Source organism: Pectinophora gossypiella, chromosome 14, assembly GCF_024362695.1.
Source record: "Pectinophora gossypiella chromosome 14, ilPecGoss1.1, whole genome shotgun sequence".
NCBI lineage: Eukaryota > Metazoa > Arthropoda > Insecta > Lepidoptera > Gelechiidae > Pectinophora > Pectinophora gossypiella.
The window spans coordinates 9,464,553-9,752,910 of record NC_065417.1 but is presented as its reverse complement, the minus strand read 5'-3'; the positions used below and the strand labels follow the sequence as shown (position 1 = coordinate 9,752,910).

General features: G+C 38.8%; 19 protein-coding genes and 4 non-coding genes across 42 annotated transcripts; 15 read left to right on the top strand and 8 right to left on the bottom strand.

Moving 5' to 3' along the window:
* The first annotated feature begins 29,218 nt into the window (after positions 1 to 29,218).
* LOC126372892 (protein extra-macrochaetae) lies at positions 29,219 to 34,745 on the top strand. The gene is made up of 2 exons (XM_050018826.1): positions 29,219 to 29,696; positions 33,622 to 34,745. Exons 1-2 carry the CDS (start codon positions 29,316 to 29,318, stop codon positions 33,661 to 33,663), a joined length of 423 nt encoding a protein of 140 aa, XP_049874783.1. The 5' UTR covers positions 29,219 to 29,315; the 3' UTR covers positions 33,664 to 34,745.
* A 657-nt stretch (positions 34,746 to 35,402) lies between these two features.
* On the bottom strand, positions 35,403 to 35,475 carry Trnar-acg (transfer RNA arginine (anticodon ACG)). Its single transcript has one exon. It is a non-coding gene; the product is annotated as a tRNA-Arg (tRNA).
* An 11,834-nt stretch (positions 35,476 to 47,309) lies between these two features.
* On the top strand, positions 47,310 to 47,391 carry Trnas-aga (transfer RNA serine (anticodon AGA)). The gene has a single exon. It is a non-coding gene; the product is annotated as a tRNA-Ser (tRNA).
* Positions 47,392 to 55,278: 7,887 nt separating this feature from the next.
* Positions 55,279 to 55,351, top strand: Trnar-acg (transfer RNA arginine (anticodon ACG)). The gene has a single exon. It is a non-coding gene; the product is annotated as a tRNA-Arg (tRNA).
* A 35,286-nt stretch (positions 55,352 to 90,637) lies between these two features.
* LOC126372850 (splicing factor 3B subunit 3) lies at positions 90,638 to 99,053 on the top strand. Of its 2 annotated transcripts, XM_050018760.1 has the most exons (17): positions 90,638 to 90,778; positions 91,041 to 91,287; positions 91,590 to 91,760; positions 91,977 to 92,171; positions 92,479 to 92,953; positions 93,186 to 93,343; positions 93,428 to 93,604; positions 94,068 to 94,375; positions 94,771 to 94,926; positions 95,117 to 95,301; positions 95,491 to 95,657; positions 96,360 to 96,564; positions 96,820 to 96,959; positions 97,198 to 97,424; positions 97,619 to 98,066; positions 98,251 to 98,525; positions 98,852 to 99,053. In XM_050018760.1, exons 2-17 carry the CDS (start codon positions 91,062 to 91,064, stop codon positions 98,990 to 98,992), a joined length of 3,654 nt encoding a protein of 1,217 aa, XP_049874717.1. In that variant the 5' UTR covers positions 90,638 to 90,778; positions 91,041 to 91,061; the 3' UTR covers positions 98,993 to 99,053. The 2 variants fall into 2 exon arrangements, with proteins under 2 accessions (XP_049874717.1, XP_049874718.1); XM_050018761.1 differs by lacking the exons at positions 94,771 to 94,926; positions 95,117 to 95,301; positions 95,491 to 95,657; ... (4 more) ...; positions 98,251 to 98,525; positions 98,852 to 99,053 and adding an exon at positions 93,900 to 93,944 and having other exon boundaries at positions 94,068 to 94,206.
* A 5,909-nt stretch (positions 99,054 to 104,962) lies between these two features.
* LOC126372853 (myb-like protein X) lies at positions 104,963 to 114,372 on the top strand. 2 transcript variants are annotated; one of them, XM_050018769.1, is made up of 5 exons: positions 104,963 to 105,109; positions 110,384 to 110,765; positions 111,957 to 112,101; positions 112,554 to 112,711; positions 112,788 to 114,372. In XM_050018769.1, exons 1-5 carry the CDS (start codon positions 105,043 to 105,045, stop codon positions 114,370 to 114,372), a joined length of 2,337 nt encoding a protein of 778 aa, XP_049874726.1. In that variant the 5' UTR covers positions 104,963 to 105,042. The 2 variants fall into 2 exon arrangements, with proteins under 2 accessions (XP_049874726.1, XP_049874727.1); XM_050018770.1 differs by lacking the exon at positions 104,963 to 105,109 and adding an exon at positions 105,205 to 105,341.
* A 198-nt stretch (positions 114,373 to 114,570) lies between these two features.
* LOC126372882 (uncharacterized) lies at positions 114,571 to 117,131 on the top strand. Its single transcript, XM_050018814.1, has 4 exons — positions 114,571 to 114,705; positions 114,777 to 115,024; positions 115,104 to 115,258; positions 116,222 to 117,131. The coding sequence occupies exons 1-4, from the start codon at positions 114,571 to 114,573 to the stop codon at positions 116,437 to 116,439; spliced, it is 756 nt and encodes a 251-aa protein (XP_049874771.1). The 3' UTR covers positions 116,440 to 117,131.
* Positions 117,132 to 117,214: 83 nt separating this feature from the next.
* Positions 117,215 to 122,652, bottom strand: LOC126372880 (neurofilament heavy polypeptide-like). Its single transcript, XM_050018812.1, has 5 exons — positions 122,323 to 122,652; positions 121,589 to 122,059; positions 120,447 to 120,584; positions 120,073 to 120,181; positions 117,215 to 119,421 (listed from the first exon to the last, which is right to left on the bottom strand). The coding sequence occupies exons 1-5, from the start codon at positions 122,512 to 122,514 to the stop codon at positions 119,360 to 119,362; spliced, it is 972 nt and encodes a 323-aa protein (XP_049874769.1). The 5' UTR covers positions 122,515 to 122,652; the 3' UTR covers positions 117,215 to 119,359.
* A 1,273-nt stretch (positions 122,653 to 123,925) lies between these two features.
* LOC126372884 (uncharacterized protein C7orf50 homolog) lies at positions 123,926 to 124,720 on the top strand. Its single transcript, XM_050018815.1, has one exon. The coding sequence runs from the start codon at positions 123,999 to 124,001 to the stop codon at positions 124,704 to 124,706; it is 708 nt and encodes a 235-aa protein (XP_049874772.1). The 5' UTR covers positions 123,926 to 123,998; the 3' UTR covers positions 124,707 to 124,720.
* LOC126372891 (thioredoxin, mitochondrial-like) lies at positions 124,713 to 125,590 on the bottom strand. Its single transcript, XM_050018825.1, has 2 exons — positions 125,322 to 125,590; positions 124,713 to 125,066 (listed from the first exon to the last, which is right to left on the bottom strand). The coding sequence occupies exons 1-2, from the start codon at positions 125,504 to 125,506 to the stop codon at positions 124,799 to 124,801; spliced, it is 453 nt and encodes a 150-aa protein (XP_049874782.1). The 5' UTR covers positions 125,507 to 125,590; the 3' UTR covers positions 124,713 to 124,798.
* Positions 125,591 to 125,789: 199 nt separating this feature from the next.
* LOC126372859 (eukaryotic translation initiation factor 3 subunit L) lies at positions 125,790 to 130,998 on the top strand. The gene is made up of 10 exons (XM_050018777.1): positions 125,790 to 125,939; positions 126,057 to 126,152; positions 126,544 to 126,708; positions 127,162 to 127,385; positions 127,726 to 127,858; positions 128,231 to 128,371; positions 128,863 to 129,150; positions 129,613 to 129,798; positions 130,227 to 130,460; positions 130,809 to 130,998. Exons 1-10 carry the CDS (start codon positions 125,913 to 125,915, stop codon positions 130,941 to 130,943), a joined length of 1,629 nt encoding a protein of 542 aa, XP_049874734.1. The 5' UTR covers positions 125,790 to 125,912; the 3' UTR covers positions 130,944 to 130,998.
* Positions 130,990 to 134,155, bottom strand: LOC126372854 (pentatricopeptide repeat-containing protein 1, mitochondrial). Its single transcript, XM_050018771.1, has 4 exons — positions 132,377 to 134,155; positions 132,126 to 132,301; positions 131,788 to 131,962; positions 130,990 to 131,662 (listed from the first exon to the last, which is right to left on the bottom strand). Exons 1-4 carry the CDS (start codon positions 133,970 to 133,972, stop codon positions 131,426 to 131,428), a joined length of 2,184 nt encoding a protein of 727 aa, XP_049874728.1. The 5' UTR covers positions 133,973 to 134,155; the 3' UTR covers positions 130,990 to 131,425.
* A 269-nt stretch (positions 134,156 to 134,424) lies between these two features.
* LOC126372868 (glutamate-rich WD repeat-containing protein 1) lies at positions 134,425 to 137,770 on the top strand. The gene is made up of 7 exons (XM_050018786.1): positions 134,425 to 134,844; positions 135,060 to 135,225; positions 135,422 to 135,640; positions 136,169 to 136,305; positions 136,780 to 136,934; positions 137,199 to 137,416; positions 137,611 to 137,770. The coding sequence occupies exons 1-7, from the start codon at positions 134,543 to 134,545 to the stop codon at positions 137,746 to 137,748; spliced, it is 1,335 nt and encodes a 444-aa protein (XP_049874743.1). The 5' UTR covers positions 134,425 to 134,542; the 3' UTR covers positions 137,749 to 137,770.
* Positions 137,767 to 141,288, bottom strand: LOC126372852 (mismatch repair endonuclease PMS2). Its single transcript, XM_050018768.1, has 8 exons — positions 141,111 to 141,288; positions 140,882 to 141,041; positions 140,596 to 140,739; positions 140,319 to 140,520; positions 138,620 to 140,236; positions 138,302 to 138,500; positions 138,013 to 138,162; positions 137,767 to 137,915 (listed from the first exon to the last, which is right to left on the bottom strand). The coding sequence occupies exons 1-8, from the start codon at positions 141,201 to 141,203 to the stop codon at positions 137,841 to 137,843; spliced, it is 2,640 nt and encodes an 879-aa protein (XP_049874725.1). The 5' UTR covers positions 141,204 to 141,288; the 3' UTR covers positions 137,767 to 137,840.
* A 278-nt stretch (positions 141,289 to 141,566) lies between these two features.
* On the top strand, positions 141,567 to 147,462 carry LOC126372877 (WW domain-binding protein 2). 2 transcript variants are annotated; one of them, XM_050018808.1, is made up of 7 exons: positions 141,567 to 141,783; positions 142,314 to 142,488; positions 143,309 to 143,468; positions 144,441 to 144,571; positions 145,215 to 145,335; positions 145,869 to 145,948; positions 146,228 to 147,462. In XM_050018808.1, the coding sequence occupies exons 1-7, from the start codon at positions 141,728 to 141,730 to the stop codon at positions 146,273 to 146,275; spliced, it is 771 nt and encodes a 256-aa protein (XP_049874765.1). In that variant the 5' UTR covers positions 141,567 to 141,727; the 3' UTR covers positions 146,276 to 147,462. The 2 variants fall into 2 exon arrangements, with proteins under 2 accessions (XP_049874765.1, XP_049874764.1); XM_050018807.1 differs by having other exon boundaries at positions 145,215 to 145,590.
* A 759-nt stretch (positions 147,463 to 148,221) lies between these two features.
* Positions 148,222 to 148,293, top strand: Trnae-uuc (transfer RNA glutamic acid (anticodon UUC)). Its single transcript has one exon. It is a non-coding gene; the product is annotated as a tRNA-Glu (tRNA).
* A 597-nt stretch (positions 148,294 to 148,890) lies between these two features.
* On the top strand, positions 148,891 to 151,421 carry LOC126372890 (uncharacterized). 3 transcript variants are annotated; one of them, XM_050018824.1, is made up of 2 exons: positions 148,891 to 149,022; positions 150,845 to 151,421. In XM_050018824.1, the coding sequence occupies exon 2, from the start codon at positions 150,865 to 150,867 to the stop codon at positions 151,363 to 151,365; it is 501 nt and encodes a 166-aa protein (XP_049874781.1). In that variant the 5' UTR covers positions 148,891 to 149,022; positions 150,845 to 150,864; the 3' UTR covers positions 151,366 to 151,421. The 3 variants fall into 3 exon arrangements, with proteins under 3 accessions (XP_049874781.1, XP_049874779.1, XP_049874780.1); XM_050018822.1 differs by lacking the exon at positions 148,891 to 149,022 and adding an exon at positions 150,618 to 150,714; XM_050018823.1 differs by lacking the exon at positions 148,891 to 149,022 and adding an exon at positions 150,626 to 150,710.
* On the top strand, positions 150,193 to 162,776 carry LOC126372691 (uncharacterized). Its single transcript, XM_050018538.1, has 4 exons — positions 150,193 to 150,548; positions 155,257 to 155,545; positions 161,770 to 161,833; positions 162,594 to 162,776. Exons 1-4 carry the CDS (start codon positions 150,485 to 150,487, stop codon positions 162,774 to 162,776), a joined length of 600 nt encoding a protein of 199 aa, XP_049874495.1. The 5' UTR covers positions 150,193 to 150,484.
* LOC126372848 (uncharacterized) lies at positions 157,741 to 192,887 on the top strand. 9 transcript variants are annotated; one of them, XM_050018754.1, is made up of 24 exons: positions 157,741 to 158,014; positions 158,118 to 158,169; positions 162,660 to 162,754; positions 169,350 to 170,982; positions 175,759 to 175,985; positions 176,529 to 176,734; positions 177,281 to 177,301; positions 178,073 to 178,183; positions 178,610 to 178,853; positions 179,314 to 179,402; positions 179,855 to 180,033; positions 180,791 to 180,927; positions 181,278 to 181,429; positions 182,073 to 182,196; positions 182,878 to 183,015; positions 183,326 to 183,481; positions 184,078 to 184,189; positions 184,617 to 184,986; positions 185,511 to 185,694; positions 186,411 to 186,503; positions 187,125 to 187,212; positions 188,835 to 189,026; positions 190,243 to 190,379; positions 190,852 to 192,887. In XM_050018754.1, the coding sequence occupies exons 4-24, from the start codon at positions 169,380 to 169,382 to the stop codon at positions 191,086 to 191,088; spliced, it is 4,800 nt and encodes a 1,599-aa protein (XP_049874711.1). In that variant the 5' UTR covers positions 157,741 to 158,014; positions 158,118 to 158,169; positions 162,660 to 162,754; positions 169,350 to 169,379; the 3' UTR covers positions 191,089 to 192,887. The 9 variants fall into 9 exon arrangements, with proteins under 9 accessions (XP_049874711.1, XP_049874713.1, XP_049874706.1 ...); XM_050018756.1 differs by having other exon boundaries at positions 157,741 to 158,169; positions 190,267 to 190,379; XM_050018749.1 differs by having other exon boundaries at positions 157,741 to 158,169.
* Positions 163,163 to 169,054, bottom strand: LOC126372878 (uncharacterized). 2 transcript variants are annotated; one of them, XM_050018810.1, is made up of 8 exons: positions 168,917 to 169,054; positions 168,347 to 168,475; positions 167,135 to 167,228; positions 166,873 to 166,949; positions 166,158 to 166,343; positions 164,973 to 165,144; positions 164,646 to 164,725; positions 163,163 to 163,463 (listed from the first exon to the last, which is right to left on the bottom strand). In XM_050018810.1, exons 2-8 carry the CDS (start codon positions 168,447 to 168,449, stop codon positions 163,273 to 163,275), a joined length of 903 nt encoding a protein of 300 aa, XP_049874767.1. In that variant the 5' UTR covers positions 168,450 to 168,475; positions 168,917 to 169,054; the 3' UTR covers positions 163,163 to 163,272. The 2 variants fall into 2 exon arrangements, with proteins under 2 accessions (XP_049874767.1, XP_049874766.1); XM_050018809.1 differs by lacking the exon at positions 168,917 to 169,054 and having other exon boundaries at positions 168,347 to 168,809.
* A 292-nt stretch (positions 192,888 to 193,179) lies between the features above and the next one.
* On the bottom strand, positions 193,180 to 194,843 carry LOC126372873 (p21-activated protein kinase-interacting protein 1-like). The gene is made up of 3 exons (XM_050018794.1): positions 194,753 to 194,843; positions 194,380 to 194,671; positions 193,180 to 193,994 (listed from the first exon to the last, which is right to left on the bottom strand). Exons 1-3 carry the CDS (start codon positions 194,819 to 194,821, stop codon positions 193,186 to 193,188), a joined length of 1,170 nt encoding a protein of 389 aa, XP_049874751.1. The 5' UTR covers positions 194,822 to 194,843; the 3' UTR covers positions 193,180 to 193,185.
* A 410-nt stretch (positions 194,844 to 195,253) lies between these two features.
* Positions 195,254 to 204,438, top strand: LOC126372869 (uncharacterized). 4 transcript variants are annotated; one of them, XM_050018790.1, is made up of 9 exons: positions 195,254 to 195,412; positions 195,522 to 195,796; positions 195,918 to 196,080; positions 196,728 to 196,899; positions 197,362 to 197,469; positions 198,033 to 198,249; positions 199,229 to 199,449; positions 200,490 to 200,586; positions 201,469 to 204,438. In XM_050018790.1, exons 2-9 carry the CDS (start codon positions 195,558 to 195,560, stop codon positions 201,518 to 201,520), a joined length of 1,269 nt encoding a protein of 422 aa, XP_049874747.1. In that variant the 5' UTR covers positions 195,254 to 195,412; positions 195,522 to 195,557; the 3' UTR covers positions 201,521 to 204,438. The 4 variants fall into 4 exon arrangements, with proteins under 4 accessions (XP_049874747.1, XP_049874746.1, XP_049874745.1 ...); XM_050018789.1 differs by having other exon boundaries at positions 197,362 to 197,481; XM_050018788.1 differs by having other exon boundaries at positions 197,347 to 197,469.
* A 145-nt stretch (positions 204,439 to 204,583) lies between these two features.
* LOC126372874 (protein-L-histidine N-pros-methyltransferase) lies at positions 204,584 to 259,992 on the bottom strand. Of its 3 annotated transcripts, XM_050018796.1 has the most exons (6): positions 257,644 to 257,822; positions 257,287 to 257,490; positions 240,436 to 240,626; positions 208,175 to 208,411; positions 207,583 to 207,758; positions 204,584 to 206,494 (listed from the first exon to the last, which is right to left on the bottom strand). In XM_050018796.1, the coding sequence occupies exons 2-6, from the start codon at positions 257,398 to 257,400 to the stop codon at positions 206,271 to 206,273; spliced, it is 942 nt and encodes a 313-aa protein (XP_049874753.1). In that variant the 5' UTR covers positions 257,401 to 257,490; positions 257,644 to 257,822; the 3' UTR covers positions 204,584 to 206,270. The 3 variants fall into 3 exon arrangements, with proteins under 3 accessions (XP_049874753.1, XP_049874755.1, XP_049874752.1); XM_050018798.1 differs by lacking the exons at positions 257,287 to 257,490; positions 257,644 to 257,822 and adding an exon at positions 259,870 to 259,992; XM_050018795.1 differs by having other exon boundaries at positions 257,287 to 257,822.
* Positions 259,993 to 288,358: the final 28,366 nt, after the last annotated feature.

The window sequence follows — 288,358 nt, the reverse complement described above, 5'->3', positions numbered from 1 at the left end:
TTTGGACACGTAATCTTGATTTAAACTTTTTATTCGTCTTTGCGTTCTACACTGAAGAATTCGTGACTATCAACGTAGAACTTAGTGTGACGCAGATGAAAAATAAAAAAAGCGGAATGTCACATGTACAACACGAATAGTTTTAAATGTGACTCGTATTATAATTTTTACCTTATCGTGAAGGCTCTCTGCACACATATCCTTTACGTCGATCCCTAATGGAAGGTCCTCCGTGGTCTACTGGTTATCACTGGTCTTTCGATCTGCAGATTCTGGGTTCGATTCCCAATGGGGATATATCACAAAAATGTGTTTCTGATCTCTAGTTTGGTTAAGACATTGCAGGCTGATCGTCCGATTGTCCGAAAGTAAGATGACCCGTGCTTCTGCAGACACATTAACCAGTTGGTCCTTGCAGGGCCTGCATAACAACCGCGACACGCGCGGTATGAATTATATCGAGGGCTTCGAACAATAAACGCAGTAAATGCTATCTACGTAGATAGGCGTCGAAACCTTTAGTTGTAATTCGCGCTGCGCGGTGTAGCCGTGCCGCGAAGACAGGCTACTATGTAAATAGTATATATCAATACGTAGTTAAGAAAGTATAGTCGCTACATAAGCCATGACTTACTTACTTATTAAAGGGGCCTCTGACCTTGACACCAGGTTTGCTGAGGTTGGTAAGTTTTGCCAAATACTTTTTCAGCAAGTATTTGAGTATTTTCTTTCTTTTTCTTTTCTCCTGACCACAAAGACTTAAGTTTTTTTAGTTATGAGTCTTATCTTATTATATTAGTAGGTACCTACCTATTCTTAACAGTTGGATATAAACTTAACAAGAAATAAAGACACGTGCGATGGTCACGATCTTGACCGCTCCGACAACGCCACACCCGTGAGGACCTCACGAGTTAGCGTCACGATTAATATAGGCTTTTAGACTTGTAATCTTGATTCAAACTTTTACTCCCCTTAAATAGGTAGCGAACAGACGGGACTGATTGAAAACTAGATGGTCTGATGACAGTTTTAAGTATTCATAAATTATATTGTAACCGTTATCATCAGGCAACATATACGTAGTTTACCATTTCCCTTCACTGCCATACACCACAAATAAAGGTTTACAATCGAATTACTTCAGGCAAATTTAAGCAAATAAGAAACAGCATAACAAGCAACCAACAAGCACATTATCGTGCGCTACAATTTCGCTACCTTGAATAACGTCAAGAATCATTACTTATACCTGCATACAGCTGACTTTACTCACGTCACCTCCAAAGCAAGCGCATAAGGTTATTCAGATGGCATGCGTTTAAATGCAGTATTGTTCTTCAATATTTATCGGCGATTCAATCGAGTTGTCAGCTGGGCAGTGACGTCACAACGCGCCCAAGTGTACCCAAGTGTCTGTGACACGTGTTATTTGTACGGTTACCAAGAAAATTGGATGAGAAGATACTTATAGATTCTCCGAAGAATGAAGACATGGTGTAGTCATAACAACAGCTCCTAAACTACATAAAAGTTTATGCGGTTGAATTGGGGCAGAAGGAAAACGTAGTAAGTGAGTACTACGTAATAGCATCATAATTCATAAGCGTATTATAGAAATTGACTAATAAGTAAATTGTTTTGTACCTACTGGAAGTAGAGGAATAAATGATAAGCTGATTGATGAATGTGAAGGAAGCAAGAAAAGTATGTCAGTGTAATAGCAAATGTAATTCCATAATATATTAATAAACTAAAAACAAAAATAGTCACTCTTACTCCGGTGGGGAATAAGCGTGAGTTTATATATATATGCATATAATAAAGGTTCACTACACTGATATTAAGCAAAACTTGCAGCAAGTTATACGTTATACTGAAAATTTAACCAGATTCAACTGGTTCTTAATGACTGCAAACTTAATAGTCATTTGGAACGATCGAGAAAAATAAGAAAGAAAGTGGTTCGAACCTGTCTCGGTGACCTAATTCTGTCACTTGTATAATACTGTTACGAAAACTTGATAAACTGAGCACGACAGTTATTGAAATAATGACATATTAATTATGTTATTTAGTATTGTAAAATACTAATACTAATTAGCCATAAATGCTGTTTGCTGTGCTGGGATGTTAGCTTTAGATGAAATTTGAGATTTGAAGATTTATTAATTTTAAATATCAGTTCTATGACTAACTAGGCGGCTGAGACAGATGGAATAACTACTGGGGGGTTAAAAAGGCCACATCATCGCAATTAATCTAAAAAAGCAATAATGCTATTTGATATTTGTTTGCATTGCGCACTTACTTTTATATGCGCAAATGTCAAATTGCAATATTGCTTTTTTAGAAGAATTGCATAGATGAGATTTTTTAGCCCCCAGATCACTTAGTTTAATTTGATTATGATAAAAGAAATATGTATAAAGCAGTGAAACGTAAACAAATTGATTATACTGTAAACACTCACTTTGTTGTTATTGTTTAAATTCGACTTATAAGGCAGGCTAAGATCTGAGGACCATACAGCCTTGACTTTAGTAATATACCTCTAATATTCGAAATTCACGATCAAAATAGGGCCTTGTCTTCAGTTTTCTATATGACATTAGATCAGATACGTAATAACATTCCTGTTTAGATAGTAAATATTATAATAAGATGTTTTTTGCCATACCAATTTTCTCCTTATCTCACTGACCTTATAAATGAAATTGGAAAAAAACATGTTATTGTACTTTATATTATGAATCTGCAGGAACAAAAACAAGATGTATATTTATAGCGAATAACAAACGATGAATAAAATAGCGAAAAAAGTACGCGTTGACATGGCATCCACCAATCGTAATGTAAGAAATTCATAAGCCTAGATATTTTCCACTAATGCGTTTATTTTTTGTAATGAATCATCATCATCAGCCGTACGACGCCCACTGCGGGGCATAGGCCTCCCCCAAGAATCTCCACAACGATCGGTCCCGCGCTGCCCGCATCCAACGGCTTCCCGCGACCTTCACCAGATCGTCGGTCCACCTTATAGCGGGCCTACCCCGACACGTGGTCGCCATTCCAGAACCCTTCCGCCCCAGCGGCCATCGGTTCTCCTCGCTATGTGTCCTGCCCACTACCACTTATGTTGTAATGAATATACCTTTAATAATAGTGAATAGTGCATACGCTGCTATTGAAAGATGAATGTAATTGATAACACTTATCTGAAAAAATGCAATTGAACTATTGGTCCGATGCGTTAAACGTAACTATATCTGCATATAATACTGCTATTATTTGCCTCAATCTGACTAGAAGTCCCACGAAATCAATAGTCGCTGCAAGTTGTCAGTTATTCGCATACTTATCTTTCATCATAGGCTACATAATGGCCTAGGCCTAGGAGCCTGCACCACCAATGAAATGTTGTCGCAAATAGGCACAATTGGTTAAAAAATAGTTAGACGGAATTCAATTTTCTACCAATATGTGCTGAAAATTAATTACTAGCAACTCTGTCGCGACTGAACGTCACTGAACGTTCCTATTTTCAAAAAAGTAGTACTGAAAATCAAGTAAAAATAGCTTAAACCCAGATTATCTTAGCCCAGGGGCCCACAGACCATAAATGGGGCGCTGTTATTGTGGCACTATCCACAATACGGATCAGGGTCGTCAGTTTATGTATTATGTCTAACTAGGAACAGACACATTTGATATACAAGTGAGTAAGTGCAAAAGCAGCACGCGTGTGTTTACAGCACTGACAACGTCTGATGCGGGCTGCGCATGCGCGGGTGTCTGCGTCTGCGCACGTGGCCGCGGGAACACGCCAACACTAACCAGACGCCTGTTTATATTGCGCTGTGTGTGATGATGTGCAGTGACGACTCGTGAACAATATACTGGTTTATGTAAGGAGTACGCAGCTATCAAAGTTCTGCTTCTTATAAGAAAATACACACAAGATGCTACATAAATCTATGTAGCATCTCCAGATGTATCTATAATATTACACATACACAATCACGCCGGATTCCTATAGGGTTGCAAGTCACAGTTACTTCTGATATTCGCCCCAAGATAGGTATGATGCCCGCACGCTATCAAGTTATCAGCCCAACACCCAAAGAGATAGTCATCGTTTTATTATACGCCGACCTCTAGGCAAGGCAAATGTCACCTGATTCAAACAGACAATGCCAGCCACAGGCAAACATGCCGGAAACACGTGTCCTAGTTTGCATACACCACAACAATGGCAAACCATTGCTTATGTAGACGTTACGTCAACATTGACAATACCAGAGACCATTCCGGCCAAGTAGGTAATGCTCCGGCCAAGTAGTTAATGCGGCATATCTACAATAAGTCTCGTCAATAACAAAACAGGAGGTCATTGGACCTATATTTTTTATTATTTGGGTGGAGGATTTACTTTCTATCAATGACCAAACTATTACATACAGGGTGTTAGTGACATCGTAACGAAAACTTTGAGGGATGATTCAGACCATGATTCTGAGTTGATATCAAGTGGAATTTTCCGTCGCAAAAGTATGGATAGGAAAATAATTTAAAAAAAAACACAAAAAATTCATGAATTTTTTGACAGGAAATTCCACTTGATATCAACTCAGAATCATGGTCTGAATCATCCCCCTCAATATTCGTTACGGTGTCACTAACACCCATACCTACTTGTATGGCTACCGTATGTACTTGTACGGGGTGTAAGTGACATCGTAACGAATACTGAGAGGGATGATTCAGCTGATTATTCTGAGTTAATATCAAGTGGAATTTTCCATCGCAAAAGTATAGAATTGAAAATAATTTAAAAAAACTAAAAAAAATACATGATTTTTGCGACGGAAAAATCCACTTGATATCGACTCAGAATCATGGTCTGAATCATCGCTCAAAGTTTTTGTTACGATGTCACTAACACCCTGTATAGTAGTTACATACAGTATAACCTTAGAGACTTCAAGGCAGAAATAAATAGATACTTTAAGCTCGTTCCACCGTAGGCCGCACCGTCTTTTACCAATTGGTAATAAATAATGTTGTCAAGTTGTAATGTTGCATTTCAGCTGCTCGAACACAAAAAACCCTAAAAGATACAACAAGAATAGCATGCCGTTCGCTCAAATGTGAAGTCAAAGCGAAAAAGTAACAGCTAAGAAAATGAAGGAGTGTCCAACAAAAATATTACCAGACATTGACTGTTTTTCAAGATATTTCCATGAAAAACCGGTGGCAGATGTCAAGCGGCTGACGTCGGCAACTCGGCGCTACAAAGGGACGGTATCTTACCATCTTACCATTGTACCATCATGCGTGCTCTATCTCTGCCCTGCTACGTGACAGAGATGGCAAAGATTCCAACGACTCTATTCGCATGAGGTAATCATTTCGTACGTCCATTCGTACTTCCTTCGCACAGTTCATGAATAAATCATTTACATTCATAGGCGTATGAAACTCTTTGACGTTTATTGACGTGAGCATCTATTATTGCAGAACTAACGAGTGTCTATTTGTGCGCGAACAATACACAAGAGACTTAATGGACGGTCGACATAATTAAGAATTGTTTAACTCACATAATCTAACTCAATATTTACGTTGTTTCAATAAGCATGTAAGACAAGATACAGTAGATATATAAACAATGAAGTACAACACTTACAACACATGCAGAACTAAGAATGATAGAAGATTAGCATAAAGGACAATACCAATTTACCAACACACGTGCATAGAAGAACAAAAGAAGTCTCATTCCAATTCCAACAAGCCCACTTAAATCAGTATTATATCAATCAAATTGAGACCTATATTTTAAATTGATTTATAAACAATAGGCAGTATCAAAGAAAATCAACCGATAGTTAGAAAGTGGAAAGCTATTCGAGATCTGGTCATAAGCAGTGACACCGTGAACTCCATTCTACTACATATAGGATACGTACGACATGTACATCCGTTTCATCGCGTGTGGGTTAAGAGGTGGATTACCAACCTCAGCAACTCTGGTGTCAGGGCTAATTACAGTATACACGGTGGCCCAGAAGTTCAGGTTCAAAATGAAAAATTAGATAGAGGGGCTCATTAGCTACCAGAAACACCCCCATGTATGTTCAGTTGACAATCTCATGTGTTTATTATTCTTCTGCGAAGTTTTAACAACTGTAACAATTTTGGTCGAATTCTCACTTTGACTTCCGATAACTATTTTTTATCTTTGATTTGACATTGATTTATCTTTGATTGAGCGGTACACAGCCTTAGGCATAGTTGCGAAGTAAAATTAAATAATTATTAAGAAAGGGATAGCGACAAAATGATGATTTCTGAAGTAAGGTAAAAAATCTAGAAAAAGGTACAAAATGGGTTATACCTATCTCCTAAACCGTAAATAATTGCTAAACATACATGGGGGTGTTTCTGGTAGCTAATAAGCCCCTCTTTCTAATTTTTCATTTTGAACGTGAACTTCTGGGCCACCGTGTATATTGTAATTAGCCCTGACACCAGAGTTGCTGAGGTTGAGTGTCTTCTATATTTTTTTAATTATATATATTTCAACCAATCATGGCTGGAAGCAAGATTAGCAGTGTGTAGTGGGCATGCGCGTGGGCAGCTGGCGATGGCGGGCGGAATCTGCGCAGCACGTGGCGAGCCACCACAATGCCGCCCTTGTACGCGCGCAGTTGATAACCACATGCTCGCTCGAGGAAACTGGGAGACGCACCCGACCACCTACACTCCCAAATGTTACATGCGTATTTCGGATACAGTTTACAGCGAAGTTTAGTTCGGAATTTAAAGTTGAAATTAAAAACATATTTTCAGATAAATGACCTTAAACACCTCAACATTATGCCCACCAACAAGAAAGCCATACAATGTCAAACAGTTTCATCAAACATTGACCGCTACCGTCAAATATTTGATTTAAGTCTTATTTATTCGATGAATTCATAAATAATATATGAAGAGGTAGGTACTACGCCTGCAGGTGCTTAATGTCCTGATTTGCGAGGACGCTTGGACGATCGAATTGCAAAGGTACCCTCAGTCCCTCATATGCAAACCATGCACGAAGCTCTACATCCGACGGACGTCACAACCTGCTTATATTTAGCACTACCCGCCAAAACCAACTATTAATATTCAAATCTTATACAACTTAATAACTATTTATGTAAAAATAATCCATTCTGCGAACGTCAAAATGATGAACGCCGATCAAAATAATTATTTAAAAAGTTATAGATAATTATTGATATAATATGATCGAATTTAAAAATTCCATGATAGGTTTTAAAATTGACTTAATATTAGACCGAAAAAATATTGATCATTCAAAGTTAAGTTTAGAATGTGAATAATGACTTAGTAAACTTCATTATATTACGAGTAGACTCTTTGCTCGCGACTCCAACCGCGTGGTCTTCAGTTATCAAATACTGTGGTATTTTCAAAACCGGTTCAGTAACTCCAGAGATTTCTTCCTACAAATGAAATTTACCTCCTCTTTTCAACCATATCATATATTTTCGTTTCAAAATTAAATTAACATGTACGTACCCTATGAGACCCAAACAGTTTAAAAAATGTGGATTGTTTTCTAATATGACCATGTCTGTTTACCCCAGCAGCTATTACGGTCGTGAGTATCTATATTAATCGTAGTTGTCGCCACATCAATAAATCACATTTCTTATTAAAAACATATATTCGTCACCTGAGGAATTTAGTTTCACAGCCGTGAATTTCACACTGACAATTTGTCAGCGCGAACCTTGCCGCCACGTCCGCCTGTCAGCCGGACGAATAAAGACGTTTTTAGGTGAACTACAAACTATGATTAGCTCACAAACAGATTGCGGTAGGTAGGCATATTTAAAATTAATGTACTTAAAAATATTTTATTTGAAGTTTTCTTCAAACCATGGACTCCGGCAGTAATAGATCAATGCTTCATCAAACCTGTGATGACCATCAATCGTACTTTATAAGTTAATTACTTAGTCATTATAATGTACATAACAATACAAAATATCTTTATTGTACTTAAAAAAATATAAAAAAATAAACAATTACAATCAGGTGGTACAACAGGATTTGTTAGATGCTTTTAAATATATATTTGAATGTTTTCCTATATATCTCCGAAAAGCAGAACATATTTCTATTCAAGTAAGCACTTATCTAAAATATTCAAATTATAGAGTAAGTGCAATACTCATAACTCTTTTTTCATAAAATTCAGTAAAAGGCAATGAAACCAACAATGTACTTTTAAATTCGCAATATATACCTCTACACGGCATTACAAACACAATAGGTACATTAATTCCCATGCATTAAAGTCTTCCAGCAAACTGTAAAAAACAATTTATCATCAAAATTAAAAACAGCAGCGTACGAATACGAATTCAATTCGACGTTTCTGGAACTGAGTACTTTGAAAACACCGACGCATCTGCAAGGCAGATTCTTCGGTTGCCCAAAACCTTCAACACATGGACGTGAGAACCACCAACATTTGGCTTAAAGAAAGCCAAAATTTCCAACTTTTTTCGTTTTACGATAGGTGCTTTACTCATTATTGGTGAAAACATGTGGGGAATGTTTGACTCAGGGTCAATAAGCTGATTGTCTGCTTTCATTGTCTCACAAATGTCGGCTGTTTAAGTCATATTTCGGTGCGCATCTGTTTTGCAGACATTGGAAGTTCTTTACAGTTGTACTGCTTAACTGATGAGAATGCAATGTGTCCATTCATTTTTATGGGTAAGTAAGTGGTATATTTAAGTAATTTTCTATTCGTAGTACAGATGGCTGATGTAAAGTAGGAAGTTCAACGTAAACTTCAAAAGTAATACTTTCCAGGAAAGTAGTGAATGCTCGTTAGATAGTATTATGAAGTAAATATGTGTATATAAACACACCGCCCCACACAGAAGCTTCGCGAATTTTAGCTAACTTTATACCGAATTGTAGAAATCCAGTAAAACCTAAAAGGCTCTAAACTGTACATACTCGTAAAAGAGTGGCGACTGGACGTTCTTATCTGTTATTTTTTATTCTTTATTCCTGAGCGGGTCGTTTATCGTACCTGCGTAGGTGCGTGCGGCACAAATCGCACGCACGTGCACGCAGCTGCGCGCGCACCTACACACGTGGAAGACACTCGCTCCACTCATTATACTTCGTACAATAAAACCTACGTCTTTAAAGACATTACAACGAAAAATCACTTTATTATACGCACATTTGCCATTTAAAACAAAAATTGAATTTAAAATAGCAGATCCTTCCTCGACAACTAATTTATAAATCTCTTGCGTTTTATGCATGCAACGGGCGTTTAAAATGGATTAAACTTAGACATATGTGGGTATATGTATTGCAACGACTTTTTTGTATAATCGATCGCTTAATCTTTTCACTAGATTAGCATCTTCTAGTGTGACTTGTCAAACGCCAAAAACACTCGAATTTATTTTAGCAAACCCGACCCCGACACACACATACACATACATAATAATGTATAAACTCACATTAGTAATCCCGGAAGCTGAAAGTTTCCTGAAGCTAAAACTAAAATATCTGACAACGCGTGCTCGTACGATACGGAAGAATTTTGGTCTGGGGGGGTTAAAAAGGCCACATCGAAGCAATTCGTCTAAAAAAGCAATATTAAAAAATTGCAATGTTACTTTTTAGTTCTACTAATACAACTGTTGTTGTTGCTGTTGTGTTTGTTGTTGTAATATTACTTGTTAGTTGTTGTTGTGTATTGTGTGTTTTTGGTTGTTGTTGTGTATTACCTAAACTGGGCAGAGCGACAAATAATCAGAAAACGACCTACAGCATAGTGTAGACAAATGATCAGCCCATCGTCCATTATGCCCCATCATGTTAGAAAGGACACAAACCTTTGGCCATTTTTACGACATGCGTATTTATAATACATTAATCGCACAAACACGACCTAAGCCACGCTAATCATTTGAGTGCTACATGCGGTATAGAGCACTCACGCAGCCACCGTGCGATAACAACTCATTACGTAGATAGTGCTATCGGAACCCATCTGTCGCCCGCGATCACGGTTATTACATACCTACTACAGTATTAACACTTTATATTGATAATAGTATAGATAAATATATACAGGGTGATAGTGACGTTTTCGTTACTTTGAGGGATGGTTCAGACTATGAGTCTGAGTTGATATCAAGTGGAGTGGTTTGACAAATTGAACTGTAAGTCTCACTAAATGCCAAATGTGTTAATGCGACAGAGTCCTAAAGTGGATACATTATATTGCTCATGACTGTACAGTGTATTGATAGTATCTTGTCCATCGCCTATAATAAGCACGTTACCTTAGTCATGATAATGTTAAAAATTACATATATTTCTAACTACAAAATCATTTGTACTAAATGGGCGATAAGATAAGTATCTATTGACCTGAAAACAATTAAAGCTAAGTAAACACCTGCATGTACTAACATAAATAATACTAATCGACTCACACGTGCAACCACACTACAATTACTATTTACGATTTTACGATAAAACATATTTTACTTACTTAACATAACATAACATAAACAGCCTATATACGTCCCACTGCTGGGCACAGGCCTCCCCTCAATCAACTGGAGGGGGTATGGAGCATACTCCACCACGCCGCTCCAATGCGGGTTGGTGGAGGTGTTTTTACGGCTAATAGCCGGGACCAACGGCTTAACGTGCCCTCCGAAGCACGGAATCATCTTACTTTTTTGGACAATCAGATGATTCAAGCCTGAAAAGTCCTTACCAAACAAAGGACAGTCTCAAAAAATGATTTCGACAATGTCCCCATCGGGAATCGAACCCGGACCTCCAGATCGTGAGCCTAACCACGGCGGCTGTTATTTTACTTACTTATTGGATTTATTTTTTTGTTTACTTACTTACATTTTATCTGTGATACCTAATTATCGTCTGCGCCTACGCACGACCGTCATTATTTACCTACAATGTTAGTTATAACATCTTATGTAACGTAGTATGGAAACTTACCTACCTCTATAATTAAATTGTAAACTATTACTAGAATATATAAAAAAACTAGCATCACTGCTGTAATTTACATAAGCTCACTACAATATCCCAATTAGGGTAGTCAGAGGTACATCCATGGCAAGATGAACTAAGTACCCACCCACACCTCACCGAGCTTTCTGTTAGACCAACGCGCAACGTGATAGGTGGTAAGCCGTATCGCCGTCTGTAATGGTCGAGCCAACTTTGTCAGTGCTGTAAGTTATGCAGAAAATAAGTATGTACTAAATATTTTTGACGATATATTATTAAATTAAATCGTCATTTATTTGCTAGTTATCTTGTGGATTTTAAAGACGTACTAGGTTCACTAAACCCGTATTACTTCGTATCCGTATTGTATTTACTCCCATTATATACATATAACAGCCTCCGTGGTCTAGTGGTTAGAGCGTTAGGCTCACGATCTGGAGGTCCGGGTTCGATTCCCGATGGGGACATTGTCGAAATCACTTTATGAGACTGTCCTTTGTTTGGTAAGGACTTTTCAGGCTTGAATCACCTGATTGTCCGAAAAAGTAAGATGATTCCGTGCTTCGGAGGGCACGTTAAGCCGTTGGTCCCGGCTATTAGCCGTAAAAACACCTCCACCAACCCGCAGTGGAGCAGCGTGGTGGAGTATGCTCCATACCCCCTCCGGATGATTGAGGGGAGGCCTGTGCCCAGCAGTGGGACGTATATAGGCAGTTTATGTGATATACATATAAACATATTGCTACTGTTTCATTTATTAAAAAAGTCCCTCGAAAACACATCGTCACCAGCGCCATATGTCACAAATTCACAATCAATACGCTGCAATCTGCGGCGCAGATTTGCGACGTGAACATTTGTGTGTTTCCTTGCGCATGCGCCGGTATGGGAAACTAGGAGCTATGGGAAAACTATTCATGGGAGTATGGGACGGAGTATTCGTTCGTTAAATAAAAGTAAAGAAATGAAAACTGATGGGCAAATTAATACGAATATTTTAGGAGTACTCATTTAGTGCACTGAAAACAGTATTTTATTGACTCCATTTGCGTGTTCATAAGATAAAACAAAAAAATGAAAAATGTTTTTTAGAAGTAAGTATATTAAAAGTGGACGATATGAACAACCTGATGGTGGATGCTGTCCGTACGGTAGGTTCTAAACACTTTAGAACCCGCCGTACCAAAACGCAGAAACTCTCCGCACACACACTCGAACTCATGGATAAGAGACACGAAATGAGACTGCAGGACTCAGCGGATGTCTTACGTTATAGACAACTTAATAGAAAGATCTCGAAGTCTTTGACGAGCGACCTTCGCCAATTTAATACTAAACGTATTAAAGAGGCTATAGAGCGGAACAAGGGCTCCAAGGTGTTCGCAAAAGATCTGTCTATTGGGCAAAGTCAACTAGCGAGACTGAAAACTGAGGACGGCAGAATCATTTCGTCGACTCCCGAAATCCTGAGGGAGATTGAGAGTTTCTATAGACAGCTATATTCCACGAAAACATCAGGCGAAAGCATGGCTCGAGACCCTCGAGCCAAGCTTACCCGACACTACACTGAAGATATCCCGGACGTCAGCCTGTACGAGATTAGGATGGCCCTCAAACAACTCAAAAACAACAAAGCGGCAGGAGATGACGGAATCACAGCAGAACTTCTGAGAGCGGGCGGAACGCCAATACTTAAAGTCCTCCAAAGGCTCTTCAATTCCGTCATATTTCAGGGCAAAACGCCGAGGGCATGGAGCGGAAGCGAGGTGATCTTGTTCTTCAAGAAAGGTGATAAAGCCCTACTGAAGAACTACAGACCTATCTCGCTTCTGAGCCATGTCTACAAGTTGTTTTCGAGGGTCATTACGAATCGTCTCGCTTGCAGGTTTGACGATTTCCAGCCTCCCGAACAAGCCGGTTTCCGAAAAGGCTTTAGCACCATAGACCACATCCATACGCTGCGGCAGGTTATACAGAAGACCGAAGAGTATAATCTGCCACTTTGCTTGGCGTTTGTGGACTATGAGAAAGCCTTTGATTCGATCGAGACCTGGGCGGTGTTGCAGTCTCTTCAGAGGTGCCAAGTGGACCATAGGTACATCGAAGTGCTAAGGGACCTCTACCAAAATGCCACTATGTCAGTTCGAGTACAGAACCAGAGCTCTAATCCGATCCAACTGCAGCGAGGAGTGAGACAGGGAGATGTCATCTCTCCGAAACTGTTCACTGCTGCATTGGAGGATATTTTTAAGCTTCTGGACTGGAAAGGATTTGGCATCAACATCAACGGCGAGTACCTGACGCACCTTCGATTTGCCGATGATATAGTCCTAATGGCTGAGACCCTGGAAGACCTGAACACCATGCTCGAGCATCTCAGTAACGCATCCCAACGAGTGGGTCTTAGCATGAACATGGCAAAGACAAAAATTATGTCCAACGACCATGTCGCACCCACTCCAGTTCAGGTTGGGAACGTTACACTCGAAGTTGTAGACCAGTACGTTTACCTAGGACAAATAATCCAGTTAGGTAAGTCCAACTTCGAGAAAGAGATCTCTCGTCGGATCCAACTCGGATGGGCAGCGTTCGGGAAGCTGCGGAATATCTTCTCGTCCAAAATACCTCAGTGTCTCAAGACGAAAGTCTTTGACCAGTGCGTGTTGCCAGTGATGACCTACGGCAGTGAGACGTGGCCGCTTACTATGGGTCTCGTGAGGAGGCTCGGTGTCGCTCAGCGGGCAATGGAGAGAGCTATGCTCGGTATTTCCCTGCTCGATCGAATCAGAAATGAGGAGATCCGCAGGAGAACTAAAGTCACCGACATAGCTCGAAGAATTGCAAAGCTGAAGTGGCAGTGGGCAGGACACATAGCGAGGAGAACCGATGGCCGATGGGGCGGAAAGGTTCTGGAGTGGCGACCACGTGTCGGACGACGCTCAGTGGGTAGGCCCGCTACAAGGTGGACCGACGATCTGGTGAAGGTCGCGGGAAGCCACTGGATGCGGGCAGCGCAGGACCGATCGTCGTGGAGATCCTTGGGGGAGGCCTATGCCCAGCAGTGGGCGTCATACGGCTGATGATGATGATGATATTAAAAGAAGTCAAAATGTCATAATTATATTATATAGTAATGATAAATGAGACGGTAAGAATTAGGTATAATTTCTAAATTTGATGGAACGAGGTGAAACCAAACTATTACAATACTTTGTTGACAAGCGTTTCTCTCATAGCACATTCCTAGCTCCTCTCCTGTGTCGAGGCTTGCAGTCCACATGGCGTCGATAACGACTCGTTTTATGAAATGTTTTATAACATGCGCTTACGGCTCTTTAAAGAAAGGTGATCGCCAAATGTTGGTAGTTTCCGCCAAACATGGCCGGTCGTAAATGCTGATTGTTTTACTTCCTCATTCTGTAAAAATAAATATTCAAATGTCCGTGGGAGCGTCGAGTTGTTTAGCCAATAGGGTCAACTAGTCAAATCAGTTTTTTTTTATTTGTCCATTCGGGCAGGCAAAGGGAACTTAGCCCATACAGCCTAGTCTTTAGTCATCTTGATCTTTTTTGGAGAAGGACCCAGAAAATGTCTTCAGTCTTCACTCTTCAGGTAACGTCCTTAGTTTTCAATTTTATAGCTTCATGTATAAGTAATCCGATAAATAATGTATTTTTTACTAAAACAAAACATTGTAACAAAGTCTTCTAGATTGAACGATTTCACCTTCCTTACAAAACTGAATCCCGCTAAGTAGTGAAATGGCATCCGAGACCAATCAACAATAAGCCACGTCAAAAAATCTCTCTTTTAAATGAAAAAATCCCGAGACACAAGTAACACGCTTTTAAAACGATCTCGTCATAATCCTTTAAGATTAATGTTGATGAAAGGCAAATTATAATTGCTAGAAAGTATATACTAAAAAAGTCAATTATGACGCTTGGAGCTAAAATGTACTAGAGCGAGAGTAAAGTGGGCTACAAAAATAGTACATACTTGACGTGAACAAATGAGCGGACGGAGTCAAACGGAGCCTGGCCAGGTCCGCAGTGTAAGCACTGCCCATACGAGTATATAATGTGACAGGTATTTTTTATTTTATTGTGTCACAAAATGAAAGAGGCTGCAAGTTTTTTGGTAGATTTTCGGCTAGCGTGTTAAATATACAGACGTTATAAATTACGCTGATGACGCTGTTATATTACAGACGTTGGCGGTTCTCTATTGTATTCCCTAAAATTTCTTATCCTACTTTTTATTTTCCTTCACATTTTAGTCCTAAGTATCGAATGTCCTAATGATCCTAGTCCAATTTTGTTAACTCCTAGTGTTCATTGCCCTATTTTTTTTCATCCTAATGATGGTAAGCCCTAATGTCCATAGTTACAATCGTTTATATTCCTAAAATGTATAGTCCTAAATAAAATGTGAAGGAAAATAAAAAGTAAGATAAGAAATTTTAGGGAATACAATAGAGAACCTTCACCGCCGCCTCTCGGCCCTTCGGGCCTCGATGGTCACAAGTAACCTAACCCACTCGGCTATATGGCAGGGGGCTCGCTTTGCTCGCCCCCTGCCATACAGCCTTCGTAACCTATATCTACAGTGTCGGGGTGCCGCGAATTTCCGTGCTCGCTTCGCTCGCACCCGTGACTGCTGTCGTTACGAAACAAATCTTCACCGCCGCCTCTCGGCCCTTCGGGCCTCGATGGTCACAACTAACCAAAATATGTCAAATAGATCATATAGGGAATGAAAAATTCGGAATTTCAAACTTTAGGGGCATTAATATTAGAACTAAAGAATATTAGGACAAGTATTACGGTAGGATAATCAATATTTAGGATGATCGAACATTAGTACAATTAAATATTAGGAAAATGATGTTCGGAAAATCGACTTTAGGACTATAAACATTAGGAAATACAACAGGCCCCCGACGTTGGCATATGGAAATATAATAATGATACGGACGGTCAGTGTCCTAATATAAGAAATCTCTCGTCCTAAAGGCCATATCTCACTAGGACACCATGGTACTCCACCATGATTGCGCCGCCATTAAAATGTATGCAGTTGTATAATGGGTATTCCACTTGGTCTCTTGTTGGTTGCACAACCGAACTGACGTCTGACTGCACACATTTTGTTGGTGACGCGACTGTGGTGACACCACTTCGGTCGGTATACTTATGTTAGTACACTAGCTGTACCTATGAGTTTAGCAAACACAATATCAAATCAAATCAATTTACTTGCGAGAACACATAAAATAGAATAACGTGGTAAAATAATTTAAATAACAATGTTGTGATGTGTTCGACCTGCGTGCAGGCGTACAAATATATATAAAAAAAATAATAAATAAATGGTACATTGAAAAGAAAATTATTAAAAATTACTTTTATCTTCCTTTAGAGATAGAGAGACAGCATACGACATTTCCATGTCTTTCTCATATACTCCAAGTAGCTGTTCAATAAGGAGAATGCTGACTCTTGAGCTCTCCTAGCCCCGGCTCTGCACCTACCGGACACCTGGCGTAGTCCACAAACTACACAAATCACGTTGACGAATGTTTAGTCTACCCTCATTATGAATAGCTCATTACCAACTGGACACCTCAGGCTGGCAAATTATTCTTTGTCTCGTTAATGTTTAATAAGTGAAAACGACGTCGAAACATGACAAATTGGTTTATCTGTTATATATAGGTACTTATCTCGTTTGACTAAGTACTTATTTCAATTACTTTGTTTACTCATGTCGTACAGGATTTATGTTCACTTGACATATGGTCACTTGGTCACAAGCACAGAGGTTTCCGTGTCATAATTATTACTAACACGATTCACTTTGTAGAGAGAAATACACTTTTGGATGTATATCACCAAGCTGCTTCACAGTGTAATAATAGATATTCACCTAAACCTGAGACGATTTGTATAAAAGAATTATAACTATGAATCCGTGCAAGAAGCTCTATCATCTGAGTAAGTACCATACAAAAAAACGTTGAAGCATACGAATATATGTTTCATACTTACCTCGAGTTTGTAACGTTGTACCGGGTGAGAGCCTTAAGCGCTCCCCATTTGTCCGGCCAAGTAGTTAATGCCATCTGCGGCAAATCTACAATAAGTCACCTCAAAAAAAAATAACTTACCTCGAGTAATTCGAATATATTCAGTAATGGAGTCAGTCGTGAAACGTATATAGGCCTGTTATTTACGTGTATATGTAATAGGTATTGTAGTTGTGTGAAGGTCGCAGTACAGTTGTACTAGGCAAGGACTGGGTGAGTTATCACTGAGATTAGTTGTGAATTTAGATAGTTTATCGTCTAGTATAAACCGCGAACAGCTGCCGTTTGTTTGTCATACATTTTAATCTACTCATAAATAGATACTTTACGATCACATTAGCCATTAATATCAACTACAGTGTTTCTTGTTGTATAAACAATTAAATTAATACCTATAAACGCATAGTATACACCTTAGAAATGTATACGGGAACAATTATGAAGCTCATTCTTCAAAATACAATCGCTTAACTATCCTCCGCTCCGGTTTGATTTATCTTATTATTATGGTTCTATGGTCATCAAAATCAGTTTAGTCATACAAACTATTATATAGGTCCTTAAAGTTGCAATTCTTCAATACTAATTCAGTCGTTCTACAGTCATATAATCTGGCGAATTAAGACTACTTTCATATAAGTACGGTGTGTAGAAATAAATCACCATCATTGATGCGTAGCTTCTAATCCAAAAGACACGAGTCATTATCTTTCCTGTGCTCCTGAAACATGATTTCAAAGAGAAAGCCTCGTCAAAAATTCTTTCATCTACCAAAAATGAGACGCAGATAAATGATCGTTTGACTAGACACCTCATACGCATCGTAAGCGGTCACCTCCCTAATCAAGGTGCTAACAAAAGCATTACAAAGTACAGTAGTAACAGTACCGGTTCCATAAAGTGTTATATTAAATTATGCAAGTAATAAAGTCCTATTCTGCGACCGACACCGTTTGAAGCACGCAATTTCTCAAAACATTGTCGCGTCATTTTTCATTGCGTCAATCAGGACGCTTGTGTGGACGCGACTTTCTGCAAGGGGTGTCACTTGATTAGGAAAGATGAGTTATCTTTTATCTTCTTATTACTATGATTACAATGTTATTAATTTAATAGATATTTATTAATGCTTTGCTAATGCTTTCAGAACATGTTAAACTATTGAGGCTAAATGTTAAAAGACTGACAATTGAGTTGTTAACAGTCAAACTAAAGCCAACTGAAGTAGTCAGTGAATATTTTTATTTTCATATTATTTTTTTGGACAAAATTTTCCTGTGTATTTATATTTTTCTGTTTATTTATATGTTCATCCTTGAAAGTCTACACAGGGTTGTCTCATCAACTGTTAAATAGAGTGTGAGCGAATGAATATTTTTATTGACGCGTCTGACGAGTCCACAGCGGAACGTTCATTTCTTACACGAAGCGTATCCTCAAGCAAGTCTGCACTGTCCATCCTTTTATTAGAGACTTATTTTACACAACACCGTGCAAATTATTCAGAAAACCAACATGGTCACTGGTAAAAACGATATAAAGTTGCAATTCGAATGTGGCTAAGCACAAAGTAACTTAAGACGAAAGTCATCAAAGTAATGAAAGGAGATGTGCAGGACGATAAGTTTTGTTGTCCGTTTCTTATGCAAATATTGACACAGTGTAGCAATCATTAATCAGTTGAAATGCCACGGCTGACAAAGGGCCTGACTCGCAGATGCAGAACGTCTCACGTGCTCCCGTTTATGAGCCAGATATCAATCAGAACCACTTTATAGCGCTGGTTTTTGTTCCATTTGACTTTTAGTTTTTGTCCGTACATTGTACTTTAGTTATATATCCTGTAAGTCCAGCGCATACATAAATAGTAAGTAATCATCAATGTTACTACGCACCCGCACTGTAGCGCAAGGTGTCATACAAATCCTGCTTCAGCCCCGGTACGCTCCTGGTATCATCTCTGTAGGTCGAGACTTTCAAGTATTCTTCATTTATTGAAACGTCGCGTCTTCATATTATTATTATTATTAATAAAGCAGAATAGATGTGATTTAAATAGCCTATGTATTAAAAAAACAACACCACAAATACGGCAAGGTCTTTAAAAGACTTCAATTTCAAACTTCGAATTGCAATTGACAAATAAACAAAAAGTTCAAACATTATGGGGACAAGAGTAAAGAGCCGTACTTGAGGAAACGATCACAATATTTACAGGGGTGGTAAAAAATAGCCGCTAGGGCGCATGTGCGGTGCAGATTGTGCGCAGTCACAGAAGCTGGGAAGGTTAGAATACTCAGTTTATTTGAGCATTTAATGTATTATTATTTTATTGATTTCACTACCATAGTTGGCTCGACCATTATTATACACGGCGATACAGCTCATCTCCTGTCACGTTGGTATAATAAAAAGCTCGGTGAGGCGTGGGTACTTAGTTCATCTTACGATGGATGTACCTCTGACTACCGCAATTGGAATGTCGTGAGTTTATATTATGAATTGCAGGTAAAATAATACTTTGTTATTTCAATAAAATATTTACCTAGATATTTATCACTTGTTTTATACATTTGAAATGAGCTCAATTTTAATTAATGGATTCATTATTTTTACTGCAAACTCAAATAACGTTCCGATAAACTTTATGTTTGTTTATCAGTACCAGTAAACCAGATAATATTTTGAAAAGTATAGCAAACTAAACTAAACATCAGTAAATTCGAAAACAATCCCGGAACAGTACATCCTACTATTTTTTCAATGCCCATAAACATTGACGGCAATATAACAGCTGAACAGTGCAACAAGAGCCGTAAAATTAGAAAGTTCATGTTGATCGCAGGCGCAGGGCGGGCGGGCTCGCCACGTGCGCGAACGCACCCGATATAGCGACGCTGACAATGCCGCTTTGTGGCCATGTGCCCTGCAGATGGACTGCCCGAGATAGGTATTTAAAAACTAGTTAAAGTAACCGTATTCGTCATAATACTGGACTAAAGGAATACAGCATTCCTCTGTAGCGTAGGTGTTACCTACATTTGGCGCATAGTTTAGCTTACATTATTTAGCATTGAAGGTTCTTTTGTAGGTATATTTCAAAGACCTTAAAAAGTAGTTGCGATAGTAGTATTAAAAAAGGAATCCAGATTCAGTGAACATAAGCTTGCGACTATATCCCAATTTGGGTAGTCAAAGGTACATCCATCGCAATATGAACTAAGTACCCACAGCTCACCGAGCTTTCTTTTAGACCAAAGTGATAGGTGGTGAGCCGTATCGCCGTCTATAACGGTCGAGCCAACTGTGTTAGCGAAAACTGCACTTAAGATAAATTAATAGCTCATTGGTGCAAGTCTAGACTCCACGAACACTTTATTGAATTGAGATAACGCACTTATCTCTTAGCCCGTTTACTTTGCGGTCAAGAATCTAATAAAAAAGGAACAATTTATTATTATTATTTTATTAAATTCACGCGTCATACCTAAATCACATTGAAATCAAAAGTATTTCCCCGTTAATTTTCTTACCATTCCCATGAGAACCATAGCAATAAAAAGTCATACTTTTATGGCATCTCAATTTTTTTATAGCCTTTCTTATTCTCCACTTCAAGACCTTTATCTATCTTACCTTAATCTGCTATAATAATCCGCCTATCGGAGTATAAGCGGTACAAAGAGCGTAGTAATAAAACGCGTTAGTTTATTAGGGCGTTTGCATACTGGCGACAGCTGTGTGCGCGTACGCAGCTGCGATTGCGCGGGGTGTGAGAACCGCCGCATTTCACATCGCGACTGTGACGTAGGGGAGCTGGCACACCTTGCCAGCCAGCTTCAACCAGCAGCAGCACAGGACTTGGGGTCGCTGGGGCAGATGTCCAAACATCGCGCGATGGATTTTTTTGGCAATATATAGAGGGAGTTACAGTACATTAATATAAGTCTTCAATCAATTTTAACCGATTCTTTGAATATTTTTAAACTATAATAAGTTGAACACTCTTAGTAAGATCCTAAGTCAAGCAATTAATATAATCATCTGAACAATTGGACAAACGCTCCCATGTTCTTCTTCGACATTGGAATCCAAATGCACCCAATCGAAGAATTGAGGTCAAGAAGCCCTCCTTTCTTGGTCTACAAGGACTACATTTAGGGTGCGATTGGTATAATTGGAGATATAGTTAGATATTAAACTTTAATAAAGAAAAGGAACGGTACCTAAGGGCGCTCTTATACACCTCTTATACACTAAGACACCTTGATGGTGTTACCACGATCGCGCCACCAACATAGTGTATGGAATTGTACTAAACGCAACCAACAAGATACTATGGTGTCAACTACGCACATTTGTTGGCGGCGCGATCGACCATGGTGTCCCAGTGACATATGGTATCCATCTTTGTACTATGTGTCAGTAGATATTCTGTGCCTTAACATAAAACATTCAACACATCCAAACTATCAATTACTTACAACAACCGATACAGCTGATCCTACAATATGGTATACTATTCCCAATGAACCAGCATCACAAAGCATCAATGTAACGTCTTAGAAAGCATTGTCGACATGAGTTTAGAAACCCCAAACAACAACTTTACAAAAAGTACACAAATAAAGCAATAGCGCCGTCAACTCGATCACAATACCTCGTATCACATCATCTGCAATTAGGGTCACGAATAATTGACGCCAAAGGTTTAAGGGCGGTCCAAAAAACCGACAATATAACCCTCATAAGTCTATCAAGATATCGCCCCGTATGCACCTGGCTTTCACTGTTTCACCCCAGCTTTATTAAAATTAAACCACTTGAGAACTTTAGTTCCTTCCTCGGTTCATTTGGTTTCAAGGGTTGCAGACTTGTGGTATGAATTTCGCGAATTCGTTCCGCGATTTTTTTGTTTGGTGTTCTTGATAGAGATCTTTGATTATTCGATTTCATAATTATTCGCCAATCTGAATAGAAATCTGAGGTATTCAGATTATCGAATAATAGTATAATATAACCTACAAAAGGTATTGTTAGAATAGGTTCGGCTTCTAGCGTAGCTGTTTCGATGCAATAATTATTACATGTAGGCGCACCTACAGCCGCCGCAGCCAATAAATCGCAGACATCTTACAACCGTTCTGATTTTCATACATATTAATTCCCACGCTCATTAAATTCTTCTATATCCAACTATAATTCACACTTTCGTTCCAGAGCTTCCCTCCGAATCAGTTCTCGTATCATAATCCAATGTCTATCGATCAGTGACAACGAATGAGCAAAGCGAATCCAGCTAATGGTCCTATAGTTCCTTTATCGCACAGTTAAGTGCCTGCACAATGCAGCAAGCTCCCACGCGTGTCACAACACCCTATATGTAATCTGCATGCTACCAGTCTCCGTAGACCTCACACGACCACTGCCTAACACACCCCTATCTAACAAATCGCTTGTTAGCCGAACGTAATCAAAGCTCCAATTAAAGTGGTTCAGATGTGACGTCATAGTTTCGCGCGGGGCCATTCAATCGGCTTGATCCCCATTCATTATTGTGGGAAAATCGACACAGTTTTTGTTATAAAGCTGTGGGAGTTTCGTTTTGACGTCTGAGTGGGCCTTTGTCTAACAGCTGTATAGATTGATTGTTATTGTAATGTGTATTACTTACACAACGTTTCTGAGTGTCACTACACGTACTAAAGACAAAATGCAACTTTTCGATGTACTACTACCACTACTACCACTACTAGACATAGCACCTATTTATATAAATACTGAAAAGGGAGTGTAAAGAAATTACGGCTTTTTCCTGTTTAATTTTGATTATACATTTCTACACTACATCATTTTAACTAAGATTTGTGTTGTTACATGAACGAAATGAAATACTGACAAAACAAATCTAATCAGTAACGAAGTACATTTTCATTTCGTTTCACAATCACTAAAAACGTAATGTAATAACTTAGTCCCTCGCCCACATAGCTTGCTTGATGTAAATTGTCACGTGACCGCCACGTGGCGCTTCCCCCTCCTCCCCTCGCCCTCTCCCAACGCGCGTTCATTACGTCGATTGCTAGGTATTTGTTCATCGCACGCGCACGTGATCGGACGTCTGCATTATTAAATGCCTTTTACGCTTATTGCGAATTAAATCCCCCAACATTGAAGCCATGTTATTAATCTCTAGACAGGGTTGTTAAGGGATACGGCTGTATCAAATCGATGTAACCTTTCATGGGGAAAAGAGCAATCTAAGGAGTGGTATTTTAAAACGACAGGAAGGGTACTAAGCCTGATGTTTTATTATTTAAAAATTGCAGTTTGGTGACACTTAGTAGTTAGGTATGACAAAATATCACACTGGTTTTTTTTTTCATTAGACATCAGATTGATTTAAATTAGGATTTCCTTTGATAGTCAGCAATAGGCTAGATGACAATTTAGTCAAATGAGATGCTTTTGCAAAAGTCACGAATATTCATACGTAAGTACTTAATGTGACGTAATTCATAAACAAGTCAAAATGAAAAATGAGGTTGATTATTGATCATCTTAAATTAACTTCCATTTCAAGATTAGCATTTTATAACTTATTGTTGACTCAGTCATCCACCCTTGTGTCGAATTATTAAGAATTTTCTAAAAAATACTCACTCGAAACACATCAATCAATCGCCCCAAACCTACATACTACTCGTATAATGACTGACTTACAAGAAGCAAGTACAACAATCGAAACCTCTCGACTTCCCTTACCTCGTCAGTCTCCCATGACCTGCATGCTCTCACGGTATCCACAAGCTATCCCACGTCTTGGTAATTCATGCCGCGATTTACTTATGCCATCCCCGTTCCTCTCACGATGCTATGTTACTCCTCACATTCCTTCGTGATGAACATAATAGGCTAATAATGACCGGTATTAGATAGGTTTTTTTTTTTTATTAAGACTGAGGAGTATTAGGGGTGTTATTAATTTGAATAATAATGTCCATAGGGGGTGGTCCAACTATTAAAGTTAATGATATCTATGCTTAACTTTTGTCATATTATGGTCCAGCTAGACAGACACAGTTGTATTTGATTCAGAAGACAGAGCTAAAGCTCTGTTTGTAGAACCAAACCACAACTACAATACTTACATCACAAAATTTGGATTATGGACACAAATATATAAAAGAAACAAATTCCTTTTAACATCCTTTCAAACTTTTCCACATCATCGATAAAATCTTACAAAGTCGTGCGAACGATCTGCGTGTCCGAAATCCCGCGATGCGCGTGCGGCGATCGGCTCTCTGGTAATTATCCCGACGACCTGTGACCGCTCCCACGGCTGTTCACACGAGAACGAAGCCTTCCCATCGGAACTTCTCAACGATGCCGATTCAGCTCTGCTCTGTTTATTCAGAAAAGAACGCTCGGGTCAACAATCTGTGGGGTTTGGCGGCTTGCTTTGGTGGTTCGTGTTTTGGTGAGAAGTTGTTTGTAATTACTTAGTTAGGTAAGAATTTGATCGAAACTTGGGCGAAATCTTTTGACTAATTGATTAGGTAGATACTTAATGTTATCTTAAATGTAACATGAAACTCACTACATAATAAATAAACCGTCAGCTCTAACCAAAACCTGATACCAACAAAACGAAACCTATTATTATTTATCTTTGGAACTGTGCGATGGGAGTGCGTTATATACACGCAAGGAGTAAGCATAGAGGGCGGACGCACGCGCCGACACGTGTCGGAAAAGCGCGTAATGAGCCCGCACCTGCACGAATTAAGGGATTTCTCGCGCCCTCCCGTGGGACCGAGGGCACGAACTGTTTCCTCGGTCAATAAGTGCATACGTGCAATATCGCAAAGGCAATACACTCTGTTTACAGCCTACGAGAAGCAAACACCATTATTTTGAAAGCGTAATAGAATATCGAATGTTACACATTAAATGTTTCGCTGAATCGATATGGATCGATTTTCATACATCTTATTCCGAGTATAACTATTCAGTGACGGTAAAGCGTATGATTTATAGCTGTTGGATTTATGTGTATTTAGTATTCTAGTCATAAAACAATTGATTTGAAGGAATTTATTAGACATGACAAGAATTTAATAAAATACGTTATGTAATGCTTACGTCACGCGTGTGCGTTTAATACACACAATTACGTCTCCTACAAAAGACATCAACGAGTTACCCATATGTTCAAAAAGTCTAGAAACCTTTTGGATTGTTTTATTTATCTATAACTACGACAGATTTTTAATTTCCTCGTTTTGATTAAAAGTGGGGTAGTTACCAATCAATTGGAGTGGATAGGGGCTCATTACGTTCAAAAGGCATTGTTTCAGGGGGCGTTTGAACCACATTTACACAATGACTCGAAGTAATACCGCAATAACTATGATCAATCGCGGAGCTCGCGGGTGTTCGAGGGTATATGAGGGTGTCTGGGGGTGTCCGGGGGTGTCCGGGGGTGAGCCTATTGAAGAGTATCACGCGATGGGAGCGGCACGCGTCCGGCACTCCCACGGCACGCGCGGGGGTCGCCTTAATGTGAAAGGGCCTTAATGAAAATACGTAATGCACGGGACAATGCTGTCAAATTAAATTAAATGCTAACATTAAAGGTAGCCAAGATCGGTAATATAAAAACAAAAATGTATTTCATATTAAGTTTTAGGAAGTGAAGGAATTGGCCTTTGATAGACAAGAATGGAGAATGATACACCGACAAAAGCGTGGCTCTTAAATTAGTGATAATGATTAAGTTTTGTCAAATCAGTACCTTTATATTTTCACATTAAAAAAAATGTTTGAATAACGTCACGTAAGCCTGCAAAAAAGTAAAAATGAAAAAGTATATTTTATTCAACACTTAGTTTACCTTTTACATCGACGCATTAAAGATGCTATCAACAGACCCCACCGTGAAAGGAAATTACATCGTCACATTTATACCTTACTAATTTTACGCGGAACATTTAAGAGGCCAATAAACAGCCTCTACGGCATCCAGAACAATATCTTGATGAAAGGACAATTTTTTTTGGCAAGTTTTAAATTGACACTGTCGTAAAAGCACCTTACAAAATGTAGTTTGAGACATTTAAATGTTGTTAAGGTGTTGTGGGTAGTCTGTCTATATTTTTTGCCGGACCTGTTGTCTCCATATTCGACAAAGGATGGTACCTGTCGGCCTAAGACAATATCTTAAATTGCACAGCAAGGTGCTTTTGATGCAAGATAGTGGACAAAGGTCCAGTACGTGAGAGGACAATATCCTTAAAGGTAAAAATAAATCGTGGTTGTAAACGTAATTTGTGAGGTAGCCGCGAAGACACGTTTTGACAGTCAAGTTGACGGGATGTATTATTGCTTGGCCGTAGTCAGGTGGAACTACCTGACAAATATATTTCATTTTTGTGGGAACAGCAAACATCCTACTATGCTTTCATGGGTAATAAAACTTTTATAAATAAAAGTACAGTATACACGAAAAATATTACCAATGATTGTCGAATTTGTTTTCGAATTCATGTTTGGATCATAAATGATTATCACGTGCTCAGCGTTGAAGAAAAACATCGTGAGGAAACCCACATTCCCGAAAAATGCATTTTCAGAGGTATGTGACCTAACCTGTATTGTGCTGGTTTTCGATTCGCGGGTTGGAGGGTCAGACTAGCAGTCGCTTCTGTAAAAAACCGGACCTGTCAAATTTCCAGGTCAGGTAAGCGGACCCTGTGAATAGTGGGATAATGCTAGATGACTCAATATTTTGATATATTTAAATGTATTCTCATACTCATAACATTTAGATTCAAATTGCCTGCATTAAGAGAGACCTTTAGTCAAGAACCTGAGATCGGTTGATATAAGATTGCAAGAGTATTGCATTAGTGAATGAATACACAATACGAGTCGTATTCAACCAACTTCGTCTTTTAAAATACCCTAAAACAGAAAGACAATTAAAATACGTCATCATAATTTCAATCTGTTGAGCTTCACTCCTGGACTTAACAAAATTACATGCTTTAAATCCACCAATGACTTAATAAACCTTGCTCAAATTATGATTTGACTCAAACTAATGTCATAACTATAACTTCAAACACCAAATTGCCTTTCCACCTTCTTTTTATGTTTCATCATCGTCAAATTACGTTTCTTCGCTCCAATTTATCGAGTCACATGTTCAAATTATTCAAAAGATAAAAGGGCAACGAAGGAAATAACTCTTGTTCTACCTGGGTTCCTTAAACCCACCGCGAAGGTGACTCGAGACTTTTTGCCCAAGTTTTTTATACCCGCTCTTATTTTTACGATTCGGACCCCCACGCTGTCAAATTGGTATTAAACGTTCTATAGCGGCTATTAGTGCAATTATGGACCCTTATTTTTATATATTTAAGCAATAAGTTTCAATTAACTATGACATATAATATATTTGTCATGTGATAAAAAATATTTATTTTGTTGTTTTATGCTCAATGTAGGCCTAAAATATGTGGATGGATATTTTACGTTATTATATGCGACTGATATGCACACTTATTCATATTTATAATTAGCCAAAATACAAATCTCTTATCGTTTGTTTGGTTTCCCCCGTGTTACTTACCTTTATCAGTGACTAATTACTACAAATAAAATCGTAATGCATTTGATTAGTCATTAATCATTATGTTAGTTTTACTTACTAAGAACATACTCGTATTATAAGCTAGATTAAGCTGTCTCGTATAAATTAATTATGTGTAGGTATTTAACTTGTTATTGTTATCATACAATTTTCCGACTTTTTCATTGCCTTTCATCTTATAGGCTAGATTATATTAGATTAAATTCCCTCTAAATAAGTCGCATCAGAATAGTAATTAGTAAGTCCTTTCTATTCAAATATCCTTTATTGCACGAAAATAAAAAAGAAAATACAAAATGAGACTTAACTAGGTACATGGCAATTGGCGGCCTTATCGCTTATATCGATTTCCTCCACGCAACTCTGAACACATAAGATGAGGAAAATATGCAAAGATCAAAGTATTTTCAACTGAAATGTAGAGCTATCTGCAAAAAATTTGAACTGGCGGGTTAAAAAGGCGACATTGAATCAATTCATCTTAAAAAGCAATGTCGCAATTTGTAATTTGCGCATATAAAACTAAGTGCGCAATGTCAACAATGTCAAATTTTAGATGAATTGCAAAAATGTGTCCTTTTTAACCCCGTTCTTGTGTCTGTAGCAAAAAGTGCCACATATAACTGAGTACGGTCAGTTAATTTAAAGGCTGTGGTGGTAGAGTGCAGCCTCCGTGTCGCGACAAGTAGATTCCATCACGTTCGGCATTGTTCCCGACACCCCGCACCCCACCCCGCGCCGCGCCCCGACAGTGCCTCTACTGAACTTTTTACTTGTAATTTTATATTATTCAGTGAAAAATAGTGCTATTGCCGCGCTAACCCCTACGTAGGTACGTTAGGTGGATATATTTCCTTAATCCACCTACCTACATTAAAATTGGCTTTTCATATCAAGCTCTTGCTCGGAAATTCAATAATAGTTGGGTATGCAATAAATAAAAATAACCTACCCAGATACCTACTTATGTGTGTAGCAAATATAAGTAGGTATAATTTAACTACAAGGCACTTTTAAGACGCTTGCTCAAAAATAGGCACGTTATTTATAAAGTGTCTTCTGAAACTTTAAGCTTGATTAAACAGACATTTTTTATTTATATATCAGAGGGCCTAATTTTACAAAAAGTTGATAATTATTACTAAATAATAGAATTTGTATCAAATTATAGAACCAAACAAGAGCACAGGACAAAGTGCATGTCACGAGCGCAACGGCCTTAGTCAGGGCCGCCCAGCGCTCCTCGCAGGCCGCGGCGGAGCGCCATGGGAAAATCAGGCTCCGGCGCCCCCGCCCCGCGCGCCCATTGGCTGGCCCGCTCGCCGCGCCCCGCCCGCGGACATAAATACAACCACACTACGCGCATCTCCTCATTCCTCGCTCGCACTCCACGGCACAAACACGTGTCACGCGCTCGCGATATCCCTACTTCCGACCCAGTGTTCGTGTTCAGTGACAATGAAAGCTATCACAGCAGTGTGCGCGACCGGCGCCTCCGTACCCGCCATCGCCCACGGGCGCGTTCAGCGGCACCGTGACGGCGAGAACGCAGAGATACAAATGTACCTGTCCAAGCTGCAGGACCTGGTGCCCTTCATGCCGAAGAACAGAAAGATTTCGAAGTTGGAGGTGATCCAGCACGTGATCGACTACATCTGCGATCTGCAGTCGGCGCTGGAGAATCACCCTGGCATGGATCAGTTTGACGCGGAAAGCGCGCTGGCGGCGCCGCCGTGCGCCGCGTCGCCGCGGCCGGCGCGCCGCCCGCTTGGACCCCGCGCCGCCCCCAACACCATCCTCCGCGACTCTCCCGCCGCCCACCACCACTCAAACCAAACGGTAAGTTGACAAACATATCCTCATATAGGTATTTACTTGTAGATCTTGGCCCGAAACCCAGAAACCCATTTGTTTGTGGACTAAGTTATTAGCAAGTCCGATTCACATAAGTTAACCCCCAAAATAGCTCTTTGAAATCAAAAACATGTCTAGACCTAAGCGAGCCTTTGTAATCGTTAAAAATATTTTCCGTTGACATTCATCAGTTTCTTACGAAATTCATTAATTTTCAATTTGTTTACCGTTAAAAAGATTTTTATATTTATCAATGTATGGATCCCAGAGTATGACTTAAAACTACCTTTTCATAAGCATTAGGTGTGTTTATTCAAGTGCGAAGCGACTCGCCAGTAGATAGTCTGTTGCATAAAAAGTAAATGAAATCAGGCGCGTCGGTGTTTTTGCGGCGGCGGCGCTGAGCGCACCTGCACGTTTCGCAAGCGAGGGAAGGTAAAAGCGGAGATGCTGTGTTTCACAACACGTGGCGACGCACGCACACCTCAGTAAACAACTGCTAAACAATTAGCTGCCCACTAACGAACCCGATAACTGTTGCACTGTTTTACTCTAACTAATGTTAGATATCGACACCTCACGACTCTACATGAAACGGTACATCAAAAATAATCATAAACCTACTGCACCGTGCTAAAACTGTTAACGTCATAAATCACGACCCAATAAAAAACGTAAACACAACTTTTTCATATCATAACTCCTTTGATCTAGTTGGCTACTTAGTTTCGTCATGAAATCGTAGAATCGGTAAATAAGCAGTCGCAATCTAAACCGCTGCTCACGCATGCGTGACGGCTGTTTTGAATTTCAGCCTTGAAGCGCGGCCACCTGCGCCGGCGCCGCGTAAACGACCGTGTACTGACACACAATCTGAATATTCAACACTTATTTATGCTGCCTCGTTTAACATTCCGACTGACACCTGCGCGTGATTGTCGTTTCGTCATTACCAGTTAGCATGGGGGCTGCAAGCCCAGATTCACCGCTGCCGCTGGCCGACCGAGCAATGCCTGGTTTGCGATCCAAAAGAACCATCTAAATTGCAGGAAAGTTTCCCGCGCAGTTAGTAGTCGCGGCAGGTGCATCGCGCAGGATTTATTCGAGCGCCTCGCGAGCACGATTACAAGACGCAGCCGCAGGCGCAATGCGCGCTCGTTAATACTTGGTCGCGCCACGTAAATTTTAATCACTGCCAGTTGTTGGAACTGAGGAAATGTTCAAAACAAGCGTGATTTAGAGGACGCGAAGTGCCGTGAGCAATTTACTGCGACGTGATCAGGCCACCTCACGACAACGCCATCGCATCAACATTACAATGCTTAAATGCACGATTCTCAATCCTACATCGCAATCGTGAAATGTAAGACGCAATAAGATTTGTAACACTGTGAACCAAATGGATTGACACGCATGACACTACAATATTCGATTCGTTAGCCTTCAAAATGCACGGTAATTACGATAAACTCTCCAATCGATAGACCACACTTTATGTAATACAGCAACAACCAAGCAGTAGGTACATTGCCTACGGCGCCAAATTCCCACGTAACGATATATGATCGACTGAGAAATAGAGCCAAAACCGTTCATAGCATCCGAATTCAAATTTCAAGGCAATGAAATAGAGGAATTTCGAATCGGTTTTGAAAACAACTCTCCTCTAATATCAATAAATAATCGCTGGCCATTATGCCCGATGCTGTGGAAACAACAACCAACAACTGTTTTAATTAGCCGCGGGCGCCGGCGATATCGCACGATATACGATATTTACTAATATAGCGCCTACAATATAGGGACTAGTGGAATGTCGACTAATCGGACCACATTCCTGCATATAAATGCGGAATACGGCTCGCAAGGACATTCGATCACAGATTTCACTGATTCTGTTTATTCGAACAAAGATCACTATCAAATGTGTTAGTAAAAAAATCTTAAAAAGGCAAAGCTCGGGGCAATCGTGCTGGAATCCGAGGCGGTGGCATGCGCGTCGTGAGGCGGCATTTCACGCAGTATCTGGCGGGGCATCGGCTGTGCCACAAACCTCCGGTCACGAGCATACGCCACTATCGCGGTAATTGTTGCCTGCAGCTGCGTGCTGCACCGCCGCCCCGCACCACCACCGTGAGACCTAGCTGCTCCTGCTCTCACTCACGCTCCTATCCTTTGTTGTAGCCTCTAATCTCACACCAACGGCACAACCTTTCGTATCGTTCCTAAATTTATTGCACCGATCGCCCTTTCACCTTCACGACTATAAATGTCAGAACAGCCACGATGTTTGACTTTTCGCTTCAACCGTAATAAGCTGCTAAGTATCATAATGAGTACTGTTAGGCGTGTAATCCACTGTGGCGTCACCCTAATTTTATTACACGCAAAGGGCTCCACCCCCATTCATAGTCATATTTATCTCTAACCCGGACACGATTATTTCCTTTCTTTTGTTTGCTAAGAGAAAGTCTCACGTCCTCAATCTTTTAACTTTGTTACAGTATGTCAATATCACTTAGTCAGCCAATTACGGGCCCGCATGTTGCCTTTCGGAATCAATTTAACTGATCCGGCCACACTACGTCGTTGCGTCAAACAATGTTGTTTGTTTCCGTCTCTATTTCAATTATATTGAGAGTTCAGTAGTGAAGTGGGTTCGTCTGCCGTATAATGATCTCAAAGTGAGTAATGAATGTATCAGTAGTTGCAGCCGGTCGGCGGTCGCGCCGGTGGCCGCCCACGCTCGTCCGGCAGACCGGCATCGCGCAGACAGGCGACACTAACGAGCCGCCAGGTGTCCGCGCCCACGCTCGATGCTCGCTTGCTCCTCGGAATATCTTTGTCTCCGCACACCTCGACCATAAATCGCGCATGTGAAAGTTTTACGAGCACCTTTACGCTTCTCCGAACTAATAAACCGAGCGGCAGCGGCGCGTAGACAATGCAGCTCCACCGCGAAATATGTGCAAACCTCCGCACACGTGCATCGATTTCGCCGATCGCTGGATTCCATCAGCGACGGATCGATCGAGGGCATTGTGCGGGTAACGGTCGCTCGCAGCTGCGACGGCGCACACGTGACGGTGCCGGTGGCCGGATAGCTAAATAAATACATACCTATTCATTATCCGTTCGACAATGCTCGTCTCATAAAGGGATTTCACGTGTGCGCTCTCGCAAAGTCCCGATCCGTTCAGGACATGTGTGCTCTCCCTTCGGTATGTGTCCGTAAATAGGGTGTGGCCACGTGCGCCGCTCGGCCGCTCAGCTGTGTCGCGGATGTACGGACGGGAAGCGGTAATCTAACACTCCGATGCGATACGCGGAAACTGCCGCTGAAACCGCCGTTGAAGTGCCGCTGTAAACATCCTCGCGATACAAACCGACGCCTCCCATGTGTCGCCCGCCGCGCTAATCGAGCAATCGACGCGACATCCTCGCAGCAGTTTAATTAGGGTAGCGAATAACCAGCGCATTGTCCGAGCACTAATGAATTAAAACAGTGTTGAAACAGAGCGCATATGCGGTGGCAGATGGCCGGACGCGGGCGGGATGCGCATGTGCTACCCGATACTATTTGTCGCAATCACTAATAACGGTAAAACAGGGGTCGAAATTGATCGTAATAAGTAGAAAACATTTGGAATGTTCGTTTGTCATAATCTGGTGGAACATGCCGGTCCGGATTATCAGTTCATAAAACGCTGGTATCGCGGGGAGACATGTGCGCGCGCATCTGTGCAATGATTGGTAGCTGCACCCTCACCGATTGCAAGGGCTCGCCTTCTGTTCTCATGTCGTATTAGACCCTTCATTAACAAATGGCACTCAAGTGGTTCTTGGTATTTCTGTACCTACATTGATACGTTGTTGCAACTATACTAACATGTTATTTCTTTTGTTACAGACGCCAGAGAAACAGAATCAGCCAGACAGGCCGACATGTTAAGTGGTGTTTAGAATTAAAGGACAATAAAATGATGGCGTAAAGCTAAATGAGCTCGTGGTCTCGTGCACGGTGCGGGACGGGGGCGCGGGGGAGCCCGGCCACCCGCCGGCAGTTCCAGTGAACATCATCAGACGATGATATCCTAAGTACGATCTCGTTACGATCAATATACTACTTATTCTTAATTTAATTGTTTCGTGGCATTACGCGCAGAAGACTTGAGCATTGCAATGCAATCGCCGCCCACGTCGGCGGCTTGTTACGTTATTATGTAAAAAGCTTTACTAGTTATTAGCCCGATGTATGTAATCGTGTTTGTAAATATGTTGTGTGGTCGCGATACTTCACGTTCAGGACTAACACTCCCTACAAATGTAAACTTACTTTTCTTAAAGCCGAAGTATTCAAACTGCATATTTTATTTCTATTCCAAATTGGGTCTTAGATTCTTAATTTAAACGATGCTTCCATTTATATCAAAGAAGTGAACCAATTATAAGTTGGTTTTACTATTAAATTTATTATTTTTAAGTTAATTTCATGAGTGTGATTTTGCATGGCGATTTTGTTGCTATTAGATTATGAGAATATTATTTTGTGAGTACTCAACGCAAAATGTAATTTTTAATTTATAGTTTGCGTTCAGTACATAACTTTATGTAAATAGTGTACCTATGTAATAAAAAATGAAAGATATAAAACTAGCTGAAAATTATCGATTTAAAAACCTATATGATTTATATTGAGTATAAGGTGAAAATGCTTTAATTATCTTATTACTTATGGTGTATTATAATTTTAAACAGACTGTTATAGTTTTAGTTATGAGGGATGTTGCTGGTGGTGAAACAAATTGTATTGTTGTGAGATGATGGTATGATTTGCTCGTTGTTTGTATACCTACTGGATGTCCCCGGCAGCTACTTGCCTACAGTCACAAATCGCATCAGTCTATGAAACAGTTTCACAATGTATTCGTCCATGATTTCCTCTTTTTATTTAGTTTTAAAAATGTGCACTGATTTTTTGATAAGTTCCGTTAAATGAATCAAACTAAAAATAAAAAGAAAACTTGGAATTTATACTATATTTCATTTTCGCCTCCTTACCTTATTTATTAAGAATCATAATATTAAGTAGGTAGTAGATATGGAAAATATCTGTAAGTACAGAATAAACATATCAAACTCCATAAAAATATCTTCAACGTTATAATATGATAGATGAGTCATTACGAGATACAAGTTGATGGAACAAAATTGAAACTTTAAAAACAAATTAATTTGTCCTAATAAAGACATCAACGCGTAGTCAAATTGATATATTTTAAAAAAAAACATTGAAAGACAAAAGTCAAAAAGATAAACTATGGAGATCGTCGAGATCACGCTATTGCATCACGGCCAATTATCACAGTACAATATTTGGTCAGCTGCGTGTGTTACATACTTCACCTCACCAACTACTCATACACCACGGCAAAAATCATTCTTATTCCAAGAACATACGTTACAATACGGCTTTTCTACAGTAATTTAAAAGTTGTTAAAGAAATATACACCGTATTGCGGCCGGAGTAAGTTGAAATTGAGTTATAGCAGTACAATCTCGAAACGGTGACTGCGTCGTTTGTTCGCCAAACATTAGCTCAATGCCGTCATAGCTTTGAACAATACGGCTAATTACAAATGTACGATAAACGAAAAAAATGAATATAAAAAACACAAAAAGTATTCACGCGACCCTGCCAGGATTCGAACCTGGAATCTTCTGATCCGTAGTCAGACGCGTTATCCGTTGCGCCACAGGGCCAGTTGAGCAACTAACCGAATTTTCGTGTTTGTATCCCGATGTTTCTTTTATACGATAGTGTAAAAATACCTTTTTTTTTTACTACCAATTATCCGAACGGCGCACTTTGAGATATTTTTATCATTACGTATGCACACACCTGACATGACAAAGCTTTATTTGATAAACGACCGTTAACAAATACTAAATAAATATGTAATAATAAATAAGTAAACTACTATTAGGTACCTATCAAGAATTAAATTTAGACGCGAGAGTGTAGGTAAGAGTGAGTACATTCTAAGTACGTACGGGTGTTCGCAGTGGTAAGTATTTCCGTGGAGTGTTTGTTGATACGCGATAAGCTATCATCTTCGTTAACTAACAAGATTACACAGGTGTGCCGGTCTGCCAGTATGCTTGCACCAACCGACGACTCACCGACCATCACTTTTGCTACTTAGAATGAAATTAGATACTTTAATTAGAATACTATTTCTTCAATGATTTCAGACGAAGGGTAGCTTGTCTGTCGGTTTTTTATAGGATACACTTCGGTGATTGTGCGCAGGAACTTCACAAGTTAATTTCACCCACTCCATTCCATCTACTTCGGCCGGCATTTCATCCTTATGTTGTAGATATACCACCAATCGGCATTAAACGTTTTGCCTCTTCCTTTTTGAGCAAAGGACTGGAACTGTCTGCCGTCGTCTGTTTTTCCAACTCGCTGAGAACCTTCAAGGCTAGAGTGAATAGGGATTTGCTATGTAAGCGTGATCCACCTTTGACCATATCGTCACTTACCATCAGGTGAGATTGTGGTCAAACGCGAGCCAATATTATTTAAAAAAAAAGTTTAATTTCTTGCTATTGACAATATTAACGTCATGTTAGTTTATATTTAATCGTCTAGATACTGCTAGTAATCGCTTGATAGTTCTGCTATCTCAGCTGCTTATATGAGGATTATGCAAATAAAAGTAAATATATCAAAAGAAAACGTAAAGATTTGGTCAAAATGCAGTTGATGAATGTAACATACCTACGCAACGCATAGCGAACGAAACTGCCAGATAAGAATAATACAAAAATAAAATATTAAGGTCTTTTACCTCAAGAAGGTTACTGCTCGAAGGTCTAATCTCAACTACGTAATTATTCATTACAAATATATTTAGATTTTATGACTTATAGGATTCTTTACACGATTTTATCTTTTCATTGTCGTGCAGGTGTTTATTAATAAATAAAATAAGTATACAATTATCCTCCAGGTGAAGCTACAATATACAAATACGATTTCCTACATTAAGTACCTACTTAGAAACTTCTACAATGGCAGGAAATGTTAAACAACTACAATCCTTTTCTATAATAAAGCAAATTATATACAATACAATACTTTTTATTGCACTTTAACTTTATTGTAAATACATAAACCTTGCACATAGAACAAACAAAACGTTAAGTAGGTAGGTACGTGTTTTGTCTCTTGTGAATGTACTTATCATGCGATATCGCATCCCAAGATATTCATAGAAATCTAGAACTATATTTTATCAAACATAAATATTTATTGTTTATCTTTTTACACCAATATTAAAATAGCATTATCAAAGGTGACAAGCCTATCAGTTATAGAACTAATTTGTAATTCGATTTGAATAAAATATATATGCCTACATGTCACTGTAGGCATTATTTGAGTTTGAGTGCTCCACCTTAGACCACATCGCTGCTTAGACCAGGCTAGATCGTGGTACAATGCACTCAAATCATTTATAATAAAAAATATGAGGTAAGCGTGGCTACTTGGGATATATTGGGATAATTTGGATTGGGATCTTATATATATGTCACCGTACTATAAATTCTTTAAGTTAATACTACTAGAAACTTAGTATGTAATCGGCGGAAATCAATGTTAGTTGAGAATATTATAGAAAGTATCGATAAGCGTTGAACACCTGTGGCTGTGTGGCTATCACAGCTCGTCACCGGAGAGAATCGAGTTACACGCTCCGCACTTAAATACACGAGGCCGACAAACATTTTTAAATTTTTAAATATATTTTAATATAATAACCAAGTTTTTTATGAGTAATTAGTACAGATAGAACATAATCTAAGTACCTAATACGTCTCAGTTAACTGCATTGTAAGTCCAAAAAAGATTTTTTTAACGAAAAAGCGGACAAGTTTTATTTTTAAATGTCTAAAGTAAATTTTAAGCTGTTACTTATTTTTATTTTATTTTTTAAGTTTTTTTTTGGTTAGGTAAGCTGTGAAAAAACGGGATAATAATGCTAGAGGGGATGATGTCAAAAGTACATTTTCCTTTCTTCTCCTGGAATCATGAATCCAGCATTGAAGTCTAACGAAAATCGAATGTTGTTTGTCTATTCCAATAGTAGTAAATATGTTCTTCAGATATCCTTGTCATCTTTGACGTTATATACCTAACCTTCAATAAAAGCTAAAAGTCTAAATTTTATTACTTTGTACCTATACAGTTTACAACTCTGATAAAAGATATTTCAGTGTAAGGATAAGCCTACCGCCTACATCGACTAACCACGTATCTAAGTACAATACGTACATAATAGTTGATATCAGTTGGTATCTTGATAATAGCTTCTAAGATACTAGAGTACAGACAGGTGTCTGTGGCAGGTGTTCGCTCGGTGTAAGCGTACTCGACTGATAACGACTGATAACAGTTTAATCACATGAAGCACCGGTAAATCCGGGAATATACGCACTTGTTTGCTTGTCGCTAGATGTTGGATAAATCTAGGCCGTACAGTATCAATTGCGTTGTAATGTAGGTAACCTATTCTTTCGTCTTATTGCAAAACGAAGATAAATATAACGACAGGTTGAAATGTATAGTCCGAGCCACGACAAAAGTCCACGGATTTTGATGGAACCAATTGAGAAGTCATAATAATTCTATGCACTAGCGCCGCGTCCGCGTGATTTATTTAATTTTATCATATTATATAAAAGCAAACTATTTATTTAGCTCACAAAATAAATAACTTAGATATTTGGTTGTCCTCCAATTAACAGACAGTTTTTATTTTGCGTTAGTGACCTTTGGACGCAAGGTAACCAGCACTTTGCAAACAATTAATTTGATAATTACAGTGTATTGCGACGTTCAAGTGTCAACTGATTAAACATTTCATATCATGTTATTTCCACTTTATTTCTTCACGAGCTAAACCTAACATAAGTACGTAGAATATCTACTAAGCTTAGTAGAGGTGTGTCCTTCGCTTGCATCAAAATGGGAAGTAGGTATATATACCCACTGTTTAGTTGTATTGTAAGTTAGATATTTACCATTGATTTCAGGTACTTTTACTTAAAAATACTTTGTAGTGAGTTTGCAACAGATAACAAAGAACCTAAAATTACAAAGTAACGAACTTGATACAAGATTATTATCAGGTTAGCGGTACATAAAGTCCAACATTGTTTGGAAGGTATTGTTGCGAAATTATACCTATTCCTTCGGCCTCTCCAATTACACGTACGGTACTTTACATTAAGGCTACAAGAAGGCTCGTCAATTCGCTTACATTGTATATAAATGGCCAACTTCGAAAGTAGTTGTGTAAACAAACTACGTTTCATTAAGTTGTGCTTCGTGCAACGTGATCGTGATTTACCAATTCGACTGAGAGAAACCTCACATATTTTTTAGCAGCGTTAAGTTAGTTGGAATACATAGGACTTCACTTTTCAGAGTTTGTGAAAACAAGAAATTTCATTTTTTGTACGTCTTCAAAAAGGTAAGGTAGATGTGGTAACGGCCTCCGTGGTCCAGTGGTTGAGCGTTGTGCTCACGATCCGGAGGTCCCGGGTTCGAATCCCTGTAGGGACAAATCACAAAAATCACTTTGTGATCCCTAGTTTGGTTAGGACATTACAGGATGATCACTTGATTGTCCAAAAAAGTAAATGATCCGTGCTTCGGAAGGCACGTTAAGCCGTTGGTCCCGGTTAATTACTTACTGATGTAAGTTAGTAGTCGTTACATTGAGTCATGTCAGGGGCCTATGGCGGCTCAGCAATAACCCTGACACCAGGGCTGATGGGGTTGGTAATCCACCTCACAATCCACACGATAGAAGAAGATGTGGTAACACACTTTTATATATCCTTTTTATACAATATAATTACCTATAGGCAGATGGTGATCTTAATCAACTAAATAAAATTAGAAAGTTCTCGAGAAGTAAGTTCTTAGAGCCACTAGTCTGCGATGGTTATGATTAGGGCGACAGAAGTAGCGGCTGAACCTAACCCAATTGTGATTAAGGGCATAGATTTTTATACATACCTACACCTATGCATACTAAGTTCGCACGTGTGCAGTAAATAAAAAGCAAAAAGTGAGACCGCGGATTATGCAGTCACTCGCGTAACTAGGCAACTCGGTTATGTTAACCATAACGCTAACAATGCCGTTGTTAGACGCGACGGCTACATAAGTTTACATGTGTAAACCAATGGCCATACTGCTTTTGTCGAGAATTACCTATTATATAAGGAACTGTGTGATAAAAGATAGGTTCTTTTTTAATTGGAAAAGGAATGTTCACCAAAGGAAGCATAATGCAAGATGAATCGTTGTCTTTGTAAGTTGAAATGAAACAAATGGCAAAAGTATAGGTATCTATCTATTACTTATTATAATTATGTTTATAAATTATACATATAATGTGTCTTAATTTATTAATGTTTTGATAATGTGTTTATTTTGGTATCGGTACTTTTAGTTAAGTTTATATTTGTTTTAATTTTTTTTCTCCTCCTCTTTGTTCTCATAATAATTATATCTAGGTCCTATTAGTTACTCTGTTGTAGTCTTTAGAATGTAATTCCTCTTTAAGTATCTATGTATGCGTACCTACATTGCTTCAATCATACAAAATGTAAACCGTGGATAGTTGTAATTGGCTTGCAAGATGTTTTTTACCATTTGTAATTCTTATATTGATAAGCTGTTACTATCCCTTTAAATAAATAAATAAATAGTTATATTGAAAACGAAAAGATGATTTCAACCACACACGCTGCTTCGATCGTGTCCAATACACGTTAAAGTTTTATAAAAGCCAATTAAACGCACTCGACAACGATACAACATTTTTACTCACCTACTTCTTGATATGTTTCTTACTAGTTTACCGATAAACAAAAGGATAGTTTCCATGTAGTAAAATCAGTTATACCTACTTTTTACTAAACGTCAAAACACCAAAGTACTATGGAATTTGTATGAAAAAGCAACCTGTGACGTCATAGAAAAACATTCAAATGTCGAATGTGAAATATCGCACTATTATATTCTTCTATTAAAATTCATAAATAAATTAAATAGAAAAAAAAACGTTTTTTGTCACCTTTAGATCAGTCTATATTTAGTAAACAGAATTTCATAATTTACCTTTGTCCTAGGAAACTATCATCATCATCATCATCGCGTCCAAGCCGTGTCCGGCGACGGCGACTCCTAAATATCTATCCCAGGTCGTTTTTATGATAGGCTCTAATGTGGCTAGCAAAACCGAACTTCGATTTGAAGGTTCGGCCACATGGTGCACAGAATAACTGGCCAGCAGAATTAAACGTATAGTTGTAGGAGGGCTTCTGTCGAGTCTTCCGTATTTGGCGTTTTACGTCAAGATCTTCTAAACGCTTCTTTTCGTACAGGTCCACTATCTAATTGTTACCAAAAGAAAAATCGGTCTCTGAAACTCCAACAGAAACTGAAACTGTAATGAAGTAACGGAAACATAAGCTTCGAGTTAAAAGTGGAATGTCGCCTAACATGAACGCAATCTGTGACCAAACAATGGTCTGTAATATCGAGAGTTGCTAAATAGTTTACTAACATTGTTGATTTTCAGGCTAAGGCCGCTAATCGTACCACGTGCTAGCTGCCACTTACGATACACAACATTTCAAAAATATACTGATGAACGAACCATGTAATGTCATATCAGAAGTCATGCAACCTTCCTATAAAGGAGTCAAGCAACTTACTTATGTTTAAAACAAACCTCACTAACACCCACTCCCTCAAAACTAGAGTGACTAAGTAGGTAAGCGTGTACCAACTTAGACCACTTCTTCACTTACCAGTGAGATAGTGGTATTTTTTTTTTGTTGACGTGACTTCTTCTATACATACATACATAAACAGCCTATATACGTCCCACTGCTGGGCAGAGGCCTCCCCTCAATCAACCGGAGGGGGTATGGAGCATACTCCACCACGCTGCTCCACTGCGGGTTGGTGGAGGTGTTTTTACGGTTAGTAGCCGGGACCAACGGCTTAACGTGCCCTCCGAAACACGGAATCATCTTACTTTTTCGGACAATCAGGTGATTCAAGCCTGTCCTCACCAAAGCCAAAGTCCTTACCAAACAAAAGACAGTCTCACAAAGTGTTTTCGACAATGTCCCCATCGGAAATCGAACCCGGACATCCAGATCGTGAGCCTAACGCTCTAACCACTAGACCACGAAAGCTGACTTCTTGTATATTTCCCGCAAATGACATTTACTACTTGGCCGGACAAATGGGGAGCGCTAAGGGCTCTCACTCGGTAAGTAGTCATATTCAAACCTATCTTTAATTTGAGTAGGTAATTCATTACCATTACTCAAAAATAGGTTTCAAAGTGAAAATCTAATAAATTATGTAAATAAAATACACCAACATTTGCACCACATTATAAATCTGTGGGCAATTCTTGTGAAGACAATTGTTTGTTCTGATTTTTGTTAAAGTTAAAAACAACATTTTCTTTATTGATTTGATAATGATTTTCTTTATGGCTAAGTATAAAGAAAATCAAATAAACTGGACAAAAATTCATGCACTGCATTGTACGGATTGGATGACTGAAAGAGACTTGCTTACTGTACAGTTACTGTTTATATTCACAATGAGTAATCTAGCTCGTATAATGAATGTATTACAACAACAACCCGTTAATAATACCTACCAATAATAATGACAATAATTAGCTATAGTGCACGTACCTCTCTCGTGACGTTATTCATGTCACTTAATTATAATATACATGAGTGAGTATATTATATATTAATATTTCATACCATAATAAGTCTGTCTCCTAGTTTGGTTAGGACGTTACAGGCTGATCACCTGATTGTCCGAAAGTAAGAAGATCCGTCATAGGAAGGCACGTTAAGCCGTTGATCCGTACTTCTTACTGTCGTAAGTATGTAGTCGTTGCTTGAGTCAGCGGCCTTTGGCGACTCATTTCGAAGGACGAGGAGAACCCTGACACGAGGGTTGATGAGCTTGGTATTCCACATCACAACCCACACGATAAGAAGAAGTTTCTGTGGTCCTGTGGTTTCCCGACTTGCTTCTTAAACGGGGAGCACCGGATTGAACTCCGGTACCAGACTTGCACCAATGAGTTATTAATTTATCTTAAGTGCAGTTTTCACTAACACAGTTGGTTCGACCATTATAAACGGCGATAAAGCTCACCACCTATCACGTTGGTCTAAGAGAAAGCTTGGTGAGGCGCAGCTGCTTAGTTCATCTTGTGATGAATGTACCTCTGGCTACCCCAATTGGGATATATAGTCGTGAGCTTATCTATGTAGGATCATTAACTGTATGCGCATGGAACACTTAGAAATGCATGAAATCAAGTGATTTGAATTACTTCACTGGCTCATAGGCATCTAGCCATCGCTGATTATAATCTAAATCTATAATTATATGACTCAAACTCAAGCAAACGAAAATACGAAGCTGTCATTACGAAAATAATTTAATACTATGTTCCTGTAACGCGATAGCATTGCGAATATTATTGATAGCAATCATCAAAATGGATTATTGTTGTATCTACTCCACCCACTTTAATAAGCAAACATCTAGGTAGTTAGATATAATATACCTATCTACCGCAGTACGTCAATATTTATTTATCAATACGTGCAATCATGCGCAATAAAATGTGTTGAATATACCTGACGCTGACGTAGCTACCTACTTGTCAATGGCATTTAGAATAACTCCCGGGTCCCGGGTTCAAATCCCGGTGGGGAAATATCATAAAAATGACTTTGTGATCCCTAGTTTGCTTAGGACATTACAGGCTGATCACCTGATTGTCCGGAAGTAAGAGAATCCGTGCTTCGGAAGGCACGTTAAGCCATTGGTCCCGGTTACTACTTACTGATGTAAGAAGTAGTCGTTACATGAGCCATGTCAGGGGCCTTTGACGGTTCAATAGTGACCCTGACACTAGGGTTGATGAGGTTGGTACTCCACCTCACAACCCACACGATAGAAAAAGAGTAGATAAGTACATGATCATGATTATATTATTATTCATTGACTTGCATACTTCGCCGGTAGTCTATACGGGTAGACAGTAATTTATTAGCTCAAACTTGAAACTGGAAGCTTATTCGAGGGCACGTCAGTCTCGTTAACCTTTCACGCTAGCCACCAGGCCTGCTACACAGTCGCCATTTATTATTCACGACTTTATGGCGCCTACTATAAACTTAACGCCACTTTTTCTCTTAAGCGACATGGAAACATTAAGTGGAGCAGGTTAGGTTAACACTTAAAGGTGACAAACTAAATATATAAGCAGGTAAGTTTATTTTTCGTGTTAGTAGTAGAATGATCTACCCGGTAGTTTTGTAGTTTTCATTTCAATTATATCTAAGAAACATGAAGTGGAACATTTCTTAACAACGAGCTAAATATTAAACCCTAATAAAGTACAGTCGAAAGGGTATATAAAGCATTAATCATACGTAAATGTATGTTTCATAATAATACAATCTAGTCTACCTAATAAGCAATTCATCTTTTACCTACACTACTATAAACGTGTAGACTGCTATAAATGTATAGAGTGTAGCAGACACAATTCTAATTTCTAATCTTCCTTTTAAAATCTTTAAATTACCTTTTGGCGTTCAGGGTAATTCCCTTAGCGATCTGACGTGAGACGTGTGGCCTTAAAATATTCAAAGGGTGTAAAGGGCAACGCGCATATTTCCCCCGGGGCCTCCGTTTACCCCTCAACGTTAATAATGTACAACATAATGTATAAAAAATAACATTGAGAAAACAATTTGTCAAATATCTAGCAACTATAGCTCTACGGGTTACTCAAACCAAGCTACGGAACTATATGTTGTATATATATTTCTATCTTCAAATAAATTCAGTATAGGTAAGCATAATATTTCTAAACAAAGACATTGTGTCATAACGTTACAATACAATACAAAAACGCTTTCAAAAACACAATAATAAAAACAATTACAATCAATCAGCGGCCTTATTACTAAATAGCATTTCTTCCAGGCAACCTTAGGGTGAAAGAACTTGCTAAATATTGGAGTCGGGGACGGTGCAATAGTGATGTAAGTAAGTAAATAATGCAATATAAATTGACTAAAACATAAAGAGAAATTTTACATGACTAAGACCATGTCAATTTCCAATTGTTACTATATATTTCTTTTAAATCTGTATGTACTAAGTTATTAACTTTACAGATTATTATCCATAAAACAATACTTGACATCTTCTAAATCAGTGTAAATTAACTTACCTTTGTAACGGTATGTTCTTCCAATTCACCGTTATATACCTAACATACCTATAAATATAACATTATAAACATCTCCACAATGGCATTTCATATACATATAGGTATATAGTTAAGTATGTGTATCAGTGCATCGGCTGCAGCGGAAGTGATGGCCCAGTCACCTCATGCATTGTTTGCGGATGCCTGCGACCGCTACACCCTGATATAGAACTCTATTTTAAGTAAACCCACCACACATGGATTGCGTATTCTATTATGGTATTGGACTGTAGGTATGACAGCGAAAAGTCAGTTATACAGAGTGTTGGTCCTCGCCCCTATCCTGTGAGTTTGAAGTGGATAGCCAACCTACAGTACGGTACTTACGGAAAATTTCACTAGATACCTATTAATTCTGAATCACCCTCTGTTTTCGGCACGGTGTTTGACAGCAGGACAAATTTATCAGAAACAATGAATAGCAATGAATAGTTTAGTTCTGTGCAATAAAGTATATTTGATTTGATTTGATTTGAATAGCAGTTTTGTTCATTAGTCTTTCTATAATAAGGGACAATTCACAACACTCGTCTACTAATTGCCAAAGTTCAGATTAGAAGCTTATAAAACCACTTGTTTATGCAAGATACTTACTAAATTAACAACAATTATGTCGATATTTTTTTACGTATGAACCTTGTGATATTTTGTCGTATTTTACAACCTTCCTGTAGTACGATTCCTCAATAAACAGATTGCGAATGATGTCACTATTGGACACTTGTCTCCTATTATTGTTGCTTTGTTATAGAACAATCAATGTATCCAATATGATACGTCTTGGGACAAGACTAATACCAAAAGTGAGTTCGTGAGTTTATATATGCTATATATATGTATATATAAATCCAAATATTATTGTGTAGGTACTGTAGATGTAGTATAACAGATGCGACACCCATAACATCCTATACAGTTGCCGGTCCGGCGCATCGTATCACGTTACGCGATTGTATTGTCTGCGCCTGCGCCACGGTGCATGTACCGGTGCTACACAGTGCTTACTTCGTACTTCCTATAATACTACAGCAAACAGTCCATTCATTGACACTACTGAATCATTCACCGATAATATGCTCTTGTATCTACTTAATACATTAGGATTAATAATAAACAAAATCATTATCAATGTTGATAAATATTTAAAATATGAAACGTGTGCACGGCGGTACTTCAAATGTCATGCGTGTATGCCTAATCTGTCTACCTATCTATACAGATTATCTCAACAAAAACATTTTCATAAAATGTTGCCCAAACGAGTTCATATCGATAGCAATTTCAAAATGTTATCAGATCACATGTAAAGCCAAGTTTCTAACTCTACACACCCTAACTATACAAGCCCTAAGTTTACAAACTCTACATATAAAAAATATGGGGCTTGTCCGTTTTGTTACTACAAGAACTATTTAACAGAATAGCAATGGAAAAAAAAATTGTTTACATTACAGCATTTACTTAACTCTAATCTTAAAATTATTAAAAAGGTCTGATGTAACGGCATACATAGCTCTATCCATAAGTGCGTGCCATATGAGCCAGAAGGTTCGACTATTTCTAAAATCGAAGCGTTCTCAACCATTGATTATCAACCTAAGGCGCGACAAATTTATCTTTTCACTTCGTACAATACAATTGCTATATAATATGGTTAAAACTCGACCGCATTAATAACTTTGTCTTTGTTTAGAGGGTGAAAATTTTAAGTTTTAGAATTTCCTTGTTGTTTACCTACTGATAAACTTAGATCCCAAATTTCAGCTTTCTAAGACATCTGAAAGTACCTTATAATTTTGATGATCGTTAGTGAGTCAATCGGTCAGTCAGTGAGTGTCAAAATCGGGGTTTGTGCATATCAATAAAATCTGATTAATTTTACAGCAAAGCATGGGCGTGCTCGTGTCATAATCATAAAACCACACTTCTGTGGGCAGAACGGGAATTTCGCGCTCCATTTATTGTGTTTTACTACTAGTCATTAGTTCAGTTGAGTAAATAGGCAGGAATGCCATTATTTCTCCACAAATACCTCGGTCGACGCCTTTGTTTCAAACAAATAATAGGCTTTTGTTCTAAATATTTATTTATTTTCAGAATGAAATGTCCATTTTTACTACTACGTAACTGGAAAATTAAGTGAATAGCAATTTCACCGAGATAGATATGGCAGTCGTGGCCGAGCGGTTAAGGCGTCTGACTAGAAATCAGATTCCCTCTGGGAGCGTAGGTTCGAATCCTACCGACTGCGGATTTCTTTTTGATATTTATTTTTTACAGCAATTTATAATCTCTATTTCCAACGACTATTTTTTGTAATATTTGACATTTAAATAAAAACATAGTTTATTATAACTATTTACTGCAAATAAATACCGCAACTTGAAGTATCTACGTAAGATGTTCCTCTATCAATCACTGTATATTAAATCAGCGTAGTATACAATCAGCAAGCGAGACAACAGAGTTAACAAGCGTTCTATCGATCGGGAAGATGGCTGAGCTCATTAGAGGCGGCTGCACGTGCGTTGCCGACGGCACAACCGTATACCAGACAACCGAGGGTTGCGACAGATCGGCAAAAGTGCTGATCATTCAGATTTGAATCTCGAACACGACGCCCATTTGCGAAAGCCAGCCTTTGAGGCACCTGTTAAATAATAAAAGGAAATGTGTTATAACGATAATAATTTATTATAAGTGTATACTTTCGGTTCGGTATGGGTTCACGGCTTTACAGAAAAACGAATACTTTTTAAATTACGGGTCTTAGTCTCGCAAGGAATAAGTAATCTTGTGTATAAGTACAGTATCTATAATATAAAAATGAATCGCAAAATGCGTTGGTAAGCGCATAACTCAACAACGCCTGGACCAATTTGCCCAAATCTTTTTTTAAAATGTTCGTTGAAGTTCAAGGATGGTTTTTACAGCGAGAAAAATTAGAATTATTGCTGGAAAAACCCTAAAAATAGCCCTTTTCTTTTTCCCATACAAATGAACGTAGTCAATTTGAGCTTTATTGCTATGGTATAAAGTTCATATTAAATTACAAGCACTCACTGTTGTCTAAGCAATCTAGGTGTGTTCCTAACGTCAAAGATCATATCTATCAAAACAATGTGCGTGTGTGCGTTGGAGCACAGAATACATAGTTGGAGGAGTTTAATGTCGCGTACCGAAACTCGCGTTTCTTTTGTGTTAGTTTCGGCACGCGAGATAAAATGCATAAGTTTCCACGTCATTACATCAGTCAAACAAAAATCGCGTTACCAACAGTGTTTTATTAAAAAAAAAAAAATTAATAACCGATAACAACCGAGCAATAATAACCGATTTGGTGGTGCAATGATTTTATTAGCAGGAGATTTTCGTCAAACATTGCCAGTGATTCCACGATCAACGCCAGCTGATGAACTCAATGCATGTCTAAAGTCCTCCAATTTGTGGAAACATGTCAAAGTACTTCATTTAAGCAAGAATATGCGTGTCGAGTTGCAAAATGACCAATCTGGAAACATATTCTCTAAACAACTCATTGACATTGGTAATGGCAAATTTCCTATAGACATGTTGACTGGCTGCATTAACTTTCCTCAAAGTTTTTGTCAGTTAACTCGATCAAAAGATGAACTTATTCAGAAGGTGTTTCCAGATGTTTCTCAAAATTACAGAATCCATGATTGGTTGAGCGAACGAGCTATACTGGCTGCAAAAAACATAGATGTAAATGAATTAAATTTCAAAATTCAAGAACAAATTACAGGCGAATTGAGGATATATAAATCAGTTGATTCGGCTACTAATCAAGATGATGTAGTCAACTATCCACCGGAATTTTTAAACTCGCTGGATTTGCCAGGATTGCCACCTCACAATCTTCAATTAAAGGTTGGATCGGTGGTTATAATGTTGCGAAATATCAACCAACCGCGTCTTTGCAACGGTACACGGTTAGAGATAAAAAAATTACTAAACAATGTGATAGAAGCAACTATACTCAAAGGAAAGTATAAAGGAGGAGATGTTCTCATACCGCGCATCCCAATGATTCCGACTGATGTGCTATTTGAGTTTAAACGACTACAGTTTCCAGTGCGGCTTGCTTTTGCTATGACTATAAACAAGTCCCAGGGGCAATCATTAAGTGTTTGTGGTATTAATCTAGAAAACCCATGTTTCTCACATGGTCAATTGTATGTTGCCTGTTCCCGTGTTGGAAAACCATCAGATTTGTTTATCTATGCGCCAGGTAAACAAACAAAAAACATCGTATACCACAAAGCACTACAATGATAATAATAATAATTATGATTCACATGATTAACAATAAAGCGATTACTTACTTTTAAATCCTTATATATGTTTTATTTAATTATTTTTTATTCACAACGCCCTATCACCAGGGTGACGGTTCTGTTCAGGAGATTTTTTTAAAATACGTAGGCACTAAAACTGCCACATTACAAATCTTTTTGACAGGACGAAGTCTGTCGGGTCAGCTAGTAGTAAATAAATGACGGCCAGTAACTGAGAATAAAGCAATATTTTTATTCGTTTATCTTATATTCATCAACTCATAAATATACGATAAACATTGCAATCAAATCGGATTAAAACAAAAACAACATTTTGGATGCACAAAAACACAATTTGCGCTGAAATGAAACACTAAACCATATTAGCTTCGGCCAACTGCCACCCCTGCAACTTTCGTCATGGGATTACGAGTCCGTACTAGGGATTTAAGGTTTCATTACTCTATGCGAGACCCCTGTCCCTTACTACAGTTAGCCTTCAAACAAAATAGTCGACGAACACTATACGAGCAAGTAGGCACATAATTCATCTTCATAATTTCAGTTTATGTTTATTGTAGTGGTGGACTAAACATAGGCTGTTTTAACGACATCCTCCTCGGGCCATTCTGAGCTGTATGCTGCCAGAGATTTCCTTCAATTTTATTTTCTTTTTAGGCAAGTATGCTAGACTATAAATTTTGTACTGTCCTAAAGAAAGCGGATAGGTTACAACGAACAAAAAATCTACTAGAAAACCCTTTTTTAAAAGTTTGTATAAAAATAAAATAAAAAGTAAGACATAAAACACCAGTTAGCGAGTTTATAAAAAATGAAATCGAGATAAGTAAAACACGTCGTACGGGAGCTTTTCCTTCCCTAACGACGAAGCTACGGAGTCAACCTCGGGGCCGAAGGGAGCGTAGCGAGCCGAGACCTCTAATGTACAAATATTGCGGACGAAATGAATATATTCCTCCCCCTCCCACGTCCTGAGGGTCGGGGACAAGTACACGTTTTGATTAAGTCCCTGGATATGAATTCATGGAGCAATCCGACGTAACAACAAGCCACAATGATGGATTGGTCTTTTTATTGGCCACCAATTATGAATAGTTAACAAGTTTTGCACGGAAAACATTACTAATATTTGCAATGTTTGCATGTTATGTGAACACGGGTATATTACAAACAATAGGAACGAACAGGCAAATTGATATTTAAATCACCACTTATTCTAAGCATTCTACAAGTATTGCGTAATGCGTGATAGCGGCATCCGTGCAAACTAGCCTGCCATTGTTTCTAATAATAGCCAACGGACAAACAATAGCAAACATAATCTCAAAGCCTTTACTGCTTCGCTTAAACCTCACGAGAATGTAGCCAGTTGTGCCCATTTGAACCAATCCTGCATCCTACTGTCCCAAGTGTCCCGCTAATACTCCATATGGCGTAACGCAATGTGCAATACATAAACAGCCACTTTCGTTAGACCCTCCAAATGCTCTACAATATACTCCCCTCCCGCAAAGTTTTCTATGCTGGACGGGGAGCACAGGAGGTCTACTTATGACGGGCACGAATTCATAACACCGAAAAGGGCGGAAAAACTATGCGTCGACATATGCATGCATTAGGGAAGATGAGACAATTCGGGCACCAGTTACTCTAATTTGTACAACTGTCCAAGCTTATGAGTTACAACAGTTGTTACTATTCCAATACACTTTACTACGAAAATGTTTATGATGAAGAACTTTTGAATAATATTGGTGTAATGTACTCTACACAATGAATTAAGTATCCAAGGAATGCTGAAAGAATGAACGTTTGGCTTTTCGTTCTATTAAGTATACTAGTATTTACTAGATTACCTACATTACTTTATCTTAGTACCTACTATTCAACACAGAGATTTCTCATTCTTATATGAGTTACACCGCTAAGCCGTAATAAAAATTAACATTCATATTAATAATCAAGCTTTATATTATCCGAGTGAATCTGTAGGTCTGTAGCGACCACTCGTATGACAGTGTCAAGTTCTAAGAACACCGTCGCTGTGGCGCCAGATGTCAGCCGACACCTACGTTACGTGGTAACCTGCGAATTCTCAGCTTGTTACATAACACCGATGTAGAAAACGTAATAAAATACGACGCTATGTAATCACGGATGGTTCTTATCTTACTTATATCATTTGCCCGTGATTAGGGAAACTCAGAAAGAGAAAATAGATCGAGAAATTCAGGATTAGTGTTAGATACTGTGTCGTTCCTAAAGACGGGAAAATTACGGGCAGAAAAAGGCGTAAAAGTTATGTAAAAGAACTTTATTACCTAGCCCTTAGGCTGATCGGATCATAGTACAAGAAAGAATGCAGCCGGTATTCTTGCTATTAAATAGTTTTTACAACAGGAACATTCTCACTTTGGGAAAATTCACGGAAACAGCCCATCACTGGCCCCAAGTTCAAAATCACATTTCCACGCGTAAATTGACTTCGTTCACGCTTATGGATGCGTTTAATACAGTAAGTACTAGAATGATTGCGCAGTTGAAAGTGCGGCTTTCATTTCAAAGGTCAAGACTCCGATCTTTGTTCGTTCAGTGACGATACTGGTTTAACTTTACTTACTTAGTTACTTTTCTGTCGTCAGTGAAATAAAGTCAAGAGAAGTGGAAATAAATTCAAAATCGTTTAATTTTAAGCCTTGACGTAGAGATAGAATTTAGCACCTACCCTACTTCTCTCTGACCAATTGCGTACGAAACATTAAAATATTATAGAGTTCGAAAGTCGAATGGGTATTCCCACAAAACATCAACAAACTCGTCCACTTCAAACAGTCTCTCGTCCTATGTTTGAGGTTCCCACGGACGTCCTACGCACTTCGCACCTTCTCTTTCCTTTCTTAGAGCAGTATTCCACTCTGAATAAGTATTGTGACCATAATACAATGGGAAAAGTATTAAGATTTTCAATATTTATAAAAATAGATTCTCCAACGTTGTATGTCGTCTAGTCTTTCTCAGAAACACTGCAAGCCAAATTAATTCACTATATTACCTATACCAAAGTGTTTAACTTTTAAATGTAATAACTTAACTTTAACTATCAACTACATAGTTAAATTAGAAAATGGGTCTTTGTTTAGACAATAAGTTATTTTTTTACGAAATTAGTTATTTTTTAGAAACAACCGGTTGTCAATCAAATTGTAATAGGTACGAGTATAAGATAGATAAGTATCGAGCTATCAATTCATTACAAGTACACCAAAACGTCTATAAGAACGTTCAATAGAGGAGAGAACGGTATTTTTAGATGCACGAATATCGATAAGCATTACAAATTAAATTTATCACGTCATTCTAGAAGAGGCAAGTGTTGAATTTAAAACGCTATACGCCAGTCGAATTATATACAATGTATATCCGAAAGAGACTTTGCTTAAGGTTTTCTGTATTAAATAAATATCTATTAACACAGAACTGAATATAAAGTCATAATATATAAACAATCCAAAACATTAAACATCTAGGTATTAGGTTCTCAATATTAGTTAGGTAAGTACTTTAATGTTTTAGACTAAAGTAGGTAGGTACAATGTTTTCGCCAGAACCACAATAAGATACTCGTACAATGCATTAGGTATGAAGGTATACTGATGCTCTGCTCTGCACCATAATTATATTTCATCCTTTGATAATCCTGTAAAATGGCTTACCTTGGCGTCGCAACATAATTATCATCATAATTTTTTATGAGCGAATAAATAATTTGAATTTGAATTTAAACATCTCATATCCCATTGCAGAGGAACTATGGAGTAGTACTTGTATGAACGATTCCATCGCAAATTATTTTTAATTTCTTTTGCGGGTTGGACACGTAATCAGTACCTACCAAAGTAACTATTTTAGTTTCAACATAAAAAATAACAGTTTCAATCGGACACTAAGGCGAGTGTTGATTGCCGTCATTTAGCCGTCGTCGCCGGCGCTCTATGAACGAAACGATATTTGTTTGGAGAACCGGACGCGAAGATGCCCGGTCGATGATATGCTCACTGCCACGGATTGGGCACTGAATGATATGTATCATCGAAATGTTTCAGTTGCGTCAGCTCATCGGAATGTGGATGTTGGTTAAGCAAAACATGAACATTTCTAGTATCAGATTTTCCTTTGGGAAACAGGGGTAGAAAGTAAAACATTGTTCCATGCAAGATGCTTATCAATCCCGCATATGTATATTGGAAAAGTTGAATACCTTTGCTGGGGATCACATCCTGTTTCACAGAACTGGATAGAACAACTATTTGCATTCTAGGATCAAGTTTACACGCGATTGGCTGTCAACTTGTCACTGACACACATACTACTTAGAACCTATAAGAAAAGAGTAAGATCGAGATTTTTATAGTACACGACGAAATCGTCATATCACAACACAGAAAACATATAAAACAGGCATAAGTATACAATCGACTATAATAAGCATAATATAGTCCACTTGAAATAGTAGATATACGGAAATAAACATGAAATAACATAGCTGTCGAGAAATACGCGTACTATTATGTATACGTAAATCTGCCCCCCCCCCCCCCCCCCCTTTTTGGAATAGGTACAGGCATGATGCTATTTTATGTTACATTATATTATTAGATTTATCTCTAGGTAATGCTACGCTGAAAAGAGCGGATGATAAATAATACCCAGGTATTTCTGTCAGTTCTGACAATGAAGGAAGGGTTTCTTATTAGTCTGGGACAGTTACGAATTTGATGTTTCTTTACCTTTTCTTGGAGTAGTTTTTTATTTCATTTGAAATCAGAAATATCTGTAAAGCAAATCAATATTTCGATCATTAAAAAAATGAATCGTTTTTGCTCAAAAGAAAATGGTTTTAAAGTACTTTTCTGCTTCTGTATAGAGACGGCTTCCAATTAGTACCCCTAAACCGTTTTTGCGTCTGTCCGTTTGTCTGTCAGAGGATCTTCAAAGTTCTATTTTTAAATGGCTGCATCTTTTGAACCTTGATAGGTACCTGGTTGAAATGTGCACAGAATTTGCATTATTAGAGCAGATATTATACCAAGTAATAAAATATATATATATATATATATAAAAACCTCAAAAACAAAACACTCAAACATGGTGAGCTCTAAGGCTCTTACGCAATCCATGCTTCCTAAAAGTATAACATTATAAAACGAATTTGTTTACGTGTCTACAATTCTACGCATTAACCGTATACGCACGTGTTAGGTGTCATATTTTATAGCGAGATGTTCTATAATGAAGTGGCGTGGAGCATTTTTACGAGAGAATCTCTGTCTGTTACAGCCGAACTGATGACAGGTTGATAACCACAGGAACCTTCCGCACAAATTTATAATGCCTAATGGTCGCGTGATCTGTTTTATAGTATGAAAAATAGTCCCCGCTTTCACTAGGTACCTACAACGCAAAAATGAGGTCGTAAAATAATGAAGTGTCGTCGAAATAAAAAATCGAAACAAAGTAAAACTAAATTTAATCATTAAGCATTTTGATATACGTATAAAAAAAAATGTTCTACGAGCGAACTAATCAATAACAAGGCCACTTGGGCCACCAGCGCCCCTAGCGGACTTATCCGGTACTAACTTCGCTGTGAAAACACGCGGTGCAGCTGAAAGGAAATTAACGTAACAACATTAAATATTCCTTTTCACATTGCATAAAAAGTTAATAAAAAAGTAAATTTAAAAAGATTTAGAAGTAAAATGCTAAAACATTAACACTTATAAAGTAAGTAGTAGACTAATTCAACAAGTTTCACAACTGGCCCTGTGGCGCAACGGATAACGCGTCTGACTACGGATCAGAAGATTCCAGGTTCGAATCCTGGCAGGGTCGCGTTAACTCTTTTTGGTATCGTATTTTTTTCTGTATAATAATTTTATTAAAAGTTGAAATAGCTCGTAGTGATATTACAATATTAAAAACTTCATATCATAAAAATGTTGAATGTCCAATTTTTTCCAATATTAACAAAGAAAAGCCAATGATTAAGCTACAAATTTTATGCTTTTATGCCTGTATAATATTCCTGTGAAACTAGTAGAAATTCTAAAAATAGAAAGTCTATTCCCAAAAATAAAACAACATTTTAAAAGCTTGGAAGTGTCTAACGATGACTGTTATCTAGCTAATCTTATGAAGTGTCAAAATATTGGATGAAGTTCAGTAAAACAGGAAAAAAGTACCTCTCTGCTATCCATAAATCATGGAACAAATCTGGTTTCGTAAAATATATTTTATTGCACTTACAATTTTTTTACTACGTCATAATTTTTAGAGTAGGTAGGTAAAGTAATTTTGAGATTTTAAAAACTTTTCTTACATAAAGATGTTCGCATATGTTGTTATGTGAAATATAAAGTGTTTTAGGTTGTGAAGGTTATCATCGTTATACACAATCCGGTTTTTGTACTAGGTACTTCAGGTAACACAATTTAGGAATAGAAATGGTCCCTAGTACGGTAATATGATTATCTGTACGCTGAATTTTTACTCGACCACGGCAAAGCAGAAAGGAGTTTAAACATACATACATAACGGTCCAACACATAACCCTCATTTTTGCTTTGCCGTCTACGAATAAATAATAAGTCAGGAAGAGTAATTATGAACAAACGCCGGCGAAATATTGGCCCCACGACATTCTAAAAGGTCGTAAATCCATAAAACCAATCAGTAGCGATTCCGTGACGCGCTTCATTGCGACAAGTGCTGTGATTGGTTATCAACAGGCATCGTAATAGAGGTTGGTCCGTGTGTTTCCGGGGTTCTCAAATCAAGGATGTTGTTATGCAATGCATGGGTGAGTATAAGTAAAAAAATGGACGAAACTAATGATGGATTTAATAATTTTCAGTGTTTTGTATTTCGGATGAGGCGTGTTGCTGAATTATGTATTCAAGTATATATTATTATATCGCATGTTTTGTGTTTTGAATTAATTGGTATTTAGTAAAAACAACTATTCAATACTTCAATTTTTTACTTGGATGATATATAAATATAATTATAATGTGACTTATTATTTACTATTTATTTACTGGAATACGATGGAAGCCGATTATCCTCTCTTCTTTCGTAACGAACTGCTTTTATCCATTTTTGCAGTTGGTTTTCATTTTTGGGGAAAATAAAAAAAGGAAATTTCGATAAGATTAAATAACAGAAATACTTATATTTTGCTGGAAATTGTTAGTATTACTTGTCTGCATAGTATTACAAATTATAATTTATCTGAATTAAGCTAGGAACTTCTTGAATAATGCGGATCAATGTACAATGTGTTTACGAGAACAGAAATGTTATATTTACCGATGATAAGTTATTCCAGTTAACTTTTTGCTGAGCTTTTTTCGTTTCCTACACCAACTAACTACACATGACGACATTTTACATAATATTTCACTGCTTTTTCCATAGAAATATACCATAAATCGAGCAATGGCATACGTCAGTGACGGCGCGAGGCAGATTGAAGTAGGTGCGAGTAGTCTTTTTAAGCCCCGCCCACTCAGTGTACATTTTAGTGGCGTCAAATTGTGAGCGTTGTTACTCTTCCTGACTTATTATTTATTCGTAGTTTGCCGTACGTAGTCGAGTCAAAAACATATAACTAAAACAGCACGTTATTATTATAAAGGCGCATACCCAACGGCGGCGTTACATGACGTAACATTATCTGTGGCTGGAATAGTTATTTATGTAACGTTATCAGGCGGGGTCAAGAGCGCGCCTTCCGCCGATAACGCCGATAACTCCACAACCCAGCATCCTCAAACATATCGTCATTTATTTAAAAAAATACTATCACAAAAATCCTCACTGATAACGTCAGCATATGTCAGAATTGTCAAAACGCTATTTTTATTGTTTGCTGACATGATAAAAGCTCGACTTTCTTTCATCCAATATATCATTATTATTTACTTTTTTACACGTACAGATACGATCATTTATCTGGAACAACTTTTTGTATTCTATTTGCCCGTGAAGATTTGACTTTTAAATATTTTCTTTGCTTTTAGTTGGGTGTCGTTATTCGTCCGGCAAACATCCTTCGTTGGTCAAATATTGGATCATCTCAATAGACCCGGACGTCACGCACACGTGCTAAATATCTATCTGGCCAGTGTAAAGTCGGCTTTAGAATGTGTCTTGCTCTATTCATATCTTCTTCATTTATGTTTAATGAAAAATGTACACATTTAATTAATTTCGTTTATTTAACTTTTAGGAGGCTTTAATTGAGATATTTTTATTTTTTACTATCATTAAGTAAATTAAAAAAAATCAGAATGTTTTATTGCAGACAAACAAAACATACAAACATTTAGCAATAGCACAAATGGGCGGCCTTATTGCTCTCAAGCAATTTCCTCCAGGCCACCACTACCAGGAATCAGCCATAAAAAGTGATTATTGAGCCTTTTGATGCCACAATATTTATTTTATTTTCTTATTATTATAGAGCTTTTATTATTTTTCAATTTTGTCTTCCAGGGAATAATAACACATTCCCAAATAACACATTCATATTCCCCGAATATATTTATATTCTCAAACATAATAATAAAAATTACCCACAGGCGAAATCACCGACCGTTAAGTGCGAACAAGACAACTTATCCACGGTGTTATAAATAGACAACCGCAGTGAAATCGCATATCTCTGCCGACGCGACATACTCGCGGGTAAGCCACTGACATGTCGGGCGTGTCAGCTGACATGACAGCTGACAGGCAGACAAGTGTACATGTCAAGTGGCTCTCGAGGCCCGGCTCCATCGCGGATTACCATTCACACCCCATTATATCTGTGGCCACGCTTATCCCACACTGCGATGACTTTTAAAAACGCATTTGTATAATCATAAAAAATGAGACGAATAGAAGTCGTGCTTTATGATTATGTTTTTAGTTAGAAAGATTTCATCAACAATTAAGACCCTTGTTTTCCTGTGGTACCTACTGTCGTACCACGGGCAATAATCGATACGTTTGAATCCTACAATTTTGTTATAAAATCATTTTATATATTACTAATAATCATACTTACCTACTCCTAAACTGTATCAAAAACCCTTTTTCCAAAAAACATGGAGGTGAATTAAATAAGTATCAAGCTGGAGTTCTTTCTTTAAATTATACCAATAACATGATCAGAAACGGATAAAAATGTTTGCAAAAGCATTTTCTTAGCGATATCAAATGCTTTATAGCTCACGAGATAGCTTTGGTCGTTGAATATCGGAATTATTCATTGTCGCGTCGTGATTCGCTCCGCCCGCCCGGCCGTCCTTAAAAGGGAACCCATGAGGGGATGACGAAACCGCCTAGCCAGCCATCTAGACCTCTGTCGTCCTCTACTACCAAGATGAAGTAAAGCATTTAGAAGGGGTCAAAGAAAACTGGACGTTGCGCCGTGGGGCGCAAAGAAACAACGTAGATAAATCGCAATATCTTTACGATGGTTGAGTTTATAGCCGTGACTCATTCTGAAATTAAACCTTATATATTTGCAGGAAATGTTTTAATTATTGTATAATATAAGTAGCTAATTCAGGGTTACTTCAAAATAATTTAAATATTTACTACTCGCTTCAAAATTATAGTTTCATTCATTTTTAATTGCTATACTTTACATTTGTCTACCACTGCTGAGCAACCACGTTATGTACTATTTAGAAATGAACATATTTAATAAAAATATTTTTAGACAGGTCATAAACAAATTGGAGTCCCATGTAACAACTAAAACGAAATAGCAATTAAAATTAAAAGATAATGTCATTAATGTCCCCTACGGGCGCCACGTTTAGGTATCATGTAAACATGCCAAACATGCCGGCACGTGGCATGTTATCGCGTCGCGTGGCGTCGTGTGGCTACTCGCATTAGTCATTCAATGCATTATAGAAGGAAAGATAATAAAACAGAATAGACAATGCAGTCGTGACGCTTAACTTCGAAATGCTTGGCGGCCCTGGTAGAGTAAATCCACATAGATCAAGTAACTATGAGTAAACCTATGTACTTTGGTCAGATTGCGAATTGACTTAGAATACCGGATGCTTGCGGAACCGCAAATGGCACTTCACATAAGTTTATATCGTTCTTAATTGCCGTCCTCTTTTAACTCCTACCATTAACCTGAGAGAATGATACTTACCAGTAATTCCTTAGAGATGGAAATTGAAATTAGGTACCTGTTAGGGATCAACTTCAATATTATAATAAACCTTTGAATCTCGAAGCCATAATCCAACAAGATTTTTTTACGAATACTCAATAAATTACTAAAATAATATAACAAACATATTCCCATTAAAGTTTTAACAGTAAAACGGAAACTCCAGCGCGCTTCCGGTGCGGCACGTGAGCGCGTTTCCGGTTGCGCGCCGAAAATGGATCGCATTGTTATGTTACAATGCAACGTGGGAAAAGTCTATTGATTTTACTATCATGACGTAAGATCTCATAATGCACATAACATTATATTATGTATCTACATTCGCCCGCCCCGTAATCCATAATGGGGCGGATAGGGACACTCTAGTCGAAGGCAGAAGACAGCTTACTGTCGCTATAAGTAAGTAATGAGTCTGATTCAAATAACTAGGACATGAGATAACTAAGAATAAAAAATATTTTTAAATTTATTTTTCAATGAATCATTGATTAGTCGATTGATGAATGCAAATTCTCTGCTTACCCCGGCGGGAAATAGGCATCAGTTTTTGTATGTAAGTGTACTTACTACAAAAAAAAAAGTACTACTATTTTCAATAACATGTTGTAATCTCCGTCTATTTTGTTATTTTCAATTTAAAATGTGATCGAAATTTATATTAACCTAACATTATTCACTATTTAAAACGATTGAATTTGTAAAGCAATAAAGAACTGTGTGGCTCCACAGTCTTATGTTATGAGTCAATTTACAACTTCATTTACCTATGAAGACCTTTATAGATATTTTAATTACATAATTAAATAGTCGATGCTTCATCTTGTGCAGTCAATGCATACCAATCAGCTATAACTTCACCTCTATTTATGTCTCTGCTTTTGCAATACCTACGTCGCTCATCATCATAAAGTAGGTAAGTAATAATATGTCTTCTCATTGATTGTAAGTAACGATGATGTTTGTAAAATAGTTTTGGATAGATCTTTACCTATTAGTATTCATAATCCTTCTTCGACATCCTCCAGGGTCAACATAAAACCACACGAAATCTGCTATAGTATTTTTCGTCGTTACAGTATAGCTGTATGGCACGGATAATTATATTTATGAGAGGGTCAAAAGTGGCTCCAAATGGTTCGTGTAATATTGACACACGGTGCGGCTCGCCAGTTCTGTTTCTTGAACTTGGCTTGACACGCTACCGTGTGTCTAGATTGTATTTTATTTTTACTATCGGGCGAAAAGTTGGCCAAATCACACCATACGTTGTGTACAGGTTAAAAATTTTGAGCAAGTGTCGCCGCTTGTTGATTAATGTCTGGTAACCTATCCAGAACTTCTTCGGCAGCTATACTATTATAGTAACTGTCACTACTATTCAAACAGCAGTCCTAGTACAGCTTTGAAATAGACTACTCTGGACTCTGGCCATCCCACTCGTGTCAGGCAGAGTACAGAAGGCAAAAGGCAAACCACTGCCCTATATTTCCCTAAAAAAGTAGCATGGAAAATGCTACACCGACAAGAATATGGCTCTTAAATTTGTGATGACTATTATAGTGTAGGTAATAACACTGTAACAACAAAATGAAGACTAAAAGATAAACTAGGTTTAAATTATAGTCCGTGTCACGAAAGAAGTCCTGCGGCCGCGGCGCTACTGTCGCAGATTCTGCATAGAATTGTTATGACTTGTCAATTACTTCCATTAAAATCCGTCGACTTCTTTCGTGGCGAGGGTTATAATTTTAAACCTAGTTTCAAATCTATGACTTGGTTAGGTAATAAAACTGTGAGACATTTCAGAGCAAATGTTGAAGCAGGGTGCAACTTTACCATTACCATTGTTGACCAGTCCATCCGTTACAATTTGTTTTAATATGTACTATAACAGCCTCCGTGGTCTAGTGGTAAGAGCGTTAGGCTCACGATCTGGAGGTCCGGGTTCGATTCCCGATGGGGACATTGTCGAAATCACTTTGTGAGACTGTCCTTTGTTTGGTAAGGACTTTTCAGGCTCGAATCACCTGATTGTCCGAAAAAGTAAGTTGATTCCGTGTTTCGGAGGGCACGTTAAGCCGTTGGTCCCGGCTATTAGCCGTAAAAACACCTCCACCCACCCGCAGTGGAGCAGCGTGGTGGAGTATGCTCCATACCCTCTCCGGTTGATTGAGAGGAGGCCTGTGCCCAGCAGTGGGACGTATATAGGCTATTTATGTTATGTTATGTACTATCTACGTATACATATTTATTTGTACTCTGTTATGTTTAAAGTTATTTTTCTTGCGTGTTTTGATTGTAAGTTACTTACGTGTTATTCCGTGTTTTGTTTTATATTTGTTACTGTGGTGTCCTATTATAATGAAAACGTTTCTTTCTTTTTTTCTTTCTTTAAGTTACCCGAACCAAACAAAAGATTCTTTTTTTTTTAAATTGGTAAGTACAATTTTATTTCTTACAATATTAACCCGCCAAACTGTTACGTTTGATGGCGAGATGCACTTATCTAATAAACATAAATTTCTACTCACCTAGATAAATAATAAAATAGAAAAACCATAACAATCAAGGTAACTTACAATATTTAAGGTCCAAGAAACCCATCGCTCAGCTTAGATGCCATTCTACATAGTTCGAACATAACCCAACAAGAACGTTAGGTACTAAATTAGAGAAGTTCTCCGCTAAGCAGTGTGTCCCTTAGCCTTGACTTTAACATTCCTACACTTAATTTAGGATCCTCTCTTAACAATTTTATTTCGTTAAATATTTTCGGCACCATGTATTTTGTGGCTCTTTCCCCATAATAATTAGTCACTCTAGGTTGAATAAGTTTACCCTCTCTTACTCGTCTAGTGTTATATTTATTTTCTACATTTGTTTTATGATCCTCTGTTCCACAGATTACACATCCTAAGCGAATGCGTGGTGTTGATCCATAATGTAGGCGCAGCATGGTGGAATCAATGGTGCTTGCAACGACCCGGGCGGGGCCGGTCCGAAGCCCCGAGGTCCCCAGGGGCGTGAAGGGGTTGCTGCTGCCATCGGTCGATGCACAGTTACCCTGTTTGGATGGCAGCTCACAAATACACAGGATCATTTCGTAGGTACCTAGGGGTACAGAGTAACTCATACTACTTACCAATAAGTAATTGGACTCGCTACGACTATCGCTATTTATTGTTATGGATTGATTATTTAGAGGTATAAAAGCACTCATAGTAGTATATAACACTTTATTGCTCACAACAAAAACAATTACAAAGTAACAATTATAATGAGAGGCTCAATCGGCGCCGTTATTGTTAAATAAGAATTTCTTCCATAGAACCTTAGGGTAAAATAACTTGTACTAGTAACCCGCAATCTTTCAAGAAGAAATCGCTTTAAGCGATAAGGCCGCCATTTGCCATGTACCTAGTTAAGAGTCTTTTGTAATTATTTCTTTTTATTTTGGTGCAATCAAGTATATTTGTATTGTATTGTGAAATAATTTGTAATATTGGATCGTTGTATTCTCCGAGACAACCAGTAGCTTTGCCTTCTGTATTGTTAGCGAGCTAGCAACAGTCCACTCGTTATACAGGATCTAAACCAGCAAGTAATTCTATACTAAGAGCATTACGTTTCATATCGTGGTACATGGTTCCGCACTCGCCGCCCGCCCGGCTAAATTACACGAAACGTGCCCGCAATGCACAAATATCCGCCCCTTCCCGAACTCTACATATTTATACCCCGCTGTGGAAATATTCACATTCAATTGTATACACTACTGTAAATAGTTTAGAAAAGAATATATATAATAAAAGTCGATATTATTGTGAGTGTGGCTGAAAATGTCTTTTCCGAAATGATGGACATTTTGGACGGCTGATTGACTGCGGGTTGTCTCATCCCATTCGAATAAGAATGAGGCTGTGGCTTTATTTATGTATGGATATAATTTATGTATAGCTTTGATTATAAAGTGGGGTTTAATGTACCATGTATACATAAGACCACGAAATTCCTTTAGAGGTGGGTAGTGGGGTTTATAGTGTTATATTAGGTTGGGTTCCAAATGGTTCCAGCTCCATTTATAATATAAAACAAAACACTATGAACTTCGTAAAGAAGCCCCGATACAATTAGGCAAATGAACGAATACACGTAACGACAGCAGAATAAATCAGAAGCCCTTACAACTCCGCCAGCTGTCCGCCCTACACACTAGCAATCTAATTAAAAGGTTTCCTATACATTCAAACTTGATATGTAAGTACTTTCGGCTCCAAAAGTAAAAAAAGCTAACAACCCAAGAAGTCTCATCAATTTTTTTTATACCTTAGGTAGGTACTTCGCAATTTTCGAAACTAAGTTTTTAGACAGACTAGATAGCGTGGTGGAGTATACACATAATTACCCCTTCGGAGATACAGACGTCATTCTGTATTATTTAATTTTTATTTGGCCATATTTATTTCACTATTAGGTACTACCTACAATTGGAGAAACTTCCTAAAAATCAGAACATGGATACTTCTTGCACTAGAGCTTTTGCAGCCAATTAATAGTGCATACCAAGTTTTGATGTAAGTAGATAAAACTCTACCACGGATTATGAGTACCACTAAATTAATATTGTAGCAGGACTTTATGAATATAATTATCCGCTTAACCCCTTCTATCAACAATAGATAGATCAGATATATCCTATCTCTTGCTATCAGCCTCCTAATGGCAAATAGCAATTGGCATATTTGCTTTCGCGCGCTGGTACAGTACTGGTAATAGAAACCTCTGCCCCGGGCGGCGCGGGAGAGGCGAGGGGCCGGGGGGGGGGGGGGGGCACGTGCGTTGCTATTACCGTACTGCAATCGATGAAGATCAACTTTCTTTGGTTTCACTTGCCTACCTATCTTACCTATCTCATTAACAATGCCGATTCCTTTACTTAGCGCGCACCTATAGATCACGCGATTTTTCACAAGTTCCACTTTCAAAAATGAAAAATTGACATTCTTACCACCGCTATTTTTCTTGGGATTAAGACTTTATTTATGAAGACAGTGTTCTTAATACGATTAATCTCGGATAACATGGACGTAGAGAAAATATTTGCTTACATATTAATATGATGTGATGACCCGGATACCTACGTAACATTTCGAGGAGGTAGGTCATGAAAAACAAAAATATAAATAGGTGTGCTAAATATAATTCACGATGGGATGGCACGAAAGGATAAAATGAACAAATACGATAGAACACGATATACATCCACAAAGAGTCGATAAAATTTTACACCAAAATACCTAAAAACAAAGCAATCCTTCCCGGGCTCAAAAAGTTTGGTCCCCCAATTCCTCATCACGAATAAACTGAGGGTTGACTTCGAAGGGCCCTGATTAAGTTAGAGACATGCACTCGCCAATTAGTCCCGACGCGCGACTCGCCCCGCGCAGACATCGAAAGAGATTACATTAGGCCCTATAATCAAATAGCTCTTGATTTTATAGGAAAACATGGCCATTTGTGCGCAACATAAAACCCTGATTAGAGCGATGGAGTGAAAATCAATGTAATTACAGGATACTTTCTTTTACTATCGCAACTCGATGTCTGCGCGACGAGAATGCAGTATTCAGAAACAAAATAACAATCAGTGTAGTTTATCCAGAAAGCACAGACTACAGGGGAAGAATTTACTCTGCTTACGAAATAAGTACGTTAAATCTAGCTTCATAAAACAAATCCTCTCATAACAACCAATACAAAAATCTATAAAACTATACAAGTAATATATGCAAGTAAGTATAAATCGGGGCGCTACTAAAAGCATCTCTCACCAAACCGCCGGCTTATACACTTGATATTGTAAACAATAACACTGGAAACTTTTTAACACGTCCATAGAGTTTATGCTCGTTTGTGCATCAGCAAACGAGGCGAATAATTCGACTGGTTGAGAAAACACGCACGTGCAACGCATGTGTGGTTCAAGTGGTGTTACCATTTCCTTTTAAAACACAATAATGTTTAAGAGAAACCTACATTTCCTAATGAAAATGAGATTTACAATGTCGCTCAAGATTGCATGAATATAAAAGAAAGAAAGAAACAATAGTACTTATAAGTACTGTCTTGAACTATCGAAGTTGCCAACGTGTGCATCACACGGATCAAAGAAATACGATTAAAATATAACAGAAATAAAATGTAAATAAATAATGAAAACATTACAAAATATATTTGCAAAGATGAATATTTACACCAATAAATAATTCACTCGATCAAGTCTATAAATCTAAAGATAATTTGTTTAGAAATAATTCGTATAAAACTATGCGCTCTTTGATATGCGCGTGAGTTTATCTTGTACCACGCAGCTAAACAAACAGAGCGGGCGGCGCTGACGCCGGAGATTATGATCGCTGAGATTAATGGCGATCTAGCGCATGCGCCGTTCGCACTCCTAGTGAGAACTACTGAAATCCTACTACTGGCTATCACCCAGTAACTATGTCTGGAAACTTACGCAGCTAAAATAAAGGAATGACAAGGAAAAGAAAAGGGATGGAGAAGAAATCCAAGTGGAATCCAAACTTAACTGAAATTATATACAATACACATAGCATTGTGGAGAGTATAAAATTTTAAAGTAACATATTAATTAATTTGAATAAGTTATAAACTTAAATAGAATAAAATCAGTTACCTACTATAGATACATAGCCACGCAGGTTAGGTAGATATTTTTTTGCAAGGTTCTAACTTTAGCAAACTAGATCATCGTACTTATTTTGAAGTCTTAAGATACATAATATGAACAATCTGCAACGTCCAAACATCCAATACGATTTTACAGTTGATAGAATGATTAGATGCTAAAAACGAACTTTTACTAATTCCACGTTAACAATCCCAAAAAGTAAATATCCAGTCCTTGCGGTGGGTGAGTTATTATAGCTTGTGGAGAAAAGCAACAAACACTCCTGCGCATATGCGGCGAGTGAATAAATCACGTCGCGCGCGCTGCGTCTCTATGACGTCGCCGCTGACTGGCACACGTCGGTCATAGCTCATGACTCACTCCCCGTAACTACTTTACTTCTAATGCTGAAGGAATATGGCTGGAAAGAGCCAATGAAGACAACAATCCGATTAAGAATAATAACTTGTAGCCTTAAGGCTTCTAGTTTTAACGTCGCTGAACTCCGTTCACCTTCTATTCCAAAGCATTACCAATTTTCGAAGTTCGTATCTGTTTGAATTATGTTTTCGTGTTTTCCTTGTTTATTTTTATCACAGTCATTATTGTCACCTGCTTTTCGGATCCCTTGTTTCATCATCTAATCCTCGCTTGGCAAACTTGTTGCCCTTTGTACATTTTCCGCCAACATCCAAGAATCATCAATCTTCAAATACTTTCTGAGAATTTTCAAAGGAGCTAATACACGAGCAGAACCAGATTGAAACCCCGCCATGTCGCTAGTCAGATGTGATCAGCCGGGCGGGAGATTTATAATTGATACCATCATTTACTAACATCGAACATTAATTTGATCTAATACAAAGCCATGCAATTTTCTTGACTAATATCGAACAGCGGTTCCTTGACAGTCACTTTCAATCACATCCTTGGTAAATTTAGATTACGTAGCGTCGCAATTTGTGTGTCCCCTGGCGATAGAGTTGAAAATTGTGTCGTTGTCGCGAGGTGGCTGGTGGTGATCCCAAGTGGAGCGCAGCTGTCGCGACGAGCAGACAACAGTTGTCGTCGGCGTTTGTCTTGTGGTGCGTGTGCGCACAGCATTGGAAAACGCCACGAGATTAATTGCTGACTATTTTTTCTTTATAATACCATGTATATGTCACAGGATATTCATAGATCACAACGGTAATAACGAGCTTTATCGTCGAGTGAAATGTACATGGGACTTGGTACCAGAATAAATGAATCACTAAGTTTTACTGACAGAGGAACTATCACATCAGCCGATATTTACGCAAGCGATGTGAGTAATACATTGGGTGATAAATGCGCGTCGTTTCACACGCAGTTGTTGCGGATGTCCGTCGCGCATGTGCGGTGCTCGCGCACGAAATCACTGCATCTCCGCTAAATAAATGTTTATTTAAATATCGGTAACTGCTGCTAAACTCTTTACAGTTTGTTTATTTCGCCACGCAATTAATATGTGCAAATAATTTTGCTTTAATAGAGCTTCTATCCGCTCGGTGCCCACTTTGTCCAGCTATATTAATTTAGTAATAATTACTTCACGTGGGTCATGTACAAGTTTCATTTGATGTCATATATCTAGCTAGAAGTCGTTGGCTGTTATAATGTTTGGCATAATGACTTGATTCAGCCTACATTTTTGAGCTGAAAAGCCATAAATTAGTTATATCAAAACTTTATTCATGTCACATAAAATATGGAACATTATTTTTCTCTAGCCTCAGCGGACGTGGCGCGGTCAACAGCCGCCCAATACATTTGTCCGAACATTCCATTATGTCATTCCTAATATCATTTTCCCCTGTTATATTTTTATGGAAAGAGATATATGTGTCGTTATTGTGAAAAATATTATTAAGTGTCAACGCAGACGGCAGCGATAAAATGCTTTGCTAGCAGCTGATGAAAATTATTCATTTATTATGATTATAATGAACATAAATAAGCTAGCTAATTCCCGTGCAAGATGCAATTATTTTTGTTTATGATATGCTTTCCAGAAATTGTTAGAGCTTGCTCCATGACGACGGTTGCTCGCAGGCCGCCTTCTCCGCAAATAGTATGGCGCCATTTGTTCATCGACCCATACTTTGTCAGCTGTCTTTTGTTTTATTTCTAACACCCCGACCACCAACGTGACAACTTACAAGTCTGTACAAAAATAATCTTGTAAATCATACTCCGGCAAAACAAGCGCTGAAACAACAAACAATGCCGACTACATATTGCAACACTTAACCTCAACAGACTACATGATTTAATTTAACTCCATGAACTCCTCTTTGATGATAATCTGGTGCTGAAAAAGCTGCCATTAATAAGTCGTAACGGTAATAAAAAGGATTGTGTTTTATAATATATCACAAGGAACTATTATCTGGCATCCGAAAAATAACAGCCGCAATCTCTGAAGATTTATTGGTATGCATTGGTAGATCCGGGACGACGTACCTGGCTAATAAAAATAAACGTTACAAGATTATTGTAACGAAACGTTAGTTAGTTATGATTGATAGTTTTGGCGGGAAAAGCATAAAATGGCGCGATAATGCGAAGATTGTAGGCGCGTGCGCCGCCATCCATCAACGGAGAAACGCTCAGTTTCCACGGAAATTGTCGGTTGATTTGCATATAACTCTACCCCCGTGAGATATATGGCGATTATTATGGTAACCGCTAACCATAATTGAAGTATACTTTATGGCGCAGTGAAATCGAATTGCTTTGAGGCTTCATCCGCCTCCTTGGTTTATTTACAACAGAACTATGACAAAATAATTATGATAAAACATCAAAGGACTACTTCCGTAAGTATGTAGAGTTACAAAGATTGTGAGATCGCTAAGTTTTTCATTTACTTAAAAGATAACTATTTTTATGTATTTTGTTTTACTTAAAAAACTATTTTCAAAGTGTTTTCTTAGCAAACTTCAAATTAACAACTTCCAGAAAGAAAGAGAAAGCTTAAGTAAGTATATTTTTACTTTTTTTTTACTCTGCATCAGGATGCTACTTGGCAACTTTGATTGTAGTTTCGTCGGTGGCGGCGACACGGCGCACAGCGAGGGACGCGGCTGTGTCCATACGTTTTCCAGCGGAAACGCGCTATGTGCCCACATTAAGCCAACAGCCGGTGATTTTTAAAGGAAAACCCTCCAGATGAGCGCTGTATCTTGTGACAAGAACGAAAATAATTTGACGCAGCCGTTCTTCGGGCGACATACGACGACACGTGGCCGCGATATATTACACGCGAGCCGCGCACTAAAAATATTGTGTTGGCAAATTAATGGGCATTCCCGACGGTAGGTGGTGGGATGAAAGGAAGTGCCTTTTATATGTGAAACGTTGGTTTTGTATGAAAATGTGCGGCAGCCGGTCACACCTGTCTGCGGGCATTGAAGCTGGGCGGGCGCAGCTCCTAGGGACGACGGCCTACTCTATCACGGTACACGACATTTGTAGGTAATTATTTATATTTGAAATAGGACAATATGCAAATGATAATGGGGATTTCTTATTTCAGTTACAAGACTTGTGTGTGCCTTAGGTTATGCATCAAAGATAATCGCTGGAGATATTTAACTACCTAACTTAACTACATCGAAGCGTCTGTGGCTTTCGAACTAGGCTCGGGCTCGAAACCTTTGAGTTCGACTTTATGAGTTTGAATTCATGTTCGGATCATCTTGATTGATATCATGTGACTTTTAGGATTTATGTCCCGTTAAAGGCAATGAAACTGATTGTCCGAAAGTAAGCTGATCCGTGCTTCGGAAGGCACGTTAAGCTGTTGGTCCCGGTTACTACTTACTGATGTAAGTAGTTACATAATCCATGTCAGGGGCCTTGGCGGCTCAATGGTAACCCTGATACCAGGGTTGATGAGGTTGGTACTCCACCTCACAACCCACACGATAGAAGAAGAAGAATATTTCGGCAACCCTGTACGGAACGGATGTGACAAAGACGTGTGTCCGCGAGTGCATCTCCGTAATGATTGAGCGGATTAATATCCACCGGTGTTCGCCAAATGACACTCTCACTCCGCATTTTGCGCCTGCGCTTGCCAAATCCTTAAAATCTGTTATTTTCCTATATCTTATACTTACACTAGATTTTATGACGTGAGTTATTGTAGTTTGGCCCCGGAGGGAATTATAAAAGCACATATCTAACACAAACATATAGGAATCTATAGCTATTTTGTGCGTAGAGAAAGACTAAAAACATTATCATTAACGTAAGTATTTATAAATCAATGAAGATACAACGACAACTTATTTATTCTTCAATTCGCTGTGATAACATCTTAAACTGTGGTTTTGCTCGGCTATTGGACGAACTGCTACGAGTTTACCTTATTTATTGGCTCTTAAGAAGCACTTCATTAAAGCGGCTGCGATGTTATCTGAGCACGACACATGTTCTGAACATTACCGCGCTCTAGCCGCACGGCGCAGGCGCGCGGCGTACCTAACGATCCTGACACCTATAAAAGCCAGATGACGATCAAGAATAATCAGCTACTGTAAGATCCTGTAAGGGCGTCGGCGTATAAATACATGGCACGTGCGCGGGCGCAGCTGCCCGCCACGTGGCCGCCTCTTTACGCCGCCGAGCAAAAATAGATCATTGTCTTGCGGACACGCCCACCGAACAGATAAACCACCACATCAAAAGATATACTGCTAATAAAATCGCCGGTTTGTTTAGTACCATGATACCACCACACACCTGCTCGCGCCGACAAACTAACAACCGTGCCTTGGAAAACATTCAATGTTTCCACAGCCAATAAAATAAAAACAAAAGATTAAATTCGGGTGCCAAACAAATGTAGTCGGGGAAACAAAGATAGTCGTATATTTTTAATGCGAGAGTCGCTGTCGTAAAATAATTCGACGAAAGAAACATTACAAATCATCTCTTGCTACATTATGACGTTTCTCAGACGTATAGCTCCACGTTATAATATCGAAATGATCTCTTAAGTTTGAATATACTACAGTGAGATATTACACGTCGGAACGATGTCCCCTCGCTAAAAAAGGAACAAAAAAGTAACTTCCGCTGCGAAATGCTTCCGCCTCTGATAAGTTCCGTACTCTCTTGACTTGGCGAGTGCACTCCACTGCCGCGTGCCTCCTCGCCACACCCAAACTCGAATAACTTATAATGCTCCTTACTTTAAAAATATTTTTTCACTTTTAAAGGCAAAATATTTCCAATATCATTTAATTTAACGGATTTCACAATGTTTTGTGCACTCTACCAACTAAATAATGGTATTTAATAGAAACGTCTGCGACCAATATTATCTTTTTTTAACATACACAAAAAATACTGTAAGCTACATAGTACACGATAATAATACTACATACCTCCCCCTTTTTTGAAATCGGTCGATAAGTTTTTTATAGTAACGTGTAAGATTGTTTTTAATAGAGTCTAAGAAAATATATGGCCAACTACCCCGGACTTACCCTAGTGTTAATGTTACGACAAGTGTTGCGTTGCGTGGGACGTACCTAAAAAGAGAAGAGTTGCCACTCTTACTTTCGTCACGCATTATGCAAAATATCGCCGAATCTAAATAAAACAATGGCAATAGCAAATAGATGTCAATATTGCATTTAAATGATGGTATTCGTTTGTACACATAATTGCCTAGTAACGACATTTGCCGCTTCGGTGTTGTCAACGATCGACAGCCGGCGCCCGCGACGCTTCCTAATTCAAAAATACTCGCACACGTGCGTCTGAGTCTATATCTGTTGCAATACATCTTTTCTCTTTGTCAATTCGTACATTGTCTCCACACGTACAGACATTTGGCCAAAGTATGTCGCTCTTAGCTGTTGTGAATGAAAATAAACTCCCAGAGGTGAAGTCGACACCAAACAAATTCAAAAATCATTTACCTAGTTAGATTTTTGTTTTTATAGCACTCACCCATGCTTAGGGAAACTCACAAAGAGAAAATTAAATCGAAAAAAAAAATGATTGAGACATGACGTGAACCCGCACCTCTTGTCAGGCCGCGACGAGCGTGTTAACCATTACACCGCCATCATTTACTTATTTAAGAAAGCAAAAAGTAAGTACCATTTTAATGCTTCTGAGTTGGACTGGGAGCGAATGTAGAATATAGATCGCGTTCAGCTGCTTATCTTCTCGAGCAATGTGTAGTTTTTAATAAAATGGCATAGCGGCGAGGAAAGGGTGTGTATGTACTATACACCTCTGCCTACCCTTTCATCAATGCAGGCGTGATGCTATGTTAACAAAATGGACGATTATATGGGCGAAAGGTTGATCCTCCTTTCACCGTGCCATTCATCATACTTATATTGGATCTACGTATATAAGAGACTGCATGTTGTCTTTTTATTACATGTGGCTCTGTCTACTCCATTGGCAATTACGGGCGTGAATTCTTATATGTATGTAACATAGTAAGAAAATGTATTATTGTTATCGAAACCCCTACACTTTAACAATTATACTAAAATGAAATAAAAGCAGGTCCATGGGTCGTGTAGGTTCAAGATAAATTATGAAATTCTAACGACTAAATAAAGCCATCTAAAACTAACTAAAACCATTAAATTTTTTCTTAAGAATTTTAATCAAGAAAACCCCATAATAAGTCGGACATTGTATCACATTTTTCTATGACGTCACAGTGTACTTTTTCATACAATTTCCTCAGTAATTTTGTGTTTTGACGTTAAGTAAAAAGTAACTGATTTGACTAGTTGGAAACTAGCCTACTTATTGAGAAAACATAATATAGGCCTGCTTGCCCGCTTGCTGACGGCATATAATGGCCTAGAATATATGTGGCAGGTACATAGTTATACTGCTATCAGATTGAAAAACTGCCAGTTTGTTCATCATAAACAGCCTGTGTACGTCACACTGCTGGGCACAGGCATCCCCTCAATCAACCGTAGGGGGATTGGGAGGGATTGTGGTCCACTTAACTTTATTCTCCTGTCGGTTTTTGTTACTTAATTAAGCGGAATATGTACATAAAACTCAACAACCGCCAACATATTACTTATAATCGTAAAATACAACGTCAAGTTACGTCGCTTGAATTAAAAAAGTCAACCATAAGTACTCTGACCATACTAAATATGAAACTCTAGAAATCTAACTTCAAACGAATAATTTTTCAAATTACTCTCCACCGCTTTTTCCAAAGGTAGAAATTGAAAACTGCATTCTCTTTGCCCTATTCAGTTTTCCCCTCGCACCAAAAAAAAATGTAAGTACAATTTAGCAAGTCTCGCCCTCTTCACCCCCCTCGCCTCGCGCACTCCCCCGCCTTCGATCGATAGCGCTGCCATTTTGAATTTCCCAACCAATGCCCGTAGCCATGGAAAACCGTTGTCATAGCAACGCGTCGCTTTGCCGCCGTTTCACGAAGGGGAAAGTGACGGAGGCTTCAGTCGTTTCATTGCAAGATCTAAATAGCGCCGCGTAATAGGGTCGTGTCTATAAATATAACAATACATAGTCATAAACTGTATGTGTTTATGCCAGTTACATTTTTATGTGTATGAAGAACATCATTCGTATGAAGAACTTAAAACACTATTTATCAAGTGTACGGGGACGGACCAGTTTACGTCTACGTAATGAAATACTATTATGTGAATGGAATGGGCGATAGAATATCTTAAAAACTCAAAACCGACAATAAAATTGTAATTGTATGCACTTATTCAATTTTTTCTTTGTCTATCAGGAAAAACAGAAAAATGTTGCGTAGTTTAAACCAATTCTTTCAACAAAACAGCAACTCAATCCTTTCCTAAAATCAGTTACAATAACTGCTCCTTCCATTCAGAACTGTATGTTCTTATTCAGGCGTAACAAGTATAGGATAATATCGTTGCGGGAGATTTGATTATCTAGCGGAGAATGCTCCACAAACAATGCGGATGATGTTGTGCCAACACCGTTGCTTCAGCCAACAAAGCGAGCGCACCTTAATAATTGCAATATTCCATTATAATCCCGCAAATAATATACAACTTCCTCTTCTTTCACAACGCACAAACCGCGGCTTTGTGCCCCTCGAGCTCTATTATAAGTGGTCGACATTGTTTATATTCTTGTTTACAACTCCATAGCGCGCAGACACCTGCGACCTACCTGTCTGTACGGCGAAATCTTGACAAGCGGACTTTCGACTTTACAGTTTCCTGCGTTTGTTCGCTAACAATGGGCCTGGGCTGCGCGGGCGCTGACAGCCGATGCGCTATTCAAACTCGACTACAAGCCATTCTTAACGTTAGCAACTTAGTAAGTATTCAAAAGCATAGAAATCGTTGTATCGAGACACGTCTGTTGCGTTCAACAACAAAATGTGAAGATGAATGAATTTTTCTTAAGTGCGAGTAGGAGTGGAGTTACTTAGAAAGGCGCACAATGATCCCGATTAAAAACCACAAAAGACTAGCAGTCAGCTGTTTGAGCTGTTTCTTAGTCTTCTAAGAATTGCCCATAATAATAAGTAACGTCCTGCTAGCTGCTACACACTACATTTGGATGAAAACAATTTTTTAGCTACTCACATACTTCGTTAGAACCAAATCTGTAACTTGCCTATCTTTCGAAACAAAAGGCGCCTAATTATGACAGTCGCGTTTTTTTCTGTTAATAATTCAATTATCAAGTTGCGCAAATGAGTGCGCATTGTATACTAGTTCTCACAACAAAGTGTGCGACTCTCACGGTTGAGTACCGTAAAGAAATAATGGATCTCACCGCTGCTCGATCGGTTACGATACTTGCATCGTGATTTAAGAAATACTTTGTAATCCCACGTCTGGTTTGGATTATAATCTAATATTAGAATATAGAATATATTATTATACTTATTTTTAGTCTAGTCGCTTCCAGGGACAAGTAAGTATGTTCTATGTATGCATAAGTTTAGTTTTTACAACTTTTAGTTTATAGACAATAACCCATGTCTTTACAGAACTACCCCAACATACATATGAAAATATGAATTAATGTTTATCAAAGTTTGTAGAATTGTCATTCTTTTTCAGGACTACACCTCTCATAGTTGCCCTGTGCATATTCCCATAAACTAATATTTTTTCTCGCTTACTATGCATATTTATATCGTTATGTGGTCGATTTGCTTACAGGGCGACTTTTAGTATTATTTACTTTCCATTAGCATTTGACAGCATTAGCGTTGGTCCCGGTTACTACTTACTGATGTAAGTAAGTAGTCGTTACATGAGCCATGTCAGGGGCCTTTGGCGGCTCAATAGTAACTCTGACACTGGGGTTGATGAGGTTGGTACTCCACCTCACAAGCCACACGATAGAAGAAGATAAAGCATTTGATAAAATGGTAGTATCTAGATTTCGTTGACAGAAACAAGAGCAACGGCGGTTTCAAATCTTTGCAATGTACTTACATAATATAATCGATAGAAGACTCTGCTGATAGCTAAGAATTCTTACCGTAATTTTACTAAATATAAACTAATGACAAGAATGGAAAACAAACAAATGACTCACAAAACTAAAGTATTACCTGTCTTATCTCAAAACAATATGCCAGGGACAAAGGATTTTAAGATGACCACTCAGCTTCAACGTTTACAATAGCTACATTCCTAATTTTAAGAGGCTTTGTTGTTTGGAGTGCCTACCTATAATTTTAACAAAAACACAATGGTCAAAAAGGAGATTCCGCATTTTTTTTTTACTAATGTATATTGTGATTTTATTACTCAATGTTCCCTCATTCAGCGCTTATCGCTATCGACCCACTAGGGTCGATTAATTCTTTCAAATATTTTTCCTCTCAGACGACGCCCTGAGCCGAGGTTCGCGCCCAACTGGGCACCCTCAGGCCTGTTGTCTTAAACGTTGTACCGGGTGAGAGCCTTCAGCGCTCCCCATTTGTCCGGCCAAGTAGTTAATGCCATCTGCGGCAAATCTACAATAAGTCACGTCAACAAAAAAAAAAAATATTACTCAATGTCTTATTGTGACAAATCTAATCAGCAGGAATTTTTGTCCAAATGAGAAAGTTAACATAACAGAGTATCACACGTGTATTCCCAAAGGAGGTGTCCGACACCTACTCCTCGCCAGATATCTTTAAGCCCATGTAATAGCGAACCTATTGCTTTTAATCGGACACAAATCCAAACATGAGAACATGAAAGTTTACACTTTAAAAACGCCTAGCCTTACCACACTTAAGGCGTTGTGTAATCAAATTAAATGCATTAAGCACAAATAGGTACGTCTCCAGTCTCCACATATTATGTACAACACCCCTATCAGTGGTATCTGCACAATGGGGAGGCATAGAATGTAAATTCATGCATCTCAACTTATGAATCTACTCCTCCACAAAACTCTCAGTACAATCCCGACCGACAATAACTTACCTACCTCATGTTAGAGCGGTAATGTTATGCAGATTGTATTTAGACGTACGAGTGGAGGGCCACACACGTGCACCGCAAAGATCATTGACTCGCGCAGGTGTCGCCGAGGTTGCGCGCGCGCAGAGCCGAGCATCTCGCCGTGACGTCACCGCGCTGCCTCCAAGCCCGAGCCTTATACGGCGCGGCGCCACAAACACATTCCTAGAGAATTGAACAATACACATTCTACGTCTCCAATACCGACTTCATCATCAGTATGTCAGTCTACTTATTGCCGGTTTAAATGTTGCCTTGTAAAACTCAAAAGACTTTTTAAGAGCCGTCAAGAAACTTGCGTCTGTAAAGTGAATATAAAACACCTAATTTTGACTATAAAAGTGCAGAGGCGGCGCGGTGAAGGCTTCCGAAACAAGCTTCCGAATCTTAAACGGTTCGCATTAAGGTTTTCTCTGCGAAATAAATTAATTCATTATTCCTTACCGAACACTGTCCGAGCCTTACAAGCTGTAATGGCCTTCGCTTCCCGATACACATGTCCATGTTTTATATTGTAATGCAGTTGTATCCATTTCAGTAAACGTTCCTCATTTATTTTTTTCTAACTTCGCAAGGAAAGTTGCCGTCGCCTTAAATCAGCGGAGGTGCCGCAGGGCCGTCCAAACCGACCCGAGGTGATCCACAATCGAAATAAACTACTTTAATTATTTTTTTTTCTACTCCAAGAAGTACCCTCGGCTTTTTAATTGTACGACTGACTTCTACAAACTTTATTTGGCGAATCTACAAATACGTTTTTTGTTAAGATCTAATCTAGGTGCTTTACTTATTTACAAAATAACATTACAATACGAGTCTAATGCGCTAAAGGAATAGGCCAGTTACCAACTAGTCAAATCAGTTACTTTTTACTAAACGTCAAAACACGAAATTACTATGTAATTTGTTGGAAAAATAAACCTGGGACGTCATAGAAAAACGTGATAAAATGCCACACTTATTTTTTTTTTTTTCATAATTAAAATTCATAAATAAGTTAAATAGCAAAAAGAAAACGTTTTTTGTCACCATTAGATCTGTTTTTATTTATCTTTAGACCTGGGAAACTACCCAATCAAAACGTAGTAAAATATATGTATCTTCTTCTTCTTCTTATCGTGTGGGTTGTGAGGTGGAATACCAGCCTCATCAACCCTGGTGTCAGGGTTATGATTGAGCCGCCAAAGGCCCCTGACATGGCTCATGTAACGATTACTCACTTACATTAAAATATTAACCGGGACCAACGGCTTAACGTAATATAATGAATGGATATACATATATTATATTTGAATGGAATAGCGTATAATCGCCGTGATAATTACATAAACTATACACCTGTCCATAATCATGACTAAATCTTATCTAACATAGATGACTAATTGAAGAATAATATAATTTAATATATATATTACTTAAATAACATATTAATATATTATATATTAAATTATGGAGATTATTATTTATTCCTTTTCCAACCCCTACGCACGGCCCTACGTTAGGATCTCGTTTTAAAGAAATCTCTGCATGGGACGGACGTCGTCTGCAATTCTACACCATATTTGGCTTAAAAATGCACATTTTTATGGCTAAGATTAAAATGGTATAGGAATCTCTCAGAACTTAGCATGAGCCTGTTCATATCAGATCAGTTAAGCACTAATGAACCAACCGTATAAATCTCCCAGGACCTATCAGTCCACGTAATTAATCTGTTTCAATAAAACGTCTGATTTATTGAATTACTTTGTCTATCAGTAGTAAACATGCAATTTACGTACGTTAACATTTCGAAACGAATATATATAAATGGACAGTTAGAAAGATTTATTTGCACCTACAACCGCACATACATTAATCTAGGTTATTTGTTTTATATACAATTTAAAATAATGATTATATTCCCAATTGGGCTTGTCAGAAGTACACTCATCGCATGATGAACTGAGCACGCACGCTTTACCTGAGCTTTTCCTCAAAATCATATTCGATTTTGCATATACGTCTCACACATCTTGCCAAGAAAGGTAAGTACTTATATGGTAAATACCTACGACTATTTCTGTATATTCTGTTGTCTTTTTTTTGCAGAAGTGACATGACAGCAACGCTCTATCATACGGCTCACCACCGTTGGTCGAATAGAAATCTCGTGAGGTGTGCCCTAGTTCATCATGCGATAGATGTACCTCTAACTACCCCAATTGGGATATAGTCGTGAGCTCATGCTTATGTTGCTCATATGTGCTGTGAAATAACACTTCACATATCTTTACAACTTTTCTACATATCGATCACACATATGACTGAAATCTATTGTTAAAATTCTTGGACACGAGTAATTAAGCACAATGTCTCATTAGTCCATCAAGCAGCCGGTCAGGAGGTTATCAGGTGCGTCGGGTCGGCGCCTGCGCACATAGCACGCCCGTTACTCACCGCGAACAATACGTGACATGCGCAGCCGCTGACGATGTGACATCATGCCACATTGCAAGTGCTGGAAATTCCCAGTTCCCTGAGGTCTGTATGGTATGCCAAGTATGTTGAGGTTAACATGTAGTTGATTTCTACCGCAAAAAGTGACATGCTAATTTACAACGCTAGATGCATAGGAGCACGAAGAAAACCCAGAGTCAAAGCCAGAGTGAACAGGCACATTCCAGGCGAGCTCGCTCCACCTCAGGCCTCGTCAATGCCTTCGGGCAAGTCTGGGACCAACAGCAAACCCATCAAAAGTAAAAAAAAAACCTTAGGATGCTCCGGGTTGTTTACCGTCTCGGGCTTGTAGAAATTGACTGAAGAGTTATGTCCTGGTGGCTTACAATTCATTAAAGCAATAAGTAGGTATTATATATTTATAATACCATTTATATATTTATATTACCAAAAGACATTTGCGCATATACAAGTAAGTGCGCAATGTATACAACGCAAATAGCATATTACTTTTTTACATGAATTACTTCAATGTGGCGTTTTAGACACCAAGTTTAACTAAACTGGTCCAATTCTACATGAAGAGCACGTAATGTCTCACTATACACTTCATCATCTTGACATACGAATTGCCTTCTGAAAATATCAAGCAAAATCATTCAGTATCAAAAATGAATGGACCCATATGTTGTCTTCCCAACACTTGTAAGTTGTTACGTCATCCATCGCAACAGAGGTTACGGCCTTGAATACATAGTAACTATTACCTAATTTATCCCTTGACTTTAAATACAAAGGTAATAGATGATAAGGTAGTCATTATTTATACAGTTCGTATACCAAAAGGCAGACATACTTGTGATTTGTTTACTCTATCTACGCTTTAGATTGTTCCGTTAGTGCAGTAGTTAAAGTGTTTTACTAAATAAATAAACAGCTGTGCCATTATTTGCTAATTGCTCAAGGAAATTTCCGTCGTCTTAAGGCTAATGTGTCGAGACCTGGCCAGACGTTCGTCATTAGTCCAAATGCAGTCGACACGAATACTTAATACTTTACCCACATTTTGTTTATGTATCGGAAAATTTAGTAATTATGTTTTCCCTAGTGATTTGCCGATAGGGAACTGGCAAAAGAATAAATGATATATTTGTCACTGAAAGCTCAATTTTGAGTTGTCTTCAGTTCAGACAGTAGGTGGTGGACCAGTTTGCTGGATATTACGGGCTTAAGGCACTTTTGTAGCTATCCAAGTACATATTTCACAGCGAGTAAGCGCGAAATAGTTCTAAGTCTATAATTTCACATAGGTAGGTACGGTCACGAGCATTAATATGTATACACTTTGGTAGCATGTCACATTAACTTTTTTGACAAATTGAACGGTAAGTCTCACTAAATGTCAAATATGTTAGTGCGACAGAGTCCTACAGTGGGCACATTATATTGCTCATGACTGTACTTGCCGTTATCTCTTTCGTATTAAAAATGATGAAACTTTAATCAAATCGAATAAATAGCATTGTAATCCAGCCCACGTCACAAATCACCAAAACATGCTATTGTAGAGCAAAAAAACATTCAATGAAATGCCTTTTCTTACCCTAATTTAAATTCCTTATAAACCAGAAAATTATAACGACAAAATGACTAATCAAAACTCAATAGGCTACACAGAGATTTTCTGTGCCAGAGTTCCGCATAAAATCGTGAGAGATCACATATTAATAGCAATTCTTCAACAATACTCTAGAACGAGCTATTTGTAAAGGTATCATAAACGTATTTAAAGAGAACCGATTATCTAGCTAGCTAATTGCATCTTATAATTAAGTTAACTACAATTAACCGTACAACATAATGCCTAATTGTAAACACATCCCGTATAATGTGATTTTGTGATGTAATCATTGTTTGTAAACAAAGACTAAATCTGAAGCACTAAACAAATTGCATTTCTGCAGTTTGCATTTAATCACAGAACCCTAGAACCATCTTATTAACAAATCTTGGGAAACTTCTTGACGTTTGAAAGCTTTTTAAAACACAACAAAAAACACAAACGTTTCTTCAATACAAAAATGCACCTGAGAATGAAGGCGGGTCCACTTGACTAATATTTCGATTATTACAAATCACCGTAACACGTATCCTATCGCTGGTTTTACACCCACTACCTTTTATGTCTTACGTATTTTGATTGTAGTCTTTATGAAACGACAATGGATAGGAATCTTTTCGATTTAATAAAGGAATATGTGCCTCGAAGGTCGAGGAAGTCCCAGGTAGTGGTTAATAATTCGTTTAGCCGAGGTGCGCCCGAGTTTTTTCCGTACTGAGCCCACACAGGTGCACTCGGCCCTAATTTACTATTCCCGATACGACACCGGGACACAGACACTTTAATGGCCCTTTGTTGCTCAGATTCTACTGATGCTCAGTAATCTCTACAATTTATTTGAGAATTAGCTGCTCTCATAAATAGTTATGTAAATGTTACAATTTCCGTTTCATAGCCGAGACGAGACTTAATTCTGTAGTTCTGTTATTCTTGTCATATCTAAGTTCATGTAAAGCTAACGAAAGCGGTGCTTCAAAGTCAACACTCTATTATAAGTGATATCAGGCATGTGATCATAATTATAGTCAAGATTGTTAATTAAGATCCAACAGAAGTCCTTAAAAAATACACATTCTGACGGAACCAGTACACCTGCGATGATCCACACAAAAGTGGAGTAGTAATATCATAAAATAGGGTGAAAAACCCCGATACCGACCCCGCCCGCGTGGGCGACGATTTCCCTCATTCACTGCTTATCGCTGTCGACCCACTAGGATCACTCAGACGACACCCTGAGCCGAGGTTGGCACCCAACTAGGCACCCTCAGGCCTGTTGTCTTAAATTTTGTACCGGGTGAGAGCCCTTAGCGCTCCCCATTTGTCCGGCCAAGTAGTTAATACCATTTGCGGCAAACTAATAGGTCATGTCAAGCGCTACCAAAGTATTTATTTAATTGTACAAGTATTTATTTAAGTAGTTTAATTAAACAGCACAGAGAATCTATATCAACGCCTAACTGATTTACTATCTCGTTCGTTTAGTATTCGCATCAGCCTTACATTAATTGACTTCTTAATCGTTTCAAATAGACGGAGATGGATTTACGGGGCTTGTAGTCATGGACTGAGCAATACGTTGTCCGTTCGTGTCTGTCACCAATCAGGGATATTATCTGACAGGCATTTGCGGCGATTCCTAATGTTCATTTATTTGTTCCTCCTTCAATGAGTGTAATAAGTATATGGATAGACAAAATATATGCTTTAACATGCACTTGTGGTTCTCAATCTAGAACTGTATTGTAGGTACGTATAGAACCGCAACTCTCCGCTCCCCACCAACGGCTGAGCTAGGTTTACCTCACCCGTCGGTCTTACTTTAGTCTTCAATCGTATGGGCGTTAGACGTCAAACACACAGATGCGCGTGTACGATAGCGACAATGTGTAGTGTCTGTATAAAACGAGGTGAATTATATGAAGTGTCCGGGGTATTATATATATTAGGTAGGTACTATGTTTTTCTTCGGGTCTCTGGATTTCATAGTCTTAGTTTAAAAATTAGAAAAAAATGTTACTTAATGTTATTAATCCTGAAACACAAAAATCTAGAGGCAAGGTCTTTTCTATCGATTTACGACTGCCCACCTATTACTGAGTACGAAGTTATTTATGTGAACATGTATTGTTTCAAAGATGTTAATCCTGCATTCAGTATATACACGTTCTTGTTTTTTGTTCAAGTTAACGACTTATTGTCCAATCCCGCCGATATCACGATCACATCAATTTTACGCGATATTCGATAAATATCCAACCGTTATCGTGATTTCGATCTCATATTTTCATATGAATTGCCAATATCACCGTTCACTTCACGAGCGATATATTGTCAAGCCTTCAGTTATGGCTGTAAGTAAGTTTAAATAAAAGCTGAAACGTAGAGAAGTACGTGTTTTGTTATTTCCTTTCTTTTGTTTTATATTCGTAACCAATATGGAAAGTTGAAGTAAATGTTATTCATTCATTAATATGATTACCGTAAACGAATGTTAATGTAGCAACACGTAATGTACAGGAAGTATTTTATGGTGAGGTTGGTGTTGACTGAGGCGCCATCTTGGATCCGACACCGCCACCATTGTGACTGGGAGGTCGCATCCGGCGCCGGCCATTTGCATTCAACGCCACAAGAATCGATCACAACAATTAAATTTGAATTTCGAATCAGTCGCCAACGCTCCAAGGCGTTCGAAAGTAAGTTTAATGTAGAAACTGCCAGTACTTACTCTATAACTCGTTTTAATTTAAAAGAACGGTTAACATAAAATAAAGATTGCATGCCTATAATCATTTACCCTATGTATATCTTGTATCAAGTGCTCATACCAGCATATAAAATATAACAAATCAATTCTTTCCACTCTCAGCCCCCTAACATTATCCCGTTTTTGACAGGGTCTGTTTACCTAACCTGAAGACTTGACAGGTCCGGTTTTTTACAGAAACGACTGCCTGTCTGACCCTCCAACCCGCGAAGGGAAAACCAGCCCAATACAGGTTAGGTCACATACCTCCGAAACGCATTTCTCGGGAATGTGGGTTTCCTCACGATGTTTTCCTTCGCCACTGAGTACGTGATAACTATTTATGATCCAAACATGAATTCGAAAACAAATTCGACAATGATTGGTTTAGACCTGTGCTGGATTCGAATCCGCGACCTCAAAGTGAGAGGCAAGCGTACTACCAACTGGGCTAGCACGACTCTTCCACTCCACTCTACTACAATTTTTTCCACTCGCCTAAATTTTAAATATAATAATGAAAAATGCTTTAAAATAACATTGAAAACAGCAAATCATGAATTAATCATGTAAGTACCTATCTTCGAAGTGGGCACGCAATTAATACCTACCTACCTATTTGCTTTTTTTCGACTTGAACAAGTGCAGAATCAGCGACAGGTGGCCCCGCACGTGCCGTTTCGAATAAAACGCAATGAATGTCAAATGTCGTCTTCGAACATCACAAAAACCATATTACGACTTCCATAATGTTCCCCATAAAGAACCTTATATATGAAACATAGAATGCTGTTCGCAACACCCTCCAAAACACTTCGGTCTTTTTACTTCGAGCGAATACAGAGATACTTTCTGATTCCATATCATTAAGATATTTATTGCAGAATACGTAGTCTATCGTTTAATTTTAGCGGCTGGGCCGAGGTCATAAAACTTAGTTTCCCGCGAATCTGTATGCATCTGTCGGATGGAGGGTGATTCGCCACCCTCTATGACTGCCTGACTTTTCATTATCGAGATGTTTTATTAAGGAAGGGCCTGGTACTCTGTTTAGGGGAACCGTAGGGTTATCTCTTAAGCAAACACATCTTTAGAATGTTGTCCTGATATTGGTAACTTTATTAGGTCTGATTGTGATCGGTTTTAATGGTCACGCGCGCCGTGAAATATGTGCAATTTACTAAAGTTGCTAATTGTACAGCTTAAGGAGATAGATAGGTACCCAATAAATATCACCTTCAGACCACAAACAACGAAGTTTAAAGTATTTACTTACTTACTTATACTTCTTTCACCCTAAGGTTGCCTGGCAGAAATTGCTATTTAGCAATAAGGCCGCCTATTGTACTTATGTTTTTATTCGTATGTTTATGTCCTTTGTATATGTCGTTGTGCAATAAAGTATTATTGATTGATTGATTGATTGATATTTACATGCTAGAACATACATACATAAACTGACGCCTATTTCCCACCGGGGTAAGTAGACTATGGAATTCTATTTGCTTTGATCCTGACACACTTTTCTTGCTTCCTCCACATCCATCAATCGTTTCATACACGCACGCCGGTTCTGAGTAGATCGTACTAAACCTTTTCTAGAGACATCTCCAATTTGGTCAATGCACATGTTAGAAAGGCAAAAGTATTTAAAATCGCAATTTAAAATTGCAACCCTAGCAATAGATTTCGCTGAATATCGTGCGCTGGTGGTGGTGTGTGTTTACTCAGGGATTTAAGGCTGGTGTGGGGCTGGCCATATTGCATTCCTATGCTCCGGTATGTCGCTCGTTATATGTTGATCTCTGACTCGGAGGCAAATGGATCGATTGATTGTGGACGTAGCGGGTTGTCAATAATGAAGAACTTTCCGTGTACCACTCATAACATAACATAAATAGCTTATATACGTCCCACTGCTGGGCACAGGCCTCCCCTCAATCAACCGGAGGGGGTACGGAGCATACTCCACCACGCTGCTCCACTGCGGGTTGGTGGAGGTGTTTTTACGGCTAATAGCCGGGACCAACGGCTTAACGTGCCCTCCGAAGCACGGAATCATCTTACTTTTTCGGACAATCAGGTGATTCAAGCCTGAAAATTCCTTACTAAACAAACACACTCATATAGATATATTTATTACTACCTTAAAGACACGTCCAGTAACAAATTTCGACTTCACGAAACTCGCTTCAGTATATCATTAAATAACATTATAAATAAAACGGATCCGTGATAGCGCTGTTCTAAGAACGTGTGACTTACATCGTAGTGTTACGGGTTCGAATTCTAGGTCAGACTCTAAATGACTGAAATCCACTTTATGACATTGCATTCATGTTTCTATCATTGATAACTTATATCACTTAGTTTCCAGGATTTGCGCCCGGTTAATGGCAATAGGCTCACCCCTATTATATATGGGACTTAAACATAGGTGGCGAGAAGTGGGTGTGTACACTATACACCTCTGCCTACCCTTTTGGGGATACAGACATGATGCTATGTTGTGTTATGTTGTTATATATGTTTATTAAGGAAAAAGCACTTTATTTTATGTAACACAGAGAGAGTTATGTGCTCTACTGATAGAGTAACAAGCTACAAAGCCAAACCCGTAAGTGGCTAACACTGTTTTGTCTAACGGTTAAGTGTTATCCATCCAATCATACCGAGTGACGCACGTCGTCAGTTCTATCAACACGTTAAATCAATTCAATAAACACGGTACGTTATAATGGCAATAATTTCCACGAAACTATGTTTAAAAACATTACAGACAAAGACAATGCCACGCGCCGATTCCAAACACGAGTGAGTCAGTTAGTGGTCAACTACACGCACTTTATAGGCTGGTGCGTCTTACACTATTCACTTTATGTGTCTGACTTATATACTTACACTTTGCCGTATGTAATCTTATTCTACAATAAAAGTTAATGTCTCTACAGATACAGCGCCGATAGAAGATAATTTGCAAACAGTTTTGGACTATAATATGCTAAGTATAAAGACTGGCCACCATCCCGATATCTAAATAGGTAACTATAATGCATTACGTTACACCGAAGCTAACTCCTAGTCGATTTTACTATCTACTCGGGACGGTAAGGAGCATCTTCTCGACTCGACGACCTGGTATAAATGCCTTTATATCCATTTTTTCAAGTTGTTCAAATACAAACTATCAAGTACCTTAAAAGCACAGATTCTCTTTCCTATTTCACAATCAGTGTAACGATCCGTAGTCATTTGTTTAATAAACATCACAGCATCTCACGACAAATCACAAACTTTCCCCCCCCGAGACGCACCGTTACAAAATATGACCAAAGTCAGAGGTCGGTAAGTGACCGAATGCAAATCGATTGGGAGTGTACCCACAACGTAAAGTTACTAGGATCGTTTTTGATGTCGGCTATAAAACGAGAACTAACGAGAGGTGGACATAAAGTTGCTCTGAAATCCGATAGCCAGATGGTTCAGATTTATAAGTAGGCGCTGGTAGCTTTGACGCGTAACAATTATTCGCTCGCCGCGAGTGAGATTTTGAAGAAGATTAATCCACCCACGTCGGTAAGTAGCGTACGAGTGAAGCCCACAACTCACTCAGTATCTCGCGCACTAACTCGTACGGGAATAATGCGCGCGGTAATTTAAAAGACGCAAAGGCAGCAGCGCATATATCCGTCCGTGCACAACTCCAGACGCGTTATCTGAACGGCGGCCCCCGTGGGCGAGAACTACTACAGAAACCAGAACTACAAGAGACTATCATCTCCCGAGTAATATAAACAGGAGGCATTGGGAAGAAATAAATGTTTCCTGAGCACTTGTGTTCTTGTTTGCAACTCATTTGTAGATTTATTTGTTATGACTTTGGTATAGCAGAAGAACCAGTTCACTACGCAACTACCTACCTACTAAAATTGAATGTATCTTGTTATTTTAACTACTGAATTCGACTTTATGAGTTTGAATTCACGTTTGAATCATAAATAAGTAATTGCCATCATGTGGATTCCAGGTTTTAGGGCCGCCCTCTATTACATAGGACTTAAACATACCTGGCGAGGAGTGGGAGTGCATACTATACTTCTCGATAGTAAGTACACCCACATAAAATAGACATTTCGCTCATATGCAATCCGTTTGACGTGTACTGTACTGTCAACTTAATTCTATCGTCTTATTGGCCAATATCAAATTTTCGAAGAAATCTTTTTTAAATTTCTGCCTAAAATTGACGTGTGTTCCATAAATTTTAAGCCTGTCGATTACCCGTCCCTTTCCTTTTCGGCGGATAAGAAAATGAGAGGTATAACTTAAAATAAACTTAGATGGTGTGTATTGGAATCAGCACTATTCAAATAGTCGTAAAATATAGACGCATTTGTGATATAAGCAGATATAATACATTTTAAGTTAAAGTAACTGTCTCATTTCTGTACCTTATTAATTTACTGTAGCAACTCACTAGCAGCTGTGTTATTATCTATTAAGAGATCGATATTGAGTCGGTATCGGCGGCTACTGGTGTTGCCCTAATGGCCGCCCGCTGATCAGCTGATCTAACGCCCAATACTGCTAAATATCACTCAAGTTTTCACCGCCAATAACTTAGTCTTATTACATATTCATGATTTTGCTCCAAAAGTTAAATGTAGATTCTCAACTCACTGCTGACATAGCAAAATTATTTATTAAAATGAGATCATTTAAATCGTTTTTTCATGTTAATATGATACGTAATACTTATGGGTAAGTAGGTACCTATGCGAATTGTTTTGATGTTTGTGTACATAGGGTCTTGAGACAGTAAAGTCTACTTCACGTGCCCACGTCTAACAGAAAACTCGGTGAAGTGTGGGTACTTAGTTCATTTTGCGATGGATGTACAGAGGTACATCCATCGCAAAATGAACTACACAACCTGTATAGTCAGAGGACTATACAGGTTGTGAGAAGCTGCAGTAGTTTTAGGCGGATGAGACGTTCGTTATGTAAAATTAACGATTCAAAGTGTAACTATGTTACCTACTGAATAAAGATATTTTTGAATTTGAATTTGAATTGAATTACCTAAATTGGGATATAGTCGCGAGCTTATGTTATGTTATACCAGCAGTCTAGCAGTCAGCATATTCCAACGTTTCGAATTGTTTCGACCAATTCACCGGTGCGAATCATCACAATCCTAACGTTCAAAGTCTGAAGTAACAAAAAAGCCGTACCCACGCTCTCTCTCTCAAATTGGGGTGATTGTACAATACCTGCGCAAGAGCAAGCAAGCAGAGCACACGTGCACGCCGCACCGCCGCCGCCCGCGCAGATCGTGACCCGGACGATGTACGACCGCAGATCATAATTGACTGCCGCCTTTAATAAACGATCCCCGCAAATTGCCATTTGGATCATTACCTGCTGAGCGCTGAGCTATGAATGTATTTTAAGACCAGTTATTATTTAGTTAGATAGGTACCTGCATAAGTACAAAACTTTACCAAAAAACAAATCACAAGTGTTTTTTTGAGTTGCATTAGTTGTAGATGCGTAGGTATATATATAAAATAAAAATTTGTACGCGTATGTAGCTATGTCTATTTATAGTATTATACACTGCATGTCTCCTTGTCACGTAGGTCAGCTGACAGAAATCTCTTTCTTAGAGATAAGCTTACCTGTCTGTTAAATAAATAATGAATAAAAATAATGTTTGCGATTTCAAACTATTTTACTTGTGTAGTAGTTGGCAGATAATAATATTTTATTGGTAGTTTTTTGTTTAATCAAGACTTATTGCACATTTACCTTGGATGGTATGTATTTACTGCTTCAAAATGTTTTATAGAGTAGGTAAGCAAAATATTTATTAGGTAATTGCAGGTACCTATTGTACCTTGTGGCTCTACCCACCCCATTAGGTATCGGTGTGAATATACGTATATATTGTATTGTGCCCTAATTTAAATAAACTTCTCTTATACCTATTTACCTCTAGATTTACTTCGAGATAGCCCAGTCCAATGCACTAAAATGACTCTACTTTTATAATTCTCGTTAGCGATGGCAAGCGGCAACTCAAAGTGAAATGTCTCGAAAAGATATAAGTAATAATGTATGGGCCGGAATACTCAGGTGCACGAGTCGAACGGTTACATTGTGCGCCGGCGCGACCAGAAAATAGAATTAAAAGACGCGCCACAATGCAGCAAAGGCAGCAAAGCCCTTTCAAAACTTACACAAATACGTATCGGAATTTTAAATCCTGTCGAAAACGCCTTCAGGTGTTCTCATGGCACAGCTTTTTATATTATAATTTAATCTAAAGATCAAGAAAATATATTAATTGCAATTTTTTTTAACCCTTAGAACTTAAAGCTTTTTATTTTCTAGCTTATTCTGTTTGTGTCCCACTGCCTCTCCCCCTACTTTTCCATCCGTAAATAAATATAAAACCAGACAATTACGTTAATTCTATAATATTAAAATACTATTTATTTAAAATAAAAAATAAGAAAGTTTTGAAGTGAATAAATAGTAAATGCATCGTCAGAGCCATCTAGTTATTGAAAAGTAAAACTCTTGTATTTAATTTGAGCTTCCGCCACCTACTGTCGAGTAGCGAAACCAATAGAAACCGATTTATAATTTTTCATAGTCGTGCTGCTGTTTTATATTTTGTTGTAAAACTGGTGTTGTTATTTAAAAGATTACGTTGTATAACATAGATTAAGTTTCGGTTTATAAAGGTGACGAACTCAAAAATAATAATTTTATTATACACCAACCGCACAGCGTCACCTATTATCGAATAGCATGACCTAACCATAGTTAATCTTTTTTATAAAATGGCAACATTGTGAGTATAAAAGTCAGCGCCATTATGGAAAATGCTTCTTTTTGATTGGTCGACGTCGGTGGAGGATATGTGATTGGTTATCGCAATGGCACATTTCAATACCGCCATCTTGCTGTCGTTGAACTGTGGAAGCCGGGTAAATTGTGGTGAAAATTATATCAAGCCGCTTTGCGGCAATCTGCTATTTGTTTTCACCGGTGAGTACTAAAAATTATTATTTGTTACGTTTATTAAAAATATAACTCAATATTTTTTTAGCACTATAAGGTATCTCCACGGCAGATTTTTAATGTCTATCGTGGTCGTTTTTTCAGTGCAAAACTAATTTAGGCTCACCCATTCGGAAGTACAAGTTTATCCTGCTTTCGTTAGTTAAGAGTCTTACATTTCGTTATCTTATACATAACTTCTTTCGCTCTGAGTATGAACACGCCCAACTCATATTCCATCTTTTTTCAGGCGTAGGATAAAGCCGGCAGCATGTATCTGTATAATTTAACTCTACAAGGCTCTACAGCCATCACACATGCCGTACATGGCAATTTCTCCGGCACAAAACAGCAGGAGATAGTGATATCACGTGGAAAAATTCTGGAACTGCTGCGCCCCGACCCAAACACCGGCAAAGTGCATACATTGATGAAAATGGAGATATTCGGTATCATAAGATCTATGATGTCATTCCGTCTCACTGGAGGCACGAAAGGTAAATGACCTAGTTTATATATAGCCGATTCAAACACGTGGCCTGAATCGAGTAACCTCACCACATGGTTTTAAAGACGCCCACCTTATAACCTCTTACTGCATCGTCTTGCTCCATGCCTCTAGCAAAAGGAGAGTATGGGATAACTAGGTGCACAGATTATAGTAGCCAGCGCGTCGCTCTTGGCAGTTTATTTAATTGCTGGGATGTATGTAGTGATGGCACAGTTGAACTGCATATTCCCCTCACCAGTTGTATACATTAAATTGTAAGTAGTAATATCTGATGGTTTTTCTTTTCAGATTATATTGTCATAGGTTCAGACTCGGGCCGCATAGTAATTTTGGAGTACCTGCCTGCCAAAAACATTTTGGAGAAGGTGCATCAGGAAACATTTGGCAAGTCAGGATGCCGGAGGATTGTTCCAGGGCAGTATCTGGCTATTGACCCCAAAGGCAGAGCTGTGATGATAGGTAAATCAACAACACACTACATTTAACACTATTCAACATTCTTCATTCTTCTTCTAGAGCCAATGTCCTAATTCCAAATCATACTATTGGGAATCAAAGGTCAATAACCTGTAGTATCCTTGAAAGTGTTAATAACCACCTATTGTTTTGAACTACTTAGTATATGTATTTTGTAAAGTTGTTCATGTAAATAAATAATAAAAATCTTATTTACAGGTGCTATTGAAAAGCAAAAATTAGTATACATATTGAACAGAGATGCTGAAGCTAGATTGACTATCTCGTCACCACTCGAAGCCCATAAATCCAATACTTTGGTGTACCACATGGTGGGAGTAGATGTAGGCTTTGAAAACCCAATGTTTGCTTGCTTGGAGATTGACTATGAAGAAGCTGATTCAGATCCCACTGGTAAGATACCATTTTGATATACCTAATTTTGCTGTACATATGATAATCTATAAAAAGGCCCTTATTGTGTCAGGTGCTTACATAGTTATGTATTAAATTTCTATGCACAATTTAAAACAGAGCAAGCACCAGTTGCAATAAAAGCTCTTTTTTTATCACATTTGTTAATTATGTTTACATGATTATTAGAGGTCCGTGTTTCCGACTGACAGTGACGCCAAATCCTCTTTTTGTATGATGCCCTTCTTTCTAATCTAAAATGCCTGTAATGTTCTGCAGATTTTTCATATATTATTTCTTGTTACAGGTGAGGCAGCCCAAAAAACCCAACAAACATTGACTTTTTATGAATTAGATTTAGGATTGAATCATGTGGTGAGGAAATATTCTGAACCACTAGAGGAGCATGCCAACTTCCTCATAACAGTACCTGGAGGAAATGATGGGCCATCTGGAGTACTTATTTGCTCTGAGAACTACCTAACTTACAAAAACTTAGGAGACCAACATGACATCCGATGCCCTATACCTCGACGAAGAAATGATTTGGATGATCCTGAGCGGGGCATGATTTTCGTCTGTTCAGCGACACACAAGACAAAATCCATGTTTTTCTTCTTGGCCCAAACTGAACAGGGAGACATCTTCAAAATCACAATTGAAACTGATGAAGATATGGTCACAGAAATAAAACTGAAATATTTTGACACTGTGCCAGTTGCATCTGCTATGTGTGTGTTGAAGACTGGATTCTTGTTTGTCGCGTGCGAATTTGGCAACCAGTAAGTTGTATACCTACAAAATTTTCCTTAGTTGTGCATGTAAGCACTGTGAGTAGGCATTGTACCTGTCTCACTCCCTTATCACATGCTAGAACAATCATCCCTGAACCAAGGTCCTCCCTTACATATGGGGGAGAGCACACTGAGTGGGGATGAACATTTGCTTTAAATATCATTTTCATCATTGTCATTCTTTTTAAGTATGATTCCTAAATCTTATTTATTCTTCCAGCTACTTGTACCAAATAGCACACTTGGGCGATGAGGATGATGAACCAGAGTTCAGCTCTGCTATGCCTTTAGAAGAGGGTGATACATTCTTCTTTGCTCCAAGACCACTAAGAAACTTGGTGCTGGTAGATGAACTTGACTCTTTGTCACCCATCTTAGGTAAATGACATGTTTGAAAAAAATCAGAATATAGTAATATTTGTAACTGTTTGCTGTATTCTAAATAGTAAAATTTTCTTTCAGCTTGCCATGTGGCAGACTTAGCTGGTGAAGACACACCCCAAGTGTACCTGGCCTGTGGCCGTGGACCTCGGTCCTCACTGAGAGCTTTGAGACACGGTCTGGAAGTAGCTGAGATGGCTGTCTCGGAATTGCCTGGTTCACCCAATGCTGTGTGGACAGTCCGGCGCCACAAGGATGGTAAGTAGATTTTATTACAAGTAGGCAAATGATGATAATACTGCAAATTTTATTCCTGAAGACATACAAAGAAATAGGAAGACTTCAATGTAACAAAAAAATGTTGGATAGAGGCATCAAATTTAAACACAAACTGCCTCTTCATATGGAGCGTAATGATTAAAACTTTTGGTCCGTGTTGCCGACTAACTGTGACGTTACAATAACCACTTATGAATGCTCCTCCTTTTCAACAAGTTACTAATAAAACCCTGGTTGTTTGTTATACATAAACACCAGTGGTTTTTCTTTTCAGAATCTCCTTTCGGGCGATGAACATGAGTGATCAACTGACGCGAAGGTAGGCATCGGCGATATCCAATTTGTCTTCCGGAGATATTGCAGCTGTCATCAGGAAGATATTTTAATGCCAACAATTAGCTACGCGACTCTATTTTACCTTGGTGTTTTCTTTTGGTTGCAGAGGAATATGATTCTTACATCATAGTATCATTCGTTAATGCTACCCTCGTGTTGTCGATTGGCGAGACCGTTGAGGAAGTGACGGACTCTGGTTTCCTGGGAACCACGCCGACGCTCAGCTGTCACGCCCTCGGCAGCGACGCGCTGGTACAAGTATATCCCGACGGTATTCGACACATCCGCGCCGACAAGCGTGTCAATGAGTGGAAGGCACCAGGCAAGAAAACTATTGTGAAATGCGCAGTCAACCAAAGACAAGTCGTGATAGCTTTGACTGGTGGAGAATTAGTCTACTTCGAGATGGACCCTGTAAGTGCATACTACTCTTACTTTATTTCATTGCCTGAAATTACGGTTGACGTAAGAGCCAAAAAACAAACTCTTTAAGAGTAAAAAAGGAACTCTTACGCCAATTGAAGTTCCAGACGTTTTTGTACCGACGTGTTTGCACGGCGTTGCCCTCGGGCGGTGCCGTGTGAGAGTGGTGCGTAGCTGCCCTATGCAGTGACAGGCCCACAACGTCGCAGAGCATACCGCCCTCCCGTCAGGTCGAGGGCGGCACTCGGCATATTCCATAGCCTTGCTGGAGTCGCTCAGACTGTGAAGGCGGCAAAACCATGCCGTGGACAAACAATTTATTTTAAAAAACTTGTTTCTACTATTAATAAATTAGCACATTTGTTAAAGAACTTCTAAAATTTCAGACAGGTCAATTGAACGAGTATACAGAAAGGAAGAAATTATCATCAGATGTATCCTGCATGGCATTGGGTTCAGTAGCGGCGGGGGAACAAAGAGCCTGGTTCTTAGCTGTTGGGCTGAATGATAACACTGTCAGAATCATCTCCTTAGATCCCTCGGTAAGGATTGTTGTTTTTCAGTAATCTTTGCTTCAATATATTTATTTAAATGATGATACTAGGACACCACTGAGTATATTTGATTACAACAACCTCAAAATGCGTTATTCGAAAACTTCTGATAAACTTATTGTCGAAGAACAAGTTCCTTATTTGTCTGCTTAAAATTAACATTGTTGAACATTTCCAGGATTGCCTGTCTCCAAGGTCAATGCAAGCTTTGCCAGCTGGCGCCGAATCTCTGTGTATTGTGGAGCAGCCATTTGAAAGTGGCGCAAAATCTGCACTACATCTAAACATAGGTTTAAGCAATGGAGTGTTGCTGAGAACTACATTGGACCCTGTCAGTGGTGATCTAGCTGATACAAGGACAAGGTTTGTATAAACTTGATCATGATATTGACAATTTATATAAAAAAGTAGACTCAAATGATGAAAAACTTTTACGCTCCAACTAATAACTGATATTGTTGAGGATCCATTAACCAGATCTGATCACTTTCATAACAAAACATTTTTGCCATAGCAAAATCTTCATGTTACTAAGTATTATTCATATTTCAGATACCTTGGCTCGAGGCCTGTAAAACTGTTCAAAGTGCGCGTGCAAGCCGCGGAGGCTGTACTAGCCGTGTCTTCGCGGACCTGGTTGGGTTACCATTATCAGAATCGCTTCCATCTCACGCCGCTCTCCTACGAATGCTTGGAATACGCTGCTGGATTCAGTTCAGGTAAAATACATATAATACGTTATTATGATTTATTCTTTGTCGTGTATCTTTGCAGTTGTAAAAACAAATATAGTAATCGAAAGTTAATGATGTCAGTGGAAGGGATGATTCCATGTTAATATAATAAGTATGGAAGTTTAATGTTCCACAATCAAAATAAGCCAATTTTTTACACCTGCAAATGTATGCTTTGTCAATTTACCGACGTGTTTGCACGGCGTTGCCCTCGGGTGGTGCCGTGTGAGAGTGGTGCGTAGCTGCCCTATGCAGTGACAGGCCCACAACGTCGCAGAGCATACCGCCCTCCCGTCAGGTCGAGGGCGGCACTCGGCATATTCCATAGCCTTGCTGGAGTCGCTCAGACTGTGAAGGCGGCAAAACCATGCCGTGGACAAACTTACTCCATTATTTTACCGCATGCCGTAATGGATATCCGTTGTAGATAGCGGTAGTGAACACGTTAAGTAATAACCGGTCTGATTATATCGCCGGTGCGTTTACCGTAAACGATAACAAGGTTCTCTTTATTATGGCCCAGTGATTTGTAGATTGCCATCACTGGATGTAATTAATATACTTCATAAAAATATTATTCATAATATTATCATAATTTATGCTTAAACAGTAACCGAACAGTCTGATTTCGATTCCCAACATTTCTAAAATTTTGCATAGATAATACAAATAACTAAATCCTTTCAGAGCAATGTGCGGAAGGCATAGTAGCGATCTCGTCCAATACGCTACGGATCCTGGCGCTCGAGAAACTGGGGGCCGTGTTCAACCAGACGCTACTGCCGCTCGAGTACACCCCGCGCAAATTCGTCATCAACCCCGACAATAACCACATACTCATCCTCGAGACTGACCACAACTCCTATTCTGAGGACATGAAGAAACAGAGAAGGTAATTTCAAATAAATAATGATGTTAAAGCTCCCGCGAGTCGCTTAAATGACGCTAGTATGACGCGAAACAAGGTGTTTAGATAATTCGTACGGGTAATACGTGAAAGTTCCATAAAGTAACTAAAATGATGACACTAACACACAAACCTGAATATCTTGTTGATACTCCTGCAGTACTGATTTTAAACTAAGTATACCATATTATTTATTTTTGTAATACATTTTCGTGATCTAAATAAGTCTTTCGATTTCAGAATACAAATGGCACAAGAAATGCGTGAAGCAGCGGCGGGTGGTGGACCAGAAGAACAACAACTTGCCAATGAAATGGCGGACGCTTTCTTGTCAGACGTGTTACCTGAAAACATATTTTCTTCACCAAAAGCTGGTGCAGGTTAGTATCAATAAAAAACTATGCTATTTACACACATGGCCACATTCTCTGGGCAAGAGCAGTATTGTCTACGAACACACTGACTCTAATCGGGTGTGGCCAGAGCAAATCCCAGCGTTAATCCCAGATGATCTTCATACAAGACATTTGATTCAAGCTTGGGAGACAATCTTCTAAGTAAAATAACGAAATTCTTCGGTTCATTGACGTGAAGACTAATTTTGTATTATGTTATCAGGTATGTGGGCATCTCAGATCCGCGTAGTGGACATGGGTATCGGCGGCGGCCAGCCCAACACGCTGTTCAAGTTGCCTCTGGAACAGAACGAGGCCGCGGTGTCAGTGTGCATCGTCCGCTGGGCGGCGCACGCCGAGCACGCGCAGCCGCACCTGGTCGTCGGCGTCGCTAAAGACATGATCCTCTCACCCAGGTCGTGTACCGAAGGCAGTCTACATGTCTACAAGGTAAATTATAAAAAAGTTTCGTCTATATTGCACTTTATCGTATATCGTAGAAAGTCACCAATGATGTCAACTTAATCCGTGTTTCATCTGAATAACATTGACGAATATTTAACCAGATCTGAGGTCTTATCAAACTTTTAAATAATTGTAACATCTTATATAACAATTACTAAGTCTTACTCTTTTCTTTTCAGATATATAATACAGGGAAACTAGAATTAGTGCACAAAACGCCAATAGACGAGTATCCGGGTGCCCTAGCTGCGTTCAATGGGCGACTGTTGGCGGGAGTGGGCCGCATGCTGCGACTATACGACGTCGGCCGCAGGAAACTGCTGCGCAAATGCGAAAACAGACACATTCCAAACCTCATAGCTGATATCAAAACCATTGGCCAGAGAATTTTCGTCTCTGACGTACAAGAATCAGTATTATGCATCAAGTACAAAAAGAGAGAGAACCAACTTATCATATTCGCGGACGATACAAATCCGAGGTGGATTACAAACAGCTGCATACTGGACTATGATACTGTAGGAATGTCCGACAAGTTTGGGAATGTTGCTGTGATGAGGTTACCTCAATCGGTCAGTGATGATGTTGATGAAGATCCAACTGGAAACAAAGCATTATGGGACAGAGGTAAACATACAATTTATTAACGGAATAGTCAAAAATTGTCGCCAGTATATGATGATACCTTACTAATTCACACATGCTAGACTAATGAAAATCAATGATTACCATTTTTTATCTGAAGCTGCCCTCAACCTTTACCTGCATGTATTTCCTCTGAGCAACATAATAAATGTATTATTATTTTTAGGTCTCCTGAATGGCGCATCACAAAAGGGCGAAATAACAGTCAACTTCCATGTTGGCGAGACTGTGACGTCACTGCATAAGGCCACGCTGATCCCGGGTGGTTCTGAAGCTCTGCTCTATGCGACCATCAGTGGATCACTGGGCGTCCTACTACCATTCACGTCACGAGAAGACCACGATTTCTTCCAACATCTAGAAATGCACATGAGGAGCGAAAATTCCCCGTTGTGTGGACGAGATCACTTATCCTTTAGGAGCTACTATTATCCCGTGAAGGTAAGCATTGAAAACCTAACTGAAACTTATAAGAAGAATTCCGAATAATTTGTTTACCCTAAACCCCACAGTAAGTCAACAGTTACAATCTCTTTTGTAGACGCAACTGTGTTACACTGTGGTAAGATAAAGCAGTCGTAGTGCGACAGCGTGCTGGCTTGCCGTTATGGCGGCCGCGTGTTGTTGCCTGCGACGGCGCTCCTGAGAGTCGGGCGATCCGACCATCGGACCACCTGTAGTATTTGGAACGAACATACATCCCATTACCATCTATACCAAAATCTACATAGCTTCTTCTAGTTTTCTAACAGACACTTTTCTTCCAGAATGTTATCGACGGCGACCTCTGCGAGCAGTTCAACTCGCTGGAACCGGCGAAACAAAAGGCAATCGCTGGCGATCTCGAACGCACTCCCGCCGAAGTGTCAAAGAAACTGGAAGACATCAGAACCAGATACGCATTTTAATTTGACTACTTGTGTACCTAATTTAATTTTGATTATAAGCAATAAATAAGTTGACTGTGAACTGATTTATCATTACCCCTTTTAAGCTAGCTATGCTAGTAAACTGTAATGGCACCCATATAGATAATTTGTTACCTTTGACCCTGAAAGACGTAATCGGTAACAGTGTGGGCAGAGCTATAAAATTATTAAAAGTAATCAAAGCAGCCATTTCTAATACGATCGATGTACATTGCGGAGTCTATTAAGAAATATTTAGCAGCTTAGGCAATGAACGCTAAATATTTTTTTTACTAAACGCGTCTGGTAATTAGTTAGACAGGTTAGCAATCCCTTTTTCGATTTTTACATACTACACTTGAAATATAAGTACAGAATTTTACATTTGCGTCACAAAGTTAATGTATACGTATTACCAGCCAAGCAATGTGGTAAACTCGGGATAAGTTGCAAGTTTCCCCTACATTATCCGAATGCAAGCGTGAAAACGATATTACAAAAGCGACAAGAAAACATAATTGATGAATCTATTTGGAACAACTGGTGAACAAGCACGCTTTCATTAAGTTTGCGTGAATTCCTTTTATTCCTATTCAATGCGGCGACAAACGACCGATGGAAACACGAAAGGCTCATTAACTCCAGCGTTTAACAGTTTTAACATTATAGGTGTTAGTATATAGACAGGTTTATTGTGCCGTTTCGTGCATGGTCTAAACACTGAACAAAAAAATACGAAAATAAAATTATACAAGAGAAGTCGAAACCGATTTGTCCTGTGGAGAGGACCCATTTGTGTCATGACGACTTTTGGCTTAGCACTTATCAAATTCTATGAGAAAAATCGTAATTCGGCATCGATGGCCGTTACAATGAGTAGACACAGACGAGTTTGAGTCTTGCCCGTCAGACCCGTGACAGTTTTCAAAACTTCACTTGAAGCAATTCTAATTAACCGTACTTATAATTAGTACGTTAAATCTGTCCTACTTTAACTTCTTGGAGAACGTAGCCTGTGTGCGTCAAGCTAGCGGCCTCAAAAAAAAAATGGGCACGAAAAAATAATTTGACCATACCAAAAAATAGTACTCTTATTGAAAAAAATAGTACCTGTTGTAAAAAAATTAGTACCATCACGGTTCTGGATTTATAGCCATGTTTTATTGCACTTGCTAGCTTGACGGTGAGCGAAATTTGGCGAGAGTTAACGACAAGGTCTTTCGCTTTGATTTAAACGCCAAAAAATAGTACCGAAATAGTACTCACCCCCTGCAAAATACCGAAAGTAGTACTTCAACGGTTCCAAAGTTATAAAGGCAGTTCTTTGATCCCGCTAGCTTGACGTTTTGAAAATACCTATTATCTGGGGAACACTTGCATACTTCAGTATGTAACTAATGTCAATAAACTCGTATGAAATAGTACTCCCTACCATCATAATTTTGATCCGATTCTCTTTGTAGAAATGTTAAAAAATCATCATAACCTATGCCATACATTTGTTGTTGATACAGTCACGTAGACAATTACATAACCTCACAATTTATTCGTAAGTATTGCCATTTTGGAGGTCTACCCTACCATTTCTTTGCACTTCAGAGTGCTGCTATTACAAAAAAATCCTATTGCATACACCCATATGCACTAATTTTAATAGAAAATGGCTGCATGGGTCTAGTTCTTATCGAAAACAATCTGTGATTTTAATACATCATAATACATTTTTAATCTGCTGTTTTATTTTATAATTCATACCTTCATGTTGAATTTGTTACCGATCGAAGTGTTTGTTAATAAACAATTTGCAGTATTTGTAGAATAACTCAAAGAGTTTCAACAATGATATTACTTTCATCTGACAACCCTGGCACTTCACCAATTTTTACCCAAAAATGGGGAAAAATACTAAAATCTGACAACATTCTTGACCATGTGTAATAATTTTGTTCGCGACTGTACTTGTCTTGATAAATGTATGACATAGGTTATAATGACTTTTTGACATATTTCTACAAAGAGAATCAGGTCCAAATTATGATGGTAGGGAGTACTATTTCATACGAGTTTATTGACATTAGTTACAAACTGAAGTATGCAAGCATTCCCCAGATAATAGGTATTTTCAAAACGTCAAGCTAGCGGGATCAAAGAACTGCCTTTATAACTTTGGAACCGTTGAAGTACTACTTTCGGTATTTTGCAGGGGGTGAGTACTATTTCGGTACTATTTTTTGGCGTTTAAATCAAAGCGAAAGACCTTGTCGTTAACTCTCGCCAAATTTCGCTCACCGTCAAGCTAGCAAGTGCAATAAAACATGGCTATAAATCCAGAACCGTGATGGTACTAATTTTTTTACAACAGGTACTATTTTTTTCAATAAGAGTACTATTTTTTGGTATGGTCAAATTATTTTTTCGTGCCCATTTTTTTTTTGAGGCCGCTAGCTTGACGCACACCGTAGCCTGGAAAATTCCTCATTCTAATAACACCATAAAGAAAGGAAATTGATAACCCCTTTTTTCAATTTAACTTAAATATTGAAGTCGGTTATAATGTCTGAATTAAAACCACCAAGCTTGAACAATGTACCTAGTTGTGCGTTAGCTAAGTAAAATAAAAACGCAGTTGGTTATTAACGATTTATTTTTTACCGACTTCAAAAAAGGAGGAGGTTCTCAATTCGACCGTATATTTTTTTTTTTTTTTTTTTTTTTTTATGTTTGTTCGGGCATATCTTCGTCGTATATGAACCGATTTTGATAATTCTTTCTTTGTTTGAAAGGAGATATACCCAAGGGGGTCCCATGTCAAGGAAGTCAGGATCTGATGATGGAAGACCAGAGAAATTGAGGGGAATTTTCAAAAATCGTAGGAGCGACTAGTGCGTTTGTAAAGTCATATTGATCGGATCGATCTTTAGGCTTCGGGAAAACTTCCCGGCCTTCGAAAACTGGTCAGCATCAGGGAGATACCCTATGGCCTGGCAAAACTATACAACCTGGAGCAATTTTTCTTTCACGAAACGTATTTAAATCTTGATCAAATCCAATCACCGGTACAAAAAAACAAAATGGCGGAAAAAAAGATGGCCGCCATACAAAATTTTGTCGATTTTGGAAGAAGCCCGTTTGGGTAAAAATAATGTATGGGGCGCTTACTCAAAACGTCATGTAGAGTACGGAAATACTTTCTGATCACCAAAAACTGCTCCGCATCAGAGAGATACTCTACGGCCTGGCAAAACTATCGCACGTGAACCAATATTTCTTTGAGAGCACTTATTTAAATCTTGGTCAAATTCCATAGCGCGTAAAAAAAAAACAAAATGGCGGAAAAACAAGATGGCCGCCATACACAATTTTGTTTTTTCAGAAAATGTCTCGGGATATAAAATATATATCGGGGTTGTGGTCGGATCGTCATGTTAAGTATGGAAATACTTCCCGATTTTCGAAAACTGCTCCGCATCAGGGTGACACCCTACGGCCTGGCGAAACTATCACACCTGAACCAATTTTTCTTTCACGAAACCTATTTAAATCTTGGTCGAATTTAATGGCCGGTGAAAAAAATACAAAATGGCGAAAAAACAAGATGGCCGCCATACAAAATTTTGTTTTTCCAGAAAATGTCTTGGGGGTAAAAATGATGTATAGGCGTGTGATCGGAACGTCATCTTTGAAAACTGCTCCCAATCAGGGAGACATCCTACGGCCTGGCAAAACTATTGCACCTGGATTTTGTTTGTTTCCACGACACCCATTTAAATCTTGGTCAAATTCTGTCGCCGGTGAAAAAGAACAAAGTGGCGGAAAAACAAGATGGCCGCCATACGAAGAGGGACAGTTTTGAATAAACAGGACACGCGAGCTGCTTTAGCAGCGAGCGAACCACGCGAAATCTACTGTATCTATATGTATGCGTGAGTGTGTATGATAGCAGCTTCCACTGACAACCACATGTGTGTATGTACACATACACATGTGTGTGTGTGTGCGTGTGTGTGCGCGCGCGCGTGTGTGTGTGTGTGTGTGTGTGCGCGTGTGTCTGTGTGTGTGCGTGTGTACGTGCGCGTGTGCTCGTGTGCGTTAGCGCGTGTGTGAGTGTGTGTGTGTAAACATGTTCATCAATAATAATTGTGATCACTACTAATAATATATTATATTATTATATATGAATATAAATCAGAAAATCTGTCTGTCTGCATCCTTGCTCGGTCTAACCATCACTTAAAATCATAAAATAAAATAAAATTTTTAACAAAAAAAAAACCGACTTCAAACGCAAAACTAAAAAGCAATAAATAAATTTACTTCGCACAAAGTAATTAGTACGTATTTTCAATTAGTTAATTATTTTATAATTCTGAAGTCGGTGCCAAGTAAATGCTACAACAACCCTACTACAATATCAAATTACTATGTACACACAATATTGTTTAATACCAATATCAAAGCAATTACAAAACAAGGTTAAACAAAAAATTACAAAACAATCAGTATTGAAAAATATATGAATCGGTACTTCGTTGTAGCATTTCCTTGGCACCGGCTTCAGATTTATAAAATAATTAACTAATTGAAAATACGTACTAATTACTTTGTGCGAAGTAAATTTATTTATTGCTTTTTAGTTTTGCGTTTGAAGTCGGTTTTTTTTTGTTAAAAATTTTTCAAGATTTCTCTCATCTACAAAAATGGTTCGTCATAAAGACGGATGAACATAAACTCAACATTTGCACATAACAACCGTTAACTTTACGCTTCCAAGTAAGTACCGTTTTCAAATGCTTTCACAATTTAATGTATTTTATTTCGTGCTTACAATAATAATTATATTTCTTCTTGGATCATAACATAAGCTCACGACTATATCCCAATTGGGATAGTCAGAGGAACATCCATCGCAAGATGAACTAAGTACCCACACCTCACTGAGTTTTCTGTTATACCAACGTGTATTATGTATTCCTTCTTAACATACTTAAATAGCCTAAATACGTCCCACTACTAGGCACAAGCCTCCCGTCCATCAACCGCTATAGTGCACACTCCACACGTTGCCCCATTCCTTTTTTATTTATCTTTTGGTGTAGACTAAGACAAATATTTGCACGCTTTTGTAACATACATTACACACGACCTATCCAGAGTAGGCAGAAGAAATGGAGTGCCAGTATGTAGTATAGGTAAACCGCGTGGTGCACAAAAAAATTCCTAAGAATATTTTTAAAAAGACAATAATTTTCTGCATCGAACAATCGACCACGTCCGCCCCAACGAAAATAGTTACAATTTCCAGGATGATGTCATCATAGTCTCATAAATAAATCCAACTTAGTACTTTCGTTCTCTGCCAAGGCATGTAATGAATGCTAATAAAATACCTACCTAACTACCTACTCGTGTACAGTAACTAGCCACATAATTCAACTTTCAACGAAACGTCCCAAGAGCCCATTTACCTTTGTTATCGCAAGTGGCAAAAAATGTTTTTCGCGCTCACTTGCAATACGTTATAATTAATCTCGCCATAACAGTTTTCGCGTCACCCCATGGCCTAAAATGCAAATAAGAGAAAAATGCCTCTACTCCTTGCGAGCACGTGAAACAAACGTTACCATGGCTACGGTATCGACCGGCGGCTTTTCCGAGGCTTTCTTCTGAAACTCGCACTCGCGTGACGCCACTGAAACAATAAGGACTGAAAAAGTCTGGAGATCCGTCGATAAGCCAGCGTTAGTCTGACTGTTGTATGTGGCACACGTACCTCGTCGGGTATGGGTAGTTGACGTGTGCGTGGTGCCGTTCATATTATACGGATTTATTTTTTTCTGCTCGTGGGATTTCATCGGGTCCAGCAGCCGCGGACAATGAGCGCACGTGCGAAGCGAAGCGCGACGCGCGGCCGGCCGCGGCGCCGCGCCACCGGGCCATTTTAAAAGGCACTCCGGAGCACTCATTAACTGGTGCACCGTAACTGCGTTGTGGTGCGCGTAAACGCAAATTGTGTGCAATACGAGGTTTTAGAAAGTGATGTGTATAGTGCGATGTTGTCGGTGAGCAAGCCGGCGTCTCTGGTCCAACAGAAGAAGCAGCAGTGGGCGCGGGAGAGAGGTGCGTACCCTCGTGCAAGTCCTGCGCGCGCGCACCGCGACCGCTAGTCGCCGCCACCGCGCCGGTGCATGCGCCTGCACCACGCTCCTCCACTCATTTTGCAATAAATTCACGGTCGTGATTTCATCAAGGAGATTTACGTTTACGTCCACAACCGGCTGCATCACACGTTAGTCGGTATCCGCGTGGAACTGAACTAGTTCGGATTTCGAAACAAAAATATCGCCTTCCGGTATGTACTATACAACTTTTTCATCCATTTATTTAAAATCACGTATCTACTTACTAAAATTAAAACCGAAATTCATCTTATAAGTAGATATGCAAGCTTAAGTACCTACCTAGGTATCTTATCTTTGTCAACTTAAGCGCAGAGTGGCGTTAGCATACCTGAGATTAATTTATGCTTCCTGCTCTCGGAGGAATTTGATGATGAACTTTTTTAACAAGTCATTTGATACAACAACATCGTTATCAATAAACACAAAGCAATATTTACCCTACAGTTAAGAGGGATTATTTACTCATGTAACCATTTGAAATATTTCAAACACGTTATGTGATCTACCTAATTTATAGGTAACATCTTTGTTTAATCATGAAGTAAGTATACCTACATAAATCAGGGGAACATAATGGTCACACACCAACAAGTTTTCTTTGAATAAGAGAAACAGAAGGAGAATAACAGTTGGCCATGCTTGTCTAATAGGTAAATGGTCTTATTTGCTTACTTACTTGACAAGGATACATCGAGAACTTAAGTTATAACAAAACCTACCTACTTAACACCAAAACGGTGTCAATGGCAGACCTTCAAAGTCGTCCTAAACTAATCAAATTTTCAAACAGTACGCGGACAAATCGATTTCCTGCCTAATTGTCGTGGACAATAGGGCACTTTCCGGGCAATTGTTGTGACGGCACTCGGCACTTTTTTACAGTGACGCATTTTGTCGGTCGATATTTTCACCGAACATCACGCACCCTCGATATTCAAGGTCCTGAAGGTGGGAACGACCTTTGACTTATGGCCTTTTAAGAAGAAATATAAATAAACATTCATTGAGGGAGAGAGCTAAACCTTGTCGATAATATACAGGGTGTTAGTGACATCGTAACGAATACTTTGAGGGATGATTCAGGCCATGATTCTGAGTTGATATCAAGTGGCATTTTCCGTCGGAAAATTCATGATATTTTTTTAGTTTTTTTAAATTACTTTCAATTCTATACTTGCTTTAAATAAAGATAATCATGCTACTTTGACGAGTTTTAAACCGTTTGAAATATGTGCCTGCACAAGCCCGCACTATAAATTGTTCGCCCAAGTTCGACTGCTGAACGAATTAGAACCTAATGCTTTTTGTACTTATATCATTTGCCTTAGCTGGCGAGGAGTACGAGACACCTCTGCCTACCCCTTCGGGGATACAGACGTGATGCTATGTTATGTAATATGAGATAATTTGCCTGTTTCTCTACCAACCATAGGGTAGGTATATATAGATATACCTATATTCCAAAACATATTTGGATTGCCGAAGAATATGCTCATTAGTGAGCGTATACATATACAAACTTTTAATTTAATTAATTTAATACATATTTTAACTAAAACCAAAAGTAGCATTGTTTTCACAACATCACTAATTAGTTTTAGTTCGGATGTTCGGCCGCCTTGAAGTAAAATATATAATTGCGGTTAATTATAGTATGTATATAAATCTGCATAAAAGTAAGTTATCGTACCTACCCAGCGTTAAATAATAAAACAAAGCAATGCTCGTTAGACTCGACCCACGAGAGCGTGGCGAGGTAACAAAATATGCCATTATATTAGTCTGATGGACACTTGTTTCACATTTATTACCTGCTATTTTTACCGTAAAGAACAATCTCTTTTAATAGAATTCAATTTCTACAATCTATTAAGGCTTCACCCTGTAAATAACCCCGCCCGTGTCTTTCTATCTATCTAAACAATATGCCTAAATAAGCCTCAACGACCTCCGTGGTCCAGTGGTTGAGCGTTGGACTCACGATTCGGAGGTCCTGGGTTCGATTCCCGGTGGGGACATATCACAAAAATTACTTTGTGGTCCCTAGTTTGGTTAGGACATTATAGGCTGATCACCTGATTGTCCGAAAGTAAGATGATCCGTTAAGCCGTTGGTCCCGGTTACTACTTACTGATGTAAATAAGTAAGTAGTCGTTATATAAGCCATGTCAGGGGCGTTTGGCGGCTCAATAGTAACCCTGACACCAGGGTTGATCAGGTTGGTACCTCACAACCCACACGATAGAAGAAGACACTACACGATTCCTCAAGACGTGGCAGTGTAATAAGAAGTGGTGGTAGGGATCCGATTTCGCCATACTATAACATACCTACCCTGTATTTCGTGAGAAGTCGTGAAGTGTAATAGGGCTTGTACGGTCACGAGTACTAATATGTATACACTTTGAAACCATATCACATTAACTTTTTTGACAAATTAAACTGTAAGTCTTATTAAATGTCAAAAATGATAGTGAGACAGGATTCTAAAGTGGGTACATGATATTGCTCATGACTGTACTTGCTGCCGCGCATGCAAAATACCGGCAACATTATATTATTGATTACCTAGTAAGGTACCTGCACCACTAAGTCGGGAATGAAACTAATTTCACAAAATTAAGCACCCTTATTTTCAGCAAGTCATTCATGTTAACTATCATGTAGTTAAGTACCAAAATACGTATATAAAGTGTGTATACTTACTTAATATGAAAACTGGTTTAGTTTCATGCTGGTAATTTCCAGCCGTTTGTATGCCGGACAAGACGATTCTTCAGACGTGATTTGTTTACTTGTTGAATAAAGTAGGTACTAGTTTTGTTGTTAGTAGGTAGGCATATAAATAGCCACACGCAATAGGTTGTTATTTTACTTAATCATCTATTATTAGGTATATGTTCTTATTTTATCGTGTGAGTTGTGAGGCGGATTACCAACCCCATCAACCCTGGTGCCACGGCTATTATTGAGCCGCCATAGGCCCCTGACATGACTCATGTAACGACTACATACTTACATCAGTAAGTAGTAACCGGGACCAACGGCTCTGTCTTCCGAAGCACGGATCATCTTATTTTTTGGACAATCAGGTGATCAGCCCGTAATGTCCGAACCAAACTAGGGACCACAAAGTGATTTTTGTGATTTGTCCCCACCGGGAATCGAACCCGCGAGCACATCGCTCAACCACTGGACCACAGAGGCCGGTATATATTAAGCAAACGTGAAAACTTTCTTCCTTCTTGTTTGTCCTTAATTGAAAAGTAAAAGTTTCAGTAGGTGTAAACAGGTCCCTAACACGCAAATCAACCCCATGACGCTAGCGACAGAAGTTTGAAACATTCAAAGTGAAATATCTAAAAATAGGTACCTAAATAGATGTTTCGTCCCTTCACAGATAACCTTATAGTATCTACTTACCTACTTATACAGGGTATTAGTGGCATCGTAACCAATACTCAGGGGGATGATGTAGACCATGATTCTACTTTGATGGAAAATTCCACTTGATATCAACTCAGAATCATGGCCTGAATCATCCCTCTAAGTTTTTGTTACGATGTCACTAACAGCCTGTAAGTATAGAAATTTGAAAAACGCATTTCGGCGCTTTATCGTGAACACCACGGGAACGCCTTTTTGAAAAATCACATTTGTGTAATGTGATTCTTGTTAACAAAATCTCGTAAAAGACAAGCCAGTTTTAATCGAGTAAAATTACAGTCTCATTTTTTAGCTGAAATGAAAGAAACCGAGGTTTTGTTGAAGAAAATAAAAAAATGGCGCGATTTTCACTACAAGACGATATTTATTACAGTAAGTATATGCAAATTACCTATTCTACTGCCGAAGTCAATAAAGTGAGTTGATAATTGCCATCAGCAACAATACAACAACAGGTAAAAGTATTGAAGCAATAAAATCACTTGTAGATACCTTTTATTTTAACTTTCATACTAAGCTTTCATAATTACGACTGTCGCTCCGTTATAAATAATTTCACCGAGATCGAAACTTGCCTGTTCTATAAATAATACAAAAAATTAAGTAAGAATACTTAACGTGGAGGTAAATGAAAGTGTTTCTGATGCCATACACCACGTTTATGTAATAAAGACGTATAATTATGCGTTTCGGAAGTAAAATAACGAGTTACGTTTACTCTTCTTTGTATGCAGATAGATGTTGTTTACATTGTACATCCAGCTTCGTTACTTTATGTTAATGTAAACTGCAATTTTACCTCTCCCTCCATTATTTAAACTTACCTACATAGATCAAGCAGGTATACCTAATATCAAATCAAATCAAACACACTTTATTGCACAGAACTAAATTTCAACAATCAGACATAACACATGAACCCACAAAAATTTGGGCGGCCTTATTTTGCTCTAGAGAAATTTCTTCCAGGCAACCACTACCAGGAAACAAACATTGACCAAACTTGGATGCGGGATGATGCAATAAGAAATAAATACCTGAAAGTAAACTAAAGTTATAATAGTGCCGTACGAGTCGTGATGGCTCAGTGTTGGCACGCGCACCATTTTGTAGGTCCAAGAATGAGTACCTACTTATAGGTATAATTAATATCACGAGCTTAAAACATCTCGTTTTTGAAGAAGTTACATCACAGTATTAGGAGTTATAACGATGCATCTTACGACCCCCATCGCATATCATCCATCATCATGGCATAACAGTACCATTCATCCTCCCAAAGAACTAAACCCCAGTACCTTTTGTACAGAATTAAACTCTTAACAAAAGTTTAAAGGTAGTTGTAGCACAAAGCAGGTAGGTATTCATGTTTTCATGTGAATGAATCGATTTATCCTACGGATTATCCCTATAACTAGCAATAGCGTATTATTAGCGTGCGAGCGTACCGTCCCGTGCTAGGCTTCAGTAAACATACACACACTATATGAATAAAAAGCCTTAAGGACCTGCAACTAGCATGAATGACTGACGATCGCCTCGCATGCGTTATCGACTAAACTTCAAAACCCTTTGCGAAGGAAAACTATAAGAAAGGGGGAACTTTTATTTTTTCTTGAAGAATTTTTGAATAGTTAATCTTACGGCGACTGTTGTCATGGAAGGTACAGTTTCTGTTCGATTTATATGTCCTGGTAATTATTTTGTGAAGAAATTATTTTTTCTACGTCAATTGAAATAGGTATTTTCTTCGGTTTGTTTACAGAGGAGATGTCTCAGCTGTACTTGCCGTGGGGCGCAGGCGAACGGTACACCAACCGCCTCCAGGTGCGGAACCAGTTCGCGAGCACTCTGGAACTCCACAAGCAGTCTTCATACGAGTACCAGGAGCCCATACAGCGTCAGAGAAGCCCCAGTTTACCCCCAATACGTCACTCAGAGCCAGACAGGAGAGACGAAAGGAGACCGAAGGAAGTTCTCAACCGGAACATACCAAGTGCGAAGCGGTTCGCGTTTTATGACGAAGACGGCGAAGGAGACACTTCGGGCTACGGTAGTGAGACTGTCAACCACATCAGAGGTGGGCTGCATGACGTCACCAACCACAACCCAGTCATGGCGTGGCAGCAAGATGACAAAGATAACAGGTTGGTCCATTGTTTCACTGATAATGTCTCTGACACGATACACGACTGTCTGCAAAACTATCTAAAAAAATGATTACAGGAAGATTATCCTACATAGATAGGTATATCAGTAGGTATTGTAAATTCGTAAACCTTTCAGCAGTAGTGAGTAGGTATACACAAACATCCACATACGTACCTACAACATACATACGTAATGAGGCAAATACGGCAGGCATAAAGAAATTGTAGAATAGGTAGGTAATTACTGTTTCTTTACCCCATACAGTCTGGATTTACAACCCCGAGTATTCAACTTGCATAACAAAGGAAACGTGACCCCATGAATTAAAAGAATAATGTTCAAATTAAACGGTGCGATACAGGAAGGAATTATGACCCGCTTTGCATAGTGAACCAAAACTGCTTACGTCATAGGTGCCAGGCACCTATTGCAGTGCGATTTGTGATAAAATAACGTATTCTCTACACACATCTATCGAGATACTATGTAGTTATTTATCCCGCAATCATTCTTATATGTAACATATCATAAATAATGTTTAATGTCTTATAACGGCATAGCCTTATTAACGCAGTTACTGCTTACAATTACAACATTGTAACAGTAATTATAATTAGGATGCAACAAACAGCAATAACTTTTTGTTAGTAGGTAATTATAAATATGATATGTTTTAGTTTAGCAAATAAGGTAGGTAGGTAATTTACCTAGTTCTATATGTAGTAGCAAATTAGTAATAGATATTTCAGAATTTCTACACCGTAACTGCAGTAAACACCCACTAATTCACAACAAGTCATGTGGAACACAACGGTCAATGAACATTACCCAACAGCCATAGTCCTTTCCTAGTGATTATATCCTCAACCATACAATAACATAGGACAGTGCGTTGGAGTCACTCGATTGCTCGATTTTACAAGTAAGTATTTATTCAATGCGATAGTACAGTATATGAACACAAGAAAATACAGAACAAATGAAGCACAACTCACGATTTCATTACTAAATAAAACAACAACTTCAAAACTCGTACAAAATTAGATTTGTGCCGTAACATACATAAGTAGCGAAGTGCTTTAACAGCGCCTTAATATGTGCCCGTACGAATATTGATGCACTGACTTCACTTCTACATAATGGTACACTACGAGTGTTCCGTTCATTAGTATACGTATTTACTTCAGGAGCATGGGGCCGGCGGGCGCGGACGTGTGGTCGGCCCGGAGCCCGAGGAGTGCCACGGACGAGGGCCGGCCGCGCTGGGGCGATCGCGGCGTCGCCACCGGCCGCCTCTGGGAGCCTACCAACCCCAACGCCAGACTGCCACAGGTTAGAACCTGGAGATATTGTAACATTAAGGCGCCTTCCTAGTAGCGCTGTAGAGCCGTCGTCACACCTCTTTCGCGCTGATTGATAAATGCCCTGTCGTCGAAACTGTGTTTCCTAATCAATTGCGATCGAGGACCTTCGTCGTATTTCGGACAGTAGCGCGCGACAGCAGCAGGCTAACTTGAAGCAGTCAATCAATAATATAATAGCACAACAGCGAAGGTATGTAAGAAGTGAAAGGAAGAGGCCGTTATTTAGCCAGTGTTTGTGGATACGGGCTGAATATTAGACGCATAGACAAGTGTTTACTAACTAAAACACGGTATAAAAATTACTTTAACCTCGTTTTTGTATACATTGATAATAAAATGCCATTTAACTATAGCATGGATGCGAGCTTCTGAAGTATGTTGGCATATACATACATAAGTAAAATATACTATCTTTTACAGATGCCAAACCAAAAGAAAGGCACTCCATCGTGGGTGGAGCGAGGCCTGAACATGATAGATAACACAGCAGATGTTCTAGTCATAGACCAAAGAAGTTCTACCAACTCCGGATTCGAATGTGACGGATCCTCCTGTAACGGCAGCGATGAAGGAAATAGGCAAGTGCATTTACATTTCACCCTCAAAACGTAGCCCAAAATACGTAATCATACTATAAAATGTTTTGTTTTACAGAACTTTTCTCCGTGGACAAAATGTGCCTCTGGAACCAGAGGTCAAGGCCCAGAGAGAAAACCAGAGATTGAAGGCATTAGAGTTACAGTCAGCAATATTAAGTCAACTAGAAGATCGGGAAAAACGGCGAATAGAAGAGAGAGAAAGAAAACTAAGAGAAGAGAGGTTAGAAGAGTTGAGAATACAACGGCAACAAGAAGAAGACAGAATAAGACTTGAAGAAGAAAAAAGAAGAAATGAAGAAAAACAGCTGCAGGAACAGAGGAAACTAGAAACGCTCAAGAAAGCACTTGAAGAAGCAGAAAAGAAGGCAAAGTTAGAGAAAGAAAAGAGATTTATTTCTCTTAAACAAAATATGAATTCCAACATAGTAACTAATGACATCAAAACAAAAGTAGAAGAAAATGTTTCCACTGAATCACCCATTTATTCCGAAGCAGTCAGTCCAACGAAATCTAATCGAACATACGATGTTCACTCAGCAAAAAGTCAGAAGAAAGAAACCAATTCGCAACAAACAACTGAATTTAACTCTCCAAGGTCGGCGGGCCCAGGAAACTTGAATTTATATATTCACAACGGCCCTCCGCTAGCTCTCGCGGATAACCAATTCAATATCGTACCAATTGGCATCAACGGAAATGGCGAATTAGTCAGCGCACAGCCGAACGGTATACAACTCGCTGTTCTAGTACCTCAGAACCTAAGTAATAGCCTATACAGCGTATCATTAAACTCGCTTAATAACGTAAATGAATTATCGGAAACCGGTAAAGTACTAACACCTAGAAAGTATCGTATAGCTAAAACAAAAGACGTATCAACACAAACCGATCCCGTTATCTGCAGATCCTCAAATGATAAAATACTTGAAACTGAAGACGTGGAAAGAAATAACGATAAAGAATATTCGAATATAGATGAAAACGCGCCTCAAGATAGCAATCACAATACGCTGAAAAAGGATCGCAGGTTTAGATCGGAGGAAAGATATAAAAAAGATATTGAAAACCGTCCCAAATGGGGTGTGAACAGACCAGCTGCGCAGTACAAAAAGCAAAGTGAGAAGGACCCGTTTTACAGCCAAAAAAGAAAAATGCGACAAAAGTATCGAGCACAGGCGAGACAGTATATGTCACAGTCGAGCGATGACAGTCGCTCGCCCAGCCCCCCCACGCGCTCCGAAAAGACAGACAGCAATCAGAAGACGCGGAATTCATTAAGCCAGTCATATTGGAGAAGTAAACGATCTAGTCAAGATTTGTCAAGAAACAACAATACGGATTCAAATAATGCCGCGCCCGAGTTTGTTCATTTAAGCCAAATAACCGCAAATGAAACAGAAAACAAAAAGTCGCCCAAAATGTCTCCTTCGAAAAGAATGACCTTGTCACAAAAGTTTATCAATGACAAATATGGTAACAGAAGATTATGGGTTGATGATGTAAACGAAAGAAATTCTAAATCAAATATTTTCGATGTAGAAAATAGGAAAAAGTTGATTGATCAGCTAAATACTGCCAAGAGAGATTATTACGAGAGAAATGAAGATCACGATAACTTAGTCATTAAAACTAAATATTGAATTTAAACGCAACAATTAGGCTTTTATAATAAATTAATAACACATACACGTTGTTTAGAACACAGTAGCTAGTCATGCAAGTAGTTGAAATTAGGTTACAAGAGAGTGCTATCGATCCAGCCGTCTCTAGGAAACAGCCCGGCAACGTTAGGTCGATGCAATCTGGTTAATAAGCGGTCACCCGGCGCTACAAGAACGATGTCCGACGATATATTCGACAAAAAGAGGGATGAAGCCCCTATATTGGATTTGTCTAAAACTGTGATAAACACTGCCGAAGAATATAGAGCTGTTTTAGATAAAGTGCCCGATTTCAAGACCAGACCCGAAAAGGTACTGTATCAAATCAACAAAACTGTAGAATCATAACCATATATATTTACAATAATAATTGAATTCGTTAGGTAAAAGCCGAGGATATCAAAATAAAAGATAGAGCTGACCATAAAACTAAGACTTCTCGAAAAGAAATCCGCGCGTATGAGAAGCTAGGGACCCGAGGATATGAGGAGAAACACTTTACTTTTATGGACCCCGTTCCCGTGGAGATGCAGGGGCTGAAATTCGAGGAGTTGTGCTCAGTTCCTATAGAATGGCGGATGTTAACGTCCATCAGACCTAAATTAAAACAAGATGAAGAATATTTTAACAGGTACGAATCTCTTAACAATCAATTACAGTTTTTGTGTTTATTGCACGAATTACATAATTGAAAGTTACGTTAATTTAAGGTTGATAGAACTACGCAAATCCGAGCTAAGAACAAAGGCGAAAGAAAAGAGGGAGTACGCTAAAAACCCAATGATTAGAAAAACTAAGAACCGTTCGGGTGTGACGGAGACTAGAATCGTGTCATGCTCCGAGTGCGGCGAAGAATATTGCGATGGTCAGTGATCATTGTTTCCACTTTTTCTATAAGCTGAGATCTCAATTCGCTCGCGTGCTTAACAGCATTAAAGTAGCCAGATACAATGCATATCAATGTGTAACAGTTACGCATAATTGTGCTTTACTTATTTATGAAACTTCTAAATGGAATTGTAACCGTATTTTACGGTTGTTAATGCATATGTCGGTCAGTTACGAGCATGTAGTTTTTATAGACATAATCTTTTGTTAAGGTATACAGGGTGTTAGTGACATCGTAACGAAAACTTTGAGGGGTGGCCATGATTCTGAGTTGATATCAAGTAGAAATTTCCGTCGCAAAAGTATGGATTGGAAAATAATTAAAAAGAAAAGAAAAATTTTCATGAATTTTTTGACACGAAATTCCACTTGATATCAACTCAGAATCATGGTCTGAACCATCCCCCTCAGTATTCGTTACGGTGTCACTAACACCCATACCTACTTATATGGCTACCATATGTACTTGTACGGGGTGTAAGTGTCATCGTAACGAATACTGAGAGGGATGATTCATCAGATTATTCTGAGTTAATATCAAGTGGAATTTTCCATCGCAAAAGTATAGAATTGAAAATAATTTAAAAAAACTAAAAAAATCATGAATTTTGCGACGGAAAATTCCACTTGATTTTAACTCAGAATCATGGTCTGAATCAACCCCCTTAGTATTCGTTACGATGTCACTAACACCAAGTATTTATTTACTGCGTCAGTGTAGCCGCTAGGCACTACCTAGAACCGAACCTCAATCGCTAAACCAGGAATGATTGCTAATCAAGTCAATTTAGAAAATTGCTAAATTGGACTGTATTTTTCCAGTAACATGTTGTTGAGCAATGTGATCAAGTAAACACTACTCCAAGTTACTTATGGAAATGCTTACTGCGTACCTATAATGTTTACTTGTATGGAACTAATGGAACTTTTTGTGGTGCAGGTAAAATGTGCGTGATCACGAATTATGACATGTTCACGCGGCTGAAGATGGAGGTGCAGCCGAAGGAGAAGCGCGCGGCGGCGGCGCCGGCGGCGGCGGGCGCGCGCCTGCGGCGGCCGCGGCGGCGCGCGCGCCGCAAGCCGCGCAGCAAGAGCGCCGCGCCGGCGCCGCGCGCCGCCGCCGTCAAGTCGGGCGCTAAGAGCGACTCGGAACTCTAACACAATAAAGATCAAACTATGAAGCCTTATCATCAATGCGGAGATTATGCGCTTTAAATAACTAATAGAATTTAGATATTGACACGTGATGTCTAAATAAAATAATGAAAATCTACACTTATCTCCGCATTGGTGGACCTTAACTTGCTAAATAATTTAGTCCTAAACTCACATAACTAGGCCATAACATTGAAACATCAACGTTTTTCATACTTTTAACGTCGATACCAAATCTCATTTATATAAGTTTACGAAAGTTTGTAAAACGATTAGGTACTACTACTTTGACGTGTATTCTTCAAGCTGACGTGGCGTGCGGTATAGTTGGAGCTCCCTTCGTATTGCAATTAATATTTAGAGAAAAGCTATACTCATACATCACATCACTTATGTATTATGAATATTTATGAAACATTTTTGTCCAAAATTCTTCTTAATCGTTAGCATTACATTACACAATTACAAAGTAATTTGCATTTATAAACTTTGAAGGCAATATTATACTCATAATTTTGTGTGCCTTACTTTATGTACAGCAATCGATAAATCAGTAGAAGTAAATTTTTAGATAAGCAAATCTGCTTATTTCAAAGCACTCGCGCGTATCCTAGTCCGTATTGTATAGAGGTAACGTAGCACTAAGTTTCTATGACTTTTATACCTTTACCTATGAATCTCGAATTTTATATTACTATTTGGAACGTATACAATTAAACGATATGATATTATGAAACGGAGTTTTTTTTTTAACATGTACAATAAATAAAATACGATATCAATATCACTCTTTATTGATTTTAAAAAAATATTTATATTACACATTCATTATATTTTAGAGCCTATAAAACAATAACATTCTCAAGATACGATGTCTCTATGCGTTGGCAAACGTTGCCGGAGCCGCGAGCGGCCCCTCCCTATACTACATGAATATGAAGCCAAAAATATCGTTACATCTAATGTACCTATTAACAATATACGAATTTAATTCATCTCTGAGAATCCTCTAGATGATACTAGGCCCTAAGTACTGCCATTCATATTTTAACATAAAAATATAGAAACACAAAAATGAAAATAATTATGATGAATCTCTTAGAACATACCTACATAGATGATACTCATCTAAAGAAATATTATCTATAACAACAAATGGTAAATTCAGTGCGTATCGAAGAATTCTCAGTTTTAAAAACTAGATATTATACTCGTACTGTAAGGAAACATATCTACTGAATGCTCCTGGCACTAAGAGATATCACAAGATTATGTCGAGAATGTATAAATAAATAAGTAGTACAAATAAATCAAAGAATCAACAAGGAAATATTGTATGCTGTAGTACAAAAAAAACAGTAGTCGTTTTTGATTGAAAAATAATACGTGTAGTATGAAACGTAATTGTGAAACTACATGCCGACAATTCCGACATCTGCAGAACACAACATCGACCTACTGACACTAATGGGATGTATTTTATTTCGTCTATTAGTCACCTGTTAATATTCTCTCACTCTTACCCTACTACTATAGTAAGTATAATAAATTATTTGCATTCGAAATGTTTAGAATTTCAAAATGATTCTTTACAATGTCTGCACTATCCTTAACTCCAACTATTATACTTAAAACTAGGTATACAAAATAGGAATCTGCAATAAAACGATTATGTTCAAGCTGTTTACATTAGACTTGGCCGCGGGATATAAATGAAATAAAAATGTGAGGCTGTCACTGTATCTCAGTGCACACCGAGATACAGAGTGGAAGTGGAAATGAAGGACACACAATGCACAACATAGGTCAATGTGTCCGGACGGAAAATGACAATACATTTATACGTAAACACTACAGATTCATCAAACTGAAAATAAAGGAAACTCATCTAAAAACATTTTTGACGTGATGTAAACAGCATACTTATTGGTCCAAAATTCAGGTCTCATCACATAATGTCATGGGTCATTCACAACACCAATAAAATGTTATTAAATTAACACGATGATGATCAGCTGCTGTATCGCCGTGGATGCGATCACTACGTAATAGATAGCAGTGGTGAGACAAGGAACAAATGCACACATGGAATGAAAGGAGAACACTTATTACTACAAGCACCAGAAGATCTTGACTGTTACACCCGGACGCAGTGGCTACCACTATACAAGGTACTACGATAGGTCGGACGCCTACGATATTAAGACGACAATACAAGTTAGTTAATCCATAAAAACCATTAACTTCTACAATATAACAGAGTGCCTATGTAACACCCAAACACATTGCAGATTCCCAAAGGTCATTAAACATTCTCAAGATATATAAAATTAAAATGACTCATATATTAAAGCATAAAAACAATTTTGTATTATGCATAGTAAAAAAAAACAATAATTAAATTATTATGAAAAACAAGTCAACATGAGCTATATAAAATAAACTATTAAACTAAAAACATGGACGTAAATGAAGTGAATGTGTAAGAACAGGTATTAAAACTTATTTTAAATAATATTCACACCCTGTAAAACTACAACCCTGAACTGAAATGTACAATTAACTAATGTAGAATATTTGTATGTAACAGTTATTCAAATGCTCATTACAGATGAGTTTGATAAGAGTAAAATTCAGATTTGACTAAAAAGAGATGAAACGATGATACTACAAAAGAAAAAGGATCAAAACTGCTTACTTGTCGTAAAATCGACACCACTCTCGAACAACAGAGTATTTTATCAGATTGTATTCTTATACTAGCATTTGAAGTAGATTACATACATTATATGATATAGTCAAGTGAATATAACGCCATTGCGTGTTGCTGTGTATTGGTAAGATCATGTGGTAATTTTATCAGCGGTGTGAGTGGCATTGAGCTAGCACGAGCCGGCCGGACCCTGTCTCTGCGACTCACCTCTCACTGGTCTTTGCGCGCCTTCTTTTTGCTCTTCTTCGATACTTTGGCGTCTGTCCAGGTGTCTGTAACAAAACAGCATTACATAAATAAAACATTCGTTACCAACAAGTTGACTGTAAAATTTAAATTATTTAAACTTCCTATTGTGCTGCGTGCTGTAGTGTGAATATTACAATTACCGCCCTCGTAACCAATTGTGGTAAGCACACGTGTATGCAAAATGTTCTGTATTTTAACAATTAGTTCGAAACAAATATCATTATAACTCGAAAACGTACATGAAATACGTTTATTGGCCAGAAATGTGTAGGGATGACGTAAGTGGGTATATAACAGAAGCATTCATGTTTGGGCAAATAATGTGGCTTGCGCTATTTTATGTCAATTAATAATTTATAAATCAGATTGATTATGGACTTTCACATTTCAGGGAAGCATTTCTGACAATTATAAATCAATTTATCGACAATAGTAATTAATCAATAAGCTGGAAATAAAGAAATATACTTTACACACTTCCTAAAAATATTTTTGTAGTCTGCGGGTCTGCACGACCGCGCCGCGCGCAACGCGAATTCTATCGGGGACTTGACCACTAAACTCAGGGAATGCTATCTACGTAAATATACATAGTACGGCTATTGGTTGAAGCCCTCGATATAAATCGTGTCGCGAGATGTCGTCAAAGATAAGATTTAAATAAGTTTCTTTACCTCCTAGTTCATCAAAGACAGGCGCGTTCTGCTTGTCGTCAGGTTTGTCGGAGTCGGAGCTCTCCTTCTCGACGGATTCGGCCTTCTGCAAGCTCTTAGCATTGGGGGCCTAGAACAATAACACAACCATGTATCAAGTGAATGTTACCCATAGGATTTTTATTTATCTGATTTAATACTGAATATTTGAATAATCTGATTGATTGAATTGAATTTCCCAAACTGTTCTTACACTAGAAGTAATGATCAAACTACATATAAGATTACTGGCACAAAATTTGGAACTTTATTAAAAAGTAAATAAATAACACACAAAAATATTATATGCCCCATTCCATTAATAAAAATATATATTTAAAGTGAAGCATGCTTACCTCACTAGCCTTCTTCTTCTGCTTTTCCTTATTCTCCTTCTTCTTGTTGCTCCTGAGATCCTTCACATCAGTCAACTCATCGGCAGCCGATTCCTCGTCGTCGGCCGTACCCAGCGCCGCCTGGTCCATGCGTTCGCGCTACCGACAAATAATACAATATGAATATCAATATTATGTTATTACCCCAATAAGAAACAAATACACAAGTTACAAAGATATACATATAAAGAGGTAGATGCCAATTAGTATCAGTTGTTAAATATCCTATTAAAACAAGCGATAAAGCTGCCATTTGCCATGTACTTAGTTAAGTCTTTTTGTAATTATTTCTTTTTGTTTTGGTGCAATAAAGTGTATTTATATTGTATTGTAACAAACACAAACAATAATAATAATTAACATTGGTTCTATGCAACTAAGATGAAGTTGCTTGAAATAAAGAAATGATAATGATAACTGGATATAAACATGTTTTTCAGTTTTAATATATTCAATCAATGATAAACTTGCCATAGGTCAATATTTTTATGCACATTTAGGTGTTCAGTGCAGATTTTCAAGCTAATAAATAGCAAGCTAATAACTAGCAACAAGAAATATGTTTACAACATTATAACTACTGTACTTTACAATTACAAATCACTAATGATTTATACAATGTAATCATCAATGGTAAACAATTTTGATATACCACTAATTAAGAAGGTGTTATGTTATGCATCAATATAAGAAAAGAACAGTAAAAATACTTATAGGGAAGAAAATCAATATAGAATAAGCTCAAGGTCAGTATAATAGCTTAGTCTCATTCTAATTTAAAAATACTTAGTTTTCAACATATCGCTTTGGTATCACAGAAAGCTTGGTGAAGCATAGGTACTTAGTTCACCTCTACATTAATAGACTATCCTAATTAGGAATATAGTTGCAACCTATGTTATTTCTTATCATTTTCACACATTCATACATTTTTAAATGGAGGTGATTACTCCACCGACAAGAGTGCAGCTCTTAAATAAAGAGAGAGATACATTTTTAACTAGACAATAATCAGGAAAATTACTTTAAATCAATTAGCAAAAGCAAATAATTATATTACTAGAAAAAATCTAATAAGATAAAAGAATATTGTGTAATATTACCTCCTTGAGAACACGCTGCAGCTCCTCAACTTGAGCTTGCAGGGCCCTGGCAGCCTCCTCACTCACTCCCGGGCCTTCAGCGCTCAAAACCTTGATGGTCTCCTCAGCAGGCTCCTCAGGGCGAGCAGCCTCCACATCAGCATCCTTAGTCTTGTTCTTCTTATTCTTCTTGGCCGGGCTCTCCTTCTTGGTAGGCTCATCAGCCTTCACCTTTTTCTTCTCACTAGGCTTTACCTTCTTTGGCACTTCCTCCCACACTCCCTCATCAAAATCTGCCGGCTTCTCCTGCTCGGTCACCTTGTTCTTCTTCCCCTTTTTGTCCACAGGCACCTCCTTCTTCACAGGCTTGAACTCAGCAGGCTTCTCCTTAGGTTTGGACTTCTCCTCCTTTTTCTCCTTAGTAGGAGATTTCTTGGAGCTCTCAGACTTAGCTTTCCCATCATCGCTTGCTGTGCGATTAGGCGAAGACTTCTGTTATAAATATAAAATAAAGGTAATTAGTTCTATTTAGTCAAGTATGAATGAATGAACAAGTATAACAAAGATGACAACACTTGTTACTACAGTTCAAGTATGTATGTTCTAACCTGCCCAGCCACTTCTCTCCGACAGAACAGTAAACAAACACATATGTGAGTTGGCAGTATCCCGGTGAAGGGATGAGCATATGCTTACAGGTTAAAAATAAAATGAGCACACGGGAGCAGGGAGCGTAGCATATTGTTGGCACTAACCTTGTCCTTCGTTTTCCTCTTGGATTTGGACGACTTCCTGTCGTCCACCACAAGCGGCAGTTTATCGAACTGCGGCTGTTCCGCTGAATGGAAGCCGAAGATAAATACTAAAGCTGCGCATACTAAAACAACCGCTACAGCTGCCGCAGGAAACAGAAACTGGGTGTTCGACACTTGTCTTAGCAGTTCCATCTTGTGGCTTTATTATAAAATTGTCCAAAACTTATAGTTCACACATAAAGGTATCGATAACGTGTGATAATGTCGAACGAATTAATTCCCCAGCGATAAAAGCAGACACGGAGACATGATGACGCGGCTGTGACGTGCCAAAAATTGCGATTTTTAGGGATGACCCAGTGATAACAGGAGCATAAACAAGTATTTAACTGTTATTACAAACTACATAAAAAAACTGAAATATATTTATTTAAAGAAAATTGAAACATGAGTCATTTCGTATATCCCAATATATTCTTCGAATTTTGACATAATATATTTCCTCGCCCTATGGTTGTCTGGAAAAAATCGCTTTAAGCGATAAGGCCGTCATTTGTTATGTATCTAGTTAAGTCATATTTGTAAATATTTTCTTTTATTTTGGTGCAATAAGGTATATTTGTATTGTTATGTATATAATTTATAGAAATGTAATTCTTCATAAGTAAACCGGGTAAGTGCAAGTTGTTGTCGCGCACCGAGAGTTTCGTACCACCAGAAGTTTTTTTTTTCTGTGAGTATGACTCACACTTTCCGATTTAAGTACTGATTTTACTTCAGGCTTTTCACTAAACTTAACTTTCGGCCGTAGTATTATTGCTTATTCTATGCTTTCGGTTTCAGCAAGTTTCGATGTTAAATTAAAATTCCAAATCAATATAGGTTTCGACAGAAAATCTGCCGAAACTGTGACCTAAACCGGGTAGGTAAAGACTACAGAATTATATGTTTAAACCTTAGTTTATAAGGACACAAACTATTATGATTCGCCTTAAAAGGAAGTTTCGGATTCGGTCGAAACTGAAACTTACATAGAAATTCTGTTTCAAGCAAACCATACTTAAGGCTCGCAGGCATTACCGTATTCAAAATATGTTAAATCATATATTTTGTAAAGAAACTAGGCGCCCCCGACCTTTTTTTATTATTTCTCAGTAAATCTGTCATAATAACATATCTAAGATAATTTAAATCAGCCACCTGTTATGATCCAAAAGATGCAGGTCTTAAGGTAGGACAGACAGACAGAAAGTGCGCTTAGTTATTCCGTCTTTGTATGGAACTTTAAGAAGTAACAATCTTTTTACGGTAGGTACATCATTTTTTTTCTCAAATAAGACAGGAAGAGGAAATAAATGTATGGAAAATATCAGTATTATTATATTTTTGTACTTGCATAGTAAAAATTATAATATTAACAACTAAATTAACAATCATTAAAACTACTTTATATTATGTAAAAACTAGTATTAAAATAACAGAATTACATCCCTAATTAACTTTTTAATTATAGCTTTGAAATATTATGTTTCGATCCGAAAATTAACGTAAATAAACGATTTTTACACCACCACTAAAAGCAAATCTAAATACACGTGCGTCCAAAGCAAACAAATTATTTAAAAAGTAAACATAACCTAAAAATTGATCGAAAAATTATAAATACCTCGATTAAAATGGGTACCGAAAATAAGAAAAACAAACATAAACGAAATAAAAAGAAGAACAAGGGCAAGGTAGTGAATGAAATTAACAAGATAGACGCGAATGCTGATGTGGAACAGCTAACTGGAGAGGAAGAATCGGAGACTGCAGGACTGCAACAAGATGAGCCCTTCGAAGACAGCCGGAAAAGGGAACATATAGACGATTCCGACGATGATGAGACACCTAAGAGGAAGAAAAAGAAGAAGAAGCCACTTCCAGAACAAACAACGGACAAAAAAGGCAAGAAATCCATACGTCAAATGAAAAGAGAGAAATTCCTTCAACGGCAAGCCGAAGAACAAGCAGCTGCTAAAGATCAGCTTAAATCACAGTGCCTTAGCTACTTATCACAATGGAAACATGATAAACAAAACTGGAAGTTTATGAAGGCTAAACAGGTGTGGCTTTACAAGAACAAGTTCTCCTCAACTTTACTGCCAGATGCGTCATGGCCACTATTATTAGAATACTTTGAGTCAGCTAAAGGCAACATCCGCAATATGCTACTTGAAGATGCACATAAAGTTATTAAGAAAATGGATGAATGGACAGAAGCACAAAGTGGGAAGGATAAGAAGGAAGAGGAGGCTGAGGACTCTGACACGGAAGAATCAAATAAACCAGATAGTACTAGTTATAAAAGAGCTCGGGACCTAATACAATGTTTGGAAGAATAAAAACTGTTGTTTCATTTTTGATTTATTTGATCAACTACTCAATTTGTAACATAAAATAATAATTTATCACATTTTTTGTCTAACCAAATCATTTAGGCTTTTGCCTCCTTTGCCTCAGTTTCTGTAGTTGTAATCTGCTCAATAAACTTGCGTAGCTTGTCTGTATCCTGTAGGCCAACCAGACGTTGCTGCACTTTGCCATTCTTGATAGCAAGCAATACTGGTACTGAGCTCACATCGTAATCCAGAGCCAGGTCTGTCTGCTCATCAATATCAACTTTGGCTAGGACAACCTTGCCTTTGTTTTCAGAAATCACAGCTTCAAGACGAGGTGTTAACAACTTGCAAGGATTGCACCATCTGGAAAAAAGAATCTATTAGGTATATAAAAAAAAATGTCTACCTACGAAAAAAAGAAAAATTGGAAAGATAATCTATCACCTAGTTCTATCCATCATATTATCTTATATTTACGGTACATAGTAACAAACATGATACCATAAGGCAATAAATAATACTCATTGAACTTCAATGTGTGCAGACATTTATCGATTTTCGCAAAGAAGTTTCGTAATTATTATTAAATATTTGGCATTTTTTTATTTTTGTACTTACGTAGCAAAGAAATCGACTACGACGGGCACCTTGCTGTTAATGACTTTCTTTTTGAAATCTTCATTATTTTGAATTTTCACAATTTCACGATTCGCAGACGTTATTGAGAAATTTTTAACAACAGTGGAATTTTTGCTAATGTATGCATTCCGAACGAACAAATTTGTGACGTTTTTTGCGAACATGTTTAATGTGGAAATACGCGAATTTCTTCTGAAAATTCTGAATTCCACTTTTCACGTTGTCAAAAATTGAAAAATCAAATGTCAATGTCACTAGTGTTTAATTTCCGATATCAATTCCGGTTCGATATCGGTTTTTTTCCTTTTTGTTTTTTTTTGTAATAAATTTGTTCTCATCACACAGTATGTCTGAAATTTGACAATATATTGCAACTTGATTCGTCAAATCCACAAGCTTATACCATTTCGGCCAATAAAATTGAGAAGCACAGATTGTTACTGTCAAATTATTTAATGAGTTGTATAGAAAACGGACTCGTCCTTTTCTGGGCTCGCTTCATGTGAGCTTTCAATATTTTCTGTGCTAAATTAATATTATTTTCGTGTTATTGAAGTAAAATATAGCACAATGTATTCTAGCGACGATTATAATGAGGTTCGTTAAGTGTTTAACAGAATATTTTGTAGAATTTTTCACATAACCTCTTGCAAACGTAAGCAGAGCTTGTGATGATGATCTAAGTGTATTACTTTGAAACTATTACATTTCCAGGGTGGGTACGAGTCGTACGGAGACTATGAGCCTCATACTGGAGATCCTCAATATGATTTGGAATACGACAGATCATACTACAAGATGCCTGAAATGGTAAGAGTATCTGAACACAAGTTTATAGTTTTAGAAGTTATTCGGTTATTCAGCTACACTTTAATAATTAAAGAAGGCATATATATATTATAGTTTAGCCTTAGCTTGTTAGTTATTTAGTTCTACTATGTGATTTTCAAACTATTGTTTGTACCTAAATCTTTAAATCAATTTTTCTTCTGTACTTTTGTGATATGACTCACATACCCATTGCATTTTTGGTCAGAATTTTAATATATTACGTAGTTCCAGGATTAGTGTCCGGTTATTATCTATAGGCTCACCTGTATTACATGGGACTAAAACATGTGGCAAGAAGTGGTTGTATCCATACACCCCTGCCCACTCCTTCAGGGATAGAGTTATGTTATATTTTAATATATTTTTTTAGGTTAAGAAATTCCTCGTTTACTTTCGTAATATGATCAACGAGGGTGTAACATACGAGATCTTGAATCTGTATGAGAACACATTCCCGAAGCTCACAGACCAGTATTTTGAGAACACTCCCTGGCCAGATGAGAATGAAGTGGCCCCTATTGTGGACAATGATCATGTAAGTACCTACTCCTTACTAATTATTTTAAGTACCTACTATCTGTCAAACCTACTTCATAGTATTAGTAGTGCAACTAAATAGAATTAGTTTTTAACAACTATGACCATATATAACATACACAATTTCCATCTATGCTTTTGATAGGTATAATCAGATACACTTTATTGTACAGAATTTAATTTTAACAATCAGACGTAACACATGAATATAGTACAACTTGGGCAGCCTTATTGCTCTAGAGCAATTTCTTCCAATGCTTGTAATTACATACATAATGATTATTATACTCAAGTTACCATTAGTAGTTAGATTATTCTACATTATGTTGCTGCCGTATAGTAAAAACCACATTAGCACCTTTTTGAAAAATCACATTAATTATAGACAATATAATCTATAACTATTGGACATAAATAATACAAATTAATAACATCACTTCAATATCACCAGGTGTTCATGATCTTGTACAAAGAGCTGTACTACCGCGACATCTACGCCCGCGTGCCGGGCGGCCCGAAGCCAGAGCAGCGCTTCCACTCATTCTACAACTACTGTGACTTGTTTAATTACATCCTCTCCGCTGAGACCCCGGTGCCTCTGGAGCTGCCCGACCAGTGGCTCTGGGAGCTCATTGACGAGTTTGTCTACCAGTTCCAGTCATTTGCCCAATATAGGTGAGCATTTGTTTGGTCACTCTTGAAACTTCTGTTGCCTTGCAGTGCAATCCGCCTGTAAACGCCACAATTAAGGCTACAGCTCATGAAAGAGGTCCATGCACATTGCTTATTATAATGCACAGCAAGTTCTGCATGGGTTCCGATTCCGATATCGGACGCGCCGTGATTGCTGCAGCTGTCAACATAGATAAACGTCGAAGCATGTGATGTAATATACTTCGCGCGACAGCGTAACTGTGCAGACCCCACGTGTTTATGTTAGAATACAGATAGTTATTTCCAACATTGATTGGGACTAAAGCCAATTTTTACTAACATATGAATATTGACCACTTAGGTCGCGCACATCCAAGTTGAGCCCGGCGGAGATCGAGACTCTGAACACGGAGAATAAGGCATGGAATGTCCTCTGCATCCTCAATGTGCTGCACTCGCTTGTTGACAAGTCCAACATCAAGCGACAACTTGAGGTATAGAATTCAAGCCTGCTACTTTATTTGAATCACATGGAACTTGATAGATTCATATTTCTTCATAACTTGGATAGATAAGAAGATGAATTGACAAACAAAATGCCATACATGGTGAGATAATTTCCACGGCACTAGACAGCGTCAAGTGACCATAGCTTTGACTACAACATATGGCTACATATAGACATGTATGTGCCGTGAATCCACAATAACCAAATACTCTCCATATTTTGGCTATTATGTTGTTTAGTTGTACTTCTCAACAATAAAACCAGAATAATGAATTTCGATTTTTAGTTGAGATACAACAGTATGGATCAATTATAGGTATTGTTGATGTATCTTTTAAAATTATGTCTATTTTTCTAGGTGTACGCGACAGGTGGTGATCCAGACTCCGTGGCGGGAGAGTTCGGGCGGCACTCGCTGTACAAGATGTTGGGATACTTCTCGCTGGTGGGGCTGCTGCGCCTGCATTCGCTGCTCGGCGACTACTATCAGGCCATCAAGGTATTTATGAACCCTTCCAGAGTTACGCTGTCGTACGCGGCGAGAAGTATGTCGCGGTCATCTACAGTTTACCCGCGTTATAATCGTCGTGCGCGATAGCGCAACCCGTGCAGACCCCTGGTACCTTTAAGTGCATCTTACTGTAATCATAGGATTAGAGGCGTTAACGCTCGTCATTTATTCGGGAATAATAATCATAAAACGTTATAGGCGTTACTTATGTCTCTGAAAGTACTTCACCTCACGTTATTCCAGCAACCATGTCTATTTATGGAACTTTAACTTTCTCTTATCTGAACGAAAACTACAGAGTTTCGCGCCCTTCGTTCATTTATTTAACTACTTAACATAAGCTCACGACTATTTTCCCAATTGGGATAGTCAGAGATACATTCATCGCATGGAGAACTAAGTACATACGCGCTCACTGAACAAATATAACTATACCAATATAAAAGATATTTGATATTTTTATCTCCTCTTTCGCCAAGGTCCTGGAGAACATAGAGCTCCACAAGAAGTCGCAGTACTCCCACGTGCCGGCGTGCCAGATATCAACCTCCTACTACGTGGGCTTCGCGTACATGATGATGCGCCGGTACGCCGACGCCATCCGCACGCTGTCCTCTGCGCTCCTCTACATGCAGAGGACTAAACAGCTGTTCTCGTCCCGCTCGTACCAGAACGATCAGATCAACAAGCAGACGGAACAGATGTACCATCTCCTTGCTATGTGCTTGGTGCTGCATCCGCAGTGTGTCGATGAGTCTATCCAGCAGGTTAGTTGTTTTGTAATATTCATGTATGATCTGTGCATGCATATAGGTACATAGCCAGTGATGTGCCATTCCCCGAAATGTTCCTGTTGTAAAAACTCTTTAATACTAAGACATAGCCTGCATTTTTTTTTTAATTGTTCTTTCTTGTACTCTGATCCTATCTACCTAATGGCCAGGTGATAAAGCTCTTTTTATATTACATAACAAATACTTTATTGCACACACAGGAAATTCAAAGTACAAAACAAAAGAGAGATAGAAAGAGTACAATAGGTGACCTTTTTGTAAAGTAAGTTTTGCGCCTTTTTAATACCGAGAATGTTCCCAAAGTATAAACAGGGATACATCACTGCAGAGCCTAAACCGCTCATTAGGGAAATGGAAAACCGGTATTCCACCGAGGCTCCAAGTTGAAACACACAAGTAGTAGACATATTATCAACTAAACCGTGTTTGTGTCAGGTGCTCCGCGAGAAGAATTACCACGAGAAGATGTACAAGATGCAGTACGGCGAGCTGCAGGAGTTCGAGAGCTGCTTCACGTTCGCCTGCCCCAAGTTCCTGTCGCCCTGCCCGCCCCCCATCGAGCCTGGCGCGAACTACGCGCGTGACGCCGTCAAGCACCAGACCCAAGTGTTTATGGATGAGGTACAGTTTCTTACATAACATAAGCATTGTAGTCTTAATGTACAATACAAATAACAAACTATATTATTATTCGTTTGCATACCCCACGATACTGCGGCCTGCTCACCACATAATTCGTCGGTGACGCCGCTAACTGACGTATCTGAATTTTTTTGCGAATCTGATTTGCATCTTTTGTTATTGTCAATAAGACACAAATTATTTTAGTAATAAATTGCAGATACGTCAGTTTCTCAAGTATGCCACGAGTTATTGAATCTGGAAAAACGTTTTAGTACCTACCATTCACTTTTAGGGATCCCCAAATTAATTGGTCTTGAGTTAAACCAACTTGGACTTGGAAGATTTGTTTGAACACATTTTGTCTATGAGTATCTTGGACCATAAAGCGAGTCATTATTTCTGATTGGCATATGTTTGTCACCCAGGTCCGCCAGCAGAAGATGCTGCCAACGATCCGCTCGTACCTGAAGCTGTACACCACCCTCCCGCTGGCCAAGCTGGCGGCGTTCATGTCGGCGGCGCGCGGCGGCGAGCGCGACGCGGCCCGCGAGCACGCCGCCCTGGCCATACACCTGCTCTGCTTCAAGCACAAGATGAAGAACGTCGTCTGGACTAAGGGGCCTAGTGGACTCGATGGGAAGTTCCAGAGTGGATCTGAGGTAACACTACGAGACTTGTAGGTCTAGTATTACGGAAGAATGTACTGCTCTGCTTTACTCTATTTGTCACGTATTTGTATAATCTAAAATATTTTTGGTATTTAGGTAGCCTATATGAAGTTCTTACGTGGTATCGTACTTATAGTACTGGATTTTTCATTTAATGGAATATTTACAAAATTGCTTGTCTAATCAGGCAGGATAGTAGCCCCAATACTGAAAGTTACATACATAAACTCACGCCCGTAATCTCTTAAGGGGTGTGCAGAGCTGCAGGATGACCAGCATCCCTTTACCATATATACTTTTTACCATATGATGACTAAAAGTTATGAACGATATTTCCAGTTGGACTTCTACATTGACAACGACATGATTCACATCGCGGACACCAAGGTGGCGCACCGTTACGGAGACTTCTTCATCCGCAAGCTGCTCAAATTTGAGGAGCTCAACAGGAAACTCCACCACATCAAGATTTAAATCTGTCGCAAATTTTGTATAAGCCCACGTAAATAAAACCATCATATAAATATAAGACTTTTATTTACATATCAATAGAATAAATAATACTATGTAAGTATAGAAGAGACACACCACCCCCCGCCAGTAAGACGTAAAAAGCATGCGCGGACTGTCTGTCGCGCTATTCAAATATTCTTCCTCTCAGACTAAGCCCTGAGCCGAGGTTCGCGCCCAACTGCACACCCTCAGGCCTTAAATTTTGTACCGGGTGAGAGCCCTCAGTGCTCTGCATTTGTCCGGCCAAGTAGTTAATGCCATCTGCGGCAAATCTACAATAAGTCACGTAAAAAAAAGAAGTGTCGCGCTCGCACGTATGGGGTAAGACGGAACACACACATTTGCACGTGTACATAAATTGCATTTGTATAATGTCTATGTAAGAATCAGCCTGGGGCATTGATGTATAATATGTTACTATACTACATTGGTCCAGGGTGTGTTTATCCTACATACTTTACGAATTTGCGACTGCGTTTATAAAACTTCTTTGGTTCTTCAATTTTAAATTTCGTTTGTTGTAAAGGCTCTGGATAGTTCTCTCTGAACTGCTGCCATGGGTGTTCCGGTTCTAAAACTTCCTTAAGGTTTATGTCCTTCAGCCAATTATTATAAAATGAAGAAAATTTCTTGTAATGACATTTGAAATCACCTTTACTTATTGGTTCACTATTTTCAACCTGAAATAAAATGTATGTAAACTGTTATTCAACATTTACTGTTTTATAAAAAATATGAATTTATTTATTGAATCACTTTGAATATTTGAATTCCTGTTAACTGGTCAATATAATTAGAAACTTACAAAGTTTTTAATGAAGTAGCAACATTTATTATTAAAATTCTCCAAATGTTTAAGGAATATGTTGTTCACTGGCACATTTTCTTCTTTTGAAACATTCATTATGTACAGTACATAACCAAAGTCATTGTGGGCAGTGCCTTGCCTCAACAAGGTACCCAGGATTTGAATGTTGATTCTGAAAAGTAATAAATCTTACTTTATATTACAAATTAATTAATATTTGATTCTGTTGATAGTAAATACAATTTAAAAGCAATTCTTAGAAAGTGTTCATGTATTCAGTGTGCTAAAATTTGTGTCCAAAGTCCAGAAATTAGAGTATTAGTCAATTTACATACTTAAGTTTCTTTTCCTTCATTTCATTAAGTAGTTGTTCAGCACTCTCCTTGGTTTTACAAGCCATTGCTAGCACTCCATATGACATGATGTCGGGTTTCAATCTTATCTTCTTATTCAATGGATGCATTGTCTTCTTGCGTAATTTATTATCCTCTTCTATCAGTTGTTTTACTGCCTAAGAGAAAAAATATTGTATTATACATTAAAAAATTTAACAATGTTGAGATTGATGAGTGTTGCTTATACTTACCATGGCACCTTCATAATCTGATCTTAAACACCTTTTCTTAATAAGCATATTGTAAAAATCTATATCAGCTTTAATTTCTAAAGATTTCATTGTTTCAATCAATTTGTTTTCGGCCTCTATGCTATCATCTAGTACGGCCAACATTTGTGTAATAGTTTTCAAATCAGGTTTCACTGAGTATGCTTCCATTTCTTTAATGAAATCTTCCTGACCACCGATTATGGCAAACTTATCTTGCAGAGTTTGAACCTCTTGAAGTGCCAGTACTTGTTGCATTTTTATTTTCTTAGAAAGCAAGTTTGGTACTGTCCGTTCTTCTTTTTTTATAGCTGGAAGCTTATCCACAAATTGTAATGTAACTGTTTTTGTATTAACAACAGGTGTTAATTTGTTACAGTTCTGTTTTGAATCATCTATGCTTACTTCAAATTCATCTTTTTTAGGAACTAATGAATCTTTACTTGTGACATCTTCAATATTATCATCAGCTTTTTTATTTTTGGAATCACAAGATTTTAATTCTGCATCTCCAATTCCAGCCTGTTTACTTGACAGCCTCTCCTCAGGTGTGTCTGGTGGATTAAGTAGTTTCTCAGAAGATGAAATTTGCAATATTTCTACTTGATTTGATATTTCAATTGCTAATGGTGTTTCCTCTTGAATTATTCTTATTAATTCCTCAATATCTTCCTTAGAGCCTAAGTTACATTCCTTAACACATTTCAACATAAGGTTGAAACTGTAAATATTTGGTTTCTCTTTTAATTTCAGCATTTTTCGCCATACAATCAGACCATGTCTCAAGCCACTGTTCTTATCACTAATACATGCATGCAGTAGATTGTTCAATGTATGTACTCTGATTTTGATTTTCTTCGCAATCATTTCATCTATAATCTTGAAAGCTGTAGTCAAGTCTCCACATCTACCGAATGCTTTGATCATGGCATTGTAGTTTGTCAAATTTGGTTCTATACCTTTATCAATCATTAAATTTCTTAGATGTTTTGCATTTTTTAACCCATCCAATGCCCATGGACTGTTGGCACAAGCTTCAAACAAACAAGTGTAAGTGTCGCCAGTTACTTTAAGACCGCGTCTTTTCATATCATTATACAGTCTGAAAGCCTTTTTTGTATACCCCACCTCAGCACAAGCACCAATTAGTATGTTGTAAATATAGTTGTTTGGTTTGACTCTGTCTTGTTTTATCATTCTAACTTCTAGAACGTCGAGTGCTTCCTTTAATCTCTTTTGTTTTAAATATTGTTTTATCAAATCCGAGTATTGCTTCATTGTCAGTTTTTGAGACGGTAAAGGCGAGTTTTCAATAAGTTCTTGCTCCTGTATATCTCCTTCATCTTCTAGAACTTCGTCTTGTGACTTGGTGTCTCTAGTTAAGGTTCCAAAAGTATCAGGGTCTTCTAAATACACGTAATTATCTTCGGTTTTATATTGTTTAGGTTTAACAAGTTCACCTTTGGGTATACTTAATTTTCTTTCAAAAGGCATTGATGAGGACATTAACATCGCATTGTTGCGAATTACATTAGCACTTCTGACTAGTTTGAATAGTTTTAACCCTCGAAAAGCCATTTTTACGTTGAAATAATATTACTTTTAGATTGTTTTGAATAAAAATAACCTCAAATCCTCAATGCGACATCCTGGCATCCCACGTATGATTTATAAAGAAAGAAAGGTGAAGGTGAAACAATAAGGTTTTTTCTTTTGTATTTTATTATATAATTTTTCATGCGGCATAAACCATTACAACAAGTATTATTTATTGAAGATAAAAAAACTGGAGTTTGATGATTTTCAAAAAAATACGTAAATGAAGGTACCTACCAAAATTAGAAATTACTGGAAATAAATTGATAACGATATTTGTAAAACTATAGCGATATGTCAAAGGTACGTTTTTTACACATAAGAAATTGAGTGTATGTTATATAAAAGAAAGAGATAAAAACAAACACAGCGCAAATACGTTAGACTTTGTCTTTACTTCATCTCGTTTTTCAAATTAAACATAAAAAGTTCAAGCCGCAGCAAAAAAATAATCGGTGACAGTTCATAACCCACGTGTTTCGTCGAGTTTTGGAGTATTTCTTGTTTTATTTTAATATCTATAATCGCAACTTATTAGGGACAAATACCAATATGTCTAAGGAAATTGAGGAGCAAATGGATGGGAGTTCCTCTGAAAGTGATGAGGAAATGGAAGAGGGAAGCAACGATGGTGATGATCAGCCAAAGACTTATCTTCCCGGGCAACCTTTGAAAGAAGATGAGCAGCTGGTGTGTGACCAGTCGGCTTACGTGATGTTGCATCAGGCGCAGACTGGGGCGCCCTGTCTTAGTTTCGATATCGTCACGGACAATCTAGGAAGCGATAGAAATCAGTTTCCAATGACTACATACTTGGTTGCCGGCACGCAAGCTTCAAGTGCTCATTTAAACAAGTACGTCACGTTTTAGGTTCTAATAGTAGAACATACATGTTAAAAAACACTTACTATTTGTGTTTCAAACTTTACCAAACAATTTGAAATTTTTTTTTGGTGCATTGTTCATTATTATTAGAGAAATTGTGTTACTTATAAAACATATAGTTTAATTCGTGTATAGTCCACATAATTTGTTTATTTTTTCTCAACTAAATTAACAAATTTTTCAGTGTCTTAGTTATAAAAATGTCAAACTTACATCCAACATCTAAACCTGAAGATCAAAATGAGGATGAAGAATCAGGTGAATCCAGTGATGAGGAAGAGGATGAGGAGAAGAAGCCACAGATGACTTTTGCATTTATCAAACACCAAGGCTGTGTCAATAGAATAAGGGTAATGACATCTACTACTATTTACAAATTGCAAGGGTAAAGAACATCTACTAGACATGTGCAGGGTATTCAATATGAATATGGTCATCATACAGCAACAAAAGACACAAATCATTGAATTTACCCTTGTCTCATTTATTTACATTAGAATATTGATAATGATTACTTTTTCAACTTCAATGTTGTATTGTCTACAGACTACAAACTTCAAAAACTCAGTAATAGCAGCCAGCTGGTCAGAACTTGGTAGAGTGGATGTCTGGAACATAACACAGCAGTTGCAAGCAGTTGACGACCCTGCACTCCTAGAGCGGTACAACGTAGATGTAGTGAACAATCCTGTCAAACCACTGTATTCCTTTAGTGGCCACCAACAAGAAGGATTTGGTATTGACTGGTGTCCTACAGAGCCTGGAGTAAGTTAAGAGTACCATTTATATTATTGGTAATACTTTCATCACAATCATTGCACATTGGCATTCTCATAGTCACATCCTTTGCAAGCATGGGCCTATTGGGTAGTTTCTTATGTCCAAGATAAATGATGAAATTCTAATTACTACAAAAAGAATGATCGAAAACTGACGAAATATATATATATATATTTTATTTACCTTATTTAATCAAGAAAAATGTAATAATAAGTCTGACTTGGTTTATCACGTTTTTCTATGACGTCACAGTTTGCATTTTCATACTAATTCATTTTGATGTTTAGTACAAAGTAACTATTTTGACTAGTTTCTTTTCATTTGAAGCAAATGATCTATAATCCTGTTGATACATTTGTAATTAAATTGTAAATAAAAAAACATTGTAAATAAATTAATAATAAATTTCACAAACACAGAATTAGCAAACTTACAAGAATATATGTGTTCCTTAAAGAGGATAATGTGTCTCATCTAATAGCAAATTGAGTAAGTAAATTATACCTATTTCAGGTGCTAGCTACAGGCGATTGCAGAAGAGACATCCACATATGGAAACCAAACGAGGCAGGCACATGGGATGTTGACCAGAGACCTCTAGTCGGGCACACTAGCTCAGTAGAAGACATACAGTGGTCACCTAATGAAAGGTAATATTATTAAAATAGGATAAAATTCATCATTCCTCCACCAACCCGCATTGGAGCAGCGTGGTGGAGTATGCTCCATACCCCCTCCGGTTGATTGAGGGGAGGCCTGTGCCCAGCAGTGGGACGTATATATAGGCTGTTTATGTATGTATGTAGGATAAAATGAAGAGAGAAGAATAAAAAGGGGATAAACTTTGTTTGATATGGTAGCCGCTTCATGTAAATTAGAACTGTTGTAATTCTAAAATGTTACATTGACCTTTAACAAGTTTATCCATGATAATTATGTTGAATTAATGATTCTGATTTCTGAAAATACCAAAGAAATCGAGAATAAAACAACATTCTAAAGTTCAATAGATTCAATGAACAGAGGATTTGGAACATAATGATAAAATTAGAAAAAGAAGTTTGTAACTGTGAATAGGTGATTGATTACATTGAATACTACTGATGGTGATGTATTTTTCCCAGGAATGTATTGGCGTCATGTTCGGTGGACAAGACAATAAGGATATGGGACACAAGAGCAGCTCCAAGCAAAGCCTGCATGTTGACAGTAGAGAATGCTCATGAAAGTGATATCAATGTCATCTCATGGAATAATAAAGAACCGTTCATAGCTAGTGGTAAGTGTTAGTAGCAACAGTCACTGTTAATTGGGTAACTCTCATCAAGCTTATACTTGTCAACCGTACTTCATATGTTATTTAGATATAATAAAAGGTGTATACCCCAAAATATGAGTAGTCTGACAGGAGAAATTAAATAGTTTGCTACTTAGCAATAAAGCAATGTAATCTTTATTTCCCATCGTTATGGGTTTATTTCTTGTGTGTTCTATAATAGTATCTTATGAATCTGGACACTTGTGCACACATTAAACTTTTTAGGAGGTGACGACGGCTTCCTCCACGTATGGGACTTACGTCAGTTCGCAAGCGGCACGCCCGTAGGCACGTTCAAGCACCACACGGCGCCCGTGACGTCAGTCCAGTGGCACTGGACCGAGCCCAGCGTGCTGGCTTCCGCTGGCGAGGACCACCAGGTCGCGCTCTGGGATCTGGCTGTCGAACGCGACGACGATGAAGTACTTGATGATGAGTTGAAAGTATGTACAATGTGTAATTTTCAATTTCTATTCTATTCCAATTTGGAGTCAATTCGTAGCGGATTTATGCCTTATGTGACATAAATTGAAATAAAATCATAAGTATGCAAGTACAGGTAAAAGAAAAATTTTTAAGAAAACTTTTAGCAGTGGTCTAGATAGATATACTTATTAACTGTTATCTTTCGTTGCAGAATCTACCACCCCAGCTACTGTTTATCCATCAGGGACAAAATGATATCAAGGAACTACATTGGCACAAACAAATACCTGGTGTTATAGTAACAACTGCCCACACAGGATTTAATATATTCAAAACTATAAGTGTATAAAATAAAATGTAGGAAAAATATATTTAATCTTTTTATTTAAAAATGGAGTCGTAATATTTCCATGATTAGTTTTGATTTCAGATTAAAGGGTTTTAGGTATCAGATTTTGTATGAACCATTGCTAGGTTCACCAAGTGCCGTATTGTGGGTCTTCCGTGAGGACAATTCTGAAATAATTGGACAAAACATTTTATTACAAAACCAGCTAGGCACATGTTTAACAGTTAAATAGGTAATCTTTGCTAATAAGTGAGATCCCCTTACCCAAGGTTTGTCGATTTCGCCCATATGATCAACTAGTTTCTTCATATCACATTTGCTGAGGGCTGTCCCGATCATAACAGACTTTCGACAGGCGCGTGACGCGAACATTGCTCTTACTCTACTTGGCCGGCAGTATTCTGATGGGGATTCCTGAAAGTTGACACGTGTCCCATTAATTTTAGCCTGTTGATTACTCGTGCATTTTCTTCTCGGTGGATAAGAAAATGACAAATTTCACCTAAAATCAGAGGGCTGCTGAAATCAGCACTAATGTCATATTTTATCTCACCCTCAACATAAACAAAAGTTCTTCAATGTCCTCCTTGCCAAATATCCAGTTTTTAGACATAGGTATGGTAAGTAGTTTCACCCTCTTTGTAGGTAGGGCTTCAGCATTTATATCAAAAGTAAATCCATTTTTCTTGAAGACCTCCAAATTATCCATTAGTATCTGCTCATTTACACCAGTTAATTCAAGTTGCTGGGGACTATAACAAGAAACATTTGGAATTAATTAGCAAAAAAATATATTTAATGATAATAAAGTAACAATATTTAAAAATATTAGCAAAATGATTTTTTTTTATTATTATCTTTAAATACTCACATAACAAGCTTCTGTGACGTCAGTTCTGTTGTTTTCTGTAAAGTTTCGAAGTTATAAATTTCATCAGTTGCATGCTGATCAATAATGAATAGATCATCATCTAACCTTGTTATGATGAAACCTAAATTGAACTGACCAATAACAGTCATTTTCTGAAAAGAGTCTTTTGATATTTCTTTAGTTAATTCTTCTTCACATTTCTTGTTAAATACAGGGTTAATTGCACCTTTGAATTTTATTCTTTCTGGTGCATATTTCACTTTCTGTGTATTGTAAATGTCTGCTAAAGCCTTAACATGTTCTAAACATGTTTTTAAAGTCACAGTTTTTCTGTTATATTTTCCCAAATCCTCTTTATCTGTTGCTATTTTAGATTTTTTCATGGGTCTCTCAATCATCACATCATAAGAGGTGTTAGCTTTTGAGGAGTTTGATTTTGTTTTGCAGGATATTGTGTGAGATTTTTCTATGATAACTTCACTTAGATCTCTAATTTGAGTGTTTGGTAATTTATCTGTTGCTTCTAAATATATTACGTCTTTACTACTATCCCCTATTTCTTTATCCTCCTTATTATTCCCATTGTTATGAATTGTTCTAAATTCTTCATCAGAGAGACAGTCTTTGATTATTATATCTTTTTCAATTTTTACTTGGTCAGCCTCTTTGTGATGATCATTCATTGTAAGAGATGATTCAGTTTCAATATTATCATAATTTAGTTTAGTGTTAATTTGTTCTTCAGTGTTTACTTCACCATTATGTGTCTTCTTAACTTTAGTTGAAACAAAATCTAGCATTGAGGTCGATTTACGTTTCAGTTCTAAACTTTTCGAATTAACTGTTTCATTTTTTTGGGATGTACTAGATGAAGAATTATTAATGTTATATCGTTGTAGAAATGAAGTGAAAATTCTTGGTTGATCTAAATCTGGTTTGACATCATCTGTAGCTTTGCTGTATAGACTTGTCTCTACTTTTAAAGTCCTTGGTATATCCTCAAAAAGTTTAAGCAAAGAATTTTTAAGGACATCCAATACAATTTTTTCTTTAGTAAGAAATATTTTCCTTTTATCTGGTGTTACGTTGACGTCCACTGTAGTTCTCTCCATGTTTACATTTAGAAACACAAAGGGGTATTGATTGGTGTTGTACTGCCTGTACACTTCATTGATTAATTTTATCATTTTTGTTGGTTCACATGGTCTAGAGTTGACATAGTAAAATTGCCTATCTGCACTAGACCTCCCACTACCATGTGCACATGAGGAAATAAATCCTGTAAATTCAATGGGTTTGGGCATATTTTTGTAGCCTTGTGATTTCTGTGAACTGGCTATGCTGTCACCTTTAGGTTCTGCATCATTTGAATCTTCAGACAGATCTATTTCCACTTCTTCAATATTAACACTTTCCTCTATATCTTCTGTTTCTTGTGACAATCCTTTAAATATATTCTCCTTGATATTGGTAACATATTCAGGCTTTATTTCTAGTATTGTCTGCAATTGTTTTGATCCAAAGACACAAGCAATGTTGTCTTTATATGATGTAGACCCTTGAGTAGCCACAACTATCGACTTTGCATTAGAGCTTGTCTGATTTGTGCATGTTATCCTAAAATATTTAAGAATATATTAGAACTTTGTTCAGAAACTTTTTTAAGCTAGAACTCTTTTACGTTTTGACTGGTACTTACTTGACTCCCAGGGATATCAAACAATAAGCATACAAGAGATGGGTCATTTTATTGAATTCTCTTTTGGCATTTTTGTGGAACTCTTTCTGTCTAACAGGCAAGGAATGGAAGAGGTTAGACAAGCTCACAGTTGTCCCTACTTGCCTAGAACATGGTGTCTTCTTCACTATATGCCCTTTGTGATCATATTCTATTTTAGTTGCTGTAAAAAATGAATTTCATATTAACTACTTTAAACACAATTTACATAAATATATATGGTATGTAAAACACTCACCATAGCTTGAACTTTGATGCCTAGTAGTAATCATGAGATTAGCTAAGGCACAAAGAGAACTCAAGGCTTCACCTCTGAACCCAAAACTAGACACCCCAAGTAAGTCTGAGTACTCACTTAGCTTCGATGTGTGGTGTTTCAATGCTGTATTTTTAATTAAAAATAAAATATTATGCATCACATATTTTTGTACTATGGTAAAAGTATATCATAAAAATGTTGTAATAAGGAATTGAATACAAAGAACTAGTTTTCAAGTTTTCTTTTTATCATAAAGAATACTTACTTAAAGCTGCAAAATTGTCTTCTGTCACCCCAGCTCCATTATCAGACACTTCTATGAGTTCAATTCCGTAGTTTTTCAATCTAACATCAACGTTTGTTGAACCCGCATCTAAAGAGTTTTCCACAAGCTCTTTCACAGCCACTGCTAAACTTAATACGACCTATAAAATAATGAAATAAGTTTTTTTAACTAGTACAAAGATGAAAAATCTCAAAACACGATTACTTACCTGTCCAGAACATATTTTATGGACCGTATCGACGTTTATGGGTTTAATTGAATCATTTTTGACACTTTCAGAGTTATTTTCATTAAAATCCATGATTTACATTCTAATAAACTACATAAATGTTTTTGAAAATAAATAATTAGCAAACAAACAAGTAGGTATCTTTTTTTTTTCTTAGGTTTTGGCTTCGCGCGGCTTGCGCATTTGCCACAAACAAAGTTAGGGACATAGACATAGAAATGGTTAGGGAAACGGATTAGTACAAATTAGTAGGAAACAAGGAACGGAATTTGGAAAAGGATCAGAAAGGTGATGGATAAAGTTGGTATTTTACTAAGACTAAATAAGAGAGATGAACTTTTTTCTCCGAACAAAAATAAGGAAAATAGCCTCCAAAACCGATAATTTCCGAAACGTTACTTTGACGTTATATTAGGCTCCAACTTTGCTATTTGGTAAACAGCCCTATAAACGTCAATATCCTTATCCTTGTTTTGTTGATCGACTTGAACATGATGTGTTTCCCCTGTTTTTTTGCAATCTAGTTACACGGCAAATTCATTAAATTATAGATTTTCAAGTTACTGATGTGCTTTCTGAGAACATAATTGTCCAAGATGTCTATGAACACTGCTCATGCAGATCATGGAGTACTAATCCATCGAGGAGAATGGTGAGTCACCGCCGTATTTGTTTCTCAGATAAATTACGAGAATGTTCGCGTACGAACATATCTCTATATTATTTATAATGTTGGGTTTGATTATAACGTTGAGGAAATAGCTTGTAGTTTGCCTATATAATCAAATATAAAATATAAAGACGAAAGATGTTTGTATCTCCTGAACCATAAACAGGATTCAATTGCGCAATATATCAATAATTGCCTTATCGGATTGTACGAAAGTAATTACCTGTTAGCAATGCGTTTTTATGCAAAACTATTAATTTTACTTTTTCCTTTTATAAACTATCAGGATAGTAGATCAAATAAGAAGTGACAAAATATGCTTAAGTAAAGTAGAGATAGTTTTAGAATCTATGAAATTAACGTAAATAGTATAAACATATCTTTATAATTTATTTATTAATTTCAACATGTAAAAATGTGATACATACCTACATTTTGATGTATTTTATCTTACTTTATCCTTGTGAACAACAGGAAAATATATTATTAAATAATAAAAATATACATTTCAGCATTATTTTATTCTCCGACAATGTGTCGGTGGACTTCTACGGCAATGAGACACATGATCTTAAAGGCACGAAGCACGGGCGCATGTACCTCACTACCCACCGCTTGATCTTCAACTCTAAGAATAATAATGATATTCTCCGGTCATTCAGTTTCCCATTTATTGCCTTGGAGGATGTAAGTATTAAATGTCTGTATATTTTTTTATGTATTTAAATAATAATTCTATTATTTATTATATATATTAATTTTATGGAACAATGCACTACTTAAGTGTAACAGTAACACTTAAGCAGAGCATTGTTCTGTAAAATTTTGTAATACACATTCAAGGCCAGTAGCCATGGTCATGCCTTGCATATGCCTGGGTCTTGGGAGTTTTCTCAAATGGGCAGTGCTGGTTCCGTCCCCGGTACTGTACTTGCACTAATGCAATCATCACTAACACTGTGACTATTGATCAATTTAGGTGGCAAAAACATTAGTCATACAGAAAGTCATGTTGATGTACAGCTATACATTTGTACTGAAAATTTGAAGCTGTAGATTATTTTGAGTTGAGACAATTATATTACCTTAGGTGATTCTCACACTGCCCCGCATGAATGCGCGTGGATGCATTTTCTGTGTGTTAGAACGGTCTACACACGCACGGGCGTGTTTTCTATACAAACGGAGATACTTACAAGCAACGGAAGAACACGTATCCACGCACTACGCTGCATCATGCGGGGCAGTGTTTGAATCGCCTTATTGGGCTAAAGGCACAAAACGTGTTCAGTTAGTTAGTTAGCAAATTCTTTCAGCCCTCGCGGCACGGACTCCTTGCCACACGAGGCGCTATTTATATCGAAGTCTTTGATCACTAGTCGTACGACGTATATCCACGTAGATACCATTTGCTGCATCTATTGATCGAAACCCTATAATTCGGCGCGGTTGCTGTGCAGAGCCTACTGGTAACCATTGCATTCTGATTATGTATATGTGATCACAGGTCACAGTGGAGCAGCCAATGTTTGGCGCTAACTACATCAAAGGCAAGGTGCGAGCTCAACCGAATGGCAACTTCATCGGTGAAGTCAAGTTCAAGCTCACTTTCAAGTCTGGGGGAGCTATAGAGTTTGGAACTGCAATGCTTAAGGCTGCACATCTTGGTATGTCGCTGTTATATTGTTATACCAACCAACTGATTTAAATACTTTGATGTCTCCAGTAATTTCCAAAGTTTAATAAAAGTACTTCAGATAATAGGGTAATAGGGTGTAATAGGGTAATAGATCTGGTTCAAAGATAAATTATAAAATGTTTATCTTAAAAATAAAAGCCTTACTTGTGACTTATTTTCGAATTTGAATTATGAATTAAGTAACAATGAGTATGAATGTTAACCACTTTTAATGATGATGTCACATAAACAGTATTTCTATAAAAAAAATTGTTGTGATGTTTGGTAAAAAAAAGCATCTCATTTGACTACTTTAGTAAGATAGCAAAAACATTAGCAAGCATTCATAGCAACTATAGGAAGTCATTCTCCTAGAGATGTACCATTTAGGATATCATTTGGAATTACTATTGCTTTAAGTGATTACTTTAAGGCAACCATATAGTGAGGACAGTTGTTTGTTTGATAAGGCAAGGTATTCTTGTTCTACAGATGACTCACATCAGCTTATTATCACATGACTAACACAGTTATCTGTTGATAGTAGCTATCTCACTATTTCTTCAAACAGGCTGTTGTCATGTTATTTGTTTTGAAACTAAGTAGTAAAATGTTTTTACAAAATACTGTAATTAAATTTTGATGTTGATGTCCAAAGTTCCTGGGTTCCTGCTAGTATATCAAATGTAAAAGTCATAATTTCTGGAAAAAAATAACATAATTATTATGGATAAACTTGTTGAAAGTCAATTTAACATTTTTGAATGTACATCATTTCACAAGGTATTATGGCTGACGAGAAGAAATGAGCAGAAACTGCAATGGCACCACAACTTTTAAATCAATATTATACAACCATCATGATGATTCGAGTACTTGTGTTTATCGAATTTTGCCATCTCTATGTACCACGTGGAACGCATACTCTCATATTAATCAGTATGGTTACTGATTGTAACAGCTAATCGCCACACGGTGCCGGGCGCGTCTCCGCCGCCATACTCGCCGCCGACGGGCCCCTGGTACGCGGCCCCGCCCCCTGCCTACGCGCCGCCACAGGACGGATACTATGGTTGGGTGCCACCCTACTCTGTAAGTGAACTACACTTTTATGATCTGTGTATGGTCCGTGTGTATCTTATGGGATAGTCTTCTATCGTGTGGTTTATGAGATGGATTACCGAAGTATCGATTATCGAGCCACCAAAGGCCCATAAAAAGCTAAAGGATAATATAAGATACTATAATACAAACTCACTCCCATAATTCCTATGGAGGTGTCAGTGGGGTCACAGTTGATATGAAGTCTTAATATGAATGCTGTCAGATAATTAGCTGTTTCAAAAATGGGGTCATAAGACCCAAAATCCTTTTAAGATATAACATTTAACATTGGAATTCATATGTATTTCTGTTACTCTTTTCCATTGGTCAAATAATAAGTATGTCCTAAATCTATAATGTGTGTTGCTAACTTATTATTTAATAATAGTTGTCATAGAATGTTCCAGTTCAACTACAACGGTACATTGTTCACTAAGGGTAAAAAGTGACTAATTACCAATGAAGGTGTAGTTTGAGTCTTAATTCACAATGCTCAATACACAAGAGTCGGGAAATATACTTTCTCCCGAGCGACGCATAGTGCTTTACACTACACCTTCAAAAAAATAGCTAACATTTTTGTATAGATACTTTTGTATAAATTAAAATATTTGTTTATGTAATTCGCCAGGCGTTCCCGGACCAGCCGCCACCGAACTCGGTATTCGTGTCAAACAACCCGCCGCCGTACCCCGGCGTGCAGGGCACATACACGAACCAGCCAGACCCGATGATGGGCCTCCAGCGGGAAGGTGCGAGCGCCCCGCCCGGCTACCCGGGATATCCGGGCCAGGGCATGCAGCCACCCGGATATCCGGGAAACCAGCCGTCTGGCTACCCCGGCAACTACGGTTACCCGGGTAACCAATACCCGGGCAATCCGCCTCAAGGGTACCCAGGAAACACATCTCAATACAACGGCAACCCGCCACAAGGCAGCTCCGCACCCCCCGGATATCCCGGCGGCTTCGCAGCGCCAGGCGCCTCGGCCAACATGTCGTCAGCCGGTAAGAATCAACAAAATTCTAAATTCCAGATTGATATACAATCAAGCAATATTTGATATCTTTTTCGGTGAATTTAAATATTTAACTATTTATTATTTCAAGATGAAAATATTAACGGGCCGAGGCTCCTGTGTGAGTTAGATTTCCTTTTTAACTTTGTAATAATAATAAATATTGTATGTAGTGTCATCCCCGTATTTAGATATTTGAATTGTAAATGGGTTTCATTTAGTAAGTACTTAAATTAGTCGTTGCATTAGACTTGTTCATATTTACAGATGCTAAGGCAATGGAGGCGGCACGGAGCGCCTACTACGATCCCAATAGGCCTCAGACTGCTTATGTGCCCCCACCTTACGTAAGTATCTCATGTCATGATCATTTGATATAATTACGTACCTGTTATAGCTGTTTCTGTTGTATTTTAAGTTCATGTTTTGTGAATATTAGAGGTTAGATTTAATGTTTCATTGAGTAAGTAATAAGCACCTAATGTTAATACAGGCTGTATGTCATTTTGACTAAGGTAAACCTCCGTGCAGATCAAATATATCGCAAGATTACTCTGCCTGAAGTTTGCGCCGTTCATATAGCTGTTGGTTAATAAAATAACGTATGTGTTCACGTGGCGTTTCAGGATCAGCCCCCGACTTATCAGGAATCGTTGTCCAAGAAAGAAAACTGAAGCACTGTCCACACTTCCACTTGCAACCACCTTCGCACTTGACTAAAGCTGAAGAGGAAAAAGATAAGAGGAGTAAATAAAAAGAAATGAGGGTAAGAAGAATATTCACTTCCGATCTCAATCCTAGCACAGAATTATGTTAGATGTATTTTATTGATTATGAAATAAAAATGATAAGCAATACAAAAATCTGAATGATTAATTGTTCACATGTTATTTCATTGTTGATTAAAATATTCAAGGCGTCAATTTGTCAGGTAAATATCGGAAGTAAAATTCTCGGCTAGAAATACTCGAAAGGGTACATCCACAGAGTATTTTTTATGGCTTGTTACAATTCAGTTTAAACATATAAATTATAACTTAGGTATCATATATCTTGTATATCTCAGCGATGGACACAGCTTAAAGGCCAGCTAGCTATGTTACCATTAAAATTGTATTTTAGTTGTCTTTGATCAAGCATACATTCCGGAATGTCTATAAATATGCGTAATTTGGCTTTAATATCGAAGCATAGTTATTTCAATGTGATTAAACGAAATTTAGGGGACTGATATATATTATAAAGTAGATTTTCTATATACATTACAAAACTAAATAATGGCTTGTTGTTTAATTTACAATAATAGTTTATTTAAATGAAATTACAATCGTGTATTTACCTCTCTGTATTTATTCTCGAAAGTATTATACGGATGCCATATCGGCGTTACATGTAGAGTAGTGTTAGTGGATGTATGATAAATAATATTATAAACAAATACGCATAAGTTTATATTATTATTAATGTTCAACTTGGTAGTACCATTTCTTAGATTCTGTGTTATATGTTAATAATTTATATTGGTGCACAGATGTGACTATGTAAAGGCAGGTATTCCTTATAGCCTAAGAGCCAGCGGTCGCCAGACCTTCGTCATTTCATTTATAATCTGAAAGATTCTCTTCGCATAGTCCCCAACGCTGGCTCTTGGTTCATTACTCTTGTAGTAGCTTAAAATAATATTGAGAAATATGAATGATACCAGTAACTTAGGTAGTGTACTGGGGAGTGGTTTGTTAAATATTGTTATTAATTTTAAATATTTTATTGAGCAAATTTGAGGCGCTCGTATTGTAAATTAATTATAATTATTCAGCACATGCAATATTGTTGCATTGAAAATAAATAGCTTGCTTGTAAATTATTCTTTTATTTATATATCATGTTCATGCTTTCAAACTATGATCACCATTAAAATTTAATTATTATTATTATTATTGCGTATGGCACACAAATATCCTGCTTGGATCAAATATCCAGCTTAAGCTCCCCTAACCAAGTCTCCGCTGCATCCGTCACACAATGCAGTTCGGCTATACCACCTGGGAACCGGTGCAGAGGGCACTCGTTCACTATGTGGGATATGGTTTGGTCCGGGTGACCACATTCACAGTATTAAAATTTAATAAAGGGGTAAAAATAAAATTATGAAATGGTAATCTAGAAATAGAAGCTAGTCTAAAATGTAAAGAAAAACATATATTTTATCGTTTTGTTATTAAAAAAATATATTGAGAATTGCGTAATAATGAGCACGACGTTTGACCACGTTTATTGATGACGTCACCGTTTTGTATTCTCATACGTCATACCATTTGTTTCGACGTTTCGAAAAAAGTATCTCATTTGACTAGATTGTCTAGATGTGGTGTGGAAAAAGCCTTTAACCCTGTGAATGTAATAAGGCCGCCTATTGCGCTATTTGCGCTATTTGGTTTTTCAAATCTAGAGATTTCCAATGAAAAATATTCCACAGATTACAAATGTGACCACAGCGCCCTCGTGACCGTCACCTTAATGTAAAAGATATTTCTTCCAATCCAAGGTATAGAAGAATATTATGATAAACCGACTATACATTCTAAGAAAGGGTACAGAAAAATCGCCAGAGTATGTCATCTCCCGTATGGTCTAGTGGCTAGGATACCTGGCTTTCACCCAGGAGGCTCGGGTTCGATTCCCGGTACGGGAATATTTTTTTTGTTTTAATTTTTTAGATTTATCTACTGTTATCTTTCTGAATCTCTAATCGAAGAACAAAATTGCATAAAATGGTATTTTCGATATTTTTTGCGTTTCGATAAGAGACATTTAATACTATAAGAATCTTAATTAATTTGATGTAAGTAGCTATATTTTATAATTAATTTAATTTGATATTATTAATTTACTGGAAACAAGCGTGTATCCTAAAAACAAACACACACACAGACATTTATGGTTTCGATAAGTTTTCCGACGTCTTAATGGCGAAACGAGGTTGCATTGTGCACGAACTTTAAAAATGCGCTGAAGTTCGATGACAATCCAAATGCTAATTAAATGTACTTAAGTGTATTTTATTCATTCTTAGAACTAGATAGGTATTTTATAACCAGAATCGCTTGGAAAAAGGATTGAAAATAATACTGACACTGACTTATAATAATGATACTGGCTACTTATATTACCCCTTCTATAGGTCTACCTGACATCTTTGGATGTAAAAAAAACTAAAAATACTCTTTTGTTACTGACTATGAAGAAATAGTTACACAAAAATAGAAGAATAATACAAATTGTCAACTGTGAAAAATAGAAGATCAAGATGTGATCGACGTGTCAGTTAGGAAAAAATCCAATAAAATTGTACCGTTCCAATAAACCTCGCCGATATGGATTTAATATAGCAACCAGTTAACTTTACCTTAAAATAGCATGGGTGAGTGTAACCGTGGAGTGCGGTCGAGCCGTAGAGTTGAGGGTGGTTGATAGGACGGGTCTGGGCAGCGAGTGTGCCGGGCGGGCGAGGGCGCTCCCGGGCTACGTCCCCTCAACCCGCCAGTAGACCGATCTAGACAGCTTTGTACAAAAGCCAGTAGATTTTTTTGAAGAAGCCAGCCTCGCCCTAACACTGATTGCCACTCACAGGGAACCACTTAAGCCAGTCTTTACAAAAGTTCAATTGTAACGTCACAAAAGCTGGGTTTGCTGCTCTCAAGTCCCTTCAGGTCCAGAAAATTTGATTCCTATAATGTTGAATTCCTAGAAAAAGTATCTCAATATTTAAATAGGTAACGACAGCCATTTAAAATGTGCGTGAAAACTGTAACTACTTACTACTTTCCATAAGCGACAGATATGTTGCGTACCGAAACCGAATGAACACAATGAACAATTTGTTTTTGTATCTAATAATAATTTCAGCTTTGAGGAAAGGATTTTTAATAGGATAAGAAGGTGGTGATTTCATCTATATATTTACATCTAAGTAGGTTCCTACGAGATATAATTATTTTAGGTATCCTCTTAGAATATTTCCTCATAGTTTATATAAACAAAAAATACTTTTTAATGATTTACCTATTTATACATTTGCGACAGTTTACTACATATTATTTTAAAAACATAACACAACACACACAACTAGATATATTTCTTATCTTCGGTTCATTGTGATCTGTGTTTCCGCGCATCATTTGTAAAGCTCATCTTTCAGGTTTTTAGTCTCGTCAGTAGGTAATTCTTTAGTAGGTTTAGTATCTTTGTGTTTATTCATCATTGTGTTTACAAATTACTGCAAACTTGGAGATTGATATACATAAATTATTTTAAAAGTACTTATGTTATTTTCGAGAATTGGCTATTATTGTTATTCTAAAGCCCATTTCTAAATACGGGCAACGGAACCCTACACTGCGCGTGGCCCGCCGAACACTTGGCCGGATTTATTTTTGGGAATTCAATTTAATGGACCAGAAGGCTCGAGATTGTCCCTTTATCTAGTTTTAGTATTATTAAAAAAACATTATTTAAAATATATTTATTATACTTATTTATACCTATTGAACTTTTGTACAAAGTTGCGGGTTGGGTAGTAGCAGTAGGTACATTAATATAATTATTACAATGAATGACTACAGTGGGTTCTACTTAAAATAAAAACATGTCGCTTTGACATAATTCTACTAAAGTACCTACCTAGATTAGGTGCTTTTAGATAATAAAATTAGCAAATAATTTTCTAGCGCTCCGTTAAATCTAAATGCAAAACAAAAGGATCACCGTTACAAAGTACATCCAGAAGAATATAACACCGTTGCTGAAGCATATACATTAGACCTTCTGTTAACTTTAGTTATCTCTTGAAGCCGAGGAGTACCTAACTGGACTACTAAACTAACATGTCTAGTAAACAGAGACGCAAGGAAATAAAAAAGGGTGCCGCAACTCAACCTGAAAAGTATTGTGAGTACCACCTATGGGTGTTTGTTAGGTATTTGACACCTACCCACAGATACGGCATAAATAATTGATCTATTACGTACGCGTGCGAACCTTTAATAAAACGTTTTTGAATTATTTTGTTCAGTGACGGTTATGAACCCGATGGCTTTAGTCGGTCGTATCGTAAGTAAGTTTTATATCTTGGTATAGGCTGAGTGGCAGTATAAATAGCTGTTAGTTTTGAAGCTGGCTTCTTACTGGTGTAATGTGATTGCTAGTGATAATGAATGTTATTACGTTAGCGATTTAACTTGCAGATCCCCAATAACAGTATCAAATGGCGCCCGGTATCCACCCCCCATGCACGCCGTCGGCGTCATGCCAGTCCCCGCGATGTCACCCTACGCCGCCGCCGTGCGAGTACCCGGAACAATGTCTCGCGAACACCACCCGCAACAGAACGAAGCCCTGCCAGAGCGCGCTGTCCATTATGGCGACGCGCGCTCGGCGGGGCCCCTGCCACGGCTGCGGCAAGTTTAACGGAGAAAACACTGATAACCCCAGAAAAGTTGAGGTTATACAAGAATACCTGGCCCGGAAGTCGTATGAAGCAGACTTGAAACGCTACGACAAATTAGAAGGAACTCATGCCTTATTAGATTATCAGAGAAAGATTGGTAACCAGAGGGACCAAGTCGAGTGCTGCGCGGGGAAAGGGCATAGAGGCCGAGTGGACAGACCCAGCAAAAAACGTAGGAGGAAGAAGAAGAAGAGGAACATGCCATACTTAAAACCGCCTTATTTAAAAAGAAAGAAATGCAAATGCACTATACTGTAGGGAGCCATTTGTAACAACTTTTCCCGTCTCATCACATCACACCTTTCAGTAGAACTCAAATAAACATAATTGAAAGCATGAAAGGTTGTTTTGTTTAATAAAAAAAAAGTAAGGTCTTAATACATCACTAGGTATTTCTATAACATTTCTAATCAGCTTGACGCTCAATATGTTTTTCACAGCTTGCTCGCACATGTCTCGTGGTAACACCGCTTTACAGCTTGCTCACACATTTAAAGAAAATACTGACACCGTTACACAGCTCCGGTACGCATTCTCTTACTTCTCTTGTGGAGTAACACCCGTATTCTAAGATGTTAAATCGAACCTTCCTCGGCTCCGTCCCCAGTGGAGGTGACTTTAAGGAAGAACTTGAACTCAGCTCAAAATCGGTATTCTTAGACAACGCCTCAACCTTAGAACTCGAACTCAGCCTAAAATCGGTATTCTTAGACAACGCCTCAACATTAGAACTCGAACTCAGCCCAAAATCGGTATTCTTAGACAACGCCTCAACCTTAGAACTCGAACTTAGCCCAAAATCGGTATTCTTAGACAACGCCTCAACCTTATCTCGAGTTAAGTGAAGTTGACTGGAGGCATGACGTCATTATTTTCGTATTTTGTTGGCACCCGCGTCGGTCGTGGGTCCACCTGCTTAGTTCACCTGGGTGGACCACGGGCATTTTTTCTTGCCGGTGGTTCACTTAAACGATGAGTAGTATACAAATCATAAATGAAATCATAAATCAAAACCACGTTTACATTTCCTATTAGAAGTCACGGGTAACCACGACAAACACGGGTGAGGACAGATAGTAGGCATACCTACTACAGAATACCCCTATTACAATGATAATTTGCAGGATTAATAGTCAGTCAGTGAGTCTAGGGGTATCGAATGGAATGAACGGTCCCAATGCTATTCGTCCAGCGTGTGGGTTGAAAATTTTGAGTTGGTCCTAACGTTGGCGTCAACATTGGGGACTGGCTGATTAATTTAATTTTATTGTTCTTATGGCAGATTAGGCAATTCTACGGTAAGATGACATTAAACTTTATGAGGCTGGCTTCTTATTAATTGCTGTTATATTGTGTGTGATTGGTAAATCATTAAAATTTTTAGTCAACAGCAAAATGGAGCTAGTACCTGTCATACCACATGAAAAATACAAAACGCAGCACGTGAAACACACTGCAAATGAAACCCAATTGTTACCTAACGATTTAAAGCCAGGATACTGGCTTAAAAAATGTCGTTCACTACAGACGCCTTTTGCTAAACTTGAATGTTTTGCTGGGTAAGTTAAACATAAAACTTTATCAAAAAATAGTTTATAGGTATCTCTAATAGGTACTGAATCTAAATAATACTCACTTAATACTAATTATCTGGTTATCAGGTATATAGCAAAACCTGCGCCTCGTCGCAAATATTCTAATTTCCTTGATTTTGATCACTTTAAAGTTCTAACGCATATCTCTATTGAACCAAAAGCCACAAAACATCAAGAAATGGAAAACAGAAAAAAGACAAGATTTGAAAAAAGAAAAGAAAGGTTGCTAGAGATAGACGCGGCTAATGGAACTAACTACTATGAAAAATATTTAAGGAGAAGATGCATAAATCGAGCAAAACGGCAAGCTATGGGGGATAGAATACATCATAAAACGTGTTGTGTTATTTTATAAAGAGAAGTTTTTATTTAAATCGCCTTCGACGGAAATCGAAGAATGAAGAGGAAAATCACATAAGCTTTTAAGTGTATTTGCGAGAGATAGAGAAGCACCTATAATTTCATAGTTTTCTACATTTGTCGTTTAAAATAATGTGATGTCGTGTATAATATTATTGTTAGATGAGGCGTAATTTTGATAAACACGATTGCTAAATATCTAAGGTGATGAATGTAGAATACTTAAGTACCTGGGTTGCATTTATTGGACCGGCTTTGTTAAGGCATTCGTGAATATTGAAAATAAATTGTTTATATTCATTAATTTTCCTTTTCCCATCGTGTCATTTATTCTATTCCTATCACATGCATTTATGTGAGAGCCGGTGATTGTTTTGGAATGTAGGTAAGGTACATGCGTCCCCACTTATTTTATAGACTCATTCAAACTTATGTACAGTCATGAGCAATATCGTGTACTCACTTTAGAACCCTGTCGCACTATCATATTTGGCATTTAATGAGACTTACGGTTTAATATTTTGTCAAAAAAGTTAATGTGACGTGATTTCAATGTGTATACATATGTATTAGTAATCGTGACCGTACATTGGAGCCTTCGTACAGTACAGGGTAGGTACACAAAACATAGGCTGAGGCATCAGATTGTTATAGCAGGGGTCTTACTACTATCCACTGTGAAAGGACTCCTGTGACTGTGTGACGGTGCAGTCAGAAGCATCCCCAACCTTCATTAATGCGATCAACAACAAAACACAAAGTGGTGAAAATGTTCACTTATCTGGGTGGGTTGCTAACATAGTACAGTCATGAGCAATATCGTGTACCCACTTTAGAACCCTGTCGCACTATCATATTTGACATTTAATGAGACTTACGGTTTAATTTGTCAAAAAAATATATGTGACATGGTTTCAAAGTGTATACATATTAGTACTCCTGATCATACATGAGCTCTAACTTAATATTTGTAAAAATATAAGAGGTTCTATGATATTTTTACGTTCATGGTAATGACATTGACTTCCGGTGTTCAAAGGTAATCGTTTCATGCGGAAAGCCACGGGAGCTCCGTGGTTCCTTCGCAATGAAAATCTGCACATTGACCTAGGTCTGCCAACCATTGCCCAATGGCTCAAATTAGCTTCCAAACGTTTTTTCGATTCTGCTCCGCACCACCCGAATCCCCTGGTAGTTGCGGCTTCCGATTACATCCCGCTTAGGGACGGTACTGAAAAGTATCGGCGTCCGAAGGACGTAATATACGATCCCGACGACCCGATTACTCTAGCCATAGAGGCAGCCAATCAGCTCGCGACACCAAACACTTCGGGACCCCGATACCGACCCCGCCGGCGTGGTCGACGATTTCCCTCATTCAGCGCTTATCGCTATCGACCCACTAGGGTCGATTAATTCTTTCAAATATTTTTCCTCTCAGACGACGCCCTGAGCCGAGGTTCGCGCCCAACTGGGCACCCTCAGGCCTGTTGTCTTAAACGTTGTACCGGGTGAGAGCCTTCAGCGCTCCCCATTTGTCCGGCCAAGTAGTTAATGCCATCTGCGGCAAATCTACAATAAGTCACGTCAAAAAAAAAAAAACGGTGTTCAAAGATCTACCCCCAAAGGCTATTTGATGAGGTTTGCACACCTCATGATACGAAACGTTCCACATTGGATATATGTAATAACTTTTACTTTCTCTACAGTTGTTTCAGAATAATCTTTAACACAAATATACACTTAAAATACGTTAATGAACTCATGTTATTATTAATTCTACTCTATATACATTTAACCTTTAAAATGTATCAGAAGCAGATCTACACGAAAAAGCTATTGTACCCGAATCTTGACACATTAAGGGTCAATGCTTGTGAAATAGTAGAAGTACCTAAAAGGACTTAAATCGTCGCCTTGTACGAAGTCCTTTTTTGGTATCATTGGGTTATAGTCTAATTACGAACTTATTGGTTTAACAACGAACGGTAAAAGGATTTTACTTTGAGCTAGTAATATTTTAGTGAAATAACAAAACTTGTTTTCATGTTCCCTACTTTACTTTTTACGGAATTCGCGTCGCATAGTCTTGCTTGCCGTTATCTGTGGGCAGGTTATTTTATACTGTTATATGTAAGTATTAGAATTTAGTAATGATACAGAATGGGTAGGTACGTCGATACTTATATTCCAGATGTATACCGCGATGCAAGCTTCAAGCCATGTATATCGGAGCCTTCGTGCAGGGTGCACAAACACAGACCGAGGCCTCCGCCCTGTCCGCAACCGGATGAGTGTTACAGGGCGTGCATACGGCGAAAAGAGAAATGCCCCAGCGCTCTTGCTACAGTCCGTCGTGAAGGCGCGCCCTGTGACTGCGCCAGGCTACAGTCAGAGTCCTCCCGGCTGAACCATGATGTTCACTACAGATCACATCGAGCGCGCATTCAAAAAGCTTACGCCACGCGATCATCAATATCGCGGTGGGAAGCCATACGAACCAAACCAGCAAAGAAAGACATAAAAAAATTAAATAAATCTTTAAAAAAAATTAATAAAAGAAAAAAGGGTTGTACTATTTTGTAAAGGTAATGCAGTGTATACTTACTTTGGATATTAATATTTACAACCATTAAACTTAATTTACTAACTTACTGTCGTGGTTTTATTTTTATTCAGGTTTCGAACTTAACGGAATCCTAACCCCCATCGCACAAGGAGAAACTTGTTAAACACTCAAATTACTGAAACTCCGCGCCACGAAAGAAGTCTACTTCTGTAGTTGCGTACTGAAAATCTACTGGAGCTGCATAATGAATTTTGTGAGACGCTATGACTTAAAATCCGCGGGACTTCTATCGTGGCGCGTACGCTCGTCACTTTTTTGGTCACTTTTTGAGACTGTCCGGTACGGGACTAGCCAACGTAGTGAATTTATAGAGCAACACTGAATACTTATTTAGGGGCCTCTGTTTTGTGGGAAAAGCTTCCATATTAATATATCCGGCTCGAAGGACCAAATGTTAAGATTAAAAGAGCTATGCGGTGATGATTAAACTTGTTTGACAGTTCTCAAAATAATAGTCTCTATTAATGAAAAAACTGAGATAAAGCAGACAAACCGTAAGACACCTCCACCGACCTGTTGTGGAGTATGCTTCCTATTGTACCCAGTTTGATTAGGCTATTTTTGTATTGCTTATAGTAAAAGAAAACTATTATTTATTGCAAGTTTCTACTAATTTAAAAAATGTGAGGGGATTTTGTGGGGAAACAGCCCCTGGAAATAACGCTATTATAGCTAGGCTCCTGTAAGAAGAATATAGATATTCTTCCTTTTTTTGGGGTTGCTCTATGATTTACGTAGTTGCAATACATGCTGAGGATCTTGGAGGAAGCTGAGGATACATAGATGTCTGGAAACTGCGTAACTTGCATTTCCTCGTGTGGTATAACTAAGATACTCCAGTACCTCCGTGCCAGATCGCGCTAAGATGGGCAGGGAGTGAGCAGTCTACCCGGTATTTTGGGTAAATTCGCATTTCTTAACCTTCCGGCCTATCTATATTAGATGGACAATCTACCCGACTTTTTTTCTAATGAGGAACTTTCCAGGCTACGTTCCCAAAAAAAATTAACCTTTTAATTTCATGGATAACAGACAATAATTATGCATCTTTTATTTTTGTTTTTGGGTATAAATGAACCTTACACCTAAGCACAACTCATCTTCCACCCATTATTATTCTGATCAAAATGATGAGAAGCAAAATAGGTAGCAACATAATTCTATATATCATCATCATCATCACCAGCCCATTAACGTCCCCACTGCTGGGGCACGGGCCTTCCCTATGGATGGATAGGGAGATCGGGCCTTAAACCACCACGCGGGCCCAGTGCGGATTGGTGGTTATTAACGACTGCTAATGTAGCCGGGACCATCGGCTTCACGTGCCTTCCGAAGCACGGAGGAGCTCGAGATGAAAACTTTTTTTTGTGGTCACCCATCCTATGACCGGCCTTTGCGAAAGTTGCTTTACTTCAACAATCGCAGACTGAGCGCGTTTACCGCTGCGCCACCGAGCTCCTCAATTCTATATAAGTAATATATAATCTGATCCAAATATAATTTTCCCATTACATTATGTGCCCGAGTAATGAGAAAATAGGTAATTATTACGTTAAATCTGGCGAGCGCCATCTATACTATTTTGGGGAAAGTATATTATTGGAAATTTTACTTAATACCGGGTAGATTGCCCATCTATTATAGTAGGGAGGATATGGGAATTTACCCAAAATGTCTGGTACTTTTTCGTGGCTCGTAGTCTATATCGATACTTTTTATCGCGGAGGTCCATGTTGTTCTATGTTCTTATCCGATCAGAGTCCAAAATAACGGGTCTGAAAATTATTTATAGATATCAGATATAGATATCAGTTGTAGTGCGTAAGCCACTAAATAAATATTTAGGAAAATTTGCCATAATCTCATTAAAAAATGTTAGGTAGGTTGCCCATCTACATAGATCGGCAGTGACGGTAAATAATTTAATGAATGGGAATTTACCAAAAATACCGTACCGGGTATCTACCATCTACCGGTATCTACCGATTGCAGACCTACTATAGTCCCAGCACTAGAGCAATTAAAAAAAAAATGTGGTCGTTCGTTTCGTTTCGTTCGTGCGCCATCGGTCGGACAGAAAAATTGATAATTTTATTTTATTGATGAGAGTTTTTCATTATTTTATTGTACATACGTATAAGCTAACATAAATAAAGCAATTTAATACGAGGGTTTTCTTTTAACAAATTAGATGAATTTCGAAATGTAAGGCGTTCACGCTCGTAAACCGCTTGGCCGGGTTATTGACGTTTCATCAAGTATCAAAAGAGAGCTTCACTTCCATCAATGCTGTTTGTGTATTAGACCGATTCGTTCGTGGGTGTGTAGTAGTTAGTGAACTATTGTAGAAAAATATTTAACGTTGTGAAGTGTAGTTGTTGTGATACTTTACTTGGTTAACTATGTGTAAAAAATTGGCACAGGCAAGGCACACTGGATTGCATCAAGGGGGAGAAAACTTGAGACCTTCATAAAGTGAGTACCTACCTTCTACGTGTTATCATAAACTTTACACAGAAGAAAATATAAATTTCGAGTTACCCCATTAGGATAATCAAATAAGGACAAGTAACCATTTTACATATGTGCTGATAATTACTGTCCTTAATTTTTTGCTATTGGATTTCACAAGCCGCGCTACCTACATACCTACTCATAAAAGTTGAAATTCAGAAGAAAGGATATTGGGCACCAGCTGGCCCCCTTAGAGAAAAAATAAAATAAGGTTGGCATTTACTACATGAACAGTCTTAAAATATAGAACTGATACATTCTGCATTATTTTCATAAATTTTATACCTTTATGTATTTTTTGAAAATCCCATAAACTATCCCCAATAATGGGACTCATTTTACAAAAAAGAATGTGTCTATCCACCCTATTAATTTTATTATTTTCCACTGTTTTGATATGTGATTGGATATTAGGTAGCTTATTTATTTGCTTTTGATTAATATGGATAGCATGAAAAACATGAATGCTTTTGTATTGAAAAACTTTCACAAAGCCGGGATAGACAAGTACCTATAGCTTGAATTTACAATTAACTTACAAAATCTAAATTGACACAAAATCAGACTATTTAAATAAATTGTTCTAAGAAGCTGCTTCTATATTTTCATAGTTCTTTATGCAGTAAAAGTGCCCTTTCTTCATCAAAATGGCCAATAGCCTTTGTAAATGCTTACTGTAAGTCTTATTCTACCTGCATATTTCTTAATAAAAGCTAAATAAATAAATAAAGCTACCTATATAATAGGAAATACCTACATATTTATTAATAGAAATTAAATTTGATACCCTAAATTTTGTATCAGTATTATCCAATGTAAATAACTACAACTAGCAGGCAAGTAGTTATTAATTTAGTCAGTTTTAACTAGTTTACTGTCATACTTTACACATAATCATTTATGTTAAAGTAATAAGAAACTGGCCTGAATTTAATACAATTTGTTGAGAAGGTTCCCATTAAAAAAGTAATGATCAATGACATGTGCTGACCCAAGTTGTATTGGGATAAGTGGAGGAGAATGATGATTATTTTTTATGACAGTTTAGGGCAGGCCTTAAAAACGGTAAGGGACGAACATTCTGCTACCAGTATAAAATACTAGATAGGCAAATCCATGCTGCACTCAACATTGAACAAGAAGAATGGTAGAGCTGCTGATTTAGTTTGATGTAGTTATTTTAGTTTTATTCCTACCCATTACCTATTTCTTTAGATTGGTTTCACTTTTTAGAGGCATATTTTATATAATATATTGAATCTATAGCTCTAATCAATTCCCATTCATAGAAAAAGTGATATAGGGTAGGTATGTCTGCTTTTAAGATCTAACCTCAATTTGGAATACCTATTTAAATTACGAAGTTGTTATTCTTCTAATAAAGACAAATAATTTCCATATTTATACATGTACATCCTAGTCACACTTTAAGTTACTGAAGCTTGTGTCTTATCCGAAAGATATCCATATCTAGACAGATATGTGCAGTCTAGGTTTAGACAGACTATACCCATCATAAAATTATTTTATTCCACTTAAAATTTTATTCAAAACCAACATGCAACTGCACAGCCTCCTTTTATATGCCTACCCTCTCTGAAGAAATGCTGCCTTATGTGTGCAGAATGGAATATAAAGAAATATAATTATCTCCATTAATGGCTTTGTTTGATGGCAGGACATAATATAATATTTCGTAAATGAATAAGAGTCCACTTTGAGACATAGACCCCATATTGTCGCCTTATCGTGAAAGAAAACCACATATAACTGTAAAATCACATTCTGATGTTATTTTCTCCAACATAACCTTCATTTCCTTAAATTAAGTTTAATCTGGGTAAAAATCGAAACCACAATTTTTTGCCTGGATTGAAACTAGCTTGACAATTGCCAGGTTTTGTTTAAAAAAATCACACCCAAATTAGACTTTTCAAAAAGTCGATTTCGAACATGGGTTTCACTAGAAGGCGACAATGTATCACTGTGTCCACTGATACTGAGTGTGTAGTCCACTTATCTGGAGAGTAATGTGCACATTGTCCACATTTAGTTACGAGGAGAGTCCAAAACACATGTCTTTCTTGGGGCGAGAGCTTAACTTTAGTAAACCCTAAGACCTGTAAACTGAGGCGATAATGAGGCGACACCAAATATCTTGGGGTTTAACAATTTCCATTATTATCAACACAGCTAATCCCTATTCCAATTAGAATCAATAATGTGACATTTAGACAACATAATATATATTTTTTACATTGTTCTATATTAATGTTTTTGAATGAATCATTTTTTACTTTGAAGGGATATTTATATACAAAAAGGGTAGATCTGTTACAAGGTGTCTTTCCCTAAGCACAGAAGGTACACTCGTGACTAAAAATACAGCGACGTCACGTATGCTACAACTACGGAGATTGCGTGCCGCTTACCCTATCGAGAGGGGTCTGACGTGTCCAAGTGGTGGGGTGCACGAGCCGATCCACCCTTCAACAACCCTCGACGCGACTCACAATGACATTACTTTGATGAAACGCGGCATAGGCAGACCCAAAGATGATTTCTCGTCTGCTCCAAGTGGTTTGAGTACATGAAGAAAATGTTTCCACCTATTCAAACAATTCATTCGTCATAGTAAATTCAGCTCTCCATTCGCAGTTCTAATCAATCAAAACAAAACAATAATATTGCATTCCTGTACAATGTACATAGTAGGTACCTAATCATTATGAATTAATAATTATTCGATATTAGCTGCGTTGTAATAAAGATTGGCCCCGCATCGTCACATTACGTTATGCTTAATTTGTTCACATTAAAATCAAAACTGAAAATAAGCATTGCATGTTCAGGTTGGCACATAATCGTTCGCGTTACCAAAGCGGCTCAGTGACCTCTTTTCATGTCAATTATTATTGTGGATTCGTGTTTAATTAATTTCATTTGGGTGCGGTAAATCTTACAAATAAAAAGCCTACATATGCACCATAGCATTGTTTGCCATTAAATATCGTTGTGAAGTCAGTACTCAGTAAAGTAACACAGCCATACAAATATGCAACATTTCATTGATAATTGAAGTTATCACATATCACTAGATCACTACTAACTAATCTCAGTTTTCAAGTTGTGACATATGCAAATATATTGCTGGATAAGCGATAGATAGTGCTTACACGTGGAAATACCGGGCATCGAACCGTACTTCATCTTTCGTTAGTACATGATAGACGGAATGTTGCGTGCCTGTCAACGGCTAATTTGCACGTAGGTTTCATCACTGGCCACGCTTATCGCTATAATTACTACCTGAATAAGTTGAGCACGAAATGATTTTTGGGTTTTATTAAAGTTTTAGTTGTTTTACTAAGTTTTTCGCGACCGAAACAAGACGATTTCTGCCTAATAACTAGAAGTTTTTTTAACGTAGTATCGATAACGCAAAGGGAAAAACTTATTGAAAACTTTAAATATTTTTTTTCGTTTTCGGTGTTTTATTGACTTGAAGATTTTATTTGTATATGACGTTGTGCACACACATTTACGTATTTCCGCTTGCAGGATAGATACCGAAGTAGAAGATGAAGCCCAAACTTTGGACTCTACGAATTCCCGCACTTTCAGTGTACAGTTTTGACGGGGTCCAAGTAGCTGTATGTTAGTATTTCCATCTTATCAAGTTACTTATCTTTAAATGGACCACATCAATGCGAATGATACTTTATACTAGACAATGCAATGTGAATAAAGTATTTATACGTTACAAGGTGCGATTAACCTTGCCGCAAGGTATCTACCAAGCTTAGATATTTTTCATACGTTTATGATTGCCATCTGTACTTATTGGGAACTTGCATTGCCCCTATGGCAACACCCGCTGTTTCGTGTGACTAAAATAAAAGCTAATCATTCATTGTATCTACCCCTGCTATTTTAGTTTTGAGATCGTAGAGTGATCTTGAACCGTTTATGAGGGTTTAGGGGAATCTATAGATCTGTACGTTGAAGCACTGACCTTGGTATTTTACCATAATTTTACCTTTAAAACTTACGTTGTTTATGAGTTATTATTAATTAGCAGCAAGTATTTTTCTTACAATGTAGTAACGTTTTTATTTTATGGGTTTTAATCACGAATTTGGTTTACTGCGCCTTAATAGGGGCTATATTCTTTGAGGATACTCCCTCTACTCAATCAACAGACAGATTAATAACCTAGATGCAACCTAAGCACAGAGCTTAGCTTTTACGTCATATTAGTTTCTCGACAGCGAGAAATTATTAATTTACTTCTTCTATAATACTCGAATTGGTAGGCATAGAGTGAACTTGAACCGTTAATGAAGGTCCGTGTGTGTGGTGTGAATAAGAAGGGCCTTGCGCAGGCGCGGTCGTGCGGTGCGGACGGTCAGCGCAGGAGTTTGCGGCGTAACCCTAGCTGCGTGTTCCAGATGGGCGCACGCGCGCTACGAGCGGGCGGCGCGGCGGCGGCGTCCGGTGACGAGCGCTGCGCGACCGGCGCAGCCAACCAGCTCACGTTTGTCCGGTACGTATGCCATTTGTTTTAACTCTTTTTTTCAGTGTTTCCACCTACAATGCCGAAGCACGCGGCCGACATTGACGACGCTGGCCGCAAAGGCAGGACGGCCGTTGGCCGTTGGTATTATATTAAGTTTAAAATTGCTTAAACTAGGAGTTACGAAGTCTCACCCACCCTTTTGAGTTTTCGCGTAAGGATAGAATAAACATGAATACGGCGTAAACCACATACTTACATTATTTCAACTGTGACCCATCCTCCTTGAAATGTGCATTTTTACCATTAACATCAATTTAGCATTACTATTTTCGCCCAACCGCGCAATAGCAACTTATACCTACTGTTGTTCTGCATGCAGACCGATTAAATGTAAAACTAATTATTCGTTTGGTAAGCTAATGAAATTATAAAATATTGATTTAATTCAGTTTATTATAGCTTTAATTGCTTAGTTGGTGTATTTTGAGCAATGTTTGATCCTATCAAAGTGGGGAGGGTTGCGATCTCTCGCCCAGTTTTTATATTCAGGCGTGACTGGCACAGTTGTCTGTTGGCCACTCGGCTCCCAGTTCTCCAACAGGGTATCCGTCTCTGTCGACACAGTAGAAGGTATCGCCCACGTTTTGATTCGGCCGGTAGTTCCCGTTTGCCAGACATACTTCGGTTACTGTCGCTCCTCTTTCAGGGAAATACAGTATAGTGTCGCGGGCGCAATCTGTTCAAACAAAATATCATTTTAGAATTTAAACAAAGATATATGTACCCTTGGATAGCCGATCGATCAAAGCATTCATTCACATTTACACTCCAAGGTCGGTATTTTGAGGCGCTTACAGCAATTGTGCTGTTATCGCTTAAGGCACTGCATCAGGGTTCACGGTCAGTTAGTAGAATTTGAGATTATATGAACATTGAAGTTTAAAACTAAATTAGCGATTCATACGATAAAGGAATCGGTATCGTGATGAATAAGTGTGATTCGGAATGATTCTCTCGTGACCAAATATGGTCAGAAAGCCATATTGTTGCCAACCGCCTACATAATGGGGGACCTAAAAAGTTATTATTAACATTGGCTAGGTCACTGTGGCCAATAAAATTAAAAAATATATGAGTTCAAGGACTGTCGTATATGTATAAGAATCGAGTTTTGGTAATTAATCCCACGAATTCTGTTATAATTGTTGACCCGTGGCATTACAAAACGGCCCTGTTTTTGAAAACGGCTAGCTATAATGTAATATGGCGGATTATACAATGCGTCTGCAACCTACACATCACTACTTACTGAGTACTGGTTCGTGGGAAGATTGAAGTTTTTTTCATAGAACTTCTATTGAGTTGAGTATACATTATAATTAATTAATAACGGACCAGATTTTAATGACTTTATAAAAGTGTTTTCTTTGGAGCCTGTAGGCCTCGTAAACAGTTAGTAAACGATAGGAATGTTGAGGTCAACAGTTTGCCAAATCAATGGACATGCAATTGAAATTTAGCAAATTTTCGGGTGAAGTGTCGGCGCGGTCTCCGCATTCCAGTGGAGCGGTGGGATGAGTGGGGCTGTGGAAGTGTGCTACATATCGGGAACAGGGTCACGGCCGCCGACCGGTCGCCGCGCCGCTGCTGCCCGACCGCCCGACGCCGCTCCACAATGCGAATTTACCATGCTAACGGTATACGGACGCCCTCCAAACTATCTCTCGTTTTAATATAAATATCGTATCACCTTGTCTCAACTACACGATCGACTTAAATACTGCAATCGTGTTACAACAACCGCATCTTGTAGCGACACGTGAACATGACATTGCATTTGTGGAACGTGAGAAATTTAAAAATAATACAAAACAAATTACAGTACCTAATAAATTCAAGTAGATGTTTTAATACTCACTGCAATTCATGCCGGCCATTTCGCTCGACATAATTTGCCAAGAACCTAAAATTTCTCCATCACGATCCGTGCAGTAAGCTCTGTAAATCGATATGTAAATTAAAATCTCTTGACTTCTGTATCTCGTGCCATAATTAAGAGCGCGCATTAATACATTGATAAACAAGGAATAACTTTTCATAGTCATTCTTAAGTTAGTTATGACAAGAAACATGGGTTTGGTTCTTTTTCAGATAAGATCTGATCGTGCAAAGTAGGTAGGTATGTTATACGAAAAATATCAAATGTTTATATGTATAAAAAAATAAAAAAAAAATGTTTACTTACATGCCATTGAGTATCTGATAAGGTCCATAGGTTCCGTCGTAGTCACAGAAAGTGACAGGGTTTCCGAGGAAGGATGTGCCGTGTTCGGTTTGCTCCCTGTGTATCTTGGCTAGTGCAAACACCAAACTTTCGCATTTTCTTAAATATTGTTCGCCCAACGCTGCCTCACTATCTACAACATTATAATAATATTATCACTTTGATATTTGTTGGAGACATAACAGGGGTTTTTTTGGGTGTATCGAACAGGTGAATGAACTTTTATGGGTCAATGGGTCGACTGTTAGGGAAGATGTTGACCTTTATTTTAACGCGCGCTGCCGTTCTATGAGGTCACTTTTCTGTATAATGTAGGTCAATATTGCAGTTACTTGCACACTTAGGTAAACTAGATCGTTAAGGTGCTCGCAGTATCCCGTCAATGTCTGATAAATGAGTTTGGAACCTTGTTGTTACAAAGAAAATTTATTTTTCGATACATCCAGTGGCTGCATCATTTCTTTCTTATTTACCTGCTGTATCCACGTAAATAAATAATGTACGTTCTAGTCTCAAGCGCCGCATTGAGTCAACCTCGCGTGCTTCGTAACATTTCTGTCTGTGTATTCATATTTGAACAAGTGCACTTACACGTTCCTTTGTCATATGTGTATCTAGCTACAATTTGCTTTGGTCATCTCGCGGCCGTGAATCATTTGTGTAGATTGTGTGGCATCCATCCTGTTATGCATGGAACACGAGCCGACGATACAGTTTATTTACCATATTCAGATGTTTCTTTAAAAAATGAATGGTTCTATCAGGCGAGAAGTTGCGTACTGTGACCTACTTACGCCGCCGGCACAAGTTATTCGACCTCTCTGGGAGGGCTAATGGACGTCGGTTGAATCAATTAGATATCTTGTGGAATTGTCTAGCAAGGAAATGTCGTAGAATGGTTGGTTATGCACTTGGTTGACACTGTATCGCAAGGGTGGCAGTGTCCGTGCAAAAAAGATCATAATCTGATTAGTTGGGCCATGGGCTTAACCTGTCACCGTATGGTTCACTATATGCATACAACTCTGATATCAGGGGTTGATGAGATCGGTCATTGATCTCACAACCCACTCGAGGGCGGTTGTTTTACTTGTGGCCCAGATAGGATGCGGGAGTGTCTGTATTTAATGTATGAAAGCTACGTACAACATGGCAGCAGGGACATGTCCTGTTCCAAGACGGGCAGGCCGGTGGGTTGTCCGGTCTTGGGCTGAGCGCACCAACACAGGCCGTCGTCACACTGCAGCGGCTCGAAGTCTCCAGCTGAGGTGCAGTGGAGCGTCACGTCCTGTCTGCCCGCACTCTCCAGCTCGGCTCGTCTGCGGCTGCATGCTACGGCATCACAACAACTTTTTAATGGAAAATCGCTGTCGTCTAGAAATCCAATTCCTTTGGATATTCAAATCGCGTCGGCAATTAAAAATCCGTTAACAAGTTTATTTTTAACATTCGTAAAATTATATTTATGCATCTTTGTAATCAATAAATTATCCGAACTTCTTTATGATAAAAATACTACTTTTGGAGACATATTTCACTTGTTTTATTGTATTGATTGTTTTTGACATTTGTATTGTGTTTAGATCATATGTAAAATTATTGTTTATTTATGTGAATAATGTGTATTAGATCCGCGTGAATGTTAATTATAAATAAAAAGATTGCTTCGGAAAAGTTTTCATCAAAAAATCTTCCGATAAAGTTAACGACTTATAAAAATGATCATGCTTGATTTACAAAGATGGATTTCTTAAAAAAGCGCTAATAACAATTTAGGTTTGGTTTTAGTAAAATAAACTCAACTGAAAACCGGCCTGAAAATGCATAAACAGGTAAAAATTGTCAAGATATTGTAGCTTACCACAGGTCATTTCACTAGCTTGGTCGCGCCACATTTGTCCAAATATTCTGTTCCCATCCTTGTCCGTACAGAAACATCTATACAAAGAAATAAGAACAGCAAAATATTATTGAATATTGCGTTATTCTCTATGATGTAATATAATTTAGCCCGAACTCAAATTTTCCAGAAGGGTTTCCACAGATACATAAACCTTACTGTGACTTGTTCTCGTAACAAGAAAGTAGAATTAAAGACAACATTATTTTCTTTCACAACATACCTTCCAATAAACATGTCGCCTTTGCACTGCACTGGTGCATAACTTCCATCGTTTAGACAATTAAAAGGAGGTGCACAGCTTCCTTGTCCCGTCCCTGTAACATACATCTGAATGACACGATTTTATTTCCTGATAAATAGACACTCAAATACAAAGTTCTCGATGCCTTGGACACCATGCTTTGAAATTGAAGTATTTTTTTTAAATTTTGTTTAATTATTTTGTGCATTATCCGTGTATTGAAAGTTAATTGCGCTGCTGCATCCCCACTGTTCACTTTCTGTTTTTCAATATCTCGCTTATCAACTTTCCAAAGTGTCTCTGAAACCAGTCATTGCAAGTGAATAAAGCTTACTTAACAAGTGTCGTATTGTAAGCGATCATAATGAGTAAGTGTAGTCACCAATAAGAGTTGCAAATAAATGAAAAGTGTTGAGATTTGATTAGCGGAATAAAATTTTTAGGCGTTCAATTGACGACATAAAATGTGAAACGTTGCGAAATATATCAAAGTGTGCATAACTTCACACGCTAGTGGGTTGCTAAGATCTGCGAAACCGGAACTAGTGCTATCGATATGAAAGTGGTCTCACCTCGATGTCCGGCCGTCGGTGCGTTTGAGTTGAATTCATTCAACACACACTTATGAAGGCGGTAGATTTCAAAAGTGGCTAAGAATTGGAGAAATCTAGATAGCTGCTATTTATATTCGGGTTACAAAAGTATTTAAGTACCTATACATTAAATCATTTTTGCACGATACGCGTAATCTGAACACATTTTATATTAACTTTCTACTATACGTGTACACTTTTCAATTATATTTGCTAACTTGTTTTATAAATGGTTAGTGAAATTATGATATACCGCAACGTATCAAGTACGCCGGATGGATTTTCTCCAAGGTAATGGGTCCTTTCCCGGAGACCGCGGTCGCTGCGCAACAACTGATGACTACATCGACTTACTTCCTACGAAGGGGTCGTTGCGAGCGTGTGAAACAGTATTCTATTATAATCCTAACATGCGGCAAATTTCTATCCTTTTCCAAGTTTTTAAATGATAATTCGCATCGATGCTATGACTGCATATTACTGTTCTAGGAAATCGCGATATGACGTAGCACGTTATCAGGCTTTAGACCGTTCATAATGACGAAGTTGTTGCTTTCTTGTATTTAATTTGAGGAGAGGTGGGATGTGGTAAACTTACCAGGAACCGCTTGGCAACTAGGACAGCAGTTCCCTACGGCGGTGTTAGGTGTTAACACTGTCCCCGCCGGACAGTTGCTTTGTTGCAGATCCGTCACACACATTTGCCCGATGGTACATTGGCCTGCCGCTGTTTTACAAACTACACAATAAACTGCTATTACAAGTAATAGCGGACGATACACCATTGTTATTAAAACAAAGAGCAGAAATTCTTTAAATGTGATGTTTCATCGGACGTGAATGAAACAATAAGCAGCAATATTAATTGGAACTAATTGAATGTTATCTATATTTTATCGATAAAATCTGTAACAGTCAGTGATAATGATGTGTCGGGACTTTCAAAGTAAATCCAATTGTAGAGTATAATTTAATTATTAATTTGACTTTGACTGCTTCCTTATTTTTTTAAGGAAATTTGTTCACATCATAGAGCATTTAAGTATAATTATGCGTCATTTTCATTCTAATATAATATTATTCGGGCTGATTCTGAAAATTGAAGATTATACTGTGAAGTTATCATCAACTCCCTAGCATTATCTCGTTTTTCACCGGGTCCGCTTACCTAACCTGAAGATTTGACAGGTCCGGTTTTTTGCAGTAGCGTTCTGTAGAGATTATACTGTGAAGTACCTTCATAAAATAAGTCACTTAACTAGTAATAATCTAATGGTATGCTAAGTACGCAGTACGCACATATATAATGGCGCGGGATAGTGTCAGCTGTATTCGAGCGTTCAAATAAGAATGCTTGTTATCAGCGCTATCGCTATCTCAAGTTAAATTAGACGGAGAACAATCAGGCTGGGCGCGCGGCAGTGCCCGCCGCGATCGCCGGCCCGAGCGCGCACACCTGCGCTCGCTCGTACGTTCAAACATACACTTTGCAACTCCTTATCTCATTTTATCGCTCTCGTGCCACCGCGTCCTATTTTATTATTTTTTTTACTTAACCGTGTACTGATCGCCTGTTTACAAATCTTTTTCTTCTATTTCAGATCGGCTTAAAACGGGCTCACCCGAATAGTATGGAGGAGTACAAGAAGCGGACACACGTAGGCACTAAAGTTTCCAAAATTGCTAATATTTTCCAAGGGATGCCGACGAGAGACGACGAAGACATGCGCGGAAGCGACGTGACCGTGGTGCGCACGGAGAGCCACCTGGCTAGATTTAATAATGCGCGAGCTTTGTTCGAGAAGTTGGGTGAGGAAAATCGAGGTTTCCGTATCGAGAAGTCTTCGTCTGCAGCGGCGAGCTTCGCGGGCACGCGCGGGTTCCCGCCAGCGGCGCCGACTCGCTCGCGCTCCAGTTCGGCGGGCTCCGTGAGCCCACCGCGCCGCAACGTCACCCCGCCGGCACCCGCGCTCAATGGCGATCGAGTTGCCAACGGTGCATCGCAACCACCTCCTAAGCCCGCGAAACCGAGTGTTTTGCCCAAGCCGGATAAACCTGATAGACGTTTCAACAAAGAACTTATTGAAAAACAAAGAAATTGGACTGCTCATTTTAATAAAACGCGAACGTCGCGTCCAGAACACGAACAGAAAGTGGAATCTAAGTATATTAGTGGTTATCAGGATAGAAAATCGCCGGAGGTTCCCGAGAGATATGTAGTTCCCTCGCGAGTTTATTCTCCACCTCTATCGCCATGTGCCGGCGATTCTCAAGTTGAACGCCCTACTACTTTACCTGCAACTTTAGTCAGTCGAGGTATGTCAGGGGCGAAATCTCCTAGTCCTATTAAAAACGTCGCCACTGTATCACCCTCTTCTAGGACTACTAATCTAGTCTCGCCCCCAGCGAGGACTGAAGCTGCTATTGCTTCTTCTGGTAGGAAAGATAGTTTAAGTTCACCGACAATAGCAAGTGTGGAGCCATATTCACAACAAATAGGATCAATCGAAAGAATATCACCCAGAACTCGTTCTGCTACTTCTCCGAGAAAAGAGGAAGACCTATTTCACGAAAGAGATGATTCATTGTCACCTAAGAAGACTGATTATTTACAATCTCCTAGTTCAGTAACAAAGCCAATCGAGCGTGTCTCACCTACCTCGGCCGCACCTCCCGCTCTGGTGACCTCAGGAGCGGAACCGGTGTCGTTGCCGCGCCATCAGAAATCTCCACCGACACCGACAGCTAGGTCTCCCAAATCTCCTCTCCCACCGCTACCTCACGAAGAAAAGCATTTGCCATTTACCGACCGGCGCGAATCGACCGTGTCTCCACTGCCCGAAGAAAGTGTAACTACCAGTACTAGTGTACCCATCGGTCGGGGGTCCGTTTCGAAAAGTGACTCTGTGCCTACGTCTCCTCGGTTGCCTGACTCCCCGGTGGATGAATGTGATCATTATTCCCATGTAGTTCAAAATCCGGGATGTTACGAGAACGTCGAAGTGTCGCCAACAAAAAGTGAGCCTAAAAGTGTGGACGATGATTACGAGCCGGTGCAGTTTACTGGTGAGTGGGAGGAGAAGGAGAAGCGGCGGTCGTCGACGCCGGAGTCGCCGGCGGCGGGCGAGGTGACCAGCCCGCCGCGCTCGCCGCGGTCGCCGTTGGCGTCGCCGGTGGCTTCACCTGTGCAGCACCTCTCATCTTCCCCGCCGGTCACCACCTCCCCGTCTCCTGGTAAGCTTCTATCTCTCTATTTCATACATTTCAGACATTATGATATTGAGACAACCCTTTTTTAAATTGTCTATTTGAATAAATATTAGAATTTTAATGTAGGTTTATTTGGTACACACCAAATACTTATGTTTCCTGATTATATAAATAATATACTTTTTATAATAGGAACCGTATCGAAACTGTAGTAAACAAAATATTATAAATTAAAGATTACTTACTTTGATACATTATCTTACATACCTATTCGGTGTTTTAAAATAACATTAATAGTTTATACTAACATTTATAACAGCAACAAACCTACATACCATTTCTTATCTGTTTTTCCACGCTTTATCTACATTTTATCATCTTGAAGACATTTTGTGGTATTGACGTATGCAGCTGTACAATTTCCTTTTATCGTTCACGTCTTCCCGTTATCGGTAAATAAATGAAAGTTGCGACACATTGTTTTAAGTTTACGCGGTTATTATCATAATTAAAGCACATAATAACGGGTTCTTACCGCGTTTAAATGGGGATATGAGACTCCCGATATTTCGACACTGTTGCAAGTGCCATGATCACGGGATGACACTTGCAACAGTGTCGAAATATCGGGAGTCTCATATCCCCATTTAAACGCGGTAAGAACCCGTTATTATGTGCTTTAATTATGAAAGTTGCGAATCTTTTACAAATAAATTTTATATTTCTTACTATTTAGCACGTATTATGTATAGACTAGACTAGAAATGGTGTATCTAGCGGCTAGATAGTTGTTTTGTTTGTTGCGTTTGCGCATCAATTGTCCTCATTCTTGGGAAGTCAATATTATCTCAAGCATCGGTACAGTGGGCGTCGATTGACGTACGTTTGGCAGTCTCGTGCGCGGCGGGTTCAATGTAATATTGAGGAAGTCAAGGTATTTGAGTCGTTGCGAGACTTGCGAGGCGATCCCGATTTAGATGCTCCGGCGCCGCCGCCTCCGCCGCCGCGACGCAGTCACCCGAGCGACGTCGTCCTGCACGCTCCCTTTTATTAACTCCCTATTTACCTCAAATTCGGACTAAGACAACGATTTCCTAGACTATTATACTCTTAATTATGTTTCAAGGAAAACTGTGACTATATTATGTGCTATCAATTTATTTATAAGTGCGTTAATACTAGCATAGAACAGTTTCTGCAGTGCGTTAACAAAACATCGAAATAAACGATTCGTTATGTATAGTGTCGCAAGTCTGTGAATCTATGCAAATTGAGCCTTTGTCTTATTGTGTTCTTGGCATCGGACCTGCGATAAACTTTCGCACAAAGTTCCAAGCGGCTCTCTTCAAGTTATTATCAATTCTGCTGTCGTAAGTTAGCAGTGCTTACCCTCTCACTTTTAGTGCTGCTCGTCTCGCTCGTGTCAGCGTCTCCGTTCCCTGCCTTCCTAAACACAAATTATAGCCAGCTGGATTCTCCGCTAAATATTTGATTCGCACACAGATTATACTCTCTCCTTCCTCACCATTCCTCGTAGATGGAACCAGGTAGTTTTTATTACGTTGAAATGCTTTCATTCTTTTGCTGTCTGCGTATTTTTTAAATCCATTGACCTCTATATTTGTGCCAAAACATGAACTCCTCGCGTTGTTATTTGTGTTGTATTTCTGGAGACACATAAATCGGTTCGTCTGGCGGTGTTGCCAAGCGGCTTATCTGCGGTGTTTGTTTACCAGGCGCACCGGTGTCCGGCACGCTCGATCGTAAACTTTTACTATCGCATTACGGTCTTCTCCCGTGTTGCGTTCTACTCTAACGCTATTTGCATTCTTTCCGAGAATTTTTAATGCAAGTAAACGTTAAACGTGTCATGTGAGGAGTCGGCAGTGGCTATGAAGTAATGATAAAAATATGCGTAGTTCTTTATTGTTTCCGCTGAAAGAGTCGTAAAACGAGCAAAATACAACGTGTGGAGTTTGTTGTGCGCGTGAGTGTGCAAGGCGTGGGTGCGGGGCGTGCGGGGCGCGCGGGGGCATGGCGCGGTGATGGTGCGGCGGCGGCCGCGCGCCCGGCCCGTGGGGACATGCGCCTGTGCGGCTGTTGCCTCGGTTAGTTACCACCAACATCATTGTTGCTCTCGTTCAAGCCGCAAGCTTCACCTTCAATGATCCTCAATCTTTCGCCATCAATTGCCTGAAATGACTCGCTTCTGGTTGTAAAATTAACTGGCTTAATTTTCTGCAATTCTAACACTAGCACGGTTACATTAAGAATATTAAGATACATGAATTCCAGCGAAGCTTATCATCGAGCCAGACGACAGTTATTCTCGTTGTGATAGGACGTTTATAGCCATCAGGGAGATGGCGAGCGCACACTGCTGACGTTCTGAATGTTTGCGCGTCTAACGGCCGCCTGTGAATGAACGTTGTTTTTGCACAAAGCTTGCAGAGCGCTGTGTAAAGCGTTGGACGGACATCAACTGGCGTATCTGGCCCATTCATTGAACCCCTGCATAATGCGCGTGCTGCGTGTAGCAATGACCATGCGTCTTTACATTCTTTTAAATGCTTTAATCAACATGAATGCGGCTGCGTGCTCATAGTCGTATTAGTTTTACAATCAGTTACGCTTGGAGGAACACGCGTGGTCGGATATGTATAAAATGTATGATAAAATAAAGGTTTTTAATAAGTTATTAGCGTGCGTGGGGAGAACCACTCGACATAATTTATTACACATCTGTCTGATACCGCCCGATTCGGAAGGCGGTTCGCCCCAAATTTGTTAATGACCGTTTCAACGCTTGTTACTATTGGTCTATATCTTAGCGAAGATTTTTATTTCTTTTTATCTTTTTTATAATGTATTTTATATTATAACCTCAGTACATATTATAGATCATTGATGATGAAAATGCGTGATAGGTAGTAATTAATTGTTAAATTGCGGTAGTGTTGTTTCTGTTATAGAAATCTATATGCTTTGTCCATCTGAATGTAGATGAGCGTTAATTAGTAAAGTGGGCATGACTCGTTCTCGCATCTCGCTGTCTCGAGATCGCGTGATCGCTCCAACGGTTTATAGCGAATTCATGCTTTACAATATTACTAAGTTATCTCGGATGCTCCATTGAACGTCGCATTTGAACCACACGCTTGCAAATTGAGTTCGCCATGTCTATACCACAATTTAATGCCTTACGCATGTATTGCAAGAAATGTTTTTAAATAAAAATAGTACTTCTACACATTTTATTGTCTGATCACTTTCATTTTCCAGACAGACATATTGAGCCAAATACCAAATAGTTGGCAATATCCATGTGATGGAAAATTAAATTCTCAATGTGACTTATAGTGTCGTTTCAAGGACAAGGTCTTTTCTCAGAACGAAGAAAGGCCGTGAAATCAAATATCGCACGCGTATACACACATGTGGATTGGCGGCGGAACTGTTAACTACATGTGTGTTTATTTATGCTAACACCTATGAACGGCGCGCACCTGCGATGTGCAGTGGAGAACACGGTAAAAATAGTCTCATTAGCCTAAATTTGCTTCCCGCTCTTCTTCCTGCCTTGAAACTACTTTCGTTACTATTCAAGTGCGCCTCTCGTGCTATGGAAATATTATAATACCAACTTAAAACAACGAAAAGCGATTGTGAACGATAACACCTTATGATATTTTAATTTCGTAAAATGGCGCTATAAACTATTACAGTTTTGCGCACTTTTCCAGTTAGTCACGCAATGTCCGCCGTGGGATATCCGTCGGCAAATAGGTAGCCGATTGGTCATTAAGTTATTTTCATTTGGGCTTCGATTTCTTAGCGTTTTGGTGCATCCACGCCGGAATTGCTTTTAATAGAGCTACATTTTTCAACACTATTGAGAAAGGGATGTTTAAATGGTACGCAAATACGAAAATTGTGGTACAAAATTGTTTTGCATTTGTTGAAGTCTAAATTTACTTAACACATTTGTTAACAACCATCAATAACTTTTGCTTATTAACATAATTATGTAAACGTTACTGAACAAAAAGTAACTTCAGTGCACGGAGCTCCAGTGTGGACGCACCGTTTGCATTTACGAGGACATTAACACGCCACAGTTCACTACAACTGCTAGTTTCATCACTGGTTGGTTTATTCGGGCTTGGCTGTAACATGCTGCTTTAATACGTTAAAATATTGTGCACAAGCCACGCATATAACTAAACTTTTGATGATTGATCCTGCGAGTCAATGACCTTGCAATTTATCTCTGCAATCATTTGCAATCAGCCGTCATTAAACCTAGATATGCATAATATCTAAAACATTAGTCAGAGCCTAACACCTGCTCACATTAGGCGATCTCAACTATAAAATGAATTTGAGCCGCTAAAGTCGAAGATGTAGCATTTCTCCAACTTTTTCTCTTTGGTATCAATATCTGTAAACTTTATATTGGATAGAGCAAGTTCGAATGTAGCCTGTCCCATATTTCGCTGGTAGTTATGGAAAATTAGGCGAGAAAGATCCAAACAAATGTGTACATAAATGATTTTGTTTTTCTAGCACGTACCCGTGCTCGGACTACGGCCGTGCTTAAGGAAAACTCACGAACATTCATTCAACATTCTAACTCAGACGTGATTTGAACCTGCAGCTTTTGTCGACCCGGGATGAGCGTGTTAACCATTACGAAAATTTTGCATAGACAGTATGATGATCAGTATTAGTACATTAAATTCCTTCTTGCAAGTTGTAATCCTGCATACACAAGCACTACAAGACGTTGATTGTTTCCAGTTGGCGGAGGCCGCAAATCATCGGAGGCGGAGGAGGGCGTGCGTCGCGGGCGCGGCTCCCGCGCGTCCAGCGTGTCCGATGAGGGGGGCTTCAACGAGCCGTCGCCTGAGGTGGTGGCGCGGCTGCGACCCGCCGACTATCGCGAGCCTGCACCTGCACTCACGCGGGACCACCGCGACGCCGACCGCGCCAGCTCAGACCCAGACACGCTTTCAGCGGCTCACCAGGTATACATCACTCTAGTAACAGTCCACGAATCTGCCTGGCCTCCACGAGCTGTTGCCCGAGGCGGTAGCGCGGCTGCGGCGTGCCCACTACCCCGGGCCTCCGCCCGCTCTAACGCGAGGCTACCGCGACACCAACCACGCCAGCTCCGACACTGACACGTTCTCTGTACATTACGGTTGAAATGGTTTTCAAGATAGATCTCAAGTCTGTCTTGAACGAGCCGTCGTCATTAAAGATCGCTGTCACCCAAATATTGTTGGGAGTTTATTTCAGGGTAATTTCCGATCATGCTCTTCGTCGAAAATCAGGTTCTATTATTCTATTACAACCTACAGCAGTACATACAATTGTGGTTACGTGACCAAAAGATACCAGCCCTCCAAGCTGGCATTATATCAACGCCCTCCGCTTGTTGGAATGCCGTGTTAAGAAGTTAAGAAAGACTGCTGGCCATAGCAATTGTAGTTTTACATAAATATATAACGTATTCTACTTTAAAAACTATGAACACTTTAATATAAGTTTCCATTCTTACCTTACAGGACTCAGGCGTGGTAGTAAGCGAGGCGTCGCAGGGCTCGATTGAAGTGCTCGACAAGTCGACCACTAGTCAATGGAGCGTGTCGGAGGAGGCAGCGGAGCGCGGGGTAGAGGGTGCGGACGCGGCGGACGCGCGCTGGGAGCCCGAGGATAACAAGCAGCCCGACAGCATGACGCCCGACGAGGCCGAGATATTGCTTAGCTCCAGGTACGATGGTATTTCAACTCTTTAGGTGCGTCGTCGTCATATTGAACCAGTTAAATTGTGATGAACGTGTAAATTCATCCGCCGTTATAAGACCACATTTTTATAGGTTAATAGGTCGGGTTGTTGGAGTCATTGCAGAATGTTTATAATACTTTAGAAAACGTTTTATAATACTTTCAGTTTCAGCAATACTTTTCCTACTACACTATCTTTTTATCTTTACGTTGTTGACTAAGATCATATGTATATCTTGTTTTATAGTCTTATTTGAATCCATACTACTGTCTAGAGTGCATGTAGCACCATCTATAATTTAGTTCTTGTTGTTTCCACAAATACTATCTTTTACTTTTATTGCACATTTCAAAACTTATGTATACCTATATATTTTGTTTGTTGAAGATTATTTTGTTTATTATTAGTATATTCGTCTATTTGAAGTATTATTCGTCGTTGTTATATAGCTTGGTTTATTATTAAATGTTGTATTTTTATCATTTGCATGCTGCCTGTGCGCACACCGCTTCATTCTTGCCACATTTGCAGTATTCTGGAGAAGAAGCTTAGGTAAGCTAGCTTCATTATGTACCGTCATCAAGTGTATTATTTATTTGTATTTTCACTATTGTTCTTGCGCTCTAGCATAGTGCGTATGGCAGCAGGGCAGAAATATAGACACCCAGTAAGAGACAGACAGTAAATATACTATTCTGACAGCTGTCCTATGCACCACGGTATAACGCAAAAGGTATATAGTTATGTAAGTTCCGTTTCTTCTTTATACCGCACCTAGCCAAATAGACTTATTGTATGATTAATGTACACAAATACACAGACTATATTCATTATCAACAAAAACTACCTTTGTTTTTGACGTTGACGATGAAAAGAAGTGTTATTTTTTTAATTAATTTGTTGAACCATTTCACGGGCGATATCACCATACATAGTTATTTATTTGAACTGTCTACAGTGGCGGCACGTTTATTTATTGCTTAGCTACTCTTTAGGGATACAAATAAGAGTTTATGTATTATATACGCTGGTTGTAAAGGTATGCTGCTTCACTCGCCGCTTTCCTCAGCCATAACTCGTTACGAAGTGGTGATAGAATTATAGGATTGTAAGATAAAACTGAAGTAGAATGTTGCCTTTCAATAAGTTCTCAATGACCCTCCACTTACAATCTATCACCACCAATTTACATTAGAGCAAAGTGGTGGCGTATCCTGTACGCTCTCCAGTTGATTGAGGGAACGCCTGTGCCCAGCAGTGCGATGTATATAAGCTGTTGTTCATATGTGGTGTATATTATTAAAATGTGTGTCGGGATTGCAGACAAGAAGCTCTGCTGTCGGACGAGCAGGCGCAGGAGATAGTGGCGATGTTGTCGCCTCACAACGGCGTCTCGCTCAACGACAGCTACCAGTCGGTGCTCTCATACGAGAGGTAATTTATATTACACTAGTGTGGACTTCAGTTCTCGCGCGAGACGCATAGTTTTACTACCTCCTTTTCACCCCTTAAGGAGTGATTTCCGGATAAAAACTAATCTATGTTCTTCCCTGGTTCTCAAACTGTTTACATGTAAATCGAGTCAGCGGTTTAACGGGACAGGCCAGTCATCTGTTGAGATATCAGGCTCAATAGATTTATCACACAAAACTCAGGCTATGGGTGTGTGTTGTCTGTTGACTCAAAATCTATCAAGTCAACATACAGACAGACAGAGTTATCATCGTATTTATAATATTAGCATGGAAGTATGGATTCTACATTTTAATTCTATAATACTACTCTACGCGTTGCTGCCACTGACGCTGTTTGTAGTCATATCGTAATTAAATACTAAACGCTCCTTTACCAACCCGACAGCATGCAGTCTGTGGATGAGAGCTACGAATTCGTCTCTTTGGAAGCGGAGGCGAGTATGGCGGGCGGGGACCGCAAGCAGCCGCAGGAGGCGTCGCCGGCGCCGGGCCGCGAGCCCGAGAGGCAGGCCGAGGACCGCCCCGACGAGGACTCGTCCGTGTTCGACGTGTACCCGCCGCAGTCGCTGCGGGAACTAGGCGAGGACAACGGCATACATTACTTCGAGGATGGACACTTCTATACTGAGGTATGTGTTTACATCTTTGTAGTAGTCTTCTTCTATCGTGTGGGTTATGAGGTGGATTACCAAACTCATCAACGCTGGTGTCAGGGTTATTATTGAGCCGCCAAAGGACCGTGATATGACTCATGTAAATAGTAACCGGGATCAACGGCTTAGCGTGCCTTCCGAACCACGGCGTGTAGTAGAGTTTCGATGACCAAATGGAATTCCATAGTCTCTGCTTACCCAGTGGGAAATAAGCGTGATTTAATGTATGTATCGGTGGTGATTCAAACGGTTTATCGTCGTCACATTTGTTTCGCTCTTATTTATGTTACGGGGTTTATTTGAACCTAACCAAGCGCATCATATCCTAGGATACTTCTTTCGACGCCACAATGTTTAGTACTTTTCTTTAAAATTACCTTCTGTGACAGCCTTATTTCTATATTTTTGTATATTTACAAATGCTTTATATTTGCAGGTGGCCGGTCTCCCGCCCATTGAAGAAGATGAGGACGACGACTACTACCCGCCAGTGTTTGTTAAGAAAAATACCAAAGTTAAATTCAGGTATGTATATCTCTTTCTAGACGAAAGCTTCGAATAAAGGAAGTTCAGCCTCCTTTAGCGACATCACGGTTTGCTTTAAACGTATGATGAAGCCACTACTTTCCGATAACAGCTGGCTCCGTCACTGCTTTTGGTTTGCTCTATATAAATTCTACCCTGTAAAAAGTAATGTAGTGACATAATATTTCGCCTCGTTAGTGCGAAAGAGACTTATCTGTCGTCTCGTTTACACTGTAAAACAAAACATGATTAGACAGCATTTTATTTCCAGTGCACGAAGAGAATGCGCTTGTCCTCGACGCACTCAGTGTGCGAATACGACTGCACGACATTTGACAACGTTTATTGATGACGTCATATTCAAATGAGGAGTATGTCCGTAAAACACCACAAATATCTCGTACAAAGTATCTCATTTGTCTAGGTTCTCATGTAGCGCATTCTGTCCACAGTACGAATCCAATGCGCGTGTTCTCTACGCACTCGGTCCGCGAGTACGACCGTCGCAACGAGGACGTTGACCCGGTGGCCGCGTCCGCCGAGTACGAGCTGGAGAAGAGGGTGGAGAAGATGCATGTGTTCCCCGTCGACCTCGTCAAGGGTGCTGATGGGCTCGGCCTGTCCATTATAGGTACGTGCAATGATATTCCAATTCTATAGTAACTTTACTCCATGTATATATTATTGTTGGAAATAGGAATGACAGAATGTATGGCGATAGATAAAAGAGAGAGGCATAATGATATAACTGGAATGGTAATAGAGAACGGAATGGCTTAGTTTTAGAATAAAAGTATAATATGTATGTAATACACCCAAAATATGGCTGTGGCATTATTTGCCAAGGGTAGAAGAAAAAAATCTATCGTGTGGGTTGTGATATGGTTTGTGATGTGGGTTGCCAACCTTAGTACCCTGGTGTCAGGTTTATTATTGAGCCGCTAAATGGCTCAAGTAACGACTATGTACTGACATCAGCAAATAGGAAACGTGCCTTCCGAAGCACGGATCATGTTATAAATAAAAAATAGAGCGATCAGCCGGTAATGTCCTGTACATTCATTTATGTATGACAAAGGAAGACTATTTTATAACTACAGAGATATAATAGGCTAGTTTCCAACTCAAATCAAATCAGTTACTTTTTAATAAACGTCAAAACACGAAATTACTATAGAATTTGTACGAGTAAGCAACCTGTGATGTTATATAAAAGATATTTTTCGTTAGTTTTAGATCTGTCTTTATTTAGTAATCAGAATTTCATAATTTATCTTGAACCTAGTACACGACCCAATTGTCGCAAACTAATTTCACCCTTCGGGCTTACAGGCATGACGCTGTTATGTATCATGTTGTGTTAATTCCAAAATGTATTTGGTTACCAGGAATGGGTGTAGGAGCGGACGCGGGGCTAGAGAAGCTGGGTATATTCGTGAAGACGATCACCGAGAGCGGCGCGGCGGCGCGCGACGGACGAATCCAGGTCAACGACCAGATCATCGAGGTCGATGGCAAGAGTCTCGTGAGTACTATGAAGGGTTATAACATATGATAATTATAAAGGTTGCTCAACTTCTAACAAGCCTAAATCAAGTTAGCTTTAGGTTAATAAAAAAGAAGGCTTTCAACCTACTACGACGTATACTGAGCTAGACGGGTCGCAGGAACCGCACGCGCCGAAGTCATCACATGTATAAAGCTTTGTATGAAATCGTATGCGACGCCGTGCATCTATCCGTGCCGCACGACCCGCATTTAGCTTCAAAATGCGATGATTTTGGTGACTCCGGTGGTGCGTCTACTCTTTGCAGTTCTACTAGAAAAGTTATTAAATTTTGTTTTCGATAATGATCAGTTTTGTGGTTTGTCCAGGTGGGTGTGACGCAAGCGTACGCGGCGTCAGTGCTCCGCAACACGTCGGGGCCGGTGAAGTTCCTCATCGGGCGCGAGAAGGACCCGGATAACAGCGAGGTGGCCCATCTCATACGACAGTCGCTTGCTGCCGACAAGGAGCGCGAGGAGAGGTAGGATAGGGTGTTTCCACCAACCAAAGTGAAAATATGAGAGAAGTCCTTCCTTTCCGTTCGTCTCCGGTCCTCTTTGTCATTTCACTGTTTTCTCTTTGTCAGGATGTGTTTATATAGAAAATTACGAACGTCATCTCAAGTCAAGTGCATAGGGTGTTTCCACCAAAGTGAAGATATGAGACGTGTGGTATCTACCAATACCGTGCGTGCGTGAGAGAAGTTCCTCTGTGGCTTTCTTCCTTTCCGCTCGTGTCCGTTCCTCTTTGTCATTTCACGGTTTTCTGTTTGTCAGGATGTGTTTTGCGATTTTTATTATCATTTTAAGCTTGTTACAAGTTTGAGATATAATTAGGTAATACTAGTTGTTCACCCGTGACTTCGTCTGCGTGAAGTTCTAGTCTTATACTTCTAATTTAAAAAAAATCCGGATGTCTACACCCTATAAAGAACCTACCTGTCAAATTTCATGTTTATAGGTGTTTATACAAGAAACAAGAAACATTTATTGAGAAGCTAATGCACGGGCGGTGCGGTGCGCGGTTGATTTATGTTTTTGAGATATCGTGTTTAATCAATGAATGTTTTTTTTACATATATTATGTTATTGTTAGCAATAAGAGTGTCATTGTGTGTGTTGCAGAGCGGCTCGCGAGCGTCAGCGGCGGCAGCAGAGCGAAGAGGAGGAGGCGGCGCCGCCCGCCGCCGACGGGGCCGCCGGCACGCGGCATCCCGACATCAGCGAGGTGCGCGCGCTGTTGCACGAGGTAACCAAAACCATACATATATTATATCATAAAATCAAAAATAGTACTACATATAGTGGAGCAGCGTGGCGGAGTATGCTCCTGTGCCCAGTAGCGGGTATATACGCTGATGTTCTGTTATGTACTACGTATGGAAAGTTCACTTTTCGCCCCGCATCTATTTATATCAAGCACCGACCTCACCCTTCTGGGTCTTATTTTAGTTTTAAATGGTCTTAAGTCGGAATCAGGGGAGAGTTCGCGGATTGTGCCTCGCTTTACGCGATAGGCGGCACACGATAAGAATGGGATTTTTATGTGGAATGTCCAGGGCGTGCCTATACTATATACTCTATTGGCCGCTATACATCTATCTCTCTCGCACCATTCACTCATAAAACTCCAGAGTACTGGTTCGTTGATACAAAAATGCGGTACGTGCGTAATTCGCCTGATTGGTCGTAGAGCGAGCAAGATTGCGTTTTCTATCTACTGTGTTCTTACCGGTGCGTAGCGGAGCAGACAGGAATCGACCAATCCGTGCTTAAAAGTCACTCGCTTCTTGTATTTGGTCAATATCGCACGACTCCACCCTGTTCCGTTTTAGTGCAATGATCAGCGACCTGTTTTTGTTTTGCATTGCATACAAGCTTTTTTCATAACAGTAGTAGCCTACCTGAATAAAATGTTGTTGTATTGCAGCTGGTGGGCATGGAGGCGGGCGGCGGCGGCGCGGACGAGATCTCGGTGCGGCTGCGCGAGTGGTGCGCCGTGCGCGCGCCCGACGACCTGCAGCGCGCCGCCGACACCGCGCACCGCGCACGCGTCAAGTACGAAAAGGTAACCGACATACACAATACTAAAAGCCATGTTCTTCACGACGCGATTCGATACATAATAGCATCGGTTGTCGATATCAATTAGATATTCCACAAACACACGATGCAATGTGCCCTAAGAAAATGTATCTTTATTATACAGTCAGATATGTGATTTTCGCGGCAGCATAAGTTGAAATGCCTGCGATGACTATATGTCCGTCCGTCTGTGCCTATTGAACTCTAATAGGCGGCCAGTTGAAAGTTTCGCAGATAATGCGTTACTTGTTGGGTAGTCGCGTTATTGAGGTACGTGGTGTGGTCGTGTGCAGGCCCGGCGCGCGCTGCGCGAGTGGCGGCGCACGCGCGCCATGGTGCGCGCGCGCGAGGAGTGGTGGAGCGGCGCGCTGCGGGACGCGCACCGCGAGTACGCCTCCGCGCTGTCCGCGCTGCACGACCGCGTCGCCAGGCTCGAGGTGCTGCTGCTGGTACGTAATGCACTTGGGGTAAATATTATGTATGGGGGATTTGCTCAAAACATCGTACTGAGTATACTACTACTTCTCGACAGACATCTATTATATAATCAATCATTTTTTTCGTATAACGTATTTACACCATAGTCAAATTCTATCACCGGCGAAAAAAAGTCAAAATGGCGGAAAAACAAGATGGCTGCCATACAAAATTTTGTTTTTCCAGAAGGAGCCTTAGGAGGTAAAAATAATGTAGGGGGGTTTGTTTGGAACGTCATATTGAGTATGGAAATACTTCCCGATCTTCGAAAACTCCTCCGCATCAGGGAGACCCCTACGACCATGTAAATCTATCGTACTTGAAACAACTTTTTTCACAAAACCTGTTTACATTATGGTAAAATTCAATAGCCGGTGAAAAAACTCAAAATGACGGAAAAACAAGATGGCCGCCTTATAAAGTGCTCTAATATTTGTTCAGGCGTTAGAACAAATACAGGGCATGTCCTGAAGCTGCTTTACAGTGAGCGCACCAGGCACTTTCTAGAATACTACTTATAATTAAAGCAGTAAATTAACCAGAGTATGCTTATTTGTATTTTTAACAGGAGACACAGAAGAAGGCGGGTCTACCCGTGATGCTGCCACACGAGCCGTCAGCGCGTCGCGAGACCCCGCCGCTACCCCGACGCCCGGACCCCGACCCGTTGCTCATCAACGGTCAGCCATTTTCATATTACACTCTAATTACATCACATACAATAGACACAAAATAAACGACAATTTTCTAAACATCCGGATGTTGTTCCCTGTTTACTATTACTTCTTTTCTTTTATCGTTTCGGCTGTGAGGAGGATGACCAATCTTATCACCCCTGGTGTCAGGGTTATCGTTGAAACCGCCAAAGACCCTGACAGATGACATGGATCGTGTAGGCTTTTCGGATATTCGGGTGATTACTACTGGGGGACGCCGGAATGTGATTTTTGTGATATATGTCCCAACCGAGAGTCGAACCCGGGAACTCCGGATTTTAAGCCCAACGCTCAACCACTGGCCCGCTGAGACCGTTTTATATTATATTACTATCTACCATACATACTAATATAAAGACCATTAATTTAAAACATTATCCTTTCTCAACAGATCCGTGGAGCTCGGACAGCGATCTCTCCGACATATCTCCAGTGGAGGACGAATACGCAAAAATCGATAAGTCTGAACGACGTCGAGAACGAGAAGCGCCCGACATCGGTGACGTCACCGTCACTACTGCGGCAGACAAGCCTGCCAACACTACAGTAGTAACCAGTGTTGCCAACGTTGCCAATGTGACCAGTGTTGCCAGTAGCGGAAGTAGCGCAGTGGCAGTACCGAGCGCGGTGCCCGTGCCGGCGCGTGTTGACAACTCGTATCAGACGTCTGCCGCGCCGCTGCCGCCGAGACATGACACCCCTCCCACAAGGCAGGAGAAGCAAGAGGCTACAGCGTCGCCGGCACATGTTGCCGATACTATGTGAGTTGCTTTATTTCAACTGTTGTTTCAGTTATCCAAATGGGACTTGTTTAAATTAGTACTTTGATGCGACGAACTTACTGCATATTTATTTATGGAATATAGGCAAGCATGGAATATGCTTACCAATTAATATAAATTCAATAGTAATAACTTCAAAAGAAATTCCTAGGTCGATGACATTAATATACAAATCTCACCTATTGGATACAGCTGTGTGGATAGGGTGTACATGTTAGTTAAGGTCATTATATAGCTACCGTGATCATGTGGACAGTGGCTGTATAATGCTTGCTTCTCACACAGGGAGCGCCAGTTAGAATCCCGGTACCGGACTTGCACAAGTTAGTTATTAATTTACCTGAAGTGCACTTTTAATTCTACTAACACAATTGATTCCACCATTATAGACCTCCCTGTCACCACCTATCACGTTGGTCTAACAGAAAGCTCGGTGAGGTGTGGTGGTATTTAGTTCATCATGTGATGGATGTGCCTCTGACTACCCCTTCGTAACATGACAGGTCATGCAGCGGACCTAGTGGCGGTTGCGAGACGGCGTCCCGCGAGCTGGACGCGGCGGTCCCGCGCGGCACTGCTCTACTGGACACGTCGGCGCACCGCGCGCGCACCGAGATAGCGCGGCATCGCCACCACGCGCCGCATTCGTCGCCACACTCGCCGCACTCGCTCAGCAATGCTAGCTCCGTGAGTATTGTTTGTTAATGTCATGAAACAGGGTGTATAATACGCTGTAAGTAACACGATCGTCGCCTTATAGGGAAAACAACGCAATTGCCTTTTTGAAAAATCACTATCGGATGTGATCTTTTTGAAATCACGCCATAGACAAGCTAGATTCAATCCAGGTAAAAATTTGTGGTCACATCTTTAGAAATCGAAGTTTTGCTGAAAAAAATAACTACAGAACGTGATTTTTCAAAAAAGCCCTTACGTGGTTTACACTATAAGGCCATCATATCTCTCGTTTCTTTCGTACTGGATATACCATTAGTGCGAAAGACATATCTCACGTCTCTTTCGCACTAGGCGATGTTATATATGTCTGTCCTGTTGTCTTTCTAATCATGTTACGTTTTATAGACTTGATGCCTCATGAACATCCCACGAGATAGTTGCTAGATACACCATAACGCTACTTTGAGAATATCGTGTTACCTTTACGATACTAACACAGATATCCTGCAAAGACGTACGTATTATAGCGCGATTTAGCCTTCTCGCGTCGTATTCGTATTAACGGAAAAAAGACAGTTTCGTTACCTTTTCAAGAACGCTAGACACTGCCGCGCGCTAATTCTTGTCACCTGGGGCATGAGAGCGGTGAGACGGGGGATGGCCACAGAACTTTCTATAGAGCTTCCTATAGGATATAGGTATAATACCAATGTCGTTGCTTACAGTACGACGGACTAGACGATTCGTACAACGACTCGGCAGACGAATCGCTCAGCGAGTCAACGTCGGGAGCGCCTACGCACACTGCACACACCACGGTGAGTATTTGAAAAAATAAAAATAGGGTTGAAGATGTTGCAAATGTTTACCTTTTACTTGATTTAAAATCTTTTTGGATTGCTACGAACTCCATAAGCACACTAAGAAACAGTGTGCCGACGCATGAAGCGGAAGTCATTGAGCACACGGATCAGTGCGAAATGACGTAAGCTCCCTACGCCCCCTAGAGTAACGTCATGGGCCGGATAGTTCTTATATGCCGATACGTCAACTTCTCTCTTAAGGTGAACGCGCACCTAAGTGTGCCGCAGTAGCCGAACGCGCCGAAGTCGTCGCATTTTATATATATATATTTTTGTATGAAATTGTATGCGGCGTCGCGTACCCGCACGATCCGTATTTTCCTGCGGTGCGTCGTCAACCGGTTTGTTCGTACATACCCTTACGTCCACTCCTCTGTTATACCTCCGTGATATTATTCATGTACGGTCACGAGTATTAATATGTATACACTTTGAAACCATGTCTCATTAACTTTTTTGGCAAATGAAACCGTAAGTCTCCTTAATTGTCAAATATTATAGTGCGACAGGGTTCTAAAGTGGGTACATAATATTGCTCATGACTGTACATAATAACGGCAATGCTTGTGCAACTAGCGCGACACGCGGCAGAGCTGCGGAAGCTCCGTGGGCAGCGCGGTGGACGACGCCGTGTACTCGCGCGACCATCGCCACCTCCTCACCGGTATGTCGACTTTGTTCACACTAACATAACGACCAACTTCCATTATGACATTACACACCACATATCGCGTCAAACCGAACTGTAGTCAATTTCAAATTATAATATATTTAATTTCTGACACTAAGACATAGAACCTAACCATATTGCATCCCGGCGGATCCGGTAATGCGCACTAAAGGCTTCCAGAGTCCGGACGTGACGTGAACACTACTATTCCGGTCTATAAGAAACACTTGTTCACTTTCAAATAAGTCTTAAGTCACTGTTACCTTACTGGGTACCTTTCACGGTACTACGCTGGAGTTAGGTACCAGTGCCGTATCGGATGTGATGTGGCCAACCATATAATATCTACACTATATATAATATCAACCCTATTCAACTATTTATTAAGATAGTGATCTCATGGTGTCTTAGTAGTTGAATCAGTCTAAAAAGGCAAGCAGTTAATTTTCAATATTGCTATCCCATTGCTTCTTACAAGTTAAAATACACAATTTAGTTTGGCGCGAATTACTAAAAAATCCACTGTCCTAACCCCGTGTCTTGTCTATTTAACTGCATTCTATAATTTATGTTTGTGACGTCAATGACCAGTGTTTGTGATTTATTTTTATATTTCCATTTCATACACGTGTGTAAGGTTGAAGGTTATTGTCCGTTTATTGCATTTTCGATTATTTTAGTGGATACGTGAACGTTTCCATTAGTGTAAAAGCAAGTGAAGAGGTGGATGCGGGGCATCCGATGTAACTAATATCGCGGTTTCCGACCAATGGACGCGGCGTATGCTGTCTACGAAGGCATATTAAGCTGTGTGTATTTGTGAAAGTCCTTTCGTAGTGATCCTGGCAGGGACGCCATGCGGTGTGGTTTCTCGAGGTGACAGTCAATGAAACACACTTATTGACGGATACGCGTATATTGCCCTCAAATAAGGGATTACATGCGATCTTATAGCTAACATCTGATTATGTTCTTTGGTCCGGGTGTCACCGCACTACAATAGATAAGCGAGGGCTATGCCCTTACCGCAAGTGCTAAGTGCTACCCATTCGCAAATTTAATAAATGCACATATCTATTTACATACAGAATAAGTACTCAAGTAGTTTCAAATATGTATTTTAAGAAATTAGTGGAGGGCAGGTGGTAATATAAAATCAACTCTGTTTACAATTACAGATAATCGTTTGGAAACGATGGATCTATTTTCTATGTTATTATATGTTTTGTGATTCAAGTGCAATAAAGAGTTTTTGTATTGTATTGTACTTTTGGTATATGTTATGTTTGGTATATGTTTTCTTGAGTCACACATGTCTTCTTTCGCTTTACTTTATATTCTTCTAGATCGTCTACGCTGTCATAATATTTTTTCTTCTTACATACATTATTTTTTTCTAAATTATCTACATTTATTTTGCCTTCTTTTCAGCTTTATATTTTTTGTTTTTCCTTTTCGATAGTGAGACAGCTATCCGTATCTTTCCTTGGTTGAGTCGCAAGACAGGTTTTCTTAACTTTAGTGGGAGACAGTTTCAAAAATGGAAGGTCGTCATTAAGTTTTAGTAGTATAGATTGTTAGTTTAAAAATGGAAGGTGGTAAATTTTTGGTGTTAGGGCCGGCGGCGTCGCTAGCGGAGCAGCTGAAGCAAGTGCTGGCGGAGCGCGAGCGGCGGCTGACGGGCGACGGGCGGGAGCCGCGGCCCGAGCGGGGCGCCGAGCCCGCGCCGCACCACCCCGACCCCGTGCGCCTCACCGACGAGCTGGTCGACGAGATCCGCCAGGCGGTCAGCGAGGCCAACGCCAGAGGTGAACCACACGGGATATTTGTAGGGCTCGCGTTAGGCCGGTCGCATATTTTCCTTGCCGTGGGCGTCCGAACGTCTGTACGGACACGCACGAATTATCCCAGACTTCCGAGTTGTATGAAAGTACGTACAAGATCATAAAAAGTGTTCGTACGTGTACGCACGAATCGAATTGCAGTAGCGGCGCCGAAACCGAATCACGTAAACAAACTTATAGTTTCAGAAGATTTAAGTAGTTATTCTGATGTTTGAATAAGATATACGCTTTGGTGTTTGTTTACGTTATACGTCTTTGGTACTTAAAGTAGCAAGAAGCGTTGAGGCTTCTAATTCGAACGCTGTGGACTGGTTGCCGTGCACTCTTACCTCTACCAAATTATCCTAGCGACAGCTTATTTGACGGCTGTGCATTATCCGGAATGAGAGTAGTTTATGTATAGAATGAACATTGTCCCACGGAATGTTGCATGCGCTTACTGTAACCTGTGTGTCGATGTGAATGATGGTGGTGGAATGATTGTTTTTTATCCATTTAAATTATTTGAATATGCTGTGTATTTATTTGGGGGCATAACGTTCTGCAACGTCTCTGTTACGTAGGGCTGGGACGTATCATGTTCACAGCGCGTTTTTTGTTGCACGACGTAATGTCCACCCACTTAGATCTATTTATTAGACATTGATGGATATTAAAATTTTATTTGCGATTTTTTCATTAAAATTCTGGCCGCTACTAACTTGTTACTTAATGATTTAAATTTTCCTGCTATCCCATCAATGTTTTGACGTATGAGAATTTTATTTACTATATATTATATTTATGCAAAACAGGCTGAATACGCGGCTTCGAGGTCTTATCACTGATTTAATGCCTCAGCACTGATTCTCGGCACCACATTGTCGTAAATGGGAACAAAATAACAATCAAGTTACTATTCAGAAATAAGTCCTTATTATGTATTATATTAAGATTAAAACGATTACAACAATATCAATTTATCTACGGATTTTTGATTGACTTTTGTTTTGTTATTTTTACGCTTAGTGAAACACACTGGTGTGTCTATTAAGTTATTTAAGATATAGAAAGTTGACGATATAACAACATTGTAACACTATACTGAACTGGTACTGAAGCGCTAAATAAGTGAAAAACCTGCAGCTTAAGTTTCGCTTGGCGCGTGAATACCGTCTGAATGTTGGGCAAATGTTTGTAGTGAAAAAAGCTCCGGCTTGTGTAGTCGGCGGCGAGGTGCCGTGGCAGCCGCTGTCCACCGCCGTCAGCGACGCCAGCCTGTCGCCGCCGCCCGGACACATGTCGCCGCACCCGCCCACGCACTGGACCAAGCAACAGGTATTTAACCATATATTGATTATTATTTTTTTTAATTGAAAAACATCAGGGGTTGAGCCAATACAGCCCGAATGGCTACTGCTACCTTGTAAGGTCTATTGTGACCAAATCCCTAAATTTAAAAATCCTCCTATAATCTGTCTCATAAGATCCAGATCCTTTTTTTTACTTTCATAAGACAAAGTTTGTGATGTCTTGTTTCTGTGAAAACTCTACTCACTTAAAACGCTTATTTATTAAATTTTTATGTTAATGTTGATAAGGACTCGGGGGAAAAAAGTTAACCTAAAATTTTGTTACCTACTCAACTAAACAAATGTTACATTTGTAATCGCTTTGTAAGAGGCATTCATTTTTTAAAAAGTCTTCATTTCTTTTGTTCCAACTACAGATATATTAAACGAGTGATTAAAATAAGTTCGTCAGTGTCTCGAACTATTACGCCATAATAATAAAAATAAATGTAATATAGGTGTGGCAGTGGGTGTCGGGGCTGGGCGAAGGCTTGGAGCGCCACGCGGGCGCGTTCGCAGCGCGCGGCGTGGACGGCGCCCTCCTGCTGGCGCTCAGCTCGGCCGACCTCAAGCTGCTCGGGCTGGGCGGCGACGACCGCCGCCGCATGAAGCGCCGCCTCAAGGAGCTCCGCGCCGCGCACGAGAAACACCTCAAGGCGCTCAAGAAGGCCGAGAAGAAGGCCAAGAAGAAGTAAGTCGCCTCCAGCCCGCCGCCCGACAGTCGCAGCGTCGCCCACACGTGTAGTCGGCAGCAATAACATAGAAACGCGCCTAAAATTCAATATTATGTATTACGCATTACCTACTTTAATGAGTTTATATAATTTTGAGAATGTGACAATGTAATATATTAGTGCGCCGACCGTACACAAGACTAAATTTCTTTCAGGCTCGCCCTTACTACTACGAGTCGTACACTCGACGTACCGAATCTACAGTAATTTAGTCGTTATTTTGTAATCTTCTGTGAACTATCTTCTTCATTCTATTCGACTGTAAATTGTTTATGTCGTCGAGACTTACCTGTGTAAACGAGGCTGCTATCAGAATTATTACCTATTTATTATTTAGAACCACGTTTAATTGTTGCCGCCTAGAGCTTCGATGTGTACCTTGTTTCATTCTTCTCTTATTATTTCTCACGGGGAAGCTCTAGATGCGCAATGCTGCGCTGCAGAGTGTAGCGACTGTGAGGCGACTGCCATGTGACTGAGACAGTGGTGGTGGATGTGGGAGCTGTGTCCGATAGCGTAGCGAGTGCCATCTGACCTATAGCTTAGAGATTAGTGACGTTAGTGCTGCTTCGAACGAAGAAACGAATACTATTAATCGAAAATTAGATGATAAGTGAATACGGAACAGGACAAGTAGAACACGAACTAGACTGTTTATCGTAACCTAAGCAGTATACAAAATATGAATACAGGTGTTTGTTTGGAACTATAAAATTTCTTCGTTGTTCCTACATTTTATATTAATTGTGTCAGTTTTTCTTCATATTCGAATGTGGTATAAGGGAAAGTCGGAAAAATACTGGCTCAATCTAGTCATAAGATGAATTGTAAGCTGTTCGAAAGTCATGAAATACTTTATGAAACAATTTTTCTTAGAAATTTTCACATACCTATTTAAGATAGAATGTATCCTTCGTGTATGTAACGATCACCCGCTACGTATTTATTAACAGGAATGTAACATGTTAATTTATTTTAGACTTTATAATATTCAGAATGCATTGCAAATTGTGTTTGTAGTCTTGGCATTTATTTATCATCTGTATTGCACAAAATGTACTTAGTGTATGGCGGCTATTTACGAGTGTCGCCTTTGTTAGTTAATGTATCTGAAATTATAGTAAAGTAACATTCATCAAGCATGTGATCTCATTTCATGTAAGAGTACCAGATGTTTCGCCATTTTGCAGTATTTATTAGAATTGTACTACCTTCAGCAGAGCTCTTGTCTTATGAATGCACTCTTTTGATTTGTATACATTCCAGTATCTTCTCTCTTTATAATAGTTACTTCAGTGTGAGGTTTGATGATTTAGACAAGCTTTATAGTTTCTTTAGGCGTCATGAATATGGTTTTATCTAAGTGTTATTCTGTTTGCGTATAATCATGAGCGTATGTTTGGTTCCACTAGTATCTGTACCGTGTAAATAGTCTCGATGTATACCGGGTGGAGACTCGACGTGTGCGTGAAATCATTACGTATGACTGAATGAATGTTTACACTTAGGATATTTATTTCACTTAAGAATTAACATTAATGTAAGTAGTCCATTAACATTGCCAAAATTGATCAGTACTTTTGTTTTATATTGTTGATTTTATAATTTACCTTTTCCTTAAATTATTTAAATATTTATTTTGGGACCAAATTAATTTATTATGAACTTGCAATTTATTATTTATGTATTTGGGTGTGTGTTCAGGAGAAAGATGTTTTTATTTATAATTTAAATAAATAAACAAACCAAAGTCTACAAAATATGTTTTTTTCATTTCATATTTATGTGGTGCAATAAATACCCCAATAACAATATGGTAGGTAGATACATACACCAGTCAACATGCAGAGCTATTTTCACACACAGTTTACACACATTGTAAAATGAGCATGAAACCAATTATAAATGAAATACAGAACTGAAATTCTACATACACAGCAGGAGGCAAACTCATGGTTTCACTTTAGACATGGTAAATGCAGTGAATGGTTTTAAAAACACTACATTTATTCTTTATACTAGTAGGTTATGGTAAATGAAACACAAATTATAATTCACCTATTGGTCTTTATTTTTCTGTTTCTGCTTCTTACTTCTTTTCCTTTTCTTGAACTTCTTTTTGGGTGGAGGTGAACTTTCTTCATTATTGTCTTCTTCACCATAACTTATTGTAACAAATCCTCCAGGTTTCCTCTTAGGAGCTGTCTCTACAACTTTGTCTTCATCAGATTCTTCATCACTATTTGCTTCTACATTATCTTCTTCTACAATGTCTTCTTTTCCTTCAGACTCATTTTCATCATCTGATGCATCTTCTTTCTTTACCAGATGATTTTGCCTATTTAAAGTCATACATGTTACTCTGCAGCCTGCAGAACTTGAACATATTTCATTCAATTTGGAGTCTGTGACTGACCACACTTTTAATTCCCCAGAACTTGATGCTGAATATAGCATTTCATTTTCATAATGCAAACATTTTACTCTTTGCTTATGAGCCTTGTATGTGAGAGCTTCAGTGTCGGTGACAGTCAAAGTTATGATGTTCCCATTTTCTAGACCAACAAATAATCTCTCATTATTAGTCCACTGTACTGCTGTTGGTTTAGAATTGCATGTGACTCTCTTCTCTACTCCTGCTTTGCTTATTGTCCATACATCAACAGTTTGTTGGGACACCAAGGAGAATCGGTCACCTCCTGGGGAAAACATGGTTTCTGTTGGCATGACAACACCTTTGCTTACAAGGTTTATAGTGAAGGCAGGTCGGCCCTTGACTAGGTTCCATGTTCTGAGGGTTTTGTCACCTCCAATACTCAAGGCTAATTTGTCAGAAGGATGTACTGCAATGGCTGTCACTGGTTCACCTGAAATACAATGAATTGTTACTGTATTGAGAAGACTGCTCTGCAATAGTGATGATGATGACAGCATGTAAATAATGAATTCATCATCATCATCAATTTAAGAGCCACGCTCTTGTCGGTGTAGCATTTTCCATTCCAGTCTATCAAAGGCCAATTCCTTGACTTCCCTATAAGACACGACGTTAACCTTTTCTTTAATCTGTTCCATGTAAGCTCTTCTTGGTCTTCCCCTTCCTCTCTTTCAAACCAATCAATGAATCAATTCTCTTTCAATGAATTAATAAAACCTTTTAAAAAAAGATACCAGGGCTTACATTAAATCAATAAATTTATTATCTAAGATGCAATTTTTTGAATAAAATTAACATTTAGTTTAAATACTCACCTCCATGTGCCTTCTTCCATTTTTTCTCCATTTGCCAATTCCCTGTCCTAGTCACTATGATGGCACCATCGTCGCTGCCCGTGAGGAGGTGAGTGCCGCTATTAGTAAAAGCTACTGCGTTAACAGTTCCATCATGATTCATAAGCACCGTGTGCTCTTTACGAGTCTTCAAGTCGATCACCACCACTTTGTCGTCAGTACCTCCCGACGCCAAAAACTTGCCTCCAGTTGAAATACATCTCACTGCGGCTGTATGTGAATGTGTGGCGAAGGTCTGCTTTAATTTTTTACCCTGAAATATTATAAAAACAGATCAAGATATAGAAATGCAATATTTGATTTTATTTTATTAAAGATTCAATAGGTTACTTACAATATCTTCAGAGTAGACTGAATATCCAAGTAAAAATCCTTCGTAGGTTCCGACCACTAGCTCATCCATGTTTTTATATTAATTATATTAATTAATTAAAAAATAACATGCAAACGCAAAAAATATCCCAACACGATTTACGAATTCTAACCTCAAAGAATTTTATGACGTTTTCGCTTTCTTTGATAAGTTTCTACGGTTAAGAAGCAGTAAAACAGAAATAACGCTATACAAAGAAATTATTTCTGTCTCGCTTTTAAAAAACATATGTAGCAAAAAGCATGCAAAAAAATATAGGATTATTCAAATTCGGATACACAATGAACGGGTTTCCCAATTGTTGGGATTTGTATAAAATTAAATCTATAAATCTATTTGTATAATATTTATCTGGGTGCTTTATTATAGTTTTTTTATAAATTAGCTTATTTTTCAATGAATTGAATTGTTAAATTTATTTTTATGAAATATTTGCTGAAAAGTTAACCATCAACACATTTGCCTTTCAATTAAAAATTGACAGCGTCAAAAAAGAAAGAAGCTTCCATCAAATCAAAAGAATTTTTATTTCTCAAAATATTGGATGGATAGATCTCAAATTAGCAGTACGTCGAAAATTTTATATTTTCATATTGTTAGCAACAACACATTATCATTCTGGTAAGTACAAAATGCATTTATGTCGGTGCATTTGAGGAAGTAATGTGTTGCGCTATCGATCTTTTCAGAAGGCATTAAATAGCTTTACCGTATGTTTGTTTTGGTACAGGATTCCCAAAAGAGGACTTATTTGGACATCTACAAGATGGATTTAGCGGAGACGATGAAGAGTGTTCTAGCGAAGAGCACAGGGGGCTCGGGAAGCGGTGCGAGCAGTTCTAACGCCGCGGCGCCGCACGGGGCGGAGGGCTACGTCACGGAGAAGTTGTACATGTTGCTGCAGTTGTACTTGCAGAACAAGGGCTGGAGTCCGAGCGTTGAGCTTCTGCAATGCTTCAGTGATCTAAAGGAATCCTCTATGCTACCCAGTGCTGCTTATTTACAGTAAGTTGTCATACATTTATGCTTATTAGAATCTAGTTAGGGAATACTTATTATCATTGTTTACGAATGTATAAAACAATTTTCTATTTAGATTTTTAAACTGTATTCATTCCTTTTACAGAATGATGGCTTCTAGAGTAGGATTAGATACTCAAGGGAGACTGATATTGCGTGAGAATGGCAAAATAATTCTTCCATATGAACACTTTGCCAATGCGGTTATGCTGAAACACATGAACGGTCCACATGGATTACACTTGGGACTAGAGGCTACAGTCAGAGCTGTAAGTATTTATTTATATCACACAATTTATTGTATACATATAATAATATTTACATTACAAAATAAACTGACATAAAGTAAAATTTATACTTATATTGAACATTTGAACTCTGTTAGTAAAATAAACATGACAATATAAAATTAAATATTTACCATCCCAATATGTTCAACACATACTATGTGTAGTTCTGTGAACTGTCCATTATAATATTTGTTATTTACGTTAGAATTGTAAGATTTCAATTAACATAAATCACTATTATACCAATCAATAACAGTAATGTATGAATAGTATATTGTTCATTGCATTCAATGACAATAATATGGATATATTGACCTCTATCTTTATTTCAAGTCAAGGTTGTATTCTGACTGAAACCAGTGTTGTGGTTGAAATTGGACATCCAGTTTCTGTTACAGTTTTCACCAAAATCTTTGGAGAAACTTAGTCTTGAGATTTGTTCAGTATAAGTATAAACTCCTTTAAAAAGACATATAATGCATAATGCAAGGCATTTACTACACAAATAACTTGGTTTTTGCATAACTCATATATTATACCTATTCCATAGGCTCTTTACTATAACATTTTAAGTTATACTTTTTTATATTTAATACACTACAAACACAAGTATTGTTGTCTATCAGGTTGTAGAGTCATACACAATAGGACGGGAGCAGTTTGGCATGGAGAAGGAGTTTATAATAGAAGTGGTGCAGAACTGCCCGAACCCTGCCTGCCGTTACTACAAGAATCAGCTGGAGATGACGCAGAAGTCTATCCAGCAACATCTTTCACAACAACCCACTTATATTCCTGGTAAGATTTTTAGAAAACAGGTTTTTGTTCTGATTTTCCCTGTGTGTGGAGGCTATCTAGTGCACTCATCAAATAGCCTGCCTATGAAAAGGTGAAGGCAATGGGAAGGCAAAAATTATACCCATTTATGTACCAGATGTCTTGCTCCTGTTAAAACCTCTAAACCTTTTAGAACCTGTTAATCCCATTATTAATTTGATTAATTATTATTTTTCTATTATTTTGACATGAGAAATCCCTCTGTGGTTAGGGTAGGTATTTGTTTAGTTTGTAATAAAAAAATCTGAAGTCACAGTCAGTATGTTTTGATTTAATTAATTTAAGCACAAGATATTTCACAGTGGTCAGTATAAAAATCCATTTCCAAGCTTACATTCAGTCCAACTCGAGCTTAACAAAAGTGGTGGGTGTCGACACCGATTCCCAATCTAACCCCGATATGATTAGTGACCCAATATACAGACGCGAGCAGCGCGGCGTTGGCCGACAGCCAGGCGGTGGAGCGCCTGCTGCGGGGCTCCGCCCTCCAGGACTACCAGATCCCGCTGGCGCCCCACCTCGCCGCGCTCAGTGAGTTACTCTGTAAATATTACCACTTCACTACACTACACTAACCTACTTGTACAGCTACTACTAACAATTTACCTTAGCTTCTATAAATTCGGGAATAATTTATGATATTTCACAACTTATAATGTGATGTGATGTGACTTTCGTCCTAGATAAACGTGAGGTTTGTCACATATTGATTTAATATTTTATGATACCTTTTTATTTAATGATTATTTTGTAAAACTAAATAAAAATTACTTGCTTTTTATAAAGTCAATGATATCCATGGATAAAGGCAGGTGAAGGTGTCGTAGAAGTGGACATGTTGCTTTCCTGTGAACAAATACTAAAGCTGTAACAATGGACTGTAAATTATGACCACTTGTATTGAAATAGAGACTTCTCGTGTATAAACATAGCATCACGTCTGTGCCCCCAAAGGGGTAGGCGGAGGCGTATACATATAGTACACCCACTCGTCGCCAGCTGTTTTAAGTCCCATGTAACAGGAGTAATTCTTTAATCCTAGCAAATTTAATCGCTCCCTCGCATTGTCTCTTAACCTTATTCTTCGTTTCCAGCGGGTCTAAGCTCGGAGAAGGGCGACCGTCGCGCGCAGGAGAAGCTGTCCCAACACCAGCAAATGTTACTGCAGCACCAGACGCGGTCGCTGGCGCACCCGCCCGCGCTCGACAAGTACTCGCACTCGCAACGGTCTAGCTCTTCCACTTCCACGCTCGAAACTAAAGCGTCTAAACATCATTATGCTGATGAACACAAGCTTACTGATTTCTTGAGGTGAGGGGACACACACCTATACACATACAGGGTGTTAATGACATCATACCGAATAATGAAGGGGATGATTCAGTTCATGATTCTGAGCGTATATCAAGTGGAATTTTCCATCGCAAAACTATGGAAATGAAAATAGTTAAAAAAAAAAAACACAAAATATTATGAATTTTGCGTCAGAAAATTCCACTTGATATTTTACTCAGACTAATGAGCTGTATCATCCCCCTCAGTATTCAGTACGGTGTCACTAACACCATGTCTTTAGATCCTTGATATTTACTTTATTACTGACGCAAAAGTTACACCAATCAGTCATTCTTCTAGTTGCATTCCTTCAAATACATTCGAGTTTCTGGTATTTACAATGCGCTCAAGTAACTGAGACTGTCAACATTATATTCTTATGTAAATAATTTCCTTTCTTAATTTCCCTGTTTATTTTACAAAGCGATGTGGTGTAAGTATACCTTATACTCTTTTCATGGCGTTTGTGGCTATTTACTCATAATTCTATTTAAATGGTTTACTTGTGTTGTTTGTCCTCTCGAGATCTTTACACAATATTAGTGGGCTCTGTTTTCCACATTTAGACTAAGATGGCCCATTACGCGTAACTAATTCTTACATAAGCTCACGAAGTTATGACTATATTCTCAATAGGGGTAGCCATCTTTTCAACAAGTTTTGTTAGTCCAAAATGATAGGTTGTGAACCGTATCGTCGTCTGTAATAGTTTCTAGCCAGTTTGTAAATACCAAGTTCTTTCTTATTATTTACTAACAGGCGGGTTAAAAAGGTCACATCAAGAATTTCTTCTGAAAAGCAATATTGCTATTTGACATTTGAATACCAATATTACTTTTTTACATGAATTGCTTCAATTTAAAAACATAATTATACGGATATAATGTGTTTTGATCCGATATAAACACAAAAATATAATTTTAGAGGCAAATATAACTTATTTTTTTGATTTCAGAGCAAATCTAGACACTTTAGAGTCGTTATCAACGGGCGGTGCAGCTCACACCGAGCGCAGCAGCGGCGGCGGCGGCGGAGGCGGCAGCGGCAGCGGCGGCGGGCAGGAGCGCGTGGTGCGGGCGTTTGCGGAGCTAGCGCGCAACCTGCAGCGCATGCGGCCCTGCGTGCGCCCCGCCATGTGCAAGCCCTACGGCAAGCAGAGCGAGCAGCTGCAGAAGAGTATGTTGCCTTTCATACAATGCTTACATACATACACATACATAAGCTCACGACTATATCTCAATAGGCTAGTTTCCAACTAGTCAAATCAGTTACTTGTTACTAAACGTCAAAATACGAAATTACTATGATTGTATGAAAAAGCACACTGTTACGTCATAGAAAAACGTGATAAAATGTCGGCATTGTTACTTTTTTCTTGATAAAAATTCATAAATAAGTATAAAAAAAAGGAAAGATTTTCGTTAGTTGATCTTTATTTAGTAATCAGACTTTTATCATTTATCCCCTTAATTTAACCTAGTACAGGAGGTGTGGGTACTCAGTTCATCTTATGATGGATGTACCTCTGACTACCCCAATTGGGATATAGTCAGAGCTTATGTGTATGTTAATGTTTGGTAAACCGAGTCATAGACAGTAAAAAATCTTAAAAAATAAAACAATCATAGTAAAAACAAAGCCAATAACATGTTTACACCATATGTATACCATTATTACGTATAGGCTGTTAGTGTAATTAAAACGGAAACATAATTTTTTGAGAATTTTAGAGCATTTTAAAATTATTTTAAGTTGCATACTTTTGCAGCGAAAAATTCCGCTTGATATCAACTCAGAATCATAGTCTCAATTATTCCCCACAGTATTCGGTACGATGTCACTAACACCATTTATACTTAAAACTCACGCTCGTAATTCGTAATGGGATGACAATTTGCATCCAATTTTGATAAGAAGTCCTAAGATATTATGTGATTTTATGTAAATCCAATCCATCTTATGTGATTAGCCCAACAGCCGTATAACAAATGGTCCACCATGTTAGACGGAACAATCCTTCAATCGGTTTCTTTTCAATAAGATTATAGTGACATATCTCCTTTCTCTTTCGTACTAACCTGTATACTTTTAGTGCGAAAGAGACTTATCCCCTTATATATCTGTCCTGCTCTCATTCTAATCATGCTACGTTAAATAGTTAATTTATTTATTTTATTTAATTCGCAAGTTACTAACTGTGGTGCTGGTATTTGCAGTTCTGCTGGACACGATCCAGCTGGTGCAGTCGCTGCGCAGCTACTTGCCGCCGCCACACATCCAGGTCACCTCGTGGAAGAACGACGACAAAATACGGTACACATTATTATGAACATATTTTAAAACAAAGTAATAATGAACGATACGAGGAGCTCGGTGGCGCAGCGGTTAACGCGCTCGGTCTGCGATTGTCGCAAAGGCCGGTCATAGGATGGGTTACCGCAAAAACAAAAAAAGTTTTCATCTCGAGCTCCTCCGTGCTTCGGAAGGCACGTTAAGCCGTTGGTCCCGGCTGCATTAGCAGTCGTTAATAACCACCAATCCGCGCTGGGCCCGCGTGGTGGTTTAAGGCCCGATCTCCCTATCCATCCATAGGGAAGGCCCGTGCCGTGATGATGAATAATGAACGATACACATCTAGATGCGATGAATACTGCGAGCATCAATAGACGCAGCGTGTATATTAAGCACCAGATACTTTTTACGAAACGCGGAGTTTCCATGGAAATACAATAACAATTATCAATAAAATGATCACACATTGTTCTGTAACAAAAATTCGTAAATCAAATGTTTTGGTAACGTAAAACTGTATATAGCATAATTCAATATCTTCTATCTTGTGAGTTGAGAGGTGGATTACAAACCCCATCAAACCTGGTGTCAGGATTATTGAGCCGCCATAGGCCCCTGCCATAAACATAAACAATATGAATTTTAGTTTAATAAACAGGTCATCAAAAATGAAATAGGATAAAGACATTGCTTTTTAATCATTTTAGACTGGCTTCCTTTTAGCGTTTCGTCATAATTTCTCTTTGAGCCAATCATCCTCATCCTCATCAATCCTCATTTGTATACTTGGACGTATTATTATTATTGATGGCCATCTTCTTCTTTGCGAGTCGATGGCGATCGAAGCTAAATTTTTGCTGACCAATAATTGGCCACGCTTACGGCATTGCCTTAACCTTCCAGTTCTAACAACATGGACGAGCTGGAGAGCCGCAAGATAGTGAGCGGCAACTAGCCGCCGGCCGCCGCACCCGCCGACGGCTGACCGAGCGCGGACCCGCCCGCGGCCCTCGACCTCTGCGTACGTACACTGAACACACAACAAAATATCTGTTTACCCGACATCATGAAGAATGAGGAGGTTCTGAATACGCCAGATTTTTTTATATAAAATGTAGCAGTCATCATAGTAGTATGAGCGGCCGGGCCGCGTTAAATATTACTTTGTTATACAAATACACAGAGTGGTATAAAAGGCTACATTGAAGCAATTAATCTAAAAATACAATTTTACATATGCGCATATAAACCTAAGTGCGCAATGTCAACAAATATCAAATAGCAATATTGCTTTTTTAGATGAATTGATTCAACGTGGCATTTTTAACCCCTCTAGTCTTACTTGGATGTTATTTCGTCTGCCATTTTTTGTAATGACCAGTCCCAAAGATTAAAGATTTCTGTCCTGTGATCAAGGGGGTTAAAAAGGCCACATTGAAGCAATTCATCTAAAAAAGCAATTGCAATTTGACATTTGTTTGTATTGCGCACTTACTTTTATATGCGCAAATATCAAATTGCTTCGATGTGGCATTTTTAACCCCCGAGGCCAACAAGTACCAGTGTCGCCCAGTTGGACAAAAGCACCACGATGTTATTTCTACTCTATAATGGAAATTGTAAAAATATGTGAAGAAATTCGATGGTCGGCGGGCAAGGATCGTTGTGTAGGATTATGATAGTAGTAGAGTGGGCAGCGACGCTTACCCTGTATAACCAGTGTAACATTACAATGTCGCGTGTTTCCTCATATGTTCACTTCTGTATTGGTTTGGCACAAATAAGGCGTTCCTTTCTACTTCCATACATTTCTTGTTCTCTTAAGTTTATATTGATTTACTCTTGTTGGAGACAAATGTTGAATTTTGATTTGAGTTTTTCCAATGTTGCGATCTTATACAATATTGTGTATGCTATTTTATTGCTTTTAATGTTATGTAACTTATAGTTTAGTCTTTCTTTTAAGACCTTCTTTAAAGTTAAAATTCGTCCTATATAGTTAATCTAAGTTTAATCTCAGTTATTATTGTAAGTGCATTATTTACACTGTGATAGAGGTGTAATAGGTGTAGGCCTGAGCGAAGTCTTGACATGAATGTAAAATTACAATATAAATTGTATGAATATTAGCGTTACATATAATCACGATCTTGGAATAGTTTGCATGAGTTCCGAATACTGGATGGTCGTTGAGTGTCGACACTACTTCATTCATGATAGGATATGATTGTCAGTATTCATCTCTACTAAAATTGTATTAAAACGCATTTATTACATAAATTATGAACAGACTGTTCAATATTCGGACATGCCTCGAAGTACTATTTACAATTAACGGCGAAACGAGGGTGTACGCATACAAAAATAACGTTTGATCGCCAAGTCTTGTCTAGAGTGATAGGGAGGTTAGTATCTTATTGAAGACTGCAATTTTTCACGTCTTAGCTAATGTTGCCTGTGAATGTATAAAATTAGGTTCGGTAAGTAAGTTGGGCGGGTATTGCACGTTGAGAATTATACCGAGTTGTGTGCAAGGCTATTGTTCCTCGGAGTTTTAATTTGATCAGAATGAACGCTTACTTTAGGTTATAATATATGATAATATTCGAAATTTTAGTCTGCATTTCTCAATGTGCAGTAGGTACGTGATGATCACACTAGTGTTTCATCTGGACGTGATATGAATATTTTACATGTGTGTTAAAATTATATAACGGCTAAATTGACAACTATATGACGTGTATAAAATATTCATACCGGGATAGAAACATAAGTAATGCAAAACAAGTTGCTATTTACTTCCAAACATCACTTACGTGTAATATTGAACTACATAAGTTTGTTAGTGCAATAATTGGGCAAAGCCTACTTTAAATTTAAAATTTTGTATCTTAGTACTATATTCTAAATTATAAACTTATGATAGCGGCGCGGCGCGAGAGGAGTGAGGTTATACAAGTACTTTTTGATTATGTTATGGTCTCTTTATTGGATTGTTGTATACTAAATCATTTTTTTTAAGCAGCTTTTTACAATTAAGTTCAGTTGATGCTATTTTATAAATGGTAATTTCACTAGCAGTACGAACGAAGTCACAGTTGGGTAACAAGCAACACATACAGTTCAAACAATGTACTATCCAAATATAAATGGAGGCTATTACGTTTTCATCGCCTACTAACACTGTAGTATTAAGTGACCAGCGGTAAACTACTCTTGAAAAAGTATTATACAATTCCAAAAGAATCTCTCTGTATTAGAATTAAGCATTCTAGTCAAAAATGGATTTCATTATACGATTTTATGAATATGTTTAATAAAGTGAAAGTATTGGGAATTGATTAAATTTACGTTCTTTGATTCTGGCGATGCCGTTGATACCACACGCGATGCACATTATTTTTCACTTATGTGTTGTGGTTATTATTTAATAATATGTACTGTATGGTTTATGTAGCGCTCGCCGAGTGCCATCGTGCATTGTGTATATCGATGTTTACAACATGTGTAGGTCTGTAAGACGTATAATCTGATTATATTGAATCTATAGGTTGCGGTATTTTTGTACCATTTCATACTGTAATAAAAGTCCAAATATTGTTTACTTTTGTTTAACAAACAATTCGTTCGTATTTAATAAACACATTGGCATCAGAATCCTGTGATATTTATTACTGTTCAGTAAAAATCTTATTTTGAATATTTACATATTTGGTTAAATCACAAGTAGGTCGGTATTTTACTATTTTTATTTTAGTATGAAATGACTGTATGGCCTTGCCATTTAATTTATTTGCGAATCATTATTTTTGTCTAAAAGCGGTAATTAGTGGATTGATAAATCAGTGCTTAGAAATAAAGAATATTGATTAACTTTGTTTACTTTTTTTACCGTTCCTCGCATCTTATTTTTAAAACTATAAAAACGAGTTTTCATGGGACCTTTTAAATCTACTGTTGTAGTGTTTTATAAGGGCATATTAAATATATTAATACATATATAAATGAAACTCAGAAGTATATCATCAATATGTAATCAGATTACTTGTATTCCATAAAAAAGTACATAACATTCACTATACACTGAACACGTAAAAGTAATCAGTAAAGCACCACCTTCACTTCCAAATCCAATAACATTGAAATATCAAATATTAAGTCACACTTACACGAATCGTAAACACCATTGGAATTAAATTTTATAATTATTAAGTACATGAAGATTACGAATTAGTTATAAATGGGAATGTTTTATCAATTTGGATAATATATTGATGGTTGAGGTTAATAATGTCATTTGGCACAGAGTGACTGATGGCTAGATGCCATGGCTAGTCGTAAGGGCTGGCACTCTTGTAAGTGGTCTATCCGTACAAGTACGACTGCGGACCTATGAGCAGAATCATCCCTCGCGGCACAGCAGCCGCGCACGATAAGAATAAATGCAGCGAATACTATCTACGCAGATAAACGTCGCGTCGTACGGCTATTGGTCAAAGCACTCGATATAATTCGCGCCACGTGCTTTATCGGGCTCCGCAAATACTATCCACAGATCATTATAGCCTATTTTACGTAGCATGATTAGAATGACAGCAGGACAGATATAGATAGATAAAATCTTTATTGACATGTCTCTTTCACACTAAAGTATACAGCTTAGTACGAATGAGACGACAGATATGCCACTTGAATCATCCTATGTTAAATAGACTAATACAATGGTTTATGAGAGGAATGTATGTTTACTTATTATAACGAGGAGAAAATTTTATAATTACGACAAAGTGCGATACATGAATTAATTTTGAAACACGAACACGAAGATAATATTAGATTAAAAAGGTATTATATGATTTCGATTCGATGCGAAGAGTGCTTTAAAAAATATCACGTGTAAACTTATTCGTAAACTTGTATACAACTCTTGACATTCGTTTCATTCATAGTGAGGTAGATATACTCACTGATACAATTGACATATTTTAATAACCTAGTAAATAATAAAACTGATACACTTAGTTACTTAATTGAAACCATTCATTCGACTCAAAGGTAGTTTACACTTAACAGAAATTATAGTTTCCTTTGCTCTATAATGCTTCTTATTCAGTAAGTAAGTAGGTATTTTTTCTTCTCTCACGTACCTATTGTTTAGGTTCCCCTGTATATACCAGCTTGGTCCAAATCTTTAAGTAAAATACAAAATGGAAGCTGAAATGGTCTCCACGCGCGTAAACAGTATTTCTTAAATTTTGTTTATGTTGAAATACGAGATTGCCGAAGTTCTAGGTAGGATGCATCAACTATACATAAAACCAATAGGTATTATAAGTAATTTATTGTTCGATAGACGTATTTGCCTTACGCCATTAGCTCGGCAAAGTGTTTATAATCCTTCCTTGCGTTTATGTGAAATCTAATAGTAATACGTTCACCGTCTTCATTAACCTAATTCAATCAGCTCCTGCGATTCTTTAACAAAAAGTAATAAATATAAAAAGTAGAATAAATTACAAATAAATTAGAAAAAAAAAACTATCTAGCAGTGTGTCCTATAACCCGTTAAACATAGCTTGATTAGAATAAGAACAGGGCAGAAAGATAGTACGAAGGAGATAGCACATGCTGCCAGCTGTCCTAATCAAGATATTTGTGGAATATAACCGATTTCTTCTACAGTAACTGCTAGATACATAAATAATTTACGCGTGAGGAGGTATGGCGGTAGGTTTGAACACATAGACAGAGTCGTCGAGCCAGTAGTAGGCCTGCGAGAAGTCGCCCTCGCAGAGGTAGGGCGCGCGCGACCACGCCGCCAGCTCGAACCCCGCCTCCTCGCGCATGAAGCTCACGAACGACGACAGCTGCTCCTCAAACGTGCTGCCGCTGATCGGGAGGCGCTCTTCTGGCTTGTGGTCGGGGGTAACTGCAAAAAGATATTTGGATTTTCGGTTCAATTTACCAACAGTTGAAAGAAAGCTCGACTCTCACTGTGATGACACAGGTCCGAATCCAGCATAGGAATGTTAGCACAATTCGATACTCTGAATCGAACATCCCTAATACAGCGGGCTAAACCGATAATTAACGAAAATATTTTCAAATTCATGTTTAGATCATAAAAAATGATTGTCATGTGCTCAACGGCGATGGAAATCCACATGCCCGACGATACCACCATAATAACCATTTGTTTAATTAGTAGAAAAAATTTAAATATGGAAATAAATTTTGATGGTATAATTTATTATCAAAATTCCTCAGTCAGCAGGTAAGTGGAGTAAGACTGGCGCACATTAGGCGACCTTGAAATAAATAAACATGAGTGATTGATAGTATGTGTACGTGAAAAGTAAGCAGTAAGTATTGTTTCCGAATGTAAATTAATAAATTGTGTGCGGTATTTTATTACAATCATTGGGTGCTATCCTTAATTACTTGCATTATCGGATTTGGGCTGTTACCAACGGTTCTGGTTACTGGATTCATATCAATTTATGTTGACTTTAGCGTTCGTGCGGAACAGCAAGATTGCAAGTAAGCAGCTGTTTTGCAACAGTTATTTGTTTTGTGACCACTGGGGAATGGCTCTGCAGAGCTTATTGATTGTTAATATTGGATAACTATTGGAAAACTGAAATATGTCTATAGTCATTAAGCCAAGTCGGACAGATTAAAAACTCTGATACGAGTGATATGCGTTTTTTCACGATGGTTTCTTGAGCCATAGCTCAAAAACTCACATACCAGAGAAATGTGTTTTCAGAGGTATGAGACTCAATCTAACCTCTCCTGGTTGGAAGGATACTACTCTTCTAAGGTTACTCTTCTATCCTACTGTGTATAAACAAATAATTAAGGATTGGCAATCGTTTTTGTAAAACCCTGACTTGTTATATGTTGTGGTTAGCGGACCTTGTGGAAACGGGATATCGCTATCCCGACCATGGTCTTAATAGGGTCTATTTTCTGCATTAAGAATCTACAGTCGCCCATCGTGCTGTTTGGCTGTACCTTCGACATAGGGCTTGTACGGCAAGACGAGCGCTAGCAGAAGGTGTGAGGCGGGGCGCAGCGAGGCGCGCGCCTGGCGCAGCATGGTGCGCGGCTTGCTGCAGCGGTCCAGCAAGTTCAACATGCACACGCAGTCGAATGTGCGCGCGCGCCACCACTCATCTATGTCCAGGAGCCTGCAAATGTAAGAAAATACGTGTTATTGACGTACCGCTTGCATACAAAGACTTTTTAAGTTTTTTTGCACAAAGACTGATACGATTATCGATTACAGAGGTAAAAGAGGCTTACATAGTAAACGCATGAACACTAACGTAACGTAGTCTATCTTTAGCTTTACTAGCCACATTCACATTAGATACCTACATCTGAGGTCACCGTTGTCCGACACTACGATGAGGACTATACACCTACCTATAATTGAATCAGTCTGAAAAGCCAAGCAAAAAGGTCAGGCATCATGCTTATGGCGCTTGGTGGCATGGGTTTGTCATGAGATTTACGAAGATTTTACTGTACATATACAAACATAATATAATTTGCTAGTTAAAGTTTAGTTAGTTTAAAGAAATTGTAGTTCAAGAATACTCACGAATAACCCTTATTGCTGAGCGCCTTTCGCATGCTGCCAGAGATCTCGGTGGCATATTTCTCAGCGTAGATGTGCGCGAACCGGCGGCTGACCTCGCCGTCGCCCGCCCCGATATCCACTAGCGCCCCTTGCGCCGCTTGTTGCGCCCCCGGCGCCGGCGCCGCCCCTTGTGCAGCCGTCAGCAGTTTGCGCGCTTGTGCTTCTGATAGCACGAACATCGAGCCGCGCCCAAGCCATCTGGAACCAATGTTAAGTGTGACTTAGTTTTATATTTGATATATTTTTGTTCTTTCCATAATAAAGGGACTATATTTTTTTAGGTGTGCGTTTCATCATATCTAGCGTAGAGTACCTAAGTATACTTAAAATGCCCGAAATAGTCATTCAGGAATTGGAGTTTTGTTATATCTGACCTGGCAGAGAAGACTTCTCGATTGTGCATGAAAACAAAGATTAGGAGTGCTAACTACTCGTATTCGATGAATTCAACCTATGTCACATTTTCACAAAAGACAAATTGGCAGCATCTTTAGAACTAAAATGATTTATATTAGGGAGTACCGAAAGTTCTGTTTCAGTACAAGTTAGGCGAAATTATCGTGCCTACATCTATTTCCTCAAGCAAAAAAGGTAGGTATGTCAAAGAAAAAAATCGTAGGAAAGTACAACTCCTTCAACTACTTATAAAGAGGATAGGGTAGCTGTGATACTTTCTTTCTCACGACTCTCATAGAAAGACGTGCATATCAGTTAGATAGTTGTTACAGCTAACTTATCCAGGTCGATAAATTCACCATCTAGGGTAAGAATTTTCCAAGGGAATATTTCTTTATAATCACTTTAAGAACAGGGCGCGGCGCTATCCTATACCGCCCGGAATGCACATGCGATGGGTTATTACCCGCTCTACTTCAATGCAACTATTAATTTTCTTATCTAACTTAATTGTCGAAATAACAAAGTTGGCTCGATGGTTGAACCTTCTAATTTAGCCGAAGGTAACTTTCTTGAAAGCGATTTGTAAGCTGGTCGCCGGGGAGCGAGGCAACAATAGCGCAATTATCCACTACCGTTGGTCGTGTGGTGGTGGCCGTTTGAAGGTGGATCGCGTCGGGCCCGCAATTACCGGGGATAAAACACAAAGCGCGCTGCGGGCGATGCTCGGCGTCTAGCGCTCGAGTGCGGCAAATTGTGCGCCCGCGGCGGCCCGCGCCCCCGCCCCGCTCGCTCGCTGCGCCCGCCGCGGCCGCCGCCGGCCCGGCCGCGCGACGTCTTCATCGCCCCGCGGCCCAGCGGCGAAAGTGGATAATGAGTAGTAAATCCCGCTCTCATTAGCTGAGAGCGAGCGTCGCAACGATCGATACGAATTCGTCTTCGCCAGGTAAAGGGATAATCGGCGCAAGGCTCGAGCTCTGTTATTAGCCGTAGTACCATATATCACGCGCGGCATTACCCGCGCCCCCGGCGTCCGCGCCGCAATTACTGCAGCGCGAACGAGCGAGCCGCTCCGTCACAATGCCCTATTAGGATAGCCTTATAGGTATGGTCATGTTTCAAATCGAACTAAAACTTTCTAAAGACAGTGTGTAATTGACATCTTTAAGTCGAAAACGACGAAGCGGTTCCCTGCAATCCGCCAATCCACAATTTCCTGGTTATTTTCTCTGGGCGCAATGACAATAGTATGACACACGTGTCGTTATCGAGTGCGGATATCGGCGAAGCGTCGTCGCTTGCACCTCGTTTGCGGACGGCAGTGCGGATTGATTGCTTTATTGTCCCGTCGTCGCGAGCTGTGGAGCGACGGCGGGAGGCTGCGGCGGCGGCGGCGGCGCGGCGGGCGAGGCCTGCGACGCGCTATACATGATACATGAAGTGGCCGCGCGTCCGCAACTAATGAGCACCGGCACCGCGTAATTGTCACCGGCTACGGCGTAAACTCGTGGGATTCCACGTCGCGCTGACAGCCCGCGATTGAGTCGCCACGCAAAAAGAGCGCGAGAATATGACGGCGGCTGTTACTCTGTTGCCGAGAGAGTCATATGATTGATTTATTGGGACCATAACGAGAATAAGCGTTGCTGTTGCGGTGCCTCTTTAGTAACACTGTAAAAGATTTAAAAGGTTCGTGTGCCAGTTGAGGGCTTGTGGAATTTTGATTTAAACCATCGAATATACATGAGTAGGTATAGTAGGTGGTGCACACGGGAGCGGAAGAGTGCGGTCCGGCGAGCGGAGTTGAAAATCGTTGCAAGGGGTGACGTGTGTAAATCGAGGAGAGCAGTAGGTGGCGAGGCGGGCGCGGGCGCGGCGAGCTGCGGAACGCGGCGTATCTATTTCAATAGAATGCGGTGGCTTGCAACAAGGAATCCGATGCGGTTATCGACGACGGAGGTGAGAGATGTGTCGCTGGCCCCCGGCGGCGCGATTGCATCGCCGGGTACACACGAGGAGGAGGCGGGGGCGCGCAAATCATATTACCCCCGCCCGGCCCCGCGCCCCCACACACGTCATTTGAGTGTGCGTCGCTATGGCGACGGCCCGGGCCGTGCATGATATTAGTACGTGTGCTCATCTCCGGCCGTTTAAACTTAACGGGCAGCCGCCACCGGCGTGCGCGGGAAATTAAAATCGGTTGCGGACCGGAAGGCGCGATCGACCCGCGTCTTCCGCTCCGACCCGCAGATCATCTCCCCTGGGCCCGCACCAAATTAAGCGCATCCACCGTAACTTGAATGCGTTAGAACATAACCAGAAATGTTCAGATGATTTTTTTGCGTTATTATACGTACTTGAATGCACTTAAAAAGGTACCTATCAACATTATACCTACCTAATATGTAAACTCACGCCGACAAGGCCTACAGAATCTGTCTGACTTCAAAACTCTAAATGAAAATCAATTTACATACCTACCACTCATTTATAAATTCTTACTTAAATCAGTCTGAGTCGTCAAATAAGTAAAATAACTAAAAATTATAAAACCTACTCGCAGGAACGTCACAAACACATGAACACTATTAATCATATTTTCTTGTAAACTTGTTAGTAAACGTCACATACATAAGCGATGGAAAGAACTCCTCCCCTAAGTATGTAGATACCTACACATTTGCTTTGCTCAAAGACATTGTCGCTTTCAGGCACCTCATTAGAGCGCGTCCCATGTGAGCCTACCCCCCAGCTTCCCCCAAGACCCACACACGGGGGGTGGGGGTAATTCTTTCTCCGCGCTCGCAAACTTGCCCGGATAATTACACTTAGATAAGGACTCGCTCTTCTCTAATGTCTTTTTTGATGAGACGTTTCGAATTATAAAAGTTAATGTAAAAACGTGAAGATAATTGAGTTTCTTTGCAGGAATTTTCGTTAAGTATCTATTCAGTAAGTCCTAAGAATAATTAGAAGGTCAATAATATATATCTACATAAGCATCTGCTTATGTAGAGTGAATGTTGGTATTTAGGTAGAGATTGCCGGAAAGGTCAATATGAAATGTAGTATGTAAGGTAGGGCCTGGTATCAACAGAGCTAGGGTAAATCGGTGTTGTGTAAGAGTATTTTCCGAGCGACTACACGGTAGAACAGCAGGTAGGTACATAAACGTCGATGCCAAAAGTTTGAGGGCGCCATTAGGGCCGCAATAAAAATCAAGTTCGATAGCATATAATCGAGCCGTCACACAAACTGTTACGCGTGCCATAACCCCGAACAGCACTCGAGCAGCAATAAAGTATAAAAAGTGGATAGTAAAATGTATAAACAATGAGAGCACGGCTAAAACGTTTTAGTGTTAAGAGTGGGACCATAAACCGTTGACACGCACCCGTAAAATATTAACGATACCTACAAGAAAAATGACGACTATCAATGTAGGTACCGATTTTCGGTCGCGAGGACGCGCTACAAATAATGGCGGGGCCGAATTTATACGCGGACCCGAATTGCCCCGATTGAATATTTTACCAGGCCACGAATGCGTCCGACGATATTTTTCTATTTCACCGCCCATTTTTACTATCAATTGCTTAGTTTCCCCTTTAATATTATTCGTGCGACTCGCCTTGCCTGCTTTGGCTGAGATAAGGGAAAACTTGCAAATAAACACAAAGAATATCGCGATGTGATTTGAGCCTGGCTAGAGTCGATTCCGGCCGCTCGCGGCACTTGACGCCTCCACCGGAAGTTTTTACCGAATGATTGCTGCCGTTACACTAACTACTCATTTGTCTTTAGTACTTCTTTACTGCTCAAAGTGCTCAATGACAACATTCACGCACGTCTATTTAACATATCTTTGAAGAGTTTATAGAAACCATCTATACCTACAATTCATAAGATGATTAGTAGTTTAAGTAGTAGTTTTCATTCCTGCGTGGGTCGTCGCTGGCGAGAATAGTTATTTATTTTTTCAGTCGTAGTCGCCGCCGACATCCCCTTATATCGACTCCACCAATCGTTCCCGCATAAATTTGATTTTAATTTGAATTCGATTTCGCGTCGATCTATAAAATCGTCTGCTTAGGTAACAGATGCTTTTAGTTACGTTTACGTTACATGGTAGTAGGTACAGCTACTTCGTTTCGAAGTTTATTGTCTACAAGAGTACAATGTGTGGCCGACGTGTCGAGTATGAATGTTTGTGCGAAGCTGCTGATGGTTATTATCTTGAACGATTCGGGAACACAATAACCTTTAAAAGGTGTAAAGGCGTGGACTCAATCGGAGTCCCAGTCAGACTTTAAAATAACTTCTCGCAGGGGATGGTTTATTGCTTATTGAGTAGCTCTGACGAAACGCGCCTCCGACGATAAAACACACTCGGAGTGGAATCTCAGTCAATATCACAATATACGCGGCGACATTGAAATTATCGCTCGGTGGGAGGCGCGCGTCAGACGCGGCCGGACGATGAGGTGGACAAACTAAAACAAAATGAGAATAGTTTGAAACAATGAGCATTGTCGCGATGTGTGGAGCTGCGCACGGCTGGCGGCGCGCGGTGCGCGGGCGCGTGGTGCGGCGCGGGCGCGGGCGCGGGAGCGGGCGCCGCGCGCCATTGGCCGCCGCACGGGGGGCGGGGCCAGCGACAAACTGCGCGCACGCAAATAGCGCACCCGCACACAAATTAAAACAATAAAATGAAAGTAATAAAACAAAGTGAGCACTGAAGAGTATCCACTATCGAGAGGCTTAATGGCCGAGCGGAGGCGGCGGTGGCTCGATTTATTGAGCGAGGAGCTTTCGCCCGTCGCGACTGATCGCCTAGCCAAATTCGGCAGGTGCAACTTATTGTGACTCACATATCCTTTCGAAAACCGGTTTGGTTTCATTGCATTTCCATAAAATATCAATTACGAGTAACTTTCTTTGTTTGAACTTCAATATGGGCAGACAATTTGTCTACATGTCTAGACCAATTTGTACTTAGCCCATCTTATGCAATGGTTATCTCATATTAGAAGAAACTAGCTCTGGTTCCCGAGAGGCGATTTCGTGCGCACTTGGCATCGGTAACGAATGTCGTCTCATTTACTAATGTGTCACATGCAGGCGGCGTTGTTTCGCCAGGGGTACGGCGGGGCGGGGGGAGGGGAGGCGGGGGTGTGGGATGACCAATGGCGCGCAGACCTGCAACGTTAATTACACCACCACTGAAGGCCCGCCAGATATCGAGTTTCCCCCGCGCTATCGTCGCTCGGAATCATCATATCTCGCAAGATGGATCGAGGTGTACCTACCCTCGATATACATATGTATAGGTACCTACATAATTGTTTAGTTAGGTATCTATGTTGACTCTGTACATACTTTTACTATCTGTGCTCTCTAAATAACAATACAACAATTTATCAGCAGTTTAATTGTACAAAAGCTTTGTCCTACCTTTATATTCATCGTTGTACCTATAAATATGACCACGTGCGAATTTAAAAATACTGTAAAGCGAGTACTTTACACAGATATTCAGTTTGCCTAAGCGATAAAACTGTAGCTTTTTGCGAATTACCGTTTCGCTTGTTGGAGGGTAAACACGAAGCCTTTACGGAACCGAGCTAGTTAGGTGAGAACAAACATTTGACGTGAGCGCGTGATTGTGAAAAGGATCGTGATTACGGCGGGCGTAGTTAGAGCTTCATTAGAGCGGGGTGGGGGGGATGCTCATCTCGGCGGGTGCATCGGACGCTGCGCGCGCAAACAAATTAAAACGTAAGACGCGCCCTAATCAATAGCCGGCTCCGCCGCGAAGCCGAATTAACTCGCCCGAATGAAAAAATGAACAAAATTATATTCGCGCGAGACCTCAACCCCCCGCCCGCCCCGCCCGGAGGAAATTGCTTTTCTTTCAGTGGCGCGCACACACGCCCGCCGCCGCGCCCGCCACGTGAGCGCGAGAGGGTTAGCCCGCAGGGCTGTGCCCCTCGCGAGCCTTAAATGCAACTCGTGCACTCATTACGTCCACATATTTTGACAGAAAATGATACCAAAAAAACAAGTCTCTATTAATTACTCAAAAATATTTTCAACTACATGGAAAGGAAACGTTTTATATAGGTGGAGATGCCTGCGTGGTAGCCCTACCCCGACACAATATTATAATTTACGTTTCGTCGTATATCGCGGTGTAAGTAGGTGCTTTACCTGGCGTTTCGCGCCCGCTCAGCCCTCGGTTCTCGCTAAATCTGAGCTTTATACGTTCACTTGACGCGCAGAGAGCGATATTAGTTTCGAGCCGACTCTTTCCTTACTACAATATTTATTAACACTCTAAGAGGTTCATATACACTTCTCATCAAAAAAATCGAAACACCTTGCAAGTTTACGTTTTGTCAGGATTATCAGAAAAATGTGTACGTTTAGGAATAAATGTTAAATGTCGTTTAATAGTGAGTAATATGAGCTTATCAAATCTTAATGTTAATGTTCTAAATTTAAATGAATTTTTCATAGGTTTCGTATTTTGTTAAATGAGTCATTTTTATTCCGTATGGAGTATAAAGGAAATGGATAAAACAACACACGTAAATGAAAAAAAACGTTTATTTAATAACTTGTATTCCCTCCCCGAGCTCTAATTACTGCTTCCATACGGTTCTTCATCGATTGGATGAGAGTCACGATCACATGCTGTGGTATATTGTCCCATTCCTCTTGGATTGCATCTTGCAGCTGGCTAAGTGTTTCTGGGGCAGGATCTCTTGCTCGAATTCGTCTCTTTAATTCATCCCACAGATGTTCAATGGGATTCATGTCCGGGCTTCTTGCTGGCCATTCCATAATAGAGATATCGACTTCGTTAAGATAATCTCGTACGACGCCCGCGGTGTGAGCCCTAGCATTGTCGTGCATGAATATGAAGCCGTTGCCAATAAAATGTGCATAGGGCATCACATGAGGCTCGAGACACTATTCGACGTACCGATGACAGTTTAGTGCAGGCAGACGTGGCCCAGACACGAAAGCAAGCTCTGTCTTACCGTCGGCGCTGATTCCTCCCCAAACCGTCCACGAACCGCCACCATAGCTGACCTTTTCTTCAATGCAGCATTGTGCATAGCGTTCTCCGTCTCTTCTGTAGACCTTGTTCCTTCCGTCGTTACCATACAGCATAATTTTACACTCATCAGAAAAGAGAACTTTGCTCCACTGTAGGTATGACCAATTTAGGTGCTCACGTGCAAAGTTAAGGCGCGCTCTTCGATGGTCTGCAGTTAATTTCGGCCCATTTGCTGGCTTATGCGGTACCAGTCCACGATCCTTCAACCTTCTTCTAATTGTAGAGTCACTTACAGCCACCCTTCGTACAACACGAAGCCGCTGCTGCAGTTGAAAAGCGTTAAGGCGTCGATTTCTTAAAGAAGTTGTTACAATAAATCGATCATCTCGCTCAGAAGTGACCCGATTCCTGCCAGATCCTGAACGGCGCGTGAACAAACCAGTCTCCCGATAGCGTTTATAGACTCTATGAACAGATGACAGGCTTAGATGCAGTCTTACAGCCACAACACGCTGACTAAGGCCAAAATCCAGCAATGCCACAACTTGGGCGGCTTCTGTGAGCGAAGTATCCATACGTTTTAGAAAAAAAACCTTTTTCAGACGTCCGAAAGTCACAGTATTGAAATAAAAAACAAAAAGTTTAAGGATAGGCGCCAATTTTTAGTTTTTAAACGCTAAATGTACTCCAACCCTAAACACACATTTGTCTCAAAACAGTGATTCATTTCGTTTTTAAGATAAACATTTGAAATTCTAATTTTGAATTTAGAATTTTCGCTTATTACTGTAATGGCCAAACTGCCAGCTATACATTTATGTATTTTTTTTCATCGTATGAATTCATTTTTGTGTTAAATTCGGACAGAAACAATGAAAACGGAAGTGTTTCGATTTTTTTGATGAGAAGTGTATTTTTCCTATTTTATTTAAAAAAGCAGTCTGACATTTTTATATTTTAATATTTAATGGTATATTACTTTATAGGAAAGTAGGGTTTGAATACTTAATCAGGATAGCCATTAATATAATGTCTGTCCTAAATAGTCTATTTCACGATTTGACTACCTAATCCATTCAACCTATATAGAAACGAAAACGTGTTAATCACAAAAATATCACACCCCCGAATCATGAATCTAATCAGGACAGCGCCCGTACATAAGGAAAGTCCGTATATATGTATGTAGAGTTTCCCCGGCGTGTGTAGGTAAGAGAATGAAGTTTCATTAGCGGAGGCGATCTCGGGTAATCTGTGCCCGGCCGCCCAATTAACGCGTGGGCGATGAGAAGCCGCCCGCCCGGCGCGCGCCGGCCAATGGCGGCCGCGCGGGGATTAATTAAGTAAGTTCCGTCCGCGGGTGCACCCCACCCCACCCCGCTGTCACCCCACACCCCGCACCCCCTCACACCCCGGAGTCTGCGGACACGCCCGGGAAACTAACCACCTAATGAGGGGAGATGACCTCACGTGCATGTGTGCTTTGTCTATCCACGTATGTACAAACTATTGTTCATTTATGTGTAAGTGTTGGCCTTTTGTGTCCGTTATGTGTGTAAGTGCTTTGTTGTAGTTACATTTCTTCATCTTACATGCTACAGTCTAGTTTGTAGTAACTAGGTGGCACGTACTCTCAGCAGTCTAGAGAAAACATGGAAATCTAATTTTGATATCTAACTTTATGGTCTTATGTTTTCGTGCTATGTTCAAACAAACTGTAAAATATAGCGCTACGTAGCACTTATTTATGCTACGCAGACTTTTTCTGTACCTCTCATTAACATATTTTATCCTACGAGAAAGAGGTATCTATATAAATAATTCCTTCAATCACCACTGGGTGAATAGCACGGGCAGGCACAGATCAGTTAAGTGCTGGAAGAGACATAAGTCAATATCGGATGTCAGTCCTAAAACCAACAAACACTGTATTTTATTTGAGTACGATGTGAAAATGACGTCTCAATTTCCCGCTCGTAGCACGGCATGGTCTGTGGTATTTAAAATTCGTAATTTGAATGTTGCGTGACACAATATTAGTGGTACTGACTGGAAGTAGGAATATCATTCCAAGACCGATTCTTCTTCGTCGAAGCGGTGACTGTAATCACAAAGAAGACAGCTTCATAAGCCCTGATACACTGCTCTTGAGATAAGTCGTATCTGCTTACTCCACGAGAGGAGAAAGTTGGTAAGTAAGCATACTAAAGAAAACTGTTCAACGGACTTTAGCATTTATAAACATAGAAAAAAAATATATATTTTTTATTTCACTTTACCAAGTAAATTCTAAGTTAGGGTTGATGACTCCTTTTAAGCATAAAAGCCTGTGTTAGGAGCCAACGCTCTAACATAGATATCGATAAAGTACCTTATTGTTTACATAAGAAGGTTCGACAATCATTTCTTTAGTAGTTCAGTTACCCTCTGAAGGCATAAACGAGAGCGAAGTACCATTAAGATATTTACAATTGCGTGCCAAAACATAGCACGTCTGAATACTGATAGAAACTGCTGAGCTATGTTTTGGCATACAAGTAGAGTTTGCTCATATTTATCCACTTTATTTTAAGGCATCTTCAGGCCGTGGCGCCTGCAAGGGAAACAACGAGCTATGATTACTAATTTTCAATATAGTTTTAAAGTGCTTAATTGTAAATCAACACCGCAATTGATGATATAGTTATTTGTTTGCCTACGTTTTAGGATTTGAAATTATTAAATTATTACGACTAGATACTTTAAATAAAACTGACGATCGTCTAAAATTATAGAAGATAGCGTAGTACAACTGTACTGCTATCGCTATTCACGTCCTTTAGACAGAAAATACGAATGTGTTTTTCAATTCCAGTTGAAGCAGTCCGTGTAAGGATTATCCTTTATTGCCCGAGCTTCTACCTCGTAGCCTACCAGTATCGGCCGTTATTTTTCTTCCCTTGGTACTTATACCTAGGATAAAGTAAGTAAAAACAGGATATGAGAAAACAGAAGTCAATTAAGTATAGATCATATGTCGGAAGTGCTTATGACAGATGAGGGGTCGACTGCCAGGATATACATCAAGCAGCGGTCGAATTATTCTCGGGCCGCTTTTGTTTGTACACAGGGATTTCTATGAGTTTAAAATATACTTTATTGCACTTAACAACTAGTTACATCACAAACAAGAAATGGACGTTTACAAGGGTGGACTTATCTCTAAGAGAGATCTCTTCCAGCCAACCCAGAGGTAGTATTAGAGTTTTATATGGTACAGAAGAAAACAGGTATATAGGTAGAGATATTGGAGGGGCTGAAAGGCAAATAGCACTGAAACAAATGAAAGCTAGCTGCTCTTTAATGATCTGAGGACTAAGGTACTCCACGACAGTGTCCGTTACGTGGTTTTGAAGATATCGTTACAATAATGTCAGATATTAATTATGTATTATAAATGGTAAATTACGGACAATGCGCTTAAATCTAGAATCTAGAAGATGCTTGGCTCAAAAGTGTAATAATAACTTATTTTATAGTTGTTGAACTGAACAGTCTATTCGTTGAGCACACGTTTTGGAACGACTTCTAAGAAGAGTCCGAAACATTGCTCTCAAATAAAATCAACTTTCCTATTTTGAAATTACGCTGGCCCTGATTTCTTCAGTCGCCTCCTAATTTAATTTTAAGTTATACTTGTCATTTTCTTATCCGCAGAAAAGGAAAGGGACGCACAACTGATAGCTGTTAATTTTAAAATTAATGAGTGGTTGAACAAATAGGCATCTCACTGATATGTAACCTGTGTGACGTGTGCTGTCAATTTAGTTCTGGCGGTTATTGTTTAATGAACATTTCTGAGAGGGTTGTTTAAATTTCTGCCTAAAATTGACGTGTGTTTCATAAATTTTATGCCTGCCAATCATCCGTCACATTCGTGAAAAAACTTAAAATAAAATTACATTGAATTTGAATCAGCACCGTTATAGCCTAGAAATGGACTACAAGTTATCGTACTCGTGTAGGGTCGTGTAAATGGTAAGTTTTTATACGAGGAAACTTAATAAAGTATGAAAAATATACTCCAGCTCTTACGCAATACCTACAAAGTGTCTCGGAATCTACCATGTGTCGTTTCAGAGATATACTTATAACAATGGCTTGATCAGAAGTAACTATTTAAGGGGTTAACCTATTCGAAATGAAATGTGGCTAATACGAATTCTAGAATTCCTAGCCACCCAAACTCTTCGGTTTGCAGCATCAGGCCAAAATCCGGAAGACCGGAAGTACGGAGTATTTTAAATCTTCGCTCTACCTTTTTATTTACACCACGGAAGAGGCACAACGTTAAATAAATTCTTTAAATTTTAAGATTACCATGTTCAAAAGCCGAAGAAGGCAACCATAGAACACAACCCGCACAGGATTTCAAACATAAAAGCGTTATTAGACAATGAATAAAAATGCGGTTAGCGCTCGGAAGAACGTATAGATTTTATACAACGCGTGTATTAGCTAATAAATATTTACGTGCTTTAACCCCATGAGTCGCTATGTGCGTAGCTACTTAAATATGGTCGTCAAGTTCATAAATAAGTTAACAGCAATAAAAGTTTTACGGGCCGTATTCTTTATCTCGTTTTGAATTTCATCAGTGCGTCTGCAATGTTACTATTGTTAGACATCTTTGGGTGTTTGATTTCTTTCTTTATAAGATTTTTGTCGCCGCGATCATGTCTTGTTGCAAGGCAGCACGTAGAAGAGTTCGTAGTGGCTGAGCGTAGCATTTCTCAGTGATTGAAGTCAACAATATCCGAAGTATGCAGTTATGTGGTGTCAATGGCGTTTCGAAATATTAAATATCAACTGATCGAGAGTAATGTTACTAAATGATGAACTAACTATGTAATTTCGAGCTATTTTTATTTCGCAGATTGTAAAGTTGTTGGTCCTAATTCATCTACGACTTAAGTTTTAAGAGACTTCTCTAACCCGCATTGCTGCATGATCTGGTTGAAGATTTTTTTGTTGATCGTCTATAGATTGTTTATTTAATGTCCGTATACACAACAGGACCCTTCGTCTGATTCGATCGACAACCAGAGTTTCACTTTCGTAATATTTAGTACCTTCCGAGTAGTGTAAGAAAAATAATAGTACCTTTACAGTTAAACAAAAAACTTGAATTAATTTCCAGCAGGACCCTCCGTGGTTTGAAGGTCTTCAGACCATTGGTGTATATCCCTGTATAGCGGTGCATTAGTACCTTCAGATTATCTTCGTTTTCTTTTAAAACAAATATTAGTTTATAAGAAATAAATCTACAAAATTTTTATACTGCCAGCAGGACCCTTTTTTGTTTTGGTGCTTTCAGTCCAGACATTCATATTTCCTAGCAGCAGTATATTAGTACTTTTCAAAAAAATATCGCTTAATTAAAAAAAAATGTATTAAAAAGTAATAAGACTGATTCTTTATCAGAGAAAATATTCTAACACTTTTATTTATGTGATGCAACCAATGAAATAAAAAACAGTTTTCATGTTATATTAGGTAGGTACGTAGTTTGATATCGTCAAAAAGGAAAACACAATGAAAATTATAACAAAAAATAAATTATATTTACAAAAATTTACATTAGGAATTATCAATCAAAATTACAATTACCAATCAAAATTACAATTACCAATAGAAATTATCAATCAAACGTTGTTCAGCGTGGGTTAATAAAGATCATAGTAGATCATTGGTTGCATCACATAAATAAAAGTGTTAGAATATTTTCTCTGATAAAGAATCAGTCTTATTACTTTTTAATACATTTTTTTTTTAATTAAGCGATATTTTTTTGAAAAGTACTAATATACTGCTGCTAGGAAATATGAATGTCTGGACTGAAAGCACCAAAACAAAAAAGGGTCCTGCTGGCAGTATAAAAATTTTGTAGATTTATTTCTTATAAACTAATATTTGTTTTAAAAGAAAACGAAGATAATCTGAAGGTACTAATGCACCGCTATACAGGGATATACACCAATGGTCCGAAGACCTTCAAACCACGGAGGGTCCTGCTGGAAATTAATTCAAGTTTTTTGTTTAACTGTAAAGGTACTATTATTTTTCTTACACTACTCGGAAGGTACTAAATATTACGAAAGTGAAACTCTGGTTGTCGATCGAATCAGACGAAGGGTCCTGTTGTGTATACGGACATGTTTATTTACAAACATAGTTTAGAAACATGGATCATTATAAGTTCTTTTCATCATCCCGAACATGTAAGGTATCCATAAGAGTGTGAAATGAAATTAGTGGCTCTACCTCATTTTAAGTCGGCAGTGGTCTATAATCGAAGCGGGGGGTTGTGGGGGTGCCAAAATAACTAATAGTTTTCGCGGGGGCGTGTTAGCATTTTTCTTCTGCCGGTGACGGGTGCGGGGCGCGGGGGAGGGCAGGGAATAACTCTCTTTCAGCAATGGTCACTAGTGATGTAGCTAGTCGAGTATTTTGAATTCGAGTACTAGGTCTAACACGGTACTTTAAACTACTATAGTATAATAACTAGTTTATAGGTTTACATCTTATAAAGTATTATGCCCAAAATGCTAGACTCGCCTCATAAATCTGAGGGTATCTCTACACTTTTCCATTGCGGGTTGAGCAACTTCTCAATTCGAGACAAAGCAAGAAAAGTTCAATTCCTTTATTTTAATGCACTTGTTCTTCTTTCGTGTCGATGACAATTTATTTAAAAAATAGACCTATATTTAGTCAGCCCAATGCACTATCGGAATGTTTGCAGCAATCTTCAGGTAATTTCAATTCCCTCGTTAAATTTCAGAGCTACGTAACGGGGTAAAGAAATGTGAGAAGAAAATCGATTTATTAGCGTTGGATTAGTTGAGTTAAATAAACGGATAATATACTTATAATTTACGTATACTTATGAGTTCTTGTAGTCAACCAACAATTTTAACGAAAGTTGAACCCGAATTACTCGTTTGAATAGAATATTCGAGTCGTAGCAGCTCTAATAGCTGTGCGGATCGCGGATCATTTATACTTCATCGGCTCGGTTAATAACAGTGTTATAAGACTTATAACCTTCACATACAGCGGGCGGCGAAGAAAGCGATTTAAACGCGTACAACATTCTGGAAAGATCCGAATGTTTCGGCAAAATAGGCTCCGAATTTGACTCTTAAATAACTGTTTACGCACTAGCGCAATAAAATACCGTAGAGAGTCCTCTGCAAAGGATCTCTTTAGGACTAATATGCCTAATATCAGAATACACCACCGTGGCGATGTACAAGAATGTGTGGAAGTGCTTTAGCCGCCATGACAGCCAATCAGTATTGTTGATCACAGGACCGTGTTTAAAATTACCATTTTACTAAAGATTAGGGCATCAATCGGTTGCAAAAGCCAACTGTTGATTAGCTAGGTACCCTATGAAAGTTAATACTCGGGATAATATAGGTCTTGCACCCCCTCAACCTTTACACCCAATCGTTTCGTCGATTGTTCGGGGATTGAATAAAACCATTCCGTTTAGGCAAATAGTGGTGTTAAAGGCTACGTAGAGGTGCGTGAGACTATTTCTGCAAGTTACTGCGCACCTACGTCTGTTTTACGTCCCGATTATCCATCGAAACGGCGCAAAGCCCCTTGTTTCTGAAACGACATGACGTAATAAAGAGCTATTTTTATTCTTGTTAACGCAATCGCGAAGAAGTGACTAGATAGAAAGTGTACTTAGGGAGAGGATTCATTAGGAATACAGGTACCTTCGCGATATTTTGTGGGAGACAGTATTTTTAGCTATTCTACGATGTCATGTGCGTTTTCCTTTCATAAGCAAGTATTTAATTCACACACAACACGCACCCAAGACAGGCCCAAAAGCTTAAAGGGAGACATCGGCTCCTGTCTTTTGGAATAAAAAAAAATATCTTTTTTATCGGAACCAGAAGTGTACCTACACCATCAAGAGGGACATTTTGAGAGTAGGCGAAGAAAGTTGCCTATTCATCTTAATATGTAACTACAGTAAAGCTATGTGCAAATGACTTCGAGTTTAAATCGGAGCGGGAGCATTGCCACTCCTTCCAGGGTTATTAATAGCACGCCCCCGCCGCTACGCCCGGAAAATCAACCCTTTCGCTTCGTCTTAATTACAACGCCCGCTCGCGTCGCTTCAGCGTCGCCCTCCCATTGGCTACCGTCCTCCCGCGCTGTCGCCCCGCGTTTTAATTGGTCGTCCTTAATTAACGCTCGGTAATCACCAACCGCGTCGAGCGAGGGGACGATGTTCCTAATTTGAATTTTTAATTACGACGAGCGCGATTCTGATTGGTCGGCCAGCTGTTTGCATAGTAACAATGCCTATTGTCTCACGGTGTCTTTTTCACGCCTTTTTATGGAATGTTTTGGTTGACTACCGCGGTAAATATACCGCCTCCGCAATTAAATCTTGATTAATTATATGGTAATGATAGGTAGGTAAGTAAGCTGCTTAATTTTAGGTTATGCGTTGGTAGGTGATAGGTTGAACGTACCTAAATCTGGTATTTTTTCCAACTTTAGAAGTATATGAATTAGGTAAGTAACACAAATAAGTAATATGCGACCCTTATGCAGCAGGCACAAGGTATAAATATTCCAAACATATTTCTATTCTTCACATACTTATATATCTTCCTTACTACAACAGCCTTTTATCTATTAGCAGAGGGTCACGTTCTCTGAGGCAGGCATTAGCACATTTCAGCAGTATGCACGGATGCATTTCCCGGGTTTGCATTACCGCACCTACGCCGTGGCTTGTCGGTTTCACTATTAGATAAACACACAGTATGACAACATCGCCAGTTCTATACTGAATAGACTAGACTGTAGATTGCCCAAAAACGTGATGTAATGGAAAAGCGAATGAGACTAAAATGATGGCGTTATTAAAAGTACACGATTGAGTGATCACAGCTACGTAATGCCTAAGATGACTTTTAGGACATACTCGGGATGATAGCCTAGTATGTATGGATCCAATATGGACGTATTTTAAACGGCACGCTCCATGGGAATATTGGTCAAATGAGGACTATTTACGAACCTGCGGCACTACTAAAATTTATCTGCGAACGCGGTGGTGTGGGCACGCGAGGGCCGCATGCCGAATTAGCTCATTACCAGCGCCTCCAAGAGATTTATCCTTCCACCCGCAATCCAAATTTGAATATAGACCATTAGAATTTCCAATGTTCGTTCGGAATTCAAAATTGAGCAATTACGAGTCACCTGCTTTTTCTTCTTTTTCCTCAAAAAGTTTTTATTGATTTATGAGATATGGATTGAAGGATCGCAGCGGTTGGAGTGTAAAATTAGCATTCGTAACTTATTTCTTAATTTCGTTTATCGATCACAAAATCATGTAGAATTAATAGACTAAAAATTAAAAGATTGCTAATCTTAGAAAATAAAAGATTGCCCGAATTAAGCTTTCGATCTATTGTTTTATTTGTAATGTTCTATTGTTATATTGATGACTGTGTGTAACCATAGCTGTAATGTTCCAACTATTGAAAACGCTGATAGGTACAGCAAGCTATCAACGTTTTAAAATTCGTCAGACGTTCAAGGAAAAGAGCGAAAACACCGTAATGCCAGCACAGCATTTTCTATAATTCAAAGAAATCTCATTACGTACCATTAGGCAGTAGATCTTAGATAATAAAGTGGAAAGATTGTTGAATTACGAGCTCATTCATTAGTCAGCGTAAAGGGCAGAGGTGTGTACTGTTCACCTATGCGGAAAGATCGTGCGGAGTTCCGATTAGAGAGGCGATAGACGGGGGCTAAGGAGGTGTTTATGCGTCCGCCGCGACGTTGAGTGACGCGCCTGGCCGCAGCGCCGCCTTAATAAGGTAAATGAGATGCGGCGAGCGCGCACTGCGCTTAAATTAGCCCGCTCACGTGCAGCCGCTAACAAACGCCTTGTTATACCCACTACCCAAACGAGCCTTCTTTGTATTACGATTTTAAAATCGAAAATTCAAATATATAAGTATTTAAAAACGAACCAAGTCTAGCTTCAGTTAGTGGAAAACCGTCCTCATTTGCATCAGTCAACGATCCGCGGCGAGAACTCTATAAAGAGACCGGGATCGATAAAAACTGTTATAACTTTTTGTTCAATTAAAAAGCGTCGATGGTTTTGGGAGGTTTTTATTAGTTTTTGGTGTAGTAGAGTTTTTGCTTGGGGCACGGGTCAAGCGAGCTGAGACAATGCGCGGCGTGGTCGCGCGCGTCGTGGCTGGCGGTTGGTTCCGCGTGCCAGCGCACCATTCAGCGCTAATCGCTTCATTCACCGGCGAGAGAGCGCTTTTTCTTCCATCGATCGGTCATGCATTCCAATCGCCGTTGCTTGGACACTGCGAACTGTCGTCCGATGTGGCAAATTAGCGCCGTAGCTTCTCTGGCATTCGGATGCGTGATGCCTATCAGTGACGGTAAGTTTGTTGCGTCATTATCCATTTCTGTCGTCCCTTGAACAGTAGGTAATCGATCTTGGAAGCGCCTAAGCAATTTGAGTCTTTATTAAAAAAAATCGTAGCTCTATCTGGTTTATGAGGAAAATTACTATTCATTAGCACTTGGTTGCCATAGATACTTAAAGCTAGCTACATTAGTATATAAACTTCTAAGACAGCAAAGCAGAAAATCAGCTTTGAAGCTAGATTTTGATGAACGGAGGTGTCGTCAGCGGCCATTGTGGAGAATTTCACGGATAGTTGAACTGCGCGTGAGCAGTACAGTTGCAGCAACCGCGAGCCAATCAGATTCACTCACGCTCCTTCTAGAATTCGATACGCACTTTACACATTATACCAATTAAAACATATTTCACTTCCAATAGATGAAAAACTGGTAAGTGAGCGTGACTATAAAATATAAACCCTCTTTTTGCGGTTTGACGAATGATCCAATTTATGAAGTGTGTCTTACAGCAAAGATATTAAAGTTGAAGTTAGGATGGTAATCACACTTAATTTACACTTTAATAAAACAACTGTGGCTTTTTTCGTTAGGAGCTAAAATAAGTGAGTGAAGTAACTAAAGTTATAGAGTCGCTTATAATTTGTACAATTTACACATATTTGTGTCTTAGGAACATGGCGGAAATAGCCAATAAGTAATTATGTTAACGCCTTGCTGGAAATGTGTCTCTTCTTAATCAAGAATTGAGCATGATACTTCACCATGCTGCTTTACTGCGCGGTGTTAAAGATGTCGTTGCCAACTTAGTTGCAAGACTTGGCTTAACGTTTACTTCTAGGTTAGTATTATATGTTAATACATACAAATGGGAATAATATATATTTACATAAAATCACGCCTATTCCGATGGGGTAGGCACAGAGAACGGAATTCCGCTTACTACGAAATGGAAATGGGAATAATATTCCTGTATTACCTATAACAAATAACCGTTATTGGAGTAAGTTTTCCTTTTCACATTGCATCACACCTGTCTCTCTGGGTAAGCAGAGGTATTATATTATATATAGATACAAACACATTGACTGACTGACTGACTGACTGACATAGATGTTCTCCTAGAATAAATAAAATATACACCCACTCTAACTATATCTAAGACCTAAGTAATAGGGAGCGAGCCTATTGCTATTAATCGGGCACAAATCCTGAAAACCACGTGATATTTATGATCTGCGTCTCAAGCTGGAATTCAAACTCATAAAGTCGGATTTAATCATTTAGAGCCCGACCCAGGATTCGAATCGTTCCATTTTATTCAGTACAATTTTTGTTTTAAAACAATATTTTACCGATATACCTATAGTTATACCGACCTAATCAATAAATCTGACCCTAATCGATAAATAAACAAGCGAGCTGATAGATTATTGAAGTAAAACCCGTTTGGAGGTACCCGCGCACGGGAGCGGCGCGGGCGCATGCTAGTATTCCACTAAGCTACCGTGAAATAAGCACCGCACAATCAACCACCTCGCTTACGTATGCCTCTTATATAATAGTTTTTTTACAACCAACGTTGATACTGATACCTCAAGGCTTTTATTTTTTTGTTTGAAAGTCCCTCAATACTTGGAAGTTTGTGGAAATAAAAGGTGGCGAATGTGTTCCCTATTTCCTGTATACTAACTACCGAATGATTAATATGGAGTAGAATATGCAAGTGTAATAAGATAACAGTTGGTAAAATGAAAAAAAAAAAAAAAAAAAACTTTTCCTTTTTAATCCTTTCTCTATGTGGCTAATAATATAGTATTAGAGTGATGCAATACATATAATATAGAGTCTTTTGGAGTAGCATACTGAACAGGTAATGCGTAACTAATCGTTTTTAGAATTCCGTAATCGATATTACCGTTGCACAGGTTGATAACGATTCTCATATGTATATTAACTTTATAAAAATCATAAACTTCGCAGAAAACTATGGAAATGATGGAATTATTAGGTTGTATAACAAAATTATAGTTTAGGAAGGATTCCCTTAAGTTTGTGTCTCATACACACTTGGCCGGGTTTTTTCAAGTGAAATAAAAGGAGCGGAGTGAGCCATGCGTGCAGCGGAATGAAAGTGCAATGTATACCAGGTATGATTTCTTTGCCGCTGCTTATAACTAATTTCCTTTATGCTTTATATATTTAAAGGTCTAACACACGCTGAGCAAAAATGGAATGAGACTACTTCCAACAGGAGCTCAGTAATGTGAAGTGGTATAAGGATGTGCAGCAGAGTGTCATATCAGGTCACACGCCGGGGGACAGTGAGTGCGCAGCGCGGCGTGATTAGTGCGGCGCATGCGCCCGGCAGCGCGCGGTGTAACCCAATCCACAACGCGCAGTCGCGCCATAACATAATTAAAAATGATTTAAGGCATTCGCTCCGGCTGCTTTGTTTCGCGCATTATGTTTCACTTGTTCGCGTCGCCGTCGCGCGCGCACCTCCATTTTTAACGCGCCCGCTCTTAATTCTGTCACAGTTTTTATAACCCTTTTGTATTTATTAATTCCCTTTCGGCTCCGGTAGCGCTACGCTTCTCGGAAAGCGATTTTGACGTGACATTTCTTTGGGTCGCCGTGCCCTGTGTGTTAATGAAGCGTCCGATTTCGGCGCCGCCAATTTGCGAATTTTATTCTAGCTAATCAGATGTGGGTCCAATTCTATTTCTAAATCTGGTTTTTTTTATGGGTGACCCCGTCTGAAGGTTTGTATGGTCAGCTGTATGCGAGCCCAGGTGCGTATTTGACCGGCAGTGGTGACCGATTGACGTCATTGCGCAGGTAATAAAGTCACGTAAACAATGGCAATTCGCACACACGGAGCGTGGTCTGCCAGCGTTTAAGTAAGTATTAAAAGGATTAACTTCGGCTTGTTGACGCGTCGCGGCCGGTTATCGAATTTCGCGAACCCGGCAACCGTGTCCTGCCTGCCGAAAAATAATTCTCCACGGATCATTCGTATGCGTTGATGACTCTTTAAACTTTGAGTCGCTTGAGACGTGCAAACGAGTATTGAGTCGCAAAAGTTGCGAAGATTACTGCAACTATTTTTCAACAGTGTTATTTAAAAGTTTATTAATTTAGCCGTCAATTTGAGTTGAATGGATATGCCTAGAGCTATAAGGTTGAGAACGGTTTGCAAAACCAAATCTTTTAACAAATGGATGGTCTGTGACCAGTATCATAGCTGGTTAGTTCCATCTTCAAACCTCAATCTCGTTAAGGCTGGCAATAATACCTAAGTAGCAGAGCGGTGTTTGCGGTGGTGTCGGCCGGACGTCATTGGGCGTGCGATCCATCATGGCGACAATCTATCACGCCAGTTACGCCGTCCGCACACCAGATACGTATGTATAACACATGTCTACTTAGGAGTACCTACTTCAATGTCTTTACAGTGATTGGCGAATGTACAGCGTTTATATAGAAGTAATGAACCGTTTGCAGTTGCGATACGACGCTGATTGTGTCTCATGACAGTGATAACTTCTAATACCTAAGAAATTTTACAAGTATATTAAAATGAGAAGTATTAAATAAGCTATTTTAGTTTATTATTCAAATTGCAACAACTAGGTGATCCACTAACGTCTCGTCTAGTAAAGTGACATGATCTGCGGTCAAGTAAAGTGAGCTTGTCATATTGTCTAGTAACCCGAGAACGTGTGACGTACAATCTATTATAGGCTTCGGCCAGCGGTCTAACACTGGCTTCCCACAAGATGAGGCTAGTGACAGGTTTTAGCTATTCGTTCGTATATCTCTAGTGTTTGCAATCTGCTTTCATAGTTTTAGCATGCGGTTTGGCTGTTAGTAGCAGCCCCGACCTCGCCTCGACGTTCCAAAGTCAACGACCGGACGTTAAAATTCATCCGCAGTGATTAATTTATAATAAACACCGTCTTGTTTTATTTTGTTCTCGCGAATGCAACTTAGTAAGTATCCGACTTGTGGTCCAGCTCCATCTCTGTTAATTAGTTTTTTGTGTGTAGCGGCGGGCGGCGGCGGGCAGCGGGCGGGGCGGCCGACGCCATCAAATTACGATGAGTCGGCCTTTCGGCTACCGGCGCCCGCGCCGCACGGAATAATTATACACTCGTTACTACCGTGCTGCGCCCGCGACACCCGCCCGGCCCCCGCCCGCGCCGACCGACGTGACCAATGCTCTCGATAAATGGAATCGGACAAATTGTTTTCATAGATAAACAAAAAAACTGTTATTGATAAAAGATCTTTTTTTTACTACGAAAAAACGTAGATAGGCTGCTACGGTTCGTAGTACATAGACGCGCATTTATTAGACATCAACGTGCTCTGCAAAAATATTATTAACAACGTAAAAGTGGAACAGTATCAATAAGTATTCGATATGCAATCGCATCGGTTGCTTCGGCTTCTTCTAAACGCCTCCACGTCGAAAGCGAATGGATAGGAAGAGCACGCGCGCATCGAGTGTCGACAATAAATTCCATCGATAAAATCGGCGGCGTCGATGGCGCGCCCGGTAATTTCTTAACGACAGCGTAACCCGGTGGCGACGCGTGCGCGGACGCATTTTATTTCTCTCGCATCAAGAGCCGCCTCCGAAATAATCGTCCACCACTCAACATAGATGGTAATCAAAGCGACTATTAAGACCGTCTTAATGTAACTTTTTTGATGAGAGAGACAATTAGGGAGAATTGGATCAGAAAGTATGGGCGCGCTTTGCTCGTAAGAAGGCTGATGTTAAAGATTCACTCGAGCGATTTTTATGATAAGGCTAATAAGAGCAAGTAGTTTATTGTTTTATTTGTAGCCATTTCTCTTATATGTGCACTTAGTTTGTTGTAACTGCGTATTAGTCGTAGAGACAGACAAACTTGGTTTATTAGTGGGAGATAATGAGTATGAGCTACCGGTTGTATGGGCTGAGGTATGTTCGGTTGGATGGTCGTCTTTGTGGTTTAATTGAATATTGGTGGAGCCGCTACTGCGTCATTGTTGCCGCATGCACTCTGTCTGAATGATCTTCCAACTAATTACTGTCGGCCGCTCACTAATGTAGGGCTGCCACTGACATTATCCGCTTTAATAAATAACTAAGAGAGGATTTAAAATATGACTTTTAATTCCAAAGTAGGCGTTTAAAGTTAGTTTTGCATACCAAATTGTTTTGTTGCGATATTTGTATCCGTTAATTAACAGATATTACATTATTATATGTACGTTTTGGCATAAAATGTAAGTACAATAAATTAGTCTTTAAATAAATAATTAATAAGTAACTGTAATTACGCACTGTTAATTTATTATAGCACAATAAAGTATTTTATATTTCTATGTATTGTAGAGCATGGTGCATAATAGAGTGGAATGATTTATATATACAAAAAAAAAGAACAAGGAAGATTTGGTCAAACGTATGTGGCATAATAACTGTAGGTTCGTGTGTCCTTGGGTTAATAATATTACTTACTAGTAGCCTTAGGTGAACGTCACTGATTTAAGAGCGGGCCGATTAAAACAAATATGTGGAATGAAAGTTGATATGGTCTGAACCGCTCAACATCCTGATAATTACTAACGTACGTAAATGTACTACTCGTAATTGCTCTATCATTTATCAATCACTGTCGGATTGCACGACTTCGGTATTCTCATTAAAGTGTTTCAATTTAAGTGGAACTTAATTGATCTGAATGCCCCGCCGCTCCGCCAACCCTGACATGGTGTTCGTGGCTATACTACGTGCAGCTATGTTACATTATCTTTAATTAAAAACTCCAAGGGACCATCTCTAGATTAGTCCGCGCGGTAACAAAAAGGGTTACGAGGGATAAGGCAAAACACCGTGATTCGTCACGAATCACAGCTTTATTTTTATTTGAAAGAACCCTTTGTTAAGGTTAACCGAATTTGCTGTTCAATAAAAACTGGCTAATTAAGAAATGTTCGAACTGCCGTTAAAGGTTTTGGGTTTCTTTTCGTCTGGAATTTGGACTCGATTTTATACGATTTGTTTTGGTCTACCGTTGAGATTTATGAATGTGTGATATCGGGAGAACACTCTAGCGGGCTTTTTACTGCTTGACCATTTAAATGGTATCGACGACTATTACAATAGCGGCAATACATTTCCTCTAACGCCATTGACAATTCCTTACAGGGTATATGGGGAAATTGAGAGGTAAAGGGGAATCCGGGTAAAACGCTAGATCATGTCCAAAAACCAAACAGACAACTCGCAGCCACTGTTGATACGAAGTCTAATGGATACGATGAACCTAATGGTAACAAGGGATCAGCCCGTCGCCTATAACAATTATTAGCTACTTGACAACCTAGTTAAATGGGATACTTTTTACGAAATGTCAAAATGAACTTGTCATGTCAAAAAGACTTTGAAGATTGTATGGAAATACTGTATTGTGACGTCATCAATAAAAGCGGTCAACCGTCGTACTCATTGTCACTTAATTCGCGAATAAAATTCGAAGTCGAAAAATAAAATGAGATTGATTTGTGATCATCTTAGACTGGCGTCTATTTGTAGATTAGCATTTTATAATTTGTCTCGGACCCAGTCAAGTAAGCAATTGTCCATCATGAAAGGATCCTTCTGTCGGATTTTACGACATACCCGGGAAGACAAGCAGCGGAACGTGTTATGTTTTTATTCGCTTACAGTCCAGCATAGAAGCTCATAGAATAAAACAATATAATATGATATAGATGGTTTGTATATTCTTTATTGCTTTAAAAACAAAGGAATTTACACATAATTTATGCTTACGTAAAGCACGATGGTGCTGTATTAATGCAAGCTTACCTATACATAAAGCTTCACCCCCTCTCTAGCGACTAATAAAGGCATGTCCTACTCTACAGTCATGAGCAATATAATGTACCCATTTTAGGACTCTGTCGCACTAACATATTTGACATTTAGAGAGACTTGCAGTCCAATTTGTCAAAAAAGTTATGTGACATGGTACCAAAGGGTATACATATTAATGCTCGTGACCGTACGCTATCAAACGCGGTGGTCGATCATGTCGCCTGCTTAGTGCGATAATGGGCGACATTACGCGTTATACCGAACATTCCAGAACCTGCCCAGCTACAATAGACGTATTGTCTCCGGAACGATCTCGTGTGAATACCGCTTACCTACACAGCTATGATGAATATTAGGAGTAGGTGAGTATTTTGAGTTTTGGATGTCGTCGTAGGCAAAAGACACTAAGTAGTGGCTTTTTTATTAATCACGGACTGGTCCGAGTTTGCATAGGACCGCCAAAAATGGAAAGAGGAAGGGGAGGCCTTTGCCCAGCAGTGGAATCTTGTAGTAGGATTAGATTAGGATATCAAAAAAATGTGTAAGTAATAACTACCTAACGCACGAAAAAAGTGTAATTATTAAATCTGAAGTCCTAAATAAATGACTTATTATAACTCTACTTTAAAGGTATTTCTGATTCTATATAAAAGCCCCATGGTTCCACTGTTGCTATGTTGATTGTCAATCTTTTTCTCTCGTGTGGCTTCTGAGTCCTGTGATCAACTTCATCAACCCTGGTGTCAGGGTTGCTACCTCTGATATAGCTCGTGTAACAACATAAGTACTTCGTATCATCTTACATTTGCGGTAAATCGGGAGATCAGCCTGCATTGCCCTAACCAAACTATCGTTTACAATGTGATTTTTATATGATATGTCTCCACTGGGATTCGTACCCGGGATCTCAACGCTCAACCACTGGACCACGGAAGCCGTTAATATAAACTGACATTATCACCGAGTGGCTGATATGGAACGGTTCATTTGAGACGTCAAGCGCAGACCATGGCTACTCGTGCATGGTAGAATAATAGCGAGGCAATTGTGACGTCATCGTTATGACGTAAATGAACGAATAGCTACGTAACTGTGTGGATGCAATGTGACAAAGGCTGAATTATAATATTGCGTGATTGGAACCCGGTGGGTTTAGCTCTGGTAAATACATAAATAATAGCTTGCTGTCGTATTAGAAGATCTCTCTCTAACTTTGTAATTAAATAATCAATAGAAATGAAAGTGGGTCATAAACAAAATAAAATCATAATTCATATCAAGAGTCTAAAACCGGGGAGTAAAAAACAAAAAATAAACTCGCACTTTATTGGATAGAGAACGACGTGTAAACAGTTGGATAGTATGGAAAAAGAAAATATGCATAAAAAGTAATGAATTAAAATTGTCTCGTTCTATATATCAGGGTAGGCTTTGGCGTGTTCCTTTACGACCAGGATAATGCAGTGTTTAAGTTAACAAGGCTTAATCACTTGGACAACATCTGCCGATAAGAGGCGAGCATTTCACAAATTGTGATATGGCTTGTAGGTGTTGATGGTGAGTGCGGGGCGCGGACGGCGCGGGGCGGGAGGGGGGCGCGGATAATTGCGCGGCCGCAGCCTAATGTGCGGTGTCGCGGAATGTGGCACTTTCCATGTTAACGAGCCTGTATGGCCGCCCCATCACGCGCCGTGCCACTGTCCACGCACCGCAACGTCCGCTGCAACCTTCTTCACACTACATACAACACCTATTTGCGGTGGCACATCCTATTTTACAACTAAATTTATGATTTATACTGCAGCCACTTAGCTAATAACGATGTAAAATGGCACGGTAGAAGCAATTTCTCGGAATGAATACGGCCTGGCTGTCTGTAACGTCAACGCGAGACGTACGCTTTCATTACGTGCGGAAATAAATCAAAATAATACCGGCGTAAAAGATAGCGAATGGAAAATCAACCCCCCCGGCCCGCGCCGCACCCGCGCGCTCCATGATTTATGCCGGTAATTTTCCGGGCGGTTACGAAAGTAACTCGCGATTTTTCTCTCTGCACACACGTAATTAGGTAATTTTTATGGATTGGCGCAAAACGTGGGGTTACGTTAATTTATGTATGTTGTTATTTACTTGCTTTTCACGTGTTAAGGCGTAACAACATTTTCACAGGCTTATCATATTGTATATAACACAATAAACGCATCGTGTTCATGTAGCACTATGTAAATGGATATGTTTGCGTAACAGGATTGAATAAAAAAGAAACAGAACCTTCAAAAAGTTTTGTTTAAGTAACAGTAAGGTACGCAGTAATAAGAAACAATTTAATTTAAATATTTTAGTCGGTAGAGTTATAAATGCGAGGATTAATAAAGCATACAAGCCGTGAATTAATAACCGCGTGCGGACCGGTCGGGCACTGCCGGCTTGTTCTCGTATTAATTTCTGTCACAGATTTAATTGCTCACCTCTGGCTTAAGCTTTTTAATAAATTCGAGGACAGAAAGAAACGCGACGCGACCAAAAAATCCTCAGCGAGGGCGCGCTCCACCAAAAAAAGGACGTATTTTAATTTATAAAAGACAGGACAAACGATTAATAATTTATTTGTATCCTCCGTTCGTTGAGCCGAGCGTTAAAAACAACCGTTAAAACCGACGACTTTGTATAGCTCGAGCTTAGTCCGAAATGCCAATTGCGGGTAGACACAAGTATACAGCGAGCCGGAATGTCGCTTTAAAAAACCCCGCAAATAAATAAATCGCGTCGCACGCACCAGCCGCGCAAAAAAACGTCCACCATATTCGATTCTTTAATGTGATTTAAAAAAAATAGAAGTAAGCGGAGGCTGGCTCCGATTGAAAATGAATGAGGGGAGCGCGATAGTGGAAATTAGCATTGAGGTAGGATTCAGGAGCGGCCTTTGTGCGATCATATCGAGGTGTATTCTTTGCGCTTTTTACGGCGGCGCGGATGGCGCGGCTCGCGGCCCTATTACCATTCTGTCGCCTTTTTGTTGCGAATAATTACAATCGCGCTCCCAAATTATTTGGAGGATACGTTTACGCGTCGTAGGTGTCGGTAATGGCTCGTGGAGAGATTAGGTCCATAACTCGCGGGAGTAACAAGAAATATAGTCATTAAATTAGCATAACGGTGGCTCTCGTTACAGCAGTGCGGGGCTAAATTTTAAATTTGTAACGACTACGATGGTATCTGGTAGACTGGCGCGGCCAGTGAGATTCATAAATTAGCGATTACGCATACAAGCAATAATAACGGTAACAATGGGATTGAATGCAGATGAGGCTCGGTGGCTGGGCGAGCCGATCGACATTTGTATGCGATATCTAAGCGCACAATTGGATGCCGGCGCGAGTCTTCGCGCTAATGGTACACTATCGAGCCATCGCGGCTCTTGAGAAGTGGCGACCGCCGCGGAATACGGACCACACGGCGGCGGTTACTGCGCACAATAAATAAATAACATTCGCCGCACCTACCCTAAACACCGAGCGCATTATAATCGCAGATCCTTGCTAACAACTGCTTAATGGATTTATAAAAAAATATGCAAACACGTAGAACAGCTCTATAATTCATTCGAAACTTAGTTTTATAAAACAGTCGAGCAGCATTTCATTCATACTAAAAAAAAAAAAACAATGTTTGTTAAACACAAACCTGTATGGATTCAGTATTATAAAACACACACTTAAATTAAACATGCGAATCGTATGACACCATTTGTGAAACCTCATTATATTTAATACAAGCCCGCGCAATTAGGAAGCAATCAAAAAAAGGGAATAATGTTTAACGACGCCAAAATATTCATTTTTGCATACAATTTAAAACATCTGATAATTAACGTGTCCAATAACAATCATGTTAATGTTTAATGGTGTTGCTACTTTACGATAATATTTGCATGTTATTATTATAACCAGGCAGTTCCTTAACGCGTCAGAACTCGAATTAAATTCGAAGAATTTTGTCATAAACGAAGTCCTGTTTCGGCGAAGTCTGTTGTTATAAAGATGATGCAAGGTTAAATCCATTATGAAAATGCGTACTTTTGCCCCAAGTCGCGTTGTACTTGTAGAAGTACCGTGTAATAAGATCTTTTACAACAATCAGTTATCTATTCATCGTAAGTGCAATTCTCACAAATTCTTGCGCGACAGAGGTCTAATCACTACGAGTATCTCGTTGGTCTAACAGAAAACTCGGTGAAGCGTTGGTACTTACTTACTTCATCTTGCTATGGATGTACCTCTGACTAACCCAATTGGGAATCTAGCCGTGAGCTTATACTTTTTTGTTTTATGATCTCTTATTGGAATTTTGTTCCTCGGTCAATTCTTAGACAAAGTAGGAGCAAACTTTTCGGCTCGCAAATAGCAAGAAATTGTAATAAATCCTTCATGCAATTTCAAGTAGCAAGACGCCATAAATTACGTCTCGTCACATTTTGTTCAGTGGTCAATATTATCAATACGATAACATACGGCATTTCGTTGACACCGTCTAAATTAACGACACCCGGTTACATATCGACTTGCCAATTGATTTTGACTGTCTCTCGTGTCAATGAGCCCCAAATTGTGGCATACTTATTGACTTCCAGCCTCCAATCTGTATTCAAAATCGATTAAAACATGCTGTTGTGAAGCGCACACAGAGCAGATTCAATCGTAATATTAGGTTCTTGCGTTCAATTCTTGTTGATGCGGGCAAAGCTACAAACCTCTTCGAAAACAATTTGCAGTAACAACCTTTGGTAGTTGTATGTCGAGAAAAAAAACTTTAACTTATATGAACTGAACTTTTTGAAATCAGCGACTGACCTGGTGTCAGGGTAATTGTTGAGCCGCCAAAGGCCCCTGACATGGCTCATGTAACGACTATATACCTACTTACTGCTTAACGTGCTCTCCGAATCTCGAATCGTCTTACTTTCGGACAATCGGGTGATCAGCCTGCAATATCCGAACCTAACTAGGCATCACAAAGTCATTTTTGTGATAATTATGTCCCCATCGGGATTCGATCCAGGGACTTGCGGATCGTCCAGAATACAATACATATAGTATTTCGTATCAACGTTTAACCAGTGGACTACAGAGGCCGTTAAAATATCTAAGCTACATTGATTATGACAAAATGCACCAAAACAATCAATAATTTATTTCCAGTAATAAGGAAGTTAGTAGATATAAATCAAAATCAACAAATTGAAATCCATTGAAGATAGATTCAGTTAAGTAAGCATTTGAACCGGAAAAGTCAATAGCGTTGGCAGCGAGCGTTTATTGAGTCATTTATCCAAAGTATGAGCTCTATGATTAATATCCCGGATATTTAGTAGGGGGTGCTATCACGCCACCGAACATTCGTGGAAAAACACCCATATATATGACTTCCAAACAGTTTATTGATTTTAATATACTGAGAAGCGCTAGTACCTACTAGTTCTGAAACGAATGAGGCGGTTGCATGAATGTGTATGTTTATATTAAATGTTGTGTTGACGTTCCACATTATCTGTGCTATATGCTGCTTATTCTGTGGTAGTCCAGTTGGTAGAACGCTTGCATCTCAATTTGAGGCCGCAGGTTCGAATCCAGCATAGGCCTAAACCAATGATTGTCGAATTTGTTTTCGAATTCATGTTTGGATCATAAATGATTATCACGTGCTCAGCGGTGAAAGAAAACATCGTGAGGAAACCCACATTCCCGAGAAATGCATTTCCGGAGGTATGTGACCTGTATTGGGCTGGTTTCCCTTCGCGGGTTGGAAGGTAAAACAGGCAGTCGCTTCTGTAAAAAGCCGGATCTGTCTAATCTTCAGGTTAGGTAAGCGGACCCTGTGAAAATGGGATAATGCTAGGGAGATAATAATGCTGCTTATTATCCCTAACTTATCAACCGATTCTTGAGCGTAACGGTCTATATTCCAGAGGTTTCTTTAATATTCTTTTTCGAGCAATCATAAAATTTTACTAAACAGTATAATAAGTAAACAATAACCCAAGTTTTGTTAGATATTTTCTTTTCAATGTGTTTGCTTTATAAAAATTGTTCTTAAACATTAATGTAGGTAGAAAAGTACTCGCCTAGTACAAAGCTCACATTAGTTGCACCTACGTCGTGCGCAGTATCGAATCAAAGGCGCGGGGCTCTTTGGGCCGACGAGTAGCAAGTGATAAATAACGCGTAATTGAGGAACGGAAACAGCCAATGAGTAAATCTCGTCCGTCAATTTATTTAAATTATTTATTAGTGCTCGGCTATAGACACCCGCCGTGATCGCTTTCAGAGCGCGTTCACAGACCGCTCCGGACGCAGCCAGGGCGTCCGCAATACATGTCGATATCGATATGCTGTCAATTTAGGTTGGCGGAATGGCATAGTAACATAACATTAAGATTACGACAATATTCCCAATTCAGCTTGTCAGAGGTATATCCATCGCTAGATGATATGAGTACCTACACTGCACCGAGCTTTCTGTAATGGTACAATAAGTATACTCAGTTACTCTAGTTCCTACTGGTAACCAAACTAATTTCTAGCTGTACGAATACAATGGTTACTAAGGTAAGAAACGCACTTCTGTTGCTCTCCAACTCTTCTCAATGACAACATTGTATCATCGATGATAGTTTTGGAGTTTTCATCGATAACATCCCAACGAGTGACGATTCGAATTAGTTAATTTGTGCAGATACGACACAATGGATGAGGAAATAATACACTCATACGTACTTACAGCTACCGGGAGATTGTAATTGGCCTAATTGGACGAATCTGGACGCACTTAATAATGCTTCATTGTCGTGATTCAAATGGCAATTCATCGTTTGTGAAAGACATGATTCATTAGTTTTAAATTAAAAAGTTTGACGCCACATTTGAGGCGGCCGTAGTCTAGAAGTCTGTATTAGACTGCGTGATAATAAGTCAAACAATCAGACGCGACTTATAAATTATGACTTGGTGGTAAATTTTGACTTGAATCATTCTTTTTATAGTGTTCTCCTCTAGGTATCTCACGCCACACTCATAATTTCCCATCGGCGTAAGCAGAGACCATGTGAACTCCACTAGCTTGGATTCTGACGTATTTCTTTTGCCACCACCACCATTCATTAATCGTTTTATACACGTGTGCTGATGCAGACTAGATCATACTAAATCTTATGTAAGGATATTTCAAATTTTTAATGTACGTCCTTCTAGGTCTTCCTCTGCCAGACATCAATCTTAAGTAAAATCAGTCTTATCATTAGCGTTATCCAGTTTTTCACGGAGTCCTATCACCTAACTTAAAGATTGAAGTTGACCCTTTTTAAAAACAGTACCTATTGACACAAGTAAATGTTCTACTTACCCATTGATATCGGTGATGGACCAGAAATGCTTAAGCACGGCTTTGGCCAGCAGGTACCAGATCTGCGTCCACACCCAAGTGGACTTCTCGATGGAGGCGGACAGGAACTCTTTGGTCTCCTCATCAGGGTCCAGCTGCACAAACTTCTCCTGCAACTCTGGGCTCAGCTTCGACTTGTCCACACGGTACCACTGCAACAAACATACATAACTCAATAAATTGGGCGTAATCCCTAATGGTGAATGCGCAACTGATTAAAAGACAATTTGCAGCCACTTTTCATTCGAAGCCCTAAGATGGATTTGATGAAGCGTATATTAACAGGTGGTCAACCCATCGCCTATATCATGATGTTGGTCCCAGGCTACTAACACAAACACCTCCACCAACCAGCATAGGAGCAGTGTGGTGAAGAATGCTTCATACCTCCTCCGTTTAAGTAAGTGGAGGCCTGTCTTATGTAGAGTAAGTATTATAATCATTGGCCTTATTTCAAAATCACCTAGCAGAGGAACAAAAAACTGTTGAGAGAACAGATAGGTCTACGCTGCGAAACTGTAGAGCAAGAAATTGTAAAGTACAGGTTAAAATGGTGGTACAAAATAAAGGAGGCTTACATTGTACGAGATATAGATTAATGACAAGAAATCTTAATAAAAAAGGCATACGTCCAAGACACGGTTAATATGGTAGTACAGACGCCGCAATCTAATTTGTAGTCGAACAATCCTAGCGAGGTGTTAATGAAACTCACAAAAAGAGCAATCGAGTGCAAATAAGAGAGCGAGTGTGCTCGTCACCCGTTGTGTGTTTAACTCGGTCGCCGCGGCCCTACAAAGGGCATCGCGGCCGCTGTTAATTTCACGCTGCCTCGAATTAACATTTCTTTACGCCACAGAATAATGACGAATTAAAAAAAAACCTCTCGCCTCTACATGCAACCGTAATGACGGCGGGCGGCGACCGACGCGAACTCATCAGCCAGACTTAATTAATGCCAGATCTGTCTTTATATTAAAATCGAAGAGCTGCTGAGCATAACAAAAAATTGGGAAGGCCCAAATGAATGTAACTCGCCGGGTTCCTTATAAGCCCTTGTGACAATAAAGACGATATCATTTCCACCCTTAAAGGATTGTTCTTTTATCATCGATTCATATCAAGGCGTCATTTCAGATCTTAAACATCGATCAATGTTTTATGCTTATCTGAAAACTTATCTGTCATATCTGAACGGTTTTGGTAGCAGTTGACTAAGACGGAATAATAAAAGCTCTGTATGCGGACGTGTTAAGAGTAGTTAAACGTAGTACCTAATTAAAATGGTTATCGAAGCAACACCCACGGAACCCTAGTAATTATCTAAAACCGGTAGTTGAAACAATCGTCACGCCTAAAGAATCATCAGGCGAAGCTTTTATTAAATTTTTATTGTGCGCTGGTTTGATGGAGTTGAGAATTAATACTAAAGCTATATGCGGTCACACAATTATTACAAGCTTATGTGAAGAAGGATTGATAATTGTTTTTGGTTTGTGTTTGGTAAATGACAATAAAACGAAAGCGTAATAAAGCGAAAGTTGATGGTAGGGCTGGCAGAGGAAGACCTAGAAGGACTTACATTGACCAAATTGGAGATGTCCTTAGAAAAGGTTTGGTACGATCTACTCTGAACCGGCGTGCGTGTATGAAGCGATTGATGAATGTGGAGGAAGCAAGAGAAGTGAGTCAGGATCGAAGCAAATGGAATTGTATAGTCTCTGCTTACCCCGGTGGGCGTAGGCGTGTATATATAGTTTATGTATGTATGTGTTAATAACAATGGGTTCCCTATTACATGGGACTTAAACATAGTAGGCGAGGAGTGGATCTACTATACACCTCGAAGATACAGGCGGGCTATGTTACGTCCATAAGAAATAACATTACAATTAAACTGAACATCAATAAACATGAAATGAAAGGATGAATAGTCTAAATATTCTGCCATGCAAGCTTAGGCGCAATAAAGACAATCCTGAGAATGTAATGGACAGACATAAAACGTACACACCCATCACATTTACATCACCACCGGACGTCCTGCAAAGATAGATCGAAGAAATTCAAAAGGACATACACTAGATTGTTAACTGCTTTGTTATAAGTGACATCATAGACCGGTAGAGAATGTTCAAAGTAAACTTAACGTAAAGAACCGACAAAATCTAGAACAGAACATTTTTACGACGAATCGCAAAATGTATCGTAAAAGTGGGGGCAAATAAATATTTAGTACCGAATACTGATAGCGAATCACGTTGGTGATTATGCAATGCGCCGTCTTTACATTTAAAATAGCCTGCAACGGAACTACGGGTCCGGAGGCGAATTCTCCAGACGGAATACAAATTGTGGAAAATTTTCAATAGTAAGCAGCGATGATGATATTTTGAAATTTATTAATGTCACGAGACATCGAGCCCGAGAATACATTTACACAGGGCCCAGCTTCATGCAATATACACCGGCCCAGCGCGTAATTATGCGCCGCAGCTAATGTAAAGTATCACATTTGAAAAAGAAACAGTTTTGTATTGAAATTGCGTCAATAGATAATACAAAACTGATAAAGACACCTCATGTTGATTATGTAGTGTATTACATTTTGAAAGATTCGTATTTTAGGAAACGTGTTGTAGTTTTCCAAGCATTATGTAGACTAAACCTCATTGTATTATTTATGTGTGGCTTCTGGATACATTTTCAGCTCGTGTAGAGTTAACATTCGTTTGAATGACAATTTCCTCATTTTAAAAATGTACCTGCTAAAGCTGATAAATCGAGAAAGATTTATTCAATCTGACGAGTTATCGAGGTCGAACTGTTTCGTGTTTATTTTATGGGTTACCTACCAATTTTGCATAATACTGAACATGAACAGGTCACATGATGACAAAGGAATTAATTTTAGCTCTATGGTTGTTTCTTGCCATTCGGCGAGTCATATATTTTTCAATAGGATCATTATGCTCAGTTGACTCGTTAGCGCAGGTCGAGGAAGGTGCATCCTCGGAACGAATGGAGTGATGCAGGTCCTTTATGCGCCGGTCGTTGGCCGCGAGCTAATGAATCAAAGCCCTTAGTGTGAGTTTATTGTCAATACGGAGCGAAATATTAACGACGGACGCTCGGCGCGCACAATGCCAAATTAATTCCTATGTAAATGTGTGAAATAAATGGTAGACCGGCTATTTAATGGTTAAGTCGATGACTGTGGCTTTATGAGGCTTTACTCTTTGCTCCGCAGTGAATAGCTGACGTTCAAAAGCATCAACTAACAGTTTGTCCTTGTGGCATAATGGAAATACAATTTCCATTTTTATTGCTGTTGAAGACAAGTGTTTTCGTAAATATTAGCTTGTAATGACAGTTACAATAAAAGGCACGAGACCTGGATAGATAAAGTCGCGCAGTGTGTGATCAATAAACGTATGACCTGCATGCACTACGTAGTGTTGCTATCAAAGAAAAATGCTGAGATGTGTTGTGCAGCTGTAACTATAAAAGATTGTATGCTCACGTGCTCACGATGAGATAAATTGCCTTATAAAGGAGTGTACAGTGTATGCGTTAGAGCTGACAAATTTGTCCGGTTAGCAATCTTTACGGTTACTGTATCGTGAAACATGATTTCAAATATTATGGTACCTATATGTATATTCATGGTCAAGGAAGTATCAAGGGTTAAGAAAGAATTGTTTGCTTGTTAATCGATTTTTCAAGATCCTATTATAAGAAAGAGTTGATTCGATTTTTTAAAAAAATTATGAGCGGTGGAATGTGGAACAAGTTTGTTTTCTTGAGATTATAAAAGGTTAAACAATATAGACATTTCAGATAAGAATGTTAAGTTAGAGTGATTATAGTAAAGTCTGTATAATCTATAGAACCCTCAATATTGGCATGTTTTAATAATGAAAAGCAGGTGTATAACTTAAAAGCGTAAGATGAATTCTGGAAAGTTCTAAGTATTTCCTTATATAAAGTGTATTCCTATTTCCTCGGTAGGAACAATATACTAGGTAGGTAGGTGATGTTGGCGAGCTAAGTGGCGCATAGGATCCCGGTGGATTTGCAGGTAAGCTCCTCCGGTCGCCTGTTTGCCGTTGCTCCATTAAAATGGGATCAGCTCGCATGCAGAGCGGAGTGAGTAACCAGAACCGTATGAGATAAGCATAGTGATCATATTGATAGTGACGCTTTTTAAATACTACTTTCTTATGACACGCTTCATCGTCTTTGGTGAAGGAGGAGGTTTTGTTATAAAATTCAGCGTTACATTAATCAGGGGATGTTCGTGTAACTAAGTTTTATCTTGACAGAAATCCTATCCTGTGATTGGCTAAAATTTCAATCTTCTTCTGTCGTGCGGTTTGTGAGGTGGAGTACCAACCTCATCAACCCTGGTGTCAGGGTTACTATTGAGCCGCCAAAGGCCCCTGACATGGCTCATGTAACGACTACTTAGTTACATCAATAAGTAGTAATTGGGACCAAAGGCTTAACGTGCCTTCCCAAGCACGGATCATCTTACTTTCGGACAATCTGGTGATCACCCAGTAATGTCGTAACCAAACTAGGGACCACAAAATTTCAATAAATTGACTACAGTTGTCAAAATTTACACAATTAAGCATCTATCTTTAAAAATCTGTAGGAGTTAAGACTGATTTGAGTCGTTCCAGCAAATAAGTTTATTCGCTGGTTTATTTGTCTATTTTTAACGCGGACATTCTTATAGGTATCTTCATAAAGTTGAAACACAAAGTAAAGTAATTACTCTTCTAAGGAAATTTGCTTCACATTGTGCTTTTACAAATTGATTTTGTATAGAAGTAGATTAAAATGTGATGATTTTACGACCTTTTAAAAAAAGGAAACGAGTCCATAAAGTATTCGTATGATTAAAATTATCATACGTAAATAATTTTTCATCAAGTTAGTTCGTACGGTTTGTAGTTGTACCAATGATAGTACCTACATGCTTATTGCTTTAATTTTCGATACAAGAATTGCAAACTTGAATATTGAATATCAATTCCTTATTTTGATGCTTGCTCTGCATTGATGTTCTGCTGCTGAAGTAGGATCAGTTAACTGCAAACAAATTCGAGAAGGAAAATTTGGCCATTTCAGCAATCAAAATGATAAACAAAGTAATTCTTAGAACTTAGAGTTAGTCGTATCATAAGCATTTGCATATTGTATCAAAATTCTCGGGGTGTTTACACATTTGACCGCACGAACGGCTGTTGGGCCCGAGGCAAAGATGAACGATAGCAAATACGCAATAGTCTCAATTAATACTCCATACATGACTTATCGCTGTAAAACAATTGATTTCTATTAACACTCGACACAGCTACTAAACCATAAACCATTCTATCTGATATACATTAAGGAACTGTTGAATTTAATAGATTTATACGCCAGGATTGTTCGTTAAGCCACAAAACAATAACATGTACTTTTAGAATCGACAGAAGTCTGTACAATAACGGTTCTTTAGCACTAATGTGTTCATTGTTGTTATCTTTTTGCTTATTTTCATGTTTGATTTGTTTTTATTGACGTCTTAAGTTAATTTAAATCATGATTTGTGACGAAATAATTGCGTTTTAGGTAGTCTCAAATAAATTATCCACAGTACTATTTAAATTCTGTTGAAGCAGTTTCTAGTTCTCTCCTTTTCAATTTGTGTTACCTTTCTAATCTATTCCCGTTGCGTAGTCTATGGCGTCACGAGCCGCCGGAGGGCCACCGTTGCGTAATTGTTTTAAACTCCTCTTTTAATTGTTCTATCGGGGGACAGGATTTATGTCCCGACGTGATCGCAGGCGCAACGCCGTTCGGATTCATTTGCACTATCGTTTCCGCGTCGCCACGCCATGGGAATGCAACGCCTTTAATCAACAATTGTGCCCTATGAAACTCTTGGGCAATATTAACCTTTAGCATTGTTCTATCTGTTATGTTATGACTGTTTATGTGATTGGAATCTTTATGATTATGTTCAGCAATCGACAAAGCCAACTTTATAATTGCTGGAGGTAATTTCTGCATTCCTTTAAAGGTAAGGTGTGAATTGGATTAGTACGGAAATTTAAAGCTGGAAGAATGGCATGGAGATGGGTAGTGCGTATGAGACGTCTCGTCATCCGAGGCGTGGGCACGCGCTCGAGAGATTTACGAGTGTATTTAAACTGGTTTTACATTAAGCACCAACTGCGGCGATTTGATCGTAAACCCGCTGTTATGTCTCGAGACAATATCGTCACCGGTTACCACCCAAGCGGACGACTGTTAAATTAACTTCAGGTTAACTATGGGTCACTTTTGTAATGTGAGCTGGCCCCACTTCCATTCAATCGCAGTCGATTATTGGTACAATTTGAAGATTCCGATCTGAAACTACTCGTAAATGATATCGATAGAGCTGTTTTGAAACAGAAATGGTTAAAATAAGTGAACGTTTATAACGTGCCGGTGTTGGAATGGAAATTATTCAGTGGCAATGGAGGCAATTAAGCGAGCTCACGCCACGTCGATTGTTCAGATGCGATCGGCGATCGCTCCGTCCATTGTCCACTGAAATTAACAGGTGCAGCAAAAAGCGGCCGCTTTAGAACGCCGCACTCCGGAAAGTAGAAATCATCATATATGAGGCCAACAATTCCAATTGACCTATTGTTTATTCAATACTTCACATACATAACTTAGAATATCGAAAGCACTAAAAGAATATCTTCGTGTAGAAACAGAATTCCCTCTTTGATAGTTTCAGCAGCTACTTGTATTACATTACAATTTTTTTTAAAATATGTTGTAATCTTGATTTATTACCTGTTCATCGCGTGACAGTTTCAAGTTTTTCACGATTTGTATTACAGTGTAGGTATGCTAAACATTTATTTTTGAGCTAAAGCCATCTTGTCGCTTTATATTCGGCCTTGACTGCGACTGCGACGGGATACCTAGGGGCCCCTCATATGTAATTTCTTATTCAGTGATTTATGGTGTTCATATTCCGCGATATTTTATCTAAAATTAAGTTGGAAGCCACGTTTAAGGAACGTTTTTCAATTGAGGTCATCTTAATAGAGTACAAGAAGAACAGGAACGTGAAGAATTTGCAGCGGCGGCTGTGGGAATAATTTCGACGTCCCTGGGTCATTCTATTTCTCTGGACTATCACGATTCACGAAATTCGGGCGTCAAAAGCCAATCGAATGGTTGCCGTTGATTGAATTGATTGAAAAAGAAATGGGGCGGGGTGCGGGGCTGGCGGGAGTCGGTCGTCCACCGGTATTTTTATAGCCTGTCCACGTCCCAATACGCGCGGGCGACACATTCCCGTCGAGGCTACGTTTTTGCAGCGCCAACTTTCATTAGACACCGCGCGCCGCGGGGACCGACGCGTTTCCTTTTAATAAATGAGTTATGCGTTTATATCCAAGATGGCCGACGTTATCCGGCTCGAGTGTCAACAATGCGCTGATGCTGATGCTTTATGAGCGCAAACATTTTAAGAGTAATTAAGGATGATAAGTAGGTCTTCCACTTTTGTCATAGTTATGTATAAATAGTCAATATTACTTATTAGGTACTTACGTCCTAATAATAAAATAATATAGCAAAACGCGCCTGCAACCTCAAAGGGGTAGGCAGAGATGTGTAGGACACCCACTCCTCGGCTATGTTTCAGTCCCATGTTTAATGCCATTAACCGGCCACAAATCCTGCAAACTATGTGATATAAATTATGTACCAAATATGAATATAGTCTAAATTATATCGATAAATATTTTAAATAATACATGGTTTCAAGTTACCAGTAGAATTTATCAATCGCGGAAGTACTTATTCAATAGCTTGTCAGTCAATCTAGCATTGACGAAAAATGTGCTGAATTATTTTTTGCGAACGTGTAGGGGTCCCCACTTCTTTTTATCGGTTGTAAATATCTGTACCGTCAACTTTCTGCACTCATACTTTTATATAGTCGATCAGTTACAGCTTTTAACACGTTATACCTCCTTCAAAAGTGATAAAATCTTCGGGCAACTGTACCCGAACTGACTATTAAACGCGGCGCGTAAATAACTAGACGTTTTAAACACTTATCAACAGAGACGTCCTGCAGACGGGTTTATTTTTTTAATCGGGATTTATATTCCGGTCTTAGGAAATAAAATAATCACGGCGGCGGTGATTTGCATACAATGGTAAAATAATTTTACGCGCGTTTCGCCGCGCTTAATTCTACTTTTTATTCGGCCTTCCGCGCCCTATCTACGAATCAAACGGACTGTTCGTCGAGGCTGTTTAAGTGATAACATTTTTGCGCGCTCCGACGAATGCTATTTATGGATTGTAAACGGAAATTTGAAAAGTATTAATAATTTGCTCCGACGAGACAGGTCATAACAAATCATGACTACCTAGGGTTTTTCAGTGCAGTCAAACTGGTCACTAAAATAATGTATAGCTGTTGTGAGTAAGTAATAAAGTTAAAGCGGTGGGCTCTAAAATATCGGCCATAAAGAGCATCGAGACGGGAGTGCGCGGGGCAGACTGCGTGGCGAGTGAGTGTGGCTGCCGGCAGGGCGCGCGGGCCGCCGCCGCCGCCGCGCCAGCCGCAGCCGCCGCGGCGCCGCCACACTCCTACCACCACGCACGCACGCACTAGCCCCTCATTGTTCTCAATACAAAACAATACTCTAAATATTTTCAATTGAAATCATAGCAAAAAAACATTACCTACCTATAGTGAGTTAACCTCCCAGTCCCACAACAAAATTTACATTCAGAGCAAACGTCTCTCGTCATAAATTCAGCACAAAAGTGCGAGCGACGGCCGACTAGCAACAAAAGGGCATGACTTTTCCCGCAAAAAAGATGATCCTTAATCTGATTAAATCTCCATCGCGGCGGACGTCGGACCGTGAAAGATTAATGAATATTTGTGCGAGGATTCCCGGAGCTGGGTTGGCACGTAGCGCTGTCATAATCATATTAGCTGCGACCGGCGGCGGCGGCCGGCTAGGCACGCACGCACGCACCGCACCGCTATTCAATCGCAATACACGGCTACTGCCGAGTGTCCAGAGCCGGTGCCGAGTGCCCAGTGCCGAGCGTGACACCTCCACTTCGTTCAAAGTTTACGATCTCGCCACACGAGATACCTTTACTTGGTACGAACAAACGAACCTACTACTTCTGTCATAGTGTCGGAATCAAATGAAAATAAATTGGCATTAAAGATGCCAAGCGACTTTATAGGGAATTACAACTGAATCATGATCATGAACAGGTCTCATTTATGAGCATGGCGACGATTGCGCTCATTATAATTTTTAATCCATCTGCACGTACATAAAACAGCGATTACAGACATGGAGCAGCGACAGTGGCGATACGCAACGCGTTAATGTAAGTGTTTCCATCGTATGAATTATACATTGCAGTTCACCCAGCTCGCTATCTCGCGACTCGGCGCGCGGCCCGGGTGCATCGGACACATTATTCTACAAACTGAGCTAGATTTTTATTGCACCCTGGAATAACTTTACGGCGCAATTATAAGAAAAGACGTTATTTAAGTCAGCTCGAAAATATTTAATATGATTTTTGGAAATATAAACCGTTTTGCAATACTGTTCCACGACCCAGGACCTTGCGGTAATGAAAATTACAATTGCGTTTTTGCATTTCGAGTGAGCTCAATAAACACACTCGTAAAAGAATCAATTGAGGTCCAAAAGAAATTAAACGTGAGAATGTATTGTTTCATACAAGCGTGAACAAAACGAAAATCGTTGTTTGCGTTAACCAGCTCTCAGGTCGTTTTCGACCTGCTTTCGTGAACATAAATCGCATTAAATAAAAGTGTTATTTATGGCGACCATATTGAAAAAGTCCGTCTGAACTCATATATACTTAACTCACATGGGAGTGGAGTGGGACTCCTTAATCATAAACAATACGTTATTTTCGTCACAAAGGATTGAAAAGTTACAAACAAGACCTAATACTCGTAAAGTAAGTGAATTTAAAAGGCTATAAACGATATACGATTCTAATAACTCTTTGTTATTTTAACAATATTAAATGAATAGAAATAAGAAGCGTTTCTCAACTTTGAGAAAGGTATTCGTGGTAATCATATAATTATTAAGAACATGATATGCCTTACAAAGTATTGGTCACATCGACCACTTTTTACACGCGGAAAGAGTTATGAACCTGTCTGTATTTTACGATCATGTTCAATATAAGCTGTGGTCGAAACGTCTGGCAAAAAATGATAAAAAAAAATGCCGCGAATGCAGTACTAATGTCCTAATTATAAATATTTTATGAGAGTGAAACCTGCGGAGTCAATGAGTGTTATAAACAAGTCGCGCAAGGATACGGTCACTGGGGATCCCGGGAACGACGGGTTGGGTTGCAGAGGTAATTAATTATTAGATGTAGCTTGTGGCGGTAATAAAGCCACTCATCAATGATTCAGGGAACAAACAAAGCGCGTGTGCACGCGAGCATTATCTGCCATAAGACATCATAAACGGAGCACCATCATCTGGGCTTATAAAAAATTCATGCTCATCTCACATTTCGGCGCCCCTCTTAATTTCGCGTGAGCCTCTTCTTGGTTCGTGTAAAAACTTCGGGTGTCTTTTTATGACTTTTACTGCGGTATAATTGGGGAGGGGCGAGCGCTAGCGTCCCCGAGGTGACATAAATACACCCCCTCACTCCTTGCCGCCGACTACCCCCGGTTTAATCTCATGTAAGACTGTACGAGGAAGTAGTTCGCATTAAAACGTCTAGTGCATCCCTGGTTATTATTATTTTAAAACTATAACAGCCGCCAGACGCCATTTTGAAAGGTGGTTTCCATGAAAAATGTGTCTGCACTTCTACTTCAAATCTCTGATAGCTAGTTTGGTAAGTTTAACTTAACTAGGATAATTTATTCGTGGTAGCCCAGTTGGTTGAAAACTTGCCTCTCACTTTGAGGTCGTAGGTTCGAATCCAGCACAGGCCTAAACCAATGATTGTCGAATTTGTTTTCGAATTCATGTTTGGATCATAAATGGTTATCACGTGCTCAGCGCTGAAGGAAATCATCGTGAGGAAACTCACATTCCCGAGAAATGCATTTCGGAGGTATGTGACCTAAGCTGTATTAGGCTGGTTTTCCCTTCACGGGTTGGAAGGTCAGACAGGCAGTCGCTTCTGTACTAAAGCAGACCTGTCAACTTCTCAGGTTAGGTAAGCGGACCCTGTGAAAAACGGGATAATGCTAGGTAGATGATGACTTTTGTAAATTAACTGAAAAAATCTATGCAATGAAGTGATTGAATTCAGTTCAAATGAATTCTCCAGAGCAACTGATTAAATACGTATGTGTACACTGTATAGTGTATACCTACACTGTATAGTGTGTACTAGGTACATTATTTTCAGACTAATGTCGCACTGATGTGACATCGTAGACATGTGTAAGTAGTGTAATATAGCCCGCTGTAAACATAGTGGGTGTAATGTAACTCTTCCAAGAAGTCCCAGGTGGGTGCGTGGTAAATGGCTTTTGTGTGTTACCTTTCCGCAGTGCACTATCTCCGACCTTGTATGGATTTATAAGCACCCTCTATCATTAATGCTAAGTGAACACCTAAATGTAAAGCGATGGCTTCCAAGCGACTATTTTTTACGGAAGACTTAGAGTACTTTCTAGAGAGGTTCAATAACTGATGGCGAATAAAGATGTATCCAAGTGTAAAGGAAAGTTGAGCAGCTGGAAATTGGAGGTACCTATTCTGTATCTATTCAGAGATTGTATGAAAAGTAGAAAATGTTAGACTTGTCACTGCAAATAAGAAAGAACAACAATAAAGGTAAGTATTGGAATACGTTTCAACGTCAGAACTATTACAAGCGTCACCTTTTGCAATCAAACATCAAAGACAACTTTGGATCGGGAGTCACCAAATGCGATTTCAATTTTATAAAGGTAGAGAGCGCGAGGTGGCGCGGCTCTCGTGCATGTATTTATTTGCAAATTCCGAATGGCTTTCAATATGTAGAGGCGGTGACTCCCGCCTGTCGATCCACTCCAATATCGACTCCTTGTGACACGTCACGCCGACGCCATTATTCCAAGCGACGATTGACTTTAGCTGGAGCCCGGAGCTCGCATGATAGATGAGCAAAAAACATATCCGTAATTGAGATTTCTATTACTGAAATTGAAAGCGACCGATCAGTTTTTTCATGTTTGTTTACATAATATAAGTAGTGACAACGTCATCGTGTTATCGCGTTACGCTTGGACCATCTTTTCGAAGGGACGTGGCATCGGTATTGAGGAAAATCTCGCCACACAAAAGGGCATTGACTGCCGTTCAAGAATTCTTGTGCTTCAAAAAAATCAAAATACCAAATCAATTCACTTTTACGAAAACCTGGGTTATTTGTTAAGGAATCATATTGCGGAGGTAAGCAAAGCTGGAGCGGACGTCAATTTGTATATTGTCATTATTAGAGCGCGGAAGGTTTGGGCGCGTCCATCCATCATGGTGTGACGGGCGGTCCGATATCGCGCCTAATACGTATTGATTTCCCACTTAGCGTTTTTCTTGGGAATCGCGTCGCTCCACCCTTCCGCCGGAGGCCTAACGAGCTGTTTGTCCTCCACTCGCGTCAACTAGGGCGGTTGTCGCAACACTCCTCCACTACCCACTTGAAACGCTCCTTGAATTATTTCTTTCCAACTTTGGCCCCTATTAAGTGTCTAAACAAAGCCTTTTTACATGAAATTTCGAACGCTACCGAATGAACGGATTTAAGTGAAGCCAAACAAAAAGGTTCACTTAGACCGTCAAAACGAAGCTAGAAGATTTATGAGCGACTTGATCGCTGCTACAGTCTCAATAAGCTTGCATGTTGCATCGATCTTATGCAGCCAATATGCACTGTTTACATAGAATATATGAAATATTTGAACAGAGGATCGCTTTTACGTTTTAGATTAAAGGGTATAATTTTGTGTCAATACAGGTAACAATACAAGACCTAATTTAGTTTCAACGGTAGGTATAACACATTACAAAGCGAATGGCTTGTTAGAAAAATGATAAGACCTACAACAGAGAACAACGTTAGTGTATAACGAACTACAAAGTGAGCATCAGCGAAACCCATACGTGAACATAATAAGTACACAGATACATTTGCCTAAATGCTGAAGAAAAAGATTGCGTCACCAAGGTCCCCGGTGGGGGGCGGGGGTGGCAGGCGAGAACAATGGTTTCGGTTCTCACACGTGTGGAGGATTATTTGCATTCGGAAATAAAGAGAGGAATGATAAAAGAAAGGCGCGAGCGAGGTCCCACCGCCCGGGGCGGGGTGTGGGGACTAGGGGGTAGCGGGCGGCCGGGGGCGGGGGCTCGTTACGCGAACAATGGAGAAATAATGTACAGATTGCAGTGAGCGATGCGCCCAGCGCGACTCAGGTGTCTCGCTGTGTGGACATCACGCCTAGGATCGCCGATGCAGCTATATCACCTGCTTATGTGCTCGTACTCCTTTGTCAAATTGATTGTATAGAGTTCATTTCTACCGCTCCACGACTGAACTACAATATTTCTTCCTACTGAATATCGTGTAGCATGAACTCAGGCAATCTTACGAGTAGATAATAAATGCAGGTTCAAAGATTAACCGATAATCCAAATCCTGTTAAGATGAGGCTACCTTCCGTCACGACCTATAAGGTGACCTTTATAGTTAATCCGCTTGACACGGGCACCGAAGTGTAAAGCGATGTTCATAATGATAACTGAGTGTCGTTGGCAACGCAAGGCCGGACCGTTTAATAAAGGATGCCTTCATAGGAAGCGCAAGCAATCACAACACAATCACCCCATCCTCGCGTGACACCGAAAACGTCCTCGTTTATAAGTATAAATTAATCCATTTAGAGCGAGCGACCGGGGCCGCCTCGACCGACGATTAACGGAAGCGTCTACTTAACTAATTTATCCCCGGGTGGTTTTACCAGAATGGATAGCAGTGATTACGGGCGCTGGCGACGCTATGTGACGCGTCGAGATGCGCGCACGCAGCGATACGATATGGCGCAATCAGATGTAATCTGCGCTACAGGTCAGCACTTAGTTCGTAGTAACGCATATATATGGGTCAGGTACGTAACATGCTGTAATATCGCACCACCTTCTAAACAATAAAACAAGGACGTTAAAGAAATAAGAAAATTTGCAAACAAGATGTAATATTTCATGCCGTATCTCCTGCAATTTCACAAACTAAGCAAAAACTCCTAAAAATGCTTCTATTGGCTAGGAAAGCGCGCGGCGGGATGGAAATTCAACGTCCTATTTCCAAGAGCGGCTTATACGATAGTCAGATGTTTGTAATCCTGCGAGCCCGCGACATTTTAATAACATTGATCAAATAGAACAAAAGTATGTGGACCGAGCACTCGACAGAGATGAAAGTTAAAAGGGTCGCGAGGGGGCTGGGTGGTGGGCGGAGCGGGTTGAATGTCTTATTCCCTCCACAATTCAGAGGTATTTCGTGTTCTTCATACGCAAATATATCCTCGTTACGGAGGCACACGTGAGCCGTGAGCCTGCGATTGCGTGCGCGTCGGATGAAATACCCGGCGAGCGCTGGGTGACGAGCTACCTATTGAGGGAATTGTCCCGGGAAGGAAAATTGGATACAGCAATCAAACGGCGTACCCAACAAACGTGACGTCGTTATTGTTCGAGACTTTGATTTGACGCAACACAATTTTAGTCAATTTGTAACAACACTATGAACAAGCACGCGTTTACCTTTGCCTACCCAGTAAACTTCGTAAGGAGGTGTTTATAGTATAACGCGTAACAGACATAATACGCCATGTAACTAGTGTTAATCTTTGAATACTGATTCGTCTTCTTTTTTACGAAGTGTCCAAACGGTACATTTCTATGAAAGTATAGAAATAAAGTTTTATGCGTCATCAATAAATGTTATGTAATAATTAATTAAATATTGTAAATCAGTCAAAAAGAAAAATGAGATTGGTTTTTCATCATCTTTGACTGGCTTCAATTTCATTTATCTATTTATTATACTTGTCTCTTAACATGGAGGCACTGAACACTGCCTGATCTAGTGATCCCTGATCTACCAATAAAATCTACTACAATATTTATTTAATTTCATAAAAATACATCTGATAAAAAATGAATATTTCTGTAAGGAAAGCATTCTTGTACAGCTTATGTAAAAAAACCAAAACAAGATGATGTTATCATTATTTGAGTTATGAAAATTAAACAAAGGTTCAATATCTTTTATACCTACTGAGTGGTTTCTGAATGGCACTTTTTTATTTCTGAATAAAAAATTACCACCAGTCTACCAAAGGTTATCTATAACTACAAATATTGCTAAGCAACATAGTGTATCTACCAATTTAGAGGATTTTATCCTCATTTTTCAATAAAAATCCCTAATCGTACCTATACACTTTGTGACACTACATGACATTAGAGATGCAATATCATTGAACTCAAATAAATTAATCTTTATCTTAAATGTTCAATGATATTGCACCTGTTGGTCTTCCAGTACAAAATTCCACACAAAAAGTTGTCATAGATTGTATTAAATACTACTTTAATGTCACTGAAACATTAGCTGAGTTGCATATTTTAATTTATATATTACATATTTTTTATTTTGCCTGCTCTATTATTTTTCTACTTTGTGTGATGTGATCTGGGTGCATGATAATTTGAATGGGTGTATGATTACTATTACTTAATATGTCAGGCAACCGCGGCTGAATTTCCCTATATTGTTTATATTATTGAAAACTTATAAGTAGCTTTCCGTTGCTATATGTAAGTCGACCCTGTTCCTGTTTTGTAAGCTGTTAGTTTACTATATAATAAATTAATAAAAGTGAAGATTTATATATGAACTAGTGACTCATTCTGGCTTAGCTAAGTAAAATTTATACCTCATTGTTCAAGAAATGTGGATCACACATAACATTAAAAACTGCTTGCAAAGCAAATCAGTGTTTCTAGTTAGCTCAAACATACATAGTTGCCTCTGACTTTTGTATGGAAAAGATGCATTCTGAATTAAAGCTAATTTCCATCTTACATTAAACATGTTTTGGAGGTGTATTATTAAAAACTATGAGGTTGAAGCTGTATGGAGTAGTGATTTTCTGTCTATTCAATAAAAATAATAAATATAAACAAAGTATAGCTTAAATTTATTAATTTATGGGGTTCATGAAAATCCATACTACCTAATGTCATCTATTTTTCGCTTTCAGTTGATTATGGGGAGGTCTCCCTTCAAGGCCAGCAGTGCAACATCAATATGTTTATGGGTTTATGTCTCTTTTTTTTAGTACTTTTTACCTTATTTTGGATACTGTGATGTGTGAGTGCGACATCAATAGGTTCATGGGTTCATATCCCTTTTTTTAGTACTTTTTACCTTATTTTGGATACTGTGATCTGTGTGTGAAGGTGTGATGAAATATAGTATAATTATTGCATATATTGACAGAAGTGATGTATGATTATGAAGTATTAACTAAATAGTTGCAGTTATATGAACACATTTTAATATTTGCAACATTGACATAATAAGTTCACGCACATGTAACTTTTTTTTTGGTTTAGCTGAAGGTCCATGAAATGTATCCAGATAGAAAGGCTACCAAATACAAGATAAGAAAGTAAGCATATAATGATGACTTCTTACCTCATTATGGTCATGTTCTTGTAAGTCCCTGTCGTTTATTTGCTTTTCATACAGCGCTCGAGCCAGTGCGCTTCTAGGCCGATATAATCCATTAAATCTTGATCTGCTTGCCATATTCTCCTTATTCTTAACCTCTTTTATTGATGAGTGATTCCAATTATCCGTATATCCAACCCTTTCATCTCTTTGACATACCTCTTGGCCCTTAGTATGATAACAACACAATATAGTATCAGTTTTCTTACAAGTATTAGCGGGAGAGACCAAGAATACTTGCTGCGTGACCAAGCAGGAAATAAAAAGGAAAATGGCAAACATTGAGTATGTGTTTCATTGTTAAAACAGGAAAATTGATACCTATTTGTAGGTTGCTTCTTGAAATATAACCTTAAAAGATTTCTTTAAATTGGCCTTCTGACATGAGGAACAATTAGGAATATTAAGGTTGCTAATACTACAGGTATATACAAAAGAATTGCAGGAAAAACGTAAAATAAATAATTAAAAATTCAAAACATTATTCTCCGTGTCAAACGTCAAAATGGTTCACATTGACAGACGTTAGATGGCGCGGTAGGAGCAGATGGTGCGTTTACAAAGATTGGTTTTAGTCGCTACATCAAATATCTTTCTCCGAGATATTTTAAACGTAAATAAAATAAAAAGAAATGCGAAGTAAATAATACATATTAAATGTATTACGTTTTTCCTACAACGTATTCATGTAGAAAATAAAGAAATTATTCGTTTACTTTAGATTACTGTTTTAGCAAACTTTATAAATGCACCACATCTTCACAGATTCTGTCTGGATTTTGGAGAGGTATGCGTACATAAATGGATCTTTAGATCGTAATACTTATTAAATAGGTACTTATTTTGTTTGTTTCAGCACACGAAGTACCTACTCAAACATATTTTGTCATGCATTTATTTTTAAGATGTACCTTACCTACCTACCTATCTATTTTACTTCATAGAGTTCACCCTAGTCTACATTGTAGAGTAAGAAAGGTTTCCATTTGTAAAAAAAAACATTCGCGCCGGTTTAATGAGGGTCTCTCCAGGCTACGTTCCTCAAAAACAATAGGTATAGATGGCGCTGTATAGTTTTGCCTTCGTTTAACCTTCTTATTTTAGGTATAACAGACATTATTATATTATATACCTATGTGATACGGAATAGAACTACCTAAGTATACATATAATATTCAAGTACTGTAATGTTGTCTAAAGTATGAAGTTTAATACTAACCGTTTGTTGCTTGGCTTCTACCGAGGCTCGGGCAACTATCTCTCGAAGCACAGAATTCATCATTTTGCTTTCACTCACAATAACCGTAACTTCAGATAAAGTACCTGCTTATTTACGTAAACTGTTTATTACACCGCAAGTTACTATTTTGAGTGAACAATGTAGGTGCAGAGAATGGTACTATATAGTATTTAGAGGTATACGTTTCTCGGTGAGAGGTATTTTTATTGATTTATAGGTTTGATCAAACTCCCGGTATGGCCTTGGCCGTGACCGACCGTTCACTGTCTCACCGCTGCGCTTGAGCACCTCCAATAGATTTCGGATAAATAGAAAAACTTACATTTGAAGCAGAAAAAAGTTTACCGTACAAACTTAATGAGAGATCCAGATATAAATAAACTTTCTTTCTTTGGGTGCAAGTAGGAAATTATTTGATTATTTCGGCGTTTCATTGTTAGTTTTAAATTACACGATCTTTGTTGTTTTGGTTACAGAGATACAGGTAAAATATAAGTAAAATGTTGTTGGTAACAAGCAGACTTCCTTAAAAACTTTGGTGACCGGGTTGGATACTAATAAAGAGAATACCCGCATGGTGTAGCGTGATGGGACATGGACATGTGTGGCTACGGAGTGATAGAAGAGTTAACTATCAAATAGAGACTAAGCCATTACAGACAAATAGATATTTTTGTCGTATAAAACCCACTTCAATTAATTGGGAATAAAAAGGTAAAGAAGATACGTACGTATACTTAGTATAGAGTATTTATTATGTTAACTTTAGTTTTTACTTTTAGGTATTCATTTTTTGTTGCACCACCCCGCATCCAAGTTGTTAGTAAATGTTTATTTCCTTTTGGTGGTTGCCTGGAAGAAATTGCTCTAGAGCAATAAGGCCGCCCAAATTGTACTGTATTCATGTGTTATGTCTGATTGTTGAAATTTAGTTCTGTGCAATAAAGTATATTTGATTTGATTTGAAGATAAGAGAGAAGAAGAAGCAGTCTGTGCAGAGTACAAAGTCCTATGATACGAGCAGTGCCACTGTACAGTCATGAGCAATATCATGTAGCCACTTTAGAACCCTGTCGCACTATCATATTTGACATTTAATGAGGCTTACTGTTTAAATTGTCAAAAAAGTTAATGTGACATGGTTGCAAAGTGTATACATATTAGTACTCGTGACCGTACATGCTACTATACCATAGACAGGTACCTATATTACACTCTACAACTTCACTATTGTTTTGGTAAATGTACGATTCACTTAATATTGAATAATGTATGAAAATAATGATGAAAATTGAGAATCCACTTACATCTTCCTCGAGAGCTGGTATTTTCAGGTTCTGGAGTTCTAAAGCCATCACGAATGGACCTTTATAAAACAGGGATCAAAGGAAAAAGATGGAATTACATATGACTTGTTATCACTTACTAATATACTAATCCATTAGTATGCCTTGAAGTCGGCGATAAACTGGTTTCAGACTCAGACACGTGACGTAACTTGAGATAGGACTGTTGTTATATTGACCAAATATTTTGATAAGATTAGAGTCTTTGAAAGAATGAAGTGTGGAAGAGAAAAAAATGAAATGCAGTATCTTATTAATATTCATTCATTACGTTCTTTTTCTATCGTGTGGGTTGTGAGGTGGATTACCAACCTCACCTACCCTTGTCAGGGCCCTTGTATTGAACCGCCACAACCCATGACATGGCTCATGTAACGACTTCTCACGTACATCAGTAAGTAGTAACCGGACCAACGGCTTAACATGGCTTCCGAAGCACGAATCATCTTAATTTCGGACAATCAGGTGATCAGCCGGTAATGCCCTAACCAAACTAAGGATCACAAAGTGATTTTAGTGATATGTCTCCACCGGGATTCGAACCCAGGACCTCCGGATCGTGAGTCTAATGCTTAACCACTGGACCACAGAGGCCGTTATTATATTCATACATTAGCACCTAGGTACACTTACATTATTCAAAGTACATCCTATTGGTATAGAGAGACCCACAAGCCTCTTAATGATTTTTCTTAAAATTACTGAAAGCATTTTAAGTTGTTGCGTTTCTGAAGGTTAGATTAATGTGTGCAATTAAAATGATATCATCCGGAGTTAATGTTTGTGATGGTTCAATACATATTGTCGATCAGGCGCGGATCGCCCGCGGCGTGCGCCCGCGCCGCCCGCGCAGCCCGCCGCGGCACACGCGGGACATTTAAAATAATTACAAGCCATCCGAGAAACGTAACAGCCAGTGTTTTGAGACCATTACTTATTTTTTAATTCCAAAAAATGATTTTAAAAGCACACACTTGGTGCCTATTGGTGCATTGAAGGCAATAAATGAGACTATTACCAGTTTTGGTGCAATTTTGTTGTGTGAATTATTATGTTACGTTGCATAAAATTGATACTCTCGCCAAAGTATGCTAAATGGTTTTCGGACGGAAATAATTACAAGAATACCCAAAAGCACAGATTTAACCATAATGTTCAAAAAGTGATGAAATTTTATTAAATTTTAAGCAATTGCTTCGTATTCGTGCACGCTTCGTGCGAAGTTAACAAAACGCAATTAAAGCTGGAGTTTTTTATGTGTGGATAACCATCGATTTACCAAAGCGAGGTGTTCTAAAACAAAACCAAGCGGTCAGTTTAATTTAAATCCGAGCTCGTAGTTTTTGCACCCCCAACCGCATTCTCACAGCGGCCGAGACTTGATGCACTTCACTTCTGATTGGATCATTACCGAGTTCATCATACCTCGTGCGATCCTCGGGCCACGACCGAGACAGACATACCCCGGGCCCTAGCGAGCGAGCGGGACAAGATTGGTCCACCAAGCACATCGCTCAGGAATTATTCCATATCATGATTATTGGAACTTTATTGCACTTCGTAACTAACAATTGACATTAGGAAATGCAATTTCATATTGATTTCGTAATCTCGTCTGTCGTTTATTTTTATCAATGCAGCAAATCTTTCTATGATTTGCGGCTAACCATCGCAGGGCATGTTGGTTGTTTTCTTGCGGCTTCGCGTTCCGAGAAAATGTCATTAAAAGCTCGATAGGGGATTAAGTCGGTTTAAATTTTCACGTAGCTCGGCAGGAAATCGGTTTAGCCGTCACAAAGGGTGGGAAGAAACCGAGAAATTATCTTTTCGTTGGAATACAAACCGCTAAACGGGCAATTACAGCGTCACAGATGGGCATTAAGTTATCAAAATGTAATAATTCTTTCACACCGGGCACCGGGCGGAAGGTGTCGCGGGCTCACGTACAACCGCTGCCCTCACTGATTTCGGTGCGATGTCCGCGCGCTCATCACGTTTCTAATAAAAATCCTCAATCGAACAGTTGCGTAACCGCATTTATTGCCGTTAATGCTTGCCTTTCCTCAAGTTAATTTATGTCGGACTGGCCACCGCCTCTATTAAGCCTCCGTATCGGCAAGTGGAACGTTTTTGTAGGGCAAGCTGATTAGTCTACCAGCTTGCCTACCCTCTAGCTTTAATTTATATCTCGTTTGTACAATCAATCATCTTTACCTGCTTCAATGATAGTTCCAAATGTTCCATTTTCTGAAGTTCTCTGAAGTATAATAGTATAATAGGTGTTACTTTTATAAACTGTTATGGCTAATAATTATATTGGGATAGATAGAGCCACATGGCGTTATATTTTAATCACTTGTGTATTTTGTTAATCAGGTTCATTTATACTCAAGTTTATCCTGAATGATAAGGTCACTTCATAACATTAGAGTTTACTTCAACTCGGTAGGATGGGTATATTCAGAATAATCGAACGTTTCGGAGGTTTGGTTATATCCCACTGCCAACAAATACTTAAAGTCTAAGTAAACGAGTAACTTACCAATACCTTCCTTATTACAAATGCCTAGCGATTGATTGTTCCTAGTTCCATCAGTACTGAGATTATCCCGAGATGGAAATAAATTAAATATAATTCGAATAATCGAGGCATAATCGTATCGAGTAATAACAAAACAAAGGGAAAAAGTTACTTGCGGCCGCCTTAGCGGGGATTGAAGGATTTCAATTTGGAACGTGATGAGGCGAGTTTTCATTTACGTACAGTCGTAAGCGCAGGTATGTGTCATTAAAATTTTAGATGGCGCTTATTACTGGAGAAATTCTAATTAGGACCACAGCATACTGGATGGAGTATTGTATTTTACTGTGCGATTTTGTTGACAAAATTATTTGGGCAAGTTTAAACAAAAAGGGTCTTGTAAGTTTGTAGAGTGGTTACGGTTAGTTGTTTCCAAATCTCTCTCGATTAAGTTCTTTTCAAATCAATGTAAATTTGAAACATATTATACTGATATGCTTAAACTATGGACATATTTTCTTACACAATCATAAGGGACTTGCTGGAAGTAAACCTGGACATACTTTGTAGGTACTGACATCATAACTTAGTAAAGCGGTAGGCTCAAATAATGAAGTCAACCGAGTAAAAGCTCACAGGCTACAAGTCAGCTGTAAATCTCACGTGATAAATTTACAACGCATTTATTTATATCTTGTTACAAATTACAAGGAAAATAATAATGAGCTGAAGTCATATCTCATTACTTAAGTTAAAGCTCAACCGCTGCGGACAGGTTGAGGAGCTCTGGATTATTCTAGACAGTTCCGAAATGACGTACGTTACCTGTCATAAAAAGCAAATTCAGTTTAAAGCTCTAGTGCTTAAGGTCCCTTTTAATAAAGTAAAACTTTTGGTTTTTACGGTCTTCGTCGCATGACCATAGATACACGGAGGCGTTCGTTAGGCAGTTCCATAATTAAAAAATAAAATTGACGCTCGCCCGGCGATGTGCTGAAAAGTTGCAAGAGAAGCGTTTGAGCGATGCGCTTGCACAGCCTTGCTTTATTTTTACCTGCACGCTTAAAAGCTCTCCGATAAATCTTTATTTATGATTTAGTAATTGAGAGTGTTTTGTTGATTTGGTAGTGCATGATAAGTAGCTTGCAGCGAAGTGATTACAAGTTTGGAAATGCAGATTGGCACTTACTTCGAAGCGCGTTGTTTTACATGATTTGTTTACAAATTGGTAGTGAACTATAACGCGTGTTGTAGAACGCGGACAATTAGAAATACGTTCGATCCTTATTGAGGTTGAAAGCTGAACTTACCATCTTCGCAACAATGGTTTCTTCAGAGTTTCATTACAGGAGCAGCAGAATGCCTACCCCTTTGGGGATACAGGCGTGGTACTATTTTATGTCTTAAATAAAAAATAAAAAGTTTGTATAGGTACTTTCCATTACTAGGCGTAGGTGTCACCTGAATCGACCAGAAGGGGACTGAAACGTGTTGACAGTTGATGGAGAATTTCATCTTCTTCGCTTCATCGTGATGTTATTTTCCAAAATTAGAACGATTTAAATCACAACTCAAGATCCATCATTCCTTAGCAGTTTTCTTAGAGAAATCTTATCATACCCCTCAATCGTTGACGCTTGAGAATCTTGAGATTCTATTAATTTAGGACAACTTCGGAAAGCAATAGGTAAGCTGGATAAGTATGTCTGAAGAAGTGGCGCAAAAAATATTTAAATTAACGACATATTTATTAAAATATATTCCAATGTTAAAGCTAATTACTATCTTCGGTAACATTTTTCGTATTTCCATTAAGATTGGAGAACAAATTGCAATGCGTACCTCACACCCTGACTCGCCAAATAATTAAGGCGCCCACTAATAATTACCAAGTTGTGTTTAAAATGCAAATCCTGTCGCCCCAAGTATCTTCAGCGTGTAATGTACGGGTGACGGGCGAAAAAAATACAAAAGGACTCAGCATTGAGGAACAATGCCTTCGGAATAATGAAAAGGAAAGAAGTAAAGTTTATTGTAAAGTGACACTTAATAAACCATGCCTATAAACAGTGGCCAAAAAATGCACAAATCAAATCAATCAAAAAGCGTTAGGTGAAGAATATACATAGAAATACCCTTAAAGAGAAGGCAACGGGGTCACCCCTTTACACACATCAGGGGGGTTAAAAAGGCCACGTCGAAAAAATTCATCTAAGAAAGCAATATTGTAATATGCCATTTGCGCATATAAAAATAAGTGCTCAATGCAAACAAATCGTGGCGGACTTTGCAAACTGACGTATCTGCAATTTTCTGCTAAAATAATTTATGTCTTATTGCCAAAAGCATAAGGTGCAAATCAGATCCGCCAAAAATTTGAGATAAGTCAGTTTGCGACGTCAGAGACGAAATGTCAAATAGCAATATGGCTTCCTTAGACGAATTGCTTCGATGTGGCCATTTTAACCCACCAGTACAGGAAAAATTATATGAATACGTATATAGTAGTCTACAGTAGGTACAACCAGTGAAATGTCGTTACCGGTAATGTTCCAAAAGTGACAATGTTCCTGTTGTAAAAACTCTTTAATAGTAAGGACACCGGCTGTTTATATTTTTTCAAATCGTTCTTTCTTGCAATTTGATCCTATCTGCGTAAGGCTAGATACAAAGCTCTTTTTACACAACTTTGCGCCTTTTTACTTTTTACGTTCCCGAAGTGTGAACATTCCCGAGAACGGAACATCACTGGGTACAGTCATGAGCAATATCGTGTACCCACTTTAGAACCCTGTCGCACTATCATATTTGACATTTAATGAGACTTACGATTTAATTTGTCAAAAAACTTAATGTGACATGGTTTCAAAGTGACCGTACAACTACTCGAATCTTTTTCCTACCTCGGTCGCAATTGCTCGGAAGTAAGTTCCTATACCTACCTATCCAATATTTAAGCACTTTTACAAAAGCTTAAACTTTCAAATATATATAGGTAGTAAGTAGAGAGAATGCCCTTTCACAAAGTTACAAATGGCAATATTACAAGTGTAATCTAGCAACACTAATAATAGTAAGTAATTCAAAACTCGTTAGTAATGCTACGAGTTTAGTACAATACCATAGAATAAGGAGTAATACTACGTATAGAACGACAACTCTCCGCTCCCCGCCAGTGGCTGAGCTAGGTTTACCTCATCCCCCTCGGTCTTACTTTAGTCTTACACCCGTATGGACGTCAGACGTCCCACACACAGATGCGTGTGTAGAATAACGTTAAGTGTAGTGTCTGTGTAAAACGAGGTGTTTTGTATGTAGTGTGTATGTACTGTGTCCAGGGTGTGACAATAATAAGAAATATTGCCTAAAATTTGCCAGAAAGGGAAATTAAAAAGAGCGCCTATTTTTTTAAATGCCTTTCTTTTACTCTCTAATTCTTCCCTTCTCGCTCCTCTATACATTTCCCAGTCTTCAATCGGGACAGATAAGGCGCGAGATTTACGCGCCGCGTGTCAAGATCGGAACGTACCGTACGTTGACCGACAACGGTCCATTTTGGTACGCGCTAATTTGTTTCACATTAATATTGTATTTGCATAACAAATGTTAAATCAACGGGTTGATGTTCGTGATTTGACTTTGTATTCAGAAAGTGATATGGGTGTTCCGGTTTTTGGAGCAAGTTCAATTAAAATATCTTTTGAGTTAATTGTTAAGGATTACAAATATGTATACAGAGCCGTGAAAGCGGGGCGGGTTTTATTAGTTATGAAACCGTGCGTACTAAGCTTTACGGACAAGGGACTCTATAAGGCACTTTTAACTAAAACTACTTAGATAAAGTACTTAACTTAGGTAATGGTATAAGACTAAAAGAAAGTATATTTTTAATATTAAGTACCTATGCCAGTTTCAATTCAAATTCCATGCCATAGGCCCATTTTTATTAGTAACAAATGTATTTAAAATTAGAAAAGGGTAGCACTAATACAGGTTTGCATCGCTGGTTTTAATCAACTGTCCGAAGTACTTGGCCAAATTATACCAAATAATAACAGCGAAACACGTTTTTCACCTGAGGAGTAAATTAAAATCGATCCCAGTCAAAAATGGGGTAGATACCCCACCAAATGATGGGAACCGTCATTTGCGCCGTTATTATGCTCCACCATCAGGGTTTGCAATGACAGTCGAATTTGGAAGGTGTGAAAATTTAAATTAATAATACATTGGCTAAACGCTTTTGATACTTGCCATTTAAACTACGACTACAATTATACCCTGCCCAAGTATACAGGTCAGGAAACGTGACAAAAAATCGTGCGAACGGAACACAATTGAAAGATCGATAGTCTTATTTTTGGTTAGTTTAATAAAATAATTGCAACACAACATTTTTTTAGATTTCGTCTTCGACGAATATTAAAAGTATCAAACACATTTACTTACGTTTAGTCCTTCGCAAAAAAAACCTTTTAAAACAGTACAATTCGTGCACTTTACTGTCAAATCCCTGACTGCGAACTAATGAAACACGAATGCTGTGGCAAATTTAAATCACGAACACAATAAAAATTCTATCACCGAACATGTTATTATACCATGCACCGAACAATGAGGAATAGTCTTTCAGAAAAAAGGCAATGGATATTTTTCCATTCAGCCTTGTGGAAGAAGAGACAACAAAAGCCAACAAATCCTGTACGGAAGCGTGATTTAATACAAATTATTATTAGAGACATAAATAACGTAGTACGAGGGCGGTTGGTCGGTGGGATCCTTAATAAGTAATAAAGGGGTCATCGTTCATAGTAAGAGCTGCGGAATTAACCTCGGACACATGGTGTTGCGACATTTGTTGTTTGACCGTGTATTAAGGGAAAATGATGGCAATACTCCCAAATCGATTGTGGAATAGTGGACTCACTGCTTATTATGTCTTATATTGTTATAAGAGCATCATACGAATGCTACGTAGGTAAGAAATTTAAAGTTGGTTTTTACTGTAATGGCTGAATGTAAAATTGTAAAAATAAAACTAATAAATAAGAACGCTGTCTCGAGCTTGACAATAGGCTAGTTACCAACTAGTCAAATCTGTTACCTACTTTTTACAAAATGTCAAAATACGAAATTACTATGGTATTTATATGAAAAAGCACACTGTGACGTCATAGAAAAACGTGACAAAATTTTGGTCTTTTTATTACGTTTTTCTAGATTAAAATACATAAATAAGTTAAATAGAAAAAAGAAAATGTTTTTCGTTAATTTTAGATTTATCTGTATTTAGTAATCAGAATTTCATAATTTATCTGGAACTTAGTACACGACCGAATTGCAAAGCTAAGTAAGTATACTTAATGCCTAACAATACAACCCTCTTTATGTCACTTTCAACCACTGTCGACGGCTGATAGTCTAAAAAGGTCGTTGGATCAACTGGTCTCCTTTGACCTGAGTATTATCCTGCAAACGATAACATTACGAAGATAACTAAGTAAAATTATGTGTTTACCGTTCCTAAAACCCCAGTTTAGCTTGTTAATCTCCTTAAAGCACGTGTGCCCTGATCTGAGTTTTCTAAGGAAACACAACATGTGGTAGATGGTTCCTAGAATAGTCAGTTAGTCTAGGTTGTAGCAACCTTTGTTGACCTTTCAATAGCTCCCTATCAGGTCGCCACACCGCAACTAGTGGGCTTCTCGGAAAGTCATACATGAATTCATAGCAAGTGGCGGAATGTTTTTCGATAGATTTAGAATATAGTTTAAGTAATATTAAGTACTGAAAAAGTAGCATGTAAAGTAAAGTATATATAAGTGTATATAAAGTAGTATTAAGTAGTGAAAGTAGCATGAAGAATGCTACACCGACAAGTGCGTGGCTCTTATATTAGTGATGAATATTAAGTACTAGAATGAAACAGAATTGGACAAAAAGGAATATAAGAGAGGCGCCTTCCCACATAAAGTCACCACTTATACCTACCATTATAAGCTGGCTGGAAGAGATCTCTTTTAGGGAATTTAGGTTAGCCCACCTTTTGTAACATCTTGTCTTTTTGTTTTCGTTTTTATTGATACGTGGTAATAGGTACAAGAAAAAATATAACATATTTAAATTAATGTTCTAAGTTTTCTGCTTATTATTGGGTATCTATAACGATGTAGCTGTGATATTTAATAATAATTATGTTAGTCATGGCAAATAAATGAATAACGAATAAATAGCTTTAAGTAGTTTGTCGTTTACGAAGTAGTACTAAGTATCTCAAAATCTGATACGGATAGAGATTAAAGTCGTGAATTTTCTAACCATTCAGACAGCCATTTACTACTTACTTACAATCGATACAATAACATTATTTCATTAACGACCCCTTAACCCTTTCCTTGTCCTTACCAAATCGTGCGGCCATTTCCTCATATAGATATTATTTCCTATATTAATTCATTGTTTTTCCCATAAACTGCGTTAAGGTTAATCTACGGGTGTATTTATTAGCGATACAGTACATCCATCGCTTTATTAGCGGCGTGCGTGACAGGAATACCCGGGGGCCGAGCTTGTATGCGGTGATACCGGTTATTGTTTATTGGATTCATTTAACCCCTTTATTGCGTGAGAAATACTTTTCCGGAAAGGTTATCAATTTTTGTTTTCTGTTGTTTTTGCACGTTGTTTGGCATTCTGAGGTCCATTAAGTAAACAATTTATACTGCATAATACTTAATGTTCGTTTTGAGATATGAGGAGATATGTTTAGGAGTTCTGAAGAATATTGAAAACACCAACAAACAATATTAAGACGCGTGGCGGACTTTTTAACTAATTTTCGAAAAGGCTGTAAGTACCTAAATGACAATTTTGATTTTATTTCCACAACGCCAAAACACATTTCTGAGTAGAAATTTCAATTTGTTTAGCATAACTTAGTATGAAATAGAATAGCTTTTGAAATGTAGAGCGTGCTCTATGAGTAATCCGAGCGTAGCGTTCCTTCAGCCATGATACACCGCACGGCTCCTGAAATAATTTCGAAAGCAAAGCTAAAAGGGTTCTGTGGGCAAAGCCTTATAATCTGGTAAAGCAGGCCACTACAAACTGGCTCCTGTTAATCGACAGAGTGCTACCTCTAAATATCGCCTTTACACATACCTATCGGACCGTGAATAACGACTATGAAAATATAAATGTTCCCTTTTTCTATCGTTTTCAGAGTTTCGTATTTTTTTTCATAGAGTCAAAAGCTTGAACAGACCACTTTCGCATTATGGAATTGCCAAAACTCCATTCGGGTTATATTCTGAAACGTCATAATGTTCTCTTTTCCCAACCTAATTCCTTTCGTATTTCGTAGCCAAAGGGATGTATTTTGTATTGCGGGGGTGGTTTACTAAGTATTTCTCGTGTCGCTCGGCCGCAGTGAGCGTAGAAATGAGATATTTTGGCAGTATTACGCAAATTGGATAGCTTTCAACACTCAACGGAGTAGGTTCCGAACTTTCGCGGGGAAAATTGAATTAAAAATATCATAAGACGTAAATATGTATGGAGATCGTAATGATGTTGCTTCTGCAGTACTCGCTGTATGCGGCTTCAGATAAATAAGTTAACATTTTGTTGGAAACTTACAAGTATATGTGAACTTTGGACAAAATTTATGTTTGTGTACAGACACTAAAGCAAACATAGAAATGATACAGTTAACGCAAAGACACGACGTAAATACGAGCGAGTTGACAAATATTATTTAAAATTATAAGTTTACCCACCTACAAATTATTAAAACCTTTTTGAACATATTATTTATTAGTTATATAATTTTCGAATTTTTAAGAATGAATGGCGGTTAAAATTAATTATATAAATTTGATGCTAAATTGAAGAAACTGGCAATAAAACGTGGAAAAAATATTTAATAATTGCCATTAAATGTACCTAAAAAAATAAGTTTATTATTTTTAATTTTCTTAAAGGTGTTGTTAAATTTTCGCCCAATAATCTTGCATTTTTTTAAGAATTCATGGGAATGTATATATTCTTTTTGCTTATTTACAGTGTATGAAATCATAAAGATTTTTTTAAATATTTGAAGCATTATATTTTTTTTATAGATTTCTGACAACGATCGAGTACGATCTTCTTGAAAGGGACTGCGTTATTGTCGACCTTTTTATTTTGGCTTATAACAAAGCATGTTTTACAATAACCCCTATAATAAAGTATTGTTAAAATAACACATGGAAACCTACTTAATTATCGAAAATAAGTTAGATGGGTCGGTTCCGTCGATGCTTGATCGCTGATGGTCCACTTTAGGAGATTAATAGTAATTATAATAATGATCTCATTTCCATAGCTAATGCTACGGTCTCAGCCTTAGTGGTATAATGCGCGCAAAAAGTTGTTTAGTGAAATTAATTTAATGCTATTATGAAATTGTCTCAATGACAATTACCAAGTTTTGGTTTTCAAGTCAGGTATTCGGACACAATATGGCCAGGTTCGTAAGGACACCGAGGACGATAAAGGAATACGTAAGTAGATTCCTATACGTATATATTTATGATAGTTAATAAATATAATAAATTGCTCTTTTAATACAAATACGACAACATGCCTCGAGTTTTTAATGACTGTAACGATATAATTTTAAAATCGTGTTGACAACCACTGACTCAATAAGCTTTAAAATAAACAAAGGAGTAAGTACCCCAGATCTCTTTTTGTTCCGGTGATTACAAAAAATATAGGTAATAAGTCACATTAAGAAAGGTATTTCTGTCATAATCGGAACAAAGTTTATTGGCAATGTTTTAGAAAGTTCCTACCCAATTGACCTGTATAACTCGTTCGGCAGTTTCGTCATAGATGAAGCCATAAGCTTCGTGTATGTGGTTAGCAGTAGTTAGATATCTCATAATAAGCTGTCAATGAACTATATCACGTACGGATGGGCTAACAAAAAAAGTTTGAAATTATCCCCGAAAACGCCATTGGTAATTTTTGATAATTACGTATAAGCGCTCTGAAATTAACCGATACAACTACTTGGGCGTGGGATGTGGCCAGGGATGGAGTTAGGTGGAACCGCAGAGGTACCTATCTACAGAGTTGCGTCTTCCGCCTCGATTATGGAGAGAAATGTTGTATTAATCGCTACGCGTCACAGAATATGGGAAGTTTCTTCGCTACTTCTTCTCCTTACATAATACGTGTCGAAGTGGTAGATTATAGGATGGTATATATTGTATACTTGGATTTTACTACATAAGTATAATCTTGCTTTTCAATAACTGTGATAATTCTACATAGAAAATAGATGTTTTTGATTTAGAGTTTCAAAGAGAGCATCAGATCTTTCTAGTCTATACCTAAACAAGAATGTCATAGGTCCCTGCTGAATTGTGGCTTCCTTAATATTAGCTTGAAAACATGTGTATCTATATACATACTTATATTACACAGCTCTAGTAATATAAGGTACTTTGTCGTAATTAGGTCAAGGATATCAAAATTAACTTCTATTAAAAGGTTATTTCCGCCTTTATGGTGTATATTGAAAGTATTTTTTTCCGTGGCCCTCGGTCAACCCGGCAGCGGCACTGTAAACACACATACGTATATAATTGTTTCTTATTAAAACCGACGTTAATCTTTTTTCGGAGCAGATTCCGACGAAGGCACCATCGCATTATGTTTAAGAATCGACAGCTATAATTTCTGTTCAATCAAGATTTAATTGTTTTAATGAGGCTACATGCGTGAATGGCCGGCCCAATTATTGTTTATTTTTAATCGCCCCAAGTGGTTTTTATGTTCGCAACCAGCACGCATGCGCCCCGAGCGATCATTTTCATTATTTTAATAATGTAAACTTCCAATAATAATTTACAGTGATTTGGGGTTAAACACGTTAAGAGATATTTATGAATTCCTCCAGAGGTCCGGAACGTAGTTAGCTCTGTAATTTGATCCTCCGTTGATGATCCGCTTTTTGTTTTCTTTGATTCATCAAAATTTATCAGAGTATAAAAGGAACAGTGCTCTCGGGCATAAGCATAAAAGGCTATTATCAAATACTTTGTTTCGTGAATAATTTTGTCATTTACGATGGAAAGCACACACACGCTCACAGGTTATAAACGGTCAGTCATAAGTCATAATCATAAATATTGTTTTTTGCACTGACTCATTTTCCATTTTTGCACTTTGACGAATATAAATTTAGGTACCTTCATAGAGGAGAGCTATTTTATTTTAAGCAATTTACACAATGCTGAAATTTGAAGATTACGTCATGTCCCACATTATGCAGTAATTATAGGAGCTTGGTTACCTTATCTGGTTATACAATATTGACGATGAAGTAGTCGAGTTCTCTCATTTAGCATGTAAGATATAGAGATAGCAGTTCTTGACACTTTACCGACGATAATAACCTGTTTTACTCATATTATTTATGTAGCCCTATACTCATTTATTTCATTTACAATTCAATTATGGGCCATTTTAGGTATTTGATATCAAAACTGACGACCGGTTACTTCTGGTTCTATCTTAAAGGCGCGGTTACTGTTTTAAAGTGTGTGTACCTATTGTTAGGTAGAACAGAATCAATCGGCCTAATATCGACTGATACCTATGCTAATGAACGTCACAGCACTGGCTTCTGTACTTTGACAGATCTAATTATATTGTAAAAAAATTATCACTAAATACATTATTTATCGGAATATATATGAAGCTATAAAATTGGAAACTAAGGACGTTACCTGAAAATTGAAGACTGAAGACATTTTCTGGGTCCTTCTCTAAAAAAGATTAAGATGACCAAATACTAGGCTGTATGGGCTAAGTTCCCTTTGCCTACCCGAATGGGCAAATAATACAAAGAAAAATGTAAAATGTTATCTATATTGTATAGTATATCATGGTTCATGGTTTAAGAAAACCAGGTATGCTCAATCCTATGACATGCCGCCGCCATTGCTAACCCGTTGATGACGTAAGTGTTACCATTAAATTGGTATCTCCAACATTCCAATGATGTCTATTGAAATATATAATCACTAACACAACACATAGCATAGCATCTCACATGTATCTCCGAAGGGGTAGGCATTCCACAACATACATACATACATACATAAACTCACGCCCGTAATCCCTAATGGGGTGGGCAGAGCCACAAGTAATCAAAGACAACTTGCAGCCACTGTTGATACGATGATGTAAGCTGGATATGATGAACCTTATGGTGATAAGGGATCAGCCTATCGCCCATAACATTAGTCCATCATGTTAGAGGACACAATCCCTCTGTCGGCATTCCACAAATCACGAATAATTGTACTGAATTAGTTGTTCTGTTTAATAGTACCTATCTATTTGGATGCTAAGCATTTTTTGCATAATTTCCGAAGTTTTGCGTAGACAGTTCATACTCCAGGGAGGGAAGTGAGGGAACGTCGTGGCCACGAGGGCAGCGAGGAGGCTAACTAACAAGTTAATCGGCCCCCGGGCGGATATGAAGTTTATATCACGCTTTGCATTATGCTTCATTATCCCGGCAATTTTTGCTTTGTTATGCTCGGCCAGGGTTGTGATGCTGGTGTCTTTGGTTCCTAGTTTATGTAGATATATGTTATATTGTAGTCAAAGGCCGATGTGTAACCACTCCGCGGATTGACTGATGTGAGGAACGCTTTTGGGTCAACCCTGAAATAGATTCCCCCTTCGATCAAGCTCCCCGTCAGATTGATGAAGATGTTTGGACTATTCCTAGCCCATTCGCCATTCAAGCCGACGAAGACCTGGGAGGTTGAAATGGCCACATCAAAGCAATTCATCTAAGAAAGCATTATTGCTATTTGACATTTGTTTGCTTTGCGCACTTACTTTTATACGCACAAAAGTCAAATTTCAATATTGCTTTGTTAGATGAATTGCTTCGATGTGGTCATTTTAACCCCCCTGATTTGGTTTAACAACTTGAGTCAAGAGTCGGGACGGACGATTAGTGACATAGATAAAATGAAGTGACTTATTTCTAATTTAATTTATCTTTAATTTTCACTAAAACAGATGGCTCGACCATTATATATGGCGATAAAGCACATCATCTATCACGTTGGCCTACAGAAAGCTCGTTGAGGTGTGGGTACTTAGTTCATCTTGCGATAGATGTACCTCTGACTGAATTGGAATATATAAGGCGTGACCTTGTGTTGTGTTATTCTAAGACATTCTAAACTACTTTATTTTTCTTCTGTTAAAATGTATAGGATAGTTTTTGCAGCGATTTAAGCAAGCAAGCAAGAAGCAACCCTACACAGCAGGTGAGACAGTGCGTCGCCCGCGGCGGTGTGGCTCCCCGCGTCGCGTCGCTGCGCCTGCGCCTGCCCTCTTGCAGCATCCCCCGTAAGTAACAAATAGTACTTTTATTAATTTCCTAATTCCTAATTAAGAGTTGTTTCTGAGTGTAGATATTTTTTTATACAATAAACGCATATTTCTAACGGTCTCTGTGGTCGACTGGTTGAGCGTTGAGCTCACGATCCGGAGGTCTTCGGTTCAAATCCCGGTAGGGATGTGAACATGTCACAAAAATAACTTTGTGATCTCTGGTTTGGTTAGGACATTACAGGCTGATCACACGATTATTCGACATTAAGTTTTGTTTCGGAAGGTACGTTAAGCTATTTGCAGTCAGAGCCATGCCTTTGTCGGCTCAATAATATCTCTGACACCCACTAGGGCTGAGGTTGGTAATCCACCTCACAACCCGAAGCATAGAAAAAGCTCTATATTTGAAGTAGTAAGAGGAGGTTTCGTGGTGATCTAAGGAGATCAGGGTTTCCCAAACTTGATAACAGAACACCAACGAAAATCTTTTTTTACGACGGAACCCCACAATAAATGATTAAAAATCAATGACAGTGTAATTAATTATGTAACGCCAAAAATAATAATTTCATCGATGACTTATTTATGGAACACCTAGGTTCCGCAGAACCCATTTTAGACATCGCGGTTAGATAAGTTACGAGTCAATCGCCTACAAGAATTTACTTAGCCAATGGATCATCGTACTGTGTGTCATAATCTACTTATAGAACTTCATATAAAAATTTCCTTCAAGTTATCCAATTAAACTCTTCTAATTACTTGATTTTCGGATCCCGTACAAATACGTATGTCTGTACGGTCACGAGCATTAATATGTATACACTTTGGTACCATGTCACATTAACTTTTTTGACAAACTGAACTGTAAGTCTCACTAAATGTCAAATATGTTAGTGCGACAGAGTTCTAAAGTGTGTACATTATATTGCTCATGACTGTACATACGTAGGTGTATAAAATCCAAATCATTCCAACCTTGCATGAAGTCACATATAAGCTAGCAAGTTGGTGAGCAACCCTGAGATTTAAAGATGCTCGTGGAGCCCGCGCAGCCCCCCCCACCCCCCAATCGCGAATCCCTCACCCCGCACTATACATCGATCACTCATAACCGCCAATTACCTTAAACACAAGAATACTATGCGCTAATCATTGATGTTTCCAGCATGCTCTACATTGTTGTGCAACCTCAGGCTTATAATATTTTATGCACCGTGTGTAATTAGTTATAGTATGTAATTTGTTTTTACTCGTATTTAGGTGATCTGTGGACTGGTATAGTCTGGTCTATTATCGTAAAAGTTTTGGGATCTAAGTAGATTTTTTTTTGACGTGACTTAGTGTATATTTGCCTCGTGTGGCATTATCTACTTAGCCGGACAAATGGGGAGCGCTAAGGGCTCTCACACGGTAGAGGATCTACATATTTTCCACATGGTTACTATTGGTAAATACGTATAAAAACTTTCATATTTAACAATACGTTGATTTTTAAGTTGTTAAAATAGAACTTTGAATCATTTTTCGAAATTTCCTAATCAAGTAACTACTTATAACGAAAATAGTAACTGTTAGTTAAAGACAAAAGAAATATAACGAGTGATACAAATGGCGCTTGGTGACATTGGGCTAAATGTGACTCATTTTATAAGAAATGTTTAAGGAAAGTTATAAGAACGTAACAAGAGCACGACCCACCAAGACGGGACAATTTCATGTCGTTTAACAACATAACAGAGCAAACAGCATTAAGAACGAAATTGCCCATTTTACTAAAAGCGGACAAACCTCAATTAGGTGCAATTGTAATAGTGACGCCGTGGAAATAAATAAGAGACGCCAGGGCCGCAGTCGACGAGAATATTCGACTGGGACAATCCGTGGAATTTACCTTTGGGATCTACTATTTACATTCAAAAACATTGTTTACGCTTTAGGCCTCGGAAATTTCAGTTTTTCTACAGTGTAGATAGAGAAGCAGGTTGATAGCGAATACCGGCGCTAGACCCCCCTGGCAACGTGCCTGCCTCCATTAGAGGAGTTTAATCTCGATGACGGAACACATTACCAGCGGCGGTAATGAGTGGAGCGTGAACCTCGCGAACGAACCATTTACAAACTCCTAAAGGCATTTGGTAGGCACTGATTTTGTTGGCCCTAGCGCAAGACTAATAATAATCGCTACACTTACAACTCTCCAAAGAGGCGGGCCCGGCCAGAACCGAGCCGATACGATTCTAGGCCACAGCAATTATGTTATTAATTTTGTGACTTCGAAGTCTAATTGTCCTTATTAGAAGTAAAGTACTCGTATTTTCCTAGAATCACGAAAGCAATAGTAGATACGGCCAGCGTGTCCTCCGGCTATGATTAGAACGTTACGGAATTCACCGCTTTGTTATAGACGGCTATAAATATGCTTCTTTGACACCTCAATTTCAAAATCTAAAGGTCTATAAAGTTGGACAAGATAGCAATGATAGAAAATTAGCAACATCCTGGTAAGAGTTGGGGTGAGGTATGGATGGCCGGCGGCGGCGCGGCGCGGGCGCGGGCGAACAATGCCGGTGCATGCGCGGGCGCACGCAGCGACAACGCGGGACGGCCGCGGGCGACCCCGACGGAGACGGACGTACTCCTCACCCGTACGACGGAAAGGGACGGACATTTTTGCACTTGCGAGATTTTGATTTATCTCGTATAATTATCGAATAATCTGCTTTGCATCTCTCGTTATAATATTACGATAATTTGGTCCCATTACATCGGGTTCTAAGCGGTGACCGTACGCTAGCCGCACAACGATTGATAATAATCGCTCGCGAAGTATAATGGCGTACACCCACGGGTAATTATTGTTGTGCAGTCGTGAGTTCGTGAGCGGTGGAATGGTGGAATGCATCTCCTTCGGGGGTTGCGCCGTAAACCAACACGGCCGGGCTGCGGCGCGGTCCGCGGGCCGCGGCCGCGTAAATAACTGATCGCTTTCCGCGCGCTAATGATAGTGCGGCCGCGAGCCAGTACTCCTCTTTAGTTCGTCCCGATAAAATAATTACGAGTATTTATAAGCACTCGCACTTAATCGCGCTCCGATACACGTTATTAAAGCGTTCGTGTGTACTTAATATTTCCCGGTGAAATCTCTGGGAACGCGTTGTTTATAATTAAACCGAGATCAGAGAAAACGAATTACATTGTAAACCTGCAAGTTTAATAAGGTTCGAATATAGCTTGGTCGTAAATTCAGGGAACTAGCAAACAAAAGGGCCTCTCGTACTCATTTCTCGAAAGGCACAAAGTTGCAATGAAGTCATTCCTTTGTCAGTGGAAATCAGCGCTGGCCCGAGGGGGTGCGCGAGGAATGCATAGCTGCAGGAAACATACGCCGCGCGGAGGTTGCATTGACGTTTGGTCACGGGGCATCGTCGAGCGCACTTCTCTTCCGACGTTAATGGGCCGCGCTGGCCGTCGGCTCCGTTATCCCTCGTAGCTAATGATTGGCCGGCATTAAGTCCCGACTGTTCCGTGCGATTATTGGATCTAACAGATAATTTTATATCGCATTGTCCCGGAGCGTAAAATTTTCTGTTGTTATTACGGGCTAGGCACGCGCGGTGGATGCCGGCGATCGTATCGCCTGATCTCGAAGGGTTAGAACGGCCCGACAAATCAGCAATTTGGAATCGATGTTAACAGTTGCTGTTTTGTTTCGCATCTTATCTAATTGTTGAATGAACGGCCTATGTACCTGTATTTAACGATTATTGAGTTTATCAGTATTGACTGTTTGTATAAATAAAGCTATATTTGGTGTGAATATTGAATGTGTAGTGAGCGAGGTAGGACTGCAGGCAGGCTCACGATCGTTCCCGCGCCAGTAATGAGCCCTCTAAATCAAACAATAGCATTAAAGTGTCAATGCGGCCTCGATAGCACCTAGCCGTTTTCTTTTGCACACGGAATTATAGCCATAAATCCAGTGGAGGGCCGTTTAGATTCTGCGACTGCCCGACGCTGTTTCCAATGGTCTATTATCAGACAACTTGTCCCGTTTCGGTGTTATTAATACAATTTATAAGGCAATTATTATAGGATAAACAAAGAACAGGAAGTGTTTACTTACTCTGTAACACTAATTCCGTCTCTAACCAATATATACTACTGAAATATCACCTAATCTTGTAATTACTACTACGTTTAATGGCAGTTTTCAGACCAGTATGCGAAGAGTCGATACTATTACTCAAGTAGTTTAATACGTTGCACCATTATTTACTCGTAAAAAACAAGAGAACGATATAGCAGTGTTGTGTAAATAGTATCATAAGGTCGGAAAGCGTCTGGCATTTGGCTCAGCTAGCCGCAAATGAGTGTCTAAATTATGCAGTTATGCTTCTGACAGGGCTGCGAGTTTCTTGACGCCTTTTCATACGCGACCTTTCTGGCACAAGTCGACGAATTCTTTGAGAAAATGCTGCGAGAGCTATGTTTATACATTGCGTCATCTACAGCAGAAATGGCGGTACCAACTTCCAACGTATTGTTGTGAACTTGTGTTACCGAAAAATTGACGTTTTAAGTACTTATATTAATAGTTTTGAATCTCGCGATTGCAGGTTCACTTATATGATATCGCCATGATTTTGATATCGAATATTGCTTTTAATGCATTATTTATATTATAAAACTAAAGTATTTTGTTATAATAGGTGTGCAAAATAAACTATTGTTCTATTTATCTCTTGATTATTTATTTAATATTAAAAATGTAAATAAACTTATTTCAATCCGGTAATGAACGCTGCTTCGAAATGGATATATCAAATACAAAGAAAGTAATAGGTTTGTTATAAGAATTAGGTTTATTTTAAAAAGCAATTGACCGTAAGAAAATATGATTGAATTTTATTAAATTATAATATCCATATTGTAATATAATTTAAATCATAACATCAAAAGTAAAGTGTAAATGTAAGCTTGCAGTATTAAAATATGTGGAAAAATAATTCTAAATATTTCACTATGATTACAAAAGTCGACGCGAGTGGCATTTCTGTTTAAAAAATACATTCGACAGAAAGTTTCGACATTTGAACTTGAAGACGAATAAAAAGGTGGAAAGTCGATTCAATGTCGGTGTCTGAGGGGGTTGAAGATAAATACTCGAAGGGGTTGTATCGAGATAAACATGGGGTGCGCAATTTGTACCACCATCGACGTACAACCCTTTGACACTAGAGGGCTTCGGCGACAACTCAGCGTCCGGTCAAATCTGCCCGCTTTCCAATCCCATCGATTTGTTTAGGCTCGCGTAAGGAGTTTAATATGCGGATTTTGACAGCTCACAAGAGGGCGAGGATAAAAAATGTCCCTAGGAAATCTCTACGCAGATAGTATCTACTTAAATGGAAATGGCACGGGCAGATTAGAGCTGATATTACCATTGTGACTAACACCACAGCTTATAGTAATAGTACATAAAATAAATCGTCATAAGTTGTAAAAAAATATATAGTTATTTGAAATATTATAGGTACATAGGAGCCGGAGGTAGGTAGGAGCCGTGGTAGCCCAGTTGGTAGAACGCTTGCCTCTCATTTTAAGGTTGCAGATTCGAATCCAGCACAGGTCTAAACCAGTGATTGTCAAATTGGTTTTCGAATTCATATTTGGATCATAAATGATTAACACGTGCTCAGCGGTGAAGGAAAACAACGTGAGGAAACCCACATTCCCGAGAAATGCATTTTCGGAGGTATGTGACCTAACTTGTATGGCGCTGGTTTTCGCGGGTTGGAAAGTCAGACAGGCAATATTGCAATCGCTTCTGTAAAAACCGGACCTGTCTAATCTTCAGGTTATACCTAACCTAAAAGCGGACCCAGTGAAAAACGGGATAATGCTAGGGAGATGCTGATAATGATGAAATATAATTGGCAATGTCTATAGTAGTTTTAGCAATTTTATATATCTATTATAAGCGTGTGCAGTGTATTTAGGTATTCCGAAATAATAATAATAAAAAATATGTAGGATAGTCTACCTATCTGCTTACGGAAATGGTATAGGACACACTAAGCACAAAAGGCAATCAAAAATGTGTCGGCGAAGAAAACATACATAAACTCACGCTTGTAATCCCTAATAGGGTGGGCAGAGCCACGAATAATCAAAGACAACTTGTAGCCATTGTTGATATGAAGTCCTAAGATGGACACGAACCTTATGGTGATAAGGAGTCAGAGAGGACACAGTCCCTCTGTCGGATTTTACGACATGCTCAGGAAGACAAGCAGTTGGAACCTGTTGTATGTTTTTATTCACTCCTATTCCAGCATAAAAGCTCGACGACGAAAAATATTTAAATAATGTATAGGCATTATTTTGTAAATGTGATACTTATTTAAAGAGTCAGACAGTTTTGTTATCAAATATTATCAAGACAACCAGTTAGAAGAAAATGCTATCTTTTAGTTGATAACCCTATAAGTTAGTAGGTCAGAATAGTTCTGCCACTATTGAACTCTAGGTCAGATGTCGAATCTTCCACCTTACCTCTGGGGATGCAGGTCTATTTAAAAGGTCAATAATTGACTTCAAAAAAGGTCAATAAAAATCTTCACTTTCTCTAAAAGTTTACGTATTTACAGTTTATGACTAATATACTTGAAATGTGAATTATTTTATTACTTAATTAAATGCGATAAACTGTTGTTGTTAAAGAAAATCAATATTTTAATAATAAAAATTGTCGATACAGTCATAAATATCCATGCAATCATTTACTTACATTAGAATTTTTCCTTGCTATGAATTTCAAGCATGCAGCGTCGTATTAACAAAAATATAAATAAAGTGATAAAATAGTGTAGAGTCCAGAGAACCTACATTTTTCAAATGATTTCAGTATGTATTTAAGTATTAGGTTCAATAATTTTTACTTTTTAATTTCTTCAATTTTTAATTATTTACTTTACTTTTTGTTGTTTTTTCAATTGTTATTAATATTCTGTGTGTTAACAGTTGTAGTTGAATGGAATGTATTTGTTTATGTAAGTATTTTGTGTGTACTGTGTCGAAGAAATATTTTTATTATATACTATAACACGCAGGCGCCAAGTTGAAGTGGGATTGGGCAGGTCACGCCTGTCGGATGTCTGGGCTAAGATCACCACAGAATGGTCTTCGAATAGAAACAGACGCAGGCGTGGCAGACCTAGGCGGAGAGGGCGCGACGACTTGGATGCTTTCTTGGAAGGCTGTCTAAAGGAAGCACTGGAGAGAGAATCCTGGCAGAAATGAAGGGAGGCCTTTGCCCAGCAGTGGGACGGCGAGATAAGATAAGATAAGATAAGAAGAAGTCTATAGCATGGAAATTCTTGGGAGAATTCTTGTCGTTATCATCTAAATAAGCCAGACAAGTGGGCCAGACAAGTTTTTGGTGAACGTAGCCTGGAAAGCTCCTCAATAATTACATGACTTTAATGACGCCCATTAATCTCATGTAAACGATGATACATACATTTTTTCTTACCGGCGGCGATAACCGTTTAGCTAGACCCTCTGATGATTGTGATTGGTGTCAATTTGTCGTCGAACTCAAGAAAACATTTTATTATTTATTATTCACCATTATAATTCAAACCCGACAAAACCGACTTACTTACCTGGGGTTCTAAAAAGACATTGAAACAATTAATCTAAAAAGCGATATTGCAATTTGGCATTTGCACATATAAAATAAGTGCGCAAAGCCAACAAATGTCAAATAGCAATATTGCTTTTTAGGTGAAATGCGTCATAACATAACATAAACTGCCTATATACGTCCCACTGCTGGGCACAGGGAAATGCGTCAATGTGTCGTTATTAACCCCCGTGTGTTTCCCGCTACCGTGCCGCTGCCGCCGCCTCCTCAGCCGCCACTAATCCTCATTCAGCATGCGCAGTCAACAGAAGCAACTCATTAATCACCTCAACTTCCTCTCAGGACTCCACCTGACTTGTTTCTTTTAACTTTAAGCCGAGCCAACTTTGATGGACTTCGAGTTTTAAGTAAGTTGGATTGTAATATATCTTGCGAGGTATATTGTGTTCGTTCCCTCATTCTTTAGGGTAATACGTTTGATGTCGTGCTACATTATTTTTAGATTAAAATAAGATTTTCGTAGGATTGTTTTGTAGAATAGACTTTGCAATAGGTATATTATATACCTACATATAACTACTACGTACGTAAACGTCCTTTCTATGAGTAAATAAGAAATAAAATATATTGCAATAAATGTACAGGTTACACTCATAAGTATTGTATGAATATGCATGAAATAGATAATAGATAGTGTCTTCTAAGAGAGAGATAGAGTGTCTAGCTAAGCCACTAAAATTTGGTTTATCTGTGGATAATGCTCTATTGAAAGGCGCATTTTTTTCTTTGTAGAAATATATTTAAGTAATTAGTTTTGGTAAAGGAACTGTGTTTCACAGAATACTGGAGAAAACAAATTAACCCCATGATTTAAACATTATAATTTGTTAGCGAAATGATGATTCATTCGCAATTAAAAGTCATCCTTTGATTTATGAAACGAAATATTCCGCAAAAATCCCCGTCGGCACCAGTAATTCTATTAGGTAAGCGCCATTTCAATCTAACTCGGAATTAGTTCCACCTTATTGCCGACTTGAGAATTTTTATCACAGCTGAAGCAATCAGAGCGCCAATAATTTCCCTCATAATGACTTAGCGGTCGTAAAATTTGAGCATTGCGCCAAAATGGTGGCGCGTTAAAATTCCCTCCCCGTCGTTATAAGCGGAGTTATCGACGATCCAGCGATCAGCTAGTGATGGGAGGCTGGTGACGTCAGGATATTTGAATCACAAAAGGGGGATGCATTGGGACATATCGAGCTGGCTGCTTAGGTTTTGCTGTTTAGTTCATATCTAGCTGTAGATATTTCACATTTTAGGTAGCTTGAAGTGTTCCGACAACTTCACATGCGACTTTGGGACCTGTTACTTGTATAGTTTCGTTACATAAAATAAAGTTCAAAAAATACAAAAGTAAGTAAGTAGGTAACAGTAACATAAGTTGCTAAATACTGAGTGGAACATTATTATACTGACCTCGGTCTAAGAAAAAGCTCGGTGAAGCGTGGGTACTTAATTCATCTTGAGATGGATGTTCTGACTAAGTACCTTAATAATATTTAAAAAAATATATGGAATTTAGTCGTGAGCTTAAGTGACTTTACTTATATAAGTAAGGAGCCCATAACCCATTAACGTAATATTAGATCCTAAATAGAAACGCGCTCAACACAAGAATATCGAACAATTCAAATGACTTATTCTTATGCATCATTTTTACCCACCCACCCCTAATCGGGACAATCGGCATTTCCATCTCAATCGGCCGGGTCCCGTTAGTTTTCTTTTTTAAATCGCGCGTTAAGGATTTGGCGTGAATGCGTGAAGGGTTGCCACCCCGGGGGGGGACCCCCTCCCCCACCATATGTCCTCCTGGAGACACTCGCGATTTAGAGCCTCCGAAGCAATTCGCCCTTAATAAATAGCTGAGTTAGCAACGTCTTCTAATAACATTTCGATGCCCTTTTGTTTTATTAGGGCAGCATCTTTTGTGTGGAGTAACGGATTTCGGAAGGAATTGGTGTGGAGTCGTGCTTATGCTAAACAATTGTTCATTTTATTGTTTTTAATAGGAGAGCATATTTTTGTAGGTTGGAAAGTAGGGTTATCGCGTGGATTGTAGAGTTACTAAAACGACATTACCAGTCTGTATGTTATCTTACCACAATAGGTATTCGACACACAACATAAGTGTATCACTAATATTGTTTTGTGTGGGTACCTATGTGTATTAAAATTATACAATCGTCTCATCCCAATAAATTATCGTATATATCGTATCGTATATAATGTGAACGCAGGTTAACCAAACTAGTCTTACTTTCTTTGTTTGATGCTCTGTCGCGGAGCCACCACCTCCAATTCAGGTGAAAACGATATAGATTACTGTACGTACCATGTACATAGTGTACGTGAAAAGATTTTATGTGTACGTGCTATAATTAGAAAGAAAACATACTTTTTTATGTCCCAGAATTTGATTCATAATATTATTTACCAGTATACTCATTATCCTAAGAAATCCTGAAAAGAATTGACGATGTGTCCTCATTTGGAGCATTAGATTTAGACTTTGGAGAGTACCCATTCTAGTCTTAGGCACACTCATCTAGTAAATAATTAAAAAAAACTGTAATGATTTTTTATATCATAATTCTAAGACCATGATAGGTTACATATTAAAACTCATTTTCTTCAAAGAGAATATGAACGTGCCGTATTCTGTGGTCTTTGCCTACCCCAAATAAACGTGATCTCATGTACGTATTTGCAGAATATGAACCTAAATACAAATCAGGAGAGAAGTTCTTCTTAACGTTTTTTTAAAGGTTTATTTTCCCTTATTGGCTTCCGTTTATTATGAGTCTGACTGTTATCTCGCGATTTTTACTATAGGGCTTCTACTTGGTATGTTTGTCAAAGTTCTTAATACTTACCAATTCAGTCTCTTTTATGTAGTTTGCGTCTGTACCATCTTTAATATTTCTAACACTAAATCCTTAGAAAAGATGGTAATAATGTTATACCTACTATAAATTGTCAAAGTCTTGATTCTTTAATAAAATATTAAAAATGCAATGTCTTTGTTCCTCACACACACAGCTTCTCAGTGCAACTATGGCTCATATAAGTATGTAAAATAATGCGGCCGATATATCCTTAGCCTCTTGTGGGAGGAACGGGGTGTGTGGAGCCACCCCAAGACTTATTCCGATATAATCAATAACTTAGTGAGATCCCCTTTGCATCCGCTCGTGTGACAGTTCCTCCAACCGAACGAGCTAAGGGTTGTTTTTTATTTTTTTATTCCACTTTCTTCTGTTCAAACAGACACTGATTAGAGACGTGCACAGGGGCTTTTGAAGTTGACGTTGTTTCACGACTGGTTAGCCCCTGACGTCATTTTCTATTCCGTAATAAGTGTTTGGCCCTTTGATTTTTGCTTTTCTACATAAATGTAGGTAAATGTTAGTATTGTCTGCGCTGCGTATGTCAATCTCGTGCGATGTCTGTTCCCATTTTCTGACGAGACGGAACGCTGATTACTTTGCTTATTTTATCAGCCTGATTTTAAATATAATTATGCTCGTCCTAATAAAATAAATTTATTTCAGTTGACTGCATGAAGAAATAAAGAAGATATATATAAGTAAGTACATCTCAGTATTCAAATAAGTGTCATTCAACGTTAATATAAAGTAATATGTAATCAGTGAGGCTTGATGCTCACATTCAATTAAAATTCTTTCATACCTATAGCTAGAAAAACTGTGATGCAAGAAACACCTTAAATTATTTTATTTCTTTAATTAATATTTGGCAAATATATGTGGACTTCGTTCCTTATTTACTCATAATACCAACCTGTTTTATATTCATTCCATTTTTTCTTTATGGAGGTTCCTAGCATAAAAATATTTTACTTTCAAAATATAATATATTAAAGTTATTGTTATTAATTTAATATTATATGACAAGACAGCTTATTAAGCTTTTTACTTTAGTATTCTTGTACTGTTTTTATTAATTGTATGTATGTTGTTGCAATGCAGGGATTTATAAGCTATAAGGAGAGGAATAAAATGAAACTCCAGTCTCTGATAAACTAACTTTGAGTTTATTTTTACCATTTACACTTGACAATGCATTCGAAATCTGTTGTGGCTACGGTGTTCGTAGCGCGTAGCTCGCGCGTAGAGGCTGCTACGTCACGACATGTGCTACGAACGAAACTATTTCAACACAGGCTAGGCGTAAGTACAGGAATTGACAAAAGATATACCTCTCTATAGAAATTATCATAAAATAAATATCTGCGTACTTAAAACTAAATAAGTAATCTAACTTAAAATATCAAATATTACAAGTCAGTTTTGATCATCTGCGAACTCTAACAAAGTCTATTGTTTGTGATATTAAATTTCATGATTAACAACATTTCTCATCATAGTTTAAAATAGTAGGAACGGTACATTTCGCTAGTAAGAATTTTAAAATAATTTTTAGTATTACAGTATTAGGAACTATCATAGACAAGTGTGCTACCTTTTACGACCGTAAACTTATACGTGTAACATTACCTAGAGGATTATGAGAGTCTAGACACATAAATGTTTCAAGGACAACAAAATGACAATAATATAAAGATACGCTGAGACTTAGAACTGATAGTGTACTAATAAACAAACAACATGCCCGTGGCGGCACCTCTAAGTAGCAGATACAACAGACTAATCCGAATTAATCTTAAATATTAAAATTTGTATTCGGAAAGTATAGTGAAACTCTAGATGCGATAATATTGAAATATACATAGGAACCATGATTCATTCCGCGGCGCTGCACCGCGGAGACACAACATCGCACTACCGACATGTCCACCTACACTAACTCAAACTTACACATACTCCGGACTCCGGACAGACCGACACACAGACAGGGTGGAGCTCGAACACAATCAACAAACTAGGCTAAACACTAAAACAAAATAATCATGTTGTAAACGCGCGCCTTCGCGTCCTAACTCTGCTTGAGCGCGCCGCGCCTCGCGCTGGCTGGGGCGCGTGTGTAGCGCTCACGGCGAGTCCATATCAATCTCTCATCCATCAACCGCCGATGACATTTTATTGGAGAGCTACTACGCTTCCTGCTAAAATATTTCTCGATATCGCGTGTCGAATAAAATTTTGATCAATAAAACGTTGATGTAACCCCAGACGCCTCGGGAGAGCAGTAAACCGATCCGGAGACGCATCGCGCTCAAGCATCGCCCCATTGCACGATATACTTATATAACAAGGACCGGCAACCGGTGGAATAAAACATTGCACTTTACCAAAAACAAACTCAATGTTGTAGTAGGATTCACTCGTAGATAAAATATTGTATTAAAACTCCGCTAGATAAAATGTAAATATGTAAAATATTTTTAAATAACGTGATCTGTGCCATCGAAAATATAAGGGACTCCACGCACACAGTAAAGTGATGAATATACATGCGAGAGGGGCCTCGCCCCGGGGCGCGCCCCGCCGGGCATGTACCTCCATGCCTTTGGACTCACTTACGCCACTACTAATAATCATTACAATATCAATAAAAATTCAAGAATCACACTTAGTTCCAAAATAAACTCACTTGTTTGCGAGGTAGGCTGAGCGCTGGCGCGCAGCCCGAGTTTCGAGTTCGTTCGTTTTGGAAAAGTTTGCTACGATAATAATTATTATAATTAACTGTTACCAATAAGCCTACGCGGTGCGTCGCGAGCGCGCGGGCGGGGCGGGCGCGAGTGGCGAGTGTGTCCCGCGCCGCTAGTCGGGCGTGCGGCCGCAGCGTGCAGCCGCGGCGTGCAGCGCGGCGGC

What these genes read in the sequence shown, in the direction of transcription:
- LOC126372892 (XM_050018826.1), top strand. Translation starts at nt 29,316, where the DNA reads ATGAAAGCTATCACAGCAGTGTGCGCGACCGGCGCCTCCGTACCCGCC. An exon ending in ACCACCACTCAAACCAAACG is followed by an intron (nt 29,697 to 33,621) that starts GTAAGTTGACAA and finishes CTTTTGTTACAG; the next exon opens with ACGCCAGAGAAACAGAATCA.
- LOC126372850 (XM_050018760.1), top strand. Translation starts at nt 91,062, where the DNA reads ATGTATCTGTATAATTTAACTCTACAAGGCTCTACAGCCATCACACAT. An exon ending in CTCTTTGTCACCCATCTTAG is followed by an intron (nt 93,344 to 93,427) that starts GTAAATGACATG and finishes ATTTTCTTTCAG; the next exon opens with CTTGCCATGTGGCAGACTTA. An exon ending in GCAGTCTACATGTCTACAAG is followed by an intron (nt 97,425 to 97,618) that starts GTAAATTATAAA and finishes TTTTCTTTTCAG; the next exon opens with ATATATAATACAGGGAAACT.
- LOC126372853 (XM_050018769.1), top strand. Translation starts at nt 105,043, where the DNA reads ATGTTGTCGGTGAGCAAGCCGGCGTCTCTGGTCCAACAGAAGAAGCAG. An exon ending in GCAGTGGGCGCGGGAGAGAG is followed by an intron (nt 105,110 to 110,383) that starts GTGCGTACCCTC and finishes GTTTGTTTACAG; the next exon opens with AGGAGATGTCTCAGCTGTAC. An exon ending in GGCAGCGATGAAGGAAATAG is followed by an intron (nt 112,712 to 112,787) that starts GCAAGTGCATTT and finishes TTTGTTTTACAG; the next exon opens with AACTTTTCTCCGTGGACAAA.
- LOC126372882 (XM_050018814.1), top strand. Translation starts at nt 114,571, where the DNA reads ATGTCCGACGATATATTCGACAAAAAGAGGGATGAAGCCCCTATATTG. An exon ending in TCAAGACCAGACCCGAAAAG is followed by an intron (nt 114,706 to 114,776) that starts GTACTGTATCAA and finishes TGAATTCGTTAG; the next exon opens with GTAAAAGCCGAGGATATCAA. An exon ending in GATGAAGAATATTTTAACAG is followed by an intron (nt 115,025 to 115,103) that starts GTACGAATCTCT and finishes CGTTAATTTAAG; the next exon opens with GTTGATAGAACTACGCAAAT.
- LOC126372880 (XM_050018812.1), bottom strand. Translation starts at nt 122,514, where the DNA reads ATGGAACTGCTAAGACAAGTGTCGAACACCCAGTTTCTGTTTCCTGCG. An exon ending in AGAAGAAGAAGGCTAGTGAG is followed by an intron (nt 120,182 to 120,446) that starts GTAAGCATGCTT and finishes TTATTGTTCTAG; the next exon opens with GCCCCCAATGCTAAGAGCTT. An exon ending in TGTCTTTGATGAACTAGGAG is followed by an intron (nt 119,422 to 120,072) that starts GTAAAGAAACTT and finishes GTTTTGTTACAG; the next exon opens with ACACCTGGACAGACGCCAAA.
- LOC126372884 (XM_050018815.1), top strand. Translation starts at nt 123,999, where the DNA reads ATGGGTACCGAAAATAAGAAAAACAAACATAAACGAAATAAAAAGAAG.
- LOC126372891 (XM_050018825.1), bottom strand. Translation starts at nt 125,506, where the DNA reads ATGTTCGCAAAAAACGTCACAAATTTGTTCGTTCGGAATGCATACATT. An exon ending in GTAGTCGATTTCTTTGCTAC is followed by an intron (nt 125,067 to 125,321) that starts GTAAGTACAAAA and finishes TCTTTTTTCCAG; the next exon opens with ATGGTGCAATCCTTGCAAGT.
- LOC126372859 (XM_050018777.1), top strand. Translation starts at nt 125,913, where the DNA reads ATGTATTCTAGCGACGATTATAATGAG. An exon ending in CAGTCATTTGCCCAATATAG is followed by an intron (nt 127,386 to 127,725) that starts GTGAGCATTTGT and finishes TTGACCACTTAG; the next exon opens with GTCGCGCACATCCAAGTTGA. An exon ending in AGTTCCAGAGTGGATCTGAG is followed by an intron (nt 130,461 to 130,808) that starts GTAACACTACGA and finishes CGATATTTCCAG; the next exon opens with TTGGACTTCTACATTGACAA.
- LOC126372854 (XM_050018771.1), bottom strand. Translation starts at nt 133,972, where the DNA reads ATGGCTTTTCGAGGGTTAAAACTATTCAAACTAGTCAGAAGTGCTAAT. An exon ending in CAGATTATGAAGGTGCCATG is followed by an intron (nt 132,302 to 132,376) that starts GTAAGTATAAGC and finishes TTTTTCTCTTAG; the next exon opens with GCAGTAAAACAACTGATAGA. An exon ending in ATGAAGGAAAAGAAACTTAA is followed by an intron (nt 131,963 to 132,125) that starts GTATGTAAATTG and finishes ATTACTTTTCAG; the next exon opens with AATCAACATTCAAATCCTGG.
- LOC126372868 (XM_050018786.1), top strand. Translation starts at nt 134,543, where the DNA reads ATGTCTAAGGAAATTGAGGAGCAAATGGATGGGAGTTCCTCTGAAAGT. An exon ending in GCTGTGTCAATAGAATAAGG is followed by an intron (nt 135,226 to 135,421) that starts GTAATGACATCT and finishes TATTGTCTACAG; the next exon opens with ACTACAAACTTCAAAAACTC. An exon ending in CAGTGGTCACCTAATGAAAG is followed by an intron (nt 136,306 to 136,779) that starts GTAATATTATTA and finishes TATTTTTCCCAG; the next exon opens with GAATGTATTGGCGTCATGTT.
- LOC126372852 (XM_050018768.1), bottom strand. Translation starts at nt 141,203, where the DNA reads ATGGATTTTAATGAAAATAACTCTGAAAGTGTCAAAAATGATTCAATT. An exon ending in TTGATATCCCTGGGAGTCAA is followed by an intron (nt 140,237 to 140,318) that starts GTAAGTACCAGT and finishes TAAATATTTTAG; the next exon opens with GATAACATGCACAAATCAGA. An exon ending in ACGTCACAGAAGCTTGTTAT is followed by an intron (nt 138,501 to 138,619) that starts GTGAGTATTTAA and finishes TTCTTGTTATAG; the next exon opens with TCCCCAGCAACTTGAATTAA.
- LOC126372877 (XM_050018807.1), top strand. Translation starts at nt 141,728, where the DNA reads ATGTCTATGAACACTGCTCATGCAGATCATGGAGTACTAATCCATCGA. An exon ending in CTAATCCATCGAGGAGAATG is followed by an intron (nt 141,784 to 142,313) that starts GTGAGTCACCGC and finishes TATACATTTCAG; the next exon opens with CATTATTTTATTCTCCGACA. An exon ending in CATTTATTGCCTTGGAGGAT is followed by an intron (nt 142,489 to 143,308) that starts GTAAGTATTAAA and finishes ATGTGATCACAG; the next exon opens with GTCACAGTGGAGCAGCCAAT.
- LOC126372691 (XM_050018538.1), top strand. Translation starts at nt 150,485, where the DNA reads ATGTCTAGTAAACAGAGACGCAAGGAAATAAAAAAGGGTGCCGCAACT. An exon ending in AACTCAACCTGAAAAGTATT is followed by an intron (nt 150,549 to 155,256) that starts GTGAGTACCACC and finishes CTTATATTCCAG; the next exon opens with ATGTATACCGCGATGCAAGC. An exon ending in ACGCGATCATCAATATCGCG is followed by an intron (nt 155,546 to 161,769) that starts GTGGGAAGCCAT and finishes TTCCGCTTGCAG; the next exon opens with GATAGATACCGAAGTAGAAG.
- LOC126372890 (XM_050018824.1), top strand. Translation starts at nt 150,865, where the DNA reads ATGGCGCCCGGTATCCACCCCCCATGCACGCCGTCGGCGTCATGCCAG.
- LOC126372878 (XM_050018809.1), bottom strand. Translation starts at nt 168,533, where the DNA reads ATGGTGTATCGTCCGCTATTACTTGTAATAGCAGTTTATTGTGTAGTT. An exon ending in GGCGACATGTTTATTGGAAG is followed by an intron (nt 166,950 to 167,134) that starts GTATGTTGTGAA and finishes TTCTTTGTATAG; the next exon opens with ATGTTTCTGTACGGACAAGG. An exon ending in AATGGCCGGCATGAATTGCA is followed by an intron (nt 163,464 to 164,645) that starts GTGAGTATTAAA and finishes TTGTTTGAACAG; the next exon opens with ATTGCGCCCGCGACACTATA.
- LOC126372848 (XM_050018754.1), top strand. Translation starts at nt 169,380, where the DNA reads ATGGAGGAGTACAAGAAGCGGACACACGTAGGCACTAAAGTTTCCAAA. An exon ending in GAGATATTGCTTAGCTCCAG is followed by an intron (nt 176,735 to 177,280) that starts GTACGATGGTAT and finishes CCACATTTGCAG; the next exon opens with TATTCTGGAGAAGAAGCTTA. An exon ending in CAGCGAGGCCAACGCCAGAG is followed by an intron (nt 189,027 to 190,242) that starts GTGAACCACACG and finishes AAATGTTTGTAG; the next exon opens with TGAAAAAAGCTCCGGCTTGT.
- LOC126372873 (XM_050018794.1), bottom strand. Translation starts at nt 194,821, where the DNA reads ATGGATGAGCTAGTGGTCGGAACCTACGAAGGATTTTTACTTGGATAT. An exon ending in CAGTCTACTCTGAAGATATT is followed by an intron (nt 194,672 to 194,752) that starts GTAAGTAACCTA and finishes ATAATATTTCAG; the next exon opens with GGTAAAAAATTAAAGCAGAC. An exon ending in ATGGAAGAAGGCACATGGAG is followed by an intron (nt 193,995 to 194,379) that starts GTGAGTATTTAA and finishes ATTGTATTTCAG; the next exon opens with GTGAACCAGTGACAGCCATT.
- LOC126372869 (XM_050018787.1), top strand. Translation starts at nt 195,558, where the DNA reads ATGGATTTAGCGGAGACGATGAAGAGTGTTCTAGCGAAGAGCACAGGG. An exon ending in CGCGCTCAGTGAGTTACTCT is followed by an intron (nt 197,482 to 198,032) that starts GTAAATATTACC and finishes CTTCGTTTCCAG; the next exon opens with CGGGTCTAAGCTCGGAGAAG. An exon ending in GAGCGAGCAGCTGCAGAAGA is followed by an intron (nt 199,450 to 200,489) that starts GTATGTTGCCTT and finishes TGGTATTTGCAG; the next exon opens with TTCTGCTGGACACGATCCAG.
- LOC126372874 (XM_050018795.1), bottom strand. Translation starts at nt 257,604, where the DNA reads ATGTTTGCCATTTTCCTTTTTATTTCCTGCTTGGTCACGCAGCAAGTA. An exon ending in CTCAGCAATAAGGGTTATTC is followed by an intron (nt 207,759 to 208,174) that starts GTGAGTATTCTT and finishes TTACATTTGCAG; the next exon opens with GCTCCTGGACATAGATGAGT. An exon ending in GTACAAGCCCTATGTCGAAG is followed by an intron (nt 206,495 to 207,582) that starts GTACAGCCAAAC and finishes ATCTTTTTGCAG; the next exon opens with TTACCCCCGACCACAAGCCA.